Source organism: Lynx canadensis, chromosome F1 (assembly GCF_007474595.2).
Source record: "Lynx canadensis isolate LIC74 chromosome F1, mLynCan4.pri.v2, whole genome shotgun sequence".
Taxonomy (NCBI): Eukaryota; Metazoa; Chordata; class Mammalia; order Carnivora; family Felidae; genus Lynx; species Lynx canadensis.
In genome coordinates this window covers 11,928,824-12,182,400 of record NC_044319.2, presented here as the reverse complement: position 1 = coordinate 12,182,400, position 253,577 = coordinate 11,928,824, and the positions used below count along the sequence as shown (strand labels likewise).

The 253,577-nt window shown below is 43.5% G+C and overlaps 6 protein-coding genes and 1 long non-coding RNA gene across 18 annotated transcripts; 6 read left to right on the top strand and 1 right to left on the bottom strand.

Annotated features, from left to right (window-relative positions):
* The first annotated feature begins 12,976 nt into the window (after positions 1-12,976).
* SELE (selectin E) lies at positions 12,977-23,204 on the top strand. The gene is made up of 13 exons (XM_030303504.2): positions 12,977-13,071; positions 13,627-13,710; positions 14,306-14,692; positions 15,041-15,148; positions 15,570-15,755; positions 16,697-16,882; positions 17,536-17,724; positions 17,845-18,033; positions 18,244-18,420; positions 18,912-19,022; positions 20,003-20,024; positions 20,130-20,202; positions 21,328-23,204. Exons 2-12 carry the CDS (start codon positions 13,653-13,655, stop codon positions 20,185-20,187), a joined length of 1,671 nt encoding a protein of 556 aa, XP_030159364.1. The 5' UTR covers positions 12,977-13,071; positions 13,627-13,652; the 3' UTR covers positions 20,188-20,202; positions 21,328-23,204.
* A 5,632-nt stretch (positions 23,205-28,836) lies between these two features.
* On the top strand, positions 28,837-50,166 carry SELL (selectin L). Its single transcript, XM_030303505.1, is given in 10 exon segments — positions 28,837-28,976; positions 29,834-29,915; positions 32,120-32,506; positions 33,438-33,545; positions 37,579-37,764; positions 38,954-39,106; positions 39,109-39,138; positions 40,707-40,835; positions 44,770-44,788; positions 49,344-50,166. Coding segments are annotated over 10 exon segments (1,128 nt in total). The 5' UTR covers positions 28,837-28,961; the 3' UTR covers positions 49,363-50,166.
* An 11,389-nt stretch (positions 50,167-61,555) lies between these two features.
* LOC115504778 lies at positions 61,556-69,880 on the bottom strand. Its single transcript, XR_003965813.1, has 3 exons — positions 69,766-69,880; positions 61,955-62,147; positions 61,556-61,741 (listed from the first exon to the last, which is right to left on the bottom strand). It is a non-coding gene; the product is annotated as an uncharacterized LOC115504778 (long non-coding RNA).
* Positions 69,881-77,625: 7,745 nt separating this feature from the next.
* LOC115504775 (selectin P) lies at positions 77,626-118,000 on the top strand. 10 transcript variants are annotated; one of them, XM_030301914.1, is made up of 17 exons: positions 77,626-77,700; positions 87,483-87,573; positions 89,183-89,569; positions 91,796-91,903; positions 92,355-92,540; positions 93,278-93,463; positions 94,063-94,248; positions 95,729-95,914; positions 97,779-97,964; positions 101,645-101,830; positions 107,723-107,908; positions 109,300-109,509; positions 110,750-110,935; positions 112,143-112,262; positions 115,326-115,356; positions 116,623-116,678; positions 117,335-118,000. In XM_030301914.1, the coding sequence occupies exons 1-16, from the start codon at positions 77,641-77,643 to the stop codon at positions 116,675-116,677; spliced, it is 2,550 nt and encodes an 849-aa protein (XP_030157774.1). In that variant the 5' UTR covers positions 77,626-77,640; the 3' UTR covers position 116,678; positions 117,335-118,000. The 10 variants fall into 10 exon arrangements, with proteins under 10 accessions (XP_030157774.1, XP_030157775.1, XP_030157773.1 ...); XM_030301915.1 differs by having other exon boundaries at positions 109,297-109,509; positions 112,146-112,262; XM_030301913.1 differs by having other exon boundaries at positions 109,297-109,509.
* Positions 118,001-120,126: 2,126 nt separating this feature from the next.
* Positions 120,127-195,963, top strand: F5 (coagulation factor V). 2 transcript variants are annotated; one of them, XM_030301911.1, is made up of 25 exons: positions 120,127-120,299; positions 125,309-125,400; positions 131,301-131,423; positions 152,180-152,392; positions 153,849-153,992; positions 156,465-156,686; positions 158,188-158,353; positions 163,042-163,219; positions 164,700-164,799; positions 165,176-165,387; positions 166,475-166,625; positions 168,502-168,714; positions 170,272-172,699; positions 175,413-175,587; positions 176,804-177,040; positions 177,889-178,105; positions 180,754-180,933; positions 183,017-183,133; positions 183,995-184,066; positions 185,357-185,457; positions 185,885-186,040; positions 188,494-188,638; positions 190,810-190,961; positions 194,002-194,184; positions 195,539-195,963. In XM_030301911.1, the coding sequence occupies exons 1-25, from the start codon at positions 120,142-120,144 to the stop codon at positions 195,683-195,685; spliced, it is 6,282 nt and encodes a 2,093-aa protein (XP_030157771.1). In that variant the 5' UTR covers positions 120,127-120,141; the 3' UTR covers positions 195,686-195,963. The 2 variants fall into 2 exon arrangements, with proteins under 2 accessions (XP_030157771.1, XP_030157772.1); XM_030301912.1 differs by lacking the exons at positions 188,494-188,638; positions 194,002-194,184; positions 195,539-195,963 and having other exon boundaries at positions 190,810-190,860.
* Positions 195,964-213,299: 17,336 nt separating this feature from the next.
* Positions 213,300-218,832, top strand: LOC115505531 (ERI1 exoribonuclease 3-like). The gene is given in 7 exon segments (XM_030303176.1): positions 213,300-213,307; positions 213,760-214,135; positions 215,429-215,486; positions 215,878-216,085; positions 216,087-216,133; positions 216,136-216,288; positions 216,291-218,832. Coding segments are annotated over 7 exon segments (933 nt in total). The 3' UTR covers positions 216,374-218,832.
* Positions 218,833-225,251: 6,419 nt separating this feature from the next.
* SLC19A2 (solute carrier family 19 member 2) lies at positions 225,252-247,969 on the top strand. 2 transcript variants are annotated; one of them, XM_030301920.1, is made up of 6 exons: positions 225,258-225,631; positions 231,422-232,009; positions 241,365-241,587; positions 243,120-243,312; positions 243,648-243,789; positions 246,022-247,969. In XM_030301920.1, exons 1-6 carry the CDS (start codon positions 225,434-225,436, stop codon positions 246,148-246,150), a joined length of 1,473 nt encoding a protein of 490 aa, XP_030157780.1. In that variant the 5' UTR covers positions 225,258-225,433; the 3' UTR covers positions 246,151-247,969. The 2 variants fall into 2 exon arrangements, with proteins under 2 accessions (XP_030157781.1, XP_030157780.1); XM_030301921.1 differs by lacking the exon at positions 246,022-247,969 and having other exon boundaries at positions 225,252-225,631; positions 243,120-243,394; positions 243,648-243,705.
* The last annotated feature ends 5,608 nt before the right edge of the window (positions 247,970-253,577 follow it).

Sequence of the window (253,577 nt, the reverse complement as noted above, 5' to 3'; positions counted from 1 at the left end):
TTTACATATTTTTGAGAGAGATGAAGACAGAATGTGAGTGGGTTAGGGGCAGAGAGAGAGGGAGACACAGAATCCGAAGCAGGCTCCAGGCTCTGAGCCATCAGCACAGAGCCCAACGTGGGGGCTCCAACTCACAGAGCTACGTGATCATGACCTGAGCCGAAGTCAGACGCTCAACCGACTGAGCCACCCAGGCGCCCCTCTGATTTATCCTTCTTGTGCTTACTATTGCAAATAAGCAGATGACCACATATTTTTCTTCCTTCCCTTCTTCCATACTGAAGGGGGCACACTATATACCCCTTGGTACCTTGATTTTTTTTAAGGAACAACAGAATTGAACAGCACTCCATTGTCAAGATGTATCATAGTCTATTCATTGTTTCCTATTTTGTCCACTTGGAATGTTCCCAATATTTTGCTATTAAAATTTTACCATCATGTATATATAAGCTTGTGCATATATACTTTGATATTGTTGGAGGGTATCTTTACCCCAAATTCCTAGAAGTGGGATTGCTTGGTCAAAGAATAAATGCATGAGTGGTTTTGCTAGATATTGCCGAATTCCTCTCTATAATGGTGGTTACCATCCTTACCAGCAATGTACAAAAGCAATGTTTTCCCTAAGCCTCACCAAGAGTGTGCTGTCTAGCTTTTGAAGAGATCCCCTCTTCCAATAGCTTTCCTCATCTGGTCCCTATTTGCCTTCCTCCCACCTTCCATAATTTTTGTAATTTTTTTCTTTGCTTTGTTGGGACTTCCTTCGATTCTGTTAAGTCTCCAGAAATAGCATAAACTAGGAGTATATCATATTTGCCTTGGAATTTTTATATTTAAAACATTTTGAGAGAATCTGCTTATTAGTAACCAGTCTGTTCTAAGGCAGGAAGCCTCTGCCACAATAGTCTTGGAACACCTAGCCAAATAAAAAATAGTTCTAAAAACGATTAGCTCTGAAAAATTCACATGCTATTATGCTGAACTTTGCAAAAGCAAAGCCAAATTTCTTCTGGGATCAATCACTCAGCAAAACCAATCTCAAAACAAGTTTTTGCTACCCTGAAATTTTACATGACTATGTGCAAAAGGAAAAATGAGTGTCCAGACCAGCACCAAAGTTATAAGATAGATGGAAAAAATGATAGGAAAACATCTTATATGTCCGTTCATGTAGGTAGGAGGCTGAGAAAGTTAGTCTTGTACAAAACGTTTTCCTTATTTTTATCAACAGGACTATTTTTGTTAGAGGAGAACCAATGTTTATAGAAACACTTGTCTGTAAGTGGGCCCTTGGCTTACAAAGATCATTTATTTGCAGATTTGAGTGTCGAATGGACACGACGTTTGGTAATTGGTAATTTCGCTAAGACTGGGATTTGAATAGTTGACACAGCACACAAGAAGGGCAAGGATACGTTGGTAGAATCTCCCCTAGCTAGCGGGTGAGTCATTTTCTCTAGGGCTCTGTGAGTTTTAATCATATACACATAGTTTATGGAGAAAGGGTAAATGCTATGCATTTTCATTTAGACTGTTCCCAATATTCTGTTATTAAAAGTCATGGCCAGAATGATTAACTGTGTGGATATTTTTTCCATACTATTACAGGTACATCCGAGAATGGTATTGTAGGGTAAAGGTATCCATAATCAAGTCGATTGGGAAAACACTGAGTTAGACAGACATGAAACACATTTCTATTCTGGAGGACTTCTCAGAACCTTTAACATGCTAAGGTGTATCAAGACTCTTCAAGAAAGGAGCTATACTATGCAGGGTTTCCAAGCTTATTTGCCTGTGATATTTTTTTCACACCTCTGGAAAGTAGCGTTCCTTGGAACAGATTTTGGGAACCGTTGCCGCGGTGGTGGTTATACACGTTGGGGGCTCTCGTAGGCCTTGGTACCTTTCACAGGAAGGTCAAGTGCTTTTCCTACTTCACCTGCCAGAGGTTCAATCCATCCTCTCCAGACTTTCTAGAGGGCTGTATTGCTTTACCATGGGAAGTCTTTCCTATTTCTTCTCCTTCATTCCATCCAGGCCCTGTTTCTCAAGGAAAAGACTTCACAACATTAGCCTGGAAATCTCCCACCTGCCCAGGCTGATAGGGCCTATTTTAGGATTCAGGCATTTGCTAACAATTGTTTAGTCCTGATCCAAAGGCCGGGCAAATTCTCAATTGCCGTCTGGCCTACCCAGCTCAGCCCACCTCTGAATAGCGAAGTCTAAAAGTAGCGTTTCGAATGGCATTTTACGTGATACTATTTATTGAGTGACTCTATATGCCAAGTGCTCTATTCATGTTATCTCATCTATTTTTAGTTCTTTTAAAAACCACAGCTTGACAAAGTAGAAAGAATTCCCATTTCACAGATCCCTGTTATTTTACAGATGATGAACCTGACGTTCAGAGAGATTTAACACCTTGCGGAACATCACACAGCCAATTTGTGGCAGTACCCACAATGTTCTTTGGCTTTGCTGATTTGCATAACTGCAGCGACCAGACTTTTCTTCTATTTCGTGCTGCTTCCCAGTACTTCGGCAAAGTGAAGCCATTAGTCAGTTGCCTATTAGATAAAGAAAACTCAGAAGAATGTACTTTTGCTTCAATTTTCCGAATATTTCAAAGCAGGAAAGTGACTCATTTCTGACCACTCCAGATAATCGCCTCATTTCTCCTGAGGGTTCTATCAGTGGGAATTACGGCCCGCTCATGTTGGAGAAAGTGTTTCATTTCCCCGAGTCAGACAAGGCTCTCTTAATTAAGGGAAACATTCCACTTGCTCCTGTGTTGATTGCCGTTAGCCAGACTGGCTGGAGGCATCTCTCTGTAAGATAAAGTGATAAAATTAAGCTTCTTAAAAGGGTATTGTTCATCTCTTCCTGTCTTCCTATCTGTTAGAAGCAGAGAGAAGGCCTTGCTGGCTTCGTGAAACTGCCCTCTGTATTCCTGTAACATTCCCCAGGGGAGTGGGTTTTTGAACTCTTGTGCTCTCTCCAAAATCAACATCGTTGAACAACGAAAGGAACCTCTGACCTTCAAAGGTCGAGGAAGCCAACATCCAGAGAGCAAAAAAATTCTACTTTGAAAGCCAGCCGCGAATCTTCCTCCGCAGTCCTCGTGCTGCACGATGCCGGCAGGCTCCTCGTTGCCGGATTTATCTTGTCATCACCCCAGATGCTCTGCGCCCCATAAACATCCACTTGGCCTCAACTTGCCAAACAGTGAACGGGATGCGGCTGGCTACCTGGACTCCTACATCACACGTAGGTGGCCCTTGTATGTGGACACAGAGGCTGCGCTGGGGTGGCTGACTCGGTGGGGGAGGGGTCCAGACCAGGACTCTTCCTCCTCGACGTCCTCATCATAAAAGAGATTGGTTTCCTCCGTTTGTGCTAGCACTGTCCAGCTTTGATATGAAGGTTATAACTTCCCAGAATTCGTTGGGAAGGTTCCAGATATTCTAGTAGAATTTGAAGATATTTTAAAAATATTTTTAAAGTTCGTTTCTTTATTTTTGAGAGAGAGAGAGAGAGCACAAACAGCAGAGGGCAGAGAGAGAGAGGGAGACGGAGCATGAGCGGGGCGAGGGGCACAGAGAGAGGGAGACACAGAATCCGAAGCAGGCTCCAGGCTCCGAGCTGTCAGCACAGAGCCCCAGTGCGGGGCTCGAACCCAAGAACCGTGAGATCATGACCTGAGCCGAAGTGGGGAGCTTAACCAACTGAAACACCCAGGCGCCCCATAGTAGAATTTTAAGATATTTTTAAAAGGGTTTGCAAATGCTATGGGTCAGAACAATTCCTTATTGAGAAAAATCTTCTACTGCTTTCAAATATAAAAACACATAATATTTGCGCCTCATTATTTTCAGCGTGACGCATCCCCCGTAAAAACTGTTCCCTGCTCTTCTGTGATCTGACTACAGGCAGGCGCTCAGCATGAACAGGGATGTGGAAAAGCCTCCTCAAACTTCTCACTTAGCTTCTCCAAGTTGGCACTCAGGTTGGTACTAGGAGATATTGAGGCGGGTAGCTTTTTCCCATATGGTTTTCTGTCTTTACACCGCACAAAATTAAAGTAGAAAGAACACTTCCTCCCTGGGACACCCACTGTTGTGAAATGCACAATTAGGACACAAGAGCAAACGTTTTACAGTTCGAGTGACTTCGTTCATTTATTAATTCAACACATATCTGTGACCATTTACTAAAAGCCGGGCTGAGTCGGGGGCTGGGGATGCAACAGAAAGTACAATGCTGTATGAGAAGTCATCATTACGAGGTCCAGAATGACCCCCATTTTTCAGTAAAAATTTGACACCAGCAACTAATGGACAGGAAATAAAATGGGATGATGGCAAACATCACCTATTGGCAAAGGACCCCACGTAATAAATCAGTCCTTCCATACCTCTCTTTTTTAGGACCATGAAGTTCCAATTTATCATTGGCCAACAGTGTTTCACATATACAACACACACACCAAAACATAAGCAGCCAGTTTATATCAAAAACAAAAGAAGAAGAAGAAGAAGAAGGAGGAGAAGAGGAAAGCTTTCTCTTTGGCCTCGTTAACCACTTTATACCAACCAACTACTGATAGTACCACTAGGTATAAACACACAAAAAAGTTCCTGGAATACTCGGAACAGGATTTGTTGCCGTCGCCTTTTTTTTTTTTTTTAACAAGTTTTATTTTTCTACTTCGAGATTACAGCAAACGTGGTCACACCATAGGTAGAGTCGGAAGTAGGACAGAAAACACGCTGAAGGCCGGTTAGATCATCCCAGATCCTTAAAAATGGCTGACCCCTCACAACAGGTACAAAACTATAAAAAAAAAAACTATAAGACTACAAATTGCAAACCATTTCCCTTTTTAAAGCACCTTCAAGAGAAAAAGCAGGGCCCTGGGAATATTGGCTCTTCTGTCCTCCCCTGGTGCCCACGTTCGGATCCTGACATGGGGCATCCACGCGGAAGGGGTCATGGCAGCTTTCCCGTCATTTATTTATTTACTTATTTTTCATTTATTTTTAGTTTAACTTTCCCTTTTTGCAGACTAGTTCTCCTCATCGGTCTTCTGCTTCATGGTATCAAGCATCATCATCCTCAGCACCCTTAGTGCCCGCTTGCCCATAACTACCTCTCATTTCTCATCTTCCTCTCCTTCCCCTTCCTCTCTATGCCCTTCCTCTCCATCGCCTTCCTCCTCCATCACCTACCTCCTCCATCACCTACCTCCTCCCCTTTCTTCCTCTCTATCCCCTTCCTCTCTATCGCCTTCCTCCTCTTCTTCCTCTCCATCTACGTTCTGCCCCTACTTTCTTCATTAGCGCTCCCACCAGCAGGCGCATCTCCTCATTCCACCGCCTCCTCCGCAACTTGCTACTTCCCCTTTAGATCCTTGGTGGTGATCTCGGACCTAGCATCCACTGCCACATCTGACATAGCAGGGCTCCCCAGTGATCCTGTGCAGCAGGGTTTTTAAAACAGCAATCATCAGGGTAATTACAGCAGAGGCAGAGTGGTAGCCAAGAACATACACGTAGAAGTTGGATAGGCCTGGTTTGGGTGTTAGTTCTACCGCTCACAGGCTATGAGATCTTAGGCAAGTTATCTATCATCTATCTATCTATCTATCTATCTATCCATCCATCTATCCATCCATCTATCCATCTATCTAATTACTATGTAGTTAACATACAGGGTTATCTTAGTTTCAAATGTATAAGATAGTGATTCAACATTTCCATACATCACCCAGTGCTTATCATAACAAGTGTACTTCTTCATCCCCATCACCTATTTCCCCCATCCCCTCACCCACCTCCCCTCTGCTAACCATCAGTTTATTCTCTATAGTTAAGGGTCTGTTTCTTGGTTTCTTGCTCTCTCTTTTTTCCCTTTGCTCCTCTCAGTTCTTAAATTCCACATTTGAGTGAATCATATGGTATTTGTCTTTCTCTGACTGACTTATTTTGCTTAGCATTATACTCTCTAGCTTCATCCGTGTCCTTGCAAATGGTAAGAGGTCATTCTTCTTTATGACTGAATAATATTCCATTGTATATATGTGCCACTTCTTTATCCATTCAACTACCGATGGACGATTGGGCTGCTTCTATAATTCGGCTATTGTAAATAATGCTGCTATAAATATTGGGGTGCATGTATCCCTTTGAATTAGTGTTTGTACATTTTTTGGCTAAATACCCAGCAGTGTGATTATTGGATGTAGGGTAGTTCTATTTTTGACTTTTTGAGGAATCTCCATACTGTTTTTCAGAGTGGCTGCACCAGTTTGCATTCCCACCAACAGTACAAAGGCTTTCCTTTTCCTCCACATCCTTGCCAACACTTATTTTTGTTGGCAAAACAAAATAACACTTATGTTTTTGATTTTTACCCATTCCGACAGGTGTGAGGTGATATCTCATTGTGGTTTTGATTTGCATTTACCTGATGGTGAGTGATGTTGAGCATCTTTCCATGTGTCTGTTGGCCATCTGGATATCTTCTTTGGAGAAATGTCTGTTCATTTCTTCTACCCATTTTTAAAATGGATTATTTGGTTTTGTGGTGTTGAGTTGTGTAAGTTCTTTGTAAATTTTGGATACTAACCCTTTATCACATATGTCACTTGCAAATATCTTCTCCCATTCAGTAGACTGCCTTTTCATTTCATTGATTATTTCCTTCACTGTGCAGAAGATTTTATTTTGGTGAAGTCCCAACAGTTTATTTTTGCTTTTATTTCCCTTGTTTGGGCAAGTTATTTAAACCGTCTAAGCCTTAACATCCTCAGCTGTAAAACAGGGACAGTACTACCTAATTCCTGATGTTATGATGATCACATGACATGGTATAATTAAAGTTCTTAGTGCTGCCTCTGGTGTGAAGTGACCAAGTAACAGGGTTACTGGGTGCATGATCATAATTTTTATTCAAGTAGTAGGGCGGACAAAATGAAGTGTCTGTGGACGGGACATCAGTTCGCAGAGTGAAGAAGTGTGATATAAGAACTCCTGGGGTTGCGTGATTCAGGAAAGATGACTGCCAAGGGCACATGGTAGGGGATACAACAGTATCTGCTGTACTTTGTATCTTTAATTCCTACTTAAAGGTCTGGACCATCCATGGATTCAGGGGATTAGTCCAACTTCTAAGCAGAGGAGATGTAATAAGCACCAAACCAGACAGCATCACCACAGAATTAACTTCAGCCCACCGGTGCTAATTTAGGCTAGCCATTCACCTACTTCCCGGGTTGCATCTCTGTGACTTAGTCCCTACTGTGGTAGGTAGAATGCTGAAGGTGTCCTCATCCCCCGATTACTGTCCCCTCGCTATCCAATCAAACACTAACCGAGGTACTGCTAGGAAAGGTTTTCGCAGATGGATTGAGGTTATGAACAAACAGAACCTAAACTAGGGAAATTATCCCAGATTATCTGCTCTGCAGAAGCAGAAACAGCAGAGAGAGGCAGCAGAGTGGTGGCCAGAAGAGCAATGAGGCAGAAGAAGAAGTCGGAGGGATTTGAAGCGATGGGCTCAGCTACCGCTGGGTTTGGAAGGTGAAGGAGTCATGAGCCCGGTGATGCAGGTGGCCCCTAGAAGCTGAGGAGGACTCCTGACTGACAGCCGGCAAGGAAACAGAGACCTCCGTCCTACAACCCCCCCCAAAACTGGATTCTGTCAACCGTCTGACCATGGAAATAGATTTTTCCCAAGATTTCCCAAGATGAGCCCAACTGGCTTACATTTTGATTTTGACAATGTGAAACCCAGAGCAGAGAAACCATCAACCATACTTGTGACCTACAGAAACGATGCAAAATAAATTTGTAGTCACTTGTTATAGCAGTGATAGGAAACGAACACACCCATCTTGTCCCAACGCAGCATACAGAAGATCATGTCATTTCCACCTGCAAGCACCTGCCACTCTTTGTGGGAGACTTTGTGTGGCCTCAGGAATCCACTTGGAAGTGCAGGGGAATTAACCCCGTCCTCCCGGGATCAGCTCTCAGCCAATGACAAAGTGGAATTGGTGGGTTCACCCCAGCTCCATCACCCCTCCTTAGCGCTATTCTTAGGTATGTCCCAGAGTTCCCTGGTGGGGTGAGGCCTTGTTCACACAGTGATAACCTGCTCATTAGCCCACCCTGCGCTAGGCTCCTTCCTTTCCCTGTCTTACTTCCTCACTCACACCTACTATGCTTCCTGGGATCACCTCCCAAATAAATGACTTTCACCCACATCCTTGTCTTAGGGTCTACCTTGAAAGGAACCCAACCTAAGACACTGAACTCACAGGGCCAGCTAAGGGTATAGGAAGTGAAAAAGGTTGCTTTAACGTATTTTTCACATGAAAACTAAAGTAGATTTCCCGCTGGGGTTGCAGTCTGAGCAGGCAAGGAATGAACACAAAAGACTTGGTCTTTAGAGTAACACAGACATGGATTTGAATCCCTGCTGACCATTTAGTAACTGAGAAAAAACACAGGCATGTTGTCTAATCCCTCTGGGTCTGTGTTTCATCCTCTGTAAAATGAACTTGATAATACCTGCCTTTTATCTTGTGAACTCTGTGTGGAGTAAAGCACCTGGTACACAGTAGGCACTTTATATGTGGCATCGTTATTAATTATTAGCTAAGAATAATGAGCATTCGGATGTCAATTTAAGTTTGGATTCAGATTTTAAATTTAAGTTAAATAAATATAGAAATATTTAAACCTGAGGTTTACATTTAATTAAACTGAAATTATAACATTACGTGATACTATAGCCAGCAGGGACGGTCGCCAAACACCTTTGGTTCCCAGATGGGAAACCTGAGGCTTAAAGAGACAAAGAGCTTGCTTCAAGTCACAGAGCTAACTAGCATCGAACAGCAATCTCTTGCCAGTCAAAAAGTGACCCGACCCCAACTTTTCTGATGTGAGACACCGAGTGCCAAGCTAAGAATAGTCCTTTAGGAAACCTCTGTGTCACAAAACAAGCAGCATGGTGGCCAAGGAAAACAAGCAAGGGGACTTTTTAAACATTTTCCTCGGTCTCTTAACCAGCGTCGGCAAACAGTCTGGCTACACTCAGGAAAAGCTCTGTCAATTCACTAGGCTGCCTACACTTGTTCCTTTCCGCTTTGGAAATTCACCAGGGTTGGCTCATTTTGAAGATATTCCCATTAGTTCGTTCTTAGATCCCAAAACAGTAAGCGGAAACCTCAAGATAAGGCGTTGCCAAATAGGAAGCAAGGAAACACATTAAAATTGTAAGTCTCAGAATTGTGTAGGAAGTTCCAAGGGGGGAATCAGTAGAATTACAGGGTCCTTTGGAACAAGAGGAGGAGAATAAGTGAAGATCTACATACTCACGTTATTTCTTTAGCAGCTATTCTCTTTCCTTGATGAAAGCCCACCGATTTTCCACGTATAAGAATTCCAAGCATTCACTCATCCCAGATATTCCTCGTTTTTGCCCAGCACTGTTACAAACAGGGCCTCTAGCCTTCCAGCAGAGAAGGTGTCTGAACTACGGTGACACTCCGGTCAAGATTCTGGTACTTAACAACTGAGCACCAGCCATAAGACTTTCTTGATACTCTCTCCTGAATTAGGTGGCCCTGGGCCATTATATCTCTAAGTGGGCTGGGGTTTGGGCGTCTGCATCACAATCACCTGAGATGTTCATTGAAAGTGCAGGTTCCTGGGTCCCATCCAGACCCAATGAGTCGGTGTCTCTGAATGTTGGACCTGAAGGCGTGCATTTTAGACAAACTACGCGGTGAGCCTCCTTCCTATGAAAGAAGTCTCCGAGCCCCACTCTCCTCCCAGGTGCGGGAGCTCAGGCGGAGAGAGAGCCCAGGGCTCCTGCCTGACCCAGCTGTTCTAAGAGAGCTATAAACTGCAATTGAGTGAACGTGCCCTCCCGGGGAACAAATTTGGAGGGAGCCTGACCAACTTTCCATCAAATAGGCTTATGTTTGGATCAAACAAGAAATGCCATTTTGTGCCATGATCTTCTTAATTTCGTTTAGCCATTTTGGGTGTGCAAGAAACATCACGTTTGAATTCTGTAAACAGAACTGTATCTATATTGGGATCTCTCCTCCCTGACTTAGACTCTATGGAAGCACACCAGGTGTTGGCAGAGTAGAACGTGGGAAGAGAAGTCAGCAAGGTTTTTAAAAAAATCAGTGTTCAGCAATAGGGCTCAGCAGGGAGGGAACCAACCCGAAGCGTCAGGGAGGCCGCTGCCCATGCCTGGCGGTTCCCTTCAGCAGCGAGGACCCAAAGCTAAAGCCACACCTTGAAAGTTGGTCTTGTCCCATGTGGTTCTGGCTGGTGCTGCCTTCTATTAAGCCCAATAGTCTCCTGCCCGTAGTTTTTATGTGTCCCCAGCTATTGATAGTGTACAGGATGGCTCTGGATAAAATTGGAACATTGGTCTCAGGAACCCCCAAATCATTTTTCTGGCTCTCTCTCTCGCTCCCTCAGGGATGCCTCTTTTCCATAAAAGTGAGAACGAGTCAGGGCACAGAAGGAAAAGTGGGTAAAGTCCTTGATGCCCATTAAAGGCTGGAGAGCAGAGGACAAGCAACTTCCAGGAAAAGGGATGAAGAAGCCAAGAAGTGTGGCGCCTCACAGACGACAGAGCTGTGGTGGTGCAGCCTGGGGTGTGCCCGTGTTTGCACTGCCTTCTTTCCCCTTCTCTCAGCCTCCCCAGTGTGGAGGCTGTAAAGGAGCCAGAGTCGGAACCGAGAAGTCTCTGGACAGCAACCAGCATCTTCAGAGCCTGGGAGACTCGATGGGGCCTAGAGGCACCTCTAATCAGCCTGTTGCTCAGAGAAATCTGGTTTATTTGTGTGTGTGTGGAGGGGGGGAGATAATACCCAACAACCCTGGCTACTCAACTCTCCCCCAATTCCTTCAACTCGTCTTCCATCTCCAGCAAGTGGGCGCCCTCATGAGATCCTGACAGTCGCCGTCACCCGCCTCCTGCCCCTCACTGTGCTGAGGTCTCTCCATGAGAGGGAGGCTGGGTCTGCTCACGGCCTCTGCAGCAACCCTCTGAGCCTGAGGAGAGCCTCTTAGCCCCCAGTACTCAGGTGCCCGGTTTGCTGGCCCAACCTCAGGGGCATATTCTGGGTGGATGCAAGATAACCGTAAGGGTGAGTAGGTTTGGAATATCAGACCTCTGGGGATCAATTACCTTTACTGCCAAATTTATTCCACTTTTTATGTTTCTTATCCCCCCTTCTGCTATTGGGGCTCTCTCTCCGGAAGTTCTCTCGATGTAAATTAAGCCACAGAGAGAATTTGCTTTGAAATTGGGATCTTCTGGAAAGTGGGTGTAGAGGTCAACAAGTTTTCCTATGGAAATTCAAGTGATCCCCACTTACCGTCTCCAGCATTTAAATTAGACAAGATGCGGAGCTGGGGGTATTCCGTCACCCCCAGAGAAATGTCAGTATGGAAAGCAGAATAAATGATATCGTTTATGTCTCCTTCATTTGCATTTGGACACAGGATTCTTTAAACGGTGCTATACTGGGGCGCCTGGGTGGCGCAGTCGGTTAAGCGTCCGACTTCAGCCAGGTCACGATCTCGCTGTCCGTGAGTTCGAGCCCCGCATCGGGCTCTGGGCTGATGGCTCAGAGCCTGGAGCCTGCTTCCGATTCTGTGTCTCCCTCTCTCTCTGCCCCTCCCCCGTTCATGCTCTGTCTCTCTCTGTCCCAAAAATAAATAAACGTTGAAAAAAAAATTTAAAAAAAAAAAAAAAAAACGGTGCTATACTTACTATAAAAGTAATAGAGGGCCATTGCAAAAATTGTTGAAAATAGTCATGAAGAATATCAAACTTCCCCCCAATCTCGCCATCCAGAGATAGTCACTGTTAACATTTTGGTACAGTTTTGTTATTTTTGGCACATTCATAGCTTAAAAGTTTTAAACAAAATTTGAGTCAATTAAATACGAGTACATATAGCTTTCATCTTCTTCTTTTTTTTTTTTTTTCCACTGAACAAATCATGAATAAATGTTTTCCAGACATGGACATCGAAATCTGTTTCCCATTCATCTTATTTTTAAGAAACAAAACATGTCAAACATTTATTTCTAGTAATTTAGCTATACTAGCTAATTTACTAGGAGATATTATTTCTAGTAATTTAGCTATAACTATGCACAGAATCAGGGTTAACAGATACCTTGTGACAGGTACCTCCGTGAGACAGGTACCTTAACATGAGTTGAATTGGTAGGTGAGAGAGAGAGAGAGAGAGAGAAAACATTGGTGGCCCACTATTGACAGCCACACGTGAGAAAATTAAGAATAGTGGTCCACAGATCATAAAACTAAGTCTGAGTTTGCCTGCGTTCGTGAAATCCTGGTTACTACCACAATTACACGAGAGATGCTGCTGATTAGCAAAGTTTTTAAACTTTTTAAAGACATCAGTTTATGTTACTAGAATTAATTCCCCCCCATTTGTGCCATATTAATAGGATTCACGTAAAATAAAAAAGCATGAGGGGCGTCTGGGTGGCTCAGTCGGTTATGCCTCCGAGTTGGCTCAGGTCATGTTCTCACGGCTCACGGGTTCGAGCCCCGCGTCGGGCTCTGTGCTGACACCTCGGAGCCCGGAGCCTGCTTCGGATTCTGTGTCTCCCTCTCTCTCTGGCCCTCCCCCGCTCATGCTTCCTCTCCCTCTCTCAAAAATAAATACACATTAAAAAAAAAAAGTTTTAAAAATGGTAGGAACAGAGGCGAATTAGCTTGGAGGCCCAGGGTTTCTGACATCACTGTAATTTTTTGGCGTTATGGACATTCCCGGGAAACTTTTTGGATGCTACTGGGGAATTCCTGTCTCCTGGGTTTGGATACATCCTCCTATTACTCACAGGAAGCCAGCGCCCCTATAAAGGGGCTGCCGCAGGAGCAGTGCTCTGCTGTTCTTGGCTGACTTCACCCAGAACTGCCAAGTGGCCCAAGACAGAAGCAGCCAGCGACACGAGGAGTCAGACGCGGACGCCACCGCCTCACAAAACAGTAAGTGCAGCGTAAGGCCACGAAACAAGATTATCCATACGAACAGATAGGCAGAGAGCCTTTGGATAAACGGCCTGGGCAGGTTCTTGTTGTATTCAGACTTCGTTAAAATCTGGCTTTTCTCTTGGGGCGCCTGGGTGGCGCAGTCGGTTAAGCGTCCGACTTCAGCCAGGTCACGATCTCGCGGTCCGGGAGTTCGAGCCCCGCGTCAGGCTCTGGGCTGATGGCTCAGAGCCTGGAGCCTGTTTCTGATTCTGTGTCTCCCTCTCTCTCTGCCCCTCCCCCGTTCATGCTCTGTCTCTCTCTGTCCCAAAAATAAATAAACGTTGAAAAAAAAATTAAAAAAAAAAAATCTGGCTTTTCTCTTGCACCTAAACGATGAAAATCTTAACTTGCGTAGGCATCCATTCCCATAGACTTCTTTGAAACAAAGATGGGAGCGCTGTTATCTTTTACCTAAAATCTGCTGCTGCTGAAAACATCATTGTAGAATGAGCTCAGTGACTGGCTACCTAAAATTTCTTTCTGTAATGAATGTTGTACTTTTTCGCCCAGCAAGGCATTTCAAGACTCATCTTTTGATGACAAGAACCCTGGAAGTCATGACTGCTTCACGACTTCTCCCTGCTCTCACTCTTGGTAAGTCAATGTCATTCGTTAGACCAAGGTTTCTCATCCTTGACATTATGGGCAGTTTGGACAGGACAATTTCTCCCCATGGCGGGGGGGGGGGGGGGGGGGGGCTGTGCATTGTCGGGTGTTTTGCAGCATCCCGGTCTCTCCGCCCAGGGTGTTCTGCCCCGGGCTAAGGGCAATTTACTTTACCCCTTAGTGCCTCCCAATGTGTCAAGTGCTGATCATAAATGGCCTGCTTCCCAGAGGCATTGTGAGGCTCCAGCAGCATGGAGAGGACCTCGGACAGTGCTTAGTGGCGCATATTCAGTACTCAAGAAAGCTCAGTTATTCTGATTATTATTCTACTGTAGTGGATATACTGGTAGATGGTGGTGGGCAAGTGCAGGGAGAGCATCAAGCGGGGGGCTCAGTCCCCAAAGATATGTGCAGTGAATGGCAGTTTCTCCATCTCTCCCCTTTCTTACTTTGGAAAAGAGGAAAAAAACTTGAGTCATCCCCAAGGCTACCGCATGATGAAAATAAGAGTGCAAAGCCCAGTTAAAAGAGTCAAACCACAGCAGGACTAAATGTCCCATGCCTTTTACGCTTTCCTCTTTAGTGCTTCTCCTGCTTAAAGGGAGCAGAGCCTGGTCTTACAACACCTCCACAGAAATCATGACTTTCGACGAAGCTAGTGCGTATTGCCAGCAACGGTACACGCATCTGGTCGCGATTCAAAACCAGGAAGAGATTCAGTACCTGAACTCCATCTTGAGCTACTCGCCAACTTACTACTGGATCGGAATCAGAAAGGTCAACAATACATGGACCTGGATAGGGACCCAGAAGCCTCTGACCGAAGAAGCCAAGAACTGGGCTCCTGGTGAACCGAACAATAAGCAAAGCAATGAGGACTGTGTGGAGATCTACATCAAGAGAGACAAGGACGCGGGCAAGTGGAATGACGAGAGATGTAGCAAAAAGAAGCTTGCCTTGTGCTACACAGGTACGGGGTTCGGGGCAGCCCTGGGAGGCAGTTTCAGGGTGGGGGGCGTCTTGACAAGGTGCGGACAGTGTGCAAGAATTGGTCTCCGCTATGGTAATTTTACATTCTAAACTACAGGGCTTTAAAACATCGTTTGGGAGATTACTTCTTTGACATTAGCCATCAAGGTCCAACCTCGCTGAGCTTAAAGCTCGGCTTTCGCATTGGGTGAAGCACTTCAGTTAAGATCTCTGGCGGTCCGCGTCCCTGGCGACGTCGCCAATGATCTCTGTGGCACACTCATGATGCGACGGAACGCATTCGAAGCACAGTAATGATCTTCCTCCCTGCGGATTGTGTTTCCTGCAGCTGCCTGTACCCCCACATCCTGCAGTGGCCACGGCGAGTGTGTGGAGACCGTCAACAACTACACGTGCGAGTGCTACCCTGGCTTCAAGGGACTCAGGTGCGAGCAAGGTAAGTGTTGTGTCGCCTTTGCCTTCACTTGAGTTGGTAGCGCCATCCCACGTCCCAGCTGGCTCTGGCGTCGGGTCTGCCTGTCTTCCCTTCCCTGGGCCACGTGGTGCCCGGTGGCGGTCAAGAGCCGAGGTCGTGAAGTCAGAGTCAGACCACACCCCCAACCAGCTTCAAAGCCCAGATTTACCACTCTGACTTAGGGCACCTGGTCCAGGCAGTTAAACCCTCCCCCCCCCCCGAGTCCCAGCTGTGTCATTGCAAAAGGAGGCTAATAATGGTATCAGCTTCAATGGTGAGACTGATCGGAATGAATGCATAGTGCCTGGCACATAGGAAGCGTAAACAGTAGTTACACCTTCCAGGGTTTTCTCACTTCATGCAAGATGACAGAGAGCAGCACTGATGTGGTTTCTCCTTTCAGCGGTGACCTGTCAAGCGCGGGAAGCCCCCGAGCACGGAAGCCTGGTTTGCACCCACCCTCTGGGGACCTTCAGCTACAATTCTTTTTGCTCTGTCAGCTGCGAAAAGGGCTACCTCCCAAGCAGCACAGAGGCCACGCGGTGCACGTCCACGGGAGAATGGAGCGCCCCCGCTCCTGCCTGCAATGGTAAATCTCTCTCCGAATGCCCAGAACATTCTCAAACTCACCCTTCGTTGTCTTGTTTTGTTTCGGATCCAATGTCACAACGTTTCCAAAACTCCAGGGCAAGTTCTTTCGGTTGTTTTTAGTAGGACTTCCCTTAGCCAATATGTATGGCCAGTAGGGTGCCTGCTTGGTTTGAGAGAGGTTTACATCCCATGTTTGCAGTGGATGCTTCTCGGGCTCTGGTGACTTGTAAGCGAGTGCCCATAACAGCAGAACCCACTTGAGAAATCGTAATGACTTATCTTCTCCTGCTTAATCTCTCTCATGCAGTGGAGGTGGATTTAAGACCATGGTAGTCAGGCAGTCCCCATATCTATTTTTCTCTTCAGTGTTTTTAATCTTTTAAGAGAGACAGAGAGAGAGGGAGGGGGAGAATCTCAAGAAGTCTCCGTGCCCAGCACAGAGTCCAATGGAGGGCTCAATCTCAGGCCCCCGGATCATGACCTGAGCTGAAACCAAGAGCCGGAGGCTTGACTAAGCCACCCAGGCGCCCCTCTCTCTCAGTCTTATCTTTCTAGGCCAGAGACGGAAGCTTTTGGCTTCCAGGTCCCGCTGGGCTGACATAAATGAATGTCCTGTGTATGTCAGGACATAACAGGACATAAATCATGATCTAGAATCTGGGTTTTTTTCTTCGTTTTCGCCTTACATAACATAGATCAGGGACATCGTAAAGTAGACCAGAAACCACTCAGCATAGTCAGAGTATAAATCAATCAGAGAAGATGAAAGTATTAATAAAAAATCATAAAAGTTTTACTGTGTGCACGCATGTCCCCAAGACTTATCTTAGGACTTTGGGATCTGCCATTTGAAGGCTGCTTCCTCGCCCTGTTATAAACTCCAATTCAATAGGCAGCGAACATATCTGTAAATTTCATGGTGCTCTTTCAAATCCCCAGTGGTCGAGTGCGATGCTCTGACAAATCCTGCCAACGGAGTCATGGACTGTTCCCAAAGCTCTGGAAACTTCCCATGGAACACGACTTGTGCCTTTGAGTGTGAAGCAGGATTTGAGCTAATGGGATCCCAGCGCCTCCAGTGTACCTCATCCGGGAAATGGGACGACGAGAAGCCAACGTGTAAAGGTAGAGTCGCTCCACATCAAGATTGACCATAAACATTCTTTTTCTCAACCTGTACTTGAAATTGCCCATAACTGGCAGGGATGAGAATGTGTCGAGGATGGCGTCATACGTAGAGGCACACTTAGTACCCGGATAAGCACTAAAACTTAATTCACTTTAAAGCAAGAGCAACAATGTGGAAAGCAAGCAGTTTTCGCTGTCGGGTACTGGTATTCTTGTAGCCAGATACAGCACAGAATGATTTCCAGTGGCACGAAGCCACAAGACCTGAATCAAGCTGCAAAGCAGGCACATTTCATGCGCTACCTTCTTACCTTCTTTGCATTTTGGCATCATCTGTAAGCATCCAGGACCCATCAGTTGCTTTCTGACTACATAACCTTTTCGTCCTGACGGTAACTCCTTCGAGTGTCAGAGCAGTGCTCAGGAACCACTGGTTCCGTGAAAGGCCTCCCTTCACTGAATGCCATTGTCCGTGAAGGGACTGGCGTTCGGAGAAAACACAGGCATCTTCCCAGTTGTCCAGGGAGTCACGAAGAGCCTTGAGACCTCTGAGTGTTGCTTCGTCTATGATGAACCGGGTTCATTCATCAAACGCCAAGGACCCTCCAGTTCCTCCGCAATGTTTTCTGACCATGATTTTGGTGTCTCAGCTTTTCAGTGCAAAGCCTTGTCCCGCCCAGAGAGAGGCTACGTGAGTTGTCTTCCTGCTGCTTCTGGAAGTTTCCAAAAGGGGTCCAGCTGTGAGTTCTTCTGCGAACAGGGATTTGTCTTGAAGGGATCCAAAAAGCTCCAGTGTGGCCCTACAGGCGAATGGGACAGTGAGGAGCCCACGTGTGAAGGTACAGTTTTTGTCTTTATTTTGACACAAAAACCATGGGAGGGCTGGAGACGCGACTACATGCGAAACCTGCCGCTGCCCGATACAAATTTCTAATAATGTGCTCGCTCGTGTGTTCCAGCTGTGAAGTGCGATGCCGTCCGGCAGCCCCAGCGTGGCTCTATGACATGTACCCATTCCCCCGCTGGAGAGTTCACCTACAAGTCCTCCTGCGCCTTCAGCTGTGAGGAAGGCTTCAAATTGCGTGGGTCGGCTCAAGTCGAGTGCACATCTCAGGGCCAGTGGACGCAGGAAGTCCCCTCCTGCCAAGGTAGGACTGAATTTAGACCTTAAGGGGCCTAGGTCAAAAACTTCACATGTATCTGAACCTCGATTGCCCCACGGGCCTTGATCCTAACTTGCTACGAGCTGAAAACTAAGTAGTGCGTCTAAGTTACGCCTGCTGATGGCTTTTCAATCAGGGTTAGACGTTTTCCAGTAGATCTTTATTAACCGCCGCGCGTGTGCCTGTCGTTTGCAGCCGTACGATGTTCGGGACTGGCAGCGTCGGGAAAAATGAACGTGAGCTGTGACGGGGAGCCCGCGTTTGGCGCTGTGTGTGCGTTTGCGTGTCCTGAGGGGTGGACCCTCAACGGCTCCGCAGCTCTGACGTGCGATGCCACGGGACACTGGTCCGGGACGCCGCCTACCTGCGAAGGTGAAGCATTGATTGGTGGTGGTTGCCTGGGGGGACTAGACGGAAGAAGGGGAAAGCAAGGAACCATTCATTACGTTCAGGCCAGGGGGGTTGCCAAGGTGAAAAAGCTGGTGACCATTTCATTTTATGGGCATAGAGGGAGAACCGAGGAGGTGACACGTGGGCGGAATAGGTAGAACTGCGACGAGGGCGAAAAGGGGAGCCAGAGGTAAAAGTAGGGGGAAAAGGAGAGCAAGGGAGGGAGAAGAGAGCGCAGTAGGGACCCAGGCGCAGTGGGTTCTGTTCTTCAAGCCTGGCAGGTGAGGGCGCTCCTGGCCGTGGCCGCAGACAGGCCCGCGCAGGTGGCTTGGGTCATCTCAGAGGCCTGTAGTGCCCTGTCTCTCCCTCATGCATTGAAGTAGACGGCTTATCCATGTGCCAAGAAAAGGGCACAGAAAGACTTTACGTTCAGTTCCTTCTCGTGAAAGTTCTTCCCTCCTCTATCTCCCTAGCTCCCACTGAGTCCAGCATTCCCTTGGCTGTTGGACTCACCGCCGCTGGGACCTCCCTCATGACGGTAGCATCATTTGTCCTCTGGCTTCTGAAACGCCTGCGGAAGAGAGGTAAGGGAGCTTGGGAACGTACTCCAAAAATGTTTTTGAAAAATGTATTTTTTTTTCCTCATTGGTGAGTCATGTTCTCTCTTGCACGTTTCTAAAATTTTCTTTAATGTTTATTTATTTATTTTGAGAGAAAGAGAGCACAAGCAGGGGAGGGGGGCAGAGAGAGAGGGGAGAAGGAGAGAGAATCCCGAGCATGGAGCCTGATGTAGGGCTCGAACTCGCAAACTGTGAGGTCATGACCCGAGCTGAAATCAAGAGTCAGACATTTAACCGATCGAGCCACGCTGGTGTCCCCTCTCTTGCACATCTCGGCAGTAATTAGACTCTAGTTACAAAACACTAATAAACTGCAGTGTAAATGAGCAGTGGTCCTAGGGAAAGAGTTTACAGTACAGCTTGAAGTGGGGAGGGATTTTAGGAAATAAAAATGTTAGTTGTGTTCACAGCAGACGACTCCAGGGGGTGCCATTCACATGGAATTCTGTGGTTCCCCTCGGAGTGGGTGCAGTGAGCCTGCCATGATGGGTGCTCCCAGGAAGTGGCTAAAACGGCTCCGAAACATTTATTTGGAATACAGGCTTCAATGTGGGAAATCTCCTAGGGAATATGCCAACGCGTGTAGCCACACTCACAGTTTGGCTCTACAGAATATTTGACATTTTTTAAAATTAAGTTCTGACATTTATAAAATAGGAACTTTCACGTAAAATCTAGATTTGGGACTTCTCATGAAAAACGGGCAGATGAACTTGGCAAGCTGAGCGGGTAGCTATTGGCCGGCATTAGAAAGCTGCTGGGCCCCTAGGATGAGTGTGCATTTCACGCCCGCTGCCCCCAAGCTGTGTTTGCACTCTGATTATTACAGGGGCCCTGAAGGCATTGGGTTTGCAATCCCTAGAGGATAGAGTCATATTGTTTCTGAATTTAATACGGCCCTGAGAGTCTTTTAGTCCAACTTAATGGTTTTCTTTTTCTTGCAGCAAGGAAATTTGTTCCTGCCAGGTAAGTTGCATTCTTGTCCAAAGCATGCCTTTGAACATTCTACACATTTTTCCTTGTTCATGCCGGAAAACGGTGCTTTACTTAGTGTTTTTACGCACTCCACAGCAGCTGCCAAAGCCTCCAATCAGATGGATCCTACCAGATGCCTTCTGAGTCCCTTTAAGTCCAAAGGAATCAGGTAAGACTTGAAAACCACATATGATTTTGAGAGAGCATATCCTCCAAATCTGCCAGTTTCTGGGGGGAAAATCACCACCTTCACGGTGTTGGATGGAAAACTGTTTCATTTCTTTGTAGAAGGACAGGAACAAGGATCTGGGCTTTATTGAGTCATTTCGCTTGTGAAAGTTATTAGTAAAAATGATGACGGCTAACCTTTATGTGGCACTTAGTATCTTCCAGAAACTGTTCTGAGTTGGGAATTCTAGGAGATAGAGACTTGTTGCTGTATTTCCTGTTATACAGATGAAGAACACGAGAGACAGACAAGTTAAATAACTTGCCTAAAATCTCAAAGCTAGTGAGTGACATAGCCAGAATTCAAACCTAGGCAGTCTGGTTCTAGAATCTGTGCTCTGCTTTGTGAGAATTGTGAAGGGTCAAGTCCCCCTCACCTCCCCCCCCCGAATAGATTTTGTTAATTAATAGGCTTTATTTTTTAAGGCAGTTTTAGGTTTACAAAAAAAATTAGCAGAAACTGGACTCCCAACATACTCCCTCACCCTCCAATTTTCTTTGTTATCAACATCCTGTATTAGTGTGGCATTTTGTTACAATTGATGGACCAATATTGATACGTTATTATTAGCTAAAGTTCACCCTTTTTTTTAAATTTTTTTTTCAACATTTATTTATTTTTTGGGACAGAGAGAGACAGAGCATGAACGGGGGAGGGGCACAGAGAGAGGGAGACACAGAATCGGAAACAGGCTCCAGGCTCTGAGCCATCAGCCCAGAGCCTGACACGGGGCTCGAACTCACGGACCACGAGATCGTGACCTGGCTGAAGTCGGACGCTTAACCGACTGCGCCACCCAGGCGCCCCTAAAGTTCACCCTTTATATTAGTGTTCTCTCTTGGCTTTGTATATTTTACAGGTTTTGACAAGTGTGTAATGACTTATATCCGCCATTAGAGTATCATATAGAATAGTTTCGCTGCCCTAACTGAATAGGGCTTTGAGGTTCATAGGTGGACTCCCCCGTGATAGTGAACATGGTGGTCCATGGTAGACGGTGAATTTTGTTGTTGCTATGAATACAGAATATTAAGCGTCCTGATGGCATGTTCTCTCTGTTCGCAGGAACACAGTTTCCTCCAGGGAACTAGAGCAATACCCTGAAGATGGCAAGGACAGAGAGCCCTCTCTGGTCTCTGGCCCTCCTCACCTCCCACACCCGCTGCCTTTAAGCTGGGAGCGAGGCACCCATGAGGACTTCACCCATCCAAACTCCAGTGAGCAAGGCCAGTCTGCCATCAGCGAGTTAGCCTTCTCTTCGCTGTTCTCTGTGTCTGGAAAGTACCGGCTGATGGAGGGAAAGCATATTCTCTTCCAGGCAAATGTGAAGGGACCCAGGCTCCACGATCTCAAGAATTCCTGTTCTATCTCTCCGCCCCGCTCACTGTGAGATCTCAGTGGAGAACCACAGGATTTTGTGGCCTTGCTTCTTTCTTTTGCCCCTCACGGTGTCTCTGCTGATTACACGGTTGCTGTCATGGGGCTGAAATATTGTCAAGAGTTTAGGGGAAACCGCTTGGCCAAAGATATTCTATCACCAACGTGAAAAAAAATGACAGTTTTGTAATGCACCCAGGCGAGTGCATGGGGAAATCCTACTTAATGCTCTGTGCGAGGATGACTAAAGCACAGTCTTAATCACTTTTCTCCCTGTGGGATTCACTGCTTTTTAAAGTGCCGTAAGAGATTGTGCTCTCTTTATTTGCATTGACGACAGGACAATCTTCCCTAATTCTTAATTCAGTGTATGTGTTGTAGAGACTCTAAAATATGTACACATTAGGACTGCAATAGGGTAGAAGTGACTTATCCGAGATCTTTGTTCAGTCACAGTTTCTAACGTTCCATCTGTAGTAAATTTATTTCAAAAAAGGGCAAATACTGTTTATAATGTTAACCAGGGTAAAGTTCTAAATTTTTTGTTCCCGTTGCTTTTCAAAACATTAGTATCAGCACAGTAGAATCTGAATGGCACGCACTTATACACTGTCAGCTCTTTTTCCAGAGGTAGGTGGTTTTCCATGATGAAAAGGTTCCACGGGGCCAAATGTTCTGATTTGCTAAAAGCAGAAATGCAGACAGACGAAGGTACAACTCTTTGAATGTCTCTGTTGACAAAAACATGTAGTCATACGGATGTGCTTTAGCGTTTCTCCAAAGACGTTTGTCAGGGGTGACGGGTCCACATATAATTCTCATATATTACATTAGATTTTAAATCCATGTTAGGGACTCACCTTGTAAAAGATTTGTCTGGTGGGTTTTTTGAAAAGTGGAGACTTTTAATATTTATTCCCTAATTGTGTTATTCTGTTTGTTAGAGTGTTCGTGAAGAGAGGAAAGTCAGTATGAATGAGCATATGTATTTATTTATCAGGGAGTTTAAAATTCCTCAGGGATCCCCACTGATCGTTGGCAGTGAGAAATTCTTGGCCAGTCCATTGCCCAAGCTTCTCGCTCCGTCTTGCAAGTTACGTGAGAATCAAAACTCTCCCACACGTACATTCACTTAGCATGTGTTGAAAATCAAAGTTTCTGACAAATGCGGGCTGCGTGTTGGTAAAGGCAAAGCCATAAGTAACCAGGGAGGTATGCTAAGTGTCAGAACGGTAGCGAATTTTAAGGGGCAAAAGAACTCTGGAAAATAAGAGAGAGAGAAATAAACAACTACTGCCAGCAGACTACCTATAGAATGAATTATTATTTTCTCTGAAATTGTTCGAATGTTGTAAATCTTTATACTGTGATGTAAATAGCTGTGTGAAATGTAACTGTGGTCCGTGTTTTAAACGGTTTTTAAAACGGGTTTTAAAAAGCATTTTAAATTATGATTCAAAATATTTTATAGTTTTTTAAAATATGTATTTATTTAAGCTTATGCCATACCTATTTTGTATGTGACGTGGCCAGTGCAAAGTTTGATAATAAACGTGTTTATGTTTAGTGCTGTGTGTAGGTTCTTTCTTAAAAATTCAATTTTATTTGGATAAAATTCGCATGCCGTAACATTCACCCTTTTTTCAGTGGATGGTCCGGTAGTTTTGGTACATTCATAAGAGGGTACAAACATCCCTGCCAGAGAGTTGTGGCTATAATCCAGGAGATTTTGTTCTTCTCCCTAATCTCCCAATGGTGCCAAATCCTATCAACACTTCTCTTAATAACCCGTAACCAGCCGTGTTCTATTCCCACGGACAGCCTCGGAACAGACCCTTGTCACCATCCCTGGATTACATGATAAAATCCCCATGAACTCGTTGGTCTCCAGTCTCTGAATCGGCTGCTGGGAGGGACTGTGGACCCAAGTCATTGACACAGCCCTCAAGTCATACAAAATATCATCTTTTCCTGTCTCCCAGCCCCACTTTACACGATGCCTCTTTAGACATTGCATTCCATCCAGGATGGAGAGCTGTGTCTGCCCACTTTGGTGCCTTTGAACACACTGGGTTGTTTCACCTGGAGTTACCTACCCCCATCAAGGACAACCTCCCCCCCCCCCCCCAAGCCACACACACTCCATTCTTTGCCTGCTGTCCTACTCAGGTTTCAGGTTCTCTGCTCAAATGTCCCTTCGTGACAATAGGCTCCTTAGAGTAGCTCACCTCTTCGATGCTCTCACAGCCCATATTTTTCTGCCTTCCTTTAATTACAATTAAATAATCTGTGTAATTGTTGAATACTTGTCTTTTCTACTAGATTCTAGGTTCCTTAAGGGTAGGAACACATTACCTTGTTCATTGCTGTGTTCCTAGAATGTAGCAGATTTCCGATACGCGGTAGATACTCAGCAAATACGTTTTGAACGAATGAATCAATCGGTGGATGAACAAATACAGATTTGGGCTCATGATAAGGAGCAGGACCCCTTTTCTCAAAGGGAATGAGTTGTCTCAGAAGGCAAGGTTTAAAACCCTGTTAGGGAGACAGGATATGTTTGGCAACAGGACGGAACAGAATGGAAATGAAGAAGAAATAGAGGAACTAGTTAATGGCCTGAAGGTTCAGTGAGGTAGGAGGAAGAAGTGTTGCAGTGAGATACTTGAGCACCAGATTTACAAGAATAGGTGGCCACGATTAAAGAGTGGGATGCTGGAGTACGTGATTGTAGAGGTGACACCGTTTTGGGTGATGTCAAAGTTGAGGCTGTGTCCAGGGAAGAGGGTAGTTGAAGCTGAGTGGGGGAGGATGTTATTGGAGATCTAGGCCCCTAGTCGTGGGGTTACTGGTTGTTATGTGAGACCGTGCATTCCTTCTACCCACGAAAAACTCATGTTGGAAACTGCAGTGAACACAGCCTGGGTCGGTTGCAGGCATCTGTGATGGGGGTGTAGGCACAAGGGAAGGGCACTTCCTTTTATGGACCTAGGGCTTCTGCTTTCAATGGCACTCAGTGAGCCTTCCTTCAGCCATCTCATGGTGGGCAAATAGTCCCCCAGCACTGGTTTCAATCTCTCCAGGGTTTTGTGATGGCTTATAATGCTCACCCACTCACTCTAGTTCTGCCCTTTGGGGAGCACAGAATAACTGAAAGACTACTATTCTCCACCCCCTCCCCCGGCCACCCTTCAAGTGACTGCTAACATGTCCTGTGACCTTGCCTACCCCAAATCTCTTCAGATTGAAGGTGCACCATTTTTAAAATTGTTATTGAGGTCAAGTTTATATAACATAAAAGCAACCATTTTAAAGTGTACAATCTAGAGTGATATCTAGTGCATTCCTAAAGTTGTGCAGTCACCACCTCTATCTTGTTAAAGATACTCTCATCAAAAGGAAATCTTGTGCCCATTAAGCAGTCGGTCCCCACTACCCCCTCCCCTCCCCGCCCCTGGCAACCACCAGTTTGCTTTCTGCCTCTATTGATTTACCTATTCTAGATATTTCATATGAATGAGATCACACAATATCTGGCCTTTTGTATCTGGCATCTTTCACTAAGCATAATGCATTCAAGGTACATCCTCATCATAACCTGTATCAGTACTTTGTTCCGTTTTGTGACTGAATTACATCCCATAGTATAGATGAATGCGCACTCAATTTAAGCCAAACTTCTCACTGTATTCTCAAGAAAAATGTTTTCAACAAACACAAAATCCATCATAGGACTCAGAAGCATCCATCTGAAAAATGCTTTGATAAACGCCAAAACCACAGCACGGATGCACTCAGTGAGAGGAACTTGGTGAGGGGCATGGTGATGTGGTCGGAGTTCTCTAGAAATCTAACTTGATATAAGGTCAGAATTTAAATGTATAGGAGAATGAATAAATTGCATTTTTTATCTGACCATTTCACTAAATAACTCTCCCTACACTTCAGAAACCAACGTTGGATGGACCTGAGGTTTCTTCTCTCCATCAAGGGCCTGGAATTCTGGTACACCATGTAGACATAGTTCAAATCTGGAGCCTAAAGGTAGTTGTGTCTGGGTGCCAGATGACCTAAACTGACTTTCTGAAGAAAACCCTGGATTGGTATATGGTTTTCAAAGAAGAACAAAAATGTCCAACAAACCGTAGAACAACAAAGACATCCAACGAAAGAGTAAGACTGGAAAAAAAAGAAAGGAGATATAAAGTCTTTTCTTAGTAAAAGAAAAAGACACTTGTAGCTTATGACCCCAAAGGGGTTCGTTTATCCATCTATTCATCCATTGGCTCAATTGACATTTATTGAATGCTGGACCTTCTGCTTCTGAAAATGTAGAGGATTGATATTCTGAAAACTCTACTGCTCTGATCTTTTGCATTTCCAGGTGGATTATAATAACCTGTTTAAATGAATAGCTGAGCTTCCAAAAAAGAATGGAACCCCAGAGGACAAAAATGATTAGGAGGCAGGCACCTGACCAATGTAAGAGCTTGTGAGCCAATGTGAGAACTTTAGATTTTACTCTGAGTAGGCTGGAAAACCGCCGGAGGGGTTTGAGCAGAACAATGGTCTGACTTGTATTCTCTCGTGCTGGGTACCTTCTTTCCCTCGGCTACCCTCCCTCACCATCCATGCATTCTCAGGCCTCCCTGCCCTATGTCCCAGGAGGCTGGTTCCCGCAGACTGCATCACTGGTGGGCTGGTGCCTGATTGGTTTGACTAATAAGAGGCCCTACAGGAGATCAAAGAGAAAGAGGAGAGAGTGGTCAGCGTATGTCTTACTCAGACTTTCCCTGCTTGGGTATTCTCTCTAGAAGCAGTTGCAACTCTCTTCCACTACAGCTCCTGATGGGCAGCCTTTCCTGTAGGGTTGCAATTCTCATTGGGTTCTGATAACACTGTCTCCTCCCTTGAATCTTCAGTCCCAGGGATACAGCCGCTTCCTGCCACTTCCAGTCCCTGGATGCCTCATTTTCTCTTGTTTATTTTCTTAGTCTTGCCCAGCCTACGTAAGTGGTCTCTCTACTAAAGGCTCTTCAGCAGGTGAAGGCTTCACTCACCAGGGGCGAATTCTGTTTCTGGCTGGGACCCTGAATGATATGCATTTTAACTGAATCACTTAAATTGTTCTGTTGAAAACAGACCATAAGAGGAAAAGGGTAGAAACATGGAGTCTTGATGTGGGGGGCTTTTGCAATAATATAGATGAGAGATGATGGTGGTCTCAATGAATCATAGAATGGAAGCGATTGAATATTTTGATGGTAAAGCCAATAAAATTTGCTAACATATTGGATGTGATTGGTCAGAAGAAGAGGGAGAGCTCAGTTAACTCCAAAGCCTTTGGCTAAAGTAACCGGAAGAATGGATTTATAACTTGGAGAGATGGCAAGAGGCTTGGGAAGAGGAATTCAGAAGTTCGGTTTGGCACATGTAAAATTTGACAGGCTTTTTCAACAACTAAAAGGAGATATCCAGTGGGCATTGGGCTGGGAACAGTCCTGGCTGGAAATACAAATTTGGGACTCATCACCATTTAGATGGCTCTTCAAAGTTAAGAGGCTGGCTTGGATCACCACATCAGTGAAGGGAGAAAAGAAGAAAACAGCAGTGAGCTGGAGCACTGCTAAGGCGTGGAAAATGGAGAGATGAGGGCATATCAACAAACGAAACAGAGAAGGAACAGTCCATGAAGTAGGAGGAAAACCAGGGGCTGACTGGTGAAATAAGATGAGAGCAGAGGGTCGGTTGTGCTGGCTTTAGTGAAGGGGAGGACCTTGGTGGGAGCAGTCTCAGGGAAGCGCTGTGATTGAAGATCTGATTGGGCAAGGGTCAAGGGAGAATTGAAGAAGACTTAGAAACACAAGTCTAGACGTTCCTTCGGGCATAACAGTAGGCATATTGGCACTTCACAAGGCTCCTTGGCTCCAGTTTTGTCCCCACTTCAGCTTGTCTTCCAAGCTCCTGGCAGACGATGTGCAGCCTAATAATCAAGAGCATGAGCATCAGAACCAACTGGCTTGGGGTCCAAACCCCAGCTGTGTCTCTTACTAGCTTTGGGACTAAGCCCAACTTTCTTAAGCTCTCTGAGACTCTTTTAAAATGGGGGCGACGACAGTGCCTGCTGGTGAATAGTGGTACTTAACCTTCCTAAAGGTTAAATAAGGTGATACATATGGAGGGTTGAGCTCTATGGCTACTGCCGTTGTTACTGATGTCTTTTAAAAAATACAAATCTGATTATGTCATAACTCTTACTTTCCATTGCCCTCCATAATATAGGTCCTAGTTTCATATGAAGTCTAGTTCCTTCACATGTGACACAAAAGAAACACAAAAGTACTCTAGGGCCCCAAACTCCTTAGGGTGAAAAGGTGGAGCTGCTTTGCTCTCTTTAGAGCTTAACTTTAGGAGGTGCCATTAATGAGGACTTCCACTAGGGGGCGAGCAAGGAAAGAGGGAGAAGGAACTAGACGTCAACCTGTCAGGTGAGCAGAAGTTGAACAGACATCGTAAAAGGGAAGAAAAAATAAGAAAAAAAAAAAAAAAACAGAGAGGGAGGCAAACCATAAGAGACTCTTAAGTACAGAGAACAAACTGAGGGTTGCTGGAAGGGAGGTGGATGGGGGATGGGCTAAATGGGTGATGGGCATTAAGGATGAGCACTGGGTGTCATAATTTAGAGGTGAATCACTGGGTTCTTCTACTCCTGAAGCCAAGACTACACTGTATGCTAACTAACTTGAATTTGAACTTGAACAAATTTGGTCCGAAATGCTGTTTTAATTGCGTGATGTTTTCAATTATCTGGGGCCCTTTACATGGACGGCCAAGAGTTAAGTGCAATATTATTCAAAAAGAGAAGAGAGAGAGATGGGGGGGTGGGGAGGAGAGAAAGGAGGAGGAGGAGGGAAGGAGGGAGGGAGGAAAGGAAGATAAAAGGGAAGGATGGAGGGAGGGAAAAAGGGAAAGAAGGAAAGAAGGAAGGAAGGAAGGGAGAGGGGATGGAAGAAAAAAATGGTAGGAGGGAAGGAGAAGAGAATCTATCAACAATGGTCAGCAGCTCTACTTTTCTCAGGGTATGAGAGAGGCCAGACTAGGAAAGGGGTGGGGAAAGAGGAGTGAGAAGAGATGGGGGAAGGTAAGGGGAAGGGGAGGAGGAGGATGTGAGACTGAGTCAGGGAAATGAAAGAAAGCAAGCCTTTTTGGTGGCACTCCACGCAGCCTCCTGAAGCACAGCTCGCCCAGCCCAGCCGTGGGCAAGGACCCAGACGCCCTGGTGCTGAGTTGAGAGGCTGGAGTCTGGAAGAACTAAAGAAGGGATGAGCAAAGCCAAGGTGAGCTTTTCAGCCTCAGAGATTTCCAGATGCTCAGAGAGAAACCCTTGGGACTGCAGGGGCAGAGTTCATTTTTGGTTCTCACAAAGCCAAGAATTAAAAATCCTGAGTTAAAGAGTGCTCCCAGAATTTTTCTTCTCAGATGTGCTGATTTCTCCTCATTGACTCGTTTCTGGTGAGAGTCTTGAGGAAGTACTCTCTTGTTGAAATGAGCACTTTTGCAGCTAAACACTGGGGCTACCTGAGAAGTGATATAGTTCAGAAGATACAGTTTTAAGGTGTGCAGAACGTTTGTGGTTTGGGTTGTGCAAAATGTATTTCTTTTTTACTTGAAAGAAAATGAATTGCTTTTCTTTATCGGTGTCTGGCTATCTAATTCTTTTAAGTATTCGAAGCAGTGAATCATTATAATCCAGTGTAAGATTTTAACATTTAAATCTCAAACATCAATAGTTCATGAAGCATCCAAAACACTTTAAAAAATATACATACGCAATATCAAATAGTTTCATCTAATAGCTCAGCAGAAGGGAAGTAGAAAAATTACTTAAATGTAGAAAAAAAATCAGAGTTGTAACAATCAGCAACCTGAGGCTAAAACATGAAAAGAAGAAAGGAAGAAAGAAGAAGAAGAAAGAAGAAAGAAAAAAAAGAAAGAAAGAAAGAAGAACTCTGAGTCAGTTTTGAAGCAAATTTAATGCTACCTTTTCATGCTCATCTAAGAAACCTCTTACTTCAGGCAAGGTTAGTAAGAATATGTATTTTATTTTGAACTTTAAGAGAGTCGTAGCCATCTCCTCAAGGTGCTATAAACTTGGGAGTTAAGAATATAAATCTAACTATAATTTTCTTTGCAGGTATTTCCATGGAAATGTCAGAGAGCTCAGAGGGACTCATGGAATGTCTTCAGGTTGTGGGTCTGGACAGTGCTCTGTTGTGGTACGTTACGGTATTGATATATTGCTAAGCCCTTTTTCACTCACGTTATTTTTCTTAAATATCCACTGGGAGCACACAGTCACAGGGAAGATGATTAGGTAGATAGCTGTTAATTCTATCCTTCTGTGAACATCTTTTCCTTCCTGTCACCTTTAGTGACAGCCCAGAAACCTAAACCTGCCACACCCTTGTTGTAGGGTCCAAATCCTAATAATACCACTGAAGTCTTAATTATGAAGAAATAAAGTCAATTAAGAAATATCTGATGGCACATTTGCAATCTGTACCAAATATTTATTTTTGTAATTTTTTTCTTACATTTATTTATTTTTGAGAGACAGGGAGAGACAGAGCGTGAACAGGGGAGGGGCAGAGAGAGAGAGAGACACAGAATCTGAAGCAGGCTCCAGGCTCTGAGCTGTCAGCACAGAGCCCGACGCGGGGCTTGAACCCACGAACCGTGAGATCATGACCTGAGCCGAACGAAGTTGGACGCCTAACCGACTGAGCCACCCAGGCGCCCCAATCTGTGCCAAATATTTAGCACGGTACTTCCTATTTTTATCAGTAGTTTAGTGTACATCAGTGTCATTTCTACAACTAAAGGGTGAGCTCCTTAAGGTCAGGCGCCCCCCCCACCTCTTTTTTTTATTCTTCTCCCATTGGTGTGACAAGTTTTATGTCTGATTCTTGAAGACTCTCCAGCAATTGTTTTGAGCTTTCCCATTCCTAAGTAAGCTAATGTCTTCTTACCCCCTAGCTTGGATTTTCAGCTCTGGCCAAACAAATGTGCTTTCCTCTGTCCCTCACACATTCTTTACACCATGTCTGCCTCATGTCACCTGCAAAGCTAGTGCTCATTTCATTCAACAAACATTTTCTGAGTCCCTGCAACGTAGCAGGCACTGTTCTAGCACTGAGGAGACCCCCCGAACAAAACGATTTCTGCTCCTGCGAACATATATTCTGGTAGAATGCTCCTTCAAAACTCCACTCCAAATGTTTATTTTATTACACTATTTACTCATTAATCATATCTGGGTTTTTTTTTTCAGTTCTCTATTCATTTCTGATATGTTTAATTTGATCAAGATTAATTATGTTTTCTTTGCATCTGCTCAGGAGGAATCCTTAGGAGACTGTAAAAATTGGATCCATGTTCTCTTTGATATTTCTCTATGGTTTTTGCCCTACACAGTGGAAACGCAGGAGATGTTTATGGCTGTGAAAATATTTACCGTAACGGTAGAACAGTGTTTCGCATAGATCATACCGTGCTTAGAATGGCATATGCTAACACGAAGTCATTGTGTGTTTCTGGGGTTTTTTTGGTTTTTGGTTTTTGGTTTCTTCTTTTTTTTTTTTAAGTAGGCTCCCCACCCAGTGTGGAGCGCAGTTCAGGGCTTGAACTCATGACCCTGAGATTAAGACTTGAGCTGAGATCAAGAATCGGATGCTTAACTGACTGAGCCACCCAGGCGCCTCTTGGTTTTGTTTCTTTAAAGTCCTCAGATTCGAAGCACCCATATGGTCACTAGACACGCTGGGTATCTTTGTGCACAGAACACGATCTAAATCAATTTCATAATCCTGCATCATTTGGTTTTGTAAATTATTCTTTTTTAAAAAAACCAAAAAACATAGTTACATATATAAGGCTTGGGCTATGTATTAAGGCTTTCCCAGAAGCAGCTCTTCCTGTGGTAAAAGATTATCTTTTTGAGATGAAGAGATAACTAAAAGTATGTTGTTATTCCTGTCCTTATTTTCTTCTCTAGTAGAAACATAAATATTGGCTTCTAAGAAATTATCCCAGGATAAAAAAGTAGATAGTAAATCTTCTGCATATAATTAATAGAAATAGAAAAGGAAAGAAGAATTTCTAAAATACATTGGTTGAATTTCACTTGGAAGAATTTTGAGAAAAAAATTATGAAAATAAATCTAGGAAGCCACCAGATTTATCTAAAACAGAGCGATGCACAAAAAGTATTGAATGTTACCATGAAAAGTAAATAGAAACCAAAGGTCTAGGTTCTACCTCAAATCTGCAAATGACCGATTCTATGACCCTGAGAAGGTAACCCATATACCCTTGAGGTCTCGGTTTCTTCACGTCTAAGTGGCGGGCCCAGCGTGGATTCGTTCTAGATTCTTTCCAGCCATGACTGTGAGCCCGCATAGTTCGCATTGATGTCTTTCAGATTTCCTTGCACATCACGGGACCGACTGCTGGACTTACCACTATTCTGAAACACCCATGAACTGGGCAAGGGCTAGAAAGTTCTGCCAAGAAAATTACACAGATTTAGTTGCCATCCAGAACAAGGGGGAGATTGAATACCTGGAGCAGACACTTCCCTTCAGCCGCTATTACTACTGGATAGGAATCCGGAAGGTAGGGGGAACATGGACTTGGGTGGGAACCAACAAGTCTCTTACCAAAGAAGCGGAGAACTGGGGACGTGGAGAGCCGAACAACAGGAAGTCCAAAGAAGACTGTGTGGAGATTTACATCAAGAGGGCCAAAGACGCGGGAAAATGGAATGATGATTCCTGCCACAAGCAGAAGAGAGCCCTCTGTTACACAGGTGGGCGGCGGCCAGAGTGGGGAGAGTGGTGGCGTGGATCCCAGGGGTCGTGGGGGGGTTAGGGAAGAAAGCAGTTTCTGGTACCTTTGGACGTAAACCCAGTTCTCGAAAAAAACAAAAATAAAAATAGAATAAAAGCATGTCACTCCTGTGCACGTTTGGTGTGGGAGGCTGGGTCCAACGCCCAGAAGTGACATCTTTAAATCAATCTGCATCAATATGACAAATGCATGTGAGAAGTGAGGCAGGGGAAGCGGATACAGAGATGTGGGTCTGGCCAAGAGCTCAGGCTCACACGCCCCCTCATTTCCTCCCTGCTTATGGTGGGGGGCTTTATGCTCATGTTTTGTGCTTGGCCTCATCTCCCATAATTCTATATAATGAAATACTGCCATGTTTTGTTATCTGTGGAGGATGAAAATTTGTTTTCGGTTCCCAAACGGTATTTTTCCAAGTCATATTTCATCAGTGAAACATAGTTAATTTGATCTCTTGTACATGGGGCTCTCTACTGACCTAACAAGTTCGAACTTCTTAATCTTTCTATAGTACTTTCTAAAAAGAGAGGGATTGTCAAATATACTGCAGAAATGGTTGGGGATAGGCCATCACTTAATGTACTTATGACATTTAAAACAGAATAATTCCAAGAGTTCAAAGTACATCAGTGAGTTTCCCCAGAATGTTAGAGAATGTTGGTGTCGGTAAATTCATTCTATGTATATGTATGTGGCTATATGGCCAGTATATGACATAAATAGAAAAATCCTGACCTATCTTTTGGTGCAAAAATGCTATGAATGTACAAATAAACCTTTCCTGCTTATTAAAGTAGTCTCAGCCAAAAGAGTTATCTGTATCCAAAGAAATGACTCTGAGTACTAAGAAGTAATCATGTTCAAATCATTTATTTCATCCCCCACCTTTAAAGCTTCTTGTCAGCCTTCATCATGCAGCAACCATGGAGAATGTGTGGAAACCATCAATAATTATACCTGCAACTGTGATGTTGGGTACTACGGGCCCCAGTGTCAATTTGGTAAGCCCCTTTTCTGTCTTTGTTTCTTTCTGTGTAAACTTACAGGGGTTACTGTAGCCTATAGAAGTCTATAGGGACAAAACAATACTAGCCATTCTGAGAAATGAGAAGTTTTTATCAGAAGGATAAGCTTGCACAATGTTGTTGCCTTTCCTGAAAGATTTCATAAGTCAGCATGAAGTTTCAATTCACTTCTTAGCAAGTCTTTTTTCAGTGCCACAGACAATACAGAGTTGGGAAAAAAGCTTTAAGGATGATGATAATGAATCAAGCATGATAGATTCCTGTTCTTAGGGAACCCAAATCCAGCAAATTGGTTGGACTCATTAGAACCCGGAAGTCTGAAAGAAACATTGCCATTTATTGTTGGGAGGGTAAGTTACCCATTAGGTAATCTAGCTTTTGTATGTAAGTCTCAAAGTCATGACAGGGCATGGCTGAAAAGAAAAGTCCACGGGCTGCCTGGGTGGCTCAGTCGGTTGAGTATCCGACTTAAGCTCGGGTCATGATCTCACGGTTCATGGGTTTGAGCCCCGCATCGGGCTCTGTGCTGACAGCTCGGAGCCTGCTTTGGATTCTGTCTCCCTCTCTCTCTGCCCCTCCCCTGCTCATGCTCTGTCTCTCTCTCTCAAAAATAAAATAAACATTAAAAAAAAAGAAAGAAAAAAGAGAAGTTCACATAATGATACACAATATAGGTCAGAGACATATAGTAATAAATCCAACACGTTTGTTTGGGCTGTATATTTTGGGGGATACAATGACAAATCTATTATAGATTCTGTCCATGAAGGATTTGCAATTAGCTAGTGGAAATTATATATGCTTATAATTTATTTTGATGGAAAGCAAGGTATAAGCTGGAAAATTAACTGCCTAATGAAAGAATATGGCCTTTATTGGATAATGGGAACCCACTTAGTATCTTGACACCTGCATTTGGGACAATTTTCCTAGAAGCAATGCATAATACAGATTGGAGAACCAAAAAAAAGAAGATGGAGGGGCACCTGGGTGGCTCAGTCGGTGAAGCGTCTGACTTCGACTCAGGTCATGATCTCATGGTTTGTGAGCTCGAGCCCCGGGTTGGGCTCTGTACTGACAGCTCAGAGTCTGGAGCCTGCTTCGGATTCCGTGTCTCCTTCTCTCTCTGCCCCTCCCCCATTGTGCTCTGTCTCTCTCTGTCTCTCAAAAATAAATAAATGTAAGAAAAAATTCAAAAGAAAGAATATGGAGAGAATCAGTAGGAGTCTATTGAAATCATTCAGCGTCACGGTGGTAGAAACAGAAAGGAAAGAGTACGTAGACTCAAAGTCAAGGAGTCTTTGACCCAGTCAGCTCACTACTGAAAGAAGCATCAAATCATTTCGTTGTTATTGGTTGAGTTTCAAAACTATGGTTGAAGTATCTGGTGCACAGGATAGAAATTAGAAGAAGAGAAAAGCAATGTTTGTAAAGAATAAAGAATTAAAGCCAAAATAAATTTAAGTGTCAACCAACTGGTGACAGTCTAACTCATTTCACTTAATTCCTACCCAGTACTTTCCTTCACACCACTCCTGAAGTTTCTTTTTTATTATTTCTTTATTGATACTTAATATTTAGTATTTTTATTTTATTTTATTTATTTTAGAAGAAGAGTGCACATAAGTCCCCCACTCATGTGCACTCTTTTTCTAAAATAAAATAAAATAAAGGCAAAGAGTAAGGGAGGTAGGGCAAAATAAAGGGCAAAGAGTAGGAGAGGGAGAGAGAAACAGAGACAGAGACAGAGACAGAGACAGAGACAGAGAGAGAATCCCAAGTAGGCTCCACACTCAGTGCAGAGCCCGATGTTTGGCTTGATCCTATGACCCTGGGATCATGACTTGAGCTGAAATCAAGAGTCAGACATTCAATCAACTGAGCCACCCAGGCGCCCCTGATCTTTAACTTTTTAATTCTTATAACATTGGCATGCCCATTTCACTCCTTTTTGAACATTTTACTCTTTTTTCTGTCTTAGCTTTCATCCTCTCACTCTTTTCTGGTCTTCTTTCTACCTATAATCATTTCTCCTTGGGTTTCTTCATAGGTTTCTTACCAACTTCTGTGGACTCACAGATTCATGTGAGCTTTGGACTGACAAATCCATTTCCAGCCCCGAACTCCAAATATGCTAAGCGTATCTTTTGGGGTGCCCAAAGGACTGTAAAATCAATCATCCCAGCCAGCTTTCTTTTTTTGTATTTCTTATCTCAGTATGAGGCACCACCATTTATATGGGTGCTCTGGTATGAAATTCTTACACCTCCCCTTACTTTTATGCAAAGTAACACACTATTCATTTTAACAACTTACTGTTTCTCTCATTTGCTTCCCATTTGTCAATTCTGCTACTACTGCCCTCATTCCTTCTAGACTATTGGATTCATTTCTTAGGCGAGTTCCACAGCTTTAAATTAGCTCCCCTTAAATATACTATTCATGCTACAGGCAGGCTGATCAATGAAAAACAATCAAACAAATACCACACGTATATCCAGCCTTCAATTTCTACCTATCATTTGTCCTATAGGATGAAATAGAAACTCCTCAAGGCATAGAGAAATGCTTGATATACAGTAGGAACTCATTAAACCAAAGAGAAAAGATAAAAGCATTTTTTCTTAGCTTCTACCTTTCTTTCTAATCTCATCTCACATATTCCCTTCCTCCTCCTTCCTCTGTGTAACAACAAAGTGCTTGTAGTTCTCCACCCTTTTCATATGTGCTTTGTATTTCATTGACTTGCTCGTGGCTTTCTCTCTCATTTTGCACATGGCTAACAGACCTGTTCATCTTTAAGACATAGTTCAGGGATTGATATTTTTTTTTCCAGAAAGCTTTCTTTGGACCCTATGATAGGCTAAGTACCCCTGTTCCATGTTCCAGTAGGTCCGCATATTTCTTTCTTGTTTATCCCGCATTTGTTGAAGTCATCTATTTGCTTGTCTGTATCCCCTGGTAGACGAGCAGCAGCTTGAGGTCAGTAAGTATTGTTTACGATTTAATATGTCAGATTGAGACTATGCCTGAAGTATATAAAGCACTTGCTTGTAGTCATGAATAGAATCGGAGAACATAATTTAATTTGGACTTGTACTGTATATGGAAAATATAAAAATTCTTCCAGTTCCTAAAGTCCTTTCTTCATTGAAATCTCAAAAGCAAGGTCACCACAATGGCTCAAATTGGATAAAGAATAGGACACAAGAGTTGAAATATTTGCTCAAATGGCATAGTGGGGCCTAAAAATGTGAAGACTCATTTCCAAGGCTCAATTCAATCTCCTATGCCACCAGTCAGAGCAGGGAAATAGATACAGTTTCTGGAGAGGGCTGTCAAAATCAGAAGAACTGAAGGTCTGGAGCCGAGCTGGAGAGGGTAAAACAGGATCAAGGCCAAGATGCTTCCTAAAGCTTCCCCACACTTTTCCCACACCTCCTGCTCCCAGCACTCTACTCTACCTAGGAGTTCTGATGTCACAATTATTTCCAAATCGAGCTGGTCATTCCCACTTAAACCTATCTAGGTTTAATAAGTCTCTCCTCAGGAGCACTTGAGTGGCTCAGTCAGTTAAGCATCTGACTCTTGGTTTCAGCTCAGGTTATGATCTCACTGTTCATGAGATCGAGCCCCACGATTCTCTCTCTTCTCTCTCTCTCTCTGCTCCTCCCCTGTTCTCATTCTCAAAATAAATAAACACAAACAATTATCTTCTCAGATAATGCCAACAGCAAGAAGAAGACCAGCTGATGTTTAATTAGGACTTCCTATGAGCCAAGTTCACTTCTACGTCCTTGACTTACATTAGATCATTTATTCTCCACACCAACTCTAGGAAGTTATTACAATTACCATGACTCCTCTTTCATAGATGAAGAGACTGAAGCTGGAAGGATTAGTTCACTTTGTGCAAAGGCATTTGGTGACCAAGTGCCAAAGCTAGGATTCAAACCCAGACACCAGGTGCTCTCCACACTAGCCAGTACTGTTTTTTTTCTTACTGCAGTGGTTCAGTGTGAGCCTCTGGAGGCCCCTGATCTGGGTACCATGGACTGTAGTCACCCTGTGGGAACCTTCAGCTTCAGCTCTCAGTGTACCTTCAACTGCTCTAAGGGCACAGACCTCATTGGGGTTGAGGAAACCACTTGTGGACCTTTTGGAAACTGGTCATCTCTAGAACCAGCCTGTCAAAGTAAGTAAGTCTTCAGACTAGAGGCTCTGTCATGGCCGACTTGGGTTAACTGAGAAAATGCAGCAGAGACTTGTAAGGAGTCTCTGTCCTTTTGGGAACATAATTTAATCTAACTTAGATCATACTATGATGCTTTTGAAAGGGATTATTGTTACTCAAATCAAAAAGAAAAACCACAAATAAAAAACAACAACCAAATACCTCTGAAACCATCTCGTGATACATACATAATTTTCAGTAATATGCGGCGTGATTATAGTGTACTTTTTACTTTAGTTTTCTCATCGTCATGGCACACATAGTCCAGATGAAACTCAGTTAAATGTTGATTGTTCTCTCCCCTCAGTAACACCTATTTTATGTGGTGTCTTACCTAACACCAACCGATTTCCTTCTCAGGGTGTAGAATTTTTTTGATTGTTTTATTTGGTTTATTCTTGAAATCATTTTTTACTTTTCATCTTCTATAAACTCTCAGGGGAATAACAACTGCTGTGAAAAACAAAAACACAGTCTCTTGATCTTTTTTTTTCATTTGAAATATGGTGGGTTTTTTCTTGTTAGCTGTTAAAAAGACTATCCCTGTACAGGAGAAAACTGGTGGCATCTGAGCTTGTGAAATTCTGGTTACGTTTTCTACATTCATGCATCTGACGCACTAATTTTAAGTGGTTTAATTCTAAAAAAAGACTATCAAAGTCATACTGAAATCATTGAATTAAATTGTCAAACCTGCTGAATTTTACAAGAGTTGAGTGAGTTGCTTCAGAGAATTGGGGTGTTTTTCAACACTGCTTGCTTTAGATCAAGTGAAAGGGTGGGAATTCTCTACATTCACTGAGGATACTCCATGAGCACTCTTGAGGCCAAGGCCATGTAGTACTTCCAGGAGGTGTTGGAGAGCTACCAGGACTGGAGCAGCAACGTGGAGCAGTCAACTCTCCCCTCCTTTCCCACACCCCCCCACCCGCAAGGGTTTTCAGTGCTCCTGGCTTCACCTCTGATATACAATCTCCATCATTCTCAAGAGTATAAAATCTGGAACATTATCAGAACTAATTTTTAGAATTTAGAAATGCCTAGGTTCAATTGGGTGGTTCCACAGTTGAGTGGAGCAGCTTTGGCTAAAAACCTTTGGTGAAAAGAGGGCCTCTACTCAGAAATATTGCTTTTTTCTTTTTCATGGAAGGGATTTCCTGTAAGCCTCTAATGGCACCCGATCTGGGAACCATGGACTGTAGTCACCCCCTGGCCAACTTCAGCTTTACGTCCACATGTACCTTCAACTGCTTGGAAGGAACTGAGTTAATCGGGGAAGAGAAAAATTATTTTGGACCATCGGGAATTGGTCAAGCCCTAGTCCAATATGCCAAAGTGAGTAAGCTTGCCCCGATGTGTTGACAACTTAAAGAAGGAGCTGCTGGATGGGAAGATGGTGGAGGGAAAGATAGATTAAACTTTAAAGTTTTCATTTTGCTACATGTATATGGCTTAAAAACAAATTGTTCACATTGATTTACTATAAAATCCTTGGCTCTTCTTGCCTCTTCCTTCGATGACTGTCATTTCTGTTTCAGCCAATTTTTAACTCATCATATCTCAACTCTTAACATCTAAATGCGCTGTCTCTGACTTACTTCTTTTATTTTCTGACTTCTTATGCATTCTTCCATTCCACTAAAATCTCACTTCTGTTAGTCCATTAAAACGTTTTCTACAAAAGTCCCCAGTGACCACCTAATTCCCCAAATAGTGTATACTTGCCAATTATTACTAAGCCGATGCCTCCCTCATCTGTGTATGAGAAGGACTGTCTTCCTCATTCCATACACTCTCCACTTGACACAGTGCCTGTGCTAAATAAGTTGCTAAATAAACGCACATTAAATTAGCTTATGAAAGAATAGCTACTCATGTCTGCCCCTGAGATCATCTCTACCAGTGGAAAAGTTTTTAAGTGGTAGGATCAGTAGAAACTACCAGAGAAGCTGATCTCTGTATGTGCCAGGGCCAGGGAGTGTGGGGAGGCAACTGGGGAGGAGGCCATGGGATCTGTAGGGGGAGGATTGTGTATCAGGCTTATGGGACATTTCCTTTTAAGGCTGGGCCAGTGTCCATTTCCTCATCCTCATGGAGCCTGTAGACGCCCCTCTCTTTGGATCGTCTGGGAACTTGAGCCTTTTTCCTATGATATATTTGGGTGTGGGGGTGGAAGCACCTGAAAGGGTTTTTGTCGAAGTAACACAAAGAATGGGGGACACAACCCTATGCTAACGTGCAAATTAAGTTTCTTTAATTGGTGGTATCGGAAGATAGACTTTCGTATTGGTATTTTTCAATAAAAGTTACCAAACGTTCACTCTTACAAGAGGGTTCAGGTGGATCCATTTACTTATTTGTGAAGGAAGTGGGACTATGTAGTAGGACAACATCATTCGAAAGACAGTTCAGCGTAGGTCCTCAGCATGTAAACAGCAAGTACATATGTTGGCCCAACTGCTTCAAAGGGAAAGCATTAATAGGTTCCCTTGACTGTTATGTCACCTGGTTAAGATGACCGGCTGCTATTTTTCCTGAAGTCACATTCTATGTTTTAGGTCTTCTCTGTGCAGCAGAGTCCCAACTGTTGAACAAGACCATGGAGATAAATACGATGGTGACCCCTTACTCAGATTTTTAGGTACTTCTTCCAGGAGTTCTGTGAATCGCAAATCTAGGGATTAAGAATTTTATAGGCACTGGGCTAGAGAAACTTGTCCTGTCTTTGCCTCTGCTGCAGAGTCATCATGGTCCTTCCCATGCCAGTTTCCCCATCCATCAACTGGCATCAAATGGACTGTTACCGGGAGACATAAGGAGGAACAAAAGCTAAGGCCATGAGATGGCACGAAGGATATAATGCTGCGGCCTCATGCTATGTGCCTTACTGATCTCTCTTTCAGAAGTGGACCAGAGTTTCTCAATGATTAAAGAGGGTAACTATAACCCTCTCTTCATCCCGGTGGCAGTCATGGTTACTGCTTTTTCTGGGTTGGCATTTATCATTTGGCTGGCAAGAAGATTAAAGAAAGGTATGTGAGTTTGCCTTCATACGAAAATAATACGACTCAAAGTGGATAAAAATAGGGGTGCCTCAGTCGGGTTAAGCATCCAACTTTGGCTCAGGTCATGATCTCGCGGTTTGTGAGTTCCAGCCCTCCGTGGGGCTCTGTGCTGACAGCTCAGAGCCTGGAGTCTGCTTTTGATTCTGTGTCTCCCTCTCTCTCTCTCTGCCCCTCCCCTGCTCATGCTCTGTCTCTCTCTGTTTTTCTCAAAAATAAATAAACACTGAAAAATAATTAGAAACAAAAGCCAAAGTGGATAAAAGTATAGAAACCCACAGGAAATTAAGATTGCTAGATTGAACTGAAGCAGGATACCAAGTTCTGTGTTCTATAGACATCATTGCTGGGGATGTGGGAAACGGCCCCTACACCCTTGCATTAAAACAAGGTGGCTGATTTGTGCTTTTCATCTGACAAACCTTTTAAAAATGCCTACTGTCTTCAAGGCACCTCACTAGTGCACTAATAGACAAGTGAGACATTTTAATGGTTCTTTGCTCTTATTTAGCTCTGAAAAATGGATGCATAATTTCTGTCCCCTTAGGAGCCAGCATGCCTTTGATCTCAGTGCTACAGTTCCACTAGAAAATGAATCTAAGGTCCAATGAGGTTTTTAAGGCACTATTCTCCAAAACCTGAGCCATGTGCCTGTCTGGCTTCTGACATGTGGGAATTGCATGTCCCTGGTTTTCTCCCCAGTGTGTATTCAACTGAGGTCACAGCTCTAAATAAATGCACTGTGTATTCGTGCTTCCCTTCGCTCTGGCCTAGAGAAGAAAAGGGTATAAGAAGAGCTGTTTGAGAAGCTAATACCTGGAACAATACATGGGACGCCATCAGGGAGAAACAACCGTGTTACTCCCCTCACCTCCCTCCTGAGGATGTCTAAACCTTAGAGTGGGACTAGCTTCCTGGTTACAGATCCACAGTCTGTGGTAGGTCCTGGGTGTGCACTGCCACATTTGTCCAAATTCGCCTGGCAGAAACATTGAAGTCTATGAAATTCATGGACATTAAGCAGCTTTTAAGACATCCCTGCTTTAAGTTCAGAGGCCATCAGTGATCTCAAAACAACTGCTAACCAAATGCTCGGTGTTGCATTTCTCCGGAGTCAGTTGACTGACATTTTAATTTTACTTCCATCAATTAATTAGTATGGAGTCTCTTCAATGAACATGGTATATAAAGGCTGCCCCTCACCCATCCCCACTGCCAATTGTAGGAGTAGAATCTACCAATCCCTAATGGTCTTCTACTATCTTTGGAATCTTTCATTCCAAATTTAAGAATCGGGATACTAGGTTAGTTTTATAACCAACCCAGAAAGACCATGGAAGCGGTCACTGTTGATGTGCAAGGACTTCATTATTAGCAGTTTAAAATGTCTTTGCCCCTGTTGTTGGAAATTCTGCTAAGATTGGATCCCATCATTTTATAATATGAGACTAAGTACTTAAGTATTCCACTAAGGGAAGAATGAGATTTTTCTCCCACCATTGATTATCCTTTCCACTGAGACTTCAAAATCTGACCCCAGTCATCCCTTTTTCCCTCCTGCCTTGGGTGATGTGACAGAATTGAGGGGTAGAGAATGCAGTGCGCATTTATACGCTGGCCTCTGGGATAGGAGGCTGGTATCTAAATAACCTTTGAGGATTTGGGGCTGTGAGTCACCTTAATAAGGACGATATCCCCAAATTCCAAAGTCTCTTAATAAATTTTCATAGAGAGGGCACCTGGCTGGCTCCGTCAGTTAAGTTTCTGACTCTTGATTTCGGTTCACATCATGATCTCATGGTTTGTGGGATCGAGCTCTGCATCGGACTCTGTAATGGCAGCATGGAGCCTGCTTGGGATTCTCTCTCTCTCGCCTCTCTCTGCCTCCCCCACCTTCTGAAAATAAATGAAAACAAAACTTAAAGAAATGTTAGTAGAATCAAAAGAATAGAATGCATTCACTTGTATTTAACGGCAGGGTGTGGGGTGGGGGTTAGCTGGCTAAGGTGGTTCTATAAGCAGTGGTGAGAAAAGCAATGGGGTTGTTTTTAAATTTTTTACCTTGGAGTCATTTCTGTACAAGATCTCAAACTGATAACTTGAAAACTACATGCCCCTACTGTGGGAATAAGTGTGGGGCAAACAGGAAACAGATAACGGGCAGTTAGGCTAGGTACATTCATGCCAGCAAAGAGAACAGAAGCCCCAGAAAGAGCACTGACTTTGTAGGGAAAGCCAGGGTATCTTTAATGTAGCATTTCAATGGTCTTCATTTGTGGAACATCTTCTGATATTTCCGACTTCCAAGTGGCTCTGTCTTCCAAAGATTTTAGTTGTAAGTTAGTTCTTTGAAACATGAAGAATGTTTTTCCTATAGAAACAGTGTTAAGAGTGATGGGTAGGTTCCCTGGCTAACCCCTCAGAGCTTTTCTAACCATGTAGCTGACACATTTACAAGAAAAAAAAGTTAAGAACAGTAAGTCCACATGTATGTAGCAGTCATCAACTCTGAGAATTTCCTACGTGTTGCGTTTCAGGTTCAGTAAGCTGACAAAGGAGGACAGGTGAATATTTAGGACACAGTAGCTGAGGAAATGAGCAGAATCCTGACTCTTATCCTGTCCTCAGAACCTGTACTTTGGCCCCTGCCCTAGTTGTCTTGGTATCCAGATTTTAGCTCCTTTCTTCTGGAAGAGAAATAAATGCAGGCTCTAGAAATGTGTGCCCTCTGCATAGACTTATCTAGAAACACTCTGTTCCCCTAGATAATCATTCTCAGATGAGTCATCACCATTGGCTCTGTTAGAAAGAAAGAAAGAAAGAAAGAAAGAAAGAAAGAAAGAAAGAAATGACATAATGAATAATAAAACTGAAGCAGTGATTTAGGCCAAATCTCCCAAATCCTGTTATCAGCAGGGGCCAGAATCAGAGATCAGACTCCCATTCACACAGGCCTCCTAACACCACTGGTCTTTGAGGCTCTATTTTTTTTTTTTTCTCTTGGTTGGAAGAATTCCCCACCTGAACCAACAACCCACAGGGTTAGAACAGGGCACGAAACTGAACACATGCCCTTAGTTCCTTTTTCTTTGAAAAGAGCTCTCAGTAAGAACACTCTTGCTCATGTATTGGTATGTGTTTTGTTGTTCCTAAAAGGAAATATTAAGATAAACAAACAGCCTCTGAGGTTAATTCAGATTTCATTCTCCCGGCTCAAATGCATCCAGCCCGTGTCATCAGCAGGCTGGATTGGGAAGAAATGTTTTAAAATGGTAAATTCTAACATTTGAAGGTTTAAAAACAGTAATTGGGCACTGTCCACGTGCTAGGCCCTGGCCTAAATACTTTGAATACATTTTAGTTTATCAATCAATGAGAGGGGAGGTAATTACCATGCCCCTTTCACAGATGAAGGGACCGTGGCTTCAGAGGGTGAGTAGCTAATCAGAGGCACAATGCAGACAAGGTGGTGTGAGACGTAGGGACACATATTCTTACGATGCTACCAGCTAAGTCTGTTAGGGAGGAACCCGCAGGTGGGAGGAGATGGCAGGTGGGGAAGGGATAAACACGGGTATGGGGGTGTCGGAAATCTGACAGGCAGGCAAGTCAAGCTAGGCTGCTGTCTTTGTGATCAGCACCGAAGATGGAACAGAACCCTGAGAAGCATCTGTCCCAGTGGGTCTATTATGTCTGAGAATCTACCACTGTTTGAATTAGAACACTAAGCCAACATCTCAAATCCCCTTCTACACAGGCGGGGTCCACCCAACGAATGTATAATACATTTCAAAAGACAGTTTTGGGAGTGGGACTTGGCCTTCTCTCTTACTTACCAAGAAAAAAAAAAAAAGAGAATTGTCTACATATGCTGATGCTATTTTTCTGTTTCTTCTGTTTTTAGGTAAAAAGTCTCGGGAAAGGTAAGTTTCATCAGTGAGAAGTTTCCGCCTCTGTTGATCTTTTCTCTACCTTCCTTGAGATACTTCCTGTTAGAGCTAGATATCTTAACTCCTTAGTAACTATTTACATGGGGTCTCATTCAAATGAAATTTCCGTATAGAATGATAATCCACTAGCCTCCCTTAAAAGCTGTGTTTTTGAAGTCTGTGTGTGTGAGTCGTTTTGTTTTAGTGCCGGTGGTTTGGAATGAATGAATGAACAAGTAGAGCCCTCTTGAGAAAGGGCAGTTATGTGAAGGGAGCTCTTTCTGATTGTCCCTGAAAAATTTTTAGAGGACTGGAAACATTATGACATATCTCTTCTTGTCCCAGTTGAATGTAAGGGCAATACCAAATATAGTATTCAGGAAACATTCAATTGGTCAAGGATTTATTGAGATATTAACGAGTCCCAGGCCCTGAGAAGGTATCATTCTAGACCCCAGGCCTTCAGTGCCTAGTACAAGAAGGTAAATGACTACTGCTCTGATTAGCACTGACCTTCAGAAATGTGGAAGAGGTGGGGAACATTGATTCTACCTGCGGCTTCCCCAAAAAGGCAATTCTTTTAGCTTGGTCTTAAACCTCAGATTTTTTTCAGCTGGAGGAAGAGACCGAGAAGAGATGCAAACATGTGAAAATGCAATGGTCCGTCTGGCAGAAGTGCAGAGGGCAAAACATTTCTTCAGTTTCTCAGATGTTTAGAGACTTGGAGAAGGAGAGTATAAGTAAGAAGAATGATGGGGATGGGGCTTTGGGGGCACACTGAGCACCCAGTTAGAAAACTGAGCTCCTTTAAAATGCTGGAAGAAGCGAGATGGTCCCTGAGAAGGTTGGTTGCTTGTTCAGACAACCACGCTACCAACCACAAATTGTTGTGAAGAAGTTCTTACGAGTTCAGTGAGCTGTAGCTCTGAGTGCAAAAGAGAAACTGGGGAGACATAAGACAACATGAGCCAGATCATAGACTAATTTATAAGCCATTTGAAGGAGTATGGACTTAATCCTGAGGTCTTTGGGGTAAAGCAGGAGAATGTCAGGCTAACATTTGCATCTTATGAGGATCACTCTGCAGACAGGGGAGTAGGGGGAGCCTGGAGGCAAAGAATTGTTTTGGAGGCATTTAAAGTTATTAAGTTAAAGCTGATGGTGCCTATCTAGAGAAATGGCAGTGAGGTTGAGTTAGTTCATGCGGTAGAGGTGAAATCAACTGAATATGGTTATTAATTGGCTAAGCGAGAGAGAGAGAGAGAGAGAAGAATCAAAGAAGTCATCATGGTTCCGATCGGGGACTGGCAGATGGTTACTATTAATACAATACTCTTCACTGAAAAGGGAACACAAAAGAATGAGAGGTTTTGGAAGTGAAGGTCATGGGTTCAGTTGTGTCGGTGTTGAGCTTTAGGTGTCTGTGGCTCACCAGTTGACTGGTTCTATCTGTATCACAGGAGCCATCCAGGGGCCAGAGAGTGGATTTGGGGGTTCTCACGTCCCTTGAGGTTAGCTGCTATTTCGGGAGCAGGTACAGTCATCTGGGGAGAGTGAGGAGCAAGGAGCGGGAGAACAGAAGAGGACGTGGAGAGAGGGCAGGAACAGGGGTAGCATCTATATCAAACAGGTCAGTGAAAGACAAGGAGATGGGGAGGGGTTGCAGAGAGGCAGAAGGAAAATGAGGAGAGTCTGGGTCATGAATGCCAAGGAAAGAAGGAACAGAAGTGGTTTCGAGTGACTTTGGGAGAACCAGTGAGTTCCCACTGGATGTAACAAGGGTATCTGCAGAGTCTGTTGTCAGGGTCGAGGTCACGGAGGAACTCTCGTGGCCAAGTGTCGAGGAATCGGTGGAGATGAGGAAGTTGAGGCAGAAAATGTAAGCCATCTCTTTTTAAAAAGCTTGGCTAGGAGATGAGATCCTTAGGAAGGTAACTGGATGAAGAAATCGGGTCAGTGGATGTCCTTTTATTCTATTTTATTTTAGTGCCCTATCTTCCATTCGACAGTGTAGATGGGGTCCTAGACCCTTCTCTGGGCTGGGCTCCTTATCTCTGTGGGCAGGAAATCCACAAGATGTAAAGATTTCTTTCATGCTCACACCCAGTTAGTGAAAGTCTTTTTTTGGCACAATCCACCCCGAGCCGTTTTCTGGTCACAGGAACCACTTATTTTTTAATTGCCACTAGATGGAAGCAGATCAATTCAATTTTTTTAGAAAACCTTAGGGGACAGGAAGAGAGGCTGACAGGAAGAGTATTAGCATTAAGTGAATTACCACATTCGGCTAATTGCCGTATGAAGTTTAACGGCTCACTGATTTTGACAATGAATCAAACAGTAGTTTTTTATTAAATACTCTTGTGTTGGAACAATGCTAAGCTTGACTGAGACACCAAGAGGAGTAAGTCCATGACCCTGACCTCAGGGAGATTATCATCTAGTTGGGTGGCGAAGACAGAAAAATAAAAAAAATTATATATTTTCAGAAAACTACAAGGCAGAGTATAGTAATGACTGGCGAAACTCTGTGTTAAAGGACTTTGTCAATATAGAAGAAGCTTGGTGATCACAGAAGATCTTATAAAGGAGGTTGACCCTGGTGAAGAATGGATAGGGTTTGTGGGTATGGAGAGAAGCAGGGAGGACAGACTACAAGGAGATGATGGAAGCATGGTATGGCAGCAGGAATATGACAGCATGTTCAGGTGCCAGCAGCTAAAACTATCAAGAGCCAAGGGTGTACAGGACGTATAAACAGAAATTGGAAGGGAAGGCTGGCCCCATCGATATAGGTCTTCAAATGCGTCACTCGATAACTAGGGACTAAGCAAAGAAGTATTATTTGCCCAGATGTCTTGCAACACCTCTCATTTATTGATCAAGGTGACTTTAATTCATTGAATTATAAAATTTTTAGGTCTTGAAAGGATCTTCACGGACGTGATGTTCACTCTCTTTATAACGGAGCTAATGAATAACTTTCCTATGGGCCCTGAGAGAGTGACATAGCTAAAATAATTATAAACATTTATGAAACATTAACTCCATGTTTCACACCTCTCTGTGAGTTTTGCATGTTTGAAATCATTAATATCGCTGCCAGCTTGTAGGTGGGGGGAGGTGCTATTCATATCCTCATTTTACAGGTAAAGGAAGAGAGGCAAAGAGAAGTAAAATATCTAGCCTGGGGTCACTGAATAAATGACAAAGCTGAGATTTTTACCCATGTGGATCCAAAGATCCTGCTTTTAATCCTTACACTTCTAGAACTCAGGACTCTCGACTCCAATGATAAGAGTTCTAAGTCCCAGACACCTGCTTTCCGTAGTGATGTGATAATGATTTCACCCTGAAACCATGTGTAATGGCACCGAGGAAGGGTGGGATGGAAGAGGCAGAGTGTGTTTCTAGAACAAGCCAAAGGTAAAATGAAAACCATCACATTAAACACTGAAGCTCTTTTTTTGTTTTTTTGTTCGTTTGTTTGTTTTGTTTTTTGTTTTTAAGCTCTGCAGCCAACTCTCATAGTCTTTTGTGTTCATTCTTATTAGGTCTTGGCTGGTGAATGACCAACTCCTGGGGCATTTGTGGTTTCAATTCTTGCCGGGTTATTTTCACTCTTCTGCAAACTGGTTCTGTTTACCACCTCATTTGGTTTCTAGTGTCTAAATTCTGCCTGGGTAAAAGCTACACCCAAGATACACAGGAAGATACGATGCCAACCTCAGTGGAGGGTATATGTGAAATTTTGTTTTCAGAAACATTTTTATCTCTGTATTGGCAAAAGCACGTTTGCAGCTGCTGAACTGTGGTTTACCCTGGCAGTTCATCATGACAGCAGAGTCTCGGAATCTGCTTCTCCCTTTGAAAGGTGCTATTAAGACATGCCCTATTTGGTTCCCTTTCCCCTACCCCTAGCCCCCTCCCCTCCAAGGATGAGACAACTGTGCCACACACACACACACACACACACACACACACAGTGTCATTTGTGTCATGAAACTAGATTTGTCACTGTCTCCCTAAATCACATCCCTCCAGAATCAAGCATTTAGAATTACCACCACACCTTTCATGAGTTTTGATTTTTCTCAAATTTCTCTTTCCTTTGAGCATTGTCGTCTTCTACTGCTCATGACTTCCATCGTCCAAAATCTATCCCAAATGCCCTTCGTACTCATTTGATCTAAAGACAAAGCCTGTGCCCCCAGAAATGTCTCCAGGTGTGGCCCACGGACCAGCGGCAGGAGGAGCAGGGATGATGCAGAATCCGGGGCACCGCCCGGATCTACCGAATAGGAATCTGCCTTTTAACACCACCTCTGGGCGGCAAGCAGCTGCAAGTGTGACAGGTGTTGCTTTAGGGTTTTCTTCTTCTTCCTTTGCCTGAGTGAACGTCCTGTGCTCGTCCAACTCACCTGAGAGGCATTTTCTTCACTCCTCTTCCGACTTTTACACCGAATATCGCCCTTTACTACGAACGCTGTTAAATTTTGCAATGTTTAAGGTCCTGGTTTTAATTTACATTCTCTTGTTTTCCATTCAGCGTGGACGATCCGTATTAAAGCACCCTCTGTAAATGAAAATTCTCGGGATCCTAACGCGTCACTGGATCCCCCAAATCCCTCCCTGAAAAGTTATCGCGCGGTGGTGTCTCCTGCCCTGAAGATGAATGTGTCGCCCTCAGTGCACCTGGAAAGATCTCTGAGGAAACCGGCAGCAGTTTCTGCTCCCTTTGCGCCCCCTCCCCCACCCCCTTGTGGTTTATATAGCGCCCTCTGTTACTCTGTTTTTCGTGGAGAAACGAGATCACAGCAGGGGAGAAGATTGCTGGGGAATATAAAGATGCCCTATTTTGCTCTCTGTCTTGCACCTACAGGCTCGGTTTTGATGCAAATCACATTTTATCTCCAGTCTCCTGTAGGGGTCCATCTGTAGACATAAGTTCATCAAATTGATGTTGTCCTCGCTTTCCAACGGCAGCAAAGTAGTGGGGTTCTGCCCGGAACAGAAAAGGTCCTGCCACGTGCACGGTAGCCTCACCTCCTCTGTAAATGGAGGCCATCCTCTTTAACTGCCTCCGGCCTCCCCCACCTTCTTCGGCCATCCCCTCTTCCCAGTTGACTGGTTTCCACACATAGCATCTCATGGGCACCAAACGAAAAGAGAGAGGAGAGAGACAGCGAGACTGCACTGGTTTTTTGGGTTTTTTGGCTTTTGGTTTTACTCATTTTATTAGATCCACCGAAACATCTTATACTCGGTGCCTTTTAAAAAATGACCACTATATTTTTATTAAAGAAACATCCCCAGAAACATCACCAGAAAGACTAGTCTTTCATACTAGTCTTGTCACAGCTAGTCCAAACCTGTGGCCTCCTGCTGCAAGATTAGTCTAGGTTTTGTGCTTAAATAGTCTTTTTTTTTTTTTTTAAACATACAGTTTTGTACTTAGTCTCTCTAAAGAAAATGTTACCACGGGGCGTCTGGGTGACACAGTAGGTTAAGTGACCGACTCTTGATATCAGCTCAGATCATGATCTTGTGTTCATGAGATCGAGCCCCGTGTAGGGCTCTGGGCTGCCGTCACGGAGCTGCTTGGAATTCTCTCTTGCTCTCGCTTTGCTTCTCCTGTACTCTCTCCCTCTCTTGCTCCCAAAATAATAAACAAATAATAATAATAATAAATAAATACTGTTACATAATCTGTTATTTAGAAATTTTCCATGGTTATGTTTTTCCCAGTGGAAATTCTTCCCTCCTTCAAGGCAGAAATTGTGTCACATCCCTGGACTGTCGAGCTTATTCCTTGACATTCAGTAAATGTGTGTTCACATAAGTCAGGACGAGCTTATGGTTGTAGGGTCGATATAAGCTGCAGAAAACCCTCTCTCCATGGCATGATGCTCATCTAAGGTCAAGGGCTAACTTCTCAGCAGAGACTAGGGGCCTGGTAAAACCTAGTTGGAAAACACCTTTCTGCCCCATGGCCAATAGCGCTTCACACAAATTGTACACGCTATGAGAATTATTTTTTGGTGGCGATTATATTTTTCTTTCTCGAGTCCATCTCAGACTCTGCTTTATAACATGGGCGTTGCAAAAATTCCCCATGTTGTACGCTATAAATCCAGGCTATCCCATTCACATTCATGTAGTTTAAGATACATCCCCTCGAGTTGTACAGTGCCATCCTGCACAGACTTCACATGGCAGCCTGATGCAAGGTCTTTTTCGTCTAAGACCTCAGGATCAAAGAGGCCCACATGGTGGTTACTTCCTGGGGATAAGATGTGCGTACGTGAAAACACAGTGCTTTATTTAAACCCTAAGGTACGATGTGATCTTAGGAATTATCTCGTGCTTATATCCTTAAACAAAGATCATAGCATTCATAAGAAAATAAATAAGGGTTCATAAGATAAATTTCCCCGAAAACCTTGAGTTGACATTCCTGAGACTTGGCTTTCCTGTTTCCTTAGTATACATAAGATGAAGATGCCTTGTTTACCTTGCACTGTTATTGCAACGGTGAGTCAGGTATGATATTGTTTTCTGAACTGAACCTTAAATGGAGATTGTTTTCCACCCAAATCTTGCCTGTCATGCTTTCGTGGTGTAGGATTCTGGTTTTATGCAAGGCCCCGAGCAGCAGAAGCAGCTATGAGAACTTGTCCTGAGATTAGAAAGCAGAGGGTCCTCATTTGTGTCCAGGTAGGAAACCAGTGCTCCGAATTTCACACCAGTTCAGCTCTGCTACCTGCACGCTTGCTGGGATGACACAGAAGGAAGGGCACGGGTTTGGGGAGTCAGTCCTACTCAGTGGAACCCTGCCTCTGCTCTATGGGTGGACCCTCCCAAGTCATGGTTAATGAATTTCTGGTTTGCTTATGAAGTGGGGCTGCCATTATCTTCCTCACACAGTTGTGCCCCAGATTCAATGAAATAACCCCTTTCTCTCATAACCCAGAACACCAGCTTTTATGAAATTGACAAGGGTCCAAGGGACACCAGAATTATCCATTCTCTGGACTTGTTCACCAGAGCTCATTGAGCCTGGGCTATATAATTTAGTTTCCTGCAGAAACATTTCATTAAATGGATATTTAATTTTTGACCTTAGCTCTGATAAGAAAATCTGTCACCCGAGTGTCATACACTTCACCTCATATGCCCTAGTTTTCACCCCTTGACCTCCCCAAGACTGTGCTCTGTTCTTTGGCCCAGTCTGAAACAGACTAGCTCCATGATAATTTAATGAGAAACAAGGAGTCAGGTAAGAATCTTCATATCCAAATCATACTTTGGAAAATTAATATAAGTTATCTTTAGATGTCTATCCTCTTCCCTCTCAAAGATCCTATTCTCTTCCAGCTGACTGTATCTTATTTTGTCTTTTCCCCAAAGTTCTTGAAAAATTTCTCTGCCTTGACTCCAGCAATTGATTTTTTCCCCTCTGTTTACACACCCCATTCAGGAAAGCAAAGTCATTAGAACCGAAACAACCCATAACCCATGACAAGGAACAGGGAAATTATTAGCAGAAAGAATGAGATTTTCACATCTCTTTGGCCTTGGCAGTCTTGTCTTAATCTAGTGAGATCTCAGCATTTCATGAGGTACAGCCTTCCCTGTGTGACCCTGAAAGGTTAATTGGAATTAAGCTTTACTTGATATCTTGGTTGAAACTTGGTCCAAGCAACAGATCTGGTGGTAGTGTTTCCAGCACTAATAGTTGTGATAGCAGGAGTTGTCATGATGATGATAATAATGGGGTAAGGGAGTTTTTAAGTTAGTTCTCTTAAACTTAGTTGACATCCAGTTATCTTACCTGATATCCAAATCCGTATCCTATCAGGAGAAAACTGTCTCTTCTTGATGAGGCTCTACGGCGGAAGAACATTACAAGCAATGTGGCCACACGGGGCAGAGCCCTGCCCTGAAGGGCCCAGCATCTAGAAGTGGAAAGAAAAAGATGTGTAACTGGAAGTCAAGGCAGCATGTGCTGTGGCCTGCCGAAGAGTGCAAGCCAGAGATGCCGCGGTTCAGAGGAGGGACGGACCACATGGCAAAGGGCAGCAGAATTTATAGATAGAATTAGACCCTGAATGAAGTCTAATTAGGAAACAGAAGGTGAGTTAAGTATCCAAGACAAAAGTGTTGAAGTCAGAGATGTCAGATAGGTCTTATGGGCTTAGCAGAGAACCAGCAATGAGAAAGGCAAAGAACAGCTTTAAATCCCAGACGAAAGCTTGCAAAGTTTTTTCTGTAGTTTCTGGGAACCCTTGAGCAAGAGAAGGACAGAATCACAGTGATATTCTGGGAAGATTAACGTGTCCAAGGGTTTAAGAATGGACAGAAACGGAAGCAGGGAGACAAGTCAGAAACTGTAATTATTCAGACATGATGATTAGGGTGGGGCCAGGAAGATTCCAGTGTGAAACATTGTCAAGCCTTTGGTCTCTGACTAGCTGGGGTCGAGGGACAGGGAGGGGAACTGCAAGGGAGTTCAACAAAGCATTCAGAAAGGAAAAACATAAAACAAAGGTTCTGGTTAAATATGGTTTATGCAAATGTCCTTTTTTTTTTTCAAAGACCCTGTAGGAAAGTCCCTCCTTTGTTATATTTCCTCTTCATGAACATTTCTCCTTTATTGTTAATATAGGATTGAGTCAAGGATATAGTCAAAATGGCTTTGGATTCACAAAGACAAATGGTGGAGACTGAGGATAGGAAAAGTCCCCGAACTCAGAGTTCTTCAAAATGTGGGTTGTGGGGGGCGCCTGGGTGGCTCAGTCAGTTAAGCTTCTGACTTCTGCTCGGGTCATGATCTTGCAGTCTGTGAGTTCGAGTCCTGCATCAGGCTCTGTGCTAACAGCTCAGAGCCCGGAGCCTGCTTCAGATTGTGTGTGTGTGTGTGTGTGTGTGTGTGTGTCTGCCCCTCCCCCATTATCTCTCTCTCAAAAATAAACATTAAAAAATTATTAAAAAATATAGTGTGAATCAGTTCTCACTCTTTAAATGAAAGCAAGCTTAGTTTCAAAAACACAATTTTGATAGAGACCCTGATGCAGACCAGCCGACCCAGACTCGATGTGCAGGGAAGTTTCTGAAAAGGCCTGTCAGTTGGTCTCACTTGGACTGTGTGGTCAGTTTCATGTGGATTTAGACTTAACAGGCAGAAGACATGTTGGATGGTGCACATGCCTTGCACAATTGTGCTAAATACTCCTGGAGCATTGTATGAACTTTCTAGAGAAATCAGTATCTCTTTGAAAGCATAGAACCACAGGACTAGTTTCTAAACTTTTCTATTATGAGGAACTCTCGTTAAAATTACAACATTGCAAGATAGTAGTAAACCCATTAGTCGAGAAAATACAGATGTATTTACAGATGATTAAAAAACAAAAATAAAATTAAAAAAACCTCTTGCCTGGAGGGTAGTTAAGGCCCAGAGACTAGAAACCACTGCTTGTTCCTACACTACAATTTCTTTAAAGAGTTCAATGCTATAGATAATCAGCCTTCTCATCTTTTTCAGACTGTGTATTCACCTGCAATCCCCATGCAAAAACACCTATGCTTTGATTTCATGGATGGATATAGAACATTTCACTTAATAACTAAGCAATTCTACTATATATGGAATATACAGAAGTAGATCATATATGTACTATAAAGCAAGTGTCAATAAATTTCAAGGAACTAGAATCATACAGATCAGAGCCTCTTCCATTGTTATAAGTTAATAGTAGAAAATAAACTTTAAAAAATCCCAGTATGCTTAATAATTTAAAATATTTAAGTAACTCAAAAGTCACAAAAAAATCACAAAGAAAATGTTGAACTATTACAATTGAATGGTATTAAAAACAAAGCACACCAGCAACTGTGGGGTGCAGCAAAAGAAATGTCAAGGAAAATTTGTCATTGTGACGTTTATGTTAGAAAAGTGAAGAAGGCTAAAAATTAAACATCTAACTTAAGAAGTTAGAAAAGCAAGCGATAGCATAAACCATAAGAAAGTAAAAAGATGAGGGGTGCCTTTGTGGCTCAGTTGATTGAGCGTCAGACTTCGGCTCAGGTCATGATCTCATGGCTCGTGGGTTTGAGCCCCACGTCATGCTCTGTGCTGACAGCTCAGAGCCTGGAACTTGCTTTGGATTCTGTGTCTCCCTCTCTCTGCCACTCCCCTGCTCACACTCTGTTCTCTCTGTCTCTCTGTCAAAGCCCCCTTAAAAAAAAGCCCGTCCCCAGATGGATTCTATTTGAGAGCAGAGTTAATATAGCGACCAAAAGAACTGGATCAAGAGGATCAAAAAGTAGACCAATCTAATAACAAGAAAAATGGATAAAATTACAAAATTAGGAGACACAAAAATTATTTTAAAGATCCTCACAGATAATTTTTAATTAAGAAAAAGAAAAACTCACTAAAAATATATTTGGTAATAGTCAATCTAAACAAATTTGCTGGAAAAAAATTACTTCTCAACTTTCCTCACCCCCAAAAATAGGAAGAATGAATGGTCCTTCCCATAATCATTGAAAATATGAATCTGTAGTTAAAACTCTTGCCACAGAGAAAATACATATCAGGCTCAGATAGTTTTACAGGTGAGTTCTACCAATTTCCAAACCAACAAAGAAATCCCAGATTTTCCCACATATGTTCAACAATTTCTAGAGCTCTAAAGAACCATTCCCCAATTATTCCACAAGGCCAAAATATTCTTGATTCAAAAACCAGATAAAGACTTTGTAAGATAAAACAATGATCGTCCAATCTCACTCACGAATATACGTGAAAAAATTTTAAACACAGTATTAATAAGCCAAATATAGCAGAAATGAAAAATATAACCTCATGTTCAATTTAGGTTTATTTCCGGAATATAAGGAGAGAATTCACATTAGAAAATCCTTAACTATAAATTACCAGATTAATAGATAAGAAGAGAAAAACCATGTACTCGTCTCAAAATTACACACAAAAAATAATTTATGATTTTTAAAAAGGAAAAGAAAGCCTTTTGGCAAGCCAGAAATGGGAATTGCCTTAACCAACAACAACAACAACAAAGAACGAGGATTCTCAGCAGATACTTCAGCAAGCATTATCCTTTGTGATGAAATGTTGGAAGCTGTGCGTCTTTAATCAGGAGTCATTCAATGATACTGACATCCCCCCCCCTCGGATCTCCTGTTCGAGGGCAGAGTTGACTGGCAATCCCAGCTGCTGCCACTCTGGATCCACCACCAATTTCACGCTGGGGCTACACATCCTTCCAGCTGCTCCCGGCCAATGACTGATGACATTTGTGATACAGTACAGGCTCATCGTAGGGGTGTGGGGCTCCTCTTATGCAGGACTTGGCCTTAAGGATTCCCTGCCGGTCTGGCCAAAGCTGTGTCAGGGCTGAGTCTCCTCCTGTGTCAGGGCTGCAGAGTCTCCTTCCCATCCTCCCTTCCTTCCCCCCTTCTCCTTCTCCGAAGGCTCTCCCTCCCTACCTCTGCTTTGCTCCCTTTGTCCTCCATGGGGGTTCCTTCCAACATAGCTCTTGAGCCAGAAGGTGAGTTAAATATTTCACTGTCTGCCCATCTAAATGCCCGTGTCTTGGAGAACCTGACCTGACACGCTATCACTACATCTAGTCACCATTACACTGTGTGCTGGGGTCTGGCTGGTGCCGTCTCTGGTCCTCAGTTCTAGATGCACTAGACGAGTAGACTTTCCTTGAACTGGCTCTACAGTCTCTTGTTCCCAGATCTTCACTGGAGCTGTTGCCTATACCTTCCCCAATCCCCACTTATTGACTCCCAGCCCATCCTACAAGACCTAGCTCATGAAAGGCGATTTCTCCTAAATCCCCACTTAGGAGTAATCTCTTCCTCTACTAACATGCAACAGCACTCTGTGGGATTATAGTAATGATCACAGTCTGTCACACATATCTGATGTGTGTGTGTGTGTGTGTGTGTGTGTGTCTGTGTGTGTGTGAGATTCTCTACCAGATGATTAGCTCCTGAAATATTGTCCCTGGCCAGAATTAACTCCTGAAAACTGCTCACTGTTGAGCTGTGCTCAACAAATGTTAGAATTAAATCAAGGTTTAAAAACAAATGTAATCCATCTATTTATGTCTTGTAAATAAGAAGAAAGACATCTTGGGGCACCCGAGTGGCTCAGATCGTGATCTTGTGGTTCATGAGTTTGAGCCCCACATCGGGCTCTCTGCTGTCAGCACAGAGCCCGCTTTGGATCCTGTCTTCCTCTCTCTGCCCCTCCCCCGCCTGTGCTCGCTCTCCCTCTCTCTCTTTCTCTCTCTCTGTCCCAAAATAAAAAAAATAGAAGGCTAAAAAAATTAAAACATTCGAACACAAAACGTTCTCACTCATTCCACCATATTTCATTACAGGGATAATAGAATAAATGTCAGGGTGGACCCAGACCCTACAGAGTTCTGGTCAGCTGCAAGATAATCTTAGCTTTCCTTTTCCAGGAAGGACCCTGAAAAGATCCTCCCTGGAAAACAAACAAACAAACAAACAAACAAACAAACAGCTGCAACATGTGATTAAACCAGTATTCGGGAAGTTCTTCTTTACATCTAGCTCATATTGTCTTGCTGCAACCTCAGTATATTTTCTCTTCTTTGGGGGAACTGGTAGAGACAGATGTGATTGGCCCGTTCTTCCACAAAGGGAAAGCCAACGTTCTAGTCAACAGTTAACCTGAGATCCTTTCATGTTGACAGTCCTTGAGTCTTTCAAACGTTTTAACAGAATCTGGTGGTGGTCCTGAACTACTGCCGCAGGATAGGGTCTGTTTCTCCTGGTTAGGGTTTGCATTTCGCCCATGTACGGTGGTGTTCTAGGCTGAGCCACTTCCTCAGAGCAGGGGAAAGATTGGGTAGGCCATCTGGAAAATTCCCTGAGGTTATAGGCCACCACTTCCTCTTCCTGCTCTATTGAAAAGTAAAGCCTCCCTGGACGAGCGCTAGTCGGTCCCCAGCTTGGCCTTTCAGTGACTACTCATCTGACACTTTCAGATGATGCCCAGAAGAAAGCCCTAGGGAAACCCGAGGCTGGGGCCTGATTCACACACTGGCAGCAACAATAGCAGAGGCAGACAAATAACACATTCGGGCAGCAGAGTGTGCCGGCGGAGTAAGGGAAGATAAATTTAGCTTTCAGCTTTGTAATGCTGACAAGGAACATGCCAAGAAACTCACTTTTCCTCACAAGCCACTTGTTATTGCCAAATATCCTGTTCATCTGATTGCAGAGGAGGGTCTGTGTGTGCTCTGTAACTCTGTCCTGACCGTGGGTGCCTGCTGAGGAGCTTGTGGGTTAGCAAGAGAGAGATGGCGTGCAGAATGGCGTTGGTGGTACCCAGCTCTGGAGCATGACAGATGTTGACGAATAATAAAGCAGCACATAGCTCAATCACCAATACCCACTTGTTTGTTCAGAGGTTACCTTACCCTTCTTCCTCTGCCACTGCTTTTATTGGGCTTTACAGAATAGTAAACCTGGAATTTCAAAGGGTTGAGCTTAAACCCAGGTCCCAAGTTTATAGCTGCGCCTCATTTTCCGTGGCTTTAAGAAGGGAGTATCACTTGTAGAAGGTCTCTGCAGCTAATATTAACCCTAATTTGCTCTTATGGACCCCAAATACACCCAACCCTGAGAGACTCTGATGGAGGGCTGCTGCATAATTATCATGACCGGCTGTGGAAGGGGCCTCGGGGCTCCTATGCTGCGTTATCAGGGGGACACCATTTATGTTGGATTCCATATGGATCGCACCCCCTTGGGTCGTGGAAAGCAGTCACTCTGGATACTATAATGTAACATTTGTACAAAAAAAAATCACTGCCATTTATCGATAAACTGTCACAATCCATGCAGCAGTGTTGCAAGAAGGAATTATTATTTCCATTTTATAGATGGGAAATCGGAGGCTCAGAAAAGCTCTGTAAGTTGACCTCCCCTCCCCCCTAAAAAAGTCAACAGTTGAGGATGAGGACATAAGGTTTGAAATCTGTTTGCCTGACTCAAAAATGTGGATGTTTCCCACTATTCTGTCAATCTCAAATACCTCAGCAGTAAATGGGTATTCCTTCACCCATTCAATAGATATGTATCGAATACCATTAATAATGAACACACATTATGTACTGGGCTGAGGACACAGTATGAAACAAAACTGACAGTCCTTGCATGCACGGAGTTTACTGGAAAGGAAAACTTCGGGCAACTAAGACAATAGCTACTACGTTTGGGCTTAATATGTGACTCACATTGTCCCACATATTTTACGTACAGTTCACTTATTCCTCATACCAACCTGGAAAGTGGGTATTATTTTTGTCTCTTTTTTACAGACAAAGAAGCTGAGAAAGAAGAGTAACTCGCTCAGGATTACGTAGCTGGTCAATGACAGATCTGGGATTTAAATCCAGGGGGCTTAGCTCCAGACTTTGTGCACTCAATTCCTGGCAATACTAACAATGATCACGTAAATCGCCGTTTCGTGACTACTGTGACACATGCCATAAAGTAAAGGCATGCTGTCAAAGCACATAACATTGTATTTATTTTTTATTCATCTGTTTTCATTAAAACCTATTGATGCATTTATATAGAGAAAAATCTAGGGATGTGTGTGTATATGTGTGTGTGCATGCATGTATGTAGATATTTTACATCAAATTCTTAACCACACCTATCTCCGGATCCCAAGATTTCAAGCAACTTTTTAAAAATTATTTATGATTTTTATAATATCTAATTTTTATTTTTTTTTGTAGTTTTTTTTTATTTTGAGAGAGAGAGAAAGAGAGAGCCAGAGAGAGAGAGAGAGAGAGAGAGAGAGAGAGAGAGAGAGAGAGAGAATCCCAAACAGGCTCTGAGCTGTCTGATTCTTACACTCCTAGTTAAGTGACCTTGCCCCCAGCATTTAATCTCTCTGAGGCTAGATAGAGACATTGATATAGATATGTCAGTGCTGCAGGGTTGTTATAAGATTAATGTTCATTGTGAGATTAAACATCATATATGTAAGGTACCTGGTTTTTTGCTCAATAAATATTAATTTCTCCAGTGAGTTAAACATCTTATTCTAACACAAATGCTCAGATTTATAACCCAAAGCATGTCAACCCTCCCCCACCTTCTTTTGGGTGAACTGTGTTAGCAATACTCAGCAGGTATTAAGAGAAAGAAGTCTAGGGTGATATATGTATATATGTGTGTGCGTGCACGTGTCTGTATGTACTGGTTATACAGTGAATCCTTTACTATATCTCTGGGTGATAGGTTTCAAGTGAACCGTCTCTGGCCCAGTCTGCCCTTTGTCAGAGCTGGCTCTGGGAGTGAGAAATGAAGACACGGCAGCAGATGGGGGAACAGATCTTGAGAGCAAAGAGAGAAGTCTGAAACTTCCATTCTGTGGCATACATTTATTCACAGATTGTTTCCCCTGACAAGTTTTAAACACTTTCTACTCTCTCTGATAGGAAATAGAACCAAATTTCTCCTCCCGATACCTTTCTCTGGTTTACCAAGTGTGGTTAAATGCATGTATTGGTGTTGGAGGCACATTTTGTCTTCTCAGAAAAAAAAAAGAGAAAATACCCTATTTAAGGGCTGGAATCAAGGAAAAAACCCATGCTGCTGTGCTATGTGGAGAATAAACCTATAAATGTAAGAAACCCACGACCCAAAAATGACCTAATAAGCCCAAGTTCTGAATTTTGTATTCCAGCTCCCCCTGCCCCCCCAAAGTTGCCCATTCTTAAAATGATTGATGGCTTCTTTTCTGGAAAGGTGAAACCACGATCAAGCCAGAATGCTGAGGCTAACTAACTTAGCCAGTTGTTATTGCCAGTTTGAAATGTTTGAAATACAAAATGCACACAAAAAAGGGTAGATGTCAAGGATGTATAGCTTGATGAATTTTCCCAAACTGAACACATCTGTGTAATCAGCACCCATTTCAAAAAAACACACCCCAGAAGCTTCCCTCCTTACCTCCTCTAGTTCTTAACTGACCGCACCCACCAAGGGTAATCCCTCTCCTGGTTTCTAGCAGCATAGGTGGGGCCCACCTGTTTTTGAACTTTATAGAATCTTTCAGTTTCAGTATACCTCCACTTTTTTTTTTTTTTTAATTTTTTGGTCTGGTTTCATTCACTCAGCATGAGACTCGCCCATGTCATATAGAGAGGGTTCACCATCACTGCTTTTTAGAGCAAACTGTTTCTCTGTGTAAAATCTCTCCTATCAGATATTCGCTTTCTACACATAAAAATAGTTAACATGCTGATGTTAAGGCTTTCTTTTTCCAATTTCTAACCCTCCCTCCCCAAATGGAGTTTCCTAAAAGGGTTCGGCAAGGAAACTTTTCACGATGGAAAGGAAGACGCTGAATTCCCGTTAATTCTGGTTTGTTTAGAGTTTTCTACAATGGAAGGTACTCACAGGGGAAGTATAAGGATGCCTGGGGAACGGCAGCCACTATTCATCATCCACATTTGCCAGGTTAGTGTAACGGGCTTCCTGTGTAATTTTCTAGCTGCTTGAGGACAGGAAGGGACGCTGCCCCCACGCGGCTCCTGTGGCAGTGCCCAAACCAAAGCGGGGGCCTGGCCCAGTTGTGCCGACCAGTCTCTGGTGCTGACCCATTCTGCTCGTCACCACCTGCTCTCTTATATTGCCCCTCAAGGAGGCCGTGATTATGACGTCTTTTTCCCACAGGTACATACCACCTAGAAACGATGGAATCTGCTGGTCTGATTGGTTGTTTCACCACCACTTATCACCTCCGTTGGGATCTTAGCGATCATATGAGTAAGGCAATTTTTCGAGACCGTGCCATGACGCTTTGTGTGTAATTGTGTCTGTATACCCGAGATCCTTGAAGATTGAGCATCTCTAAAGTAGAAGAATGTAAGTTGAACAATCGAGTCACACAGGGAACCCTAGTGAGAATATGAATCTTCTACAGGCCATAGGGAACAGTTTATGATTCCATACTCAGGGGTAGGGTCTGTTAGCACCATCAGAATTCTCCAGCAGTCAGGTCTGTCACGCGCAGGAGATTGGGAGGACCCCAGAATCTGGTGCCTCCCTCGTGCCTCTCTTTACCTGCTTTGTCATGGTCGCACTGGGGAAATTCAGCTTTCCTCACTCTTCAAAATATTGGTCATCTCTTCCTTTTTCTTAGGCAATTGCTTGAACAAGTTGCCTTATGTGAAGTGTTTGCTCAACAATAATGATCGTATTGTGCACGTGTATCTCTCCCAGGGATGATGGCATGTTAATAGAAGATCCTGAGTGCCTAAATCCAAAGAACAAATACCAAGTTTATTGGTTAACACAAAAATAATAATAGGCATTATGGTATGGAGCATTTGCTGGGTGCCGTGTGCTGTGTTAAGCTTGATAAAGGTATTATCTTCTTCAATCCTAGTCCCCTCACTTTATGAATGAAGCATAAAGCTCTAGTAATTTTCTCAAGGCCATATAGCTGACAAGTGGCTGAATTGTAATTGAGTTGAAACCAAATCCACCTGACTCAAGAACCAAGTTCTCAATCATAACAACATAGAGACTCTTTCATATTCTGCATTTAGTTTTCTAGAGCAACAATTCTGCGTTTTACTGCTTTCTGCCATTATTTTGTTAGCTCTGTCACATAATGTGAACTTGTTTTTTTCCTCATGCCTGTTTCTGATGCCACTTCCTCTTTTCACTGAATCTAGCAGATAACAAGTTGTATGAAATAGTCTTCTGACTTTTCAGATTCATGAAGTAAAGCACTTTCTGGAGGAAGGTTTTTGCTTAGCTTATGGCTTGGTTTCTCTGTTGTAGACAATATTTTATAACTTTTCAACCGTATCATATGATCTTTTTATTGTAGTATACTTGATATACAATATTATATTTGTTTCAGGTGTACAACATAGTGATACAACATTTATATATATTGCCAAGTAATCACTACCATAAATCTAGCTACCATCTGTCACTATGCAAAGATGTTACATATTATTAACTCTATTTCCTATGTTGTACATTGTATCCCCACGTCTTTATTTTAGAAGTAGAAGTTAGTACCTTTTACCCCTTTCCCTATTTTGCCCATTCTCCCACATTCCTCCCCTCTGGCCATCACCATCAGATTATTCTCTGTATTGATGAGTCTTTTTCTATTTTTTTTTAGTTAGGTTTTTGTTTGTTTGTTTGTTTGTTTGTTTTGCTGTTGTTCATTTGTTTTTCAGATTCCACATATAAGTGAAATTATATGCTATTTGTCTTTTTCTCTGATTTATTTCACTTAGCATAAAAACCTTTAGGTCCATCTATGTTGTTGCAATCGGCAAGATTTCATTCTTTAAAAAAAAATGTTTATTTATTTTTTTTGAGACATAGAGAGAGTGTGCATGGGGGAGAGCAGAAAGAGAGGGAGACAGAGAATCCCAAGCAGGCTCCGCGGTGTCAGCATAGAGCCTGATGCAGGGCTCAAACTCACAAGTCGTAATATCATAACCTAGCAGAAACCAAGAGTTGGACGCTTAATGGACTGAGCCACCCAGGTGCCCCAAGATTTCATTCTTTTTTACAGCTGAGTAATGTTCTGTTGTATATATACACCACTTCTTTAACCACTCATCTATTGATGGACACTTAGGTTACTTCCATCTCATGGCTATGTAAATAGTGTTGCAATGAACATGGGGTGCATACATCTTTTTGAATTAATGCTTTCATTTTCTTTGGGTAAATACCAAGAAGTGGAACTGCTGAATCATATGGTAATTCTACTTTTAATTTTTGAGGAATCTTCATACTGTTTTCCAGAATGGCTGCACCAGTTTGCATTCCCACCAATAGTGCACAGGGTTCCTTTTTCTCCACATCCTCACTGACACTTATATCTTGTCTTTTTGGTAATGGTCATTCTGACAGGTGTGAGGTGATCTCTCAATCTGGTTTTGATTTGCATTTTCCTGATGATTAGTGATGTTGAGCACCTTTTTTTTGTGTGTGCCTGTTAGCCATCTGTATGTTTTCCTTGAAGAAATGCCTATTTAGATTCTCTGCCTGCTTTCAAATTGAGTTGTTTGGATTTTTGATATTAAGTTGTGTGAGTTATTTATATATTTTGGATATTAACCCCTCATAGTTATATCATCTGCAAATATCTTCTCCCATTCCGTGGGTTGCCTTTTCATCTTATTCACAGTTTCCTTTGCTGTTGCAAAGGCTGTTCAGTTTGATGTGATCCCATGTGTTTATCTTTATGGTTGTTGTCCTTGCCTTCGGAGACACTGAGTTTAGTTTTTTATACGGTGTAAGAAAGTGGTCCGGTTTTGTTCTTTTGCATATAGTTGTCCGGTTTTCCCAACACCACTTATTAAAAACTGCCTTTTCCCCGTTGTATGGGTTCCTCTTTATTCTGAAGCATTTATTTTCCCTATTTAGTTTCCATGATTTTGACTTGTTGATCTTCATTGTCTGTTGTCATTCACAAATTCGAACAGATAGTTTTAAGTAATCATCTTACGCACTGAAGCTTCTTAGGACAGGGGTGAAGTAGCAGGCCGTACAGAGTGGAAACCCTGAACTGCCAGCAGGTGGGCCACCAGGCGGGGGATCCCAGGTCCCATTTCGAAGGAGTAGCGTGTATATATATATATATATATATATATATACATACACACACACTATGTAGTGTGTCCCCCCACGATGCACCCACATGTCAAGATTAGGCAATTTAGAGGAGGAAGCCAGACGGTGGCAAAATCGTACTCATTTGTGGGGCAGGATGGAGCCTTTGTGCCGTCGTTGCGGTCACTGGAAACACGTTAAATTACATTAAGGTATTGAAGACAAGGAGGTCGCTGATGTTGCACTTACCCCATCATCTTCCCAGAATTCCTGCAGCCTGAGCCTCCGATTATGGAATCTTTTGAAACCGAAATAGCCCAGGGAGGATAGCTTTTAGAAGAGAAGCATCCCTGTGATCACATCACAGCTGCTGCCACTTGGCCTGAACAGAGCCCCACGGTGCCGACGTGCGTGAACACGCAACACGCACTTTGCTGCTGCTGTTGCAGCTCTGACTCGTGCAGCTTTGTGCCCAGGTAATGCGTGCTGTGTGGATGTTCTGGAAGCATTCGTGGCACCACAGAGGCACACAGAATAATGTACAGTGGCTTCTCTCTGGGCCAAATGAGGTCTTAGAAACCTGCCTGGTGACATGGAAAGAACATGAGCTTTGAAGTCAGACTCTGTGGCCTTGGATTCAGGAAGTGGCTCTAGTATTTACTAGATCTGCAGTCCTGGACAAGGCAACTAGCTGGTTTAAGCTTCCATCTATCATCTGTGAAGTGTCACTGATAGCCTGCAATCAATATATCATATTAGTAATTACTGTTTTTAAGTCAGTTCCTCCCACTAGGCTGAGGCCCGTAGGCCTCACCTACCTTTTTATGATCTTGAGGTATGATCCTTCTGTCCCTACTTTCTCGAGGGTTTTTATCAAGGAAGGATGCTGTATTTTGTCAAATGCTTTCTCTGCATCTGTTGAGAGGATCATGTAGTTCTTGTCCTTTCTTTTATCGATGTGATGTATCACATTGATTGTTTTGCGGATATTGAACCAGTCCTGTGTCCCAGGTATAATCCCACTTGGTCGTGGTGAGCAATTTTTTAATGTTTTTGGATCCGGTTGGCTAATATCTTGTTGAGGATAATTGCATCTATGTTCATCAGGGAAATTAGTCTATAGTTCTCCTTTTTAGTGGGGTCTTTGTTTGGTTTTGGAATCAAGGTAATGCTGGCTTCATAGAAGGAGTTTGGAAGTTTTCCTTCCATTTCTATTTTTTGGAACAGCTTCAGGAGAATAGGTGTTACCTCTTCTTTAAATGTTTGGTAGAATTCCCCTGGAAAGCCATCCGGCACTGGCCAGATGTTTTTGGGGCAATTTTTGATTACTAATTCGATTTCTTTACTTGTTATGGGTCTGTTCAAATTTTCTATTTCTTCCCGTTTCAGTTTTGGTAGTGTATATGTTTCTAGGAATTTGTTCATTTACTCCAGATTGCCCATTTTATTGGCATACAATTGCTTGTAATATTCTGTTATTATTGTTTTTATTTCTGCAGTGTTGGTTGTGATCTCTCCCTTTCATTCTTGATTTTACTTATTTGGGTCTTTTCCTTTTTTTTTTTTTTTTTTTTTTTGATCCAACTAGTGGCTAGTGGTTTATCAATGTTGTTAAGTTTTTCAAAGAACCGGCTACTAATTTCATTGATCTGTTCTACTGGGTTTTTTTTTGTGTTGTTGTTTGTTTTTGTTTCTTCTTTCTTTCAATAGCATTGATTTCTGCTCTATTCTTTATTATTTCCTGTCTTCTGCTGGTTTTGGGTTTTATTTGCTGTTCTTTTTCCAGCCCTTTAAGGTGTAAGGTTACGTTGTGTATCTGAGACCTTTCTTCCTTCTTTAAGAAGGTCTGGATTGCTATATACTTCCCTCTTCTGACCACCTTTGTTGTGTCCCAGAGGTTTTGGGTTGTGGTGTTATCATTTTTATTGGCTTCCTTGTATTTTTTAATTTCCTCTTTAACTTCTTGGTGAGCCCATTCATTCTTTAGTAGAATGGTCTCTGGTCTCCAAGTATTTGTTATCTTTCCACATTTTTTCTTGTGGCTGATTTTGAGTTTCATAGTGTTGTGCTCTGAAAATATGCAGGGTATGATCTCGATCTTTTTGTACTTGTTGAGGGCTGATCTGTATCCCAGTATGTGATCTATTCTGGAGAACGTTGTAGGTGCACTGGAGAAGAATGTGTATTTCACTGCTTTAGGAGAAATGTTCTGAATATATCTGTTAAGTCCATCCGGTCCAGTGTGTCATTCAAAGCCATTGCATCCTTGTTGATTTTTTGATTAGATGATCTGTCCATTGTTGTGAATGGGGTGTTGAAGTCTCCTACTATTATGGTATTACTATTGATGAGTTTCTTGTGTTTGTGATTAATTGATTTATATTTGGGTGCTTTCAAGTTTGGTGCATAAATGTTTATAATTGTTAGGTCTTGTTGGTGGATAGACCCCTTAATTATGATAAAATGCCCTTCTTCATTTCTTGTTACAGTCTTTATTTTAATGTCTAGATTGTCTGATATAAGTATGAGTACTCTGTCTTTCTTTTGGTGACCATTAGCATGATAGATGGTTCTCCATCCCCTTGCTTTCAATCTAAAGGTGTCTTTAGGTATAAAGTGGGTCTCTTGTAAACAGCATATAGATGGATCTTGTTTTCTTATCCAGTCTGTTACCCTATGTCTTTTGATTGGAGCATTAAGTCCATTGATGTTTAGAGTGAGAATGAATTTATTGCCATTATGTTGTTTGTAGAGTTGGAGTTTCTGGTGGTGTTCTCTGGTCCTTTCTAGTCTTTGTTGCTTTTGGTATGTATGTATGTATGTATGTATGTATGTATGTATTTTCATCTTTTCTCCCCTCAGAGAGTTTCCCTTAAAATTTCTTGCAGGGCTGGTTTAGTGGTCACAAACTCCTTTAATTTTTGTTTGTCTGGGAAACTTTTAATCTCCTTCTATTTTGAATGACAGCATTGCTGGATAAAGAATTCTTGGCTGCATATTTTTCCGACTCAGCACATCGAATATATCCTGTCACTCCTTTCTGACCTGCCAAGTTTTTTGGATAGGTTTGTCTGCTGCAAACCTGATCTGTCTTCCCTTGTAGGTTAAGGACTTTTTTTCCCTTGCTGCTTTCATTATTCTTTCCTTGCCTGAGTATTTTGTGAATTTGATTATGATATGCCTTGTTGATGGTCAGTTTTTGTTGAATAATGGGAGTCCTCTGTTCTTCCTGGATTTTGATGTCTATGTCTTTCCCTGGGTTACAAAAGTTTTCTGCTATGATTTGCTCACATAACGCTTCTACTCCTATATCTCTCCCTTCCTCTTCTGGGACCCCTATGATTCTGATGTTGTTCCTTTTTAATGAATCACTGATTTCTCTAATTCTTAAATCGTGCTCTTTTTTTTCTGCTTCATTGTTCTCCATAAGTTTGTCCTCTATATCTCTGATTCTCTGCTCTGCCTCAACCATCCTTTCTGCTGTGGCATCCATTTGAGATTCCAGCTCAGTTATAGCATTTTTTATTTCATCCTGACTAGCTTTTACTTCTTTTATCTCTGCATAATAATCTGATAATCTGATTCTAATCTATTTTTAACTCCAGCAGTATTCTTATTATCATGATTCTAAATTCTGGTTCAGACATCTTGCTGGTATCTGTGTTGGTTAAGTCCCAGGCTGTAGTTTCTTCCTGCTATTTCTTTTGGGGTGAATTCCTTCATTTCATAATTTTTAAGGGAGAAAAGGAATTAATGAGGTAAAAACATAAATTAATAAATATTAAAATTAAAAAAATTAAAATTAAAAAATTAAAAACAAGACACACACACATCAAATACATGATGCGAGATCCTCAGTGTGTTTTGGTCTCGGTGTTGAAAGGGGCTTGACAGATTAGAGAAAAAAGGGTAAAAAAGAAAAAAAAAAGAAAATTGTTTGAAAATTTGAAAAAAATGAACACACTGAAGTAGAATAAAATGAAATGATGGAAGTAAAATAGAATTTGAAAAAAATTTACACAAAAGTAAAAAATATAGTAGAAAAATATTAAAGATAAAAATTTTTAATAAAAATTGAAAATAAAAATAAATTTTTTCTCTTTGTATTCAAGAAAAAGAAATGAAATGAAAAAGAGGGGAACAAAAGAAAGAAAATTGAATAGATGGACCAGGGAACAGACTGAAATACAAGTGAAATTACTTCGTTTTCCCCTAGAAGTCAAACTATGACTTCTTTCTAGTCCATAAACTAAGCAAGGGGAGAGATTTGTGTTCCTGAAGAGCGAGGTTAGCCCAGTTGGGCGGGGCTTAGTGTAACGGCTCCGTTCTCCACTAGATGGCGCTGCTTAGCTTACTGGGGTGGGTTGTTGTGGCGCTTGTAGGTGCGTATGCGCGGGAATGGTGACAATGGTGTGGCCCAGCTACCCCCTCTCTAGTATCGAACTCCCTTCTCCCGGATTAGTTTAGCAATCCGCACCCGTCTTCTGTCTTCGGCTTCCGCCCACTCCCCGCTCTTACACTGTCCGTGACTAAGCCCCAGGCAGCACCTCCCTCCTGAGTTTTATCTCAGATGCGGCTGTGTCTCCCGACGCCTTACTTCTGAGGGACCGCGGCTCTGACCCTTTCTGCCCCTCTGCGGAGGGTCTGACCGAGCAATGGCCGGGTGCTGGCTGCACCCGAGAGCATTCGCAGGACCGTGCTGCTGCCCACACCCCGAGACTGCAGCCGGGGCCAACCCACCCCAGAGAAAGTTCGCGCCATCGTGTAGCAGCGGCGTTTCAGCGATTATGGAAAATCACAGCACGCATCTGGCACCAGGCTCCGCCCCCAGCGACCTTGTTCCAGCACCAGCAAATGTGGCCGTTCTCCCGGGTCCGCCAGGGTCTTTGCCTGTGCGGGGGCCACGCCGCCTCTACCAGGTGTCCTCCCAGCGGGGGAACCATCTCTCCCATGTGGCCCGAAGCCCCCCGGACTCCACTCTGCTCCTGGGGATTCGCCCTTCCCACCCGAGCGCCGCCAGGTATGGAGCTGCGGAGTTTCAGCCTCTGCTCCCCCTGTTTATAGAGTCTTCAGGGAATTTACAGCCTCTCCTTTCTCCTTTCTCCCTTTTTAGTCCCTGCGGCTGTTTCCACTTTTCCGCTTTCTCTCCAGCTGCTTTTGCTGGGGGGGGGGGGGTGCTTTTCCTGTATCTCCTTCCCCCCCCCCCCATCTCCATCTCCAGACGCAAAAGCGGCTCCCTCTCCTCCGCAGTTCTCTTCCCCAGTTCCCATCTCTGTGCCTCATACCTGCTGAGTTCGGTGGTTCAGGTGGCGCAGATTGTTGTGTGAATCCTCAGATCCGTTTTCTAGGTGTGCGGGACGGTTTAGCGTTGGTCTGGTTGTATTTCAGGGACGCGAGACACAAAAACCTTCCAAGCTGTTCTGCCATCTTGGCTGCTCCCTGACCTCCTAGTTTTTAATAAAGACTTTTATTTACCTAAAATGTAGCAGCCTCATGTTCAGCCTTAAAGCAGTAAACTTCTCAATAATCGTTAAGTTTGACATTTGGATACATAATGGAAACTTTTTATTTTAAGGGCATGTGTCCCATCAGTTGGAGTTAGTACCTTAAAAAAAAAAAAAAAGGCAGCTCTTCAATGGAATTCATAATGACATAAATGTTTGACACAGGCATTACTTTTATAAAATATGCTGGAAATCACATCCTGTAATTTTTTTAGATGAAACAAAAATAACAAGATTTCATCAGTATGGGATAGTTTAAATAAGTTATGCTGCATTATAAAATAGAATACTACTTGGGGCGCCTGGGTGGCGCAGTCGGTTAAGCGTCCAACTTCAGCCAGGTCACGATCTCGCGGTCCGGGAGTTCGAGCCCCGCGTCAGGCTCTGGGCTGATGGCTCAGAGCCTGGAGCCTGTTTCCGATTCTGTGTCTCCCTCTCTCTCTGCCCCTCCCCCGTTCATGCTCTGTCTCTCTCTGTCCCAAAAATAAATAAACGTTGAAAAAAAAATTAAAAAAAAAAAAGAATACTATGCAGCCATTATAAAGGCTGATGTAGAAGTGTGTTTATTAACATGAAAAGATGTCTTAGTGTGCAGTTTCGTTTTTTAAAAACTAATATACAAAGATTAAAACTTGAATCCATTTTTGCCGCAAATTTATTGTGAACATATAAACTAAAAGGTCTGAAAGCCTACCAACATATTAACCGTGATTGTCTTAAAAAATACAGTGGTTGGGGGATAGGATGGTTGATAGGATGGATGGTTTAAACCTCTTCTTTTTTGCCTTTTGTATGGTATGGATCTTTCATAAGAGAATATATTACTTTATGTTTGCATTCTAGCAAAAGACTATTTTATTGTGGAAACTTACTTTCATTAATTAGATTGACAGGTGAGCTACAAATTTTAGTTTTCTTGTAAGAGCAAAGAGCAAAACAACACATCAGCATAGGAAGAGAGCACTTATTAAGCACAGTGTGAGTACAAAACTGTCACCCCAAATGAAAATCTCAAATTACGCCTTTTCCTGTCTCTTCATTGTTAAAAGGAAAGCAAATCCCTAAGTGGCTATTGTACCTTTTGGTAAAACAATTCCCTTTTATCAGGAGCCAGAATCGCAAAATTATTTGAAGATTAAACTTTGGACTTGATTTGATTGCTTCCAGCCAAGGGACTTGATAAACAGCTGCTGTTTTTCCAGCTCTTTATTTTATTCTAATCTATTGTTTAATGTCTAGTTTATATGTATTTTCAATACCATTTTTGAGAACCAAGATATTTACAAGGACATAGTTCAAAATTACCTCTGCACTTGACAGACTCACTCAGGGGTGGTCAGGCCAGCGGGATGTCCAGTTAGAGTTTACCCTCGTTCTATTCAGGCCTGGGGGATCTGCGTCCTCTGGGTAAGAATCCACTCAGTCAGACTTCTTAGTCCCACCTTCAGGACAGAGATACTGCTCAGGAAGCCATTCCAAAAATACACCTCCAAATCTATCTGGGGGAAAAAAATGGGATTTCTTCAGTTTTATTACATTTATGTTTAAATTTTTTAATGTTTATTTTTAAATTTTTTTTTCAACGTTTTTTTATTTTTGGGACAGAGAGACAGAGCATGAATGGGCGAGGGGCAGAGAGAGAGGGAGACACAGAAAACGGAAACAGGCTCCAGGCTCTGAGCCATCAGCCCAGAGCCCGACTGCAGGGCCGAACTCCCGGACCGCGAGATCGTGACCTGGCTGAAGTCGGACGCTTAACCGACTGTGCCACCCAGGCGCCCCTAATGTTTATTTTGAGAGAGTATGAGTGGGAGGAGGGGCAGAGAGAGAAGGAGACACAGAATCCGAAGCAGGCTCCAGGCTCTGAGCTGTCAGCGCAGAGCCCGACGCGGGGCTCGAACCCACAGACTGTGAGATCATGACCTGAGCCGGAGTCAAAGGCTCAACAGACTGAGACACCGAGGTGCCCCTGTTATATTTGTGTTTAAACAGAAAGCTGTGTCGTGCGTAAGTAAGTGTGTGGCAGGAAAGCACTGAATGTGACGGCCACGGACGAGGTACCAGTCCCACCAGGGCTATGGAGAAGCAGTGGTGGTGACAGGCCAAGAACTGATCACAGCTCTGAGCGCACGGCTTGTGGAGAGAGGGACTCGCTCAGAGGCAGGGAATCTGGCGTGCTCCGGTTGATGGTTACTGAGTATACTAGGAGTGGGAGGATATAGGAACAACTGAGACGCGGTTCCTGCACCGGAGAACCTGACCACCCGCTGAGGGGGACGAGGTCCAGGCCCAAGCAGCAGAGCCAATGCCTGAAGGAAGCCAGGAGAACCCTTCCAGAGCCCGCAGCCGCCTCCACACAAGTGACCGTCTCACGGCTGCCGTGTCAGGCTCTGCAGAAAATACGGTTCCTCTTCCGCAGAGAAGTCCTGCAAGTTCTTGAAGAGACCCTGCCCCAAACTCTTTTCTTTTCACAACGCAGGAGATGACATTTGCCTTTCCTGATACTCATCCTGATTGTCCTCCTCAGCTGGAAGCCAGGCTGACCAAGAAAGAGGATGGGATGGGTGCCTCTCTTGTATCCCAGCCTGTCCTTCCGCTGTCCGGTGGCCTCCTCTCCCTTTAAAATCCCGCCCTCTCCTACTCTTTGCCTTGATGTTGACTGTGCCCCCCCCCCCCCCCCCCCGTGGTCAGGTCTCCTAAGGATTTGGTCCCACCCCCACCCATTTGACTCCTTCCAGGGCCTCCCTCACTTAGTTCCTAGGGACTCAACCCTCAGCTTAACCTGGCTCGGACCCTGCTCCCTAATAGAGTTCAGACCCTTCCTGCCAGTGTAAGGCAAGGGTCTCGAAGGAAGTCATATGTTCTTGACTCTGAATTTAGGAATTCAGGGGAAAGCATCAAAGAAAAAAAATGTTCAACATTTACCAGACCCATAAGAAAGGTATTATAAAATTTTTTTTAATGTTTATTTATTTTTGAGATAGAGACAGAGCATGAGCGGGGCAGGGGCAGAGAGAGAGGAAGACACAGAATCCAAAGCAGGCTCCAGGCTCTGAGCTGTCAGCACAGAGCCCAATGCGGGGCTCGAACTCACAAACTGTGAGATCGTGACCTGAGCCGAAGCCGGACGCTCAACCGACTGAGCCACCCAGGCGCCCCAGAAATGTATTGTAGTTGAAAATAATATTTTTTTTAAAAAAAGCCTATCTACAGTGTGTGTGTGTGTGTGTGTGTGCACGTGTGCATCAGAAGGAACTGCAGATGCATTTCTCCCCTGCAATCCCTCTCTGCTTAATCTGAAACTGCTCAGTTTCTAAAACCTAATAAATATTAACATTTTCAGAAATAATAGAATTGGCTATCTGGGAAGATTCACATCGTCTAGACTTGTCGCAAGTGCGAGATGCACTTCGTGTGTAGCCGGTTCCCAGCGAGCTGTCTCCCTGGGCTCAGGCTGCCCTTCCGGTCTGTGTGGGTCTGCCCCATCTCAGGTCACCATCTCTCCCTTCTGTGCATGTGACCTACATCTCCAACCAGACCAAGGGCACCCAGAGGCAGCTTTCTGCGCAAACTCAGCAAACTGACTTTCAATAGCTGTGTCAAGTCCAAACCCTAAAACAATGTCCTACTCACAACAGCCAGTCAATAAATTGTTGATGGTGATGCTGTTACATAGACCGATGCTTGCCTGAGAGGTCTCACTGCATAATTTGCTTAGTTCTCAGTTTAAAAAAAAACAAAAAGTTCATTAACTAGAGGAGCACTTTTCTGAACCACAAGAGGTGCCTCTGAATGCCAAATTAGTGTTTTTAATTCTATATTTGGCTGCCCTGCCTCTAGAATGCTGGAGGTGCTAAAAACAGACCTACAGAAACTGTGAGGCTGTTACTCGTCTCAAGAGCAGTTCGGGTCATCAAACCAGCTTTACTGGATGAAATTGTGTGATGAAAATATGTCAGGTAGGTTTCTCTCAGTTTGGTATCCATTTAGGAGATGTATCCCCAAAGAAATAACTGACTGCAGAGAGCAGGCATAATTGTCATTAGAGGTAACATTCCCTTGTGTGCATTGAGAGAAAGAAAATTATGTGATCCAGATATGAGCAGCTCTTTAATCTTTTATTATACGCAAAACAGCGAGGCTCAGAAATTAGCCTGTTCTACTTCCCATCCGGTCTTGCCTTTTTTCCTCTGAATCGGAGCACTTTTACGTCTGCCTCACGTTTCCAGACAACAAATACAATCAGCAAGTTGGCTACAGTTTCCCTTTCTGATCAAGGCAGTTTTAACCCAAGCAGGCTCGGTAACAGAGCCTCGGTGACCTGAGACGTGACACCACGTCCTGACATGGATGTGAGAAGTAGCTCGATTTCCTTTCACTCTGGACTCATCTTTCATTATCAGAGCTTTTGAGCATAGAATACTCGCCAGACTACCAAGAGAAGTGTGTTTCCTTTTTTTTTTGAAAAAAATTTCCTTTTTTTTTGAAAAAAAAAATGTTTTGAGAGAGAGAAAATGCACGCACGAGCAGGGGAGGGGCAGAGAGAGATGGGGGGGTGGTCAGAAGATCTGAGACGGACTCCACGCTGCTGACTACAGTGAGCCTGATGTGGGGCTCAAACTCGCGAACTGTGAGATAATGACCCAAGCCCACATCAGGCGCTGAACCGACTGAGCCACTCAGGCGTCCCATCTCAATATCCTTTTCAATAAAATGCCGATCGTAATAATCTCTGAGTAGTTGGACCGACTGTGCCATGGAATCTGCCTCAGAAAGTCGTTGTGGGGATTTAAGTGAGATACAGATTTTTAAAAGCTTATCATAACGTCCGGCCTAAGACTAAGTGCTCAGTAATGGTAGCTCATAAAAACAGTATCTCTGCTCCACTTCCTCAGTGACTTTTAAATAGTCTATTCGTGGTGTTCATTTATAAACAGGTCACCATTGAATTGTGTTGCTAGTGTTCTATTGTAGGTGATAACCTCTCTGTGGTTATCACAGCCTTCTGGTAATCAAAGGGCCCCAGACACCGTTGGCTCTTGGAAGAGTAAAAATACTTTTAATGTGTAAAACCACTTCCTAGTTAATCTGCTGAGTTTAGAGTCTCTTCTGCGTGTCCGTGTCCAACCACTTGAGCTTGAACAAAAGAAGCCGGCTTATTCCACCCAGCCGAAGGGTCGTGTCCTTCCAGCACCTTTTCCAAACACCTCTCCACTGCCCCCAGCAGGCAGTTAGTTCGCTATCCTCTCATGGGGTCTGTGCAAGGATGGGTGTATATACTGGCTCCTCCGTGATGTTCGTCATTATCTGTCTCTATGCCTGTCCCTCAAAGGTCTTTGACTCCTTCAGGACAGGACTGTGTCCTATATCCATTTATGTGATAGCACGGAGCATATCCTCACAAAAATATATGGGATGAATCAATGAACCCCTGGGTAGGGCTGAGAGGACATAAACATGGTTATGTGGGTGAACATGCTTACTATTGGAGACCTTTGCCAAGATGACTGATTTCACTGCCTTTCCTTCCCTTTCAAAAACTGGAGAGCAAAGATAGAAAAGAGAAATGCTTAATCATAACACCACAGGCCAATTTAAATGGAGTTTCAGCAGGAAGATTTAGAAGCTCGAAAAACTGACGTAGGATGTCTTCCGAAAGCTGTACGGGGAAGATTGACGTATTTGTTCGGGACAGCGTCAGCTATCAGGGGAGGGACAGACACTTCAGGCATATAGGCCACAAGGTCTCCCCTTGTGTGATAAGTTTTTTTTTTTTTTTCTTCTCCCGTTCCCTCCTTTCTGGGAAGTTTTGATAAAGTCCATTTAAGCCATGGGAAGATTGACTTTATCCTTCGTTGTTCATCTTTATGTTGTAGGTGTATCTGTACTTACATCTACTTGTATATTGGGGTTTTTTTTTTTTTAGTTGTAACTACAGCAGAAATATATTTTAAAGCATCACAAAAGCTTATGATGTATTATCAAACAAAACAGAAAAAGCATCGTAATGAATGTATAATGGGATGCCAATTCCATTCCAATTCTGCGGCATCACGGGTGATTTGTTTCCACTTCCCTGTGCTTTTCTGAATTTTCTTTTCTTTTTCTTTCTTTTAAAAAAATTTTTTAAAGTACTTTTTTTAATTTTTAAAAAATTTAAAATTTAAAAAAAAAAATTTTAAATGCTTATTTATTTTTGAGGGAGAGATAGAGCGCGCAAGCAGGAGAGGGGCAGAGAGAGAGGGAGACACAGAATCCGAAGCAGGCTCCGGGCTCCGGGCTGTCAGCACAGAGCCCAACGCAGGGCTCGAACCCATGAACCCATGAGATCATGACCTGAGCCGAAGCTGGATGCCCCCACGACTCCGCCACCCAGGCGCCCCTTAAATATTTATTTTGAGAGAGAGAGAGAGAGAGAGAGAGAGAGAGAGAGAGAGAACGCACGTGAACACAAGTGGGGAAGGGGCAGAGAGAGAATCCCAAGCGGGCTCCATGCTCAGCATGGAGGGCAATGCAGGGATCAATCTCTTAAGTGTGAGATCATGACCTGAGCTGAAATCAGGAGTCAGATGGTCAACTGACTGAGCCACCCAGGTGCGCCTCTTTTTTGTTGTTGTTAACAGCAAATATATTATATTAACAACAAGGGGGAAAACCTGTATGCTCTTTTTTTATGTTCTTGTCTGTCATCCTACAGCCTATGATGTAAAGTCCCCTCGTTTCTCTGAGTAGAGGGACCAGCTGTGCAGGAGGAATTAACTGCCTTCCATCTCACCTGATGGCAGACGGTGCACGTGCTGACAGCTGTAACATGGCCGGAGACCGGGCACGGTCCCAGTGCTCCCTACTGTCCAGCCTCCTGTACCACCCTCCCCGGGGCTGCCCAGAGACCCCCAGGCTGCTCCAAACCTTGACTGGCCTAGAGCGTTCTCCCCACCTGATGTAGTGTTTATTCAAAGTGAGACCCCAGCTCTGGAGTCACTCTCTCTGGGGAGCCTTCCCCAGGTCAAGTTCCCATCATATCCTTTCACGGTGCCTCATTTTTTTCTTTCAGCATTCGTTTGTGTGGTTTTTACGTAATGCCTAATGCCTCCTCCCTTAAACAAGTAAGTGTGAGGTCCGCGAGGATTTCACCGAATCCTAGTGCTAGCACACTGCCTGGAGCCTTGAAGGGATGCAAATATTCCTTGTGTGTCTGGATTCCTTGTGTTAATAGCCACATAAGTAGAAACAACCTAAAATTTCCACACAGACAATATCCACGTGAGCAAATGGCGTTCAGCCTGAACAGCCTTCCAACAAAGTCAAGTTGTCATCCTGCCATTCCTCTTCCCCCAAATCCTTCTCTCCTTCCCTCAGACTCCCTAAAAACTTAGCATTATCTGACTTAAAATGCATTGGCTCAGTCGGTTGAGCGTCTGACTTCGGCTCAGGTCAAGATCTCCAGGTCCGTGAGTTCAAGCCCCACATCCAGCTCTGTGCTGACAGCGCGGAGCCGCTTCTTCTGATCCTCTGTCCTCCTTTCTCTCTGCCCCTCCCTTGTTTTCTCTCTCTCTCTCTCTCCCCTGCTCATCCTCTCTCTCTTAAAAAAAAGAAAAAAAAAAGGAAGGTAATGCCAAAAAGAGGGTCTGGAGAGTGAAAGTACAAACAGAGGAAATGGAAGCAAGTCTCGTGAAAACCACAGCTCCCGTGTACTTGGCCCCCACCGTGGACAAGGTATGCTCCAAGTCCTTCCCGTATAAATCCATCCATGGCCCTGATGCGTCCATGCAGCGACCACAGTCCTTGTTTATTACTAAGATAGCTGAGGGAACTGAGTCACAAGGAGGGTAGGAACTTGCTAGGGCACACCCCCGGTGGGCAAAGAGTAACACCCATTACTGCACAACCAGATTCCCAAGAAAATAAATCCAGAGTTAGGGTTTTCCGACCTGACGCTGAGTCCTGGAGACTTGATTTTGCTGGCCGATAACTCTGAGCAGCAGAGCTGGCTGTCGAGTGCGACCGTGTGCCATTGCTTCAAGCATCCGACCTCACGACAACCCTGTGGGGTGAGTTCTGGTACCATCGTTCTGTTTCACAGGTGGGCAGACAGGTATAGAGAGTTCAGGTCATTTGCCTAATGGTGAGACGCCCGTGCAGCCAACACGGATGTCAGGCAGCTGGGCCACAGAGCCCAGGTCTTCAGCCCTGAGCCCACAGCCTCCTATCCCCACACACAAACCTTCCAGTTTTACATCTTTTTTTTTTCCTGATACAAGAAGCAGAAACCCTTTCCTAACAACGACCCACGTCTCTTTTATATTTCGTGTCAAAACTGTTTCCGGCAATCGCCCCCAGTAGCCAGGATTTTCTCAGTGGCTTTTTCCTTTCCCACCTTAATTATTTTTTTTACAATTTTTGGTCCCTTGCCTCGCTTCTGGAATAGTCAACATTCACTGAGATTTCACAGTAACTGGAATATTTACACTAGGACATTATGATTAAGACAAAGCATGTTTTCCAGTTGTACGACCTTAAATTGGGGCTCGTAGCATAATCAGAGGAAACCTGACTCCTGGGGGGGGGGTGTGGGCACTATTCCTGCACCACTTAGCCCGGGATGTCCTGAAGTGATTCACACTTGCCCCTGTCTCCAGATCCTCCCCCCCATTGAGGTAGGTGACCCCTGTCCCCTTGGTGACCACTGCAAACTATTATCAACCACTCCTGTGTTATCAACATCCAACTTCATGTGAAGGGCTGTGGTGAAATTCTGGAACTTGAATAGGAAGTTGCTTTTCTAAACAGCCTGACACAGAGGGGAGGCAGGGAGGCTATAAAGTCTGGGTTGGGCAGACAGCCTAGAGGAAGCCGAGGCGCAGAGGAGATGGTAAGTTCGTTTCTCTGTACTCTGGGAAGTGGACGAGATGCTGCGTGGAGGCTGAGTCAGGCGGGCAGAGGTTTAGAAAGTGCAGAAGAGCAGTGGTCGTGGCACTTTATGTTGAGTAGCCCTTTAGACTGTGAGCATCTGAAAACCTGCTGTCTGCTTTGACCCTCCCAACATCCTTGGGAGGTGAGGTTGCTATTTCCATGTTACAAATGAAGTCGCCGCACCTTGCGGAGATGAGGTGTTGCACCTACAGCCCCCCTATTAGGCTTGATGTTGTCTGTATCTAGACTTCTGCCCTCTGGCTCCACGGCGCCTGTTTTTCCTACTAGAGCTTACAGAAACTCTCGCGGGCACAGATCTTGGTAAACCCTCGACCCCCTTCTCCAGGATCGGTCTTCTCTGTGGCTTGAGGGCAAGGCTGAGCAAATGCCCTGTGGCACACCTGTGGGTAAATGCTCTCTCATCCGGGCTCTCCTAGTTCCTTCTCTGAGCCCTAGGAGTCAGCTGGGACTCTTGCAGAGTAACCACATGGTTTCCATAGCTGCCTTAAGTCTCAGTGCTGTTAGTGACTCAGTTTCCTCATCTGTAAAATAGACATACTTACAGTGCTCTACTTTATTTTTTTTAATTTTTTTTAACGTTTTTATTTATTTTTGAGACAGAGAGAGACAGAGCATGAACGGGGGAGGGTCACAGAGAGAGGGAGACACAGAATCCGAAACAGGCTCCAGGCTCTGAGCTGTCAGCACAGAGCCCGACGCGGGGCTCGAACCCACTGACCGTGAGATCATGACCTGAGCCGAAGCCGGACGCTTAACCGACCGAGCCACCCAGGCGCCCCTCTACTTTATTTTTTAAGTTTATTTATTTATTTTGTGTGTATGAGAGAGAGTGTGTGCAGGGGAGGGAGAGAGAGAGAGAGAGAGAGAGAGAATCCCAAGAAGTTTCCGTGCTGTCAGCATGAGCCCGTTGCTGGGCTCAAATTCAGGAACAGTGAGATCATGACCTGAGCCGAAGTCAGGAGTCTGACGCTTAACCGACCAAGCCACCCAGGTGCCCCTATGGTGCTCTACTTTATGGTGTCATTTTGAAGATTAAGTAGGATTTGCTCTGAAAAGCGTGTAAATCTGAGGCTGGCACATGGTAACTGATTTGTCAATGTCAGCTATTGTTGTGAAAAAGAAAAAAATTCGTGGGGGTTTGGGATCCAGGGAAGATCCAAGGAAAACTAGGCATTCATGAACTTATCAACAGATAAGATACACACGGTTTTACCCCCAACTTGCCAGGAGTCTCTCCCACAGTCCCAAACCCTGCAGTCCGTGGCTAGAAAGGAACCAACCGGACATCTCTGTTGTTGAGCTCCTTTCTGCGGGATGCCAGAAGAGAGCAGCACTCACCCATGATTTCAACCCCCTCTTTGCTTTACTATCGTTCACTTTTCAAATATTGGCAATGGGGATTTTCTGTGTTGGGGAGAAATAGAGATAAAGAGGACTAGGGAGAGAGGGGAAAGGAGTTTGAGTCTGTCCTGAGTTTGAACTCCAGTGACAAAAGAACGTGGATTGCTTTTGTCTCCTCTTTTGCATATCAGACATTCCCGGTATTGGTCAACTTACATGGACAAGGACTTAGTCATCTCTTCCTTCTATTCTCTTTGGGATCCTCCTCTATTTGGGAAGTGTATTAACACATTGGATTGTGGAGTTCTTTGAGATTCTGGTGAAAGTACAACTCTCTGTCCCAGATGAAAATGCAAACATCCACATAAACACCAAGCTTTCTGGGCAAGGACAGGGGGTTCCCCAACCCCCACACGGGTCTCAGGTTAGGAAACCCACCCTATCGCCTCCTTTGCTTTATGCTCAGAAGCTCCTCCACTGGCATCTTGAAACTAGGTTGGAATACTACTTGGCAATGAGAAAGAATGAAATATGGCCTTTGGTAGCAACGTGGATGGAACTGGAGAGTGTTATGCTAAGTGAAATAGGTCAGGCAGAGAAAGACAGATACCATATGTTTTCACTCTTATGTGGATCCTGAGAAACTTAACAGAAGACCATGGGGGAGGGGAAGGAAAAGAAAAGTTGGAGAGGGAGGGAGCCAAACCATAAGAGACTCTTAAAGACTGAGAATAAACTGAGGGTTGATTGGAGGGTGGGTGATGGGCATTGAGGAGGGCACCTGTTGGGATGAGCACTGGGTGTTGTATGGAAACCAGTTTGACAATAAATTTCGTATTTTAAAAGAAAGAAAGAAAGAAAGAAAGAAAGAAAGAAAGAAAGAAAGAAAGAAACGAACTGGTAGATGACTTGAAAAAAAAAAAAAGAAAAGAAACTAGGCTGGAAGTCTGCAATCCAGGCCTGATGGTTCCACCTCTAACACTGGTTTCATTATTCCAAAGACTAGACCTCTTCCTTCGCCCCTGAGCACATTTGGCCCCTGGGATTCCGGAACCTCAACCCTTTGTGTGTAAATTTGGCTTCAAGTTCAGAGTGGCTTCAGTTAACCTCTAGGACCTGAGGAAAGAGGTTAAGAGTTAGCTGGTGGGGTATTTCCCATCAGATGGATCTCGGGGAGGAGAGCCTTTGATTGAGAACTGGCAGTTAAGTTGCACTGATGTTGGGAGAGATGTAGTGGGCTAGAGCAGGTCTGGATTCTCTGCCATTTTACACCTTAACCATCTTAGGTCTGTGGCTTCTATTTCTTCCTTCCATGACCTGTTTTTCAAAATGTCACTACGTGGTTCACACTCTCCTGGGCTGACCACTGGCTCTTAGAATATGTAACTTCAGAATTCTGTAAGCAGAGGCTTATTAATCAGATCCTCAGAAGTCAAAATGACCTACCACGCGATGGGCAACACTGAGAAAAAGACCCTGGACCTAACCCTAGAGAGTAGGCCGTGGTGGGTTCACGAATGGCATTTATTACATTGTCTGCTAGGTGTCTCGCTTCTCTGGCTGAAAAGCAAACAGAAATGTTACAAAGTCAAATACAAAATGATTCTTTTATGTTTGTAGGGATGTAGCTCAGCCAGGTTCCGATGGACTTTCAAAAATTAGGTATGCTGCTTTATTTTTAATGCTAGTATATCAACCTAAACAATGGTGATCGGTAGTCTAATGTAAACACGTGCTTTGATTCTTAGTGTTTATGTCCGGGGCTCCTTTCTGTCTTTATTTCTAACTTGCTGTTGGCTTGGAGACCTCTTTTTTCCACTGTGTTTCATGGTCTGCCTTTAAGCTGGGGCTACCAATATCCGTGCTATGCCACCACCACTCCCATCCAGAACCTGAGGGAAGTGTTGTGTCCATTGTAATGCCTTGTGAAACCTGGACTCTGCCACCAGCACCTTGCATAGTCCTGCCTCCCCAGCGACCCTCATATCTACCTCCCCACTTTGCATTCCCATTGACCCCAGCCCAAGCCCGTCCCCCATTTACTCCCACTGGGACTAGTACATTAGTCTCCTCTCTCCACAGCTCAGCCTCTCTACCTCTGAGTCATCAAAGCCACCATGGTTACGTGCACCTGTTCAGAACACTGACGGTTGGATCCCTTCTGCTGACATTTATGTCAGACCCACAAGATCGGGCCCCAACTCACCTTTCCAGTTGACCTCTGGGACCTCCCAGTTCTTCACACCAAATGACGACATCATTGCCTCTCTTAAAATTCACACCCCCCCGGCCTCTGACTCCTCTTTGCACTTAGAACCAAATCTCACCCCCCAGCTTTAGTTCCCAAAGCCCAGAGTGATCTGTGACCAGCTTCGTGTCATGCCCTTCTTGCTCATTCCATTCCAGCCACACTGATGGCTTCATGTTCTTTGAACTCTCCACACACACCTGGCTGCCACCCAAAGCCTTCACATTCGCTTTTCCTTCTGTCTTCAATGCTCTTCCTCCTGCTTCTCCCTGGATGGCTTCTTCTGGCCATTCTGCTCTCAGTTTCAACATCATCTCCTTGGAGAAGTCTGCCCTGAACTCCCTGCCTAAGGTGACCACAAGTCCCTGTATCACATAGCCTCACCTTATTTCCCCCGACTTCTCGCTAGCTTCCAGTTTTCACGTTTACTTGTCATGAACTGCCATGTATTTATTGGTGCTTCATTACCTGTCTTTCTCAATAGACCATACATTCCGTAAGACAGGAATGATGTCTGTTTTTACCATTTTAATGCCAGTGCCTAGAAGAGCGCCTGACACATTGTAGGCACTTGGCAAATCAGTAGTTACTGGAATAGACAAGGGGCCAGGAAGTGCCTGTCTTGGTGACCGGTGGGGAAGGATCGATCGTAGAGAAGGCTCCTTTCAAGAGAAGATGTTTGGACTTATAGAGCCAGGCACACATAGAAGGAAAGAGTGCTCTGGGCAATAAGAAGAACATTGGGCACATACAGTGCCTTCTGGAAACTACGAGATGTTTCATTACAAATGCATTGTAGAATTGGGGTTGGGGGGGGAGAGGCACAAATAAATTGAAAATTAATGGCAGGAGATGAGACTTGACAAATAGAGGCCACATTTTGAGGGGTCCTATATGTGTCATCTCGAGGAGTTTGTAGGTATTGCTCAAGGGGTAGGAACAGCCGATGGATTTTAGGTAGTGAAGTGATGCGGTCAGGTTTTTGTGTTAGAAACATCACTCTGACTTCATTATAGAGAAACAATGGAAGATGGGCAACTTGAGGATAAGAGACCAGTCAGATGATGTCCAGGAAGGAAAGGATGATGTGTGCACTAGCTCTGTAGCAGTAAGTGGAAATCCAGAGAACAACCAGGTATCAGGTCAGAAGGTAAAGCCAGTGGGATTTGATGACAGGTTCATGTGAAGGGTTTGGGCAAAGGAGAGAAATGTGCTTTCTCACCCCCAACATCTAAGAGCTGCTGCTATTTGATACCCTTCCCAGCTTTCCTGAAACACATGACCTAGGTTAACAATCCTTGATTCCCGCACTTCTCCACATATCCCTCTATCTTACCCACATGGCGTGAAGAGAGTGAGTCCTACTCATTTTTTCCCTCACGTGGGATGTGAACCATCATGCCCCTTGCTTCTCTCACACCCAAATAGAATGAGAAAAAGTGCCAAGATCATTTTTTTGCACCGATTTCTTATGCTCTTCTGCCTAATAATATACTTTCAAATGTGATACAACTACTGCTGTAGCCCTTAAATACTTAGGTCTAATGATCACATATTTTCCAACATTTTCCTACTCAGTACACCCTTCTGTCTTACTTTCAGTCATTTCTCTGCCATTGCTCTTTATTTGTTCATCCATTCATAAAATATTTATTAAGCAGTAAGCACCTGCTCTCTACTATAGCTGAGATTCAGACCTAAGGCAGAGCCCTTGCCCTTGAGAAGCCTCTGCCAGCATCCTCCTCCAGCTGGGCGATCATTTGTTTGCTTTGCACTTGGATGGCAGACATCACGCTCAAGAGGGAAGTCAGGGATGGAGATACAGTGTTGGGGCCGTTGGCAAAGAGATGACCAGAAGGTGACCTCAGGACAGCAGATGAGTGATAAGAGAATAGGGTCATGGAGGCCAGAACCCAGGGAAATCTCTATCTCTACAAGTGCCAGAAGAGGGTCGAAGTAGATTCAGAGGGAGACTCATCAAAATTGCTCAAGATGCAAGAGAAGAATCCAGAGAAGGAGCCACGGAAGCATTTTAAACAAAAGGAACTACTCAGCAGTATTTATTGCTGCAGAAAGGTCAAGGAAAATAACAAGGGCACATGTTCACTGGGTTTGGTAATTAGGGTTTCAGTGATAAAGGTAGCAAGGGCCATTTCACAAGCTGGAGTTTGGAGGAGGCCGGAGAGTAAAGGGAGGCAAGGAAGTTAAGGAAGCTGAACCAGAGGAAGGAGAGAAATCAGGTAGCATCGGGGCAGAAGGCAAAGGGTCCAGGGAGGGACTTTGTCAGTTCTGCTCTAAAAGTGCAAAGCCGTGGTCTACAATGCAGACAGGAGAACAGAATCCCTTTCCGCGGTATCATCTCTCCCGACTTTGTGCGCCACTCGCAATGCCGGCAGCTATGGGACTTCCGCTGGCATCCAGTACCCAAGCCAAGTGAGGGCAAGGGATAAACACTTTCTCCTTCCACTTTCTCCCTGCCCCTCTCTTCACCCCATGCTTGTAGTTCTTAGGAAAGGTAAAATTAAAGACAATCGCGGTGTGAAGTGGCTTTAATGAAGGTTTACGCAGGCACAGGATGTTATTCTAATGACCCAGTCTCAGACGGCTTCTTGGTGACTTCCAGTTTGAAGTGGGCTGCCAGAGAACATTAAAGATTAGCAGAGCGCATGGCCATTTCTCCTAGAGTCATTTCCTCTTGTTTCAACACTAAACAGGCTTAATAACACTAGGACATGGCCCTTAACTTTCCAGGATCTTAGATCTGAAGACGACACTGTAGAACAGGGGCAGGTGTGGAAGGCCTGCCCACCCCAAGGAAGGCTCAGAGGAAAACGACCACTCAAAGGCGTCATCCATTCTCCACATAAAACCCTTGTCAGTTTCCAGTGAGCCAAGGTGCTGCCTTACAGTTAACAGAGATTCGAACTTGCAGTCCATTAAACGTGGACAGACTTAGTGGATCTATGAGTCTTCTGAAACTGTCTAAAAACATTGCAACTGTGCATTTTTTTTTTTTTTAAGAATCCTGATGATAGCTTTTATCTGGCTTTCAAAGGAGTTCAAAAGTCCCGCAAGGGTAATCACTATGCTAACCCAACATCCATCCAGGTGAGCAAGCTTAGGCAAATCATCTTTACTCACTGAAACTCATCTCAAGTATTCACAGTCCAAAAGATCTGCTGCAGAATGCTGGAGAAATGCTTAACTGACCTGGCATTAATCTTTATGGCCTCCTTCGTCTCTCAAATAATCTGTGAGGAGTCATTCTTAATATTTAGTGATTTTTTAATGGAAAAATATGATCAAAGTAGGAGATGTGTAATGTATTTCCCTTTCTTACATGTTGTGCTTGATCAGAAGCACCTACCAAGTCCTCTAAAACCTTGAAATGTTTAAAACCATCTCTCTCTCTCTCTCTCTCTCTCTCTCTCTCTCTTTCTCTCAATTCTTTTTAAACCAAACCATATTTCAAAGTTTAAACAAAGAAGTTACGACATGAAACAGCTCTTTTAGGATAGTGGCCGGAGTTGGACACTGATAGGGAAGCAGGGGCCTCCCCACACACTTCCTTGAGCTTGCCCCAAAGCCAGAGAAACCCCTAGAAATGCTCTGCACAGGGAGAAAACCACTTCCAAAGGGCACAGGGAGAGCACCATTAGAGTGAAAATACTATACTTCTCTCTAGTCTACTGGAGGAGCCCAGCGCAAGGTCAAAGGTGAATATTGGGGTCCCCTTCATGCAGCCTACACTATTGTGCTCTTTAGCAGCAATGCTTCTGTTCCTTGTGCCTCTGAGAGAATTCTGGAAAATTGTGTAACCCCTTACACCTGTCTAAGTGGAAAGCTAATATTTTTCATCATCAGTTTTAAAATTAACAAGCGATGGGATTTCCAACACATTGTAAAGATTAGCCTTTTACAATAAGTAAATGTCCCATCATGTCTTTTATTCCAGTGGAATTAAATACTGTAGTGATATGATAGCCCTCATCACTTAAAAAAATATATAAGCGAGCTCCTAATAATAGGAAATTTTATATTATTCATCTTCTCTCCTCCTCCTCTACAAAGTTTTTACCTAATACAATACAACTTTAAGCTTGAAGTCTTTTCTTGATCACTAAATCTCACTTCTTTTACAAAAAAGGTAATAACAAATCCAAATTTAAAAGGTTCAACTTTTTGAAAGCATATGCGATTTTAGACTCACCAACGTTTAGTACTTTCATGTGCAGCATGAGGGAGTTGGCCAAGGTGAGTGTTCCCGGAACTTATTTGTCTCGAAACATTTTTTAAATGTTAACAGATTTCATGAAGTCCCCACAGAAGGGAGCCCATTAAATATAGTACTTGCTATTGATCCAAAGGGAATAGGATTATTATACATATTAATAAATATTAAATATATAGGTACCGTGCATATGTATTAAATATTGAACAGTACTGTGGACATAGGCCGCCATTGTAAAGCAAGGAGACAAGACATAGGTCAATAATACAGAGCAGACGGCATAGCCCAGCACCATTTGTCGATGCCCTGTGCATCAAAGTATAGGTCAGACATATCTGTGCAGATCGGGGAGTTTGCGTGCAACTTCCTATTATTTTGGGGTATGGCATAGTGGTTCTTAAAGGGAGATTATTGCATAATAATAATGACAATACTCTTCTTACACGAAAATTATAAAATGTTTCGTAAATGAAAAATCTTAGTTGCACAAAGTAGTTACTTGATAAGTATTTATCGATAAGTATTTATCAAATGAAAGAAGAAACAACTTCTGTCCTCAGCCTGGGTGCAGAGCAGGGCTCAGAGCAGAGCAGGGAGAAACAAGAAGGAAGCACAGCACTTGAACCTCCACCCTGCTGGAAACAAGGAGGATTAGAACTCAATACAATGATTACTAACAGGGATTTGGGGGGCCACATTGATTTCACATGGGTACTAAAAGGAAGTTTTCCTTTCTTGTTTCAGGCCAGCTGCCTAAAAGCCATCTGGAACTGGAGATTTCAGACGGTGATCTTCAGAACTGCGCAACTCCTTTGCTTCAGTGCCCTAATCTTTGGTAAACTTGGTGTTAACCTTTCGTCTAGGCCTGAGTAATGAGGGGAAGTTAAGGATGCTAGACAGTTGTTACAAGGAATGGGAAAACTGTTCCCGCCCAGACGCCTTGAAGAAAAATGCACCCAACACCATCATATTGGTGGAAAGGCTCTGGGACAAACCGAAATGGACATATCCAGGACCAATTAGCCACTGGGCACAGCAGGCCCTGGCCCACAGTACTGTCAGGGACCCACAAAAACGTCTTAGTATACCGTACTGATATGTATGTCTTTCTACTAATGCAATTATAAAATATAGGTTTTAGTATTTTATTACGGAGGAAGGAGCTTATGAAAGAAAAGTTGCCCAGAGTCCATGAAAGTCAATAACGCAGCCCTGGTGATGCCAAAATAAAGTCTTAGGGCAAAACAATGCAGTAGAGGTGTCAGTGGGGGAGGGACAAACATAAATGACCCTCGTTCGGGCAGCAGAGGACAGGGTTGAATAGGAACAAGACTCTATAAACAGGAAAAAGAGGCACTTCCAGGCCTGATTGCTTACATTGTACACCTCTTCGTGTGGGATCTGGCCTCTTCTGGCCCGGGTGAGCTCCCACTCACTGGCCACGATAACAACAGCTTTCATCAGAGTCCCCCTTACACTTTCAGAGGGCACAAACTTTATTGCTACTTGCTGCCACAGGCATTGCTTCAAACGGCTTGTTCTAAGCCCTATTTTGCCACGTGAGTGAGCAGAGATGGAGGGCGTAGCATAACTTATCAAAGAGGAACAGTCAAGAGCAGTGGAATGAGCGTCGGATCGCAGGCCAGGAGATCTGGTTTGCGACCTGCCTCTGCCACAAACACGTTGTGCTTCACTCAACAAGTATTTACTGAACACCTGTTAAGCACCATGCTCTGTGCTTGGTGTTAAGGACCCAGAGATAAAATTCACAATCTGGCCGGTGTGGACCGTGTCATATGAGGAGACGTTCCAACGCCCAGAGGGCGATACGGGAAGTGGAGGCAGAGACGTGCCTACCCGGGGAAGTCAAGGAAAGCAGGGGGAGGAAAGGTTTACCAGGCGTAAGTGGGGAGGGCAGCCAGACTAGCAGGGAGCATGTGCAAAGCACAGAAGTGGGAGTTCTGTTTTGCTAAGAAGGTAAATATGGCGGGTGATGAGGCTGGCCCAGCAGGTAGGCTCCGCATCATAAAGCATCTTATTTTCCACGAGAAGAGGTTGAACCTGTAGATATGAGGCAGCCACCAAGACATTCTGTGTGTCCTTTAAAAAGGACAAATTACTTACTATGTCTCTTCCATTTACCAAAGGAGACTAGATGCCTCATAAGGTCCCTTCCAACTCTGTTCTCTTATGATTCCAAATCTTTTAGCACCAAGCGTCCTCAGAACAGTACATTTTCTTTTTTTGACTTCACATATATATGTGTTTGGGTGAAAGATGGAAACCACTCTTCCTTCTTAAGACGACTAGATTAGACACAACATAGTCATATTTTAGCTCTTTGTCTTCCAGTCAGAAACCCATCTGACTTACACAGAAGCGTATTTATGCTCACGGACTCCCGGTGAAGGATGCTAACCTGGCACTCGCTCTCCTTTACTCAGAATTAATAAAGCAGAAAGAAGTGGCAGCATGGACCTATAATTACAGCACCAAAGCATATTCATGGAATTATTCCCGGATGTTCTGCCAGAAGCATTACACGGATTTAGTGGCCATCCAGAATAAAAAAGAGATCGCTTACCTCAATGATGTCGTGCCTTACTTCAACTCTTACTACTGGATTGGGATCCGAAGGATCAATGATAAATGGACCTGGGTGGGAACCAAAAAGGTCCTCACCAAAGAGGCCGAGAACTGGGCTGACAACGAGCCCAACAACAAGAAGAACAACCAGGACTGTGTGGAGATCTACATCAAGAGCGTGTCGGCCCCTGGCAAGTGGAACGATGAGCCCTGCTGGAAAAAGAAGCGGGCACTATGCTACACAGGTAGGAGCTTCTGTACTCTGAAGTTTATCTGTTTCAAAAAAAAAAAAAAGCCTTCCCTGGTTCACTAATAGAGCCACTGAGTCAATAACATCGAGTCACAAAGTCAGGTATGTGAAAACAAAGAATAAATGACAGTTGGAGTGCTTGGGTGGCTCAGTAGGTTAAGCGCCCTGATTTCTGCTCAGGTCATGATCTCACGGTTCGTGAGTTTGAGCCCTGCATCGGGCTGTACGCTGACAGCGGGGAGCCTACTTGGGATTCTCTCCCTCTGCTTCTCTCTCTCTCTCTCTTTCTCAAAATAAATAGATAAACTTAAAAAAAATTAATTAAAAGAAAAAACTACAATCATGCAGCATTAAGGAGCACCTTGAAGAATATAAGATCAGGAGTAGAGAAACCTGGGTTTTTCTGAAACTAGAAGGACATTTTACAATCATCGGATCCACCTTCCTCAGTGTATAACTGATTAAACAGATGCTCAGGAGTTTCTAGTCCCCTAAAATTTATATCCAGAGCTTTTCAGCACCACGGCGCCCTCATATAATGGGCAGTATACGTTGGAAGATAACTTGGCCCCTAGGAGACACAGCTATAACTGATAGCTATTGTACATCACTACGTTATTGTGATGTTATTAGTTCATGGGTTGTAAGCCTGTTTCGTATTAGTTTCATTTAGTCCTAGTGAGAACTTCATCAGTCAGGTCCTCTCATTTCATTGATGAGAGGAAGGTCCAGGCTATGAAGGAATCTGCTTACAGATTCCCTTCGACGGCAGCATGCATTCAGGTGTGCTGGTAGGGACCAGTGGCATGAGGGAAGGGAACTGACAGTGAAGAGACCCTGCAAGTATGTTTGCTTCTAGACAGAGTGAGCGGTTCCCGAGTAGGCAGACATGCATGGAAGCGTGGTCCTCCTGGGGTCATGCGCCTACACTGGAACTGGTTGCATCTCTCTGATGTGGCTTCTCCCACCCCCTGTAGCACATGAGATCATTCTGAGATCCATAGGAAGCTACGATCAGAACAAACCACGTGTGCTCCAAGAACATAGGGCATGGGTATCACGGCTGTAAGACATTGGTGGGGTCAAGGTGAATACGATGGAAGATGTGGACCAGACCTCTATCGCCTCCTGCATCTTCCCTTTACTCGGACCCTTCCCAGGGCCCCCGTGCAGCCCCACCAAACTTGCCGGCTGCCTCGGGAATGCCCTCTTGTAGAACCGGCACAACCTCTAGAATTCGAGCCTCTCAGAGTTGAGAGGGAATGTAGGTAGACATCATCTAGCACAAGCCTGAATGTGACATATGACTTCCCTCTTGTAATCAACCCTAAAGTGGCCCAATGTGTGCAGAGGAAACGCCACCAGAAAATATAGCCACAGGCCTTGCCCCCAGCTATGACCTCATCAGTGACAACATTCTCAGAACCCTCCATCGGGTGCATGATGCACACGCCCACAAAGAGTCTCTTGTAGGAAAGGAACCTCAGCCCTTCTCCACTGGGACTCACTGAGAAGGGTGTGGCTAGTCAGTAGTACTCTGCACTACCTAAGCCTGGCGTATTTAGGCCCGTGAAACATCTCTCCGTGGGATTGTTTGTCCTGTACCACGAGGAGGTCTTAAGCGTCTCATGTGGTTCCCCTGCCCCTCCACTGTGCGGCGCTGGGCACAGATTTGAAATCAACAAACAGTGGAAGGCTTTGGCCCTAACCCGGGGCAGGCTGGCCTCAGAGAAGTCACTTGCCTGAGGTCCTGTAATAGTAGGCAGCAGAGCCAGGACTCTGATGACATATGTGTGACCCCCCCCCCGCCCCCGCCACATCTGATGCCCAGCCTTTATGTTGTAATGCCCATCATAGGGGTTTCTGTAATAATACAACTCTATGCATATTCTTGGTTAAAAAGCCACAATCTATTTTGTAGCACATAGAGGAGTTTCTCTGTCTACACATCGATCAGTGGCTCTTTGTCTGTCTGGGCTACACAAAGCAATCCCTCCTTAGACAACAGCTTAAAATGGAAGCTATGCAATGCTCTGGTAGGCTCCCACAATGCCCTTTGCAGGGAACAGGCTGGCGCTCCAGAGGACACTGTAGTTTTGTGTTGCTTGGCTAGCTCAGTCTTATACCAAGAGGGGCTGAGTCTGTGGCTTGGAAAGGAATCTAACTTCTCTTCACACCTCCCGGGAATGCGTACCATACTGACCCTTTTGCATCCGTGCAGCGTCCTGCCAGGACATGTCCTGTAGCAAGCAAGGAGAGTGCATTGAGACCATCGGGAACTACACCTGCTCCTGCTTCCCTGGATTCTATGGACCAGAGTGTGAATATGGTGAGGGCGCTATTTTGTTGATATTATTGTGGCCTTTGGTCTTGTGCTGGAGGTGGTCCAGGAAGCAAATCATGTTGGAGACTCTCCAGGGGGTAAAGCTCATCCTGGTCCTCTCTGGGGTCAGTCGGTCAGCCCCACTCAAATTGTCCCAAGACACACCCTCTGGGTGAAACCTTTTATCTGTAGACCATTGGTTCAAAAAAGCCTACACGGTAAAAGGGAAGCAAAACAAAGGCTGATTTTGCTTGCTTGAAATAAAAACCACTGAAAGACTGATTATATCCCAAGATGTAGCCAATACAAAGGAACCAAGTGAAGATGACCAGGTTGGGTTAGACTAGGCCCAGAAAGACAGGATTAAGAGGGTCATACAAATAGTTCCAACGTCCAGCAAACCTGACGTTGTCTTTAAACCTGCAATGAAAAGAAAATTAATGTTTTGTCCCCACAGTCCAAGAGTGTGGGGAATTTGGTCTCCCCCAACATGTGCTGATGAACTGCAGCCACCCTCTCGGGAACTTCTCCTTCAATTCAGAGTGCAGCTTCCACTGCGCCGAAGGGTACGAATTGAATGGACCCAGCAAGCTGGAATGTTTGGCTTCTGGAATGTGGACAAATAACCCACCGCAATGTATAGGTATGTGGACCCTACTCTTTCCATCCTCGATGACGACTAGAAAATAAGGGGAAAATAAGCTTTCTCCATTAAAAAACACGAGAGATTGGGGTGCCTGGGTGGCTCAGTTGGTTGAGTGTCCAACTTCAGCTCAGGTCATCATCTTATGGTTCATGGATTCGAGCTCTATGTCCAGCTCTGTGCTGACAGCTCAGAGCTTGGAGCCTGCTTCGGATTCTGTGTCTCCCTCTCTCTCTGCCCCTCATGCTGTCTTTCTCTCTCTCTCTCTCTCTCTCAAGAAAAAAAAAACCTTAGAAAAATGTGAGAAATAATGAGCATCTACATTCGATGGGGAATTCTGATTTTTACTACTACCCGTCAATGAGAGTGACACTGATTTTGATTTTCATGATGTTTTGCATCTATAGAGTGAGGTGATCACCTTAACTCTTGATTCTCAGGCAAAAGCATCACAAAGGGACCTCTCTCCCTTTGCTAACTGCAAAGTGAACAGTATAATAATGAGGACTTAGGGGTTGAGTCTTATTAATTTGATACTTTGACCTTGCTTCTTTAAATGCAAAATGGGGATGTTTGGATCTTTCCAAATGGCTCCTGAAAGTACCATTGAACCAACCAGGTGTTTCACCTTGCCCATCACTTACGGAAGGTGCAGACGGCTGCTGGGGCATCCTAAGGTTTCACAGGTGCTGGGCATAACCCAAGGGCTCACACCTTTGCTCTGTGGTTGTTTGTAGCTGCCCAGTGCCCACCCCTGAAGACTCCTGAGCGAGGAAGCATGACGTGTCTTCCCTCTCCGGAAGCGCCCCAATACCGGTCCAGCTGCCACTTTGCTTGTGAAGAGGGATTTGCATTAGTCGGGCCGGAGGTGGTGCAGTGCACAGCCTCGGGGGTGTGGACAGCCTCACCCCCAGGGTGTGAAGGTGAGTTTCCGGTGGTTGGGGATATGCGATGTCTACCGTGCCAGTCCTTGCTGTGAGTACGGAGGACGGCGGGGGTCTATGGATAAGCTGGCCTGAATCACCACAACTTGACTCTCTTTGCCACCTGCCACTTAGTACATCAGGATGGGAAAAGAGGGCCAGGCTCCAGAAAAATCAAGAGGCTGATCTGACTACAAATAAATTTAAAAAGTCCTCCCTTGGCCCAAACTCAGAGCCCTCAAGCAGTTTTCAGAATGGCTCCATTCATAAATTTCACGCAAGAGGGAAAGGATGGCATCTACATCCTTCTAGTGTCTTCTAGATACTAGAAGACCTACCACAACAGGTTTATAGGGATAAAGGAATAGAGGACATTATAAAAACCTTGGAGGAGTCTTTTTTTTTTTTTTTTTAAGATTAAGGTCACCCTGTGGATGGATTGTCCAAGTCTGGACAAATCATCATTAGGGTCTCCTGACCCTTATAGATTCCTAGCTCTACCTGGATTTCCTGGAAGTTATATCATTACTTTCCAGCTGTGGGTCTGGGTTTTCTCCTTCCTTAGTATCTTTCTCTCTGTCCTTGGTTGTTCTCTCTAGTTGTGCGGTGTCCGCTCCTGGAAGCCCCTGGCAAAGGAACCATGGACTGTGTTCATCCCCTCACTGCCTTTGCATATGGCTCCAGCTGCAGATTTGAGTGTGAACCTGGCTATCAAGTGAGAGGCTGGGCCACTCTCCGCTGCATTGGCTCTGGCCAGTGGACCGCACCCTTGCCAGCCTGTGAGGGTAGGATTTTCCTTTAGTAGCCCTCTTCCACCCAGAAAGGGGCCATGGCACAGTGGAAAGGCTCAGGGTAGCCTCCTTCAGGTTCTGACATTGGAACAGGTTGTTCAGCCTCCAGGAGGCATGGTTTTCTCATCCATGAAATGAGCTAAGGTGCTTTTGTGAGAATGAAATATATAAAAAGCACACAGTTAAACAGCACGTAGAAAGTAGCTAGCATTAGACTGGGCATTCAATCAACCTTCATTTCTGCCTCGTTTTTTCCCTTTCTGCCTCACTGGCAATACAAGCTGTGGGACAATGTCCTCTACTTGAGAGGAAGCCAGAATGGTGGCTATTAGGACAAAGAGGGGGATTCCCCATTAGCGTTTGGAGGTGACTTTGACAAAGGAGCGAGGCGCGCTGCGTCCACAGGGGCCGTGATGCAACCCTAGACGGTTACACAACAGCACAAAGCTGAATTCTGTGCAGTTGCCTCCTGCCCTCAGCTTCTGAGGCAGAAAGGGTGAATAGGGGAGCAGGAAATTGAAGATTGGATTAGTGAGTGCCCAGGAGATGGAGATCACAAGCCCAACTCTGCTACCGTCCGGATACAAGACGTCAGGGAAGTAACTCATTCCTGAACCTTCCTTTTCTCATCTGTAAAGAGAGAAGCTCTGGAGGATCTTTGGTTCTTTGATGCTCCGATTCTGTAACAACCAGAGGTCTAAGCCCAGGGTGTGATGGTGGTCTTCACACTCTGAAAAAAACCCAGGAATAGCCTGGAAATGAAATGCTTTATCAAGGAAGCACATGAGGAAACTGGTCTGTATCAGAGCTAAGGCCACTCAGGGCTCAATTCTGTGCAGGAACTGTCCTTGGCCTGCACTCGCCTGGCAATTGAAGTCTGACGACGCTGACATCCTGTGTTTCAGAGATATGGCCCACTCAGGACCATTTTATAAACCTAGCTAATAGGATGTCAACAATAAGCCATGTTATTTCAGCTTTTTCCTTAAACGTCCAGCCTGTTATATATCTCCTCCTGCCTGATCCAGTTCTGCAAATCTCATCAGTAAATATTTGAAGAGTACCTTTGAGGTACCAAACATGGCCAGGCTGTGGGACGCAACTAGGAACGGCTAAGCCCAGCCTCAGGGAGACTGTGGTCCAAGGGCAGGACCACAGCAGTCTCCGCACAGTGCAGGGGCTGTGGGGAGCACACTAGGGGAGTCCCTACCCCTGAGCTGCTGGGAGGGGGGCAGTCAGGGAAGGCTTCCTAGGGACAGTGAAGTCTAAGCTGCGATCAAAGGGCAGGTGAGTGACCCAGGCAAAGAGGGCACGGGAAGGTGTCCCAGGCAGTTTCCCTTTTGGAAAAGGGAGGATTCAGGGTTCTGAACGTACTGATAATATGGGTAGGAAGACGCATCGCTTGAGTGGCTCTTGTGAGAGAGAACTGAGCCCTTCCGTGACCCAGTTTCAGACGACAACTTTTTCCATTTAGCCATTGCCTGTGAGCCACTGGAGAGTCCGGTTCATGGAAGCACGGATTGCTCCCCACTCTCGGGACCGCTTCCATACAATACCAGCTGTAGCTTCCATTGTGCTGATGGCTTCAGGCTGAAAGGAGCTGACACGGCCCAGTGTACTGACTTGGGACGGTGGACAGCGCCCGCCCCGGTCTGTGAAGGTAATGTGACATCGGCACGTTCTTTCTGTGTCTCTCAGCTTATTATGCAGTTAGCAGTCATTGATTTATTCCTCAGACGTTCACTAAGAACCACCCGGACCTTTGTGCTGGCCCCAGGGACGAAACGGTGAGCAAAACACCCGTTCGTTACAGCATATTGGAACTCAAGGTGAAGGTTTCACTGATTGAAACCCGCCGAGTGGGTTGGCATGAAGACGATGGGACTGGGAGGAAGGAATGATGCGTGAGGAACAACGTAGAAGAGTAAGGGGCAGGGCATTTAGTCTAGTTCTGTCATTCCCCGGCAACAAGGTTTTGGTCTCTCAGAAGTTCAGTGTCTTCTGTAGAGCGGGAGTATTATTATCTGCCTCACCTACGTGCCTCATTACTGTTGTGAATGAATGTGGGTAAAAAGCAAGCTTGAAATTGCTATGAGTTGAGGGTGCCTCGGTGGCTCAGTTGGTTAAGCATCCAATTCTTGGTTTTGGCTCAGGTCACGATCTCACGGTTCGCAAGTTCGAGCCCTGTGTGGGGCTCTGTGCTGACAGCGCGGAGCCTGCTTGGGATTCTCTTTCTCCCTTTCTCTCCGGCACGACCCAGCTCATGCGCTCTCTCTCTCTCCCTCTCTCTCTCAAAATAAATAAATTCACTTTAAAAACTCCTGTGAGTTTTACAAATGTATGTAAAATGATAATAATGTTACCTTATAAATTTTATGTCTGTGATTTGATTTTACAAAGTGACCTTCTTTCAGTAGTTCATGTTTTCAATATTTTGCTCTTATAGGAGAACAAAGACACAGGGAAGTCATTAGGATTATTTTTACGAGGGGTACCCCACACAGAAGTCAGGTCCCAGAAGTGCAATGTTGGCATTTCACGTTGCTATTTACTGGGATCTTTGGGCAATTGATGTGAATCCCCTGCATCTGTGCTGACAGCACAGAGCCCGACGTGGGGCTCGAACTCACAAACTGCAAGGTCATGACCTGAGGTGAGGTCAGATGCTTAACCGACTGGGCCACTGGGTGCCCCCGTGGATTGATTTCTTGCTATTCATTTTGATTACATACTTAGCATAGACTCATGGGTCCAAAAGTATGAGGTTTAAAAAATTATTCCTGCATATTGCCAAAATGCTTACGATGCCTCAGAATTTTCTTCATAAAATCCTTCAAGTGCCATTGTGCCATTTCTCATCCTCCGGTTTAAACATGCCCCGTTCAGAAATCCCTGTTCTTATAAGGGAAGGGAAACAAAAGTCATATAAAAACAGGGAGGGGGACAAAACAGAAGAGACTCAGAAATAGGGAGAACAAAGTGAAGGTTACTGGAGGGGTTGTGGGGGGGGGGGGGTGGGCTAAATGGGCCAGGGGCACTAAGGAATCTCCTCCCGAAATCATTGTTGTACTCTATCCTAACTAATTTGGATGTAAGTTTTGAAAAATCAATTTTTTTTAAATTAAAAAAATTTTAAATTAAATTCATTTTAGGGGCGCCTGGGTGGCGCAGTCGGTTAAGCGTCCAACTTCAGCCAGGTCACGATCTCGCGGTCCGTGAGTTCGAGCCCCGCGTCGGGCTCTGGGCTGATGGCTCGGAGCCTGGAGCCTGTTTCCGATTCTGTGTCTCCCTCTCTCTCTGCCCCTCCCCCGTTCATGCTCTGTCTCTCTCTGTCCCAAAAATAAATAAACGTTGAAAAAAAAATTCATTTTAAATTAAATTAAATTCATAAATTAATTTTAATTTAATTAAAATTAAAAAAAAAAAGAAATCCCTGCTCTTGGCGCTAGACGGGATTAGGGGTCAAAATGAACGAGAGCTTGTGTGATCCCCTCTCCTCACTCCCTTACTTCCTCACCTCTCAGCGCTGCGGTGTCAGGATCTTCCGGCTCCAGACCAGGCCCAGGTGAACTGCTCCCACCCGTTTGGAACCTTTCGGTACCAATCCACCTGCAGCTTCTCCTGTGACGAGGGCTTACTCCTGGTGGGAGCAGGCGAGCTGCGGTGCTTGGGTACAGGGACCTGGAGTGCTCCTCCCCCACAATGCCAGGGTAAGCTGAGTTCTCTCCAGCGTCTGGGAAATCCAGGGTAGGCTGCGTTTTAAAAGGCTGTATTTTCGCGGCGGTGACCGTCTAGGGGCCAGAAGCTTGAAATGGACCGGAAAATTAAGAAACACTCTTCATCTTGTGACCCAGTGATCCCAAATGCGGGGCCAGGCAGGTGACACCAGTGGCGGGGTGTCTGGTAATCGGAGCTAGGGAATGGCCCCTGTGCACTCCTTACCAGGACCTTTACTAGGACCTGGAAGTTTCTATCAGGAACCAGGTAGACTGTTCTCACGTGGCTGAAAACAGTGCCTAGAAAGGCCAGAAGGAAAAAAAAATAGCTTCAGGATGGCTGTACCAAGGCTGACCCAGCACTCTGCTCCTGGGAACCATGGAGTATGACCTCTGGGTATAACAGTGCAGTAGGAGAGGCAGGATCTACAGGTGCTGCAGATATCCTCCAAGATCTGCGTAGGAATGGAGAAATAGACCCAGGGTAAAGTGAAGAGTGATGTAGAGAGGAAGCAATTAACCTATAAATGCAAGATTACAGGATCCTCAGTAGAGACAACATGCATATTCAGCCTCAGCACGTATATCCACATTGTATGGAGCTGAAAAGAAAGCCAGGGTAGTCTGCCAATATTTTAAGAACCAGAACTGTCTCTGGTCATTTGTGTTTGCCAACTGAAGAACAGATAGAGGCTTTTCATACCCCTCGTGCCTTTTTCCACTCAGTGCATCCAGTTTTTCAGGCTTATGGCAATTGCTTTTACGAAGCAGGGTTTTCATTTATAAAAGCTACGGAAAAGTGAGAAATAAAGAAACACACACAAAACAATCGTCTTAAATACTCCCAGCCTGAGATAGGCATGGTTGGCATTCTTGTATGACTGCTTCCAAAATTTTCCCCACTCATTTTTCCCTCTATGCAATTAGTAGTTTCGTGATGCAGATTCAATTTTAATAATAAAGTCAAATAGGGATGATACTAGATAATTCTGCATCGTTTGCCTTTGCCTGTCACTTTGCACAGGCTTTCAACATCTGAGTGAAAGCAGGCAGATGTGTGTTTTTAATGAAGAGGAAACCACTTGCTGTTCAGGTCACACTCAAGTGCACACACAGACACACACACACACACACACACCACAGCTAAGTTAGGACAACAGTGAATGAATGAATGAATGAATGAACTCAGCAGAGTTGGATGTCCTGCACTTCTAGGCATCAGAGAGCAGGCAAGCCACTGGTACTGGGGTTGAATACACCTTCCAGCAGGGTCTGGAAAGACCAGAGTAAGGCTTGTGATTTCGCCTTCTCGGCTTTAATCCTGGCTACATTGCAGACTGGATACATTCCAAAGTCCATGGAACGTTGGGGAAGAACTTGGAGTCCCCTAAGAGGGTTATCACAGGGATTAGAACTCTTCCATAGAATTCTATCACAGTAATCCGAATTACAGTTCGTTGCCTCACATTGTCCTGCCTGTGTTTCACGGCAACGAGGTTGACACTCACCACAGCTTCCTGTGACCTCCCAGTTCCCTTCTGCTTTTACTTCTTTGTTTACTCCGACTGAACTTTCTCCTATTATTGCCGGGTGAGATCAAGTGAAATACCTGAATGTGGGCTGGGCAGGAAGGCACCACGAGGCTTGCAATCCACTGGCTGATGTAAGACTTATGAGAGAGTGTTATCAGGCAGTTTCCCTTTTCAGTGTCCCCTTTGCCCTGTTGCCTTCTGACATGCACCCCAGCTATCAGCAGGCACGGCCACAAAAGCTGGACACGGACTCCAGGTCATCGAGACCCTCCTTTGTGTCCTTACAGTCTTCTTGTCTCCTCTCCTCTCTACCACCCCACACACATACACACTGAACACAGAAAGACGTTTCAGGTGGCAGAAAATGCCTAGATCTTTGGGAAAGTCGATCAGACCGAGGAGAATGTACCTGGAGAGAGGAAGAGGTGAAGGGAAGAGAAAGGTATAAAAACTGCACCTGGAACCTCAGGCAGTTCAAAGTCAGCGGCTGGAGAATGGCCTCAGGTTCAGCCCTGCTGTCACTGACTATGGTTCTGTCAAAGCAAACAGTGAAAAAGAAACACCCTAAACCATACGTTTTCTCAGTCTTCATTTTTAAATGTCACCACGTTGAATCTGGACTTTATAATTTCATTAGTTGGCAACTATTAACATTTACACACAGAGTGTTTTTGCTTTTGTAAAAATTTTGGAAGGTATGTAATGCTATTCTCATTTTCTTTTTTGAATTATTTTATTTTATTATTTCATTTCATTTCATTTCATTTCATTTTATTTTATTTTATTTTATTTTATTTTATTTTATTTTATTTTATTTTATTTTATTTTATATTTGGGAGGGGCAGACAGAGAATCCCAAGGAGGCTCCGCTTAGCACAGAGCCGCACACAGGGCTCAATCCCGTAACTGCGAGATCATGACCTGAGCTGATGTCAAGAGTTGGATGCTCAACCGACTGAGCCACCCAGGTGCCCCTATTCTCCACATTTTTAAAGCGAAGAGATTGAGGCTCAGAGAGGTTAAGTGACTTGCCTAAAGTCACAGAGCATGATCTCCAACCCAAGCAAATGCCCTGGAGCCTCAAACTCTATATGCATAAACTACGGTAAAGAGCCATGAGATCTAATTTACCTTTCTTTGTAGGTGAACATGTACAGTCACTGGGGCTGGTCCCTGTAGGATGACATTGGTGGAAAGAGCTTTTGCAGGTGGCCAGTTGTATTATGTGCCTACCACATGTCAATGACTTAAAAAATATTTTCAAACTTAATTTTTACATATGATTTAACTAGCTTATTATTTTATAACTGAGGAGACCTACAAGGCAAGGAGTATTATGTTTCCCATTTCATAGATGAAGCAACTGAGGTTCAGAAAAGTCTAGAGACACATTGCTAATAAGTAACAGAGCCAGGGTTTAGACCCGGATTCTTTATACTCCTTGGTTGGGGAAAGTAGATTTTGTGGGAGGAGAAAGTATTTTACTTTGTTTTCCTACTTCCAGTCATTTGTCATTGTTTTCTGGCAAGGTCACTAGGTCCCTTTCTGAAGGTGTCAGGGAAGCAGCCACTTCCACTCCTGTGCGGGGACAACTGAAATGAGCTGTGTCACTATCTTCCCAAAGCACCAGTTCCTTTTCAAATGACCTTGAGGGACTCCTGGGTGGCTCAATCAGTTCAGCATCTGACTTTGGCTCAGGTCATGATCTCACAGTTCATGAGTTCAAGCCCGATGAGAGGACATCCGGCTCTGTGCTGACAACTCAGAGCCTGGAGCCTACTTCTTCAGATCCTGTGTCTCCCTCTCTCTCTGCTCCTCTCCCACTCATGCTTGGTCTCTCTCTCAAAAATAAATAACATTAAAAACAACAACAGCTTTAAAATGACCTCTAAAGCTCCCTGTGGGTGAAGGTTCCAGAATGACAATCAACTGTCAGTCGCTATTTTATACAACCACGACCTCTACCTGGTGCCACGACCTCTACCTGGTGATAAAGTGGCATGAAATTCAAACGATCATTTCTAACCGAATGCTGCCCCTGTGGATTCAGCACGCGCATGCACACACACACGCACGCACACGCTGATGTCAGGTTGCCGTGTTCTAAAATGATCCTTCTCTCCTGTACCATGTTCTGGGTAGCCTTTACCTGCACACCTCTGCTAAGCCCTCTGAATGGAACAATGACCTGTGTCCAGCCTCTTGGAGATTCCAGTTATAAGTCCAGATGCCAATTCACCTGTGATGAAGGATTCTCTTTATCTGGACCAGAAATATTGGATTGTTTTCCATCTGGACATTGGACAGGTCCCCCACCAACATGTGAAGGTAGGATCGTGGGTGTGTCCTTTCTTACGGCTTCTCGGATAATATTATAGAATGAAGAATCACCAGGGATTCATGTAAAACTGTTCTTAAGCTAAAGGAAACACACTCTCCACAGAGCATTGGTAATCTCTGTCTCTCTCTCTTTGAATATTCTTCTAACTTAAAACATTGCACAGTTTTATAAAGCATTTTAATTGTCATCATGACACTTGATGTTTACCACCGTTCTGAAATATAACGAGGAAAGGCAGTATCCTCTCCATTTTCCGGAGGAGAAGCAGAGGCTCAGAGAGGTTAAGTAACTCGCCGAAAGTCACAGGTTCACAAGTGATGAAGTTCAGCTATGTCCCTGGGACTTTTACTTCCTTATCAAGTCTTTTTCTGCGGACTTAATTTATTCCTCCATGCACCATCCGTGAGCACTGCTAACGCCTAGGCACCGAGCTTATGCAAGGATGCGGATGATTTCGTCCTGGCCCCTTGAGGATCTCAGTCTACTCGCGCGCCTCTCTCCTGGCTCTGCCTCCATGTGGATTACGAGGTCCTTGAGGACAGGAACCGTGCCTTCTTCATCTTCGTGTCCCTGCAGCAATTAGAATCAAAGTGGCTGTGTGACAAATGCCGCTCAGCTGAAGCTTATCATTGACTGGTTACATTTGCTCAAGCACAAGCCCTATTGCCAGTGGATTGGAGGAGCTGGATCCTATCTATCTTTGTCTCCCCCAAAACATCTGGCTACGAGTTCCTAGCATATAGTGTGCTCTAAAATAGGAGTTTGCTGAAGTAATTAATTCATAGCTCGCATTTATTTTCCAAAGGCACCAGTGGCCCAAGTTATTGTTCAGTGTGCTCAGTCATAATAAGACCAGCACTAATAGCCGATGTTTATTGCTTGCGTAATAAGTAGCAGCTATTTCACAGGCAGGATCTCATTCAATCCACGTGACAACCTTGAACATGGTTATTGTGATCCCCATTTTAATGTTTATTTTTGAGAGGCAGAGAGAGACAGAGCGTGAGTGGGGCAGGGACAGAGAGGGAGACACAGAATCCAAAGCGGGCTCCAGGCTCTGAACTGTCAGCACAGAGCCCGACGCGGGGCTTGAACCCACGAACTGTGAGATCGTGACCTGAGCCGAAGTCAGACGCTTATCCTACTGAGCCACCCAGACGCCCCACGATCCCCATTTTAAAGAAGAGGAAACAGAGACTTTGAGAGGATCCACACACAGCAGGCAAAGGCCAAGTAGCTGGGCAGTATGGAGCTGGACTCCAACCCAGGTCTCACCTGATTAAAGGGCTGGTGTTTTCACCACTACCCTGCACTGCCACCCTGTGGCAGCATTCTGAAGTCCCTTGTCAGTCTCCTAAGGGCGCTCTTTTCCACTGGCCAGGTTGCCACTCTAAGGGTTGAAATTGACTTCAGAGATGGCAGTGCCTGGTGATCAGACAAGAGAGAATGTTGATAGAAATCTATTAGTTATATGGAAAAAAAAAAGCTAAAATATCGTTTATTCCTTCTTGTGGAATGAATGCTAGATTAATACCCAAAGAACTGTATCGCTCTTCCCCAAAGTCCTGAGCCATAAAAGTCCCATCACACCGTGGGCTTCAGTTTTCTGGATTCCAAAAGGAGAGGAGTGGACGCAATCATGTCTGAGGTCTCTCTTGTGGTCAAGAATTCTGGGGTTAAAGGCGTAGAATGCTGCCATCTGCTGTCAGAACGCTATACTACAGGCACCTGAGGAATCTAGACCATTTACAGGGGATTAACACTAAGGGTTTGTGCTTCCTCACTTGGTTTTCATTTGCTCATCCACTTATTCCATTGACATTTACCGTGAGTTCTGTTTTCCCACATTCTGTGGTAAGGCTAATGAATAAAAAAACGCCTAAGAACTATCTCACTAAAATTTGAAATCATACATGCAACCACTATGGTTGTTATAACTCTATTCTCTGAAGCCCGTCCCCCCCCCCATACACACACCTTGCCAGCCCCCTGTCCTCCACGAGGGGAGGCATTTGCCCCCCACCATGCAGACCAGCCCCACCTGGGGCCTAGAACCAGTCCTGACCACGGACAGCAGCCTTAGCCAACAGCAGGCCTCCGATTCCTCAGCCTTGTCAGAGCCTGATCTTGAGCTCTGGTTTTTGGGCCTGTGTTTCCACCCCACTCTCCAAATGCATTCTCTAGATGTGGGCAAAGAGTCCCTCTTTTTTTCTTACGTGCCTGAACCCGTAAAGTTTTAACCCTTCAACATTGACCCCGGAACCCCGATTTTTGCACAGTTTTGCAGCATCCTAGGTTGTATCAGAGGGGTGTGGTGTGAGGGCCACCAAGTTAGCAAGGCCAGTGTGGCAGTGGAGCGTTCGGTCTCTCACGTCAGAGTGCAGTGAGAGATTTCCTTCTTGAGTGGTTCCGCAGACATTTCCTTTTGAGTTAGAACACCAGTTCCTGGCCTTCTGGGACTTGGGCGCTGCCTGATATCCCACTCTCCTCGCTGCCTTAGTCCTCTGGGACCCAGAGTCCTTTCCGGAATTGCTTACATCTGGTTGCTATGACCCTCAGGTCCCCAACTGTCAGGGCACTATCTTGATTCGGACCACGGCTCTCCTCATCACTTTGACATTGACGCTCTGGAGACCATGTTTGGACACTGGACCCAACTCCTAATCATCAGCCTCCCCCTAGTGGGGAAAGGAGGTCCTTGTTCCAAGTCCCAGTCCCAGCTCTGCCCTTTCGGCCATGTCCCTGCTCACCCAAGTCCTATAATATAGCACACAAGTACCCTCTAAGCTCTGGCCTGGCTTGCGTCTCTGTTTTTCTCTCCCCTCCTCCAACATTTCTCTGACTCCATGGGGGTTCCAAGTGTTCATTTCGAAACTTGGAGTCTAGAACAGCCAACTTGGTTAAACTTATTATTTACACTGTATCTTCGTTCCAAAAGTTTCCTGACAGAAACGATATCTAACTCAAAAGAGATAATACTAAGAAACAGAGAAGAATTAACTAAATCTGTCTAAAATAATACAAACCAGTATGCTGTCAGTTGACGACAGAATGCCAGTGGACCCGACAATTTATGCATTGACGTGCAATCACATACGCTTACTTCATGGGTTACAGGAAGATATCCGTGAAGGTGGTTGTGGTAGACAGAGCTGTCTCAGAAGTCCATGAAGATAGAGCACTAATCATGTGATAAAAGCAATCCTTATCTGTTTTCTATTCTTCTTGTAATCACTCAGGTTTGGGGACAGTTTTACAGGAGGCTTAAGAATAGGACTATTTTTTCAAGTTACCCAAGAGGTCATTCTTTGGTAAAAATCTCTTCCTCTACGTCTGCCTTCAGCTCTTCCACAGATGTAGTTCGGCCATGTTTGCCGGGAGCCCATGATATTCCAGATGGGAGTTAGACTTCCCATGTACCTCATCAAGGCTGCCTTAGGCAGGAAAACCTACTTCCGCACTTGATTCAAAGTCAAATCCTTAAATTTATTTAGAGGCCTTTGTTTGGGCGAAGTTAATTCTTACCTAAGAGGGTTCAGAGACTTTCCCATACAAAACAAAAACAAAAACAAAAAACAAACCAAAAAAACCACACACACACACACACACACACACACAAACACACACAAACCTATATCGACAATCTTGGCAGAACAAGACTGACAAAACGCAGACCAAAGCAAGAGCCCCAAGTGGATTTGATGCTGCGGCAATTCTCTTTGTGTACTGAAAGTCACTTGAATCAATTTTTTAAAACAGTCACTTCTCTTCAGACCACCTAAAAACACTTGTTAGAATGCATCCAAATTAAATTGTGCTCATGGGCTTTTTTGTTCATTTGACAAACGTTTCTGGAGCCCCTAAGATGTGCCAGACCCTGTCCCGTGGATGCGGTGTTGAAAAGATGACAAGGTCCCTGCTCTCCTGCCGCTGACATTGTGCATTTCCTGGGGTTTGAGAATGAAATCCCAAGAGTCTGAAAAAGTTGTTTTAGTGAAAATGTTCACAGATGATTTAATGTCTGTGACGTACACCAATAGATTTTTTAAATTTTTTGTAATGTTTATTTTTGAGAGAGAGAGAGAGAGAGAGAGAGAGAGACAGAGTGTGAGTGGGGGAGGGGCGGAGAGAAAGAGGGAGACACAGAATCCCAAGCAGGCTTCCGGCTCTGAGCTGTTAGCACAGAGCCCGACGTGGGGCTCAAACCCACAGGCCACGAGATCATGACCTGAGTGAAAGTTGGACGCTTAACCCATGAGTCACCCAGGCGCCCCACCAATAGATATATTTAATAAATGTTTGGTAAATGAAATTGACCTGCCAACATACATTTGTTAATTACTCAAAACTCTGAGCATTCTAAACTGAGATTCAGTGTGTTACTTCAGTTATTTGAGTGGACTCAGGCCAGGAGGATCCACAATCTTTTGGCGGATAGCCTGTCACCGGAAAACACGTGGGGTGATATGGAAAGGCCAGAAATACCACATTCCCATGAAGTAATTACCTAGGACTTCAAGAGGTTTTATTTTCTTTTGTTTTTAAGGCAAAAGTGCTAAGCAAAATGAGCCTGACTGACCGAGGCACTGCTTTCAGAAAGCTTGGATTTAAAGAAAGAGTAGGGGCGCCTGGGTGTCTTGGTGAAGCGTCCAACTCTTGATTTCAGCTTCAGGTCATGATCTCACAGTTCACGAGTTCGAGCCCCACTGTCAGTGCGGAGCCCGCTTGGGATTCTCTCCCTCCCCTCTCTCTGCCCCTCCCTTGCATGCTCACTCACTCTCTCTCTCTCAATAAATGAACAAATAAGTAAATGAAAAGAATAGTCACTCAGTTTGTCAAATATTTGATAATAAATAATAGTCTTATGTCAGAATGTAATGGAGAAAAAGACATGATCCTAACAGAAATATATAACTGCAATATTGTAAAATGATTTTGAAGGAAATGGTTATTAAATTAAAAATCCCTGTATTCATCCACTTGGCAAACGATTGCCGAACACTAGCTCTTGAGCCCCTGAAGCGTGAGCTGTGAAAGACACAAAGTCTTATGGCTCTTGGGTTTCAGAAGCGTTCCATCCAGTAGGTGAGGGGAGACGTGGCATGTGGTAAGACAACATAGGAGTTCAGACGAAAAACTGATGCGTTCGTAGGAGAAGCCTTTAGGCTGCGCTGATCAGGAGACGCTCTGCGGAGGCTGCATTCAGTCGGATCCTCCAGGATGGGTGGGATTTTTTTTCAATGAAAACGGAAAGAAATTCAGGGCAGCGTGAGCCAAGAACGAGAGGCAAGTCCACATGAAGTCAGTTCAGGGAATTTCCAGGGACTAATCTAGCTTAGCCAGGAGCTCTTCCGCTTTCCTGTTCTATGGAACTGTGGTATTTGAAAAAAAAAAAAAAAAAAAAAAACAGCCTGAGGATCCAAATGGAGGCAAAAGTTTAGGACAGAGGACGGTCATTGTGTTTTTAGATATGTTGAATTTGAGGAGATGGCAGGCTACCTAAGAAGAAGCGGCCTCGGGCAGGGCAGAAGTGAGTCCTGGACTGAACCCATCCAGACTGGATAGGGAGAGCCATGGGAGGCACAGGCGCAGAGAGAAAAGGATAAAACTGTGGGTTCTTCTGTGTGACTGCTTAAATCCTTGACTTCATTTTTGTCCCTTCTACCTACACTTCCCTCTGTGCGCCCGCCATCCCTCCTCCTGCCTCTGTAGTAAATGGCCTGTGTCCTATTTTTTGTGGGACACCTGCTGCCTAGCAAAACACCTGACCTAGTAGGTGCTCAATAAGTGTTTGTTCAATAGATGAATGAATGAATTCAGTGCAAAACTGGCTTCTGAGGAAACTTGAAGATTGTGACCTAATTTCTTTGACTCTCCAGCCATCAAGTGCCCAGAATTATTTGCCCCAGAGCAGGGAAGCCTGGCTTGTTCTGACACCCGCAGAGAATTCAGTGTTGGCTACACCTGCCATTTCTCCTGTAACAAGGGCTTTAAGCTGGAGGGATCTAATGATGTTGAATGCACAGCTTCCGGAAAATGGACAGCACCTCCACCAACCTGCAAAGGTAAAATACACTCACTGAGACCACTCTTCTTCTGGAAACTTCTTCAAAAGTAACAAAAGCCCATATAAGCTCTTACCACGTGACAGGTATGCGTGATTGCGTTATTATCGTGAAAGCTTTGTTTCTTGTTACGAAATATCTGTTGGGATCTAGGAAACATAGCCTATGGATTTAAGAATTTATAAGGAGTGACAGGACTTCTCACTTTTGTGAAATAAAAGATATATTGGTGCTGTTTTCTTTTTCCTTCTTTTGAGAGAGAGAGAGAGAGAGAGAGCATGTGCACACATACACACGAGCTGGGGAGGAGCAGAGGGGGAGAGAGAGAGAGAGAGAGAGAGAGAGAGAGAGAGAGAATCTTAAGCAGGCTCCCTGCCCAGCACAGAGCCCAACGCAGGGCTCGAGCTCACAACTGTGAGACCATGACCTGAGCCAAAACCTAAGCCATGACGCTTAACCGACTGAGCCATCCAGGCTCCCTGAAGTTATATTTATTCTTTTTTTGTTAAATGTTTATTTTTTGAGGTAACGCGAGAGACAGAGTGCACGTGGCAGGGGGAGTGCAGACAGAGGGAGACACAGAATCCGAAGCAGGCTCCAGGCTCCGAGCGTTCAGCACAGAGCCTGACGAGGGGCTTGAACTCACGAGCTGTGAGATCGTGACCCGAGCCGAAGTCGGACGCTTTCTCGACTGAGCCACTCAGGCGCCCCAATTCTTAAGCAGAAATTTTCTTTCGTAATTTTGGCCTCTTTTGCTCAGAGATCTTTACTGAGTCAATTGCATGTTCTCCATGTATTCATTGTGATGAGAAGTACAAGGCGTGGGGGTCACTAACCCAGTTTTTCAAATCGAGGAACTGAGAGAGAGGTCATGAGCATCTTTCTGCGACATGGAAAGTTAGCAACAAAGCCAGTGGCATCGTGCATACCTTACATTTCGTGCTGACCTTTGACCAGCAGGCAATGTCACGTCCCAATGAAGCAGCGAGGGCAGGCAATTGGCCTGTGTGTATTTCGCTTTCTACTGAATTTCTACGTTTTGGCACCAAATCTTCCTTTTCTTTCTTTCTTTTCTTTTCTTTTCTTTTCTTTTCTTTTCTTTTCTTTTCTTTTCTTTTGTCAATATTGGTAACATTGACCTCATGCCCCACACCCCGTTCTTCCTGGGGCCTAGAGCATTACCTCCCCAAGGATATTTTTCAGTATTTTTTTTTTCTCACCTGGTTTTCCATACCTGAGGTCGCCAATCTTCCTCAACTTCCTTGAGGAGCTGTCGCTAGAGCCTTCGTTGCTACAGAAAGAGTGGAAGGCGCTTACGCCACGTCAGTCTTCACCCCGTTACGCCCCGTGTGACTGGGATCTCTCTAAATGGAAATGCTTTTTCACAGCAGGTGTGGTATCAGCTCCTCTCTCAGAGGTTCGATGCCCAGCCCTCATCACTCTGGAGCAGGGAACAGTGTCCTGTAGGCATGGTCTGGGAACCTTTGGCCCGAATACCACGTGTTACTTTGGATGCCACGCTGGATTCACCCTCACGGGAGGCCGTGCTCTCAGATGCAGGCCTTCGGGACAATGGACGGCGGGAGCTCCCAAGTGCAGAGGTAATGGCAATGGGGCAGGCGGTTCGGGTGCTATCTTCCAGCTGGCGCCCACGCACAGCGTCGCACCTACCTGTTGAAATCGCATCCAGCCCCAACGACCCCTTCACGTGTTGGCTCCTCGGTGAAGTCCCCACCAATCCCGGTGAGAGGTAACCTGCCGCAGGCGTGTCGCCGCTCCCCTTGCTGTGTCACAAGCGAGTGGCCTGCTCTCGAAGACGTAAGGGAGGAAACGCTTGTAAAATGTCCAAGTGTGTGAGGACAGCAAGTTGTGAAATACTCGCTGCCGTTCCACGAATTATGTGATAGTGTGATCATGCCGTATTTTCATAGCTGGAACCTGAATGAAAAGATATGCCATGTCTGATACCTCTGGAAGAGCTGTCACCCCCTGCGGGAAGTACCGTGTCTCTCCCGTCTTTGTATTCCCCATGAAGCACAGGAACAGCGCTTTGTAAATGTCACCATTTCTCAAGAATGTTTATTTGAGTTCAACTTTATTTCCTGAGCTTTAGTTTCCTATCTACAAATTAGGGACAATAACCCGAAGTTCCCTGAAGATAAGTTTGATTTTTTTTTTTAACGTTTATTTATGTTTGAGAGAGAGAGAGATGGAGAGAGTGCAAGTGGGGGAGGAGGAGGGGGAGAGAGGGAGACACAGAATCCCAAGCAGGCTCCAGGCTCCGAGCTGTCAGCACAGAGCCCGAGGCGGGGCTCGAACCCATGAACCATGAGATCATGACCTGAGCTGAAGTCGGAGGCTCAACCGACTGAGCCACCCAGGCGCCCCTCCCTGAAGAAAAGTTTAAAGGGGGTGACATTCTCTACTTCATTCAAACTTCCAGAGGCCAGCCATGCTGAACGCTTACCAAGTGTCTCAATAAACACGTGCTGACATGCCAGCAAATTGCCCATGGCGGTAAGAATAACATTTAGAACAGCGGTGCTTTTGAGAAGCCAAATATTGAAAATAGTATTTTTGTAGGTAAGATTGATGGAACCACTAGGAGGTATTTATTGAATGCTCCCCCCTGGTTCTTCGGCTGTCATCCTCTGAGCGGACATCTCAGTGTGTGTGATCTTGGAGGAGCTGGTGTGAATGTCAGCAGTGGCTCATCTCCTTTCTGATCTTTCACATTCCTACGCCAGCTGCTGGCAACGCTAGCCAGGTCACAAATGAAACCAGAATCTCTGTTACCTTCCTTCTGAACGTTTGTTTTTCCCGCATTCCTTCTTTCTGCAGCCGTCAAGTGCTCTGAGCTGCATGTTACCGAGCCAGGCACGATGAACTGCTCCAGCCCCTGGGGAAATTTCAGCTACGGCTCAACCTGCAGCTTCCGTTGCCCAGAAGGCCAGTTACTTAATGGCTCAGCAAGAACCGCGTGCCAAGAGAATGGCCAGTGGTCAACCCCCATGCCAACCTGCCAAGGTATGGATTAGGAAGTCATTTGATAAGGAACATAACAAAATCAGCATTCCTTTTCTGTGTATTTCTTTAATTTTTTTTTCTTTCTTTAGTTTAGAGGAGAGGGCATAAGTGGGGGAGAGGGGCAGCAGGAGAGAAAGAGAGAGAGAGAGAGAGAGAGAGAGAGAGAGAGAGAATCTCAAGCAGGCTCCACACTCAGCACGGAGCCTGATGTGGGGCTTGATCTCATGACCCTGCGATCATGACCTGAGCTGAAATCAAGAATCAGATGCTCAGCCAAGGGAGCCACCCAGGTGCCCCTGGTCTGTGTATTTCCGACAGTGGTCTCACTTTCACTGGGTTTCCCCTATGTTTAATAAATATTTCACAATGAATCAAGCAGAATCTCCTTGCCTCCTGCAGAGCAGTGGGAATTAAATTCAGTGATTCTACAGACAATCCCCACTCCAGTGCGGAGCTCAGATTTGTCAGATGCACCCTCTCATGTCTTTATAACCTGTGTGTAATAAATACATCTTGAAGTTTCAGAATGTTTTTAATGGGAGGTTATTTCATGAAGATTCCTAATTAATGATCTCAGAAGAATTTTCTGTACCACATGCCTCTAAAAACACATGGATCTGTTTAAATGAAGCTTCATCTGTTTGTAAGGCTTATCTCACCCACCTTCCTTTTTCTTTTTCATTTTTTTCTCTACGGCTTGTCAGGACTACCTTTTGTTGCATAACTAAGTCTTTGATTACCAAAGAAAAAAAATTACCCATGGTTTATTTTATTTGCTTAAGTTTCTACTTCTTTAATCATTTAATTCACATTTTTTTAGATTTTTATTTTTATTTTTTGAGTATAATTTATTGTCAGATTGGTTTCCATAGAACACCCAGTGCTCATCCCAACAAGTGCCCTCCTCCCTGCCCATCACCCACTTGCCCCTCTCCCCCACCCCCTGTAATCCTTTCATCCACTTTATTAGGGCCCCTTCACCTGACTCCCTTGGAAATTATGTTTGATGTTGAAGCATTAGGAATAGAACTGGGCCCCGGTTAGCATTCTATTGCAGTAGTTTTATGGCTTCCGGATGTCTGACGCCAGGCTGTCAGCACAGGACTTGATCTCACAGCTCCGAGGCCCTTCTCGGGGCCCTTCTGGAAGAATGATGGTCTTCTGCACAACATGCTTCTCATGCCCCGCGTGTATGTTTGTTTTGCAGCAGGGCCGCTGACTATCCAGGAAGCCCTGACTTACTTTGGCGGGGCAGTGGCTTCTACAATAGGTTTGGTGACGTGTGGGACCCTCCTGGCTCTCCTAAGAAAGCGTTTCAGGCAAAAAGGTAAATAGGAAAGAGTCTTCTCCTTCTTTTTTTCTTTAGTGTCACGAGGGAGGGGCCATGAAACCATAGCGTCAGGAGTTCATGTTTGAAAACATGTTTGCGTTCAAAGGAAACAAGCCCAAGAGAAGTTATCTTGGGAACTGACCTCGCATCAGAATCACCTTTATAAAAAAATTACAAGGGCGCCCGGGTGGCTCAGTCGGTTGGGCATCCGACTTCGGCTAGGGTCATGATCTCACCATCCATGAGTTCGACCCCCGCGTCGGGCTCTGGGCTGACAGCTCGGAGCCCGGATCCTGCTTCTGATTCTGTGTCTCCCTCTCTCTCTGCCCCTCCCCTGCTCACGCTCTGTCTCTCTCTGTCTCAAAAAAATAAATAAAAACATTTTTAAAAATTTTTAAAAATATAGATCCTTATAAAGAGAGATCTGGAAATTGGTCTGGAAAACTGAATTTCTCAAAAACCCTCCCCTCCAAATTCTGATGATGCCCCTTGGCCCATTGGCATTTGGAGGCCTCAGGTCTAGGTAACCTTAGTTACCACCAAGACCAACTGGAAAGGACCGTGCTTCCCTCCTCATCTTTCTTTCATGCAATAGTCATTTATTGGCCGGCAGTGCTCGGTAGTGGGACCCAGGGTAATGGCCATGATGTTAAAGACTGTGCAAGCCCAGTAGGGAGACGGATAAGTGAAATCTAAGCTAATGCTGAAGTAGTACCTGTGTGAGGCCAAAACACGCCCTGGATATGACTGGAACACAAAAGAGAGGTGTCCCAACCGAACTGATAGGTCTGCAAAGGCTCCTTTAAGCTCTACCTTGGAAGAATAAGAAGGATTTCCCTAAAGGGAAATAAATGGGAATAGAGTTCCAGCAGAGAGAATGGTGTGTGGAAAGACCTGAAAGGGGTAAGTGGACAGGCAAGCGCTACGTTCAGCATTTTGGTGCCTCTGAACCAAAAATGCTGTGGAGGAAGCGAGAGATAGAGCCGGAGGCGTGGAGGGTAGCTGCTCAGTCATGATCTGGGGTGGCACACTGAGAGATCTGTACGTTCTCCTGAAAACTTGCGGGGCTGATGCAGGATGGAAGCAGGGAAGTGACCCAATGGATGAAGATGCTCTATGAGGGAGGCTGTGTTTATCAGACTGTTCATCAAATAGGAGCTCTAGGGGAGCCTGGGTGGCCCAGTTGGTTAAGCGTCCAACTTCAGCTCAGGTCATGATCTCATGGTTCGTGGGTTCGAGCCCTACATCAGGCTCTGCACTGACCATGCGGAGCCTGCTTGGGATTCTCTCTCTCCTCTCTCTCTGCTCCCCCCCTGCCAAATAAACTAAAAAAAAAAAAGGAGGAAAGGAAAGGAAAGGAAAGGAAAGGAAAGGAAAGGAAAGGAAAGGAAAGGAAAGGAAAAAAAAAGAGCTTGGCTTAGGATGAAAGAAGGGAACCATCTCTTATGGATTAAAACCTTCTTTCTTTGTCTGGTCCGGATGCTCAGTCATGAGTTCAGAAACCTCTCTTCACACACTAATGGGGCTCTTCATCATTTCTCATGGAAGGTAACAAGGGGCATCAGAGGGGTCAGGAATGCTCAAATGCAGGTGACTGAGAGTGGCTGTCATACCTGATGGAGCTCTCATGGAATTGACTTTCAGCTCTGATCATTAACTGCTCTAGGGCAGACCCTCTTGTTCTGCACTTGTAAGATCTCTCCATTCACAGAATCACCATCACATTGAGGCTGGTGTTCTAAAGTTCCTTCACATACTCTCCTGTGGATGGGTGAGTAGGACGATAGACAAAGAAAGAGCGTCAGTCTGCTTAAAGAGCTGCCACCAGTCCCTCTGGGCGACATTTCTGTTTCTTTAACCAAATCCAGAAGGCAGAAGCAAGAGTTCCTAAGACCTAGAACCTATTCTCCATAACCATGTAGGAATCACATTATTCCTGCCTTCCCTGCCCCCCCCCCAGTTCTTTCTTTAGATTTGAGACGTTGCCAAAGAACCCTCCAGACCATGATGAGAGACCGGCAGCCGCCCATCCTCCAATATCTTTAATAATAGATAAATCTGGGGCACCTGGGTAGCTCCGTTGGTCAGGTCATGATCTTACAGTCATGAGATCAAGCCCTGCACTGACAGCGTAGAGTCTGCTTGGGATTCTTTCTCTCCCTCTTTCTCTGCCCCTCCCCTGTTTGTGTGAGTGCTCTCTCTCTCTCTTTCTCTCTCTCTCTCAAAATAAATAAATAAACTTTTAAAAATAAAAATAAATAAATTCATTTGTGAGGATGGGGAATTTTCCTTGACCCACTGCAATGTGATTTTAACTTTATAGGACTCTATGGTCAAATAATAGGAAAATGCTGCGTACTCTGTTCCTCTCCTGCAAATTCAAAATTCACATTCATTATTGCATTGAAGGCTCAATAGTGCCCTGTAATAAATATACTTGTTGCCCTTCATTTGGCTTAGTGTTTTCTAAATTTATTTAGCCATAAGATGCTTTCCCCTTTTATCTCTCCACGGGACGATGGGTAGGCCGGCTGCCATACTTAAAGTTTCCACTCTGTGAGCCCATTGTTTGGATTAAGACAGGAGGCCCTGGTCACCCATGTTACCAGAGAAAGAAAACAGCCTTTGTTATGTGGGTATGGATTTGTTTACACAATCAGCTTCCCAACTAGTGGCTGGGGGAGTGTGACACAGGTTGCAATGACAGGGGACCTCAAGTGCCAAACAAATGGGTTTCAAGAACCAGCGATCTCAATGTCAACAGCAACCAAAAACAGCCGAGAGGCTGACGGCAAGGACCAGAGGACAAAGAAGAGGTTGTCACTGAAAAGCAAGAGAGGAAACATGAGTGGAGTGTGGATTACATACTGTCAAATGTTTTCATTCAGCCCCACACGGGTCCCGATGCACAGCTTGTTCCCAGTGCACCCCTGATAATGAGCCTGTGTGAAAATCAGTAACAGACTTTCCCCAATGACTCTTACCACTGATGACCTTTCTCGTTCATCTAGTTTTTTTTTCCCTTTAAACCAATCATTTGTGTCTTCTTGCTTATTCCAGATGATGGAGAAAGCCCCTTGAACCCTCAAAGGTAAGAGAGACATGTTGCGTGGTTGAGTAAATTTTTCTAGTTTGACTTTGTAACTCACTGTGATATATCAGAATGACTGTACATAATGTCCCCCTTTTGCAACAAAACTTTTGCAAAATCCCCCTTACTAATTCTCAAGTCAAATACACAGATAATATATCCTAACTACACACAGTGTTTTTAAAAAAAAACAGTGATTTACTCATTGTAAAGTAAAGGAGAAATGAAAGGGAAAGTGATACATGATAGAAATAAAACGCTAAAGCCGAGGGACTACTCTAGTGGATGTGATGAGGCTTGCACCTTTGGGTCAACAGCCGTAAAGACCAACAGTCAGTGACCAACAGTTTTTAGTGACTCAAACAGCATCAGAGGCATTGCCAACACCAACCTGATTTTTTTTTTTAATGATGAATGACTCTGGTAAAGGATTGGAAAACCTGTTATAACCTTCTCTCAATTCACATGGCAATTGTAATTTAAAAGACACAAAAAATACGCTATTATATTTAAAGCAAGATAAGTTCTAGACTCAGAGGTTATTCACCCACAGGAATATTGAGTAGATATCCTAAAACTGTATGGAGTGAAGGATAAATCTTTTGCATCATATGCCTATTAGGCTATCCAGTGCCCCTGGCCCTTTCCCCCACTAAATGTCAGTAGAACTCTTGATCATTGTGAAAATTAAAACAAACAAACAAACATAGGGGGAAGTACTACCATGCTTTGATAACTATTGCCAGATGATCAGATATCAAGCCTGGGTATTTTCTAAGGATTTCTTCTCCCCAGGAAGAGGCATAGCGGGTACTCAGTACCTACAGCTCAACAATAACTTAACGGGGGTGTACGTGCAACGCAAATTGCCCAGAGCTGTTAAACGGCATCTCCAAAATATTGCAGGAATTTAATTTTGTTACCATTTTTTTTTAATGCTTATTTATTTTTGAGAGAGACAGAGACAGAACGCGAGTGGGTTAGGGGCAGAGAGAGAGGGAGACACAGAATCGGAAGCAGGCTCCAGGCTCGGAGCCGTCAGCCCAGAGCCCAACTGGGGGCTCGAACTCACGAGCTGTGAAATCATGACCTGAGCTGAAGTCAGACACTCAACCAACTGAGCCACCCAGGAACCCCAGTTTTGTTAGCGTTTCAAAGCAGAATTCCGGGGTCGGGTGTTCATGCATGATGTCTCAGGAACTCTGTGCTGCGCCGTCATCAAGGCCCCAGCACCACATGGCAAATCTTTGTGTTTCTGTCCTTTAGCCACCTAGGAACATACGGAGTTTTCACAAACGCTGCATTTGACCCAAGCCCTTAAGGTAAGTCACCCGTGAAGATATTTTTGAAGTAAGTGGGGGGAAGAGAAAGAATACTAAAACTTGACTTTTTAGTATATAATCATGAGTTACATTTTAAGCATGTATTAAATTTTTAAGCCTTGAAGGAAATTGCGTTGGCAGCAGGGGACAGGGTACGTCAGTAGAGTGACAATAGAAAGTAAGTTTATGCGAGGATTCCCATTTCCTCTGGGATAGAAATGCTCTAATAAGACATAACTTCTTTCAGGATGTGTGACATTCCCATTAATGGCCGCTCGGTGGTATTAACAACACTGCGGACCTAAATTTCATACATTAAAAACAAACCAAGAAACAAACAAACAGAAAAAACACCGCGGCCTTGCTTGATGACCACAAGTCACACTCCTGGAAACATTCTACCAGCTTTCATGCAGCCAATCCCCTATGTGACCTGCTGGAACACAAAAATAATTGGTTACTTTCTCTGTCCCCCAAAGCTCAGTATGAGTGGTTGGGTTTCCTAAGGAAAGGAGCCTAGATGGCAGATTATCTAGAATCTAGAAAGAGCTTATGTTGATCCTCGGGGACAGAAATGCTAAGAGCTAGCTAGCTAGCTTGCTTGCTTGCTTTGAAGGAACATGTAATTATTTCAATTTCTTTCGTCTCATTTTCAGAGACCTGTCCTCCTGGGTCACCTCACTCAACCTCCATAGGATCCTATTTTTGAACATCAGGCTTCCTGCCAGACTGGGCTGTAACTGTGGCATATTTGCTGCAGCTTTCTGGAAATACTTGTAAAAAAAAAAAAAAGGCATGAAGTTTCCTGTAGATTAGTCCTGAATGACAGCAGAAGGATTGTGCCACAAGCCCGAACTCTCCACCCACCCTTCCTGCTTCACCTCTTCCTTAAGCCTCGGCAGCCAGGACTGGATGCCTGCAGTGGTCTGTGGGTTTTGCCCAGCTGTCCCTTTCTTGAAAGACTCATTAGCCAGAGACTGAAGCATCTGACTTACCAGAAGACCAGACTGTGGAAACATAAAAAATGCCTCTATTTTTGGATTTGAGGAAGGCATACTCTACTTTGTTGGGAGGCAGGTGGTGTCTGTGACTTGAGGGGACTTCTAGAAGATCTTCTGGGGTCTCCAGTGCTTGCCCTTCATGAAGCTTATCACACCCTGGCTGCAAGCCTTCCAAGAAGCCTCTGGTTGGCACCAGAGGGTGCAGAAGACCGAGAATCAAGACAGGAAGGCACGTGTCGCCTTCCCTCCACCGGTCAGTCCGCCCGAAAGGACCTCAAGACCAAAATTCAAATGTGCAATTAAAAGGATTCTTCCCAAATACCACGCTCTATTATTTGACGTTTTGTTCAATAAGGTCTGTGTACATCATTTTGTTTACATCAATGTAATGCATAATTACTGCTGTCCCAATGGTAGATTGACCCTTCACTCAGTCGGCAAATATATACCACACCACCCCCCCCAACACACAAAATCAGAGAAGAAAACAAAGTCAGGAAATCAGAGAGGCAGAAAAAAATCTTTATCACCTGAACGTTCTGTAAGAAAGAACAGATGTTCTTTATTAAACCACATGTTTAATGCATAGGTTGTTGAAAGTTACACAGTAGTTATCTGGAACTGATGCCAAAAAATAGCCAAACGGGACAGTTGCCTTGTCTCTGTGAGGCAGTAAACGTGTCATGCAGAACAAACAACACGTGGGTGCATATGCAAATAAAAATGGCAAAACCGTCTAGCTAAAGGGTTACAGTAACTTTGCAAGAGCTTCAGTGGTAACCTTGGCGGATTTAGGGACTCGCTGCTCTTAAAAAGCTTCTCATATTTGTCGACAGCATCTCTGACTGCTTATCTTAGGCCAATCACTGGGCTGGGTGTTGCAGGACGGTGGCCACCGGCCCTGTGTCCAGAGTCAGAATCTGCCATTTGTAAAAGCTCCTCTGGGGAATTCTGATGGTGGACCGGCTTTCAAACCACTGCTGTCACAGATACAGAAGAGTAAGGCCCTGTTCCTGCTCTAACAGCTGGTCACCTAATTGGGGAAACGATAGACATCCCGGCAAAGTAACAGAGGGCGAGCAATACGAGTGTTTTGTTTGAATACTGCTGTAGGAGCTCATAAAGTGGGAAAGGCAACTTGAGTCCAGAAGGAGACTCGGGAGATACTCCTACCGGGAGATGGGTAGGACTCCATTTGAACTCAACCAGTGGGCAGCAAAGACGAAGAGATGGGCATTGTAAGTTGGCAGAGTAGTATCAGCAAAGCAGCAGACAGAAGCCTGCGTGGAGGGAGAGTGAAGCCCGGAGGGGGCCCGACGTCACGTGACATCACCTCGTGCGAGGTGCCCCATTACAAGGTATCCAATCTACCGAGACAAACCGTTGAGACAGAAGCTTGGAGGCCCGCAGGTTCGGGGAACCTCGGACAGCGATAGTGATGCTTCGGACAACCTAAGCCTCCGATTTTCTAGCGAGGGCAAAATAAGATCTTAAGGCCCTGTGAAACAGCCCAGTGCTCGGGGAGACACAGGGGGGGGCCCTGCCCCGGGAAAAAACACAATCGGAGTAATACGCGTGTGCGGGCTCCTCTCAGCTGCGGGCGAATCGGGCACCTCACAGTATTCTTTTATCTTGCTAACAATTGCATCGGGGGAAAGACTCTCATCCCCCTCTTGGGCCGATGTTAAAACCGAGCTCTAAAGAGGTTGCGTCGCCGACCCAAGCCAGCACGGCGCGGGGAGTGGGACTGAGGTCTGCTCTGCTGGTTGCCTCTGCGGTGCTGCCTCCGTGGCCTCGGGCCCTCCTCCGGCCAGAGCTGGGCGCGGGCAGCAGCAGTCAGTGCGGTGGTCCAGGCCTGCCGGCCCCGTGCCCGGGCTCAGGCCCCCGCTTCCTCCCCTGCAATTGCAAGGTGTCCCTGTGCCCCTACCACAGCAGAATACCCTTTCCCCCAGATCGGGAGACCGACGCGGCTAGGGGCGTGCGGTGACGCCGCCCTGGGAACTGCAGAGGGCGTAGCAGGTGTGGACGTTTTCGCGGTGGGTGGCGAGGGGCAGCGGGCTCAGCAGGTGCAAGGGCCGGACCGCTTTTGCCCGCGGCTCGTTAACCCCTGGGCCCCGCCCCGCCCGCGGGGCCCTCCATTTCTGCCCTTCTCTCCACCTGCGGTAAAACATTCACCAACCCCTCGCCCTGCCTCCTCCCTCCCGTCCCCGCGGGCGCGGACCCAGCCAACCCCCTTTGGCCTGGAGGGGCGCTAGGAGGGGAGGACGGCTGGAAGCCGCGGCGGCCTCGGCGCCCCGGCCGAAGGGCGGGAGGACACCGCCACCCGCAGCCTCCCGGGGCGCATTGCAGCCGCGACGGCGGACCGGCCTGCTGCGCGGGGCGCGACCGGCGACGGACGCGAGCGCGGCCCAGGTCCCCGGCTGGCGGCGGCGGCGGCGGCGCGCGGGAGCGGGGAAGCAGCCATGGCCCCCGGCTGCCCGCGCCTCTGGGTCCTGGTGGTCCTGGGCGCCGGCTGCGCAGGCTGGGGGCGCCCGGGAGCCGAGGCGGCGCGGCTGAGGCAGTTCTACGTGGCCGCGCAGGGCATCCGCTGGGACTACCGCCCCGAGCCCGCAGACCCGAGGTGAGGCGGCTGTGGTGGCCGGTGGGCTCCCCCCCGGGGAGCATCGAGTTACCTCTTGTAGGGAGCTTTTCCTTTGCAATCGCGGGGCTTGCGCAGCAAAACAGAGCGGGAAAAACAAAAAAGCAAAAAACCTTATCGCTAAGTTTGGAAACAGAATTGCCAGTTTTGCTTCTAGCGGGGCAGCGTATCCACGATGCAGTGTGTGTCCTTCCGAGGTTATCGGAGACACAGGTGCCGCTTTCAAGAGTTGGTGAATACAGTTTCGTTAGAGCGGCTCATTGGGGGTTGAGTGCGGTGATGGATGCAGAAGCGCCTCATTCGCCCTTCCTGCGAAGTCCCAGGCCAGAATTTTGGAAGGCTCGTGTTTTTCTAGAACGTCTAGTTACATATTATTTATTTCGTCCTCCACATGGCTTCCTCTTGTAAAACTACAGATGCACGCTTTGGCCTTCATTACAAGCAGAGTGTCCGATCGCGGTCGCCAAATTGCCACAATTTTGTTGTGTTCTTACAAATGACTTTCAAACCATCATCGGTCGGTAATTTTGCAACATGTTTGTTCCTTTACCTTGTCTTCCGCGTCATGTGGCTCGTTTTATTCACATTCTTAGTCCCTGGGATAAAGTCTACCCCGGGCTATTTTGGAAGGGTCCCTGTTAACAGACATACGTAACGAAAAGGTGGCTGAAATAAGAAAACTCTATCTTTGAATTGCAAACTATTTTTCCTAATTGAAAGGTTAAAAAAAATAAGACTTCCCAGCAATGAAACAAATTATAGGACCTACTCACTATTTCCAGTTATATTTTTATACTTTTTAATGGTAAACCTCTCAGTGTGACTCAAGTTTTTTTTTTAACTTAACATCACAGTTTATGTGATTGTGAAAGACATGTTCCTCTTTTACAATTACAAAACCAAAGCAATCTGCCAAAAAATAATGTAATATTTCAAGAGTCTTGTAGCGTATAGCATTAGATCCTTCAAAGAATCGCTTTGTAACTGGGTTATTTTGGAGGGTACTACATACTATCTTGGTCTTGTAATAAGAAGAAATCCTTATTCAAAAAATGTATTTTATTTTTTTTTATTTTTTTTCAACGTTTTTTATTTATTTTTGGGACAGAGAGAGACAGAGCATGAACGGGGGAGGGGCAGAGAGAGAGGGAGACACAGAATTGGAAACAGGCTCCAGGCTCCGAGCCATCAGCCCAGAGCCCGACGCGGGGCTCGAACTCACGGAGCGCGAGATCGTGACCTGGCTGAAGTCGGACGCTCAACCGACTGCGCCACCCAGGCGCCCCAAAAAAATGTATTTTAAATATTGTCTTTCAAGTCGATGATCTATCTAGATCGCACCCACAGTCTTAGGGAACCGCCAGAAACCCCGAAGAAAATAACAGGCTCCCCAACATTAATCTCTCTTGCTCGTGGGCAGACAGTAACAGCTTGCTGCCTTCGCGGGGGCACCCCGTGCTTGTGCTTGGAAGTTTGTTCTTCCTTCTGTAGTTGACTCCGAAAATGACAAGCAGAACCGCACAGGGCAAAAGCCTGAGTCACATGGTGAGCCCACAGGGCACCATGACTGGTTATCCAATCCCCTCACCCTGTGGTTGAGTTTCCAGAATTCGCGTAAGAGTCATAACCCTGGTGCCAATTATTGCGCCCAGACCATGGAATGATAACCTAGGCCAACTGTCAATATTTTTGAACCTCAAATCATGTCATTTCTCTCTCTGGCACTTTCTAGTGAAAAATCTAACCCGTATATCTGGCTGCTTAAACTCAGAGCTTGTGCTCAAGTGGCCTGCACCCGCAGCTGAATGGCACTCACTTTAAGGAGATCGGTCTAGACAATTCCATTCTTTGCCAAAGTGTATTTTAGCACAAAGCAAAGATCTCCCTTCTTACTTCATCCAGTATTAGCAGGAGAATGCCTTTGAGAGGTGACATATATCCATTATTCTTGTTTGAAGTCTGAAGTAAATGTTTTTGAAAATTTCCCTAAGGAAACTTGTTCAGTCACTTACGTGTATGTAGGTAACAGGTATTGAAAACGAAAACATATATTCTTTTCCCCTCTAGGGTTCTAGCTTTATATGATTCTTATTATGATCAAATCAGTTTTAGAGAATCCTCATAAATGAAAAATTCATCATGCCTGTTGTTGGAAATCCTATTATTTTCAGCTTTCTACTTAGATTATTTTTGAACAGCAATTCAGTTGTTCGAAATCAAAACAGATATACCTCAGGATGTACACACAATATATACAGTGAAATATGGTAGAAAATATACCCTTATTGAACAAAAATTAAAATACACACCCCACACAAAAGTCTGATTCTGCTTAGTAAAGCTTTTATGCCATCATCCGTGGTCATGTATTTCAAGATCGGGGGTGGGGGAGGGGAGGGTTGTTTTCGACTGTACTAAAGATTAAATAAATATAAATGGATTCCCACATGAGGGACACAGCTACCATATGGAATCTTAAGATTCTTGGGTTCTAAGAACTCTCAGAGGTAATTTTGTTCATTTTTAACATCGATGTTTGACCTTCTACTCCCCCGCAACCCTAAGCACCAATCCCACCCCCCAAGTGGTTGTCTAGTTTCTACTGAACGCTTTCAGCGACTGAGAACCCAGCACCTTGAATAGCTAACTACTCATTTCCAAAACACTTTACTCCTACTTCCTTAAATTCTGGCCCCAAACATTAACACAATTCTTATATCCCACATTTTAAAAAGTTTAAGAATTACTGCAATTAACGATTTTTCTGCTTCGTAGGAAAACGTGGAGACTAAAAACCAACTTATATTACCTCTTAAAAATATGACTAGTTAGCACGAATTGGATATTTACAACGCACTGGCTCCAGGCCCTTTGCAGGTAGCCGTTTATGTAATACTTGTAACAGCCCCTTGAAGATTTTACTATTATTCTCATCTCACACTTGTAGAAACTGAGGCACAAATGGATTAAGTACATTGTTCAAGGTTAGACAGCTAATAAGGGGTAGACACGGGATTCAACCCCAGACACTGAGTCCACAACGTGTTGTCTTAACCACTGCACTATATAGACACTGCAGCAAAGGTGGTGAGTATCCCATTCTGTGAGGCTCTGATTTTAGGGGGGGGCCACCCTGTCTGGATTAGGAAGCCTCACGAAGCCAGTTTGTTGAACGGGTTTAGACAGTTTTGAGAAATTTCCCCCAACTACCTTCCCGTTTACTTTCATCTGGAAGACCGCAGTAGGAACGCTGTGCCCAGCTTTAGCGATGCCGAAGGAAAAAAGGCCAGAAGCAAGCTCAGTGCTCTCCCTGACTCCCCTTCTGTGATACTTTACCATGAATACAGGGGTTTCACCTCTTGGAGTCTTGGCTCTGCCACTTTTCCATTGATCCTCGTCGGGACAAGTTACTCAACATTTTCTGAGACGTGGGTTTTTCATTTGTTTGTTTCCAGGGTGAATCCCCAGGGCTTTTACTCCATTAGCCCATCTCCAACTTCTCAGCTAGAAATAGGGTCCACCAAATCAGTGGTTTTTTTGCCATGTTCCTCAGGTAATTTACATATGTATTTGATTCATCAGTTAAGGAATTGCCCATGTATTTATTCATAGAGGATTTGGTTGTGGGTTTAGTCATTTAAAATCTAAGCCTAACGTTTGGGTTCACACGATGATCTTAGGTCCTTTTTTAGAAAATGGATTCTGGGGCGCCTGGGTGGCTCAGTCGGTTGAGCATCTGACTTCAGCTCAGGTCGTGATCTCGTGGTTCATGGGTTCGAGCCTCGCATTGGGCTCTGTGCTGACAGCTCGGAGCCTGGAGCCTGCTTCGGATTCTGTGTCTCCCTCTCTCTCTGTTCCTCCCGTGCTCTCTCTCTCTCTCTCTCTCTCAAAAATGAATAAAGATTGATGGGGGGTGGGAGGGAGGGGAGGGTGGGTGATGGGTATTGAGGAGGGCACCTTTTGGGATGAGCACTGGGTGTTGTATGGAAACCAATTTGTCAATAAATTTCATATATATAAAAAAAATAAAAAATAAAAAATAAAAAAAAAATATGCTCAATATCAGTAATGATCAGGGATGTACAAATCAAAACCACAAGGAGATGTTACTTATAAATATGTTAATCAGGTAGGTTTCATGTGAAGTATCTTTTCTGAAGTGAAATAATACAATACAATAAAAAAAGATATCACTCAGTTTTTTAAATTTTAGGTAGGATAATGGCATTGTGGTTATATTTCAAAAAAGAATCCGTATATTTGGAGATTACAGTGTGGACATTTATAGGTTAAATTCTAAAATGTATGGGTTTGCTGCAAAGTGATCTGGAGGGAGAGAGACGTAGACAATGTAGAGGGGAAATGAGATGGTCCAAACTGAACCTGCTAAAGCTGCGTGCCGGCATATGGAACATCACTGTTGCATCCTCTCTACTTAAATAAATAAATACACACACACACACATGCACATAAATATATAATGTTTTATAAACTATTCCATATTTTAAGTTATATGATATATTTCATGTATTTTATTTTAAAAAAATAATACAAAATTGCATATAAAATAATATGTTGCTATATAAAATATTCAAAATATAAATATTAAATTATATATAAAAATATGCATGAAAGTTGCAAAATAAAAGTTTTTCTAATGAATAGTATTCATCTCAAAAAAAAAAAACAAAAATGAATAAAGATTAAACAAAAAAAGAAAAAAAAAAGAAAATGGATTTTGAGTACATTAGTTAAGGCAGACTCAATTTGGGAAAGAACAGTTATTTCAACAGAATATTCTTAAAGAGATCAATAATTGTTTTATTAACTTCACGTATTATTCATGTTTATAAAATCTCGGGTTTCTGAAACACAATTGAAATACTGGTATTCCTACCACATATCTGAGGACATGAGAAAGCCATCTGTCTTGTGATGAGATATAGATGTCTTATATGCCTCTCAAATTAATTTTTGTATTTTATTTCTAGTTCGAATCCTTTTGCAACTTCCTTTCAGAAAATTGTCTACAGAGAGTATGAACCATATTTTCAGAAAGAAAAACCACGATCCAAAATTTCAGGTAAGCCTGAAGTATACTATTTAATTTTGAAGATAAACCTCTACGAATAATTTGATATTCATATATATGTAAACCGTCTATTTGGCACCATCTTTGTAGAAATGCATGCTTTGGTTGTTTTTAACCAGTTCAGGCTACAGAATGTGTGGGTCCAAGTGCAAAGAGAAAATGTGGGGCCCCTGGTTCATATTTTTGAGAATTTCAAGGCAGGGGGCCCTTCTTGCCCATGAGGTGACATGGCCAGGAAGCTGGCTGTTTTTGACATTGATCAAAAAGCTCGACAAAACTTTGAAGTGTTTGAACTTTTAAGTTTATTCACGCGTTGAACAGACTACTGTTGAGCACCCACGATGGGCTGGGCATTGAAGCAGGCGGTAGTGGACAAGACAGAACCTTACTTTGTCTTTCTTATCCTTGAGTGTGGATGAACCTTAACAAATAATCCGGTGCCTCCGTCTGGGTCCCTAGACTCACTCAAAGGAACCATATATGGCTGATTCTTTTGCATCGGTTTTCCCATCTCTTCTCCTGTTTTATTTATGGTGTGAGATGTACAACAGCTATCAGTTTCAAAGAGAAATCTCTCCTTTTCCCTCCTCTCTTCTTTAGTCAAGGCAAGTGGGTTGAGTGGGTTTTTGGGACCTTGAATATGGTACTATATTCCGCAGGAATGATAGAGGCCGTGAAGAGAGAACTTCCTCCAGCTGGGCCCCCTGGTCAATAATTCCCTCATCCTCCCACACTAACCAGCTGAAGAGGGTCAACTTTCCCAAACTCCTCCTTCTGTCTCTCCGTGCAAACCGTTCTGTCCTGCCTCCTCTGACCGCCCTTTACCTTCAGTCTTCCCTTGGCTGGAGCCTGCCCTTCAGTCACAAATCAACAATTTTGGAGTCTTACAAACAAGAATACAGTGACTTAAAATACCTAAGGGCTCAGGGGAAGAATCCAGTGGAAAAAGGGAAGATAACAATATCTGAGAGAGAATAATTGCTGGAACCAGATTCAGAGGAAACAGGAAGTGAGGGGATTCAAAGCTTGGGCCGAATTAGCCGGAGACAGATGAGATACTACCTTCACGGGGGCTGGCGAGGCAACAGACGATAAGGTTACCAATAAAATCAAGTTTGTAGTTGAGGGCAGAAAGCTCAAGGATCTCCCGTCCTCTGTCACAGAGTCTATTCACTTTCATAGCTCTGGCTCCACGCTTTGTACGTACGACAGATACTTCAGAACTATTTAATTAAATTAAATTGTAGGTGGGTGAGGGGAAAATGAGCTGGGAAACATATTCATTAGGCCTGGAGAGAAGAAGAACTGGGCAGGTGTTTAGAGCCTTGCCTTGTGTGGCTTTTGCCAAGTGACTGAATTGAATCTCTGGTCGTGTAAGCCACTGTGCTGAGTGATGGAAAGGCCAGTGCCAGCCTGGAGACTCTCTTTTAGCCACGAAGGAGTCATTGATAGGTTTTGGAGAGGAGAGTGCTGTGATCAAAATCCTTTGAGATGATTAACTTTTGAGGCCATTTCCTGATTCAACCTCATTAATTAGAAGTAGACCTTAATCAGGGTGCCTGGGTGACTCGGTACTTTAAGCGTCCAACTCTTGATTTGAGCTCAGGTCTTGATCTCACGGTTCGTGGGATCGAGCCCAGAGTGGGGCTTTGTGCTGACAGCGTGGAGCTTGGGATTCTCTCTCTCCCTCTCTCTCTGCCCCTCCCCCCATCTAAAACTAAATAAATAAACAAACTTAAAAATAAAAGTAGACCTGATCATTAATTTATGTGTAAGCCCTGTGCACTTACAACATCACCTCTCTGTCAACCCCAGTATTTCTCATTACGCATTTGTTTTATGTGAATTCTGAGGCATTTTAACACCCGTTTTAAAAGGAGCTCCTTCCTGAACTCCCCAAGTCACTTAACGATGAACCCCTGAAGGGCAAGGGTAGTATTTTATTCACTGGATCTCTACAGTAGCTGATAGAGTGGGGCAAATTTGGGGTAAAGGAAAAGCCTGAGAAGCTCTGGGTTTAAATACTACCATTGACTATGTGACCTGCCCCGTCCCCCAGCCTGGTCCTGTGTCATTGGTACCTTTTCCCTGTTTCCTCCTCCACCCATCTGGCGGGTACGATTCTAGCCGAACCTGGAGCCAGTCATGTGCCACTTGTGCAGCATGAGCCCAGGAGTCATTCGAATTGTGGGTGGGGGCTAGGCTGTAGGACCAGAGGTCTGAAGGTGCCTGTCCAGCGAGGTTTGAGGACCCCCGGACAGGTGGAGGGGCCAGTCTCATTTTCGGGAATCCTGTCTGGGGCTTGAAAATGGTTAGTTTTGACTCCGAATTTTTTCCAGGAGGATTAAGAAATGTTTGCCCCTTTGGGGCGCCTGGGTGGCACAGTCAGTTAAGCGTCCGACTTCAGCCAGGTCACGATCTCACAGTCCATGAGTTCGAGCCCCGCGTCAGGCTCTGGGCCGATGGCTCAGAGCCTGGAGCCTGTTTCCGATTCTGTGTCTCCCTCTCTCTCTGCGCCTCCCCCGTTCATGCTCTGTCTCTCTCTGTCCCAAAGATAAATAAACGTTGAAAAAAAAAATTAAAAAAAAAAAAAAAGAAATGTTTGCCCCTGAAGGGGCTTTAAAATAACCCCACAACGGGCTTTCCTATTTTCTGTAGTGCGTTGTTCACCTTGAGAGCAGGGGGCTGGGTTAGCTGGCTTCATAGCCAGCTAATAGTTTTCAAGTCCAAAACCATTTGGTACATGCTGTGCTACCTTCTTGGGACCACAAGATAGGCGGCTCCTTCCCCCCACCTCACTGTCGGCCACTGAGGAGAGGGTGGGATGGGTCTCGGCCGACGGAGGAGCTGAACGGCGGCTCAGACAACGTCCAGGCCTGTGTTTGCCCACGTGCGGGGAGGTATTTGGGGTGCACTTACGAACACATCGCTTTGTTTTGCCTTAATTCCGAAGAAACCGAAAGGGAGGCAAATAAACATTCCACATCACTCACTGCAGCAAGAGGTCTTATTAGGTTAAATAACTTAGAAGACTTATCCTGGGCACCGGGCGTTTGCAGCCCCATGATGCCGACAGACAAGTCGCCAGGGTGAGGCTCCCATGGCAACGAAACCGGTGCACGCTGTGATACCATAGCCCTCTTGTGGGCTCCGGGGCATCCCAGCGGGTGGGAATAGCCAGTGGGGGCTTCTGTCGGCAGCTAGGACGGAGGGCAGCAGCCAGAAGAGAGAGGTCAGCCAGTGGAGCCAGATGTGGCCAGGAGTCAGAAATGGTGTAGACACTGGAACCACTTCAGGAAAGGGGGGCTTCTGAACCCGCTCTGTGCGAGGTGGGAGAGAAAGGTTCAAGAGTCCGGAGATTTGAGTTCTCACCCCAGCAGTGCCACCCAGTGACTGACCTTGAGCAAGCCACCCTCCCTGCCCCCATGTCCTGGGCTTTGTCACTGTCTCCAAAACGAGGATTGAACCACGTGACCTCACTGGCCCTGTGCAGAGCTAACACAAAAACAAACAAAAAGCTTCAGGCACATGATCAGCATAAAGTCTAGCACCGGGAGCTCAGCGAGAGGAATAAGAAAACTGGGTCCTGGGGCAGCTGGGTGGCTCAGTCCGTTAAGCTCCCGAGTTTGGCTCCAGACACGATCGCGTGGTTCATGGGTCCGAGCCCCGCACTGGGCTCCCTGCTGTCAGAGCAGAGCCCGCTTCACATCCTGCCCCTCCTCTGCTCGTTCTCTATCTCTCTGTCTCTCTCTCAAAAATAAATGAACTTAAAAAAAAAGAAAACTGTGGGTAAAAAGATAGGAGCAGAGAAAGGTAGGGCCTCTGTCTCAGAAGTCCCATTTTCTCTTTGCCAATAGGTAGACATCCTATCTTTCAACATCCATTGAAACATCCTTTCGACATCCATTATCATTTCGACATCCTGATCTTCATCATTCCCAAGGGGCAGAACCCCTTCGGCCATATAAGGTAGCGTATTCTCAGGTCCCAGTAGTTAAGATGGGGACACCTCAGGGAGGGCCTTCATTCTGCCTACCACGCCCACCAAACAAAACCTTCCCACAGTGGCCTCCCTTTCGGAGAACGACACCTTCCTGCACCCAGCTGCCCAGCCAGAGTGTCACCGACCATCCACAGCAACTTGGACCCCTCACCCTCCACCCATATCCCATCCATTGAGGCCTGGCAGTCTGGTCTCCTAAGCGCTCTCTAGCATGTTCTTATCACCTCCGCTACTGTAACTTTACGGTAACTCACCGACATCACCCCCCTGGAGCCTTCTATCTGCTCTCTCAACATCCACTCTCGATTCTCCTCGGCTCATCCTCCACCAACGCAGCCAGAGATTTAAAACCCCAAATCTGGTCCGTGTCTCACTTCTGCTAAAAACTCTCTAATGGCTTTCAGATACTCTTAGAGGAAAACTCTAAATGGCCCAGAAGGCCCTACATGACAGGGCCTCTGACTATGCCTTCAGCCTCACTTTCTGCTCCTTTCTCTTGCCTGTTAAGCTTCACCTTCACCATGGCCATCTGCCAGTTCTCCAAAGAGGCCAAGTTTTCTGGTGCCGCGGACCCTTTGCACATGCTAATCCCACTTTGACTTCAGTTAAAACATCGCTTCCTCAAGGAAGTATTTCCCAACCCGGATCCCCTCCATGCGTCCGAGATTGGACGAAATCCCTCTGTAAAATGCTCTTCAGGGTGTTCTGTACTTGGCTTTCACAATACTTACCATAGTTTGTCATCAAATGTTGGTGGGATTATTTGTTAAAATCTGGCTTTCCTACCTTTTTTGTAAGCTCTGTGAAGGCGCCTGTTTTACTCACCATTATAATGCTGACAGCGAGGACAACGTGGGCACTCAATGAATATGTTTTGAGTGAATGAATACATATAGCGTGAGGGGTGGACTATTAAAAGGTGGTTAATGGCCCAGTATGTAGAGTCTGATAGGTTAGCTGCCTCTAATTAGCTACATACTATTGGGCAAGATGTTGAAACTCTCTGAGGCTCAGTTTCCTCATCTGTAAAATGGGTATGTTACTATCTCCTTGAAGATTTGCTCTGTGGTCACAGACTTCAACTGGCATTCATGGGCAGTGGTGATGGTCATTATATTATATCGATATTATATTGCTCTCCTGTGATTCCTAGTGGAGAGAAGCCAGCCCCACAGAGTTTACAGATGGCTTGGCAATGAGAGCGGTCAACTCTTGTCACTTGTCTGAAATAGGACTTCTGGTGACAGGTTCTCAAGATTTAAAGGACATCAGAATCAGTCAGGAGCACATGTTCTTCACAAAACCCCAGTGATTTCCCATTTCACTTAGGAGAAAATCCAGAGTCCTTACTATGCCCCCTAAGCCTCACATGACCCACCCCTCCCTCACCTGTTCTCACTCTGCCCTCACCATTTCTCTTACAGTTCTTTGGATCCAGCAAGCTCACTCTTGCCTCAGGGACTTTGAACTTGCCTCAGGGCCAGAGTACTGCATGATTTGCTCCCTCACTTCACTGAGGTCTCTGAGGTCTCCCACCTCAGGGAGATCTCATGGAGTCAGTCACCTTCCCTCAAACCACCTTGTGTAATTGAAAATGACCATCTTTCTTTTCTTGACCAAAGACAAAGACAGTAATCTCCAAGAAATGACGGTGGGTCTGAATGGGGGCGGACATGGTCAGAACTATTCCCCCTCTCTCTTGACTTGTTTTGGGCACAAGCCAAGCATTTCTGCCTTCCTGTCCTTACCTGCCTGCCATGTAGAGGCAATGAGCTTGTCAGTCTCAGGACCAGGAGGAACGACCGCCATTACTCATGGGGTTCATGCTTAGCAGCTCTGTCTTTGGTAGTCCTGAACACAGACCCATTATAAATCCTTGTTTCCATAGGACTTCTTGGGCCAACTTTGTATGCGGAAGTTGGAGATATCATGAAAGTTCACTTCAAGAATAAGGCAGACAAGCCCTTGAGCATCCACCCTCAAGGAATTAAATACAGTAAATTCTCAGAAGGTAAGAGGAATTTAATATCCCCCTGTCAGCGGAAAATGTACAACTCTAACAGCAGTGTCAAACATTGAAAAGCAGATTGTTAACCACATGTTAGAGAAATCTTTCCTTCAACTGGTAATTACGAAAGTTGTTGCCTTTGTAAGTTTCAAAGAGGAAAATGAACAAGTTCTGGGGTCATCTAGACCTCGGGTTCTCACTAGGTTCTTGCTCTTATAGTTGGATGGACAAGCTCCCTAATCTTCCTGAATTCCAGTATGTTCATCTGTAAAATGAGAATAGTAATACATGCACCTTGCAAAATGGTTTAAGGCAGGGAGGTCCACAGACTTTTCTGCGATGAGCCAGATGGCAAATACCGTTGGCCTTCGGATCTCTCTTGTAACTACTCAACGATACCTTTTCGCGCAAAAGCAGTCACAGACAACGTGTAAGCGAAGGAGTATGTCTGGGTCCCAGTAAAACTTTAATACAGAAACAGGCAGCTGGCTGGATTTAACCCATGAACTGTCGTTTGAAATCATGAGATAGGACTAGCCTGACAGAGGGCCAAGCCAACACGGAAAGCACACTTAATACGTGGTATTTTGTGGTGGTGCTTGTAGAAGTATGATTCAAATTTTGGACATAGTGACGTGGTTAAGAACGTACGCTTCGAAGGCAGACTTAGGTTCCCATTCCAGCTGTATCGCTTTTGACTCAATGGCCTTAACATCTCTGAACCTCAGTTTTATCATCTATAAAATGGGAATGGTTATACCAACGCCGTAAGATTGCTTTGAGGATTAAGTGAGATCGTTTAGGTAGTGGACAACACATGGTTCCTGGAACATGGGAAGCCCTCAATAAACGACAGTGGTGATAAAGACAACGAGGGCAAAGATCACGAGGACAAAGGTGGTAAAAGTGACTACATCAGACACATGATAGTAAGCACCTATTGTTGACATCATTCTAGTTATTTTCGTTATGCTGACGTTCAGACCACAATACTGGTATAAGCACCGATACAAGAAAATTGTATCTATGTTGTAATAGATATTGGTATAATAACAGTTTTAAATAACTTCAGGCCCTTCATGATTCACAAATCTTCTTCCTCCCCTGTGTTCCAGCCATCATACCTTTGAAGAGAGCAAGTGAGTAGGAAAGTGAGTTGTAGTGCAGGTTCTAGAAGTAGACTGCCTGGTACAAATCCTGGCTCAGACACTTACTAGCTGTGTGACTTTTGAAAAGTTACTTAGCATTTCTCTGCCTCATCTTTCTCATCTGTAAAATGAGAATAAGAATCATACCTGCCCCATATCGGTTTGTTGTCATGAAAGCCTTGAACAATGTCTAGCATATAGTAAACACTTGATAAACATTAGACGTGATGGTAACATTGAGTCTTCAGTCAACATGGATTCCAGTTATGTTATATCTCAGTGAAAAAGTTTTAAAATATGTTCAAATAACTCCATATTTATCTGACAATTTATGGCTTACAAAGTGACTTTTACATTTATTATTTCTTGTGTGAATTGATTCGTCAAACTCATTCCAACTAAGGTATATATGACTGATAATAGGTCAATGAACTACCCTTCCCAGGACTATTTGCATTAGTGCTCGATCTTTGGATTAAGGAAAAACAATGAAGGATTAACTGTGAAATTTCAGGCATCTTAAAGAGCCAATTTGGCAACACTCTGAGTGAGGTAGCATGCACAGGAGTCTCTCTTGTGTTCTTAAAATCATACGGCAGCGTAGCAAACAACCATTTAACCTACCTATGAGGCTTCCAGATGACTACATCAAGAATTCAGCAATGGAATGTCAGAGGGGAAAACCCCCAAAATGTCACATCCAGGTTCCATTTCAAATAGGGGAGGAGATAAGGTTTGTGGACTTTGTACTCCAGCGGGGCTGTTTGCACAGGGAGCAAACCTTGCACCATTGCCCCCGTTCCTTTACTGTTTATTTGTTCCCACGCTCCGCCACAGCCAGTCCTTTATGAGCAACGATTTAAGATGCTCCCACCCCTTCCACTGGCCACCCGATTACTGCCACGACTCTCCTAAATCTGAGAAAGGCAAATACAGATTGGTGGGGAATGTGGAATTTTTATTTTGGAAGCGAGATGCAAATCTAGTAAGTAGGTTGAGTGCCCTGCGTGGTAAAAGACAAGCCTGTTCGTTTTAGTGTACCCTCCGTGTTAAAATAAAATATCCTCTTGCCTGACACTCACTCTGGCCCAGAGCCTTCCTCTATGGTTTGAACTAATTTGGGGAGCATGGAAATCAACTAACTACATACTGAGTCAGCTACATGAGAATCCAGATTCCTTTCTCGCAGAAGAGTAGGTACTGGAGAGATGGCTTGAGAGAGGACTCAATCCTTGCCCCTATGGCCGCCTCATCTAACCAGGGAATGACACCACCTTGACACTAACCCTACTTCTCTGGGAATTAATCCTTGAGCCCCACCAACGATGTGGAGACCTACTCTCATTAGCTAGAAGGAAAAGATAGCCGTGGAAAGAATGCTGGCTTTAGACCCAGGATGACCTGGTTTTAAATGTGGGCAACTTCTGGGTGCCTGGCTGGCTCAGTCGGTTGAGTGTCCAACTTTGGCTCAGGTCATGATCTCATGGTTCGTGGGTTTGAGCCCCACACTGGGCTTTGTGCTGACACCATGGAGCCTGCTTCGGTTCGGATTCTCTGTCTCGCTGTCTCTGTGCACCTCCACTGTACGTGCTCGCTCTCTCTCTCTCTCTCTCTCTCCCATTCTCCCCAAAATAAATAGACATTAAAAAATATTTAAATTTGGGCAATTTCATTTACCCCTAACCCTTAGTTTTATATCTGTGAGATGAGCATAGCAGTTCCTCCCAATGAAGGTTATTTCGGGGATTAGTTATAATATATGTAAAGTTCTTGGCACGTGTTTGACACCCAAGGTCAGCCATTGTTGGTGTGGTTATGTCATGGCTTTTCACAGTGCAGGTGTTAAAGTTTGTTTCCAGAAGCTTAGATGAAGGAAGGCCTTGGCCTTGAATAGTGCTAATCATTTTATCTACACTTGAATGAAATAAAACTCGTAGATTTTAGATGTCAAAATGAACTAAAATTGCACAGAAAACCTCAGTTATCCGGAGCACAGAGAAGTCATTTTGAATCATTACATTTTCCAGATGTTTTGGGGTTTATTTCTTTACGTGTGTAAGATCCTTTAAAAATTTTTTTTTAATGTTTATTTATTTTTGAGGGGGGGTGAGGGGCAGACAGAGAGAGGGAGACACAGAATCCAAAGCCGGCTCCAGGCTCTGAGCTGTCAGCACAGAGCCCGACATGGGGCTCGTACTCACAAACCATGAGATCATGACCTGAGCCAAAGTCAGATATCTAACTGTCTGAGCCACCCAGGAGTCCCATAAATACTTTCTTAAATCACTTTGGGTATATGTTGTACTTCCCCAGACTCTCTTGAAACAGAGGATGAGAAGTAAAACTCTTATCTCTAAGCCATTCCTTCCAATCCACTATGAGACTTTGCAAACACCCACAAATGTTAGAATTATGTGCAGTCTAAGTAAATGGACTCTAAACGAAAGTCTACATTGTCGCCTGTGGTGTTGTCTACAGGTAAAGATCCTGAGCTGTCACTCACGGGTTTTGTAACATCTGTTTTGGTTGGCCAGAAGCCTTGTTGCTTTTCGAAATGTTTGGCTGTGCTTTCGTTAGGTTGGAAATCTGAGTTCTGGCCGGGAAAGAGGCTACTCGGTGTGAAAGTCTCATCCTGGCCTTTCATCCATAAGCTGGCATCACCTGACATAAATGCCAGGTTGTCGTTGGCATTGCCGACCACTTCTGGTTGTACCCCCCCTCCCCAGGTGTGCCCGAGAGACACCTCAGTCATACATAGGGAAGGATGAGTAACCCATTTGACAGATCGGACAAGTCATGATTTGTAAAAATGCTCACAAGAACATTTCCTTTACACATGTATTTAAAAGGAGTGTGTGTGTGTGTGTGTGTGTGTGTGTGTGTGTGTAGAGAGAGGGAGATAGAGAAAGAGAGAGAGAGGGAGAGAGAGAGAACTAGTGGGGGAGGGGCAGAGAACAAGGGAGAGAGAAAGAATCCCAAGCAGGCTCTGCACTGTCAGTGCAGAGCCCGATGCGGGACCCAAACTCATGAACTGTGAGATCATGACTTGAGCAGAAACCAAGAGTTGAACTCTTAACTGACTAAGCCACCCAGGCACCCTTGATAAGAGTATATTTTTAAGGCAGGAAATAAAATATCTTTAGCTGTACCAAATCATTTAAAAAGTTTCTATCACTGAGAGTTTCGATTTGAGGTTAAAATTTCAGAGACTCTGTAGACTGCACGCCCCGAATTGTTTGTAATGATGCACCGTCGAGCAAATTTTGTTCTTTAGTAAGATTTTTGTAGCTGTTTTGGTCAATTAACTTTAAAAGTTCGTTTCAGAATGAATCTTAATATTATTCTTTTATTTGCTTTATATCCTCACTTAAATGTGTGAGTTGCGTTATGAGTATTAGATCACAAGATTAGTTTTACAATATTCAGCTATCTGCTGGTAAGTCAACTCTGAATAAAGGAAGAAAGAAGAGGGGCGCCTGGGTGGCTCAGTTGGTTGGGTGTTCGACTTCGGCTCAGGTCATGATCTCACAGCTCGTGAGTTCGAGCCCCGTGTCGGGGTCTGTGCAGACAGCTTGGAGCCTGGAGTCTGCTTTGGATTCAGAATTTTTCAAAGAAAGAGAGGAAGGAAGGAAGGAAGGAAGGAAGGAAGGAAGGAAGGAAGGAAGGCAGGAAGGCAGGCAGGCAGGCATTTTCCACCAGAGGTTTGCATCTAGTGTTGCCAAATTCTCCATATGAAAACTTAGTCTTAGGGTTTTTCCAAAACATTCCAATACTTGACATAATGTAGGCAATGATATTTTTCCCTTTTCATCTGAGTATTTTGGCCTTATACAGATCCTTCTTTGGGTATATGGTAAATACCCGAACAACTCTAATGGCTGATACAACAATTCTCGTAAGTCTCAGAAATGTGGACTCCCCTTCAAAAGAGACTTGCACATCCTGTGCTGTGGAACCAGGTTCCTTATAGAACGTCAGCATTCTAATTTGCCCATTACCTAAATTATAGCTTCTAAAGAAGGTTCTACGGGGTACCTGGCTGGCTCAGTTGGTTAAGTGTCTGACTTCAGCTCAGGTCATGATCTCGCCGTCCATGGGTTCAGGCCCCGCGTGGGGCTCTGTGCTGACAGCTCGGAGACTGGAGCCTGCTTCAGTTTCTGTGTCTCCCTCTCTCTCTGCCCCTCCCCTGCTGGTGCTCTGTTTCTGTCTCTCTCTTAAATAAATAAACATGAAAAAAATTTTCAAAAAAAGAAGATTCTGAGTGTTCAGATACACACTGAAGCATTTGCTAAGTTTATTAAATGGAGAGGAAAAGAGCTGTTCTAAAAATAAATAAGTAACAAGGGAGGATCTCAAGAATGAGCACCCTATTGGGTGACCAAAACAGGTCTTCTCAGATCTTCACTTTCCCAAAGCTTGTAGGCAGCATTTTACATTTGAAAAAAAACCAAAAAACCAAGGGCCTTTGGCAAATAATTGGTTCATCGTGACAAGAGTAAACAAATTGCAATGCTGACTATGAACTGAGCTGGCAGTGAACAGACTTAAGTAAATATAAAACAAAGGGCGACTCTTGTGTAAAGAGTTTATTCTCGCAAGAAGCTGAAGAAGGACTTTTTGTGCTCTAGCACAATAGTCCTTCCTGTCCATTTCTCCCCTCTTCTGTTAAGAGATTAGGCTTTTATTTTGATGACAAAGTCAAAATCCGATTCATCAAAAAATGCATTTCATAAATGTTTCCTTTAAGTAGCTGTTAATACTTCATACCTCATATTAGGTAGGTTGTGAAATCAAAAATACACCATGCCTGGTTTATTTTAGGCTAAAGGTAAAATAAAATACTTGGAAGTGAAAAGAACAAAAACCACAATAAAATCATGCCCCAATTATCTCATTATCTCAGTCCTCAGTGTAATTGGAGAAGCTATGCCCATGTACAACTTTGTTCACTATTTATTTTAAGATGCTCGTATTCACCTTTTAAGTAGTATAGCAAACTTAATTAAAGCCATTCATTCAATTATTTGAAATGTATCTTACATGTAACTTCATATTCCTATTCCTTTCACACGAATATGAAGTTCTCGATGATTTGCTTTGGTCACTAGACAGACACTTAAAAATCATCAGTTCAAATAAAGCAGGATACAAAACCATGACCATTTAAAAATAAATTTGATATCATTAGAGAATCAGTCTCATTGCCATATCTAGTATGTGTTAAAGCCTTTTAGGTGATTCTTAGATATTTATATTGCTTGATTGTAATTACAGATGCACAATGTGAACACTGTGGCTTCTCCACTGAAGTGGACCTAGAAGAAATCTAGAGGTGAAACCCACCACAGCCGAGACATCAGCATGTACCCTACTGGGCTGTGGGTAGACTTCAGGGTCTTACCTCTTTATATTTGCGTCCAGTAACCTAGCACAGAGCCTCCCCCGTGCTCTGAAATTTACTAATTTTGCTGGTGATCGTGATTAACAGCCCAGTATTATTACCAGTTTTTACCACTTTAGAGTAGATACGTCACCACCTCTAATCTTTCTCACATGTGTTAAGGTGAACACTTAAGATACAGCTAATCGGAGGTAAAACACAAAGGAAAGAGGCTGTATCCATTGCAACGTGGCTGAGAACGAAAAAGCCAACATCGTGAAGTGTAGTGCTATAGCATTGGTTAGGCGCCAGGCATTTTACGTACAGTTTTTAGTTCTCATAACCCACCAAAGATGATAATATTATTACTAGAGAAAGGATTATATTGTTATGAATGGGAAACGTGAGGCCCAAAGGCAGGTCAAGAAACTCCCAAAGTCACCCAGTCAACAAGTGATACAGTCAAGAAATTTCAATTCTGGCCTCAAAACTCACGTACTTTCTTTCACAATCTATCATCAATTACATAATCTCACAAATACTTAATTAAAAATTACGATGAATATTATATGTATTTATGAATACTTTTAGAAATATAAATATATATATTCCATTTATATATCATATACACTTCATATGATATATATATGTATGTATATACATATGTATATGTATGTATATATACGTATGTATATATATGTATATGTATGTATATATACGTATGTATATATATGTATATGTATGTATATATGTATATGTATGTATACATATGTATATGTATATGTGTGTGTGTATATATATATATATATATATATATATATATATATCTCAGAGATCAGGGAATGAGTAAACTGACATTTAGGCTGATGTCTGAAGGTTGAGCATGCATTTATCCAGAGAGAGAGAGAGAGATGAAGAACTTCAATAGTTATCTCTCACCCTACAAAGAATATCACATTTGTCCTCTTGAGAGCTTGTGAAGGCAATAGAAAGAATGTCACTTTCTACTATAGGAATTTCCTGTGATGTTTTAACAGCTGGAACAGTGGAAGCATCATGTCCAGAAACATAAATTGGCTTCTTCTGAGGCCAAGAGGCATGAAGCATTGAATAAGGGCCCTCAGGCTTGATTCCCGATAGTTCTAGTCACTAACTTGCCATGCCAGTTCCAGTCAATAGACAAGGTTTGATCTGAGAGGGCAACTCTCCTTATCAGACCTGTTTGTTCTTTTCTACCAAAGCTATTTTGTAACTTTCCAGAGATAATACTTCCTGTTTATTAGCAGAGACTTCTCATAAACTCTTTTTTTTTTCTTTTTTAGACTGAAATAATAGTACTACTCTCAGGAAATTATTCAAGCTTTTAACATTTCTCAACTCCTAATAATTTTAATATTCAGATCCTTTTTATCATCAGAGTGAGAGTTCAGCCTAGAATAAATATTGCTTATCGGCGTCAAACTATCTTTGAGGAGAAGAAAAGATACAACCGAATGCCACGTTAAGCTTTTCACTAGCACGAGGGTCACAATTCAGATGCCTATAGAAGTCAGGAGGCTAATTCAATGAAAAAAAAAAATGTGTCCTTTAGGGACTGGGGATCACAGAGCCACTGCCCTATCTAAAGGCGGTAACCAGGTATCAGGTCAGGCAAACTCCTGGATACAGGAATTTGGTTCAGTGTCGTGAAACGTCCATGCTTTAGTTGTTGCTGTTGTTTAAGAGAAGAGAGCAATCCAGATTCTTATATGATATCTACATAGTGTTAATGTTGGCATTTAATTTGTTTTGATGCCATGCAATCCTAACAAAACACCTGTGAGCTAAGACTCGCTAGCTTTGGTTCTAGCCCACAGGACCTTATATCTTAAGAGTTCCATAAACACTCAGTGAGCACCTTCTCCTCGCCAGGCACTGTGAAAGGCACCAGACGTGCTAACACAAATACAATCCAGCAGCTGCCTTCGAGTGGCTTACATTCTGGTGACCGAATATGCACGATACAACTAGTTGTTATCTAGTCGGAGAAAATGAAATTAATCATGCAATGCCACACACATTTAATTATAAATTATAATGAGTGAAGTAAAAGAAAAAAATCTATAACGCAATTAGAGATCAGGAGTAAGCTTACATCTAAAGGATGAGCACGCATTTGTCAAAAGGAAGAAAGAGAAGAACACTCTAGGCAGAGGGAGTAGTATCTGCAAAGACCCTGAGGTAGGATGGAAAGGCTTGTCTGGGGAACTAAAAGGTGGCCCAAGAGAGTGATATGCAGTAAGCAAGGGGAAAAGTCACACACGATGAGAATGGAGAGAGAAGTAGGGGTAGGTCATACAGGGACTTGCGGTCCATGTTAAGAATTTTGTGAAAGTAGAAGCTATCATCAGGATTTCAAACAAGAACATGGCAAAGTAAGATCTGGAGTTTTGAGGGATCATTCTGGATACAGGTTGGGAAATGGATTGGGAGGGTACTCTTATGCCAGAATCCCAGTTAATAGGCTAATTCTGGAGTCGATAGCTTTAGCCTGGGGTGATGGCAGTAAAGATACAGAGAAGAGTGCAAACTTGGGATATATTTTGGAGGCAGTAGGTTGCTGTGGGAGTACAAAATGCACACAGCTTAGAGATATGGAGGGAGATTACCCTGGATAGGTAGACTGGGAAAACTCACGGATGACTTCAGCCGTCATGGTAACACACTTGGACTTTTCCCTATGAGTAAGACAACACTTAAAAGTTTTCCAGAATGAGTGAATGCAGTTGGATTTGTGTTGCGTGAACAGTAACTTGATTCAGTTTCCTGTCTTTAGTGAAGACTTTGAGGTCCAGCTGTGACTGGTTTTCTCTTCCGTGTGCCACCAGCTTAATCCCCAGCATTAAACTGTCAGCTTCTGAGAGCGTTAAAATCCATCTTTGTTTCCCATCTGTAAGACTGATATCATGACTATAATATTATCTCGTTTGGTTCTTTTCTCTCCCATGCATATAAAGATGATGCTCTGCCCTATGGAGATACGTAAGTAAATGTGGATACACCTACTCAACTCTTCTACATTATGGCTTCTATGCTCAGAACCTTATGTTGTACAGTAATGCATGTTGCTGCTGTGCCTGGATGCCTCACTGATGACGGATGCATGTGCCTATTTCCCACTCCCATCTGGGGAGCCCCAAAATATGCCGATGCCTTGCAAGCTCACATGAGCGTTTGTGAGTAGAATAGATTTTCCTGAAGATGGGCAGTTAAACAAGGGTAGCCGACATGGCTGCAATGTAAAATATTCTATGTAGAAATTTAACATCTCAAACTTGGGCTTTTGGAAAAGAGCCATCAGATTTACCCTTTTGTTTACCAACTAGACAGGCAGACAAAATGTATGAAACAGCAGTTTTCAGACATCGAACAACAGACAACACAAGAGAATCCTCCATGAGAGAAGAATAACAAATGAAGTGGGCCCTAGGGGTATTCAAGCTCCCTGCCTTGAGTGAGTTTCCAGGGCATAGCACAAAGAGGATGAACGGTCTCATGGTGAGCTCAACAGTCTCTTGGAGTTAAGGAAACGGAGACTTTTGGTAGGCCAGAGTGGCTGGAACTTGTGATTTATAGGGCAGAATCCTGAAGAGGATGGTATAGACACAAAGAAAGAGTTCTTGAGAATCTACACAGCGGTCCTGTCAAGTCTTCAACTAAATACTGATCTGCACGTGCATGTGAGGAAAGTATTGAAGGTAAGGAAAATACCACCAGACAGAAACAGCCAGAACACTCCCTGGACCACACACATAAACATAGTTTATGTCCCCATCATCAAAAGTGGAAAGACCGCCTAAGTAATGGGCACTGGGGAGAGGTAGAATCATCAGAAGGCACAGGAGTTGGATAACATTAGTCTAGGCTGCAGACTGCTCTGGAGGTGACAAGCATAAAACTCAATATTAGTTCCAGGAATGCAATAAAATCCAGCAACCAACATGTGAAACTCGCAAGGTTAATAAAAACTAATGAGCATTAAAAGAAGCAGGAAAAATACGACCCATAACCAAAAAATACTTAATCAAAAGAAACAGATCCAGAGAGAAAAGAAATAATAGAACTTGCAGGCAAAGACATTAAGACAGGCTATTATAAATATCCTCCATATGCTCCAGAGCATGATGAGAAGAGTGACAGAAGGTATGAAGACACGTAAGTGGAAACTTTACAGACGAATACAAGAGCCGAAATGGGAAGTACACTGAGATTAACAGCACTGTAGAAGAAAATATTAGAAAATATTATATATAGAAATAAAAACTATCCAAATGAATCATGAAGACAGAAAAGACTGAACAAAATGAACAGAGCATCACTAAGCTATGGGACAATATCAAGAGACATCACATATATGTAATTGGAATCCTAGAATGGGGAGAAACAGAAGAAATATTTAAAGAAATAGTGGATAAAAAATTCCCAAGTGTGATGAAACTATAAGCTTACAAAGGCCTGACAAAACCAAGAAGAAGAAACATGAAGAAAACCACTCCAAGGCACATCATAATCAAGTTGCTAAAGACCTGTGATAAACAGAAAATGTTGGTTGGTCCAATGGTAGTGGGTTATCAAGCTTATTAACATTAGTGTCACTGAAGTTGGTATACAACCCCCCACTAATAAATTTGACTAGCTTTGAAGAAGAATGAGAGAAAATGTTACAAGCACTGAAAAAAACAAAACCCCAGAAACAAAAATAAGAATGACAGTAGACGTCATTAGAAACAATGCGAGCCAGAAGACAATTAGAGATCTCTTTAAAGTACTGGTGTGGGGTAGGAGAGGGCCATTTGCCCACTTAGTATTCCATACCAAGCAAAAATACTCTTTTAAAACAAACAAAATAAAGACTGTCTTAGGCATGGAAAGAAGAAATAATTTCGCACTAGCAGACCAGAAAAACATGGTAAAGAAAGTCTTTTAATCAGAAAAAAAAATCATGTTAAAAGGATATTTGGATCCACAAGAAGCAATAAGAAGCTCCAGAAATGGGTAAATATAGAGAAAATTCTTCCTCATTTTAAATCTCTTGAAAAGATCATCAATTACCTAAACTTTAAAGCAAAAATAATAACAATTTATTGTGGGGTATATTATAAATGCAGAAGTAAAATTTATGTACAATACAAAATAGCACAGAGGCTGGGAGGGAGGAAATGAAAATATACTGTTGCAAATTACTTTTTTTTAACAAAAGCATTAATTTTATTTATATTTTTTAATTCATTTATTTTTTAATTTACATCCAAGTTAGTTAGCATATAGTGCAACAATGATTTCAGGAGTAGATTCCTCCTTGATGCCCCTTACCCATTTAGCCCAACCCCCTCATATAACCCCTCCAGTAACCCTACTTGTTTTCTATATTTAAAAGTCTATTATGTTTTGTGCCCCTCCTTGTTTTTATATTATTTTTGTTTCCCTTACCTTGTGTTCATCTGTTTTGTATCTTAAAGTCCTCATATGAGTGAAGTCATATGGTATTTGTCTTTCTCTGACTAATTTTGCTTAGCATAATACCCTCTAGTTCCATCCATGTAGTTGCAAATGGCAAGATTTTGTTCTTTTTGATTGCCAAGTAATACTCCGTTTATACACACACACACACACACACACACATACATACATACCACATCTTCTTTATCCATTCATCCATCGATGGACATTTGGGCTCTTTCCATACTTTGGCTATTGTTGATAGTGCTGCTCTACACATTGGGGTGCATGTGCCCCTTTGAAACAGCATACCTGTATCCCTTGGATAAATACCTAGTAGTGCAATTGATGGGTTGTAGGGTGGTTCTATTTTTAATTTTTTGAGGAACCTCTATACTGTTTTCCAGAGTGGCTGCACCAGTTTGCATTCCCACCAGCAGTGCAAAAGGGTTCCTCTTTGTCCGCATCCTCGCCAACATCTGTTGTTGCCTGAGTTCTTAATGTTAATGGTCTTTCATCCATTTTGAGTTTATTTTTGTGTATGGTGTAAGAGAGTGGTCCAGAATAATTTTTCTGCATGTTGCTGTCAAGTTTTCCCAGCACCACTTGCTGAAGAGACTGTCTTTATTGCATTGGATGTTCTTTCCTGCTTTGCCCAAGATTAGTTGGCCATACATTTGTGGGTCCATTTCTGTGTTCTCTATTCTGTTCCATTGATCTGAGTGTCTGTTCTTGTGCCAGTACCATACTGTCTTGATGATTACAGCTTTGTAATACAGCTGTAAGTCTGGGATTGGGATGCCTCCAGCGTATGGTTTTCTTTTTCAACATTGCTTTGGCTATTCGGGGTATTTTCTGGTTCCATACAAATTTTTGGATTATTTGTTTTAGCTCTGTGAAGAATGCTGGTGTTATTTTGAGAGGTATTGCATTGAATATGTAGATTGCTTTGGGTAGTATTGACATTTTAACAATATTTGTTCTTCCTATCCAGGAGCATGGAATATTTTCCCATGTTTTTGTGTCTTCTTCCATTTCTTTGATAAGCTTTATATAGTTTTCAGCATATAGATTTTTCACCTCTTTGGTTAGATTTATTCCTAGGTATTTTATGGTTTGTGTTGCAAATGTAAATGGGATCGATTCCTTGATTTCTCTTTCTGTTACTTCATTATTGGTGTATAGGAATGCAACCGATTTCTGTGCAGTGATTTTCTATCCTGCGACTTTGCTGAATTCATGGATCAGTTCTAGCAGTTTTTTGGTGGAATCTTTTGGGTTTTCCATATAGAGTATCGTGTCATCTGTGAAGAGTGAAAGTTTGACCTACTCCTGGATAACTTGGATGCCTTTTATTCCTTTGTGTTGTCTGATTGGTGAGGCTAAGACTTCCAATACTGTGTTGAATAACAGTGGTGAGAGTGGACATCCCTGTCTTGTTCCTGACCTTAGGGGGAAAGCTCTCAGGTTTTCCCCATTAAGGATGATATTGGCATTGGGTCTTTCATATATGGCTTTTATGATCCTTCTATCCCTACTTTCTCGAGGGTTTTTATCAAGAAAGGATGCTGTATTTTGTCAAATGCTTTCTCTGCATCTACTGAGAGGATCATGTAGTTCTTGTCCTTTCTTTTATCGATGTGATGTATCACATTGATTGTTTTGCGGATATTGAACCAGTCCTGCGTCCCAGGTATAATCCCACTTGGTCGTGGTGAACAATTTTTTTAATGTATTTTTGGATCCGGTTGGCTAATATCTTGTTGAGGATAAGTGCATCTATGTTCATCAGGGAAATTAGTCTATAGTTCTCCTTTTTAGTGGGGTCTTTGTCTGGTTTTGGAATCAAGGTAATGCTGGCTTCATAGAAGGAGTTTGGAAGTTTTCCTTCCATTTCTATTTTTTGGAACAGCTTCAAGAGAATAGGTGTTACCTCTTTTTTAAGTGTTTGGTAGAATTCCCCTGGAAAGCCATCCGGCACTGGCCATATGTGTTTTGGGAGACTTTTGATTACTAATTCGATTTCTTTACTGGTTATGGGTCTGTTCAAATTTTCTATTTCTTCCCGTTTCAGTTTTGGTAGTGTATATGTTTCTAGGAATTTGTTCATTTCTTCCAGATTGCCCATTTTATTGGCATATAATTGCTCATAATAATCTGTTATTATTGTTTTTATTTCAGCAGTGTTGGTTGTGATCTCTCCTCTTTCATTCTTGATTTTACTTATTTGGGTCTTTTCCTTTTTTTTTTTTTTTTTTGATCAAACTGGCTAGTGGTTTATCAATGTTGTTAATTTTTTCAAAGAACCAGCTACTGGTTTCATTGATCTGTTCTACTGGGGTTTTTTTTTTATTTCTTTCTTTCTTTAAATAGCATTGACTTCTGCTCTATTCTTTATTATTTCCTGTCTTCTGCTGGTTTTGGGTTTTATTTGCTGTTCTTTTTCCAGCCCTTTAAGGTGTAAGATTACATTGTGTATCTGAGACCTTTCTTCCTTCTTTAGGAAGGCCTGGATTGCTATATACTTCCTCTTATGACCACCTTTACTGTGTCCCAGAGGTTTTGGGCTGTGGTGTTATCATTTTCATTGGCTTCCTTGTACTTTTTAATTTCCTCTTTAACTTCTTGGTGAGCCCATTTATTCTTTAGTAGGATGGTCTTTTGTCTCCAAGTATTTGTTATCTTTCCACATTTTTTCTTGTGGCTGATTTTGAGTTTCATAGTGTTGTGCTCTGAAAATATGCAGGGTATGATCTCGATCTTTTTGTACTTGTTGAGGGCTGATCTGTTTCCCAGTATGTGATCTATTCTGGAGAACGTTGTAGGTGCACTGGAGAAGAATGTGTATTTCACTGCTTTAGGATGAAATGTTCTGAATATATCTGTTAAGTCCATCTGGTCCAGTGTGTCATTCAAAGCCATTGTTTCCTTGTTGATTTTCTGATTAGATGATCTATCCCTTGCTGTGAGTGGGGTGTTGAAGTCCCCTACTGTTATGGTATTATTATCAATGAGTTTCTTTGTGTTTGTGATTAATTGATTTATATATTTGGGTGCTCTCACATTTGGAGCATAAACGTTTACAATTGTTAGGTCCTGTTGGTGGATAGACCCCTTAATTATGATATAATGTCCTTCTTCATCTCTTGTTATAGTCTTTATTTTAACGTCTAGATTGTCTGATATAACTACTCTGTCTTTCTTTTGGTGACCATTAGCATGATAGATGGTTCTCCATCCCCTTACTTTCAATCTGAAGGTGTCTTGAGGTCTAAAGTGGGTCTCTTGTAACAGCATATAGATGGGTCTTATTTTCTTATCCATTATGTTACCCTATGTCTTTTTATTGGAGCGTTTAGTCCTTTGTCGTTTAGAGTGAGATATGAATCTATTGTCATTATGTTGCCTGTAGAGTTGGAGTTTTGGTGATATTCTCTGGTCCTTTCTAGTCTTTGCTGCTTTTGGTTTTTGTTTGTTTGTTTGTTTGTTTGTTTTGTTTGTCTTTTCTCCCTTCAGAGATTTCCCCTCAAAATTTCTTGTAGGGCTGGTTTAGTGGTCATGAACTTTTTAAATTTTTGTTTGTCTGGGAAACTTTTTTTTTTAATTTTTTTTTCAATATATGAAATTTATTGTCAAATTGGTTTCCATACAACACCCAGTGCTCATCCCAAAAAGTGCCCTCCTCAATACCCATCACCCACCCTCCCCTCCCTCCCACCCCCCATCAACCCTCAGTTTGTTCTCAGTTTTTAAGAGTCTCTTATGCTTTGGCTCTCTCCCACTCTAACCTCTTTTTTTTTTTCATCCCCTCCCCCATGGGTTTCTGGTAAGTTTCTCAGGATCCACATAAGAGTGAAAACATATGGTATCTGTCTTTCTCTGTATGGCTTATTTCACTTAGCATCACACTCTTGTCTGGGAAACTTTTTATCTCTCCTTCTAATTTGAATGACAGCCTTGCTGGATAATGAATTCTTGGCTGCATATTTTTCTGATTCAGCACATTGAATATATCCTGCTACTCTTTTCTGGCCTGCCAGGTTTCTGTGGATTGATCTGCTGCAAACCTCATCTGTGTTCCCTTCCCTTACTGCTTTCATGATTCTTTCTTTGCTTAAGTATTTTGTAAATTTGACTATGATGTGCCTTGTTGATGGTTGGTTTTTGTTGAATCTAATGGGAGTCCTCTTTGCTTCTTAGATTTTGATGTCTGTGTCTTTCCCCAGTTAGGAGAGTTTTCCGCTATGATTTTCTCACATAAAACTTCTACCCCTTTTTGTCTCTCTTCATCTTCTGGGACCCCTATGATTCTGATGTTGTTCCTTTTTTTTTTTTTTTTTAATTTTTTTTCCAACGTTTATTTATTTTTGGGACAGAGAGAGACAGAGCATGAACGGGGGAGGGGCAGAGAGAGAGGGAGACACAGAATCGGAAACAGGCTCCAGGCTCTGAGCCATCAGCCCTGAGCCCGACGCGGGGCTCAAACTCCCGGACCGCGAGATCGTGACCTGGCTGAAGTCGGACGCTCAACCGACTGCGCCACCCAGGCGCCCCTGATGTTGTTCCTTTTTAATGAGTCACTGATTTCTCTAATTCTTAAATTGTGCTCTTTTGCCTTAGTCTCCCTCTTTTTTTCTGCTTCATTGTTCTCCATAAGTTTGTCCTCTGTATCGCTGATTCACTGCTCTGTTTCAACCATTTTTGCCACCGTAGCCTCTGTTCGAGATTGCAGCTCAGTTATAGCATTTTTTACTTCATCTTGACTTTCTTTTACTTCTTTTATCTCTGCAGAAAGGGATTCTAATTTATTTTCAACCCCAGCTAGTATTCTTATTATCGTGATTCTAAATTCTGATTCAGATATCTTGTTTGTATCTGTGTTGATTAAGTCCCTGGCTGTCATTTCTTCCTGTTCTTTCTTTTGGTGTGAATTCCTTTGTTTCATCATTTTGAAGGAAGAAAAGGAATTAATAAAGTAAAACAAATTTAATTAAAAAAAAACACACACAAAAAAATCAAATAAAGAATGCCAAATCCTAGGTGTGTTTTGGTCTGGTTGTTGAAAGGAGCTTGGTAGATTAGAGAAAAAAGGTGAAGAAAAAAAAAAGGAAAAAAAAAGAAGAAAACGTTTGAAATTTTGAAAAAAAATGAATACAGTGAAATAGAATAAAATGAAATGATAGAAATAAAATAGAATTTAAAAAATTTACAAAAAGGTAAAAATATAGTAGAAAAATTAAAGAAAAATCTTTTTAATAAATATGGAAAATAAAAAATAAATATCTTCTCTTTATTCAAGAATAAGAAAAAAAAAATTGAATAGATGGATCAGCGAACAGACTGAAGTATGATTGAAATTACATCGGTTTCCCCTGGAAGTCAAACTATGAAGTACTTTATAGTCTGTAAACTAGGCAGGCAGAGAGGTCCTCAAGAGCACAGTTGGCCCAGTTGGGTGGGGCTTAGTGTAATGACTCTGTTCTCCACTAGATGACGCTGCTTAGCTTTCTGGGGTGGATTGTTGTGGCTCATGTAGGCAGGTATGCGCATGTGTGGGAGTGGTGAAAATGGCGTCACCCAGCTACCTAGTCTCTAGTATCAGAACTCTGTGCTCTCCCTTACCGGCAAGCAAGCGCCCCTCCTTTGTCTCAGGCTTCTGTCCACTCCCAGCTTTTACACTGTTCATGACCAAGCCATCAGCCTGCCAGGCAGCACCTCCCTCCTGAGTTTTATCTCAGATGTGGTGCTGTTTCCCAACCCCTCACTTCTGTGGGACCATGACTTTGACCTGCTCAGACCTTCTGGGGGAGGGTCTCATTGAGCAATGGCCTGGTGGCTGCCTGCCTCCAGGAACGTTCATGGGACCGTGTTGCTGCTGATGCCCAGAGACTGCAGCTCAGTGCCAGCCCCCCCCCCCCCAGAAAAAGTTCACGTGATTGTGTAGCAGCAGCTTTTCAAGGATTATGGAAAATCACAACACACATCTGGCACCAGGCTTCACCTTTAATGACCTTGTTCTAGCACCAGCGAATGTGGTTGTTCTCTGGGGTCTGCTGGGACCTTTGCCTGTGGGTTGGCCACATAGCCTCTACCAGGTATCCTTCCTGCAGGGGAACTGCCTCTCTCCCATGTGGCCTGAGGACCCCTTGGACCTCACTCTCTGCTCATGGGGATTTGCCTTTCCCACCAGAGCACCACCAGGTATCGAGCTACAGAGTTTCAGACTTTGTGCTCCTCCTGTTTGTAGAGTCTTAATGGAATTTAAACCCTCTCCTTTCTCCCTTTTTTTGTTCAGTCCCTTGCGTACTCTTCCTTTTCTCTCCAGCTGCTTTCTGGGGGGGTGGGAGGGGTGCCTTCCCGTACTCTCCCCCCGTCTCCATCCTCTCTCCACAAGCAAAAACAGCTTCCTACCCTCTCTGGCTTCTCTCTCCCCCAGTTCACCTCTCTGTGCCATGTACCTGCTGAGTTCTGTGGTTCAGGTTGTGCAGATTGTTGTGTTAATCCTCAAATCCGTTTTCTAGGTGTGCAGGTTGGTTTACTGTTGATCTGGCTGTATTTCATGGATGAGAGATGCACAAAAACTTCCATGCTGTTCTGCCATCTTGGCCCCTCCCTCTATTGCAAATTTCTTATAAGTGAAATGATACCATATTATCTGATGGTAGACTGCGGTGTTAAAGTTGTATCTTGTAAGCTGAAGGGCACCACTAAGAAAACAAAGCGAAGTTAATAAAATAAGTGGAGATAAAAAGAAACTATAAGAAAATACTCAAGCCAAAAGAAAGCAAGTAAGATAAGGAATAAAGACATGATGGATAAATAGAAAACAAGAGCAAGATCATAGACTTCCACTCAACCATATCAATAATTACATTATAAGCAAATGGGCAGAACACTACGACTAAGAGACAAATTGTAAGACTGGGTAAGACCCTACTATGTGCTGAATTTGAGAAATCCACTTTAAAGACAAAGACAGGACAAAGTAACAGATGGAAAAAGATCTACCATACTAACACTAACAAACACAAGGGGGTGTATAATGTGTTTTTCCATTTGTATGTCCTTATGGGAAAGAAAACTATAATGACAGAAAGCAGAGCAGTAGCTGCTGGGCCCAGAGGGTAAGGGAAGGTGCTGACTGGAAATGGCACAAGGAACCTCCTTGAGATAGAACTATTCTGTACCTTCATTGTGGAGGTAGCTCTACAACTATATACATTTGTCAAAATTCAGCAAATGTTCTACTTAAAATTGGTGGATTTGATTGTATGCAATTTATACTTCAATAAAGATGATAAAAGGCAGAAAAAGAGAGAGGAAGGAAGGGAGAGAAGGAGGAATAAAGAGACGAAAAGGAACAAGGAAAGAGAATGGAAGGGAAGAAATCAATCCTTTGTTTTCAAAAAGCACAGTCACTTCCGTAAGAATAGTTTTCACTGGCCCTTTACCCCGTCACGTAAAATGTCTTAGTCCTTTTTCCTGATCCTAATTGTCTGCCAATGTCTACACTCTGATGATCTCCCTTCCGCCTCAAATTTGTCAAGCTGCTGCACTGAACAGGAGAAATTCTGGCACCAGATAGTGATAGTGAAACTTTCACCTAATTAAACGCGGCGCACCTCAGGCACTTGGCTATCTACAACACTGACCTCTCCCCTTCCTGACCTCCTTTGCTTCATCTCTGGCCACATCTTCCTTTTGTTGTTGAACGCCCCGCCCAAGCCTTTGCCCCTGTTTTCATCTTCAGAATCCTAGCTCCCTCTCTCCAATAAGGAAGACTCATTCCTACATCTCCCACCAGTCCGGAAAGCCAAGTACGTACATAAGCCAAGTACGTATGTTAGCGGTCGGTCTTCAGGTACACAAAAGACGGGAGTAAGACATCTGAACTTCAGAAGGTAGACGCATTTCATACTCGCAAGGGCAGCTAGACTGCACAGAGGAGCTGGACTCGGAGGCTCTGGGGAAAGTGAGACTGATCAGTTGGTGGAAGCGTGATACAGCGATCAGACAGGGCTGAGAGTGGCAGAGGTTGGGAAGAAGATACGAAATACAGAAGAAACACAAAACACTATGGAAACAGCTCTGGGTATACTCCCATCCCATGCTAATAGGAAGTTAAATGGAGGATGTCTTGTCAAGCACCACAGAGAAAATAGAAATAGAACTCATTCTCTTGGGGCACCTGGGTGGCTCAGTCGGTTAAGCGTCCAACTTCGGCTCAGGTCATGATCTCACGGTCCGTGAGTTTGAGCCCCGCGTCGGGCTCTGTGCTGACAGCTCAGAGCCTGGAGCCTGCTTCCGATTCCGTGTCTCCCTCTCTCTCTCTGCCCCTCCCCTGCTCATGCTCTGTCTGTGTCTCAAAAATAAATAAAACATTAAAAAAAATTTTTTTAATAAGAAATAGAACCCATTCTCATATTCTCAGATGATTTACCAATCAAAGGTGATTCAGCTCTCTGATTTTATTTAAATAATAATCATTTAGATACCCTGTAAAATTAACTTCTTAAACTTTAACAAAAATATACTCGTAGCATTTTTTATTCACCTCAGCTCACTATGGATGCAAAACCCTTACAACTGCGTAAACACAGAAGTGGGTATGTATGAATCTTTCCAACTAATGCAGGTCCACTGTGGAAAGGTATATACATCTCGGTAGAGATCGGACATTCCCCCATATTTGAAGAAGATGAAAAAGTAGTCCTCAGAAACTGTCCAGATGTGTTCGCGCTTTTCTTCTCCAGGTGCGTCTTACTCTGACCACACATTCCCTGTGGAGAAGCTGGATGATGCTATAGCTCCAGGCCAGGAATACACCTATGTGTGGAATATCAGTGAGGACAGCGGGCCCATGCACAATGACCCTCCGTGCCTCACACACACCTATTACTCCTATGAAAATTTGGTACAGGACTTCAACTCCGGGCTAATTGGACCTCTGCTTGTTTGTAAGAAAGGTAAGGGAAAATCAGCAACAATTAAGATGTTGGAAGGGTAAGAAGTGCTCTCATGGAATGAGGCTCGAGAGAATCTTGGTACCTTTTTGTAAATCAGGCAGAGGGAGAAGGGGGTGGGACGCCAGCTCTTTGCGTGACATTGGTTATCTGAGGGTTGGGAATCTTCGTGTTTCCCCTAATCCTTCCTTCATCTCAGTGCGGGGAGACTCTCCCAAGTAAACCTCTGTCTGAGAGCATGTTCCAATGCCCTGCCTGTGTGACCCTAACACTTACCTCAAGGCCAAGTCTCTTTGAAAGTGTACAGCAGCCTATATGTTGCTGAGAGTACTTGGAAAGAACTTAGGCTAACGTACCTGAGGTTTAGGTTGGTAATTTGGTTTACAAACACACAAAACACCAGCTTCCTGTCTTATAAACAAGCTGAACACTTTGGGTGGCAGGTTTCAAACATATTCAGTTGACTTTATAACAAAACTTCATCGGCTGGGCTTAGGAGCAAGTGTGAATTTTCATTTTATACCCCCAAAGGATTCAGCCCGTCTTCCATTAAAACAACAAACTACCACAGCGAACTGCACTGTGGGAAATAATGTGATTGATTCAGCGTCTGTCTGTACATACAGGCATACCGCATATACATACCTTCCTAACTCATTTGTTCACTGCACAAACACATGTTTTCACTGCCTGGCCTATCAAAGACACCGTGATGGCTCTGACAAAAGATATTTCAAACTTATAAAAACCTCTTCTTTTATTTGAGTCTCAGCTGCATTTCCTCCTCACATGAGAATGGATTAATCTTGACCTGCTGTCTCACTACACGTCCAGGCAAGATGGCTGTATTAAACTTGAAACGTCCTTGGCCAACTGAGCCAAAATACCTATTTATGGGCCTGTTGATCCTGGAGGAAATCAACGCTTTTCCTGAAGCCTTGACAGCCCCAAATGTTTTTTCTCTGTGCCAGATCAAATTTGCCATTAAGTCCCCATTCCTCAAGGCTCTGAGGTATCCAAGAAAATACTTAAGGTGGACACCAGAATTTTAATAAGCTTCTAGGCATTATTACTTGCTAAAGATGCTATTTTTTAAAATAAGAATTTCTTTTTTTTTTTTTTTTAATTTTTTTTTCAACGTTTATTTATTTTTGGGACAGAGAGAGACAGAGCATGAACGGGGGAGGGGCAGAGAGAGAGGGAGACACAGAATCGGAAACAGGCTCCAGGCTCTGAGCCATCAGCCCAGAGCCCGACGCGGGGCTCGAACTCACGGACCGCGAGATCGTGACCTGGCTGAAGTCGGACGCCCAACCGACTGCGCCACCCAGGCGCCCCCAAAATAAGAATTTCTTAAAGCTATTATGATTGCTTGCCTTAGATTTTTTTTCCTATGTAGGAATACCTCACAAGAGTCTTGTGTCTAGGATGCTTAAAAAGCGTGTCTTTTCTTTCACAGGCACCCTGACTGAGGATGGGATTCAGAAGATGTTTGACAAACAACATGTGCTGATGTTTGCCGTGTTTGACGAAAGCAAGAGCTGGAGCCAGTCATCGTCTTTAATGTACACAGTCAATGGTTACGTGAATGGGACAATGCCAGGTAACCCACGGGCCGCACGCTACCCGGCCACAGCAGCACCATTAGCACCTTTGATCCCGCTGTTTTCCTTAAAGCCCCACGGAAGGTGACCATACTCATATTCGCTGTTTTTCAACTCCTAATCAGAAAGATAACATAATCGAATTCAGTGGTTCTCCAGATTCTATCATCCTTTTCTTTCTTTTTTTTTTTTTTTTTTTACAACAAATACAACAAACAATTGGAAGCTACCTAGGAGGAAGAGTGTGCAGCCTTATTATATGTAAGGTTCTGGGCAGGCGTCACCTTGGCCTGTGCCTCCAGGAAGACCTCCAAGATATTAGCTCAGTCTCCTTCAGTGAGTTCTGTGGTCCCTGCTGCATGGTGACCATGCCTTCTTCCACAAAGGAAGCCTTGCAAAACAGAAATTCAAGGTCAATCCCTGGCAGGAAGGGTCAGCAGAAAGAATACAAGGAATACACGCACAGTGAAGGTTAATAGATTAGGAGAAGGACCCCACATACAAAACTACCACTGGCATTTCACAAGGTGATGGATGAGGAATTGTCAATGGCATGTAGGAGGTTTCCTCTTTCCATCTGTATGGAGGTTCTTGTGGAAAAGCAAAATCATAGCCACTATTAAGAGAAAGAAAAACAACAAAACTGATTCCCATCCAGACTTCTTCCACCCTTCCAATAGAAATGACTTGGAACCAAAGATCCTGAGGAAAAAGAATGGAAAATGAGAATATTATTTTATTAAAGAAGTCCATACTTCTCAGAGGTCATTTTCTGTACCTGAAAATCACAAGTGGCTTTGCTTACTAAAAACAAAACTTGTCAAACTTGTCAAGAGTGGAGGTCTGGATATTGCTTTTAAATTGCATTCTGTTTCATTTGACTCTGTCTTCCCAGAGTTTGTTTGTTGTTCCCAGAGTTTGTTGTTACAAACATACTCCGATGACTCTGGTTTCTCCATTCAGAGTTCCAAAACTTAGTTAATTGCCCTCTATCTTAGGAGGTCTGCGTTCAAGCCTTGCTCACTTCTCTAGCTTAGTGTGGCCCTTAGAAATCCATTGTCATTGTAAATGTGCCTATTTACAAAAATGGATCAACCATTTATCCTGGTGCAGAGGGGTGTGGAGGAATTTTCTTTTTTTACATATAAAGTAGCATTTCCAGTGCTATAATCCTTAGAGAGGAGTGGTCAAGGAGACATTGTATCTGTGTCCGAGAACAGTGAATCATTTGTGTAAATATATAGAAGTCAAACAAAAGCAAGCTACATGCAAAAAAATTAGTAATTCGGTCAGGGCATCGAGTTTATGAATTTATAGTAAAAAAAAAAAGAGAGAGAGAGAGTATTTGGGCTTAGGAGAGGCAAGATAGGGGGCCATTAGTAGAAACTGAGAAAAGTTAATGCTGTGCAATTGTCTTTTGGAGCATGGTAAATTAAATATATGATAAATGCTAATACAGATGTTATCAAATGCTTAATTCAGCATAAGCATTTTTTATGGGGTAGGTAAATACTTCCATCAAAGCCTCCTACCTTCTAGCTTCTTGCTTGCAGCTTCTAGCTTCTTGTTCTCATCCGTGATACTAGGAATCCTTGCCTGGTTACAATGGTCTTCTAAAAAATACAAGCCCCTCAGTCTCTCTGCAGGTAAGGGACTGATTCTCAGCTCCATAATGTCGCATCTGGTAATTATGGATCTGAAATTTAAACCCCAAGTCAAGGATGGAAGGAGGCTTAGAGTCTCCCACAGAGAAAATTAGCACGTTCCCAGTCACCGTGAGCACAAAGAAGGAGCCAAACTCAGCTTTTATTCTCAGTTTTCATTACTTCATCCATGAAATGCTCCTAGTGGCCTACTGCATTAAGGAGAGCCTATATCCCACAGAGGAATTCATTGCCTTGTCACTTAAACAATCAACAAGTGGTTAAAGAAGTGATTAAAAATTTCTTAAAGCATCGTCACATCTCTCCCTTAGGCAGAGCTTCGACCTCTATCCAGTTGAGAAGTTTATGCCCCTGAACTCAGCCTTATTGGAGGCTCTGGTGCCTCCCTCCAATTGAGCCCAGATTGATTCTAGAGTGACCAGCTGCCCAGGCTTTCTCAGGGCTTTCCCAGTCTTAACACTAAAAGTCCTGCATTCTGGGAAACTCCTCAGGCCCAGGTGAACCAGGGTGGTTGGTGACCTACTTTCCCTCCCTGGCCTCATCTCTTAGCAATCCTTGTGTTTCTGAACTAACTTTCCTCATCTGTGGGCTCTATTCTTACCTCTACGTACCACTTAAGTTGTGACCACTTGCTTGCCCGTCACTCAGATGTCTGCTTTGCTGGGGCAGGAACCACAACTGGAGTGTCTATACCCCTTGAAACAATGCCTGATGCATAGCAGGTGCTCAGTACATAGCTCATGAGTGATTTTTTTTTTTATTACAAAGTGCTGACTGCCTGTTTCACTCCCCATCTCTCCCTCTCAGATATCACTGTTTGTGCCCATGACCACATTAGCTGGCATCTGATTGGAATGAGCTCTGGGCCAGAACTGTTCTCCATTCATTTCAACGGCCAGGTCTTGGAGCAGAATCATCATAAGATCTCAGCCATCACCCTTGTCAGTTCTACGTCCACTACCGCAAACATGACTGTGGGCCCAAAGGGAAAGTGGATCATATCTTCTCTCTTCCCAAGTCATTTTCAAGGCAAGAAATTCTTCCAAAGTTTTGCTTGTGAACATGGGATCCTTTCTTCCCAGGCACTAACTCCCTCATTCTCCTTTGCCCTTTCAAGCCACCCACACCCCAGACATATATGCTTAGTCCTGAGAACAGAATTTAGTTATTCTGCTCTTAGACTTAATATAACGCATGAGTTGGAGGAAGTGGGGAAATTGACAAAGGTTTTTTAAAATGAAGCAAAAACTAAAGAGGGCTCTACTTCCTCAAAAGGAAAAAGAAGGAAGGAAATAAACTCATACATAGAGATATTCTTCCTGGGGGTATTTAGTATGTAGCTAAAGAAAAAAAAAACCTAGGTGCCAGAACAAATAAAACATCTGTAAGCACTATAGAGAAGCACTAAGTTACAGAAAGTGCAGAAGATTTAACATGAAAAGATTATCTTTTATAACAAGATGAACACAAAGCCTGGGACGAGGAGGAACCCAATGGATGTGTGTTTAATGGAAAAAAACATAGAATTAAACCAGCTGAGCAGTGAGTTTAAAGAACATCAGTTGATTTGGGTGGGGAAACAAATCAGCCCAGGTTGTTATGTGGCATCATGTAAACAAAATAACTAATTGTTCTATTATTACACATTGTTGTTTTAAAACTGTTGGGGAAGAAGGGCGCCTGGGTGGCTCAGTTGGTTAAGCAGCCAACTTGAGCTCAGGTCATGATCTCGCAGTTCGTGAGTTTGAGCCCAGAGTCAGGTTCTTTGCTGACAGCTCAGAACCTGGAGCCTGCTACGGATTCTGTGTCTCCCTCTCTCTCTGCCCCTATCCTGCTCGTACTCTGTCTCTCTCTGTCTCTCAAAAATAAATAAATGTTAAAAAAGCTGTTGGGAAGAAGGTCTATATAAACAGAGACTAAAATGTAAGTAAATGATATCGCTATAGAAAATTATTTTGGTACCAAAACAATGTATACAAAAGCCAGACGCATAAGAAAGGGACACTTTGATGGGGTCATTTTGTTTCCTGTTCACACTGAGCAGTCAAAATTATATTTGAAATCATGAAATGTCATAATACCCCAAGAAGATAGAGTCCCAAATAATAAAAAACAACAAAACTAACATTATTAAGGTTAAGTGCTTCTTATATTAACTTACTTAATTTTTAACAACAATTTTATACAGCATATACTATTATTATCATCTCCATTTTACAAATAAAGGGACAGATGACAGGGAAGATGAGAAATCAACAAGACCTAAGTCGTAAGATTTTAAGGATCTGGAAGTTACATTTTTTTTCCTCTAAAAGAAGCAAAGGAAATCTTTCCAAATTTCTTCCCTAACCCATCCTCTCTTTGCTTTTTATTCTTGCCCCTTTCTCTACTGTGCTAAAAGAACTATAGACCAAAACGTTCAGAAGTTGCTTGAGCATTACTTTTACTGTTATTATTTAAAAGATTTACATTTTGACCAGCCTCAGTTTCTTCTCTCAAAATCTCTCCCTGCCCTTATATTCTAATTCAGCTGGGATGCAGGCTCATATAGACATTGCAAGCTGTGCAAAGAAAACCAGGAATCCTAAGAAACTAACTCGCGACCAGAGGCGGCACATTAAGAGGTGGGAATACTTCATTGCTGCAGAGGAAGTCATTTGGGACTATGCACCGATAATACCAGCGAATATGGACAAGTGAGTTTTGGGGGGTCTTAACCACTGTGTAAAGAAAGGTCCCAGAGTCCTAAAGGCATGGCATGAACTGTCATGAACTGACATCTCTCAAGGGAATACATGTATTGGATTCAGGTCTTTTTGTACAAATCAACCTGGAATTACTCTAAACTCACCAAGGGAACTCAGCAGCGGCAGCGGTAGTGGCTAGTAACAGCAGCGATCACTTGTTGAACATTTTCTGTTAGTTTTACTTTAATGCTCCAGGTGAGACACAGCTTTTATTCTGTAGATTAGAAAGGCTGTCAGAAAGGGGGAGAAATTCAGAAGTGCAAGTAGCTCTCAAACGCTTGAAAAATCGTCTCACTCACCGTAAGAGAACTGCAGATTACACTTCACTGAGATACTGTCTTCCGCCTCTCAGACCCACAAGTGCAGATGATACAATCTGTTGGCAAGGCCGTGGGAGACGAGCACTAGCGCACATTGTTGGTGGAAGAGTACATTGGTACAGCCATTCTAGAAGATGATTTGGGAATACGCATCACAGTTACAAATGCATAGGCTCACAATTGTAAATGCATCGTACCCTCTGACCCAGCAATCTTGCTCTGGGAACTTACTATATAGATATACTTGTTCACCTGTGAAATGGGTGTACGTACTGGATATTTGCACTGTTAGTAGTAGCAAAAGTTTGGAAACCACCTAAAATGCCCTCCAATAGGAAATTAGTTTCATAAATTATGGCACGTCCGTATGATTGAATACTATGCCTCTGTTTTCAAAAGAGATTGTAGTCACTCTCTCTATACTGATATAAAAGTTGTCCAAGATATATTTTTTAGATTAAGAAGTCAAGGGAGGAAAAAAATGGCAGATTAGGAGGTCCCCCGATCGTATCCCTCCATAACAGTAGTAATTTGACAGCTGCCACAAACAAAAGTGCTTCTGTGAGAGCTTTGGAATCCAGGTAGGATTTGAGAAATTCCAGAATCTTCCCAGTGGAAGCCAAGACCAAGGAGAGATATTTTTAGAAGGCACCTCATGCTTAGGAGGTAGGTTTTCTGACAGTGCTCCCATCTACAAACTTGGAAACAGCCTTGTCCCATTTTGGACTCAGCCACAGTCCCACTTGGTCTTTGTCTTGACACGAGCACCATTTGCCAAGTGGTTGACAAAATTCAACATCTTTTCATGATAAAAACTCTCAACAAGTAAGCTATGGAAGGAATGTACCTCCCCATAATTAACCCAAAGCTAACATCATACTCAAAGAAAGCTTTTTCTGTAGGATCAGGAACTAGACAAGAGTGACTACTCTCACCACTTTTATTCAACATCTTACTAGAAATCCTACCCAGAGCAATCAGGCAAGAAAAAGAAATAAAAGACATCCAACTTGGTAAAGAAAAAGCAAAACTGTCTCTCTTTGCAGATGATAACTCTTAAGACTCCACCAGAAATCTATCAGAACTAATAAAAGTATGCAGTAAGTTGCATGATGTGAAATCAATGTATAAAAATAGGTTGCATTTATTAAACTAACAGCAATATATACAAAAAAGACATTAAGAAAATAATCCCATTTCAATAGAATTAAAAATAATAAAATGCTTAGGAATAAATTTACCCAAGGAGGTAAAAGATCTATACACCACAAACTGTAAGATACTGATGAAAGAAATTGAAGAAGAGACAATCAAATAGAAAGATGTTCTATGTTAATGGATAGGAAGAATTAATTTGTTAAAATATCCATATTAATCAAAGTGGTGTACAGATTCCATACAATCCCTATCAAAATTCCAAAGGCATTTTTCATAAAAATAGAAAAAAACAATCCTAAAATTTATATGGAACCACAAAGACCCTGAATAACCAAAACAATATTGTACTAGAAGACCAAAAGCTAGAGGCATCACACTCTTTATTTCAAATTGTATTACAAAGCTATACTAATCAAACAGTACAGACCAATGAAGCAGAATAGAGGCCAGAAATAAACACATGCATATATAATCAATGAATCTTTGACAAGGGCACTAAAATATACAATGGGGACAAGATAGTCTCTTTAATAAATAATGTTGGAAAAACCGGATAGCCACATGCAAAAGAATGAAATTGGACCCTTAGCTTATAGGATACACAAAATTAACTCAACATAGATTAAAGAATTAAATGGAAGGAGAAAAGGTAAGGGAAAAGCTTTTTGACACTGATCTTGACAATGATTCTTTTTTGGTATAACACGAAAAGCACAGGCAACAAAAACAAAAATAAGTGGGCCTACATCAAACTAAAAAGCTTCTCTACAGCAAAGGAAACAATCAGCAAAATGAAAAAGAAATTTATGGAATGGGAGAAAATATTTGTGAGCCATATGTCTAAAATATATAAAAAACTCAATGGCAGAACAAACAAACAAACAAACAAAAACCCAACCTGATTTTAAAATGGGTGAAGGTAGGTGCCTGGCTGGCTCAGTCAGTGGAGGGTAGGACTTTTGATCTCAGGGTTATGAGTTCAAGCGCCTTGTTGGGTGTAGAAATCACTTAAAAATAAAATCTTTTAAAAAATAAAGTAAACTTTTAGAAATGAGCAAAGGACCTAAGCTGACATTTTTCCAAAGAAGACATATAAATGGCAAATCGATACATGAAAAGATGTTCAACATCACTAGTCATCAGGGAAATGCAAATCATATGCACAGTGAGATTATCACCTCATACCTGTGAGGATGGCTACCACAAAAAAAGAGATGACAAGAGTTGGTGAGGATGTGAGGAAAATGGAACTCTGTACACTGTTGGTGAGAATGTAATTTGGCATAGCCATTATTGAAAATAGTAAGAAGTCTCCTCCAAAAATCAAAAATAGAAGTACCACAAGATCCAGCAATCCTACTGCCGAATATATATCCAAAGGAAATGAAAGCAATACCTTAAGGAGATCTCTGTGCCCCATGTTCATTGCATCATTATTCACAATTACCAAGATATGGAAACAACCTGAGGGTCTGGTGATGGATGAATGGGGAAAGAAAATTCCAGACACACACACACACACACACACACACACACACACACACACACACACACTGAAATATTACTCAGCCTTAAAAAAGAAGGAAAGCCTGCCACTTAAAACAACATGGATGAAGCTGCAGAACATACTGCTAAGACACATCCCAACACAAAGTGACAAATACTGTATGATCTCCTGATCTCACTTAAATGTGGACCTAATAAGCAGTATGGTGACCATAGTTGGTATCGTATACTTGAAATTTGTTAAGACAGTAGACCTTAAGTATTCTCACCCCCAAAAACGAATATAGTAACTAGGTGAGGTGATGGAAGTGTTAATTACCTTAATTATGGTAATCACATATATACATATATGAATCATCATGTTGTACTTCTCAAATATATACAATTTTTGTTTGTCAAAATCACCTCAATAAAGCTGGGAAAATACAAGACAAAGTCAAGGTGTAGCACTAAGTATAAAATAGCTGCCTGTTTGCTAAGGAATGAGAATATAAGTGTATTTATATTTACAACTCATAGTTGCATAAAGATGCTCTAGAATTATACACATGAAATTAATGCAAGTGAATATTTAGAAAATCCAGGGATGGTCAGAGACGTGGGATTGATGGGATATAGTGTGTGAGTGAGCATTTTCACTGTAATCAAAATCATTTGAATGTATTTGCTATTCGAATCTGCTATTCAAAAAATGTAACTGAAAAAGAAGGGCAGAAAAGGAACTTGCTCAAGAATCAGATAATAATAATTGGCAGAACTGCAATAAGGTTCCAGGACTCTGGCAACAGTCTGTGCTTTTTATTGTGCAAAATAAAGGCATAAATGGATCAGTTCTATCATGGCGCTTCTGTTTTTGCAAACTAAGGCAATAAAGAGGACCAAAAGGAAAAGTGGTTCATGTTGCTGCCCCAAATCTTTTATCATAAGAACTACAGAAGATGGGTGAAAGTGACTGCTTTTTAGTTGGCACTGGGATCGGGTGGATGGTAGAAGGGATAGCCCAACAGCACAGAACTACGTCTAATAAAAATAGTCAGAGCTTCCTGGGTGGAACATATCTTTAGAGATTGAGAAATACCTGGTCAGTCACTAAGGGTACCACAAATTAAGTGATAAGGAAGACTTGAGAAAAAAAAATTCACAGTATACCCTCTCATTCCTTCTGTTTATTTTAAAATATAATTTATTGTCAGATTGGTTTCCATACATCACCCAGTGCTCATCCCAACAAGTGCCCTCCTCCCTGCCCATCGCCCTCTTTCCCCTCTCCCCTACCACCCATCTACCCTTAGTTTGTTCTCAGTTCTCAAGAGTCTCTTATCCTCTCATTGCTTTTGGATAGCTCTTTTTCCAGAGATTTCTAAGGTCTGTTCTAGTGACCAGAGTGACAGGAAGTTCTAGGTAGCCTTTTCTAACCACACCTACAACTTTATCAGTGGTGGAGAAGACAGACAGATGAGAGGTTTCCAGTTTTCCAACTAGAGAGCAGATATTGGGACTTTGCAAACCACGTTAAGAATTTTTTTAAAAGAAAATTAGCATTTTAGCTAATTCAAGAGCAGAACTTCTTTCTAAGCATAGGGTTTCCTCATCCTCCTGGGGTCTTTATTTGAGCGAACGGTTTAATTTTTTTTAATTTCATTTCACTTTAAGAAAATACAGATCTCTGCATTTGGATAATTTCTCAAACCAAATTGGAAAACATTATAAGAAGGTTGTCTACAAGCAGTACCAAGATGAGTCTTTCACCAAACGCATAGAGAATCCCAATATCAAAGAAGATGGGATCTTGGGTCCTATTATCAGAGCCCAGGTCAGAGACACACTCAAAGTAAGTACCACAAATATGGAACCATGGAAGAAATTAAATAGTGAAAGACAATGTATAAATATGTCCATTATAATTTTTGATTCAAATGCAACTTCAGTTTTTATGTAGTATTTGCTCTGATTTATAGCCTACCTCACAACATAAAGAATCTAAGACAATTCATCAAATTGTAAAAGGATAAAGCAAAGAACCAATTTCATTGAGGTGAAGGATAATGTGGGGACAAAGAAAATAAAGCCATGGATAAATACAATGGAACACACGCCGTATGTTCCAATCGGGTTGTCTGTAAATTTTGTCCAAAGCTTTCCAGCAGCCGAGTGAAAAGGGAAATATGTCAGGGCAAGATTCGCAGTACTCATAAAGAAAGTATCGTTTTCCCTGATAGTGAGATCAGTTTCTCCCATGGATCCTTAAAAAGAGGATGCTGTGTAATACAGTGGATGGAATCCTTGATAGAATCCCTATAATTGGTATAATAAATAAGTTGCATAGCTTTTTAATATAAGGGTTGTCCTCATAGCTGAGAACATAACGGTAAACACAACTGAGTATAAACAATTCATCATTGTGCTCTAGGTATGTAGTTCTCCCATAAGCTGGTCTCTGATGAAGGTAAATTTAGACATGTATCAAGAACACCGAGTGTTCTTCAGGCAGCTTTCCTTAAATATATGCCACATCAGTCAAGCTTTTGATAAGAACTGGGCAGCAGAAAATTAAAGGTTGGCATCTTTGGCAAGGTTCTAGAATGCAGGTAATCTACAGATTAAGGATGAGCCAAATGCTTTGGCAATCGACCAGTAGGAGATAAGATTAAGGTTCTCTTTTGAAGATTAAGAAGGCTAACTATCACTCTTGTGTAAATAATGCTCCTCCTTTCACCCCTTCCTGGGGGTAAACTAACATATCCGCACACAAGGTCAATTCTGTTCATTTAAAGATAACAAAAGGATAGGAAGCAGCCTTTCTCTATTCTTCTTTCCCTTCCGCCATTTCTGATTTCCCCCATCCCTTTTAGGTGCTCTTAGCAAGTGTAAATATACCTCATTGGAAATTCAGGATCTGGCTATTTGTATGCCCCTCAAGAAGATAATGTCAAGGACAGTGTCCTGGGAGGTCTGCCAGGCTGGAGAAGGGAATCATGGTCTAGAGAGGAGAAGGAACAGATCTGAAAGCAGATGTGGTCCAAGTTGAGAGGAGAGGGGAAGGGGACAGGTTTGGAAAGAGTGATATACTGTGAGGAAAATACAGGGCAGACTTCTCTTTCCATTTTCCACCCTACCGTGTGAGTGAAATTCTCTCAAAAGTTTCTTCCAGGTGATGGGGAGAGGTTGCTGCTCAGAGAAACAGAACTAGTTTGCGAACACACACACATAAGCACGCCCTCCAGCAAGTGCGTTTGCCAAGCTAAGCATCCCATATCAATTCTCACGATTGAGCTTAAGTCCTGAAATAATGAATTGAGTTAACTTTGTAGATCGTGTTCAAAAATATGGCCAGCCGTGTCTACAGCATTTACCCTCATGGAGTGACCTTCTCTCCTTATGAAGATGAAGTCAACTCTTCCTTCACTTCAGGTTTGAACCCGAGTCTACTGAATGAAACTGTTCACCTCTGAGAGGCTGCCACGCTTTCCTACTGTCCTCTTTGCTCAGTAACATGACTTGTGCAGTCAGGCAGTATACAAGTAGGGGTATCCTAAAAGTCACAACGAAACCCTGCTCACTTCAGGGATTTATTTACCCTAAAATGTACTGTTCTTTGTTAGTGCCATAGCGGCCTCTAGTGGAGCGATTTCTAACGGCGACACGTAATCCAAGGTTCTGTCAAGTGGAGCTTAGTATACACATATTCCTTCCCTAATATACCTGGCTCTAATAAAAATTTTGCTGTTTGTTTGTTTACTGAAATAATTTTGAAAATGAAGACAATTTTACCTCCATTTTCTTTCAGGCAATAACACTATGATCAGAGCAGTTCAGCCAGGGGAAACCTATACTTACAAGTGGAACATCCTAGAGTCTGATGAACCCACAGAAAATGATGCCCAGTGCTTAACAAGACCATATTACAGTAATGTGGACATCACCAGGGACATTGCCTCTGGGCTGATCGGGCTACTTCTAATTTGTAAGAGCAGATCCCTGGATAAACGAGGCATACAGGTATTCTGTCCATGGAGTAAACTTTTAGAAAATCTAGGAACTTCTTCTGGCTGACACAGATTAGGTCTTCTCACTAGAGAATGAGCCTTCTTCTAGAGAACAGAAAATGCTAAGTTGTCCTCTTTAGTGCAAATGTGACAACATATATTCCTTTTTTTTTTGTCTTGTCTATTTTCATCTGACTCTCACTGCAGAAGACAATCATTCTATAGAGTGATGCAGTATTTTGTTTTAGTTTGAAATTCCAGATATTTTGCTATGTGATCGGCAAGTCACTTCGCCTTTCTCAATCTCTTCCTTTTATGAAATGGCTAATACCCCTCCTAAAAAAATTTGACACGGCTGCTTTGGGGCTCAGTGAGATACCACCTGGTAAAAGGGTAAATCTCTCTACTAGTCCTTGTTATTTTTAGAGACCTGAACTAGGGAGAGATGAGAGAGATAATACTTTGGAGAGATAGCATCTGGTGAAGTTGGACCCAGACAATGGTCCATCTCTAGTGAGACTAAATTATACAAAAAAAATGTGAACAAATATATGGAACTTCACCAGGGACTAATAGTCTCATATTAGTAACTTAAAATTCCCAACCAGGCTAAGCTGTTATTAAAGAAGTTCATCCTAAGGCATACACCATAAATATATGTTTGGAAAATTTTTTTAAATGGACATTTGGAAGACCCTAACTTATTGAGCTAGGAAAGGACACAGATAGGAAGAGGGATAAAGTTTTCCTATTGCAACCTTCTGTTTTATCCTTTGCAACTATTTGGAGCACATCTGGTCAATCTTGCAGGTTGAAAGGTATTCACTTACAGAGATAGAACACAATTACAGTGGCCGTGAGGAGATGGAATTTTTCTATTAAGATGTTTTAGTCTCTGAATTTCCTGATCCGCTCAGTTTGCTTTTGCACATTACCTTTGGCCCTAATGAGGGCCAAACCCTAATGGGTTTTCATACATGCCTGCATTTGTGGCTTCAGTGGCCCCAGGGACTGTGCCTCTTTGGTTTCTGAGAAGAGCTCAGTGTTGCGGGTGATGGGCTGGCACATCAATCACTGAACACAGCACTTTTACCCTCCAGAGGGCAGCAGACATTGAGCAGCAGGCTGTGTTTGCTGTGTTTGATGAGAACAAGAGCTGGTACATTGAAGACAATATCAACAAGTTCTGCGAAAATCCCGATAAGGTGAAACGTGATGACCCCAAGTTTTATGAATCAAACATCATGAGCAGTAAGTCAAATCACTGTTTTTGTCCGTCAGTTTTTCACTCCGGTGCTTAAAGTAGAACTGTGCCTAAAGGTGGAGACATGGAGTGGAATCCACTCACCTCTTATCCTCATTCGCAGTCCTCGCTTTGATGACGAAATTAGTGGATGATATTACAGAAACTTCTTTACGACACGAGGCCAAAAGCTTGTGACCCTTAGGAAGTCTTGGTCTCATGCTCCAGATGTGCATGCTCTGGGCACATACACTCCGGAGGAGCAGGGTGAGGGGTGGGGGTGGTGAGGAGAGGGGCTACAGGCTTGGTCAGTGGCATATGGGGATTTCAGACGGAGGGCGGGGCAAGGTGAACGCTCTTCCTAGCAGGGCAGAAACTGAGTAAGTAACCCAAAGCTGGACTGTCCAATCAAACTAAGGCAAAATGCATATGGGGAGCCAAGCGTCTTAGAGAGCCAATCCACGAGGAAGTTTGAAGGGAGCAGTAAGAAGTTCAGAACAGAGGGAGTGGCCTGAGCCAAAGTCCAGGCATTTGTTGCAGCTTTCAATTTCAGTGCCCAGAGCCACTGCTCTGACAAGTCTGAGAGAGATTTGACTAAGCCAGCTGGAAGCAAACACTGCCACAGTGGTCAGGGTCCTCACCACATTTCCTTACACTCAAGAGTCATTTGACCACCTTCTCTGATAGGTGATCATAGTTAGGAGGATGGCTTCTCTGCGGTCTGTTCATACGGCTTCAGATGACTGGCAGCTGGGGATTATCTGAATGGGCAGGTGCCATGGAAATCATTCAAAACATGGAGTTACTCTGCTTTCTTTGCATAATTTCATCTTGGCAGCGAATCTGTCACAGTTCTGGGCCAGCGCTGTCCAGTTTGAAATTATACATGAGCCACAAATGCGATTTAAACTTTTCTGATGGCCATATGAGAAAATGAAGAGAAATACATCCCAAATGTGATCATTTCAACATATAACCAATATAAAAATTGATGAGGTTTGCTTTCTTTATTTCATATACTAAGTCTCTGAAATCTGGTGTATATTTTACCCTTCGAGCACATCTCCATCCAGATTTTCCACCTTTCAAGTGCTCAGTGGCCCCTGTCACTACTGGCTACTATATTATAGAGCTTTCGACCATTGAGAAGAGCCTCCTGAATGAAATACAAACTAAAAACATGTGTCAGTTCTTCAGTAAATATTTAAGGGTTCGCTAGTGCTAGGCCTCATACTAGGATCAGGGCTAGGCTGGTAAACCAGGCAGATGTGGGCCGTGTCCTCAAAGAAATCAAGCCTGGGATTTCATTACCATGCCTAGAATCTGAGAAAAGATACTGCCTAAAGCTGTGTCCCTTTGAAAGATAATGAAGATGTGTGAACTCAATCCCTGCATGAAAACTATAGGTTATCTCAGTGCTAAGAGGGCACAATACAAGTTGCAAATGTACTAAATATGCATGACTTTTAGGGACATTACTTCTTATTCACTAACTCATGTGTCAAGACGACTTTCTTATATTATGCTTTCCTTCCAGGTAGAATTAGTCTAGATAATATTCTAAATTGATGTTTAGAATATCTTTCAAAGCAGACCGTGGAAAACAAAGTATCTGATACACACTTGACAATGAAGAAGTCAACATGAATGAAAAGCTTTGTCTTTATCGGAGTATTTCCTCTTGGCTAACTTAGGAAATTAAGTTCTCATTTGGGAAATCTGACTTTGATCTTCTAGTCACATGTTAGACCTGGTGAAGCTTATCTCAGATGATCACTGCTTTGACACAACCAAGTTAATATTAGGACATTAATCCCAGGTATAATTAGACACATGTCCTTTTGTTGGCGGAGGCCTGCGTGTTAACAGATTTTACTCTTTCAGCTATCAATGGCTATGTGCCTGAGAGTATACCCACGCTAGGATTCTGCTTTGATGACACTGTCCAGTGGCACTTCTGCAGTGTAGGGACCCAGGATGACATTTTGACCATTCACTTCACTGGGCACTCATTCGTCTATGGAAAGAGACATGAGGACACCTTGACGCTCTTCCCCATGCGTGGGGAATCTGTGACCGTCACAATGGATAATGTTGGTAAGAGCCTAGACACTTGGAGAGGCATCTCTGATCTCTAAAGGTCTGCTGCAGCTCTCCAGACTCCCACAGTTCCTGGGTTTATCTTTCTGATCCCTTTCAGGCTTGCCTTTCAGTATTTCTCATGATTTCTGTTGGGTAGAATTAATTACTTAAAGGGTCCAGTCGCTTAATGTGGGTTCCATTTATCCTTCTCTGGGCTAAGTGAGAAGTAAAGACACAACAGCAAAGAGATAAGCCATGACTTAGAGGAGGAAGTGTGAACATTCAGCCACAAAAGAGCATTTCTTTTATCAAAAAAAACCCTTTTCAGGTTTTTGTTTAATGTTTATTCATTTTTGAGAGACAGAGTGTGAGCAGGGGAGGGGCAGAAGGAGAGGGAGACACAGAATCTGAAGCAGGCTCCAGGCTCCGAGCTATCAGCACAGAGCCCGACGCCGAGCTCAAACCCATGAACCGGGAGATCATGGCCTGTGCCAAAATTGGATACTCAACTGACTGAGCCACCCAGGCGCCCCTACCTTTTTTAGTTTAGTTTTTTTTTTAATATATATAATTTATTGTTCAAATTGGTTTCCATACAACACCCAGCACTCATCCCAACAGGTGCCCTCCTCAATGCCCATCACCCACCTGGGGAGGAGGGGAGCCAGGCGTGGGTGTGGTGGTAGGTCAGGGGCTCAGTCTGCAGTTGGAGAAAGTGATTCCCTTTTTTAGTTTTTAAAGATAGTCATTCCACCATGCAGTAGTGACCATCACATATAGCGCCTTAGAGGCTGGCCTCAAAGCCAGCAGCGCCGTGGAAAGCACGTGGGCTTTGGAGTTGTTCAGATGCGCTCTGGCATTCAGTATGGACAAGTGAGTTGACCTCACTGAGCCTCCGTGTTTTCATCTGAAAAACACAATAACAACACTTTACAGAGTTGCTCTGACCATTAATTGTAATATGTACCAAGTGCCTAGCACTCGGCAGGCACCCAATGAGCTCTAACTATTGGAGACTCTCCGGGAAATCTGTACGCCAGCAAATAATAGCATTTCAAAGAGATTCAAAGTTTCCCTGGGCCCACCCAAGTCATTTATTGCTTAGAAATATCTATATGTCTCTTATTTGTTGGGGTGAACATCATCATCCTCCCCTCACACCAATTCGCAATATGTGCAGCTAACAGGATGGTTATGGTATTCAAAGCCCATTTTATTCTTCATGCATCCTTTTTAAATATATTCTAAAATAGTGATTCTCAAACTCTCTATGCTAACTCTTTTATCCCTAATCTCCACTGACCAATCCTTTGGGCCGATACTGATCACATGCTTGGATGTCACAGCAATGTCAAATTGCTAACGGGCTTTCTAAACACCTTAGATCAACTTATCTCCTTCTGTCACTGTGGAACACTAATCAACAGTTCACGGATCAGTGGTGGCCCACAGACCATGCTGGATTGTCCCTGCCTGAAGTTCATTGAAAATCATCTGCCACAATGGATCCCAGTGTTTTTCTATATTTTTCGGGACCTAGAGCTCTCTGTTTTCTCTGTCTCTCTTCTGTAGGAACGTGGATATTAACTACAGTGAATTCCAGTCCCAGAAGCAAGAACCTAAGGCTGCGATTCAGGGACGTTAAGTGTATCCGGGATGAAGACGAAGATTCATATGAGATTATATATGAACCTCTGGCATCTACAGCCATGACTACACGGAAAATGCGTGATTCTTCAGAAAACAGAGGTGAAGAGGACGATGCTGACTATGATTATCAGGAAAACCTGGCTTCATGGTTAGGAATTAGGTCATTCAGAAATTCATCACTGAATCAGGAGGAAGAGGAGTTTAATCTTACTGCCCTAGCTCTGGAGAACTACTCTGAGTTCATTCCTTCAAGTACTGATCCAGCTATTCGTTCAAATTCTTCTTTCCTGAGTAGCATTAGCAGGCTTATTGTCCATAACCTTGCAGGACCTCACAAAATGCTTCCTCGCCCAGAAGCCACCACAGCTGGTCCCCCCTTGGGACGCATTGGCTTGGACAAGAAATCAGTTCTCAACTCTTCCACAGAAGAACATTCCAGCCCTTATTCTGAAGACTCCATGGAGGATCCTCTCCCATCAGATATCACAGGGATAAGCCTTCTTCCGCTCGATGCAGATGGTTTCAGGAATCAAAAACATGCTAAGCACAATGGATCCAAGAAAGGAAGAGACCACACAACAAAGCATGGGATCTCCCAGGTGGGACTTTCAGCATATAAAACTGGGAGACATTTAAGACAAGGCAACTCTTCTCCTTCCAGAACGGGAGCCTGGGAAGACCTTCCCGGTGATCTGTTACTCTTAAGACAAAAGAACCCATCAAAGATTTTGAATGGGAAATGGCATCTGGCTTCTGAGAAAGGTAGTTATGAAATAGTCCAAGATGCTGATGAAGACACAGCTGCCACTGAGCTGCTGAGCAGCCCTCAGAATGCCTCGAGGACTTTGGGAAAAAGCAGCCCTTTCACAAACAAAGACAGAAAGCAGAGTGGCCACCCCCCATTTTCTGGAATTAGAAAGAAATTTCTGCAAGAAAGACAGGATGGAGGAAACGGTAGATTGAAGAAAAGCCCTTTTTTCATTAAAACACGAAAAAAGAAAAAGGAAGAGAAGCTTGCACACCATATTCCTCTATCTCCAAGGGGCTTTCATCCTCTAAGAAAGGCTAATACCACATTTGCAGACAGGAGACTTAATCACTCATTGTTATTCCATAAATCCAAGGAAACACCTTTTTATCCCACAGACCTCAATCAGACATTCCCCTCTGTGAATCTTAGCCTGATAGCCTCACTTCCTAACCATAATCAGAATCCCCCAAATGACACCAGTCAGACAAGCTCCCCTTCAGATCTTTATCAGACAATAACCCCAGAAGAACGCTATCAAACATTCCCTATTCAAGACTCTGATCAAATGCACTCCACTACAGAGTCTAGTCATGGATCTCTCCCAGAGCCTGGCCAGATGCTCAACTATGACCTAAGGAACAAGTCCTTCCCTACTGACATTGCTCAGATGTTCCCTTCCTTGGAGCCTGAAGCCTGGCAGACAACCATCTCTGCAGATCTCAGTCAACCAACCCTTTCCCCAGACCTCAGCCAGACAGCTGTTACCCCAGACCTTGGCCAGATGCCCCTTTCCCCAGACCTCAGCCAGGAGCCTCTCTTATCAGACCTCAGCCAGATGGCCCTTTCTCCAGACCACAGACAAACAACCCTTTCTCCAGACCTCAGCCAGACAGATGTTTCCCCAGACCTCAGTGAGATAACCATTTCCCCAGATCTCATAAAGATGAACCTTCCCCCAGACCTCAGCCAGGAGACTCTCTCATCAGACCTCAGCCAGATGCCTCTTTCCCCAGACCTCGGCCAGGAGACCCTCTCATCAGATGTTGGCCAAACAACCCTTTCTCCAGATACCAGCCAGACAACACTCTCTCAAGACCTTGGTCAGATACCCCTTTCCCCAGACATTAGTCAAACAGCCCTTTCTCCTGATCTCAGGCAGACATCATCTCCTCCAGACCTTGATCAGACATCCAACACCTCTGAATTTAGTCACTCATTGCTTCTTCCAGAATTTGGTCAGACTTCCCCTTCTCCAGACCTTAGTCAGGTGCCATCTCCTCCACTATCTTCTACAGTAAATAACACTTTTATACCAAGGGAACTTAACCCACCAGTTGTAATAGGCCTCAGTGGAAACGATGGAGATTACATTGAGATTATTCCAAGGCAGAAGGAAGAGAGCAGTGAAGAAATCATTGATGACATTGATTACGTGGCCTATGATGACCCTTACCAAACTGATGTTAGGACAGACATTAACTCTTCCAGAAATCCCGACAACATTGCAGCATGGTATCTCCGCAGCAACAATGGAAACAAGAAATATTATTACATTGCTGCTGAAGAACTATCCTGGGATTATTCAAAATTTGCTCAAAGGTTTGGCCAAATTTTCTCCGTTGATTTTCTCATTTTTCCACTACTGCTAAAAAGATTACAATAGTCTTGAGGAGATAATTCTGGGCAAATTATACTAATTCTGGGAAAATTTAATTCCCCTATTGCAATTTGTCCTAAACAATTTCCTTTGTCAATTCTATGATTAACCTCTCTGTATTACATGACATTTGGACAATATAAGAACAATCACTATAAGAAGTCTGTGATATTCTCTAGAGAAGCTCCCTCCTCTCTCTTCTTTCATCACTCATGTTCCTACCTCCTTTTCTTGCCCAAGTGCAGAGCCCAGCCTATCCATAGCTATCTGCTAATCTGGCTAATCAGAAGGAATCTCCTTTCTCATTTGTTGGCGGAAAAACACATCTTTTAGTTGTTTGCTGATCAATATAAAGTGTATAGCATCTTGGTGAAGTTTAATTCAAATTACATGAGATTCCAGTGGCAGAGGCTTATATAAACCAGCTTAGATATAAACCAGCTTAGAAACAAAAAGGCAACTTTATACCTTCAACTGAGGCAGTCATAAACAATGATTTCTTTTGCTTTAAATTTGAATTTTAACTTGGCTTATAGAATGAGTGCTTACACTCTCCTAAGCATTGTGCTAAGTGTTGAGACTATAAAATAGAATATAAATATACATGACTCCTGCCCTCATGGAACTTGCATCTAGTTGGGCAGGTAGATAAGAATCAAATGCTCACATAAATAAGTGTAAGATACAACTATGCTAAAGACCGAAAAGGAAAGGCAGATACACGGTGATATGGTGATATGAGAATTCAGGAACCTGACACTGAACATTCTAGATAGAGAGAATAGCATAATGAGGCCACAAGGAAGGAGGAAGCCTGAAGCCTCTGTAGCTGGAGCTCAAGAAGGGGGTGAGTGTAAGAAAACATTGGGCTCGCTCTACAAAGACCAGATGCCACTAGGCTTTGGGAAGAAGTTTGGTATTTATCCAAAGAGTGTTGAGAAGCCCTTCAAAAGCTTTAGCCATTCTTAGCTTCATAGATTATGTCAGTTCCTTTCCTGGACCTTGTTACTTTCATCTTTTAAATGAAGGAGGTACACCAAATGTCCCCCAAGATCCTCTTCTGCTTTAACATTTCAGGTTCCAGCCATTCTTCAACCAGAGATGCAATTATGTAAGTGGCCTGACTTACAACAGAGGGTTCCTAAGGGATCTATATATGTTTTTAAAACAGTTTTCAATTCAATTCTGCTTAAGGATGGAAAGCTTAAGGATGGGAAGCCATATTGGGCTGGACTCTGGACTTGGGCTGTATTCTGGGATGACAATATAGAGAAAGAAGAGGTTGGGGGCAGGGGGGACAAGGGGCAAGTCTTAGCCAGCAATAGTGGGAGAATCACAGCTTGGTGACCATGCTCACACCATGTCTAATATATAGTTCACAGATTTTATAAAAGCTAACAACTACACTGAAAATCAAAAGCCAAAGTGTAATTAGAGTAAGCAAACACAATATATGGTATGGCTCACAGAAATTATTTCATTAATCTGATGCCTGGCATTTCCATATTAGAACTCTGTTAGCTTAAAACACATTTTCACATGACTTCCTATTTAAATGTAGCTCCCACTGCCATATGAGAATAATTTATCTAGGGATTTCTAAGAGAGGCCCTGAAACAGTAAGATTTAGGTTGTTTCCAAAGCAGAAAGGGATAGAACCAGGTCCTTCAAAATCTTACGTCCCATTCCAGATATGCAACCCATGTTTATGGCACTCACAGCTGCTTTGCTGATCCCCATGTTTCTGTGAAACTATGCTTAGGGTCTGGAAGGACGGGGTCAGTAGTGTAGGAAGACCAGGAGGAAGACAGAGTGGGATTCTCTGTTGATGGATTGTGGTGCATGACAAATTCTATGACATTGATGGATGAGCTTTCGGCCTGTTTCCATAGGCTTGAGAAATGTAAGAGTCAGTGAGAAAATCTGATGTGCTCTGGCCCCAGATTGAGCTGGTGAACTATGTGAGGAATGATGCGATTTAACAACAGCAAACACGAGAAGGGTGGCTACTTTCGTTCACAGGGGTGACCATTGTCAACTGACAGCCCCAAGCTGCCAATCCCATTGCATGGCTTTGTCTGCTTCTGATATTAAAATCTGCTATGTGACTATATGATTATAATTATTCGTTCGTTAATACGTTAAACAAAAGTTGATCCAGTGCCTGTCATGTGTCAGATGATTTGCCAGGCACTGGAAATTAAATAATGAGCAGACTAGGCACAATCCCTGACCTCATGGGACTTTCACTCTAGTGTCAGAGTCGGATTTTAATAGATAATATCACAAATAAATGATATATACTGTACTGTACATAACAGAGAAATTTAAGAATACTACAGGAATATACTATATACACTATGGTAATACTGTGAACACTTAGAGAATAATATAGACAGATTTCACCTACTCTAAAGGATCATAGGAGCCCTTACCGAAGAGATGATACATGAGCTGGGATCAGAAGGATATTTACTGGCTTAAGTTTTTACTCATTTATAGTTTCATTCATTTGTTCATTAAGTATTTAGTAAATATCTCTGCTAGACACTATATTCAGAAGCAGGGATAATTCCTCCAATTCTTCAATGGTCTTTCATTTGTTCTTTTAAACAAATACTATTATTATTGTTGTTGTTGTTATTATTATTTCAGTGAAGTAGATAATGAAGACATTGACGATGTTCCAGAGAACACCGTATACAAGAAAGTGGTCTTTCGAAAGTATCTTGATGGCTCTTTTACCAAACGTGATCCTATGGGGGAGCTTGAAGCTCATCTCGGCATTCTTGGTCCTGTTATTAGAGCTGAAGTGGATGATGTCATCCAAGTAAGTCATCTTTTGAGCATTGTTAAGATCGTCAGAGGAATTTCCACAAGCACCAGGGGGTTGTAACAGTGAAAGGGGCAGGAGGGCTATGGGTAATTTATTTACTTTCCAAAATGAACAAATAATAACACATCTTTTCAGAGACTGCTTGCCAAGTACAGTAAAACCTTAGATTGCAAGTAACTTGTTCTGCAAGCGTTCCACAAGACGAGCAAACATTTCTAATAAATTTGAACTTGATAAATGAGTGATATCTTGCAATATGAGTAGTACATGACACCGAACGTCACATGATCACAACTGAGCCAATGGTTCTTAAAATTCACTTTGACATACGAGTGCTTTGGATGACAAGCATGTTTCCGGAACCAATTATTTTTGCAAACCACGGTTTTACTGTCGTTTGATGATCTTCAAGAAAAAAAATGATCTCATGATTTTATTTCCCCTTCTGCTGAGCTCCCATTCATCACTGCAAGGGTCAGTTCTGTTTTCCCTAAGAAATTTTTTTTGCCACCCCAACCTCTCCTGCACATTCAACCGAATAGCTCCTTCCTGGCATTCCCATGAACCCCATTCATACTTTGTTTACAACACTTTTGATCTCCAGATTTTTTAGTTTATTTATTTTGAGACAGAGAGAGGGTGAGCAGGGGAGAGGAACAGAGAGAGGGAGAGAGAGAGAATCCCGAGCAGGTTCTGTGCTGTCAGTGCAGAGCCCAACGTAGAGCTGGATCTAATGAACCGTGAGATCGTGACCTGAGTCGAAATCAAGAGTCGGTTGCTTAACTGACTGGGCCCTCCCTGTGCCCTGGGTCTCCAGATTTTTAACTTGAATCCATATGTGCACGTGTCTCTTCATCAGGAGGTTGAAAGCTTATTGTTAGCAAGACCCAAACTTCATTCATCTCCACATCTGCAGCACCTATTGTGATCATTTCATTCGAACATAATGTCAGTACTTTTGCTTAGCAGAAGAATAAACATGTTTTGGTATTTCTAGGGTAAACTACTTGGGCCCTATCTCATAGGATATTGTAAAAATCAGGTGAAATAATACATATGTGACTTTGAACCTGCATGCAATTAATATATTCTACTGTATATAGACCTATGTCTAATTTAATAGCCATCTACTTGGGCCTATAATAATGACATTCTTTAATTTGGATTTTTGTTGATCTTAAGTACATCTGTGGACCATTCCTTTTTCTAGGTTCGTTTTAAAAATTTAGCATCCAGACCATATTCTCTTCATGCCCATGGGCTTTCCTATGAAAAGTCATCAGAGGGAAAGTCTTATGAAGATGATTCTCCTGAATGGTTTAAGGAAGATAATGTTGTTCAGCCGAACAGCAGTTATACATACGTATGGCACGCCACTCCAAGGTCGGGGCCAGAAAACCCTGGCTCTGCCTGCCGGGCTTGGGCCTACTACTCAGCAGTGAACCCGGTAGGTACATCCATTAAAAATTTCTGTCATTCCCCTAACCCTATAACTTGAGTCCACCAAATGGAAGGGTCAAGTTGATCTCCTGTTAGATGTCTGTCCTGTTTTCCATGAGGAATGTGTGAGGATTGTGGCCAGTTGTCTACAGCCACTTGTGTTCAGAGGTCAGCGAGAGAGAAGCAAGTGTTCAGGAAGGGCAGTGGGGATTACTTAAATTGTTGAACCTGGTTAGAGTGACTACGTTTGCAGAGGAAGACGTTTATTTGCAATGTTCTCGAGCAAGTATTAGCTTTCTTTAGCTCTGCCTTTATGAAACAGCTACAAAATCAAGACTCGTTCGTTTGGGGCATGGGAGAGAGAGAGAGCACAGACTTCGAGTCAACCCTCCTGTCACTTCCTGCGTGGGCCTAGGAAAATTACTTGACCTCTCTCAGCCTCAGTTTCCAAAAGTTAAAAATGAGAAAACAGTAGATAGCACACAATAGGCACTTGGTAATATTTGTTCAGTAAATGAGTTTCTTTGTATTTAATATACAGGATTGTTGTCTGAATTAAATAAGACACTACAGGCAAAGTGTTTTGTGTATTGGCAGATGCTCAATAAATAGTGATTATAATAGTGTCGATATTGTCACTAATTGCAACATTATCATGACTGCCATGCTGAGATAAAGTATTCATCAGAGGAAGGGAATATGAATGCCACAGTATTTGATAATGATACCTAGGCTTAGTAAGCTATTCCTTTATAATCTTCCAACTCGGAGCCCCTGAAGTTTCCTTTTCTGTATCATCAGAGGAAATCCTGCAAGAGAGCGAAATATGTGCAATTTGTCCCTACTGTCTTCCAGGAAAAAGATATCCATTCTGGCTTGATAGGTCCCCTTCTGATCTGCCAAAAAGGAGTACTTCATAAGGAGAGCAACACGCCCGTGGACATGAGAGAATTTGTCTTACTCTTCATGGTCTTTGACGAAAGGAAGAGCTGGTACTATGAAAAGAAACCCCAGTCTCCCAGGGCTTGGAGACTGTCATCCTCCGAAGAAAAAACCTCCCACGAGTTTCATGGTATCGTCTTCTGACTTTGATCTAATCTCTGACCTAAATCCCCCTGGGTGCACGTGATTCCTGCCCTCGGTCTTCATAAGATTAGACATGAGGTGCTTCTAAAGAGGTGCTTCTGATGTCGCCCGGCAGGTGGCGCTGCAGGTGAAGGGGACAGAGAAGTCTGAAAGCTAGCGCAGGAGCCCGCAGAACTGACCCAACCAGCCAACAAGGAGCCAGTGTGCGTCAGTCTATGGTAGTTTAGGGATTAGCACTATTCTGCAGTGTAAACAGTTAATGAACCTGTTCCTTGATCTAAAGGAACAACCATGTATCTAGAAGAAGTGATCACTCATGTGTACTTTCTAAATAAGAACATGACAGTTCCAGCCCTCAGCACTTCCCAGGTGGCATCAGAAGCATCTAGAACAAAATGAGATAGGAAACTTGGTAGTTGGGTCACAGGAGAATCATGGCAAGAGAGCATTGCTGGGGGGGGGGGGGGGGGGGGGAGTGGGAAAAGCAAATGTACTCTGAACTCCATTCAGGAATTTTGTCTGTAAATTGTCACTGAATTAAACCTTGGTTTGTGAGCATAATTTGTCCCGGAAACATGCTTGTCATCCAGAGCACTCGTATATCAAAGCGAATTTCAAGAACCATTGGCTCAGTTGTGGTCATGTGATGTTCGGCATCACGTACAACGCATATTGCCAGACAACACTCATTTATCAAGTTAAAACTTATTAGAAATGTTTGCTCGTCTTGCGGAACACTCGCCGAGCAAGTTACTCGCAATCCAAGGTTTTACTGTAGTTTTAGAGAAAGGCAGAATTTAGAATTAGGTGAAAAACAAAGAGAATGACTTGGGGATTAGAAAAATAAATGAAGACTGAGAAGCCCTGCTTTTAGAGTTTGATGAATGGAGGGAATTGCTGTAAGGTTTCTCATCAGGATGGATCTGTGCTTTGGGTATGGGTAGGTCATTCCATGAAACAGGAAAGGAGAAGGTTGCTTGAGGAATAAAAAAAAGACTTATATACCACATCCACTTCAGTGCCACCACCACCCCTCCCCCAGCCAGTCGCCACGGCTAAGTAGGTGTATTCTGCCTCCCCTAGCCCATTTACACACTCAGGCTGCCCTTCTGATCTGATCTCACCTGTATAAACGCTTGCGGGTAGAGGAAGGTGAACAACATAATTTATGATCTGCTCCAAAACCCTACCCTCTGACTGCTTATCACACAAAGAAGTTAAAAAGATTCTCTTAAGCTTTCTAGAAGAGTGTCAATGGAAAGCTGACCAATAACTCTGGGCGGAGCTTCCTTTTCTCTTCTAGCATTTCTAGGTTTTTCAGCCTAGGCTACTTGGTGTTGTGGGTGGCAAACACACGCTTCTGAAAACCTCCCAAGCTGGTGGGAACGCAATGGCTGCAGACTCAGATAGGCTTGGCAGCTGGCTGTCCCCTTTCCTGTTCAGTACCCTTGAGCCACTGCTTCCGATTCCTCAAAGAAAGAGTAAAATGCATCCGGGATAGTTTAGTTTGAAAGGTACTCTGTAATTTGGTAATCCCCATGGCATAGTATTGATCAGGGTATTTGGTAAGCAGACAGCCCGAGTTCCCAGCCTCAGACTCAGCACCTGGCCTGTGCAGTGCGCGCTTGTAACTAAGTGGTGAAATAGGGAGTAAATGAAGGAATTCTATTACTCAGTTCAATTTATCAAACGTTTACTGAGCACCTGCTTGTTGAGAGACTTCATTCCACATCCTGATGTAATGATTTAGCAATGCTGACCCAATAATTGCTTGAGACACGTTTCACTCTTAGGAAATCTATTTCCTGCACAGGTGAGGGGGTTAGGCCTGGTGTGAGGAGTAGGAAGATAGGTCATTAAGGGTGCCAAAATGACCTCAACTCCTTTTGCTCCCAAAATTCACTCGCTCAGTTCCTGAAGTCCCATATAGTTCTTTTTACTTTGGAAAAACACTACTAATAAAAACTTCCCTCACTTCAATCTCAGCTAAATGCATGGTAGCCCAGAGCTTTATCAGTAAAATGTTGTATTATTTTTTAAGGTGATCAAATTTGCGAAGTGCTTTAAACACACACACACACACACACACACACACACACACACACACACACACACTCTTCACTGAGGGAGAGTGGATGAAGCCTGAGAACCCCAGACATTTAAGCTGGGAAGAGGGCAGAGGAGCTATCATACAAACGAGACAATAGACATGAACCCTTATGGTCTGCCTTCCTAATTTTGCCTGGAACTATCTCTGAATTTAGGAGGCCTCAGGGCGATGTGCTGTGTGTGCTCTCAGTCTTTTTCCTTTAACCACTGGAGTTCACCTATCTGGCTCGTGTTAGTCTTTCTGTTTTGGTAGTGCAGGAAAATGTCAAGGGTAAGTGAGTGGAGCCCAGGGAAGAAGTGTGAGGTCCAGGTGAAGAGTGAGAAGCCACATGAGAAGCTGCTGTGGGCTGGCATGAGGAGGAGCTGGAGGGCCCGTCTTAGCCTCCCTCTGGCAGCAGGACACACAGGGGTCCGGACGGGTGGAGTGATAAGAAGATGGGTGGTGGACAGGGCCCTCCTACTTCCTCACCAGCCCCTCTGCCGGTGTACACGGATTTCTAATCGATTGCACCTCTGTCCTTGCAGCCATTAATGGGATGATTTACAGCTTGCCTGGCCTGAGAATGTATGAGCAAGAGTGGGTGAGGTTGCACCTGCTGAACATGGGCGGCTCCCGAGACATTCATGTGGTTCACTTTCACGGCCAGACCTTGCTGGAAAACGGCACCCAACAGCACCAGCTAGGGGTCTGGCCCCTTCTGCCTGGTAAAGATCGGCACGCTGTAAAGAGGTCCCGGATGGAAAAAATGGCTAGGGAAGGCGATCTCGGCAACGTAACTGTCCCTCATTCCGTCCTGTGCATTTGCTTCCTAAGGGTCAGGAGTGGGTTCTGGCACAGATCCTGGGCACAGCCATTTCCCCAAACTGCAGACAGAGTATGACAAAGTCAGCCAGTGTAGGCACTGCGTGCAGCTCCCCACAGGCTCAACTCGGTTCTACGGAGATGTTACGTCTGACGCAGTTTTTTCCAAACCGCACTGTGTCACGTAGGCCAGGTCTTAAACAGATTACAAAATGAATCCCACAGGGCTCAGGCTGCTTTAGCGGCTTTCTGTCGGGAAGGAGATTAAAAACTTACTAGGGTTTTGGGATTCTTGCATCCGGGAATTCTGTTCCGCACACTCTGACCCTGATACCTTCGGGCAAGTGACTACAGGAATCTTAATCTTAAACTGACTCATGAGGCTGTTGGGGCAGTGCCGGGGGGGAGGGGGGAGTGTTTTTAAGGATTATAAAAGCTAAAAAATAAGAGGGGTATTTAGAGCTTTCATGTACAAAGTAATGAAAAGGCTTAAACAAACCAACCATCACAAAGGATTTTTATGTGCCAGTGAGTTGTTTTATAGGCATATCTGTGCATTGCAGGGGTGTGAGTGCCAGGGACCCTGATTCTCAAACTGCAATAGGCATAGTGAAATTCTAGGAAGCCGGTTAAAACATAAATGCTAAGGCAGAGATTTTGCTTCTGGAGACTTTGATGTCAGACAAGGGCCCAGGACTCTGCATTTTTAACAAGCAGCCTTGCTTCCACAAATGCTCTGAGAAGCTAGGCAGGGCAGTCAGTCCTTTGCCAGAACTTTGGTTGGGAAGTTCCTATGTGGGTCAGCCTCAGTTAGGCACAGAAGTCCAAACAGGACTGGTTTGGTTAAAGGTGGGGGGAAAGAGTGTTCTTGGTTGGTTTGTTCAAGCCAGTGGCTCACTAATGGAGCTATGAAGACCCACTTTATTAAAATCAGGGACAGAGGCGATTAGGTCAAACTTCTGGCTTTTTACCAAATGTAAATTACCAGATCCATCATCCTTCCCTTGAGCCTGAGAAGCTGGAATTGGCTGGCCCATCCAAATCTTCAAATCTAAATATCTCCGTTGGAGAGTGGAAGGCTGGAATCTTTTTTCGTGTGTTAGAGGAGGACCATCAGCTATTAATTTTTATTCCATCTGGGAAATAGTCACGAATTACAGTCAGCAGAATTTAAGTGTAAACTGGCAATGAGTAGCATTGAAATAACAGAGTGGGTAATCAGAGGTTTCAGAAACGCCCTTCAGTGATTTTCTGAGTCAGTTTATGTGTATCTCTATCCAACTATGTAAACCTAATAGAAAATTTGAAAACATGGGAGATAGATGTTTTATTTTTATTTTTCTTATGTAAAAAAAGAAACACTAGTGAAATGAAGGGAGAGGAAGGAAACACATACAATATTCCTGAGGCCCAATAATGAGTCATTCAAGGCCGCTTTAATACTTAAGACTGTGAAGCTGTGTTGTATATGGGTTAGCTTGTGACATTAAATGTAGATCAGTAAAAGTTACTTTCTAGTAAGGCATGCTGGAGATTTTTTAAAGTCTGGGCCAATTAACTTTTAGTAATGTGTGTGTGTTGTTTTGTTTCATTTTTAAAAAAATTTTTTCAATGTTTATTTATTTTTGAGAGACAGAGCATGAGCAGGGGAAGGGCAGAGAGAGAGGGAGACACAGAATCCGAAGCAGGCTCCAGGCTCTGAGCCGTCAGCACAGAGCCTGATGTGGGGCTTGAACTCATGAACAATGAGATCATGACCTGAGCCGAATCGGACACTTAACTGACTGAGCCACCCAGGCCCCCATTTTGTTTCGTTTTTATCTGTTTGTTACAACTCTAGCCCTGCCTAAAGAGAAATGGATAATTCATAAGTTCTTTTCTAAAACTCCTTGTGATGCAGGGATTTTAGGATTCTTTGACAGCTGTCAACTAATATTAACTTTTAATCTTTGGGTATGTAATGTCGTGCTTCACTTCCTATTTTAGGTTCATTTAAAACTCTTGAAATGAAGGCATCAAAATCCGGTTGGTGGCTCCTTGACACAGAGGTTGGAGAAAACCAGAGAGCTGGGATGCAGACACCTTTTCTCATCATAGACAGAGGTACACTCTGAGCTCCATGGGATGTTTCTAGAAGGACAGTCCCTGCTAGAATATTATTAACTTTTAAGTTCGAAGTACTCAACTCTGGGACTTCTGCATGACAGAGGTACAATCTGTAGCAGTAGCTGCTTGTATTCTGACCTGTGGTCTGATTATACTGCAAACATCAGTCTTCTAGGAACCTTAAACCACATGCTTCAGCCCAAAGGCATGCCTTTCAATTGGGAAACCAGTATAAAGCGTCTTCCTTCATGACATGTGATTCATGGGAAAGTGAGTGGAAGAATTTTTCCAGACTCCTAGAGCAGAGGAGGGAAAAGATACCAGGAATTAAACAATGACTAGGATAGTCTCTGAACTTGGCATTTCAGTATTTGAGAACCAGTTCCCATATGTCCATCCATGCAGCCAGCCAGCCAGCATTTATTAGGTACCTGTCGAATACCAAGCACTGTGTCCACATCCAGGTATCTCAGTGGCTGGTATTTTCTTTTGTGATCAGAATGTAAATAGCTCTGTAACTTTTGGTCCAACTTTTGGGAACATAGACTTATAAGGGTAGTACGCAATGTTGTAAAATGGCTTTATTTTAAGATACAAGCAAATGGAAATCAGTTTAAGACTAACTGCATTTCAGGACGTCAGTGGTTTTCCTCTAGGGTATCGCTATTTCTGTTAGAGCACCAGTCTTGTGAGTACATTCACCTGTTATGATCCAACATATTTAGGTCAGTGCCACATAAGGTAGGTGAAACTATTGAGTCACTGACCCACCAGAGGTATAATCTCTAGCCACGAAATTTTACTTTGTTAATATGTATTTTCTAAGCAAAAATTATTCATTGTTCTGTTTTTTTGTAGAATGTAAGATGCCAATGGGACTAAGCACTGGTATCATAGCTGATTCACAGATCAGGGCTTCTGGGCATTGGGGTAAGTAGTAGCATCATAGCCTTTGAAAGGCACCTCCTATAACTGTGCAGTATACAGCCTGAAAAACCATCCGTGACAACCCTGCCTGTTGAATCTATGGATCATTGCTTGTCTCCAGGCTTTTCTCTACCACAGGAAAGAACCTCTATCTTAAGGTGCTCATCTGGTAGAGGAAGGAGCAAAAAACCTGTTGGCATTCCTTTATCACTGCCTCCCTCCCTGGTGTATAATGTTCCTAAGGAGTCTCTCCCCCAGGAGACCAAGAGCTAGGGGTCCTCAGAATCTCTACAAGGCAGTACAGCCTCTCAGCAGGGATTGAGCGAGGAGTGGATCTCTCTCTCTCTCTGAGAGAGAGAGAATCTTAAGCTGGTTCCATACCTAGCACAGAGCCTGATGCAGGGCTTGATACCCACAAACTGTGAGATCATGACCTGAACAGAAATCAAGAAGTCAGATACAACCAACTGAGCCACCCAAGCACCCCCTTTCTTTCTTTTTTTTTCTTTTCCTTTCTTTCTTTTTCTCTTTCTTTCTTTTTCTTCATTTTTTTTTTTCTTCCTTTCTTTTTTTTTTTTTTTTTTTTTTTTTTTTTTTTCTTTCTCTTTTTTTCTTTTTTTTTCCTTCCTTCCTTCCTTCCTTCCTTCCTTCCTTCCTTCCTTCCTTCCTTCTTTCCTTCCGATCCCATACTCTTGTGACCATGTGCCCATTTCCAAAACTCTCCACATTCATCCCCATTCCACATTTGATCACAAATGAGATATTCCAGCCAGATTCCCAAGGTCTATTGGCCACATGCCATACTGCCCTCTAACAGGGCCCTTTGCTGTGCTAACCATTCATCTATTCAGAAACTCTGCTGATCACCCACTTTGTGTCAGGATCTCCTTCTAAATTGCCTCACTCTGCCTCAAAGCACTTCCCAAGATGAAGAGGTCAGTTGCAAGGGATCACGAGCTTCCCATAATCCCTCCCATGTCCTCCGCTTAGGCAAGGCACACTCAGCAGCAACCACACCAACATAGCTGAGAAAAGATAAACACAACCTGCATGCAAGAAAGGGGGTGGGTGGTGGTTGACACCAACCAAGCACAGACCTGAAGCCGAGATTTCATAATCATGAACTGACTTAGTAGCTGAGGCCTGTGACAACCGCCTGGTTGCCTAACTTTAATAGAGGCTCCTGCAGAGATCTGGTTTTCCACGGGGACTAAACTTACTTGGGAAATTTCTAGTTGTATGTTTTGGGTTTTTTTTAAGTTTAGAATAAATTTTTTTCTCTTTTGAATTTAGGTTATTGGGAGCCCAAACTAGCAAGATTAAACAATGGTGGATCATATAATGCTTGGATCACAGAAAAGCCTTCAGAAGTTGACCTTAAACCTTGGATCCAGGTATATCTTATTAACCTGATAGCATTTACTGTGCTATAATAATAAAATGACAGTGATTTCATATTTTTCTTTCTTGTTCTTGCAGTGTTTTAGGCACTATTCTAAGTGCTTTACATATTCAAAATGAACCCTATAAAGTTAGTTCTAGCGTTATCCTAGATATCCTTTTTACAGATGAAAAAAACAAAGAAACGGAGGGACTGATTAACTTCCAAAAATCACACACAGCTAGAAAGTGGTCAAACTTGGATTCAAGTCCAGGTACTCTGTGCTCAAATATGGATTGTATCTAGCCAGTTTATTAGTTTGCTGACTTAGGTGCTGGCTTTTTAGTTCTAAAGAAAGCTGGTTACACAATGAATTAAGGAAGGTGATATGTGAGTTGTCGACAAGGACAGATCTGCTTAATGGCTTTGCTCCGTTGCAGGTTGACATGCAGAGGGAAGTGGTCCTCACAGGGATCCAGACCCAAGGTGCCAAACACTATCTGAAGTCCTACTACACCATGGAGTTCTATGTGGCCTACAGCTCTGACCAGACAAACTGGCAGATCTTCAAAGGGAACAGCACAAGGAACGTGATGGTCTGTGGACAGTTTCTTTCTAAGTCTCAAGACTCACCCTAGGATTACTAGGCTACTGTGCCTATGACTATGTCTTTTTAAAAAATAACTTTCTGGGTGGTAGAAATACAAATGGCTTTCTTAGGGCTTTATGAAAGAAAGTGGCAAAATCATGGGTCTGTTATACAAATTAAAGGGATAAGCCTGATTTATGGAACTTCAAAACTCCACACACACACAAAAATCACTTTTCGATCAAACTAAATGCCCATGCTTCTCAGATTGGGACATGGTGTAGGGCATTTAATCTGGTTTTGTGCCTTAAGGAGCTCATGCTCCTTAAGCTTGGAGTTTGGCCTCCAAGTTTTGATAATACTAACTTTTACATTTTATTTGTTCTTTGTTTCAGTGTACTTGAAGGAAATAGCAGCTCTGAGGCAGTGTGCTTTTCGGAATTTTTTTTTTTTTTTTTTTTTTTTTTTTTTTTTCTACCCTGCCTGCGGAGTGACAGTCCCCTGCTGGGTCTTTCAGAGGCTCAGCGGGATTATTCCCAATAACCCGTATGTACCAGCCCTAACTCTTCTCTTCCTCCCTAACCCCCTTGCCAAAGAAAGTTATCAGAATGTAAGGCGTCAGTCTGCCATTATGCTGATAACTTTGAACCTGTTTCATTTTTCCTGTAAATCACTTACCATTTTACTAGTTTGTATATTATTATTAGCTACCCCTGGTAATAAATTATTTGCACTACACCTTAGAACAGATCATGAAAATCTCAAATTATCGTCCCTACTGATCAGTTTTGGAAAGAGAACACAGGTTACAGTTAGAGTTCGTAGCTGAAAGACTTTTGCCCTTATACTTATGAGGAACGTTGGTGCGTGGTATTATTTTTTTTTTGTACTTTTTTTCTGGTTTTGGTATCAGAGTAATACTGGCTTCATAAAATAATTTGGGAAGCATGTTCTGTTCTGAGAGAGATTTTCTAGCATTGGTGTTAATTCTTTAAATATTTGTAGTATTCAGCAGTGAAACTATAGGGGCCTAGAGATTTTTTTTCCAGGAACTTGTAAATTACAAATTCAACTTCTTTAGTAGTTACAGGCTGTTCAAATTACCTATTTCATATTGGGTGAGCTAGATAGTGTTTTTCAAGAAACTGATCCATTTCCTCTAGGCTGTTAAATTTATGTGTGTAGAGGTGTTTGTAGTATACTCTTATTATCCTTTTGATGTCTGCAGATCTATAGTGATATTGCCTGTTGAATTTGATGTTGGTAATATTCACCTCTTCTCTTTTTGCTTTGTCAGTCTTGCTAGATGTTTGCCTTTTTTTTTTTTTTTTTTTTTTTTTATCTTTTCAAAGAATTGATTCTGTTTCCTTGTGTTTATCTACTGTTTTTCTGTTTTCAGTCTTGCGGCTCTTATCTCCTGTGTTAGCTGGCTCTTTCCTCGCTGGCTCTTTCCAGCCTCTTTCCAAGTCCAGGTTCTCCACTAAAGGGGAGCTCCTCTTTGCTGTTGGGTGGGGACGGGATAGTGTCCACTGATACGACGGTGGTGGGAGTCTTGTTAGGAGCTGGCGGGGATCAAAGTCCTGGATTCCTATTTGCCCTTCTCCGACACAATCCCAGTGAGGGTGCTGGGGTGCCTCATTACAATCTCATGAGCATGGAAGTCTAGGCTCCCCACTTGGCCTTTGATGCTGTGAGTAGAGGAAGGGCCATGATGTTTTCTATAATGCTGAGCTGGACATAGATCAGTTATCATCTGAGAATTTTCTGTCTTGCTGAGCTGCTCTTTCCTGGGCCTGTGGCTAGAGAAAGCAGGTTTTCATTGGGGCTTTTTTTTTTTTTTTTTTTTGCCGCACCCATTGGTGTTTCTTGGTTGCTGGCTTCTTTGCTTCCCAGTCTGGGGCATATGAGGCAACAATAAAACCCAGGGAGCCCACCGCCATGTTGCTCCTTGGGTCCCAAGGACCCTAGCCAGTCTGCCTTCTTCTCTCCCCCTCTCCGAGGCTCCTTATGTTTTAGTAGTACTCAGCAGAAGGAATGAGGCAAAATATGTCTACCTCATCTTCCTGAAGTGATCTCCAATTATTTTTTTTATTTAAAAAAATTTTTTTAATGTTTTTATGTATTTTTGAGACAGAGAGAGACAGAGCATGAGCAGGGGAGGGGCAGGGAGAGAGGGAGACACAGAATCTGAAGCAGGCTCCAGACTCTGAGCTGTCAGCACAGAGCCTGACGCAGGGCTCGAACTCACGGAGTGTGAGATCATGACCTGAGCTGAAGTCGGACACTCCACCGACTGAGCCACCCAGGCGCCCCTCCAATTATTTTTTTTTAAACCAAGAGACTTAATTCAGGTCACATGAAAACTGAAAATGACAATATTAAATTAATCCAGAATTTTATTACAAAATCACTTTATAGAGAATTGTTATATAACTAAGCCTTCCTCTTTTTTTCCTCTAGTATTTTGATGGCAATTCAGATGCCTCTACAATAAAAGACAATCAGTTTGACCCACCCATCGTGGCTAGATATATTAGGATCTCTCCAACCAGATCCTACAATAGAGCTGCCCTTCGCTTGGAGCTACAAGGCTGTGAGGTTAACGGTAAGGAACTAAGATGCATTGTTGTCCAACCACCAGGCAGAGAATCAAGTAGATATGGAAGAATGGCTAGAACTTTTAGTTCTCTTCAATCACTTGGGTGCCTAGAAAAACCTTGGCTAAACCGGTTCTGCTCAGGTGAACTCTCATTGTGATCTGGGCCAAAACTGGTTCTACCAGCCAAAGGGCAGGCACCATCTCTGAACAGTGCCAGGATGGCATGGGCACCGCCCTGACCCTGCAAGGAACGGCCCTAGCTTAGAATAACTGCATCAGCCCATTTCAATAAGAACTAAGGTTCAGACTAGGCCTGACTCTTCCATAGTTCTCCAGGTCACCCAGATTTTAATGCAGTAGAAGAACATAGCAACATTACTGGCATATATTAGATGTTCGATGAATGTTTTCAACGAATCTAAACTCCTTGTCAACCTCCTGAAACTCTGATTGAACTCTTCATTCTCTTTGGCACCCAATGTAGGCGCTCAAGCTCTTTCTCTGTAAGCTGCTGTTTTTCAAGGGATGTAATGTGACCTGTGGTATAAATAAATCCAGGTACTCACAAATGGCCATAATAAAATTCTACCATGTGGAACAAAGATGTTTAAGAATCTGATCAACTATGCTCCTTTGGTGACTCTTAAAGTAGAGCTCTCCACATTCTTTCACTTCAAAGCGCATCTAGAAAATATCTGTCTAGCAATCTGGGGTAAGAGAAGGCCCTCGCTAATCTTCCGTTGCATCTCAGCTGCCCAAGGGCTCTGAGCGGGAGGGAGATCAATACATAGCGCACCTGAAACGTGCATTTCTCCACCTGTTGGGGAGCTACAGTACCCTCTCAGTCTCGCACGGCTCACAGTGGACAAAGCAGCTGAAACTCGGAATCCGCTTCTTATCGAGGCAGATAACGGTATCCATTATACTGCCGATACCATGAGGGGCATGGACATGGGCATTTTGTCAAAGCGCAGTTAGCAGTGGTATGTAACACCTCCCACATAAAATGCTAATTCTGTATAGCAGGAGCAGTCCTTGAGACAGCTCCGTAAATCACTGGCCTTTCTTTCCCTCTGGCACATGATGTAAATGGTAGTTTGTTCAGATCATAGAGACAAGCCACTCTAAAATGTGACATTCAACTCTGTCAATCTATTTAAAACATTTATATTCTATTCAAGAAGCATTACTTTTTAAAAATCTCTTCACTTTCTTGGGGCGCCTGGGTGGCTCAGTCGGTTAAGCATCCGACTTCGGCTCAGTTTGTGAGTTCGAGCCCCGTGTTGGGCTCTGTGCTGACAGCTCGGAGCCTGGAGCCTGCTTCAGATTCTGTCTCCCTCTCTCTCTGTCCCTCCCCCTGCTCACACTCTGTCTCTCTCTCTCTCTCTCTCTCTTGCTCAAAAACAAACATTAAAAAAAAATAATAATAATAATCTCTACACTTTCTTGATATAATTATTAGAGTAGATTTTCTTTTTTAAAACTCTTTTTTTTCCATGGAGAAAGATATCACCAAGAAAATGTCAGCATGATTTACTAACAAGAACAAAGTGTCACAGAGGTGATGATGATGCGTGGTCAGCTGGGCTCACTCACTAGTTACGTTTCTTACATTCGCAGCCCAGCCTCGAAGCCTGACGTTCAAGTTCACGTCTTGGCAAAATTCATAACATGAACCACCCTCAAAGGGTTAAAAATAAAATATTGAATGTGACTCCCCAGGGATCTTCTTCTTTGTAGCTTTTCCTTAGAAAGAGAAATGGAGTATATTCTTATATACAGAGATAGTTTAGGAGTATTTTCTACCTCAAAGAAAAGACAGTTTCCATGATTCTCTGAGGGAGGAAAATGAGTTTAAATATTTAGAACGCGGTGTTTGGTGTCAGACTTCCTGCGCCCCAGTTTAGTTTCTGATTCTTCTGGTAGTCTTACTTCAGGCAAGTTACTCTTTCTTGCTCTGCTTTTGTCTTCTCATTTGTAAAATGGAGGTGGTTAGCAGCATCAGATGATACATGGAGAGCCTAAAAGTAGGATTTGGCACATGGGCAATAATGTTCACTGTCGGCGATGGTTGTTTTGTTGTCACCGAGTATGAATACTGTCTCCTCTGTAGTGCAAACCACCACACAGGGAATACTGGTGGTGCATAATTAATCACATTACTTTTCTCTTGACAGGATGCTCCACACCGCTGGGTATGGAAAGTGGAAAGATAGAAAACAAGCAAATCACAGCTTCCTCATTTAAAAAATCTTGGTGGGGAGATTACTGGGAACCCTTCCGTGCCCGTCTCAATGCCCAGGGCCGTGTGAATGCCTGGCAAGCCAAGGTAAAATAACGCCTATGAGTGGAGTTCTCTCAGCCTTCTAGAAGAAAACCACGGCCCTCACTACAAGGAACATGGACATCTTGGGAAGCAAGAATATTATCTCCTGTTTCTGCAGATTATGATCCTAGGTCCTTAGACCTAGGATGTCTGTTGACTTGATAGCTGTAGCTCTGACTTTGGCTCAGAGAGAAGTTACCATCTCCTTGGTTTTTGGTCTAGTCTTGATTTAGACGAGGCTGGGCAAATTTTTTCTGCAAAGGGCCAGATAATAAATATTTTAGACTTTGTGAGCCATACATTTCTAGTCATAACTACTCAACTCCGCCACTATAGCAAGAAAGCAGCTATAAACAATAAGTACATGAGCATGGCTGTATTCCAATAAAACTTTATTTACAAAAACAGGCCGGGGGCCAAATATGGCCCTTGGGCTGTAGCTTGCCACCTCTGAATTAAGACAATTTAGTGATAAATGATTTAGATTTCCAACACCTTCTCTCTTTTTTCACAATTTAGCAATATTTTTCATTTTCTTAATAGTGCTATTTAAATGTTTTATGTTCCCATTTTTTAGAATTTTGTGACATTCCTTTGGACAATTGGAGGCACAGTAAAATGCTACAAAACCGGGGTTATAAATCAGTGGCCTAAGTTTAATAAGCATCTTCCAGAGAGTAATATTGCTCCTAATATTAGCCCATTGAGTAATTCCAGTGTCTTAGTTTTTAGGGTAACTGTTAATATTGACTCATCTTTATCGCACTTTTCAACTGACTTGAAAAATTACGGTGGCATCAGAAACCAGAATAATTCTATCAGTCAACTTAACCCTTCCTTATTTTCTATCTTCCTATGTCCCTCCCTTAAGACACCTACATTCTAGTTCCCTGGACTCCATAGAATTCCAGGTCCTAACCCTAAGTTAGGCTGTCAGAAAGGGAAAGAGAGCTGTGGTGGGAGTAGCGAAAGTACAACAGCTTGGACCCCATACAGATAGTCTTGGGAACTGACATCTGTATCTCAGAACTCATTGCTGGTCCATCACAGACTCACAGAATAGAAGAACAGTGAGGGGGTTACAAAGCATATGGTCCAGACTTTTCCTGTTAAGTTTAAACACCGAGAAGATTGCATCATTTTCGCTTAGTCTGGTGGCAGAATCAGGAAACCCATTCTCCCGATAAACAGTTTAGTGGTCCTTCCGCCATTCAACGCCACCCAAACCCCTTATCGTGCAATTTCATGGAGGGGTAAACAGACCTGAAGAAGTTAAAATTTAAAAAGTAATAATGTATTACATTATACTAATAGAATTATATAAATAAAATGATAAAAAATGAAGGATTAAGTTACATAGAGATGTCATCCAATTTTTTCCCAGATAACTCTTTAGATCTGTTCATATAACAGATATATGATATATGACAGATATATGACACAGGTATAACTGTGTCACCCTACTCCGTATTTTACAACTTTTTGAAATACTTTGCTCTGTATATGATTTGCACTTAGTCTTTGTAATATAATAAGGGCTTCAAAGATGAAATGCTGATTTTAATTTTTAATGCTGTCATTTTAAAATCTGGAATTCTAGGTCAGAACTGTTTCACTTAATCTTCTATTAGGATCATATGTCTTTAAAGGGTCTCTTTAGAGAGGCTAAAAATCTAAGCCAGACCTATGCAAGTACACACACAGACTGAGGTGTCTCTACCTCTGTCATGCCTACGAAAATTTTCATGCCTTCAAAAACCCTCTAGCAACCTATATTCTATATCACCGGTACAACTTCGATTGGATACCATACAGTTTAAAGGTACACTAAGAAACCACCAAATTCCCTTGGGGCGCCTGGGTGGCTCAATTGGTTAAGTGTCCAACTTCGGCTCAGGTCATGATCTCAAGGTTCACAAGCCCATGTCCGGCTCTGGGCTGACAGCTCAGAGCCTGGAGCCTGCTTTGGATTCTGTGTCTCACTCTCTCTTCCCCTCCCCTGCTCTGGCTGGCTCTCTCTCTCTCTCTCTCTCTCTCTCTCTCTCTCTCTCTTTCTCTCTGTCTCTCAAAAATAAAATAAAATATAAACATTAAAAAATTTTTAAAAAAACCACCAAAGTCCCTAGAGAGTGTTACAAACTTGACAAAAAATTAATTAACATGATAATTTTAATTCAGTTAATTTACTTTAAAAATACACATAGTATATGAGTATATACATATATCTGTGTATAAATATATACACATACATATGTGTACACGTAAGTGATGATAAAGAAATATGTCAATATTCATTATTTCATATAGAACTGAATGAGACTATGGGGCATGATAAATCTCCCAAAGGTGAAAATTTCTCTTAGATTACTCTCGTACTCTGTCCTTCTGATCCTCTTTCTCCAAGTATGTATCAGCGAACATATGATTAGGCATTTTGTTAGGCCAGAAGGCAGGACAGCTACCATGCCATAAAGTCCCAGGTATGGCTTTATCAAGGCTCTCAAATAGTACATTTATTTGAAATATCAGAAGAGAAGAAATTGGACTTCTCGTTGATATAAGCAATGGGAAGAAAAGTGGGACTTTTCTAAAATAAGTTAAATAGATTCTTTCCCTGATACCCTCATGGCATTTACACAAATTTATTTAAGAGAATAAATATTTACAGATAACTTAGCAATATGATATTCTTTCTCAAGTAGGATTCATTTATGTGTTCATTCAACAAATATTTGTCGAACACCAACCATGTGCCATGCATTGTGGTAAGTACGTGGAAACAAAACAAATTCCGGCCCTCGAAAAGGAAGGGATACAAAGAAGTAAGTCATTATTGTACAGTGTCTGTGATACTCAAGTAAAAGTTTATATACGTCGGTGACAACAAACACGAAGGAATAGGGAAATCCTCTGAGAGAAAGGATCTTAAGGGATGAGACAGAAAAGAAATCCTCTTGAGCTCTGTACATTTCTGAGTATCTTGGTCTAAAAAAAAATCAAAGGTTTTAATTGCCTCATTCACATGTCCTCATCATTTTCACAGGCAAACAACAACAAGCAGTGGTTACAAATTGACCTACTCAAAATCAAGAAAATAACTGCGATTGTAACACAGGGCTGCAAGTCTCTGTCCTCGGAAATGTACGTGAAGAGCTACACCATCCACTACAGCGACCAGGGAGTGGATTGGAAATCGTACAGGCAGAAATCCTCCATGGCGGACAAGGTACTGGCCAGTGTCCCAGCAAAGACAAAGCAGTTTGAAAGCTGCTGTGATGAGAAAAGTACCCTACATTTATTTGCACATAGCTTTTGGGATTTGACAAATAGGCACAGACAGGCACCTCCTCTCTAAGAATTCTGTGTGGAGAGAGATCCCATGTCTCCCCCTCTTTTTATGAGTACGTTAATCCCATCGTGACGGCCCCACCCTCCCGATTTACTCTAATCCTAATTACCCCCCCAAGGCCCTGCCTCTTAATACTATCCCATTGGGGGTTAGGGTGTCGATGTAGGAATCTGAGCGGGATGCAAACATGCAGTCCATAACAGGGTCTAGAAAACCTTCCACCGTGAAATAACATCATGTTGGCATTACCTCGGGCATACTTGTTATTCTTGACTGATGCCCAGCAAATGCCCATGCCCCAAAGCTTTCTGTATCGTATTATTAGGCAGGAGACAATTGTTAGCCTCACTGATGAGGAAACTAATTTCCTTCAAGATGAACTACGCCATTATTCTCCTTAATTCCCTGTCACATGGTGTTAAGATGCTGCTGGGGCAAAACTAAGGACATGAGCCTAATATTCCAGAAATGGAAGTGAGGCTGGAGCCAGGTGGAGGGGCAGCGCAGGAGAAGGGGGTGACATTTACTGACTGCTCAGCTTGGGCTCAGCACTTATCTCAGCAAATGAGTTTGAACCTCTCTCTCTTTTTAAACTCCTGGGTTGTTTGGTCGCTCGGTTGGTTCAGTTTGTTTTATCTGTCACTGTACCAGGATGTCTTTCTAGCTTGATAAGCATCACCGTCATAAACAAATAGTGATTTAGCTTCTGGTGTATGTAAATCTGGGGGGAACCTGCTGGGAATGCAAAACTGGAAAAGAAAAAGGGGGGGCATAAAACACAGTTCAATTGAGGATATAAGGCATTTGGCAAAAAGAATAAGTAAAAACACATATCGTTGCGTTTTATTTTAAATGTTGGTGACCCCTACTCTCTGGCACTTGTCATATGTGTACATACTTAAAAAAAGTCTTTATAACGCCTTCTGTGAGGTAAACTTTTATTATCCCCATTTTGCCAATGAGTATAGAGAATCAGGGAATATAAGTAACCTGCCAGAAGTCACACAGCTACAAAGGGACCGCGTCAGACGTCAGATTTCTTTATTTTCCCAGCTCGGATCACTGGTGAGGTAGAATCCCTAAAGAGGTCTGTTAGGCACATGATTTCATAATTGACTGAAGATCATCTCTGATCATGATGTCTGTGTTCTTTGTTTTTAAAAAAAATCACCTATAAGATTTTTATATCTGTTACATCATCATCAAAGATCTTCTCATATTTTCCTTTCAGATTTTCGAAGGAAATAATAATGTCAAAGGACATGTGAAGAATTTTTTCAACCCACCAATTATTTCCAGGTTTATCCGCATCATTCCTAAAACATGGAACCAAAGTATTGCACTTCGCTTGGAACTCTTTGGCTGTGATATTTACTAGAATTGAATATTCAAGGACATAGGAAAGACTCTTAAAGATATCAAGCCATTTAGAGCGGGCAATGTATTTTATAGCTATTTTAAATATTAATAATTTTGATTGTTTCCCTTTTCTCTATTAGAGAATAAAATTTTATGTATGAAACTTTCATAATGTAACTCCTTGCTACAATTCAGTGAGATGATGGCTATTATTTATTCAGATATATGGGAAAATATCAAGAACCAACAAACAAATGGCTTATCTGTCACAATGATTAAAAATGCTATAGAAAGTAATATTTATGTAGTTAGCATGCTTCATTATAGTTCTGTTGAAACCTAAAAACACTAGGGGCGCCTGGGTGGCTCAGTCATTTACGCGTCCAACTCCTGATTTCGGCTCAGGTCATGATCTTGCAGTTTGTGGGTTTGAGCCCTGCATCTGGCTCTTTGCTGACAGAGTAGAGCCTGCTTGGGATTCTCTATCTCCCTCTCTTTCTGCCCCTTCCCGCTAGCGTGTGCTTCTCTCTAAGAAATAAACACTTTTTTTTTCAAACCTGTACACACTAATAAAAGAGATATTACTTTTTTTTTTTTTTAATTTTTTTTTCAACGTTTATTTATTTTTGGGACAGAGAGAGACAGAGCATGAACGGGCGAGGGGCAGAGAGAGAGGGAGACACAGAATCGGAAACAGGCTCCAGGCTCTGAGCCATCAGCCCAGAGCCCGACGCGGGGCTCGAACTCACGGAACGTGAGATCGTGACCTGGCTGAAGTCGGACGCTTAACCGACTGCGCCACCCAGGCGCCCCGAGATATTACTTTTTTAAGCCATTTATAGACCTGGATAGCTTTCACACCTACCTTAAAAAAAAAAAAAGGAACTATGATTTAAGAGTAAAGGAAACAAATAAAATTTTTAAATGGTTCATTTTTCTTGACATGAAGAGAAAAATATCTTACCATATGAAATAATGAGTCATTAAAATACCCTGCCTTCCTTACGTGACAATGATTTTTCTGACCCTCTATGAGATAAAATGATGTCCAGAGTTAGGGGTCTTTAGATACAAAACACAACCCAAATAACCATGGGAGAAATGAACCCTTGGCCTCACTCTAGCTGACACTACAATGGTATACTGTTTTTTCAAAGCATAGGTTCACCTAAGGGAAAGCTAAAACCTGTAAAGCAGCATTGGAACCACTGGCCCAAATGCAGCTGTTCCTGCTAAAACTGGCGAGCAATTGTGGCTCTCTTTCAGTGCCCTTCCTTCCAGGGCCCCAACCTCCCCCCTCTCCCTTCCGCAACAACTTCCCCTTTCAGCGCTCCCTTCCATGGGAACTTGGCATCCAATGATCCCATAGATACTGTGAGACTGGGGAGCTCTCTGGTCCACTTCAGCCACATGGGATAGGCAGTCACTGGTAAGACTATCTTTTTGTGGAACAAACCACCCCAAATCTGAATGCTTAAAGCAACACGTTTATTCTTTCTCATGATTCTGTGGGTTGACTGGGCTTGGCTGGGTGGTTTGACTCCTGACTACATTGTGGGGATATCCAGTGAGGTCATAGGCAGGGCTGGAGGCAGAGTCATCAGAAGGCTCAACGGGACATTGAAACAGCTGATCTGTCACTCCTCAAGTGGTTTCAGGTCATTTCCTCATGACATGGCAGCCAAGTGGTCCATCCGTTTGCTGTCTCCGATAGGAGAGCTGGGCTTCATGTAAGGTGGTTCGGGCTCCTCAAAGCAAGTGTTCATGGTTTAGGAAGCAGAAGTTGCCAGTCCTCTTAAAGGTAAGGCCTGGAACTGGCACAGCCTCGCTCTGCGGCGTCCTATTGGTTAACACAAGTCACAGGTGCATCCCAAGGAGTAGAATTCATTGGGAACATCTTTAGATACTATCAGAGTTACCTATTGCATCCATGGGTGGGCTGAGTCCTATGAATGCATAGGGGAACTTCAAACATCCACAAAATATGGCTTTCTCCCCCTCCCCACCTTTATTAAAATATATTTGACAAAACTATAATATGTTTAAGTGCAGAACTTGATGATTTGACATATGTAAATGATTCCCATTGTCAAGGATTCCCATTGTAAAGGATTCCCATTGTCAATTAACTCATCATTCCCTCACAGTTACTGTTTTGTTTTGTTTTGTTTTGGTCAGAATGCTTAAGATCTACTATCTTAGCAAATTTCAAATATAAAATACAGTATTATCAACTATAGCCTCCATGCTATATATTAAATCCTCAGAACTTATTCATCCTATAATTGAAAGTTTATACCCTTTTTACCAGGTTCTCCCCCATTTCTTCCACTTGCCGGCCCCTGGCATCACCATTCTACTCTTTGCTTCGATGACTTCAGCTTTTTATTTTAATTCTGAATAGTGATACCATGCAGTATTGGTCTTTGTCTAGCTTGTTTCACTTAGCATAATGACCTCCGGGTTCATCCATGTCACAAATGGCAAGATTTCCTTCTTTTTTAAGGCTTCATAATATTCCATTGTATATATACCACATTTTTTTTTTATCCATTCATCTATTGACATACACTTAAGCTGTTTCCATAGCTTGACTATCATGAATAATGCTGCAATGAACATGGGAATATACATATCTTTTAAGCAGATGATTTAGTTTCCTTTGTACATATATCTACAAATGAGATTGCTAAATAATATGATACAGTAGTTTTGTCTTTAATTTCTTGAGGAAGTGCTATACTGTTTTCCATAGAGGCTGTACCAGTTCACATTCCCACCCAAAGTGTGCATCTTCACCAGGATTTGTTGTCTTTTGTCATTTTGATAATAGCCATTCTAACCAAGTATGAGCTTATATCTCATTATGGTTCTGAATTTGCATTTCCTTGATGACTAGTGATGTTGAGCATATTTTCACTGGCCATTTCATCTATTGGCCATTTATATGTCTTCTTTGAAAAATGTATACTCAGATCCTTTGCCCATTTTTTTATTTGGGTTATTTGGGTTTTTTGCTATTGAGTTGTATGAATTCCTTGTGTATTTTGGATATTAATCCCTTATCAGATATGTGGTTTGCAAATATTTTCTCCAATTCAGTACATTGTGTTTTCATTTTGTTGATAGTTTCCTTTTATGCCCAGAAGACTTTGAGTTGGATGTAGTCCCACTTGTTTACTTCATGCTTTTTGGTGTCATATCCAAAAAGTCATTGCCAAGGCCAATGTCAAAGACCTTATCTTCAATGCTCTAGGAGTTTTATGATATCAGATCTTATATTTGGGTCTTTAACCCATTTTGAGTTGGTTTTTCTGTATGGTGTAAGCTAATGGTCCAATTTCATTCATTTGCATGTAGATACCAACACACTTATTAAAGAGACTATCCTACTCCCATTGTGTATTTCTGGCATCTTTGTCAAAAATTAATTGACCATATATGCATGGGTTTATTTCTGGGCTCTCTATTCTGTTCATTGATCTATGTCTGTTTTTATGCCAATATCCTACTGCTTTGATTACTATAAATTTGTAATGTAGCTTGAAATCAACTAGTGCGATGTTTCTGCCTTGCTCTTCTTCCCCATGATTGCTTTGGACATTTGGAATCTTTTGTGGTTCTAGATGAATTTTAGGATTTTCCCCCTATTTTTGTGGAAAATGTCATTGGAACTTTGATAGGGACTGAACTGAATCTATAGATCACTTTGGGTGGTGTGGACACTTTAGCAATACAAATTCTTATAAGCCATGAGAGGTTAAATAAATTTAACCAAGGTGGTTAAATTTATTTGCTTAAATTTAACCACCTTGCTTAAATTTATTCCTAAGTATTTTATTCTTTCAATTCTATTGTAAATGGGATTTTTTTCTCAATGTCTCTTTCCAATAGTTTGTTGTTAGTATATAGAAATGCAACTGATTTTTGCATATTGATTTTGGATCCTGCAACTTTCATGAATTTACTAGCTCTAATTATAATATATAAAATACATAACACCATAATAATAGTGCTTTTGTGTTGTCTTTAGTATTTTCTATATATAACATCATGTCATCTGCAAATAGAGACAATTTTACTTCCTCCTTTCTCATCCTTTCATTTCTTTTTCTTGCCTAATAGCCCTGGCCAGGACTACTAGTACTATTAAAAAAAATTTTTTTTAACATTTACTTACGATTGAGAGACAGAGAGACACAGAGCATAAGCAGGGGAGGGGCAGAGGGAGGGGGAGACACAGAATCTGAAGCAGGCTCCAGGCCCTGAGCTGTCAGCCCAGAGCCCAACGCGGGGCTCAAACTCACAAACTGCGAGATCATGACCTGAGCCGAAGTCATCCGCCTAACCGACTGAGCCACCCAGGCGCCCTTATCAGTATTATTTTAAATAAAAGAGGCAAGTGTGGGCATGCTTGTCTTGCTGCTGATCTTAAAAGCTTTCAGCTTTTCACCAATGAATATGATGCTAGCTATTGGCCTGCCATATATGGATGGTCTTTTTATGTTGAAGTACATTTCTTCCATACATACTTGAGAGTTTTTATCATGAAAAGATGTTGAATTTTGTTAAATGCTTTTACTGCATCTATTTAAGTGATATTGTAATATGGATTCTTCATTTTGTTGATGTAGCATACCACATTTATGGAAAGCATACATTGAACTATCCTTGCATCCCAAGAAAATCCCACTTGATCAAGGTGTATGATCCTTATATCGTATTCTCAAATTCATAATGTTTTGTTGAAGATTTTTGCATCTGTATTCATCAGGGACATTGGATTGTGATTTTCTTTTTTTGCATGTCTTTGTCTGGCTTTGTTATGAGGGCAATGCTGGGCTCGTAAAATGAGTTTGGGAGAGTATCATCCTGTTTAATTGTTTGTAAGAGTTTGAGAAGGATTGGTGTTAATTCTTCCTCAAATATTTGGTCCATGAAGCTGTTTCGTCCTGGGCTTCCATTTGTTGGGTGGCTTTTGATTACTGCTTCAATCTCCTCACTCGTTGTTCTGTTCAGATTTTCTATTTCTTCATGATTCAGTCTTGGTAGGTTAGATGTTCCCAGGAATTTTTTTTAATATATATTTTTTATTTTTTAATGTTTATTTATTTTTGAGAGAGAGACAGAGTGCAAGCCGGGGAGGGGCAGAGACAGAAAGGGAGACACAGAATCCAAGGCAGGCTCCAGGCTCTGAGCTGTCAGCACAGAGCCTGACATGGGACTTGAACTCATGAATCGTGAGATCATGACCTGACTCAAAACAGGAGTCAGATGTTTAACAGATTGAACCACCCAGACGCCCCATTCCCATAAATTGATTAATTTCTTCTGGGTTGTCCAATTTTTTGGTGTGTAATTGTTCATAATAGTTTCTTGTAATCTTTAGTATATCTGTGATATCAGTTGTGATGTGTCTTCTTTCACTTACGATCCTATATTTATTTGAGCCTTACTTCTTTTTGTCTTAGTTTAGCCAAAGTTTTGTGAATTTTGTTTATCTTTTCAAAAAATCAGCTCTTAGTTTCACTGATCTTTTCTATTGCCATTCTAGTCTATATTTTATTTATGTCCACTGTCTTCTTTCCTTCTACTAACTTTGGGCTTGGTTTGTTCTTCTCTTTCCAGTTCTTTGAGACGTAGTGTTAGGTTTATTTGAGATCTTTCTTTTTTCTTAACGTAGGCATTTATCACTATAAATTTCCCTCTTAGAACTGCTTCTGCTGCATCTCATAAGTTTGGGTCTGTTGTGTTTCTATTTTCATATGTCTCAAGTTATTTTTTGACTTCCCATTTGATTTCTTCTCTGATTCATCAGTTGCTCAGGAGCATGTTGTTTAATCTCTATGTGTGAATTTTTATTCTCTTCTTGGAACTGATTTCTAGTTTCATGCCCTTATGGTTGGAAAAGGTGCTAGATATGATTCTGACCTTCTTAAATTTATGAAGACTTGTTTTGTGGCCTAACGTATGATCTCTCGTAGAAAATGTTCCATGTGTGCTTGAGAAAGGCATAGCCTGCTGCCGTTGGTTACAATGTTCTGTAAATGTCTGTGAGGTCCAATTGATTTTATGCCTGGATGATTTGTCCATTGTTGAAAGTGGGATGCTGAAGTCTCCTACTATTATTGTACTGCTATTTCTCCCTTCAGATCTGTTAATAACTGTTTCTTATTTGTAGGTGCCTAATGTTGGGTGCATAAGTATTTACAGTGAGTATATCTTTTGGATGAGTTCACCCCTTTATCATTATATACTTATTTTTCCTGTTGTTTTAGGCTTAATGTTTATTTAGTCTGATATAAATATAGCTACCCTGCTCTGTTTATATTTGCATGGGAAAATCTTTTTTCATCTCTTCTTTTTCAGTCTACATGTGTCCTTAAAGCTGAAGTTATTCTTTTATAGGTAGTATGTAGTTGGCTCTTTTTTTTAATGTTTATTCATTTTTGAAAGACAGAGCGAGACAGAGCACAAGCAGGGGTGGGACGGATAGAGAGGGCGACACAGAATCCGAAGCAGCCTCCAGGCTCTGAGCTGTCAGCACAGAGCCTGACGCAGGGCTCAAACTCACGAACCGCGAGATCATGACCTGAGCCGAAGTTGGACGCTCAACCGACTGAGCCACCCAGGCGCCCCTAGTTGGCTCTTATTTTATATCCATTGGCAACTCTATGTCTTTTGACTGGAGAATTTATAGTCCATTCATATATACAGTAATTATTGATAGATATGAGCTTAATATTTCCATTTTGTTCATTGTTTCTGGCCATTTATGTGTCCCACTTTTGTTCCACTCTTGCTTTCTTCCTTTGTGATTTGATGGTTTTCTGTAGTATGCTTTGATTCCTTTCTCTTTATCCTTTGCATACCTACTAAAGGTTTTGTTTTGTAGTTACCATAAGGCTTATACATAACATCTTGTATGTATAATAGTCTATTTTAATCCGATAACAACTTACAAACAGACGCAGTCTCTACATTTGTATGTCCCCCCCTTTTGTTACTGATGTCACAATTTAAATCTTTTAATACTATGTGTCCATTAACAAATTACTGTAGCTATAGTTATTTTAAGACTTTCGTCTTTTAGGGCTTCGTTGTAACAATTTACACATCCTCATACAATACTAGCATATCCTAAATTTAGCTCCATATTTACTTTCAACAGTGAGTTTTACACTTTCTTGTATTTTCATATTAGTAGTTGGCATCTCTTCATTTCAACTTGAAGAACTACCCTTAACACTTCTTGTAAGGCCCATCTAGTAATGATGAGCTCCTTCAGCTTCTGTTTGGAGAAATCTCTCTCCAATTCTGAAGGATATTTTGCTGGGCTGAGTATTCTTGGCTGGCTGTTTCTTGTTTGTTGTTGCTGTTTTTGTTGTTTAGCACTCTGAATATATCATCCCACTCTCCTCTGGCCTATAAGGTTTCTGCTGAACAACCTGATGATAGTTTTATGGGGGATCCCTTGTACATAACAAGTCACTTTTATGTTGCTGATTTTAAGATTCTCTCATTTTCTTTAACATTTGACAATACAAGTATAGTGTGTCTTGGCGTGGGTCTCTTTTGGATTCGTCTCTTTGGTAATATTTGAGCTTCCTTGATCTGGATATGTTTCTCTCCTCAGGTTTGAGATGTCTTAAGCCATTGTTTCTTTGAATCAGCTTCCTGTCCCTTTCCCTCTCTTCTCCTTCTCAGATACCTATGATACATGTACTGGTCCGCTTGATGGTGTCCTATATGTCCCTTAAGCTATCTTCATTCCTTCTTAATTTTTCCTCCTCCTCTGGACAATTTTCACTGCCTTGACTTTGAGCTCACTGATCCTTTCTTCCACTTGATCTAGCCTGCCATTGAACCCCTCTATTGAAGTCTTAAGTTATTGTATTCTTTAGCTCTGTGACTACTGTTTGGCACTTTTTCATATTTTCCATCTCTGTTGAAATTCACACATCTTTATGACCATTAGCTTGAACTCTCTGTCAGGTAAATCACTTATATCTATTTCATTAAGGTTGGTCTCCAAAAATTGGTCTTATTCTTTTGTTTGGAATACATTTCCCTGATTCTTCATTTTCCTTGGCTCTCTGAATTATCTGTGCATTAGATGAAATAGCCACCCCACCTAGTCTTGACTGACTAGACTGTGTAGTTGATTAGCGAGGTCAGCCTAGCCTGACGTTATTGTTGCTTCTCAAATCTCTGTGACTGTCCATCCTGCTGCCTTTGTTTTTATGGGTCCCGGTTAGATTGGGGTGATCCATTATAGTCCCAAAGATATGGGAAATGCCCACATGCCTTTTCAGTTTCATGGACTATTAATTGTCTGCCCCATCATCCCACCAATTCAGGGTAGTTGGAAGCCTGACCTTCAGGCAGAAGCTGGGAAAGTCAGGTTATTAGATGTACAGTCTAGTCCCTATCAGGAAGAAACTGGGAACCGGGTATTTTTGCTTACTCTGTGCTAAGCTAGAGAAAAGTTGGTAGAGGTGCTTGTATACCCATATAAAGTCATCTCTTTGCATTGTGTGGTTCTGGGGGACTTGTGAGTGCTAAGCTCTGTCAGCCCCAGAGCTAGATCATTCAGGAGCCAGTCCCTCATGTAGCAACTATAGCATTTGGGGTGCTACATGAGTGGACATGCTCCTTCCAGGGAGAAGCTGGAGCCTTGGTTTTACTGCTGGACAAGGTGAAGAAAGATGGTAGGGGACATTCCCACCAGCTCTTTCAGGCTCCTGAGAGGATCCCAGTCTGCTCCCCCATGCAGTGTAACTAGAAGCCAGAACCTCAAACAGCAGCTAGGAAAATATCCAGTCCAATGCATTCTAGGGAGAAACTGGGAGTTGAATGTTTTTGCCTCTTCCTTCTGTACTGAGCCAGGGAAGGGAGAGCTGCAAAAAGTGCTTGTGTGCCCATTTAAAAACTGCTTTGTTTGTTTCATATGGTCCTAGGGGACTTCTAAATGCTGAGCCCTGGTGGCTATTAGAGTCAGTGACTTCAGAACCTGTTCCTAGGGTGACAGCTGCAAAACTTGGAGCGCTTTATGTGTGGGCACTTTCCTTCCAGGAAGAAGCTGGCAACTTGTTTGTTGCTGTCGTTGTTGCTGAAATGAGACAGAGGGAGAATGTGGGACAAGTGCCTACCAGCTTTTTAGGGCTCCTGGGAGGATCCCAGCCAGCACCCAGAAACAGACTGATTAGAAGCCAGACCCTCATGGAGCAGCTAGGAAATTGTGCTCTCAAAATCCTTCCAGGGAGAAATGAGGAGATGGTAATCTTTGCCTGGTCGGTGTGCGCTGAGCCCCCGGGAAGAGCTGTGGGGCGTGTTTAACAACTGCTTCTTTGTTTGGTATGGTCCTGTGGGACTCGTGAATGCCAAGCCCTGTTGGCTCCCTGAGCTAAGAGACTTGGGGACCCATGCCTCGCATAGTAGTCTTAAAACTGGAGCACTCGATGTGTGGTCCAAACCCTTCACTCATAGGGAGGCTGGGAGCTGTGGGTTCCCTCCCAATCATAAGGCTCTGTGCCAGGGGTGGGGTGTATGGTGTGTGTCTCAGCCTTTCCTACCCACTTTCATGTGGGTGTTTTCTCAATAAGCTGATGTGAAGGGATTACTCAGTTGGTTTTTAGATTTCTCTCAGAGGGAAATGACCCGTGTGTAGCTATACCTTTGGCAAATCCATGGCAGGAGGGAAAGTAAGGGGCCTCCCATCCTGTCACCTTGGTCGATCTAAAACGTTGGCTTTCTAATACTGTATGTTCATTATTTCTGTCTTTTAATGAGGCATGTCAGTGTTTCACCAGTATTTCTCTGATGTTCATTCTGTTAAGAGCAAAAGAGAGTGTCTGATTATAAAATAAAAATTCCTTTGGTCTCTGCAGGGCCAGCCTCGTGGCTGTGCAATCTGCTCAAAGAGCCCCCATGCTCAGAGGGGCCCCCATGCTTAGTTTAATGCTCCATCATCTTGCTCTTGAAATTCTTAATAATTTTTTAACAAGGAGGCTGCCATTTTTATTTTGCAAATTATGTAGCTAGTCATGGTCTGTCTACTGAAGAAGTGGGCAGGATCTCTCCAGATCTAGAATCTACCAAGATATAAGAGGGACAAGAAAATCATATGGAATAACAAGTAGGGGATGAGACGATGGTGCAGCATGAGCTCCAACTTCATTATCCTATATGTGAGAAGAATGTCTCCAAAGGTTAAACAACTTGCCTGAAACTACTGCTTGTTTGTGTCAGAGGTGAAACTAAAAACCAGGTGATCAGACTCCCAGACTCTTTTTCAGTCTGGTTTCTCTTCCATAGAATGGAAAAATTGTAACATTTATAATTTATCCCCTCCCCCACCGACAGGTAGACATAAATTATTAATTATTAATATATAAATATTAATTAATAAAGCCTATTAATCTGAACAATACTTGTTTGGGGATCAATGAGATGTTTGGGTTAAATCTGATGCTCTGTGGGAAAATGAAAACCCCTCTTTGAAATAAAAAGCATTTTCTGTATTTTTATTCCTCTCTTTGAAGTCATTTATATGGTATTACAACTTTTGTTGTATAGTATATCCTCCACTGACATATCACTGTCCACTGTTGTATCATAATTGGTTTCTACGCAAAGGAGCTAAGTGACTCACAGTGGAATCATGACTTGAAGAAACTAACAGATAAAATCCTAAATGTTACCAATAATCATAACTGAAAATTAGAAAAGAGGGTCTGTGAGTGTATCACAAATATGAAAAGGTCAGAGGAAAAGAATTACTGCTCTAGAATTTTTTTCAAGCTGTTAAAAGAAATTACAAACTTCATTGTTTTTAAGAATAACTTTGAATAATCATAATTATTTGAGTTCAGGACCATTCTGGCAAACTTGGGGAAAACGCATTAACCAAACAGCTTGAATCCTCTAGAGTTTTACCATTTACTTCTCTAGATAGGCCAAGAAAGTGCAATTCATGGGTCAGTGGATTTGGTTTCTATAACTGGCACATGCCCTAACACACACTTAAAAATATCTGTGATTTCTATGCTACCATTTTTTCTTCGCATTGTTTCCTAATAGAAAGTGATTTTATGGAAAATTCAGAATGCCTAAGTCTTCTAAGTTCTTATGTTGTCAGAGACTAGAGGTGGGACAAGCAATAAGACACAGGCAGATAAAATGACTGTGTGGAGTGACATTTACATTGTTAATGCCCAGGTAGTAAGAAGTTTTTTACATCTAGGTACTGTAGATATAAGATCTGCTATCTCTGGGTTGTATGAACTGTCCTCACCAAAGATACTTATGTATTTTGCATTTGGTATATGGAAAGAAAAAAACAGTATTAGCATCCCTAGATGTACCACCATGTTAATTTGCTTTTTAAAAACATTTATTTAGCACACAACAAAGTTGTTGTACTTATACAAAAAAGTACTATGATAGGAATTATAGGGGAGAGTATATTTTAAAAAATAAAAGACATTGCTCTGGCTCTTTTAACATGTATTAGCTATTTGGATAGAAAAGACAAACATAAGAAGTCAATAAAACACCCAAAGAAAAAGCTTTTGCATAGCAAAGGAAATGGTCAACAAAACAAAAAGGCAACCTACTAAATGGTAGAAAATACTTGAAAATGATATATCCGATAAGGGGTTAACATCCAAAATAACTTACACAACTCAACAAAAAAATCTGATTTAAAAAATGGGCAAAATGGGGCGTCTGGGTGGCTCAGTTAAGCATCCGACTCTTGATCTCGGCTCATGTCTTGATCTCAAGGTTGTAAGCCTGAGCCCCACATTGGGCTCTGTGCTCGGCGAGGAGCCGACTTTAAAAGTGTATATATGGGCAAAGGACCTGAACAGACATTTTTCCAAAGAAGACATACAGATGGCCAACAGACACATGAAAAGATGCTCAACATCACTCATCATCAGGGAAATGCAAATCAAAACCACAATGAGATATCACCTCACACCTGTCAGAATGTCCAGAACTTTATTTTTGAGACAGAGACAGAGCATGAACAGGGGAGGGGCAGAGAGAGAGGGAGACACAGAATCGGAAACAGGCTCCGGGCTCAGAGCCGTCAGCACAGAGCCCGATGCGGGGCTCGAACTCATGGACCGTGAGATCGTGACCTGAGCCGAAGTCGGACGCTTAACCGACTGAGCCACCCAGGCGCCCCCAGAGTGTCCAGAACTTTAAAAGACAACAAATAACAAGAGTTGACAAAGATGTGGAGAAAAGGGAACACTTGTGCAACTGTTAGTAGGAGTGTAAATTGGTGCAGCCACTGTGGAACACAGTATATAGGTTCCTTAAAAAAATTAAAAATAGAACTCCCATATGATCCAGTAATGGAATTACTGGGTATTTAGGCAAAGAAAATGAAAATAGTAAATTGGAAACATATATGCACCCCTGTGTTTGTTGCAGTATCACTTACAATAGTCAAGATATGGAGGCAAACCATAGGCTGATGAATGGATAAAGACGATGTAATGTGTATATGTGTATATATATATATATATATACACACACACACACAATGGAATATTACTTATCCTTAAAAAGGAATGAGATCTTGCCATTTGTGACAACACGGATGGACTTAGAGGGTATCATGCCAAGTGAAATAAGTCACATAGAGGAAGACAGATACCACATAATTTTACTTAGATTTGGAAACAAAGCAGAATTAGACCCATAAATACAGAGAACAAACTGGTGGTTGCTGGAGGGGAGAGGGGAGAGGGGTGAGGGGGATGAGTAAAACGGGTGAAGGAAAGTGAGGGATGCAGACTTCCAGTTACGGAATGAATAAGTCACATGAATGAAAGGTACAGCCTCAGGAATATAGTCAATGGTATTACTACAGATGGCAGCTATGCCTGTGGCATGTACAGTTGTTGAATCACTATGTGGCACACCTGAAACTAACATTGTGTGTCCACTGTACTTCCATAAAAAAGGAAGAAGAAGCAAAGAGAGACGATGGGCAGACTACACTCCAAGTACTAAAAAGTCAACCAAAAGAGTACCTATGTAAGATGAGTCACGTTGTGAAAGCTCTTGGAGAAGGTCATTTGACTCAGATCTTGAAGACATTGGATGCGTATCAAGGCAATCTGTGCAGAATGCCAGATCGGTGGATTAGGATAAGGGACAGGATGGTAGTAACCAGATGAAAAGCAGGTTACCTTTGGAGATGTGACGGAGGATGCCAACCTCAGACAAGACTCTGGCTTGCTGAGAGGACAGGGCATGTTGGTCAGAAGGCATGGCACTGGGGTAGGAAGCCAGGTGGACAAAAGAATGTCATATGTGGGTCACTGACGAGCCGAGAGGTGGGACAATCACATGGGCATATTTGGATAATGACGAGAGTTTTCAATGCTTAGGTGATCGTTCTGCTTCGTTGTGTTTTACCACTCGCCCACACTTGAGCCATCTGCAGTTCGCCAGCTCTTTCATGTTTCACCTTCAGGGGCAACTTGTCAATGTTCCAGATATTTTCATATACCCAGCTGCTTCTGGGGGCATGAAATTTGGTAATGGGTTTACTGTTCTGTTTATCCCAACTGCCTTCAATCAAAGTTCCTTCTTGTTGACTGAAGAGGCTTTCTGACAGTCTGGATGGAATGTGGCAACCATGTTTCCACATGTGACAGATAAGAATGCAAAAGGTGGGGCACCTGGATGGCTCAGTCGGTTGGGCGACCGACTTGGGCTCGGGTCTTGATCTCACGGTTTGTGAGTTCGAGCCCCGCATCCGGCTCTGTGCTGACAGCTCAGAGCCTGAAGCCTGCATGGGATTCTGTGTCTCCTTCTCTCTCTGCCCCTCCCCCACTTGTGCTCTGTCTCTCTGTCTCTCAAAAATAAATAAATGTTAAAAAAAAATTAAAAAAAAAAAGAATGCAAAACGTTTCTCAGTAGTCTTGGGGAAATAGTGACAAAGACTATATTTCTATGTACAGCGCTTAGAATAGTACATGGCACATATTAAACAGTATATATATGTATTATTACTAATAACAATGATATATAAATATAATACACTATAGCATCAATATAGTGGTATCATGATGAACAATTGTTACTAATTTCTGCTGTGTCGAACACCTTGTTTTATATCACTTGTTACTTTTTTTAATATGTGGTAAAATATACATAACAAAAATGGTTGACACGATACCTTTTACAAGTATACAATCCAGTGGCACTAAGTGCATTCGTTCGCACTGCTCAGCGACCATTGTCACTTTTCATCCCTGCTCTATTTTCTGTAACCCCACGTCTTCCCAGTAGGTGGCCTCCGGCTCAACTGCCAAAGTTGTGAGGGCTTCCGCTCAGAGGTCAAGCCTTAATTATCCAGGCGAAACAAAGAATTGAACGGCTCGCACTGACTTTCTTCGGTGGATTTAACCGGCCTAATTACGTTTTTCTCAGGGGTGGGGACTATTTAACGTTAGATGATGTCCGGAGTCCACGCTCTGGCTAATCGGGGATTTAGGAGTTACTGTACATCATCCATACACAAATTGGATCATTTTAAAGGGAAGTAAGTAAAAGTGTTTTGAGAGCACAGTGGACTGGTTGCCCACGAAGGAGGCAAAAAGCAGGGAGGTGTGAATCGGCTGTGCCAGAGACTAAACTAGGAAGAAAGCTCAGCATGTTACATTATAATAGGTAGTGTGAAGACGATACTTTTCTGCAGTGAGCTATAAAGGCCTTTACAAACAATTGGCCGGTGACGATAGTGGGGCTTGATACTGGCCACGTATTATAAAGAATCTTCTCCGTCCTCCTAGCAGCTAACCTCCTAAATCAAAGAGTCTTGTACTTCTTCCGAGGGCAAAGTAATAGAAAGCACCATGCTCTCAGCAGGAAATAAAACTCAAAGAACTAAGCACCATATCATTCTATGGATATAACATGTATATGAATGAATATATTCAGCTCTCATCTTGGTCCCCTAAAAGATGTCAGGTTGCCTCCAAGAGAACATAAACTCCTATCAAACAACTTAGGTTGGAAGCAGGAGAGAAGGCGAAAACAGAGGCAGGAACATAAAGGGGAAGCAAGAAAGAGAAGGACGTGGAAATGGGGACTGTAAACCCCCATGCCTTGCTATGAGTGGGTTTGGGTTTAGCAGGAAGTTTTCAGAGCAGATGCAAAAAGAAAAACCTTATCAGTTATACAATAGAGTGCCCCCCCCCCCACCAATGTTCGAAGGAAGCACTTTTCTTGGTGCTAAAATTAAAAATTTCTCTCAAAGGACCACAGAAAGAGACCATCATGTAATGTGCAGAGTGTCTATGGCAAGAGTAGACTTTATAGGTCTGTTTCCAGTTGAATCCCTCAGGAATGGCTGAATGGATTCCCACCAAAGCAGCTCAGTAAAAGGCCAGTGCTGTGTGATCCAAGTGCAACGCTCTCAGGATGGCCTGGCTTACGCCAAAGGTAGATGTCACAGTCTCCAAAGGGAAATAGTTGTCCTTCAGACAACAGCTCATATCATAAGTAGTGTCTTCTCTAAGTCATGATTTTGATGGCCATTCCGTTAGCAATGAGCTCAAGAATTGCACACTACCCTAATTTTTGCAGAATTCTTATGTTCCTGCACCAGATTCTATTATAAGCAAATGGTAGGAGAAGCTGAATGTTTCAGAACAACTAATGGGAAATAAAATGTAAATTGAGGAAATTATTTCCGTTCACCTAATTTTTGCCTGTAATCTTGGAATAGAGCACCCATCTGTTTGGGTAGTGAAACACCTGAATGCGGCTCACAGGAGAATACCGATGGTATGACACATCGACGTGCAAACATTATATGTAGAGGCGAAATCAGATTCTTATTTATAATTTCATTTAGTACAGACTGATCATTTCTAATGATCACCTTTCCTGAAAATGAATATAACATATTTGGCATCACCCAATTCCATTAAACAAATATTTATCGCTCATCATTTGTGGGAAGCAAAATTTTAGTTACGGTAGGGAAATGCCTTGCCCTCAAGGAACTAACAGACTTATTCATAAATTTCTAGCGATTAAAGCCTGGTTTGAGTAATCACATACTAATATTTTTCTTAGTAGCTAACTTCTTAATATTTTATGAAGTGCTGCTGTGTTAACACTCAGAACAATGGACTCTAAACACATTGTTTCCCCCAGAATTTGGAATCATTCAGACTACAGCCTAGATTTTGACACATCAATGTTAGGAGCTCCCTGGACCAGGTATTTGCTTTAAGAAGGTGCCACTTATGGAGATTAAGCTTTGCAAATAAAACCAGGTTTATATTTAACTACCTTCTCCCATTCTTTCTCCCCCACAGCACTGATTCCCTAGCACTTTGCTCATGGTACTTTCAATGCTCACAGGACGCAAGTTTTTCCTGTTTTCATGTTGAGAACTTCTTTGAAAACAACCGTCTTTATCGCGTATTTTACCAAAACATTTCTTGTCATTCTGTGTTTAGCCCCCTCGAAAGTACTGGCCTACCTAAACCTAATGCCACACTTTAGAAAACACCCTTTCGGGGTGCCTGGGTGGCTCAGTCGGTTGAGCATCCGACTCCGGCTCAGGTCATGATCTCTCAGTCTGTGAGTTCGAGCCCTGTGTCGGGCTCTGTGATGACAGCTCAGAGCCTGGAGCCTGCTTCGGATTCTGTCTCCCTCTCTCTCCTTCCCTCCCCTGCTCATGCTCTGTCTCTCTCTCTCTCAAAAATAAATAAACATTAAAAAAAATTTTTTTAAACATCCTTTCTACTGATGTTGTGCAGTTTCTTACAATCTAAATCTGTGTGGACGTGGAGGGATGTTAAATTCAGTTGCAGACTTTTCCTAAAGTATATACTTGGAGTGTGAAACCTTCCAGTGGATTTCTTAAATCCTTATCCTATCCCTTTATTTTCTGTCTCTGACCTTTGATCTGGCCCAGTCTTTGAACTAATAAGGATCTGTTGGAAAACATTAGTAGCTTGTTAATTTCTTCTTTCTTCTTCTCCCATTTTCTCTTTCCTCTTTCCAGAGCAAATGACCTTTTTATCGTGTCTCTTTCTCCTTTTCCTTTGTATTGAAGCTTGCATTCAATTAAAATTCCACCTTACAGTCATGAGCAAGTATCTCTTCAGTCATTTCAACTTAGTGATTATTTTGTAAGTGCCGGGCACCTTTACGAGTACTGAAGAGGGCAAAAGCAGACAAAATCTGTCATCTAATGGCATTTACCCTCAAGTCGAAAAAGAAAGACAAGGGACAATAAGGAAAACATATAGGGTGTCAGACATTATTAAGTCCTAAGGCAAAAATAAACCAGGGGAGGGAACAAGGCGTTTGTGGAAGGGAGGTGAATATTGAGCAGGATGGTCAGGGAAGGCCTTAGAGAGAAAGGCACCATTGAAGCAGAGACCGGAAGGAGGTGGGGTGAGGAAGGGAACAATACAAAGGGATGGGCGGAAAAAACAGGCAGGCAGACAGACCAGTGAGTGCAAACATCTTGCCATAAAGCTCACACCTCCGGGGCGGTGCAGGAACAGCAAGGAGACCGTGGAGGCTGAAGCTGACTGAGCAAGAGGGGGGGTAAGAAGGTGAGATCAGTAGAAGCGGAGATGGGACCGTAAGGTGGGTGGGAAGAGGCGAGGGTCTGGGGGCTTGGGGGGTGGGCACTGTAGCTCTAGAAAGCCCTGGGGGGGGGGGTTGCTGAACGAGATGGTAAGTTTACTGAGGCGTTTTGAACAGGAGAGTTCTGACCCGGGCTCTGCTTGAGAAGAACCTTCCTGGCTGCCGCGTTCTCCAAAGGTTCAAGGACAGTCCCAGGAAGGCCATCAGATGCAACTGCAGGCACCCATGCAGGTCGGGGGTGGCCGTGAGGCTGGTCAAAGCGGTGGGGCCTTCGGACAGATTTTAAGCCAACGCTATCTGCTGATGGACCGGACGGCGGACGGTACGACAGCTGTCCCCCCGCAGGTCCTCGGTAAACATCCGCCCCAGTGAAGCACCGGCAGCGCTCTTTTAAAAGCCTAGCGTTTGTCCAAACGCTCCTTTGTGTTTTCCGCCCGCTGTTAACAGCTTCCCCTGGGCCTTCCACTCCATTTCACCGGCCACTTGCTGGGAGCGTGGCCTGAACCTCCTCACCTCTCGTGAGGAGTCCACGTGGGCAACGGGAAACGCGACCCGCCCGAACCTCCCTGGGGGGGGGGGGGTCTCGTGCACTCAGAGCCCACCGCCCCGAGATTCCCCCGAGGCCCCCAGTTCCCGAGCCCACGCCTCTCCCACCTCCGTCTTCCACGGGCTCCCTCCTGGCGTGGCCGCCTCCTCCAGCCTTGCTTCCAAACCCTCTGAATGTTCTCGGGCGTGTCCTCCGTTCAGCCTTGGAGCTGCCCGGCCTCCTCGTGCCGCCGGCCCACCGCCAGGGGCCACAGCGCAAGCGCAGGCGCAGGCGCAGGTGCGCGCAGCGGGGCCGCCATTTTGCACCTCCGTGCTGGTCTCTCCCCAGGGAGCGACTCTCAGCTTCCCGCGCGCGTTGTGGTCGAGCCTGTCGGTTCCCGCTTCCCTTCCCCTCAGCGCACACCTAGCTGCCTGCCATATGGGGCAATAAACATTAGGAAATGCTTCCAAGGTCACTCGCACCTCTACTCAGGGCCTATTTCCCTGCGTTTCCACCCACCTTACCTACTTCCCTGAGGGGGCGAGGGGAGAGCCTCCTTTTTTTAGTAGAGGCCAAAACTTGCACTTCGGTTCTGGATCTCAGCAGCCTCCCCCCCCCCCCCCCCCCCCCTCAGGGGCCTGTTTCAAAAACCTCTGGATAGTTAGTGGTAGTTATAGGACTATTTTGCCTCAACTGATTGAACCATACATTTTATTTCATTTTTAACGTTTTTAATGTTTCTTGTTGAAAGAGAGACGCACGTCGCAAGTGGGGGAGGTGGGAGGGGGGATACGGAATCCGAAGCAGGCTCCAGGCCCTGAGCTGTCACCACAGAGCCCGATGCGAGGCTCGGACCCACTAACGGGGAGACCGTGACCTGAGCCAAAGTCGGAGTCTTAGAGCCACCCAGGGCCCCTGAACCATATATTTTAAATGGATGGGGGTTTTTCGGATAAAAATTACATATGACAAAATTTAAACAAAACAAAAAAAACCTGACTCTTTTCTGTCCTTTTCTTCTCTGCTCATAAATACACTTCAGCTTCTGACAAAATAAACAAAAGCTGAATTCGAAATGGCCTTTGCCTTTGCTGGCTGCCTAAGTGTTTAAAGAGTTCCAACTGTGTGCCAGTGTCTCTCCTAAGTACTTGGAAGCTGACCCACTATGGTACTTAGCAAATAATACATCTCATCCTCTTGGATCAGTGTTGTGCCTGGCACTGTGCAAAGCCTTTAACGTGTCTAACCTTATTTAGTCCTCTCAACTACCGTAAGAGGTAAATACTACGATTTACATTTTACGTAAGAAAAACTGAGCCTTTAGAAGGGGTTGGTAACTGGCCCAAGTTCTCCCAGCAGCGCGGTGGGGACCGGACCCCCAACCCGTGTCCCTCTGATGCGCCTCACCACTGAGTCCTGCGTATATTAAGCTGCGGGATGAGGTTTTAGGTTGGGTGGGAGCAGAGAGGTAAGAGATCTGAACAGTTGGTTGCTCACAAGTTTCAAGGACTTCTCTCTCTCCTGTGTGAACTCCCTGTCTTCATTGCTGGGGGCACATCTAAAGGCTACCAACCAAACTATCCTTGCCAGAATAAGGAACTGAGGCACAGGGGTTTCTGGGAACCATCGGACACAGGATCCCGAACCTGTACGTCCTCTCGTATATTTTTGCTTTTCCTTAAAGGGTATTCATGCACTACTACCGTCATAGGCCTTTTCTCACCCTGTGATTCTGTTGTTTTTTTTTTTTTCATTTTTTTTTTTAACATGTATTTATTATTGAGAGATGACAGAGCACGAGCAGGGGAGTGGCAGAGAGAGAGAAGGAGACACAGAATCCGAAGCAGGCTCCAGGCTCCGAGCTGTCAGCACAGAGCCCGACACGGGGCTCAAACCCACAAACCGCGAGATCACGACCTGAGCCGAAGTCGGACGCTTTACCGACTGAGCCACCCAAGCACCCCGTCACCCTGTGATTCTTAACACACTCTAAAGTTGATGTCATCAGAAGATCCTTACATCAAAATAGAAGAACTGAGTCTCACTGGCCGGGGTCAGTGTGCAGATCACAGAGATTGGGTCTGCCTTTCCCACATATGTCCAGCCTGTGGTCCATCCACAGCTTTCTCCCTTCTGTACCCAGCTCACCAGGATTATTCAAGCCATGGCGGATGGTCAGCCAAGCCTGCAGCAAGTGGTGGAGACGGTGGATGAGCAGATAGCAAAAGAAAGCCTCTTCGATCCAAATGTCAATTTTTGTCACATGTGGAGACTGGGACTCGAAAGTCCCAGGCCAGGGCCATACTTGGGTTTGCCAGTGGCAAATTACTTCAAGCAGTGGATTAATTTGAAAAAGGCTTACAGCTTCACCATGGGCTGCTGGCCCAGGAATGGATTTCTAGACAGGAACCAGGACCCCAGCCTGCAACACATAGGCGGGTCCCACCGCAGCACGATGACTACAATATTGCCAACATCATAAAGACACTTGCATACCAAGGCCTCGTCTTCAAGCAGACGTCGAAGCCATTCTGACTGGCCCAGGACGGGATGGGGCAGGACAGGGTAGCTGCTTGGCTCAGCCTAGAACCCTCCTTTCCCTCACCAGAGAGGAAAAGGGGGAGTGGCATGGCTCTGCCTCCAGTGTCCCCCAGTCCACCCTGTGGACCGGTGTCCTGGGTAAGGACTTGGCCACTTGGCCCCTCTGGAGCAGAAACTTTGTGTCCCCCACGCCAACCCCTCAACCTCAGCCCAGTATCAGCCCCTCCCATTGTGGGCCTCGTCCAAGACAACCCATGCACTCACAGCCTCCTCCCGGGTATGTAGGCTTTGCTGGGGCCACCAGGCCCCCCTGTGCTCCCTCCCATCCATAGTGCATGATGTGTGGTGCCCCCAGGGCTCCAGGAGAGATCAGGCCCAACCTTGTGTCTACCCCCATCCCCACCGTGAACATGCCACTGGATAAAGTCGGGGAACAAGAAAAAAAAAAATGGAAGAACTGGGCTAGAACCAAGAAGACTTCACTACAGCTAAGTATGATGTCATAATACTCATAAATAAGCAGTAAAAAAAAAAAAGGATTAATGAAGGTTGGAAGTGTAACTCATGACGTGTGGGAAACATGTCTGCCAAAAAACAGTTATTGTATCACACCCCTGTTCAAAATGCCAGAATAGACATAGAGGATACAAAAATAAAGATCACACTCCATTTCTGCGCACATAAAGCCCACAGTTAGCGGGGGAGAAGTCATGTGTAAAACCCTCAGAAATCATTTACCAGGCAGGATGTGACAAGGACTTGGCACGAGTCAATGTGGCTTCAGTAGCCACGGCTCCCAGCACCTGAATACCTCACCCAAATCTGAAAATCTCCCCTTTGTTAGGATGTATTCCAGGCAGGAACCCTCACCCTCAGGATGGGGGAGAGGAAAATTGAACGGCTCATGGGAGTCTGGGCTACGGGAGCCTGGACAGAAGGTCCCAAATCAGTATTCAGGTTAAGAGTTGAGAAGGGCATTTCCTTCGTAATCTCTTCCCTGTGGGAGGACTTCAAAACATCAAATGTTTTGAACCTTTATTTTTTGATTGGAGAGCATTTGAAAATACCTCACTAAATCACGTGGAGAATTCATAAGCAAATGAGAGGAGAGGAAATGAGCGTGTGGTTGTATGTTTGCATGTGTTGATGCGTGGTTGAGAAAAAGGGAGGAGAGTGACACATCAGAAACATTTGAATAGTTGTGGCCTGACTCTGTGGCCATGAGAATCTCATAAAGCACTTCATCTATTCCTTGGGTTAATTATGTGCCACAAATGAATATTAGATGAGAGCAATGAGCACGCCCTTATTTCAACTCATTTAGGATTTCCTAACTTATGACTCATTGGCCTTGTGATTATGAGTGCTGTTTTTGGAGGTGGCCATAAGAAGTTCCACATGTTTCTAAAACAGGACTTCAAACATTTTTCTAACAAGTGACATGCATTCTTTAAAGACGATAAGGTATAGACAGATCCCGACTTCTGATGGTTGGACTTAAAACAGTTTTGTGGCTTCATGATGGTGCAAAAGCGACACACATTCAGTAGAAAGTGTACTTTGAAGTTTGAATTTGGAGCTTCTCCCCAGCTAGCCATATGTGGGATGATCCTCCTTCATGACGCTGGTCACAGGAAACGAGGTACGGCTCCCACTCAGCCTCGTGATCATGAGGGTAAGCTATCGACACACAACCACTCGCTACCCACATGGCCATTCTTATTGTCATCTCCAGTACAGTGTTCAATAGATTACATGAGATACTCAACACTTTATTATACAACAGGCTTTGTGTTAGATGATTTTGCCCAGGTGTAGGCTAATGTAAGGGTTCTGAGCATGCTTAAGAGAGGCGAGGCTAAGCTATGATGGTTGGTAGGTGTATTAAATATTTTCAACTGACGATAGGTTTATCGGGACGTACGTAAAGGAAGATCTGTGTATTCAAAAATATATTATTTCACCACTTGGCTTGGCTAAATAATCTAGTCTGTTCTGGCCTCCGATGAAATTCATTCTGTGTGACATGAGGAGGTTCAATAGCTGAGTCACAGACAGCACATCCAGGGCTGCTCCCTCCCAATGGCTCAGTGACTGTCTGCTCCCAGTGTGCCTCTGGCAAACTCCGGAGCCTCCGGGGACCTTCCAAAGGGCACACCCTGAACCCTGGGCTGTGTGAATTCTACTTCTAGTGTGGTAGCTCAGAGGCGAACTGGACTAAGGTTGTAGGGTGGGAGAGAGACGATTTCTGAGCAGCCTCTTGAGAAATTGGCAAGCAACTCACAGCTGAACAGAGCGAGTCTACGGGCGAGGAGTGAAGAATGGAGGGGTTAGCCAAAGTCAGAAATAACAAGTTCCAGCTTTATTCAGGAAGCACACCAAATTCTTTTTTTTTTTTTTTTTTTAATATTTACTTTTGAGAGCGAAGACAGAGTGAGCAGGCAAGGGGTCGAGAGAGGGAGACACAGAATCCGAAGCAGGCTTCAGGCTCTGTGCTGACAGTTCAGAGCCTGACGTGGGGCTCGAACTCATGAACCGTGAGATTATGACCTATGCTGAAGGTCAGATGCTTAACCGACAGAGTCACCCAGGAGCCCCAACCCCTTTTGTCATTTAATTGGACAATAGTTGTCATTTACTAAATGTTCATAGATAGTGAGGTCTATCTCTGGATTCTCTAGTCTGTTTTGCTTATGTAGTTGGCTATTCCAATAATATTACCGAATCTTCTTTATTCTAGCACCTTTAAAGTGTGTTCTGATATCTAGTGATGTAAGAATACCCTTGCTAGTCTTTCTTTGCAAAATTTTATTGGTCATTCTTGTACATTTGGGTTTCCTATATCAGCTTCAAGATAGTTTTGGAATCTTAATTGGATATTGTTTGAACTCCAATTGGAACTGCATTAAAGTTATAAATTAATTTTGAGGAGAGGGATATTTTTATGATGTTTTCCTATCTAAGGACATAGTATGTCTGATCATGTGTTCAGACCTTGTTTTATGTTCTTCAATAAGATTTTATTATTTGGCAAAAGATAACTGTAGACAAGTCAATAAAAAGTATATTTTTAGAAATAACATTTTCAATGAAAGGACAAATAAAGGGTTTATAAAATATAAAAGGCTCTTATTAATTAATAAAAGAGGAATAAACAACCAACAGAAATATGAGCAAATGGGGCACCTGGGTGGCTCAGTCAGTTGGGGGGCCAACTTCGGCTCAGGTCATGATCTCACAGTTTGTGAGTTCAAGCCCCGCGTTGGGCTCTGTGCTGACAGCTCAGAGCCTGGAGCCTGCTTTGGATTCTGTCTCTCTCTCTCTCTCTCTCTCTCTCTGCCCTTCCCCCACTTGTGTGCACACGCTCTCTCTCAAAAGTAAATAAACATTAAAAAAATTTTTTAGACAGTCTCTTTAACAAATGGTGCTGGGAGAACTGGACAGCAACATGCAGAAGATTGAAACTAGACCACTTTCTCACACTATTCACAAAAATAAACTCAAAATGGATAAAGGACCTGAATGTGAGACAGGAAACCATCAAAACCCTAGAGGAGAAAGCAGGAAAAGACCTCTCTGACCTCAGCCGTAGCAATCTCTTACTCGACACATCCCCAAAGGCAAGGGAATTAAAAGCAAAAATGAATTACTGGGACCTTATGAAGATAAAAAGCTTCTGCACAGCAAAGGAAACAACCAACAAAACTAAAAGGCAACCAACGGAATGGGAAAAGATATTTGCAAATGACATATCGGACAAAGGGCTAGTATCCAAAATCTATAAAGAGCTCACCAAACTCCACACCCGAAAAACAAATAACCCAGTGAAGAAATGGGCAGAAAACATGAATAGACACTTCTCTAAAGAAGACATCCGGATGGCCAACAGGCACATGAAAAGATGCTCAACGTCGCTCCTCATCAGGGAAATACAAATCAAAACCACACTCAGATATCACCTCACGCCAGTCAGAGTGGCCAAAATGAACAAATCAGGAGACTATAGATGCTGGAGAGGATGTGGAGAAATGGGAACCCTCTTGCACTGTTGGTGGGAATGCAAATTGGTGCAGCCACTCTGGAAAACAGCATGGAGGTTCCCCAGAAAATTAAAAATAGACCTACCCTATGACCCAGCAATAGCACTGCTAGGAATTGACCCAAGGGATGCAGGAGTACTGATGCATAGGGGCACTTGTACCCCAATGTTTATAGCAGCACTCTCAACAATAGCCAAATTATGGAGAGAGTCTAAATGTCCATCAACTGATGAATGGATAAAGAAATTGTGGTTTATATACACAATGGAGTACTACAGGGCAATGAGAAAGAACGAAATATGGCCCTTTGTAGCAACGTGGATGGAACTGGAGAGTGTGATGCTAAGTGACATAAGCCATACAGAGAAAGACAGATACCATATGTTTTCACTGTTATGTGGATCCTGAGAAACTTAACAGAAACCCATGGGGGAGGGGAAGGAAAAAAAAAAAAGAGGTTAGAGTGGGAGAGAGCCAAAGCATAAGAGACTCTTAAAAACTGAGAACAAACTGAGGGTTGATGGGGGGTGGGAGGGAGGGGAGGGTGGGTGATGGGTATTGAGGAGGGCACCTTTTGGGATGAGCACTGGGTGTTGTATGGAAACCAATTTGACAATAAATTTCATACATTGAAAAAAAAAATTTTTTTAAAAGAAAGTGAGCAAAGATCAAGAATAGGTAATTTACAGAAAAGTAAATCCAAATAGCTTACAAATATATGGAAAGATGTTCAAACTCACCCATAAAGATTTTCAAACTGAAGATAAAAGGAAGTATCTCTTTATACCAGGGTTTCTTACCTGTGGCACTGTTGGCATTCTAGGCTGGACGACCATTTGTTGTGGGGGTTGCTTTGAGTATTAGAGGATGTTTAGCAGAATCCCTGGCTCTGCCCACTAGAAGCTAGCACACCTAGTCCCCCACCTCCCTCCGACACCATGATTAACAGGACAATCAAAAATATCTCCAGACTTTGCCAAATATCCCCTGAAAGAGACAAAATCATTACCTTATTTTCCAACTATCAGACTAGAAAAAAAATTTTTTTTAACTTGACTACATCTATTGTTGGCAACGATGCGGTGCAAAAGGAAGACGCTCACATGTCGCTGGTTTATGCAAAACAACTGAACAATGCCTATTAAAATAAAAATGCATATACTCTTTGACCCAGCTCTCCCACTCCTGGAAATAAATCCCGGAAAAATGAAACACACAATACATAGACATATATTGTACATGGATGTTAATTACAGCATTGTTAACAATGAACAAAAAACTAGAAACAGAGTCAGTGGTCATAAATAGGGAATGGTTGAATAAATTATAGTGCACCCACACAATGGGGCATTAGAAAGAATTAGAGCTTAACCTTACCACAGTGGAGTGTTTTCTACAAATTATTCCTGAGAAAAGCAAGATTCAAAAGCATGGAGTAGAATTCTTTTTGAAAAACGCATGTCCTCACGTGCTTTTACATATTAACAGAGAAAAAATGTCCCTCACCAGTTTATTTACACCTACAGCATAGGCAAAAAGATTTGTAGATCATATACCTGACAAGAGCCTAATGTACAGAATATATAAAGAGTTCTTACAACCCAACAACAAAAAGACAAACTATCCAATCAAAAGTGGGCAAAAGACCTGAAGGGCTTGAATGGACATTTCTCCAAAACAGGTATATATAAATGGCTAACAAATGCGTGAAAAGCTGCTCGTGTTGAGCATTAGTCATCAGGAAAACGCAAACGAAAACCATAGGGGGCTACCACTCCACACCCCTTAGGTGAGGTATTTCCCAAAAAAGAAAAAGAAAACAAGTGTTGGCAAGGATGTTGAGAAAGCGGTGCCGCTGTGTGGAAAACAGGTACCACGTCGACGAACCTTCAAAATATTACGCTAAATGAAAGAAGCCAGATACAAAAGGTCGCATATTGTAGGATTCTTTTTGTATGAAACATCCAGAATAGGTAATTCTATAGAAACAGAAAACACATAAGTGTTTGCCAGGGGAGGGGGAAGGGAAGGGGGAGCAATTGCTTAATGGCTACAAGTTTCATTCTGGAGTGGGGAAATGTCTTACAACTCGGTGCGATGATGGTTACACAACAATGTGAATGTACTAATGCCACTGAGCTGTTCACACAAATACGGTTAATGGACAATCTTATGTGACTGGTACCTCAATTTCAAAATATATTGTTTTCCTCTGCATTCGTTTCCTCTTGTGGCTTAACAAATTACCACAAACCTTACAGTTTAATGTAATAAGATGTCATAAAAATGTAATAATATTACATTTTTGTTTTTAATTTAGTACTCTTTTTTCAATGACAACAACAATTCAGCTCGCGGTTCTAAAGATGAGAAGTCCAGGTGGGCTTGGGTGCGTTCCCAAGTTTCACTTAGGGTTTCACAGAGAGAAATTAAGGTGTTGGACAGAATGGACTCTTACCTGGACGCTCCAAGGAAGAATCTACTTCCAAGCTCTTTTAGGTTGTTAGCAGAATTCAGTTACTTGTGGTTGACGGACTGAAATCCTCAATTCTTGCTGGCTGTCAACCAAGAGTCAGTCTCAGCTGCTACAAGGAGCCCACATGCTTGGCACAGAGCCCCCTCCAGCAGTAGAACATCAAATCTTTCTCACTCTTCAAATAGCTCTTTCTCTTCCGCTACCAGCAGGAAAAAAATTCTCCGCTTTTAAAGGGCTCTTGAGATTACATTGGGCCCACCTGGATCATCTCATGTTGCTGTATAATGTATCACAGGTGCATTATCTTATCAGATTCACGGGTTCCACCCCACATTCAAAGGCGTGGGGATTATACAAAGGCAAGGGCCATTGGGGGTCATTCTTAGAATTCAGCCTAGTGGGACCTCTTAGAGAAAAACATTTCTCCAAGAGAAATATTCCTCTTAGAGAAGACATTTTCTACCCAATTCCAGAACAATTATTATCTGTTCATGCCCAACATTGCAAAGAGGATTTGAGGTGCCTAAGTGATTTATGCCAAGGAAATTTTTCAGAAACAGTGATTTACAGGTGTCTAAGCCTCGGAAGGGACAGAAAGCTGTTCTGAACAGGTAGACTTCTCTGAGGCCTTTACTGCTTTTCTTTCTCTTTCCTTTTCTTCTGCTACAGCACTGAATGTACAAAGCAATTGCCAAGAGGACAGAGGTGTTCTCTCTGGAGTCATGATGAGAGGTAAATACTACGGCTGGAGTCTAGGGGACTCGATAATCGTGTTATAGAGAATCAGATGTTCTCACTTTTCGGTCTCAAGATTCCTGTTATCGAGGACCCTAAACTAAAGACTTTTTGTTTTTGTGGCTTATTCCTATTGCTAGTTTCCACATCAGAAATTAAATCTGGAAAGTTTAATAAACACAAAACGGTACAAGCACACATGCTCTTAGCTTTTGGAGTGATGATTCATCGCATATCAGGTAGCCTCTAGAGTGGAAAAGGAAATAAAGTCTTAGTATTATTATGAAAGTAAGTTTGACCTTCTGGAACTCTGACAGGTTCCAAGGACTCCCAGGGCTTTTTGGATCACACTTTGAGGCTCACCGACAGATGTAAATACCACCAACTGCATTTCTTCAGATTAACCAACTCACATATTTTGGTGTATTCACTTGTGCAGCCTTAAAAACAAATCTTTCCCTTTCCTGTTAGGTCATCCCATCCCCCGCTGATTTTTGTGGCTGATGTATCTCGTTGCAAAAAGTGTTCTTTGCTGTCACAGGAGGAAATTGAGCTCCGTGTGTAGTAACATGTATTAAAGCAAAATAGAGTTCAAAAATGCCCTCTGGGAGCTTCTGGCAGGATCTGCTACTTTGCAAATACCACACAGGAAAAGAATGCTTTAAATGGTGCAGCTCCGTCTGCGGTGGAAGTTATCGGGAGAGAATCAGGCTGAGTCAAGCAGAAAGAGGCTCAGAGAGAGATGAGAGAAAGCACCGGGTATTCTTGTCATGCTTTGCCCTTGAAAATTATGCCAAGACTCTTTGTTTTTAATAAAGAGATCGATATTTCTTGATTGCTTTAGTGACTCAGGATTTCCCACTTTCCTTTTAAAACACAGGCTATCGCTACGGATCCGTTTGCTTTCTTTGTATCCTGCTTCCAAAGAGGACCGAGATAAAGCTAAAGCCCTTTCATCAGGACTCCATTGCGGTCCTTCTATTAAGTGACTTGCTCGTTCCTCGTCTAAATGTTCTACCCGCTTTCTTCCGTTCGGTGTCTTGGTAAACGCCCCGAGTGCTTAGATCCCGGGCTTCTAGGGTCTGTGGCAGACGAATGCAATTTAAAACACGAAAGCTGCAGGCGGAAAGGTTTGGCATTCCCTCCCACCCCGCCCCAAGGTTAAATCTTGGCCGAGTCTCCGGTGAGGAGAGTCTGAATAAACGCGCGTCCAGAGGGACTGTGACTAAGAACCAGTCCACAGTCTGAGTGTGTGGAGGAGCGCGTTCCGTTCCGTGGGGATTAGGCCCACGGGGAGGAACCCCAGGCCGCCCGCGAGCGTGCTCCGATTACTCTCGGCCTGACTGCCGCGCACCGGCTCCAGAAGCACGCTTTCCCAGTCGCAGTCCTCCATGACTTTCTGCACTAGCAGGGTAGGTCGGGGGACGTCAGAGGACTCGCGCTCAGCCCGCGCCGATTCTCCTCTGCTGGGCCGACCACCAATGGGAGAAGAGTCCAATTCCAGGCATCCGCGGCGATTGGCTCCGGGCCCGGGGGCGGTGGCGGCGAGGGGCGGACCCGGGGGCGGGTCTCGCTTTGGGGCTCCGGTGCCACCATGTGAGGCGTCTGCAGCCGCGGAGGACTGGAGTGCTGCCCGCGGAGGCCGCGGTTCGGCGAGCGCGACCTGGCTCCGCCGCGAAGGGCGAGGGGCGCCGCTGGCGGGTCCAGGTGCCCGCGCCGGGGCAGCGCTCGAGCATCGCCGCGGCGGGCGTCGGAAAGGGAACAGCTAGGGGCCGGGCCGCGTCCCCGCCCTCCGCACCGCGAATGGATGTGCCCGGCCCGGTGTCCCGACGGGCGGCGGCGGCCACCGCGCTCCTGCGTACGGCCCGCGTGCCCCGCGAGTGCTGGTTCTTGCCCACCGCGCTGCTGTGCGCCTACGGCTTCTTCGCCAGCCTCAGGCCGTCCGAGCCCTTCCTGACCCCTTACCTGCTGGGGCCGGACAAGAACCTGACGGAGAGGGAGGTAGGCGCGGCGGCGGGCTGGGGGCCGGCGCGGCCGACCGCCGGCGCTCGGGAGGCGGCTCAGGAAAAGAGCGAGTAAAACGGCTCTCGCTCCCCGGAGGCAGGGGTTTCTTGCCCTTCCGCAGCTGGCAGGAGGCTCGGGGCCGGCGCTGCGCTACTCCATGCCGTTTTTCTGGCGTCTGTTGGATTTGTGGGGCATGGCTCGTGTCGGGGTGGGGAGCCCCAGCACGCGTGTGCTGCCGGCGGCGTGCTCCTCACGCGGCTCTGTGGTTCAGCTGCTCTCCGCTCAGATTGGTCCAGCAGTTCCTGCTGGGGGCGGGAGGGGGCGCTGCGGGGTACTCGGATAAAAAAGTGGAAACCTCCAGTTGTACTTTGGACAAAGGTTTAGTAAATGATGAAAGTAGGGAACCATGGGGTGCCTGAGAGGCTCCCTCGGGAAGCCTCAGACTCTAGATTTCGGCTGCGATCACGATCTCGTGTTTGCGGGATCAGCCCCGTGCGGGGGCTCTGCCCTGACGGCGGGGGCCTGCTTGGGATTCTCCGTCTCTGCCCCTCCCCTGCTCACGTGGCGCGCGCGCTCTCAAACTTTGTTTTTAAAAAAGAAGAAAGTAGAGAACCAGGTGCAGAGTAACCCCTGCTTTCGGAATGGATCTTCCCTCTCCCAGCCGCACCCTCCTCCTTCCCATACCTTACTTTGTTTACCTTTGACTGGATGCTCAAATAAGGGCAGGACAGCAAACAAAAATCCATCACCTTAATTTGTTTTGACTTTTAATTAGCTGAGGCTTTTTGGATGTGCTCGAATAAGGGCAGAACGACAAACGACTATCCGTCCCCTTAATTTGTTTTGATTTTTATTTAGGTGAGACGGTGTCCAGGGACATGCTGCCCCCCAGCCCCCAAATCCTACCTCCTGGGATAAAAGCAGATACTGAGATGGTATCACATAATTGGCATTTAATTACAGTTTGTCTTGCATGGTGAATTGTTGGTTCACAGATGTTAGTTTTGCTTTTCAACCACAAGCCTGAAAGCTGAAGCCTGGTATTCTTTTCTAGAACACTACAAAGGGTGAAAGATGAGTGAGCATTTATTAGTAACTATTTATTATTTTTCCTATGCCTACTTTTCCTTCCTTCCCCTCCCTGCCCTAGTTGCTGTGAAATACTTCTTCCATTTAAAGTTTACTCTTCTTCCTGTGGTTAGTAATCACCTCTTTTGAGTAGCAACTCACCGTCCCTGCATAACAGGCCAGAGCAGGATATAATTATTCACAGTCCAGTTTGTTGTTGGCTTTGCCTTTCCGTTTTCAAGGACGCTTAGCAGGGAATTGAAAGTCGGTGTTGGATCCTGGATTGAGGGTTTCATTTGAATTTCTCATATTGTCTTACCTTCAGCAAGAATCACTGACTTTTACCCAACTTCACCTTCACCTCTTCTGTTTCTCAGTCTTTTGGACCACTCCACGAAGGACTGTGACAGCTATTCATTCCCTATTTGAATTTTAACATCGTTAACATTTTAACATTGTGAACAGAATAATTTTACAAGGAGAAAATGACTGCAGTAAAGGAGAGAGAATGATTCTGGAGACCCAGAACTACTACTGACTCTGAAGCAGAAATGATACTTCCTGAGCTGCGAATAATGAAAATTTCATGTGAACTGCCATGTGATCTGCACAGTCTGTTCACCTTGCTGGACTGAGGGCCACATGGGGAGAAGAAACATGCTCTCTGTGTTGATATTTGAAAGCTGATCTGTTTTGTCATATGCCCTGGGCCGAGAGTTATGTCATGTGTCATCATGTGCCCTATCTACTCAGCCTTCTGGGGTGAGAGAATATGTTCACTGGCATTGGGGCCGGACAGGGGTGCTAGGGCCCGTAAATGTTTGCTGATTATGTAACAAACACCTAGCACATTCCTGTGCCTGCAAATTGGAGGAGGAGGAGGGCAGAGTTTGAAGAGAAATCTGGTGGTCTAGAAAGGAGTGTCATTTGTTCGTGAGTACCTTGGACCTGGGCTGATTCTGTTGTTGGTGCACAGTATGGCTCCGGTCACCCTCTCCAGAACCCTGGGTTTTTGGAATATCTAAGAACTGAAATAAATAGACAACTTGTTCTCCTTCCTGACTTAATGCTTGCTTTCACCAGTGGGCAGTTAAATGAAAAATGTTACATGACTTTTAGGCACAGTGAATGTCAGGTCATGGTCAGTGATGTTTTGAAGTTTGTGTTTACCCCTAGAAGACTTCAGAAGGGCCAACTTAGATCATCTGAAATGGAGCTGTGGTTAACCAAGTCCAAAAGCAAAAGAAGGAGAAGGACAGAATTTCCTCTATCTTTGCATGCTTGAAGGATTTTCCTCTTAGATTTCAGGAAAAATGTTAACCCGTTTTAGGTACCACTTTATAAGTTTTAAACAGGTTAAAAATGGACTCTGTTCTAATAGTCTTTTAATAAAATAGAGTTCCATGTCACCAGCACTTTTTTTATTCTTTCATCTTTTTTAGCATATGATTCGACATTCACCACCTTTCTTTGATTTTTTTTTTTTTTTTTTTAACATTCTACCTATTCTGTCTGTATTCAGAGTCTTACAGAATTTGGCTTTTACCTCCTTGACAGCCTTAGCCTCTGCTACATCTTTCTTCTTGCCTTCTTCCGTGTGCCCAAGCTCTGTCCACATTAATCTTCTAGTCCAAAATCCAGTATATCCAGTTTCTCGTCTACTAGCCTGTGCTCAAAGTTGTGATATCTCTGCTTGGAATAAGCTTCCCATACCTACCTGCTGATCTCTTTCTGTTAGCCTCTACCTTTCTTCTCCTTCAAGGTCCATATTTCCTAGCTCTCTTATAATGACATATGAATATATATCCTAATTAGGTTCAGAACAGAAGTTTTATTTTATTTTATTTTATTTTATTTTATTTTATTTTTTATTTTTTATTTTATATCCATACAGCTTGAAGTGTTGTGTAAAGAAGAGCTTATTAGCTACTTGTTTACTTGAAACTTGATTCTAAAATAAAGTCTAAATCGAATTAGAGCTTAAGATGAACATCTGTTCTCTCTTAACTTTCTGTATCTCAGAGAGAAAACGCAAGCAAACTCTGATCCAAAGACTGGGGGCAGGCACCTGACGATAAAAATCAGTTCCCTTTGCTCACATGGCAGATTTTACCCGAGATAAGAAGGTATTGTCTAGGGTATGGACAATAAGAGTCTGTAATTTGTACATTTTTGCACGGAGGAAGTTTCCCTTCAAGATTAAAAGTACCCATCGAAGAAACATTTTCCGGTGTCACAGTTTGTCGGTGGCAACATTGAAAGAGAAAGGATCTTTTGGAGACCCAGTGACTAAGCTCTGGTGATTGTGTGGTCATTAGGTCTTTGTGAATGCCCTATAAAAGCATCTCCGTACTGGTTGAAAAAGGCGCAGGCCATAGAAGTAACCCTGGAACGTAGTCCATGATCGGTAACAGGTTTCCAGTTGAAGAAATGAGGCTTTTCAGTATGGTAGATTGAGAATAGCAAGGTTCTGATCCTCCCTCTACCAATTACTAGCTGTGCTAGCTTTGGATAATTTACTTAACCTTCCTGTAAGGCCCAGTTTCCTCAGTTGTAAAATAGAGCTAATAAAAACATTTACCACTTAGGCTGGCTGGATTCAACGAAGCAATGTAGGTAAGGCTGGTATCGTAGTGTGTGCACGTCAGCGGATGTTGCTATTATAATGCTGATAACACTGTGAGAGGGACGTTCATTCTTCTTGGGCTGATCTCTTTCACTGGAGATGAAATCGGTCTTGTATTTAGAATGAGTAAACAAGAACCCATCCCTTCCCCCACCGTCACACCTCACCCCACTTGCCTTTAATTTCGTTACTACGCGGCCTTACAGGTTTGGCAATGTTACTTTTCCTCATCTTTGTCATCTTAACCGTGGTTTCGTGTTAGGAGTGGATTCCACCCACACATATAAGCACTTTAGGTTGATATTTGAAAGGATGAGGGGCACCGGGGTGGCTCAGTTGGTTGAGCAAAGCCTGCCTTTCAGCAAGCACTTAAAAATTGGGGCCACCGATCCAGATTTTGAAATGGTCATTTGAGAAACTGGCTTCTTTGTATCCACACTAGGACCTCGCTAGACCCTGGGGTAGGCGTAAGAGAGGGGAAAGTCTCCTACGGTGATTGATGTTGCAAGGGTGGGGATGACAGTTCAGTTGATTTACGTAGTTATGTTGTCCCAAAGGGTCTGCTTCAGTTTCAGTCCTCAAGGCTTGAGACCTGTAAATAAAGTGGAATGAATGATTTACATGTATTCTCTCGCTTAGTCCTTGCAGCAGACAACCCTGTGGTTGCAGGGCTTACCCTTCTTAATTTTTTTTTTTTTTTAACGTTTATTTTTGAGAGACAGAGTGAGACAGAGCGCAAGAGGGGGAGACACAGAATCCCAAGCAGGCTCCAGGCTCTGAGCTGTCAGCACAGAGCCCGATGCGGGGCTTGAACCCAGGAACAATGAGATTGTGACCTGAGTAGAGAGCCACCCAGGCGCCCCAGGGCTTACCCTTCTTTTACTGATAATGGAGACTAACGCTAAAGGGAACGGAAAAAAAAAAAAAAAAGCCTTGCCTGTAATCACACAGCAAACGATGGGAGTGAAATTCCAGCGGGGTCTTTATGGTAGAACGCTTACTGTAAAGATACCTCTACTTTATCCCAACTTTAAAAATACATTAAAAAGAAAACAAAAACTTCTATTTTTTTTTTTCATATTTCAGGCAAGCAAAAAGAAGGACATCAAAGCTGCCTATAAGCCTGTCATCCACAGATAATTATTCTGTCAAGACTGTAGGACAGACTTATCCTCTTGACCTGTTCCCCCAAAGAAATTAAACTGAAAATCAGAGAAACCTAATCAAACAGTGGGATCAAGGCTCCCTATTCTGTGGGTAGAAGTAAGAATTGATGATCATTCCCAAACATTTATCCATTTCCAACACAGTTTTTGAGCCACGTATCCACACAGCAGGCTAACTGGAAGGCCGTGGCAGGTCAACCCTTGAAGAGTCCACCCTTTTAAGGCAGTGGTCCTCAGCTCTGGCTCAGATAAAATCTCCTGGGAGGTCATAAAGACTTGCCTTTGGCTGGGCATCCAGATTTTTTAAAGCTCCACGGGAGATGTGCAGCCACGGTTAGGAACCAGCGCTCTGTGGTAATTGGGGAGACAACACGTTCAAAGCAGTATGGAGAGCTCTGAATGTTACAGTACAGATATTATCTGCTCCAGCAAAGTCTTCCAGGATGAGGAAGGCTTTGAACTAGGCCTTGATGAATGGGGAGGATTTTCAGAAAAAGATCATGGGTTGGGTGCCTGGGTGGCTCACTCCGTTAAGCGTTTAAGCATCCGACCCTTGGTGTTGGCTCAGGTCACAATCTCCCGGTCTATGAGTTTGAGCCCTGCCTCAGGCTCTGCACTGACCTCGTGGAGCCTGCTTGGGATTCTCTCTTTCCACGCCTCCCCTCCTCACACTCATGCACGTGCGTGCACTCTCTCTCTCTCTCTCTGTCTCTCTCTCTCAAAATAAATAAACTTTAAAAAAAGAAAAAAGATGATGGGGCGGAAACGGGGAAGTATATTCCAATTATCAGAATTGCTGTCGAGACTTCTTCGGTCAGTAAGGATTTATCAGAGGTGCTGGTAGGTTGTTTTATGAGAATAAATTGTTACGAATATCCCCGGTCCGTTGATCTCGCTAATAGGTTTTTAATTTTCTCTTTTTATCAGGTCTTCAATGAAATTTACCCAGTATGGACTTACTCGTACCTGGTGCTGCTATTTCCTGTGTTCCTTGCCACAGACTACCTCCGGTACAAACCCGTCATCCTGCTGCAGGGACTCAGCCTTATTGTCACGTGGTTCATGCTGCTCTACGCCCAGGGACTGCTGGCCATTCAGTTCTTGGAGTTCTTCTATGGCATCGCCACAGCCACTGAAATCGCCTATTACTCTTACATCTACAGTGTGGTAGACCTGACCATGTACCAGAAGGTCACGAGTTACTGTCGGAGTGCCACCTTGGTGGGCTTTACGGTGGGCTCCGTCCTCGGGCAGATCCTCGTCTCCGTGGCAGGCTGGTCCCTGTTCAGCCTGAATGTCATCTCTCTTACCTGTGTCTCGGTGGCTTTTGCCGTGGCCTGGTTTCTGCCCATGCCACAGAAGAGCCTGTTCTTTCACCACGTTCCTTCCACTTGCCAGAGAACGAATGGCATCAAGGCACAGAATGGCGGCTTTGTAACCAACACCACGGCTGCAAACCACCTTCCAGGGTGGGAGGACCCGGAGTCAAAAATGCCTCTAAATACGGAGGAGCCGGTAAGTGTGGCCTTACATGCCTTGCGGCAGCTGCTCTGGCTGTTAGAGCAACGATGACAGAACAGACAGGAAAACCCCTCTTGCTAGCCCTTGTATTCATCTTGACTCAGTTTTTTATCCTGGGTTGGTTCACTGGTTCATTCATTTATTGATTAAAGACAGGGCTGATTTATATTAGGGATGGCCAATACATTCTGTCCTGGGGTGAATAACCTCCAAAGTCAGACCAGCACCACATCACACTGCTTGTGTCAGAGAGGTGCACCTGGGGGAGGGGGGGCGGGGCTCAGTCGGTTAAGCATCTTACTTCGGCTCAGGTCATGATCTCACCCTTCGTGAGTTTGAGCCCCGCATTGGACTCTGTGTTGACAGCTCAGAGCCTAGAGCCTGCTTCGGATTCTATCCATTTCTCTCTCTCTCTCTCTCTCTCTTCCTCTCTCTCTCTCTCTCTCTCTCTTCCTCTCTCTCTCTCTGTGTCTCTTAAGTATAAATAAACATTTTTTAAAAAATTTAAAAAAAAATGGGGCTCCTGGGTGGCTCAGTCGGTTGAGTATCTGACTTTGGCTCAGGTCATGATCTTATAGTTCGTGGGTTTGGGCCCCGCATCGGGCTCTGTGCTGACAGCTCAGAGCCTGGAGCCTGCTTTGGATTCTGTGTCTCCCTCTCTCTCTGCTCCTCCCCTACTCACACACTGTCTCTCTCTCTCTCAAAAATAAATAAAAAGATTAAAAAAAAAATTTTTTTTTTAATTAAACAAAAACAAAAAAACAAGCCACAGCAGGAGTTGTCTCTTCCTCATCTTTACTGGCTATACAAAGAAAGCCCTCTGAAATTTTTACTGCATAAATAGTTGAAATGATTCCAATAAATGATGAACATCTTCCAGTTTCTGAATTGACGCCTAAAGTATTTAAGGTTAGAAAGTTTTCTTCCTCTTGTGTGCTGGAAGCAATGTCTGATATTCATTTTCTTTTTTTAAAATTATTTATTTTTTTACGTTATTTATTTTGGTGGGGGGGTGGGGTGGGGCAGAGAGAGAGGGAGACAGAATCCCAAGCAGCACAGAGCCTGATGTGGGGCTTGAACTCAAAAACCACGAGATCATGACCTGAGCTGAAGTCGGATCCTTAACCGACTAAGCCACCCAGGCGCCCCCTGATAATTCATTTTCAAATGACAGTTCACCAGAACGGGGTAGTAATGAGTACCACAGAGAAGATAATCACAAGAGGAAAATCTAAGATGGGTGACGGAATACCTATTAATTAAAAGTGTGGCTATGAAATTGTCTCTTAGAAGAGAGAGGTATGGCATCTGAATAATCCGTCCATCTGCTCTGGCTAGCCGGGAAGGTTAATTGCTTCCCCCAATCACTCACCCTTCTTTATAGCTTCTTATCTTTCCAACAGGTTGTAAGCTGTGAGGGGCAAGGTTCATTCCAACCATACCGAATTGGTCTCAGTTTTCATGGGACATGTTTGGAAACAAGCCTGTTAAAATTCTCACTTTGCAGGTGGGCTCTGTCAGTCCTAAAACCATGCTCCGGGGGCCTTATAGGCTGAAGGAGAGGAGAGAGCCTACAGGAGGAAAGTCTTTGGCTCCTCCCCTGGAGTTAACTCAGATTGTTTCAATGTGGCATCTAATTACCTCTCTTCTGCCTACCCCCACCATTCACTTGTGGTTACCGGTTGAAACGTAGGTTATTCATCCCAAAGAGCTTGAGCTTAGGTGACACTCGTTGTGAAACTTGGGTTACTGGGGCACCTGTGAGCAGCATCAGTCAAAAGACCAGGGATTAGGTAGGAATGAATTGCCAGTTCCTTCATGTTGGCAAGTCAACCCAGGGCTGATGGAGGAGGGAAAGAGTTAGAATCATCTGGAGTACAAAAAAGTAGAAAGCTGTAGATCTCGTGTAGTAGAAAAAAAAAGAATAAGGATCCTTTGTTAATTGTTACAAAGATGTGAAATGGCTTTAGTGGAAATTAGTATCCATATACATACATATAATACCTGTATACATATATATCTTAAATATTAACATTGGTCATAGTTCTAAAGATTTTTATAGACCAGTAAGTTTTAAACCATTTTGAACATAGTAAGAAAGAATAAGAAACACAGTAAGAAAGAAACACATTTTACTTAGGAACCAGTACCATTCATAGGTGTGTATATATTTTTGATATAACTGAAGCAGAGGTTTTACAACACTTGATTCTGGTGCATTCCATTCAGTTTATTTTTTTCATCATGCAGATCACTGCCCACTGGATTGACTTTATTACCTGTTAATGAGCTGTAACCTACCACTTACAAAAAACTCTGTCCCAGACCAACTTGATGTTTGTTGTTTATAGATAACGCAAGATGTCAGTACTTGACATGCTGAAGAATTATGAAATTCTAGAGTTAGAAGTGATTCTACCCACAGGTCGCAGGACCATCACGGCATCTTACAGTGACAAGGGACTTTAGATCTCATCAACCCTCTCATTTTAGAGATAAGGATTGGGAACAGAGATTAGTGACTTACGCAGAACTGCGCTGATATACTCCGAAACATAACTAAAGAGCATATAGGAGACCCCCCCCCTTGATCTGTACTTCACTCCATGAAGTCTTTCCCTGGGGTGACAGCATGGTGAGAACCATCGTGTTGGCTACAGTGTGGTAAAAGTTAGACTCAGGTCAGTTCCATGATATCCTTGGTTCCGCTGCTGACCCCGTAACAGGCAGTCGTGACTGCTGGACAGCTGTTCGGGGCCCAGACGATGCTGTTTCTCTTTCACGAGCCTGAAGGAGAGTCAGAACATGGCTGTCGGGGATCATAGTGCCATTTGAAGTTGACAAAGCCCATAACTGAACCATAAATCATAACTGTAGTAAATAGAGTAAGAAAAAAAAAAGGGGTAGGTAGACGGGTGAGTGGTTTGATCTTGATCTTCTGGAAAGGGAAGATGAAGTAGGAATCAGAGCGATAGCCCTTGTCCGCAAGTTACCTTAAGGTGTTTGTGAGTCCTTTTCAGAATGAGCCTGTTGCCGTGGGGCCCAGCGTGTTGACATTACAGCAGAGCTGGTGATTTTCTTTCCTAAATAGGAAACGGGATTCCTTCTGTGCTTGGCTTGTAGTTGGATTTGCTTTATTTTAAATTGGTCATTCGCTAGAAATGATGTAAATTAAGCCACTTCTTTAGCACAGCCCATGACACGTAATGAATACCTAATACATGACACCTGTTAACATACCTATACTTTTATTGGTAGACAGATGCCCTTTGCTGTTAGTAAGCGTTCGCATTCTTGGCGTATGTGTGTGTTTGAGCTTTATAGAACACTGTAGCAAAATTAGTGTTTCTACTTTGTATGCAAGTAAGATCATTTACAGCAGCACACTATAGTGGATTTTGAAGGAAGGGAAGTTGAAACCTGGGCTCTCGTACTCACCAGCAGGGTAGTCTTGGGCATGTTTCTTAATTTTTTGAGAGTTAATTTCCTCATTTGTCTGTCTCCCTCACCGGGTTATTTCAAGTATTAAATGCCACAATGTAAATGAGGGAATGACCAGGTTACCTCTGGTCTTAACCTTATGAAAGATGTCACTAGAATCTGGTAGTGATTCCATACCACTAATTCTTTAACCGAGGCCACTCTTTTTTTTGAGAGAGAGAGAGGTGGGGGGAGACAGAGGATCCGAAGCAGACTCTGTGCTGATGCGGGGCTCGAAATAACAAACCCTGAGATCATGACCTGAGCTGAAGTCAGACGCTTAACCGACTGAGCCACCCAGGGGCCCCCCTGAGGCTACTCTTAAATGTAGAATGTTAAACCAGATGATCAGTAAACTTTCCTTAGCTCTAGAATACTGAGTTTTATGAACTGATTGATCTGAAAGCACTTTCTTTCTTCTGATAGGTAAAGAACACATAATATCATAGGAGTGGTTTAATTGCAGTCATCAGCCCTTGACTTAAATCTTCACAGTTTAGGCATTAAACCCTACCTATCTCCCCTCTCCCCCATATATTTTCCTATTGTATGTAGAATAAATACAAAAATTCTCATTACGGACTATGAGACCTCATACAATCTGACCCTTTGCGACTGCCCTTCATTCTCATCTTCATGGCTGGTTCCCTTATGTCAATTCAGGTATCAACTCAGAAGTCAGCTTTAATCACTACTTGCCAGTCCCTTACCCTGTTTATTCTCTTCATGGTATCATTCTTACTGTCAGCTGTCTTGTCTGTGTGTTTATCGTCTGTCCTCCTTATCAAAATGTCAGTTTAAGGAGGACGGGGACTTTTCTGCTGTATTCCCAGGATCTAGAACATTGCCAAACGCGCAGTATGGGCACTCGTCAATATTTGTTGGTTGCATAAGTGAGTCATGATAGAGTACAGAGGAAAGGAGCGTGTATTGAGCACTTGCTGCATACCGCACAGTCCTCATTTAGTTCTTCCAATAGCCTGTTGAAGTAAACATTCATTTCCGTTTTGTAGCAAAAAGCCTAAGACTTAGAAATTGGTTCCATCTGCAGGCAGGCAGGTGTGTTTCTGTCGCACTTCATCATTATCGTCTCAGCTCTCATTCATTTTAACCTGGGTGCTGTGCTAAGTACAGTGGGACTGTACTCCCACTTAACACTGTGGGACAGTGCTAAGAATCTTAGGTCCATGAGCTCATTTAATTCTTACTAAGACTGTGTTGTAGGTGTCACTATCCCCATGTTACAGTTGAGGGAACTGAAGCGTATGTCAGATAACTCACCCAAAGGCACCTACAAACAGCACAGTCAGAATAAACCCAGATCAGGGCGCCTGGATGGCTCAGTCGGTTAAGCGCCAATTTTGGCTCAGTAATGAACTCACGGTTCGTGGGTTCGAGTCCCGCGTCGGGCTCTGCGCTGAGCTGAGCCTGGTTGGGATTCTCTCTCTTCCTCTCTCTCTTCCTCTCTCTCTGCCCCTGCGTGCTTGCTTGCTCTCTCTTTCTCACACATGCTCTCTTTCTCTCAGTAAAATAAACCCAGATCTAGTTGACTTCAAAATCCACTATAATAGAGACTCCTATTCCTTGGTAGAGAAATAACTCCAAGTTTTGTTATTTTGTTTTTAAGCGTCAGAACCCCTTTTTTGAGTGAAATCTGAAACCACGTGCCCATTTTGATAAACGAGTGAGCTGAGCCTAGGGATGGTGTGAGTAGGCCCAACTATGGAATATTGCTTGGTTCTCATTCCACTGAGATTTTCCTAGCATTTCAGGGGGGAATGGCCTTTATTTACTTAATATCAGGAGTCGCTATATATGTATGTACATATATATATATATATATATATATATATGTACATATACACACACACACACACACACACACATATACACACACAATATACAGCTAATAGATGTATCATCTGAATAGGAAAAAAATTTTTACTGATTTTATAAAAAAGACTCCTACTTCATTTTTTTTAATGAAACAAAACAGAAAACTACATAAAAAGAATTCAGAATCCTCTGAACTGCTGCTCCCAAAGATTACCACTCTTAATAGTTTAGTGACCTTCTTCCTAAACATCTCTTTCCATATACACATGTGTATGTATTCATAGGTATACATTTTATAGTAAATGAAATTATAATCTACATGTAGTTTTGTAACTTGATGGTTTTTTGTTTGTTTGTTTTTTTTACTCAGTGTTATGTAATACTTGCTTTCCGATGTCTTTTCATGCAAAATAGCTTTCTTTCAGAATCCAAAGAAATGGAACCATAATGGTGCGAGTGACTGGTGGGAGGTTTGTGTTGGGCTGGTAGTCTCCCCCCAGGCTGGCCCTGATCACAAAGCCACAACTGTTGTGTAGAGACTTGTGTGAAGGACATAGTCTGCCTTTCGACCCTCCCTTTTTCCCTTGTGGTCACAAACCGTTCCCTCTGGATGTCTCCAGTGAGACCCCTGCCAATGGGTATGTCTGAGTTGGGATGGAGGAGAGAGTGTGTACATGGCTGCACCCCCTCCCTGTTACAGCTTAATGCCCTTGAACTTCAGGTGTCATCTCCCCCTGAAAAAGAATAGCCAAAGACAGGCCTCTAAGCCAACTCTTAGCAGGTTGTTAACGCCCTAACTTCAGGTTTAGGAACTAAGGCTCTGTGAGCCTACCAGGCCAAGGCAAGAATGACTATTCTTGGAGCAATATAAGTGCACAACAGGCCAGAGCAGGAGAGAGAGTGTCCTAGAAGCTTTTGATGTGTGGCGAGAACTCTACTGTTGCTAAATTGCAAATATACTACAACGGCATCTTCTCCTGTGCTTTTGTTACTTCCTTTGCCTAGAATGTTCTTCATTATTTCTCTATTCACATCTTATCTGTCTCCCAAAGTCTATCTCAAACACCACTTCTTCCTTGATACAGATTTTACTTTGTTTCTTGACTTGTTTCTTAATAACAGATGTATGTTATTCCCATCAGTTAAGGCTCACTCCGTACGTTTTTGCTATGTTTCGGATATTGGAACATCACCATCAGAGGAAACAATGATAGTCCTCTTGTCATCAGGAAAATGCGTTTGCTGTTTGTAGCAAGAGTTAGTATCGGGACTGTGTCCTTCAAAAGCACTTAATAAAAGAAGCAAATGCGCTTGAAAATTTCCACCCCAGCCATTGTTTTTGGCTACAGATGAGTCTCCCTCTGCACAACGGAGCTGAGAAAACAGTGGTATTTAACTTGGTCTGGCAAACACCTAACTCTACCTACTGGAAGGTGCTGTTTACACCTAAAGGTTCTCGTGCCCCTCAAGACATGTGGCCTCCAACCAACAAGAGCCGGTTGAATTGTGCGGCTGCCACCGATGTATTTACAGATCTGGCACGTGGCTCCTGTCACACATCCTGGCGCTTATGTGCTGCTTCACGATGAGCTCCCCTTTGCTCCATTTGGGTTCTCTCCTCTTGTCTTTCCGTGTTAGCCACAAAAGTGTAAGTTCCTGTCGCTCAGGAAGTAGGGCATACTTGGATAAATTAGACCTTAGATAGGAGTTAGAGACTTCTCCTGGGGTGTCTGGGATTTCACGTTGTCTTTGTGGCATGGTGTGGGGATGGCACATAGCTCGGTAATGCCTCGGTTCGCCCCATTACAAACGCGGTGGCTTTATTACTTCATTATAGTGGTAGTATTTCCCGTTGTACAAGCATTGGGGGATATAAAATATAAAAAGCATAGGAAAGAAAATTAAAGTTACTAATCACCTTACTACCCTCTAAGTAGAGAACTGCTGCTAATATTTGGGTCTGGTTTTTCCTAAGGTTTCTGTCTCAACCATTGCTCTACAGTGAATCGGTCAGTTTTAAGGATAGGAAGTTCTCACTGACAAACCCTAACTGACCGGTGGTTTAATAAGGTTACTAAAGGTTGCTTATTCTGAACGTCGCTTGCCACCGTGTGGGGAGATGTGGGGTGGCATCTCGCTTTGGCTGAAACATGCAGTCTTTGACCATCTTTCTACCTTCACTTGGTAGACAGTACATCGTTGCTGGGTTGATTACATGCAGCTATGCTACTGTTTATAGAGCACTAAAAGAAAAAGTCGTACTATATATATACACAAACGTGCACACACACACACACATCTCAGAGATTTCGCATGTCCTGTCCCAGACCACCGCAATAAAGCAAACATTGGAATAAAGCCAGTCAAATGAATGTTTGGATTTCCCAGTGCACCTACAAGTTGTGTTTACATTATACTGTAAATGTGCAATGGCAGTATGTCTGAAAACAAACAAACAAACAATGCATGTACTTTAGTGTAAAAATACTTTGCTAAAAACTGCTAACCACCATCTGGGCTTTCAGCACATTGCGATCTTTTTGCCGGCTGCAACTTGTCCGCCAGCACCTGCCGCCCCACCTTGCATTGTACGTGGTGGAGACGGCTTCTCTCCTTGACCCGCGTGAGCCAGCCTGTGCTGGCTTCACGCTTTTCTTCTGCGGCCTCTTCAGCTACCTGAACCTTCACCGAATTGAAGAGCTCGCGAGGGCCTTGCTCCGGGTTGGGCTTTGGCTTCGGGGCAACACTGTGGCTGTTTGAGCTTCTATCCGGGCCACTGAAACTTTCTCCATGTCAGTGATGAGGCCATTTCGCTTTCTTATCAATTGCGTGTTTCCTGTAGTAGCACTTTTGATCTCCTTCAAGAACTTTTCCCTTGCATTCACAAACTGGCTACTGTTGGGCACAAGAGGCCTAGCTTTCTGCCCATCCAGGCTCTCGGCTTGCCTTCCTCACTGAGCTTAACCATTTCTAGCTTTTGATTTAAAGTGACAGACGTACGCCTTTTCCTTTCACTTGAACCCTTCGTGGCCACTGTAGGCTTATTCCTCGGCCTCATCTCAATATCGCTGTGTCTCAGGAAAGGGGGAAGTGGAGGGAGACTAGCCAGTCGGTGGAGCAGTCAGAACGCACGCAACTTGCACTGATTAAGTTGGCCGTCTTCTGTGGGTACGCTTCATGGCTCCCCAGAACAACAACAGTAGTAACTTCACAGGTCACCATAAAAAATGTAATGGTAATGAGGGGCGCCTGGGTGGCTCAGTCGGTTGAGCGTCAGACTTCGGCTCAGGTCGTGACCTTGCAGGTTGTGAGTTCGAGCCCCGCGGCGGGCTCTGTGCTGACAGCTCAGAGCCTGGAGCCTGTTTCAGACTCTGTGTCTCCCTCTTTCTCTGACCCTCCCCTGTTCATGCTCTCTCTGTCTCTCTCAAAGGTAAATAAACGTTAAAAAAATTCTTTAAAAACAATGCAATAGTAATGAGAAAGTTTGAAATCTCGTGAGAATTCCCAAAATGTGACGCAGAGACATGAAGTGACAGATACTAGAAGAAACCTGGCTCTGACAGGCTGGCTCCACACAGGGTTGCCACAAACCTTCCATTTGTTAAACATACACATTTGCAAAGTGTAGTGAAGTGTAGCACCACAAAATGAGGTAGGCCTGTATATACACCATTTATATGTATAAAAATAGGGGCACCTGGGTGGCTCAGTCAGTTGAGCGTCCAACTTTGACTCAGGTCATGATCTCACAGTTCATGGGTTCGAGCCCCACATCGGGCTCTGTGCTGACAGCTCAGAGCCTGGAGCCTGCTTCGGATTCTGTCTCTCCCTCTCTCTCTGCCCCTCCCCTGCTCACGCTCTGTCTCTCTCTCTCTCTCCAAAGTAAATAAACATGAAAAAAATGTAGATGTGTATAAATAAATAAGCGGTTGCCTTTCACAAGGAAAAAGACGAATAGAAAACCGGGTCTATACAGTTGCTTTCTGTAGTCGCCTTCACAGTATTTGCACCTTTCTCTCCGTTTGCTGTGAAGGAGCCCACCCCGGAGCGGCTCCTCGTGCTGAAGGTCCTGTGGGATGACTTCCTGATGTGCTACTCCTCCCGGCCTCTGCTCTGCTGGTCTGTGTGGTGGGCCCTGTCCACCTGCGGCTACTTCCAGGTCGTGAACTACGCACAGGGCCTGTGGGAGACGGTGATGCCCTCTCGCGATGCTGCCATCTACAACGGCGGCGTGGAGGCCGTGTCCACCCTCCTGGGTAAGCGGTGTGGGGCGGCACATTCCCCCGGAGGTCAAGTCCGCCACGATCTGATTTTTCTCTCCCCTCGGGAACTGGAGGTGACCCCCAAGGCCTGGTTTATTTGTTTTGAGCTCTGGCTTTCTGATTTAGGGAGAAATTCAGCAGTGCTCCAGTTGCGGGTGGCCGTGATTCACGAACTGGGGTCCTTTATATCCTGTCGGGAAACCCAGCGTACTGGTTTGCAGAATTGTCCTCCTATGCGGGTTTGCGCCATCTCCGGGTGTTTTGGGTGCTTCCGTCACTCGATGTGACACTTGGGAGTGGCATGATACAAGTCTGTGACAATAACTAGCACACGTTGAGTGGTAATATGTACCAGATGCTGTCCTAAGGACTTTTAGGTATATTAACTCAGTCCTCACAAAATTCCTGAGACAGTTACAGTTACAGGAAACCCAGACTGATAGGTTAATAACTCGCCCGAGACAGTACAGATGGTACGTAGTCGGGTTAAGGTTTGAACTCAGAGCCTATGTCCTTGACCATTATATTCTGTCGTCCCGTTCTAATTTGTTGGCCTATCTCATACGGTTCTTTTTTTTTTTTTTTTTTATGTTTATTTATTTACTTTGAGAGACAGAAGGCGAGAGAGAGGGGCACCCGGGTGGCTCAGTCGGCTGAGCATCATCCGACTTCGGCTCAGGCCACGATCTCGCAGCTCGTGAGTTGGAGCCCCACGTGGGGCTCTGTGCTGACAGCTCAGGGCCTGGAGCCTGCTTCGGATTCTGCGTCTAACTCTCTCTCTGCCTCTCCCCCTCTCGTGCCGTGTGTGTCTCTCTCGTCTCTCAAAAATAAATAAACGTAAAAAAAAAAAAAAAAAAAAAAAAAGGCAAGAGAGAATCCCAAGCAGGCTCCGCGCTGTCAGCACAGAGCCCAGTGCGGGGCTTGAACTCACGAACCGTGAGATCATGACCTGAAATCAAGAGTCTGGACGCTTAACCGACTGAGCCGCCCAGGTGCGCCCCCTCATAAGGTTTTTAGACGGCATTCCGTGCTTTCTGTAAACACTTCTGAGTGTGTCTGGCACTTAGAAGGCGCTCTGCACATCTTCGCTATGGTTACCAGCGTCATCGTTTTCCCAGAGAGAGGAGATGCCCTTTTGCCATGCTCTGGACTGCTGCTCAGGCAGGAGGAGAGACGATCCCTCCCGCCGTGTCGTGTGGTCAGGCCGGAAGCAGCGGCTCTCTTTGACTCCCGCCTCTGCGTCCGCCTCGGCACCCCGTTCCTTGGCGGCACCCCTGGGTCTGCGTCCTCCCGTCTCCTCGCCAGCTGCTGTCATTCGGTCTCTTCGTGGTCTCTCAGTGGCTCCAAGTTACTTATTCCGTCAAGTCCCAAATTCTCTGCCTTTCCAGGCCCTCTATAATCTTGAGCTACCCTATTTGTAAGTTACGAGATTTTAAAATGTAATAACCCAAGCTGAATTTTTAGTTGATTGAAATCGCGTTTGTGGAGCAAAATAACTAGAGCGCTTTTCTCTCTGCATTTTGTAGGTGCTGTTGCCGTGTTTGTAGTCGGCTACATAAAAATATCCTGGTCCACCTGGGGGGAGATGATGCTGTCTCTGTTTTCTCTGCTCATCGCCGCCGCGGTCTACATCATGGATACCGTGCAGAACATCTGGGTGTGCTACACGTCCTACGTCGTCTTCAGGATCATCTACATGTTACTCATCACTATAGCAACGTATGTGTTCTGCCTCAAGGAAGCGCTAGGAAAAGCTGTGACAGGATAAACTTCTTGGTCTCTTCACAAACCCATGAAAAGTGTAGGTTCTCCTCCCGAGGGAGCCTCGAGGGCGAGGTTCATTTACGTCCTTGGTCCCGTAGTCCCGCTCTGTTCAGATGCCTGCATGAGATTTACAGCGTTTGGCAACAAAGTGCCTTTCACTTGGTTGGGAAGGGAATTGCCCAGCAGCAGAAAGAAGGGGCTGCTCTTCATAACTGAAGCAAAAGTCGTAACTACCTGGGGAGTAATTCCTGTCTACTCATCCTTTTGTGTTTTGTTTTGTTTTGTTGAAGTTTTCAGATCGCTGCCAACCTCAGCATGGAGCGCTACGCCCTAGTGTTTGGTGTCAATACCTTCATTGCGCTGGTCCTGCAGACCCTGCTTACTCTCATCGTGGTGGATGCCAGCGGCCTCGGCTTAGAAATTACCACCCAGGTAAGAGTTGTGTTTCGACACGCAAGGTGTTCCAGTCATAACGGCAGGTGATCAGAGTGACCAAGTCGAGCATGCCTACTGCGAGCCAGTTCAAACAGTACAGACAGATATAAAATAAAAAGTAGGAGTGTTCCCTCCTTCTTTTGGCCAACCCCCATCCTGAGTTCTTTTCTCCCTGGGACCGTCATCTTTTTGGCGAGGACCTAGAACGTTTTTGAGCGTCACTCGAGAGCCTGACAGAGGCGAGAAGTAATGTTGGTGCCCTCCAGGCCGAGCTTTTCCGCTGCCTCATCCATCATTTCCCTCCATTTTTTTTTTAATTTTTTTTTTTTTAACATTTACTCATTTTTGAGAGACAGAGAGAGACAGAGCATGAGTGGGGAAGGGGCAGAGAGAGGAGGAGACACAGAATCCGAAGCAGGCTCCAGGCTCTGAGCTGTCAGCACAGAGCTCGACGCAGGGCCTGAACCCACGAACTGCGAGATCATGACCTGAGCCAAAGTCAGACGCTCAACTGACTGAGCCACCCAGGCGCCCCCATTTCCCTCCATTTTTAATTCTGTACATGGAATACTGGCTCCTGGGTGTGAGATGCCCTGCTTCGACTCACCCTTCTGAAGGCTCCTCCCTTCTTCATTAAAAATGCCGCCCGCCCAAATAGCAAGGTAATGACTTCTGATGAACAGCAGTAAGATTCTTAACATATGACCCATTGAGAAAACACCTGCATAAACGCCCAAAGCCAGCGTGGACACTCTTATTCCTTCTGGAACCGTGTGTCGTGTATGCCTTCGTGCATTGTGAGTTAGTAGGTGGGGCTTGCTCTGTACTTTGGCAGAATGGGCAACTGAATCAAAAAGTGCCTACCCCACCCTCACCCCCAGCCCAGCCCAAATGATTCCTTCTCCATTATTCCCTCCACACTTAAGATACTAGTTTTCTTTCAATACAAAGACCCAGCACGTTAGCAGTAATGAACTTTGTACTGAAAAATCTAAAAGAGAAATCGTAATCACAGTTGGTAATGTGCACTAAGTGCTTCCTGTGTGCCAGGCACTCTATAGAATTTTACAGAGCTGCAGGCAGGATTGGACATCGAGAGAACGAGTCTGAGAGATGTTAAGTAACGTTCAGTGTTTAAGGTCACGTGGTCAGTAGTAATGTGGCAAAGCTAGGCTTTAAACCAGCTTCAAGGCCTAATTATCTCTCCCTGGATGGTGGTGCCTCAGAAAGGTGGGCGGGGAGTGGGGGGAGTAGAGCGGGAGCGCATTACTTTCTGTTTCCCGGTCACTACCAGCAGTGAAAAGCTTGAGAGGACTTCTCAAGGGTTCGGTGCTCAGATTTGGAATGGAGGGTGGGAGAGAAGCCAAGTGCTTGTCATCCTGCTGTAGAAGCGGCGGGTTTAAAAATACGGATTACAGAATTTTGCAGGCTGTGCCGAAACTCGGCCATGATTAATTAACAGGTTACCTATAGGAAAATGTATCCAAATTGTAAAGAACCTGGCTCAGAGTGACACTCTTACCGCACAACCGAGCCAGCTTCTCAGTACGTCGTGAGTTATTTTCAGAAAGTGGTGATGAAGATGTTGATAAACTGTATAGTCACCTTAAAATACTGGCCTAGAGAAGATTCTTACAAAAAGTCATCCTACGGCAGAATATAGTAGACTCTCTACTGCCCTCCTCTGGGGAGGAATAGAAGTTCTTTATCTTCAGAACTTGGCCTGGTGGTCGTACTTTAACCTATCAGCTTGAGGGAAGAGACCGTGATGCAATGGTAACAACAGCAACAAAAATAATAGCAGTTTCAATTATAACAACAGCAACAAAAATAAAAGCAGTAGTATTATCAGCTTTAGCATTGTGTGGATAAACACATATGATTTCATCCCTTCCCAGTGACCCAGTAAAAAATGGGGGATATTGTGACTTCCCGTTTTGTAAATGAAACCCAGGCTCAGAGATGAAGTATTTCGGTCAGAGTCACCTGGCTCGCCGGGGACGGAGTCCAGATTTGCGCCAAGGCGGTCAGGCTTCAGTACGACCACGCTGTGCTGCCCCTTGCGCTGCCCGTGCCAGGCACATCGTGTGAGCACACGGTGTTTTTTGAAGGTTTATAGAGACACTGAATATACCTTTAATCATAGGAGGTGTTCACCTATATCCAATACAATGTCTCCTCTTGTAATCGATAATTCTCTAAATTACTTCTTTTTCCTACCCCTTTTAGTTCCTGATCTACGCCGGTTATTTTGCACTCATCGCTGTGGTTTTCCTGGCCAGTGGTTCAGTTAGTATTATGAAGAAATGCAGAAAGCAAGAAGACGCGGAATCAAGTTCTCGAGTAACCACTTTGTGATACACTGCTTAGCAAACTCTGCACAGCAACTGTGCCTGGGTATATTTAATTTTTTAGTATGTAGACGTGTTTATGAACGTGCTTTTTAAGGCTTCAGAGCAGCCAATTGACTCTACCTTGTGCTCCTAGAGTAACAATCCTGTTTAGGGGAGTCAGAGGCAAAGTTTATCTCGAGGATTATTTATGGAAGCTAATTTAAGGATTACTGTCTTCTGATAACAAAAGTGAACTTGATTTTGAAAACCGGGTACTCAAGAGCACTCAAGCAACACGTGGCATTTATACTTGACAGTGAGTCTGGTGTCTCAGAGGCCTGGTTCGGGACCAGGGCTCTGCGGGCCACAGGATACTGTGTTCCAACAGCACCTGTGTCTGTTCAACTTCACTCGTATCTCTTTGTTACTCATGTGCATTTGTGTTTCTACAGATGAAAGTTGTTTTTATCACCGGCAATATTTGCTCTGGTTTGGTGTTCTGTCCTATTGGGAATGTGTGTCATTTCTAATTTTTAGTTATTTTTAAAACACTTATTGTATGAATGTTCTCAGTTTCCATCTTGACAATTTTGTATTTGTGTAGATTGTCTTTAGAAGTACACTTTTGCGTTATTCATATGCTTCCCAGAGAAGCTCTTTTAGTTAGAAAATAAGGCAAGTTTTGAGGCCTGCTGATAAATTGAAATGAAGACACCTAATCAGAAAACTTAATCTTTTAGCCTTGAGTATGAAGGACTGTTAATCCTATAAGGAGAAGATCATCTATGAGCTAAAGATACCACTAGCCCAACCAGTTCATTTTGTATTTGCACTCCCTTTTATTTCCAGAATAAAATGAGAAGTCTTTTTTTTTTTAATATCTTCATCCCTATTTATAGTTTTTATATGCTTTGTCCTTCTTATCCAAGATCAAGATGTCATTAGGAGTTAGGTTTGTTGGATTATTACAAGGCCTTTTCAAAAACTGAGACTCTTTTTGATTATTTCAGTGGGACAGGAACTAGGATAGACCTGATTCCTGCATTTTGTACATTAAATCTGCCTTTGTTTCGAAGGGCAGATCATCTTGGAATATCTGCTTAAAATAATAATTGCTAGTGGTTCCATTTCCAGGGTACTTGGAAAAAATGTTGTGTATACATTTAATTCTGTAATTAGTCTACCAAGTGGCTGCTGGTGTATGTGAGTCATGATAACTATTTGAAAGCCAACTTTGTTGCCTTATCTTGAAAAAAAACCTAGGTTAATTTATTTAGAATAACACAGGTACACAGTGTGAATACTAGTTTCAAGATTCCGGAATTGACATATTTGTTTAGTGTAAGCGGCAATTCCAGAAGTAAATGCAGATGAGTATAGGTAATTTGCCATTCACCTTCCCTTCTGATCAAGGGAAGGAAAAGAACACTAAGGGAAGGGGAAGGGATATTATGAAAGTACAGCCTCTAATTTTATACCTTATCTTTGGTTTTGCTGCGTAGGGAATTGTTCACTCAGAAACAAGTAGAGAAGTGATGTTCAAGGGACTTTATTTAATGTTTTTTTAATAAAATGGGCCGTGGTACAATCACATCACTCATGTTACCAAAGCAATATTTCCCTAGAATTCAATTCAAAGTTTGTGGTGCACAACTGGAGCCTTGACTTATTGAAGACAATAACAAGGTCATCTCCTGGCACGTGACCATATTTATAGAACGCCCAGACCAGTTTGCAAGTTGTGCTGTGTGCAGTTTTGCAGAGAAGTGAAAAAAATCTGTACATTTTATCCAACTCTGTATAAATTATGAAATTATTTTATTAAATAAATATTTTACAACCTATTTTCTCTTTTTTAGTCAGATTATTTTAAATGTATTTGTTTGCTTCAGTGGGAGCTTTGGATTGCGTATTGAAACCTTTTCATTGTAAGCCTTCCCTCACCTGGCCTTGGTATTTAACCTTGTTATCCTGTTAATTCCTCCCACTGCTTTGTGATCCTTACCTTGACTCCTCCCCCTTATTTCTGTCATTTTCCCTGTTATTTCTAGCACCACACTGCCCTGTTTGTTTTTCTCGGTCTTCCTCTTGGCACCTCTCATCTCTCTTTTTAAAGCACTCGTCCTTTGAGAAACCAAAAAGACTCACATTCCCTTCGTTAACTGACTTTTAAAAATAAAGGAAATTCAGTCAAATCAAGGGCGGAAGGTGCCATGGTAGTTTGCAACTTCCTAGCCTCTTTGTTCCAGCCCCAAATGTTCTGACATCCGGGAAAGCACCTTCTTGCCATCAGTTGAGAATCACTTGTTCATTATGTCCCAGAAACCAAGTCACTCGTTTCTCACAATATCCAAAGGAGTACCTTCCCTTTAATATCCCATCCCTAAATCTGCTTCATTTGAAGCAATTACATTGATTATCAATCAAAGATTCATAAATTTTCATGCCAAAAAGTTTTTAAAGATATTTTGAAGATAAAGCTTTCTGTCCCTATAGTTCTATCCCCTGTATCTTGATACCTTTTGGATTGTAAGCCTTCTGAGCTGGGACCGTGTCTTATTTTCGTCTTTTTTGTTGTATAAATCACATCCTAGTGCCATATGAATATTCAACTACATAAATACTATGTAACAGACTTAATGCCTGCCAGTGTAACAGCTAAATGCCATTACTTTTTTTTAAAGTGCATCAAATGTACTTAACAGAAATGTTAAGATTAAATGCTTATCAATGACCTCCATTCCACTAGACGGTTTATTCATGGCATTGTGCTCAACGTGATCGAGATTGGACACCTGTTTGTTTTACTTACTATGGTGGCCTCCTTGCTACTAATCCCTTACACCTGAGTAACATGTTTTAGTTTGGAAAAGGCATTTGTGAACATCCCCTCCTTTGATTCTGGAAAAGGATCTTGTGGAGGTACTGATTACTTTTTCATCAAGTGATGCTGGTATGATAGAAGGGAGTTCAAATTGCTAGGTTTGCCACTCAAAGCAGGGCAGCAGTAGGGAAGTCACTCTGTTGACCTTCAGTGTCCTCATGGGTAAGTGGGAATGACCCGCAAAGACAAGAAAGCATATCCGAAAGCACCGCACACTGGAGACACAGTACGGGACTGAGAAATCTGTTCCTTCATCCTTTGTGTTTACAATTAGCTTGTAGCCGTGAATCTCAAATTGCACTTTTCAAGGGAAGTTTTTTTTTTTTTTAATGTTTCAATCAAAATGGAAACAATCACAGGCTTTCAAACACCTCCTCCCCTTTTTTTAAATTTTTTGATGTTTATTTTGGAGAGACAGCATGAGTGGGGGAGGGGCAGAGAGAGAGGGAGACACGGAATCCGAAGCAGGCTCCAGGCTCTGAGCTGTCAGCGCAGAGCCCGATGTGAGGCTCGAACCACGAACTGCAAGATTATGACCCCAGCCGAAGTTGGATGCTTAATCCGCTGAGCCACCCACGCCCCCTCCCCTTACTTTTATATTCTGCGAAAGCTCTTCAGGGGATACAACAGATGAAAAAGTCATGATTCCTGCTCTCAAGGAATTTAAAAATGGGAAAGTAGGACAACATAAATGTCCAACTGTATTAAAAAAATAGTGGCAGATTCCATTAACCATTTTCCAGTAAGAAAAGCCTTGTCTCCAAGAGAACAAGGACATCGGAAAACCCTAAGTGATTTCCTGGAGGAGATGGCATTTAGGGTAGGATTTTTAACAGAATTTGGAAAGGGGAACCAGTGTAGTGGAAAAAGAGGCATAAATAGTTCAGAAGGCCCAATACGTCGGGATGTATTTGAGACCAGTAGGTGCACTGTACGATCAGCAGGGACCGGAGAGAGGTTGTGACAAGCTGGACAGTTTGGGTTCATTTTCTAATGTTTATTAATTGGACATGGGGGTAATGATTAAGCTTATATTCATTATAAGCTTATATTCATTATATTCAAGAAAGTTAATCTGGCAGTACAGTATAGGAGTATTTTACGGGAAGATAACCACCTAAAACTTCTAGTCGAATGGCCATTTCAATTGGCTAGCTGTAGGTGAGGAAGGCCTTTTTGACTTGGCAGTGTAAGAAACAGGACTGACTTGAGGTTACTAAATCAACATTCTAGAATGTGTGTCCGTTTCAAAGGTGGCTTAAAAAGTGTAAACAAGCACACAAGGTCACGCATCTGTAAAGTGGAGAAGTTTGAGATTCTGAATCCCACCCTACATTGCAAATTACCGGTCACTTCTGCCCTCCCCTCTCTAGCCGCCCCCCCCCCCCCCCAGTCCCTATCTAGTCTGCAGGGGTGAGACCGCAGTGGTTAGAGGGGCGGGGAGGAGCAGACGCAGCTCTGACAGCGGAGCTCGGGAGGGGAAGAATGCCAGCAGCGGCACCAGGAGCTGCAGGATGACGCACTGAGGAGCTGACGAGTGAGGGGCGCCGGGTACAAGCTGTGGGTGCAGGGTGAGGCAAAGCTGTCCAAACCAGAAGAAGCGCGACCTCCGGGCCTCGCTTAGGGAAGGCGGCTCTACACCGGAGGCCCGCCTGCGGCCTGTGGGAGGCGGGGCGTGCCGCCTCCCTCGATCCTCCCCCCCGCCCCCGCCCCGCTCCCCATCCCGCGCCTGCGCCCTGCCGCAGGCCCCTGCGCGCGGCGGGCGGGTGTGCCGGGCTCCAGGTTCCCGCCGCTCCAGGCAGTGGGGCCGGGCTGCGCGCTGCCGTTGACCTCTGTTTGAAACTGCGGCCCCACATACCACACCCACCCGGCGTAAGGGAAAACCCTCGGGGAAGGGCTTGTGCTGTGCGGGCGACCTGCCGTCCAGGGCGTTTAAAACGTCTTCGGGGTACAAGTGCCCCTATGCATCAGTACTCCTGTATCCCTTGGATAAATTCCTAGCAGTGCTATTGCTGGGTCATAGGTAGGTCTATTTTTAATTTTCTGAGGAACCTCCACACTGCTTTCCAGAGCAGCTGCACCAATTTGCATTCCACCAAACAGTGCAAGAGGGTTCCCATTTCTCCACATCCTCTCCAGCATCTGTAGTCTCCTGATTTGTTCATTTTGGCCACTCTGACTGGCGTGAGGTGATACCTGAGTGTGGTTTTGATTTGTATTTCCCTGATAAGGAGCAACGCTGAACATCTTTTCATGTGCCTGTTGGCCATCCGGATGTCTTCTTTAGAGAAGTGTCTTCATGTTTTCTGCCCATTTCTTCACTGGTTATTTGTTTTCGGGTGTGGAGTTTGGTGAGCTCTTCATAGATTTTAGATACTAGCCCTTTGTCCGATATGTCATTTGCAAATATCTTTTCCCATTCCGTTGGTTGCCTTTTAGTTTTGTTGGTTGTTTCCTTTGCTGTGCAGAAGCTTTTTATCTTCATAAGGTCCCCAGTAATTCACTTTTGCTTTAATTCCCTTGCCTTCTAAGGCCCTAAAAAAAAAAAATAAATAAATAAATAAACGTCTTCGGTAATCTGTATGGGCTGCTGGAAATCACTCTGAAATCGTTCTCGTTACCAAATTGCCTTCTTTTAAAATAAGTGAACTAAAGGGGCGATTAGCTTTTTCCGGAGGAAGAATCTTACCCTCCAGAAGAATCGCAGCTCAGAAAACGCAACCTCCTGCCCCCAATGCTGAAATGTTAACGGAAACTATTGAATACTTAAATAGGTAAAACCCCTGAGCATATTCATCTGTTTGATATAGTTCCAATTTCTCCTCTCAGCACCCCCCCCCCCTTAAAGTATCAAACTGTATGCCTTGACCGTCATTCCCTGCAGGATGCCTAAAATCCTGGAGGACCTACCTGCAGTGTTCTGCGAGTGTTGACAAGGGTAAACCTTGAACTTTAGATCAGAATTTACAGATCCGAGGGACAGAAACAGCCACCTAGAAATTCTTGCTCCTGTCTTGTGCTTGACAGATTAAGAGGCCATGGGTCAGAATGTGTCCATAGTGGGAAAGTATCCTAGTCAGCTTAAAGATCTGTCCTTATCTCCAACTCTTGTAACTAAGAACCAGTAATAGTTTTTGATGCTGTCTTCCCCACCCTGATTTTTTTTTCGCCTTGTCTCCTTTCCTTAGGTATGAGCCATTTCATACTCAAAGTCATTCCTCCATATCCACTTTGATTAAAAAAAAAAAAAAAAAAGATCTGGAGATGCCTAGTGGTAGAAGGGACTCTAGCCTAAACCAGAGATTCTAAGCGGGGAGTTAAAGTGGCCCCGGATGGGAAGAAACCCTTGGCTTATGCAGAAGCAGGAACTTCAAAAAGTTATCTCTGGAATCACTAAATTCTGCTCTTGAAATCATTAGTACGCTGATGTTAACGAACTTGGATTGAAATAAAATCTTTAAAAAATTTAAAAAATTAAAATTATCTCTAGAGAAAAGCATTCCCTCTTAAACCCTTGCACTGATAGAGTTATACAGTGTGGAATAGAAAGCACAGAGAAAAGGATGCCTTCATCTTCAGTAAGTAGCCTTCTAAGGGGTGGAGCGGAAAATCCCACCTCACAAGGCACAATAAAATTTTACTAATTGAGTCTACTGTGGTTGGCAAATACTTTGGTTCCATGGTTATTTTAACCTCATTTCATGATTTTGAGAGCATTGTGTGTTTACGGTGGGAAATTTGAGACAGAGAAATGTGTTGGTTTACAAGCACCTCGGGAGCCTTCCAGGTGTAACGTGAACGTGGCCTCCTTACTGAAGCAGGAGAGAGACCGAAGAAAGAGGCCGCTCCAGACTGGTAGGTGGCAGGTTGAATAAGCAAAGGGAACGCAGGTACAAGGCTTATCTTGGGCTGCTGCAAAGATGAGTGGATCCTTGCGCCCACCACCAAAATCTTGTAAGTTTATATGGAATATAAACCAGAATATATCAATGTAACCCTATTTGTTCAAAAGTGGACAAACCATATTGTTTAAATCTATATAACATAAGTAGTAAGGTATCAGACAAAAATGATGACTATGAAAGCCAAGCGTCTACTTTTAAGGAACGGAAGAGAGGTATGGTTACTTCAAAACTATTACAATCCACATTACTTAAGAGATAAATGAGTCAGGGTATTTTCATTCTTTGGAATAATGGAGATAAAAAAAAATCCATTCCTCCTGTGTTGCCTATATTGTACTCCAGTAGTGGTGAAATATAGATTCCATTTTTTCCTGATGAAAGCATATAGTACTATAAAGCATTGTAGTAATGTAAAAAAAAAAAAAAAGACATCTAAAACGAAAGAGGTTATGCTTTTGTCTGCCTACTGCAAAAACGGCTCTTTTATAATGAAAGACACTCCGAAAATAGAAAATGGTCAGCTGTGGGGTTGAAACTGTTTCAAGAACGCATCTGTTGAATCCTCAAGAAGAAAGAGAACCAAAAGCGACGACTTGTGTAAAGCTATGGAGGAATGCACGGGTGTCATCCAGATGGAGAAGCCTGGCGTCACTTTGGAACCAA

Bases quoted from the DNA above. Each gene is read 5' to 3' on its own strand.
- SELE (XM_030303504.2), top strand. From the start codon at position 13,653: ATGACAAGAACCCTGGAAGTCATGACTGCTTCACGACTTCTCCCTGCT. The intron at 15,756-16,696 runs GTAAATCTCTCT...TCAAATCCCCAG, and splicing joins CCCCGCTCCTGCCTGCAATG to TGGTCGAGTGCGATGCTCTG. The intron at 16,883-17,535 runs GTAGAGTCGCTC...TTGGTGTCTCAG, and splicing joins CGAGAAGCCAACGTGTAAAG to CTTTTCAGTGCAAAGCCTTG.
- SLC19A2 (XM_030301920.1), top strand. From the start codon at position 225,434: ATGGATGTGCCCGGCCCGGTGTCCCGACGGGCGGCGGCGGCCACCGCG. The intron at 241,588-243,119 runs GTAAGCGGTGTG...TGCATTTTGTAG, and splicing joins GGCCGTGTCCACCCTCCTGG to GTGCTGTTGCCGTGTTTGTA. The intron at 243,313-243,647 runs GTATGTGTTCTG...GTTTTGTTGAAG, and splicing joins TTACTCATCACTATAGCAAC to TTTTCAGATCGCTGCCAACC.
- LOC115504775 (XM_030301913.1), top strand. From the start codon at position 77,641: ATGGAAGCAAGTCTCGTGAAAACCACAGCTCCCGTGTACTTGGCCCCC. The intron at 89,570-91,795 runs GTAGGAGCTTCT...GCATCCGTGCAG, and splicing joins GCGGGCACTATGCTACACAG to CGTCCTGCCAGGACATGTCC. The intron at 93,464-94,062 runs GTGAGTTTCCGG...TGTTCTCTCTAG, and splicing joins CTCACCCCCAGGGTGTGAAG to TTGTGCGGTGTCCGCTCCTG.
- F5 (XM_030301911.1), top strand. From the start codon at position 120,142: ATGGCCCCCGGCTGCCCGCGCCTCTGGGTCCTGGTGGTCCTGGGCGCC. The intron at 131,424-152,179 runs GTAAGAGGAATT...TTTCTTCTCCAG, and splicing joins ATACAGTAAATTCTCAGAAG to GTGCGTCTTACTCTGACCAC. The intron at 180,934-183,016 runs GTAAAGATCGGC...TTCCTATTTTAG, and splicing joins GGTCTGGCCCCTTCTGCCTG to GTTCATTTAAAACTCTTGAA.